This window comes from Candoia aspera, chromosome 1 (genome assembly GCF_035149785.1).
Source record: "Candoia aspera isolate rCanAsp1 chromosome 1, rCanAsp1.hap2, whole genome shotgun sequence".
In the NCBI taxonomy this organism is placed as follows: Eukaryota; Metazoa; Chordata; class Lepidosauria; order Squamata; family Boidae; genus Candoia; species Candoia aspera.
In genome coordinates this window covers 159,843,663-160,046,355 of record NC_086153.1, presented here as the reverse complement: position 1 = coordinate 160,046,355, position 202,693 = coordinate 159,843,663, and the positions used below count along the sequence as shown (strand labels likewise).

Here is a 202,693-nt window from a genome sequence, read left to right as displayed (position 1 = left end):
CCATATTCATTGCAGTAAAAATAATTAAAGAGCCAGCATAGGTAATATCACAGCGATGTCTCAATGTATCTACTGCACTTGATCCACAAAGGGCATATATACTCAGTGAATGGGATACTTCAGTATCTACCTGGAAGCAAGGCTGATGGCAAAAGGTAAAAACAGGCAAATGTTAAGGCTGTTGGTTGATTTGGAGCTAAAGAGTCCATCTGGGTGCAAAACTTCCTAGAGTTTCTGAGACTAAAACAATAGGAACTTCACTCATATTCTATATCCCAAACAGGTCTGAAAATGATTTTGGTTTATAAATCCTAATAAAATTAAAAACTCAAGAGAAGATTTGTATTACTGAAGATTTAAAAAAAATCTAGCCTAAACCTTATTGATACCATTGATTTGAGTTTGATTGCATTGTCCCATGTGAAAATTAAGGCACACAAATACATCAAGATGAACTGTGCGTTTGTCCACATTGCAGCTGGATGCCAGCTTCGAAAAGGTACTGAAACAGTCTAGAAATATGTAGCTTTAAGTCAAAATCATTGTTTCCTGATTAGGATCTTGCAAGCAATTGGCTGTGAAGATTAAGCTATTGAACGTCAAAGTAAGAGTGAACCAGACTTCCAGAAATATCCATCTAGGCTATAGGGGAGGATTTTTTTAGGTTTCCTCTGCAAGGTATTTCTGCACCTGAGTAAGCTGTTTTGAAGTCAGCATTTCCTTGCTATTTACCATGAAAACTTTGCAAGACATTGCAGTAAAGGTCTGTAAAACCATGCACTGTACTGTAATCTTCTGTGAGATTGTATGACATTGACTGTTAACTGGTAATACTTGAAGATCATTTCAGTGGAGGCCTTGTGCATTCTTACATTATTTCCCTTCCATTCTACTTGGAACGGCCTTCTGCATGGTAACAGAGCTGCCTTTGTTGCCATGGCCTAAAATACAATTTTTGAGTGGGGCCAGCACTATAGCTTCAGGAAAGAGCTAGATAGCTATTGTCTCAGAATGAAAGTTGAGAGTTAACTCAAGATTCAAAGCTAGTCGGATAAGCTGTTGAAGGGGGGAGGGCTGGAGTGGAAATGCCAGCTGCAAGCTGGGCTGCGGTCTTCAGACAATTGCCTTGGGGGGCAGCTGCCCATTTAGCTCAACATGCAGGGCCGTAGCCAAGCAGAAGCCAAACGCAAATGCAGCTAGGAAGGCATCTTGGATCACTCATTCTAGCGTGGCCCGCCATTCTTAGCTAAAATTGCCCAGGTTCATGATGTGAAGCCTTTTAGAAATTATTAATATTTATAGCTCCCCTCCTATTAACCTTCCCCTTGCAACTCTTTTCTTGTGTAAGTTGCCTTTTAAAAATGTTTGGTTGGGATTCCTTTTTGCTCCCTCATATACTGGAAATCTCCATCACACCTGCTCTGCAGTTGTTGTAACCTTGACATATATCATTGCACCAAGCCTTTTGCTCTTAAGCTGATCCTGAGTCTGATCCTGACTATTGAGGAACTTTCAGAGCTGCCCGTTTCCATGAATGCCTTTTGCTAAGCAGGAGCCCCTCTGTCAGGCAGAAACAGTGGGCAAAAATGCTGTAGAAAACCCTTTTTCCTTTCTGATATGGACAGAACCAAGTGCTCAGACAAAAGTTACCCTTATATCACCAGCATTTCATAATCATTCAAGCAACATGTGATAGTTCCTCATCTATTTCTGTAGGAGATCATGTTGACTTGATGGAAAGGGAAGTGGTAGCCAGCAGGAAGGGACAAAATCCCACCAGGAAAGAGGAAAGCTCTCATATGCCTCTAATGAGCTTCAAGAACAGGCAAAACCTAACTATAACACTCTTGCCAGCCATATGTGAATGTTTCCCCTCTTCCATGTTAGACAGGTTTCTCCATTCACTCTCCGTTTAATTTGTCTTAGAAAGCACATCGGCAGGGCTACCAGATCTGGGCTGCAAAAGTCCAAAGGGCCACTAGATGGTAGCAAGGGATTACAGAAACTTTAACTCTTTGCTGCCATCTAGTGATCATCTGGATGGTTGCAGTCCAGATCTGGTTGCCTGACACATATGAGCAAGGAGCATGATCTCAGCTTCAATATCTGTTGCTGTTCTCTGAGCCTTTGTATCTTTTTTTTAATCAAGTAAATAGGTGGAGCTAATATTGCTTATTATTCAATCCTTCCTCAATTCCAAATAGCGTTTCTTTAAAAATGAGCTGCCAACTCAGGATTGATCAATGTGAGTATGCGTTGTTTGTTCTGCACTAAGTCTAGTCTCCAGACTTAATCTGAATTATGCTACTCTGCTTATGCGAATGGCAAAATATTCATTTGTGTATTACAAACAGGCATGTGGCTGGGTGCCCAATAGTTACTACACAGATACTTGAATTTGAATACTACTGCAATGCGTGTACATCTCCAACTATGGCAGTGCGGAGGACACATTTGGGCCAAACATGGACCAATTACATTGTCATCTAGCAAGAGTTAATTTTTAAATGCTTAACCCTAAATAGAATCTAGATGGTTTAATTGTGTTTTTTTAAAAAATGAATCTTTTTTCCTTATTTAAAAAAAGGGGACAGGAAAAAGTCTTTCCTGTTGACACGGCTAGAAAGTTTTGGGGAGCAGGGCCACTTAGTGCATTACTGAGATCTGTTTCTAACCTCAAGGGAATTTTGTGATACAAATAACTTTGTATCAGGTGATACTGATCTAAATACAGGTGATACTGCCCTTGAATGACTTTGAGGTGCCAATGGAAAGTTGATTAGAGCAAACAAACGAACAGACTTTTTCCAAGGGCAGCAATAATTACATTTAAAACACATGTTGGATTATTTGCTGAGTAATCTGGGATTTTTTTGCTTTTCTTTTTGAGAGTTTGTTTACCCTGAACAGCTGCACCCCCATTGTTAGAAAGCGTCTGTACCAGAAAAGATACGAAAGATTATTCTCTTGGTACAGAATAACTGTTTGTCTCAGAAACCTTATAGCTTTAATTCAAAGAATTCAAAGAGCTGCCATATATGATTGCCTTGATACAAAATACTGAAGAAACAGAATATTTATTTTCATGTTCATCAATGTACAAACAATAGAGATGGTGATGCTACTGAGAGCTTCCATTCATCTGTTAATTTGTGTGAAATAAAACTTCACAACTGTTTGATATAGAAATCTTCCTAAGTTTTGGGTGATAAATCACACCAAATTAGTTAAGGAGTGGAACTTTGTATATAGTTGTCCTGCTATGGTCTTGAACACTCTAAGAGGATTTTTACAGAAAAGGAATGAATATAAGAAGCAATACATTCAACTGTTTGGTTTCTAAATCTGGTGTTGGAGCGGGGGTGGGGGAGACTGCTCTTTATCTTTAATTACAAGAATAGTCTTGTAATAATAGAAAGATAGCATCTCCCTTGACTTGAGCTTGACTACTAATTAGTATAAAATGGAGCCCATTTTATAAGGGGGTGTGATGCCAGCCTCTCCCATGTTCCCATGGCAGCTCCTTGGATTCCCCATCAGCAGGTCTGTGGACATACAGGTTGGGAATTCCTGTATGGGGAGTCATCATGTGCTGTATTTCAATAGGGTAGTGAGGTGTCTCTCAAATCCAGCATTCCAGTAACTACGTGAAGGGCCCAAGTCGTTTTCCTGGCGACCATATAGAAGTGGTTTGCCATTGCTTTTTCTATTTCCAGTTAATCTACCATCCTGAGTTTCTCTGGTGGCCTCCCATCTAAGTACTAAGCAGGCCTAACTCTGCTTAGCTTTCCAGATCAACCAAGATCAGCCAAGTGCTGCCATCATCAGTCACTATGATGATGAAATTGTTACCGTATTTTTCTTGTATGTTTGAAATGAAGAGCAAGAATAAGCATTTTCCTTTCAGAAGGTAGGTTTCAATGAAATGTTCCTCAGTTGCTGGAGCCTTGAGCTACATAGGATACTTGGTTTAACGCTTTTTCACACAATACATCTGATAGCACTTAGAGCGTAGGATTTTGTTTTCTTTTTAGAAAATAAGCTCAAAATCCTTCTGGGCAGATGGAATTAATTGTATGGCCTCTTTGGTTCTATCCTTAAGCATGACTTAACTTGAGGCTCCTTACATAGAGCCTACAAGAATGATGGGCTAAAACAAAATCTCATTTTATTAATGTTATTTTAAATAAATACTTTTTCAAGCAAGATGTAAACTTCCATTCTTTACATCTAGATAGCTAAACAATTGATACATTCATAACATTAGCAAAGGACATCTCTCATAATTATACTTATGACAACCCATTTTTCTTAAAAAAAAAAAAAAAAAGCAATTGCCAAATGTATTCATAAACAATTACTGCTTGTTCCACCTAGCAAGGTTTTAACTAGCAATGTGTCTTCACTGGGGATTCATGTTATTTCTGCCTTTGTTAATAAAAATAGACATATGGCTCTGTTCAACTATATTAGACTCTAGCTTCTTTTTTTTAATTTATTCTCCACTCTGCTTCACTTGTTTAATTTCTACAGGCTGGCCTAATCCTCTTCCAATTGTTTTGTGCTTCCATCACTAATGTTTGGTCCCTAGAAGCATTTGGGCTGTTCTTACACTAAATAATTAAAACAATATTATGTTCTTGGCACTTAAGAACATTACTATAGTTAGATACCATTGCCTGAGTGAATTGCTCTGTTCATTTCTCCATTCATCCTATGGCTGAACCATGCATCTTCTTTCCTCATCCTTCTGTAAATACTGTGCAAGATTATTCCTGCAGCAAATGGAGATGGATGGGTCCCACCAGCCTGATGTGGAAATTGAGCTTTTACCCCCTAAATAGTAATTATCTTAGCACATTGTCAAACCAAACCAGGCAGCTCTTCAAAGCCCACAAGAAAACAAGTTAGATATTTCCCTCCAACGTGGTCAGGGGCATCTTCAAAGAGTTGCCTTGGGAACTAAAAACCCATCCTGCTTTTAGTTAATCCCAAGGGTTCCCATGAGTGGGATTATGTCCTATTTCCATAGTTTCCAGGTGGGATTATGTCCTGTTTCATAGTTTGCCAAGGTAGCTCTGTAGCGAACTGAAGAAGAACCTTCACTGTTCCTTTGCTGGGGCATTGTTTGAAGAACAACCCATAAAAGATTCAGCCTTGGGAAGAGAGTGACGTCCACCCCAACCCCATTTCAATCATAGCGCCTCTCAAGGGTCCCAAGTTGTGGTAGGCTGCCATAGCCATGGGCAGATCTACTCTCTTCCTCATCAGTTCAATTATTTTAGTGCTTTAGCCAACATCCAAGTGTCAGTGCTTTCCAGATTGACACTGAGGTTCCTGGTAATTTATCCTGATAATTTATCAATTCTGCGTGGGGGGTGGGGGGGTTGATGTGGCTAAACGAGTAATGTGCATCTTCGTGCTTCAAAAGTCATTGCTCTAAGCCTTCACTTACTAAAAGAAATGTAAATGACCCACCTGCAGTGTGTAAATTTAAGGACTGCTTAGACTTGAACTTGAACCCTGATTTTAATTCCTTAGTTTAAAAATGTGGAACGGCGGCTATGCAACAGTCCTTCCCAAAACAGCTCTGCTCATTTGCCTCTGCTTATGTCTTCTGGACTGTGATCATACAGGATGGTATGACTCACAGAGATGCATGATTTGGATGGCTGTTGTGGGTGCCTTGACATTCATTTCCTGTGACCTCTTCCCTCTCCTTGGAGTGGGAGGGAAGGGTCTCTGTAGTGCAAGGTTTAATGCTTGGGCTGCAAAACTCCATGGCCACTAGGGGGCAACAAAGAAGGGTTTCTACTTGTTGCCATCTGCAGTCCAGATCTGGTAGCCTTCTTCATGACACGTAAGATGAATGACAGGAGTGTCCATCTACTTCTCCAAGGAGAGCCCCCAACTATTCAGTATATATTCAGCAGGCCTTGAAACAGGTCCCATCATAAGGTGGCTTTTGCTGCTGCTGTACAGGATGGGATTGTGTTACAGTGCTGGAAATGGCTGTCTTCAACCCAAATGGCTGGTCAACACAAGAGATAAATGGTTTCTTTGCTCCACTTAAATTGAAGCAGTTAGAAGACAGGGAGAGGGAGGGAGCAGTAATCCATCTGCTGATCTAAACTTTGTGCTGCATGCTGCTGTCGTGAAGATGGCAAGTTTAAAGCGGCATTGCTGAGTGAAGTCGAGCCCGTGTCCAAGCCAACCAGCTGTTCTGTCATCAAGCACTTCAGCAGCCCACTTTCTCTCCTCTAGCTTTTCTGCCTTCCTTCTCTTCTTTTTCCTTGTGCATCTGGAGCTCTGTCTTCCTACCCCTGTCTTCCTTTTTGGCTGAAAGAAAGGAAAGGCTGGGAGAATCAGTAGATTAGGACAGCTGGTTTTCAATACTGGGGGCCCTGTGAAACTGTTTTCCCTTTGAGTGAGTTCCTTTCTGCCCTCCCTATCATCAGGTGGCTTGGCAGAGGAAGTGAGCCACGCTCATACAGTTGGCATCCAGGCAGCTTCTGAAGTAGAGGTAGTTGAGAATTTGGTAATCTAATGCCAACACTTGAAATGAAGCAGTCTTAATCTGTTCAGTCATGTCCAATTCTTGGAGACTGCCTGGACAAGTCCCTGCAGTTTTCTTGGCAAGGTTTTTCAGAAGTGGTTTGCCCTTGCCTCCTTCCCAGGGCTGAGAGAGCGTGACTGGCTCAAGGTCACCCAGCTGGCTTTGTGCCTAAGGCGGGACTAGAACTCACAGTCTCCTGGTTTCTAGCCTGGTGCCTCAACCACTACACCAAACTGGCTCTAGTATTAGGATAGATAGCCCCAGCTGGTTTAAGAACAATTACTTCAATGATTACTTTGACTGTGTTAGACTCTAAAGCTTGTGAGGTAGACCAGACTGGAAACACAGCCAGATGAGCTAATTCTACTTCATTGTAAGGTTCATTACAGAATCTTGCAAGTCTGAAAGTACATCTTTCCCCCCAGAGAGATGTCTGCTGTCATATTTGTTACAAAGTATTTTTGGGGTTCCACAATGAGAAATGGTACACAGATACTTAAATAAAAATAGGGTTCTGTAACACTTCAGATCTGAAGGGCATGCACCTGCCTGCCACACAATCCCAGGAAAAGATACATTGATTCAAAAGAATTGTGTTTTGAAGCACTTTTTTGCCTTCAAATCCTAAGTGCTACAAAGAAAATATAGTTCCTTGAATTCAGCTGGAATTATGAAATATGCATCTCTCTTCTCCCACCCAAGGAAGTACTATGAGTTACCAGAAGAGAGCAAGTCTAAATTCAGAAAAAAGTTACATTTCAGTTGACTTTAAACAAAAAGGGAAAGTTTTGTTTGTGACCAAACATCACTAATTTGATGTAGAGAGGGACTAAAATTGCATGTATTTCAGTCTAAAAAGATAGTGCTCGACTTTGTTTACCCTGCCTGTTTCACTTTATAGCGATAGACAGTCATATTGTCTCAGATGAGTGGATGATAGCTCAGCTTGGCCAATTATGGAGAAACTAAGGATCAGAGCTGGTTCATGCTGGGATTGAGAGGCACTGGGAATTCCCAGAGCGTTAGACTAGACAGGTATTGCCTTGTTTTAGGCTTTATATTTTGGACACTGCCTCTTTGGCTTATTTATAGCTGTTCGAAAGGTTTGCATTTCAGTCAAGGCAACTGGGTGAGCTGGTCCTTTACTTTCTTTCAATCTCACGGGGTTGCCTTCTGTTCTCCGGTGCTGGCTTGCAGACTCGGTCACAAGAGCAGCCATAGGGCTGGTTTGCCTCATCCCAGTCATTAAAGTGGGAATGCTGGCATTGTTGGAAAAGCCAGCCCGACAGGTTTGCCTGCTCGGGGCTGAAATGCAGGGCTGTCACCTGTGCTCTTTCCAGCAGATCACTTGGACCTTTCTCAGCCCCCTGGCCAATGCCAAGGCGAGCCTTTTGCTTTGTGCCATGAGATGGCACTCTGCTCAATTCTGCCAAAGGCCCAGCAGTTGCCAAGAGCAAAGCAGTGCCAGGTAAAAGAATACACCATAGTCCTTGCTTTGGTAGAGATGCTAAGACTAAATATGTTATAATAAAAGCATAGCGGTATGCTTAAAGGTAAAAAAAAAAACACACAGCTGAGAAAAGGCATGTATGTGTATAGGAAGACATTTTACGTCCCATCATCTCATCCAAAACCTTCATGTGCCTGCTAGTCATAGAGCTGGACTTCATGTGCCATCTCATCCAACCCCTGCATCCCCAAAAGATGACTGTCCAGCCTCCTCAACATATGCAGCCAAGGGGAATTCACCACTTCCTCTTGAAACTGCCCTCACTCCATGTATGTTTGTCATCAGGTTCAGTAGAATCTGCCTTCCAGTAACTTCTGTTTCATGCCCTGCATTCTGGAATGACTGCAAATAGGTTTTGGTGTTTTTTTCTGTGACATCCCTTCAGGTCCTTGAGAAGCCCAACTGTGTTCCCTCCAGCCCTTTCTCAAGGCTAAACAAACCCAGTTCCCACAGGTCTCTTTCCCTCTGAATGTCATCCACCCAGCCTTCCATTGGCTGAAAACCCACGGGCAGGAGAGGTGCAGCTCCCGTTGCCAAACCCCATCCTGAATCAACTGTCTCTGTTCTGGCTCACGGCCAAATGGGGCTCCCTCGATTTGGTGTGTTGTGCGCATGATGAAAATAGCTCTTCTGGATTGTTGTCTTCCCTTCTTCTGCGCATAACTAGTTGGCGGGAAAGTACAAATCATGGTGCTGCAGCAGAAATGGGGCGGGCTTGGCTGCAGGCTCTGTCACTTCCAGGGTCTTTCCTGTGCCCTTCCTCTAAAACCCCACTCGGTAGTGACTCAAGTGCAATAAAGTTTGAAGGAAAGATCAGAGTCACAAGGCGAGCTGAGTCACAAGAAGCACTTTTGCTGAGATTGCTCTCCACCATCCTTTCTTCATATACATAAAACCAGATTCTTCCATGCTGGGTTGCAAAGGCGTTGGTGGGCTTGGTCCCATCCCCCCACTGTTTCCAGCATTTCCAACTTGCAGTAAACCAGCAACAGCCACAGTGTAAGTACCCTCACAGGGCTGCCAGCTGAATGGCCTAGTGCTGTTGCCCAATTCTGATAGGCCCATGCTACATCTGGTGCTTCTGGGGAGCAACAGCAGAACAGTGCCAGAGATTGAGAAGGGGGCATGCCCATATCAGCCTGAAGTGGCCTAGAAGCACCACTCCTGGTCACTTGACTTTGCCTCACATGTAATGGGTGGCAATGCATAACAGATTTTACACATCTTGAGGCTGTGCTTGGACAGTGTCAAAATAAGAGGGAATATTTTATTACTGACTACATACAACTTAAGACATTCTATGTACATGTGCTGGAGGCAAAATGAAGGCAATGGCAGGGGATACCGCAGAAAAGATGTTGCCAAGGCCTGTTTGTACAGTAGTTAGGTACAGGGGGGAACCCAACCCTAGTCTTACCATAAAACATTTTCTGATCTCCCAATAATAATGCAACCTAAAATGGCATTGCCTTTTCAGTAGTAGCCATGACACATTGCTGACTCATATTTAGCCTATGATAGTTGATCATAGTTGAGGTAACCATGTGGCATGGCTACTACTATTATTGCAGTTAGTATGCACCTTCCAATGCCTGTGGCTTTGATTTCTGTTTCTTAAGGGAAGAATTTGCATTTATCACTATTCAATTCTCTTCTGTTATTTTCAGCCCATTTCTCTAACCTATCAAGATCATTTTGATTTTTTCCCCTTATTTCTAGCTCTTTTCTATCCCACTCAATTTTATGCCATCTGCCAATTCTTCTCTCTCTTCTTCCAAGCCCTTAATGAAGAGGTTCAGGAGGACCAAACCCCATGCCCCGCCCCATGACACTTCCAGTTTGATAAGAAATCCTGCATGAGCCTTCTTAGCATATAGTTTTCAAGCCATCTATAGATTCCCCTAACGAATATGTAATCCAACCCATACATAACAAGCTGGCCAGTCAGAATGTTCTGAAGCATATATACATATATAAATAAAGGAACTACAGTATATTATCTCAATCAGTCCACTCTGGGTGGCTCACAAAAATATAAAGAATCTGTGAAAACGTAATGCCCTCAAACCAGCATAATTTAATTAGAAAATGTCATCATAAACTCAAATCAAATGCCTGTTTAAAATTGTGAGTTTTAGAGGTTTCCAGAATACCATAAATGAAGGAGAAGGAGGAGAAGGAGAAGGAGAAGGAAGACCTGGAGACTACAAGAATTATTGTAAGAGAGGTAGGGAATTTGTGCTTTTCTAGATACGCAATATAGGAAATAGTGCAGCCTGTACAGACTTTATACAATTGTAGACAAACTAAAACCAAACAGAAGGGTTGTTTAGGGGAAGTCCAGGATAAGGGACTATAGCAGTGTTTCTCAACCTTAGCAACTTTAAGATACGTGAATGTCAACTCCCAGAATTCCTCAGCATGTTTTCAGGGGAATTCTGGGAGTTGAAGTCCACACATCTTAAACTTGCCATGGTTGAGAAACACTGGACCATAGTTTTGTTTCTGAGGTTATAGAAATTACCAAGACTTTTTTTTTCTCTCTCTCTGCCTATTATAATGGGGTGGGGTGGGGTGGGGTGGGGATAGAAATGTAATAGTCTTAAAGTGAGTCCCAGCCAGTCTTCTTAGAAGTAAGCCCAGTTTAAGAGATCCCAGGCTTGCAGAATTATCACTGGTAAACCTTCTGCACTATTCCTCTGAGTCTCTAGCTGAATTCTTTCTATAACCATAGAAAGATTCAACCCAAAATCTGTATCCTTCTTCAGTCAGTACAAGGGCTCTTCTACATGGGTAACGTCAGAAATCAAAACACCATGTCAAGGATTCAGTTGTTTACTCTTTCCTTGGTGCTACCAGACCTGAACTGCCAGTACCCTTATCCTTGTGTATGTTTCTGTGTGCGCATGTATCAAAAGAAGCAGCAGGTCATTTCGAATGGGAAGATGTTGCTCTCCAGGACCCCATTAAATTCTGTATAAGGCAAAATGATTGCAGAATCAAAGAGGTATGTGAGCAACTTTAGAGTTCACTTCCCCTTCCTTTCTGTCCATTTGCATGCAACGCTGAAATTTTTTCAACAGGATCAAGATGCCGGTACACCCTGGACATTTCTAACTGAGAAATTGGAGAAGCCTATGGCAGGGCCTACATACACTAAGTGTTCAAACCACTCTATGTACATTTCCTCCATAATACTTTTAACAGCCTGTAGCAGTTGCAGAGAGAATATCATTCCTGTCACAGCAGATGGCAGCACCTAGACAACCTTGGCTGGTCTTGAAAAAGCTATGTAGAATTGGACCTGGTTAATACTTAGAATGGAGACCACTAAGGAATCGCTATAAAACTAGACTGGAAAGTTAAGAACAAAAATAAAACCCTCAAAAGAAGGCAATGGCAAACTAGTCCCCAAATTATCTGGATGCATTCGTATAATTAACTGAATCCTTTCCAAAGTATCCGTGGCTCACTTTCAAACAGTTGAAGCCAAATGGTTATGACTGTGTAGCTCATGTTTTTTAACCATGGTGCAAGACACTCAATGATGGCAAGAGACTTTGGGGCTGATGGGGAAAAGGGTCAGCCTGGGTAAGAAATCTCAGTGGAGCCTGCCATACCCATACTGCTACCAGTGGAGATCTTCACATCACTCTCTTGTTGTGAATACTTGTCATGCTCTGCCACCCACTCCTAGGCCTCGCCTGGTTCCCTCAGGCCAGGAAGCAGTGGGAGGGTGAGACAGCTGCATCTATCAGCAGCAAAGGCTGGGGATGAATGAAAAGGAGGGCAAAGCAGGAAGGAGGGCTAAGGCAGCCCCAAGAGAGGCAAGGAGAAGCCCCCCTCGGAACAGGCAAAGTCAAGGTCCAAGAAGCAAGAAGTCAGAGTGGATTGCTTTGGAGACAGAACCAAACTAACTGTGTAGACACCATGAGATCAGACATCTTTCTGCCCAACAACTCTTGAGTTACTAACATTCAGAAAACTGACAATAGCTAACAGTTCTTGAGTAGGTTAACTGACTGCAGGTCTGCAGGTACTGTGCTAGGTGCAATAGCACAAGGGAACACAATCGTGAATATCTAAAAATGAGATTTCATTGGGCTGGAGGATCCACTTGCCCAAACCTGGTCAGTATTCTACCGTAGCATTCTTGACCAACAAATGTGTGTTGTTAAAATGATAATGGGGCACATAAAATAATTTACTTGGTAAATCAATACTTAATTCTGAATTAAACTTGTTGATGTAATATTTAGTTTTAAAAGGCCTTGTAAAATGGAGGGGAAGGGAAGACATTCACAAACACCACTATAATCTGTGGCATCCACAGGCACTTGCTGCTTTTGTCAGAATGACAAAAGCAGTGTTGCAGGGGTTTGCCCCAAGCTCTGTCCTTTTGATGCAATGTTACAATGTACATAGAATGCACACAGAAAAAGGGCAGACCATGCATGGCAATCTGGCAACGTTCCAATATTGCGTACATCACTCTGACTCCCTGGCCCCCTGCACACTGACCATAAATGTGAGCTTATTTGCCAAAAATGTATAAGGGAGATATTTGTTTAATTGGGTGTCCTCCCACTTTTTTGAATGATGATTTAGTGGTCCATGGCTGTAGAATGTTTGAGAAACACTTTTCTAGCCTAAGGAAGTCGCGAGAAATGAGTTATACTGTAGATGTTTTCAGGAACCAATAAAGTTATTTTTAAGCCAGTCTTATTACATGTAACTTTCTGTATTCCTGAAGGAGTATTTGGTTCTATTACATGATCTGTTCAGATGTAAAATTCTATTATGTGTGGTAGAATTTGATAGAAAGAAATCCTGTGTTAGCGCACACTGCATCACTAATTTCCAGTCTTGCAGATATCTACCATTGATTTTCGTACTTTACTGTCAAGTAACCATATTGTAACAGAAATGTAACCTGGCATTTTTAAGATTTTGGCATGGTCAATCTCCAGATAGCCTAGAAAGTGTAGAGGCAACATATGACAGATGTAACCTCTTCTGCTCTCTTCAGTTAAATATTAAGAGGCAAGGAAGCTATTGACATTCCCTCTGCAAGGATTATCAAAGATTTAGTCTTCCGGAACAATATGCTAAAATTCTGGTCTCCTTATTGCTGACTGAAACCACGGGGCATGATGTGGTCTTGGTCATATAGTGTTAGGAAGAAACTAGGATAATGTCTTGGCAGGATCCCTCTTGGCTCTTTCAAATTCTAATGCTGCAGCCAATTGACTTAGAAATGTGATGTGCTTCTAATTGCTAATCTTCTACTGTTTGTACATGCATGCATGCATACATGCACAAACAGAGTTGTTTTTCCAGTTGACATGACCTTGATTATTTGTTTTGGAGATGATCAAGATGCTTGGATAATTACACTAATACCATAGCAATACTTCTTGAGTGAGTGAGCTGAACAGTAAATACAACTGACATATATATTGCTACTAAATATATACTAAATTGTACACAACACACAAATGACTATCAGAAGTAAGTTTCATGTGGTTTACTTCCAGATAAAGGGAGAGGGCCTGGATACTGTGGCAGAACTTACTCCTGAGATGATCAAGATGCTTGGATAATTACACTAATACCATAGCAATACTTCTTGAGTGAGTGAGCTGAACAGTAAATACAACTGACATATATATTGCTACTAAATATATACTAAATTGTACACGACACAAAAATGACTATCAGAAGTAAGTTTCATGTGGTTTACTTCCAGATAAAGGGAGAGGGATTCTTAAATATTTGATTGATTTAAGAATATATGAAAGCAGTATAAATGGAGACACATCTCCTTGTCTTCTAACGATTTCCTTTTAAATTCCTTGTATCTCTCTTTCTAGGTGCAAAGGATGTCACTTATTTTTTGTAAGAATACTAGAGAATCTTTAGCTAGTAAGAAACATGCACTCTACACTCAGATCTGGATCAAATATTGTTTAAAACAAATTAATTGCAAAGCTCTCATTAATATAGTAACAAGACAGCAAACACTTAACAGTGGATTACATGCCACTATCTCACTTGTGCCATTCTCCCCAACACCCCCCCCCCAAATATTTACATTAAATGGTTTATTGAACATGCTTCCCACTGACAGCCAATCAGGAATTGTGGACAATATAGGAATAAATAAGAGCCTGTATTGATAATTCCATAATCCTGTTATTTAGCATCACATTTTTAATGTCTAGTAGTTGTTATGAATTCTGTCCATGTGTCGGCCATTTCTTGTCAGTGGGAAATTGCTGTTGCCAATCTCTGCTGTGTTACCCTAAGGCCTTTTGTTAAGGTTACATTTTATTTAGTTAAGTGCATATATTTAAAGAGAGCCAGTTTGGTCTAGTGGTTAAGGTGCTGGGCTAGAAACCAGGAGACCGAGAGTTCTAGTCCCACCTCAGGCATGAAAGCCGGCTGGCTGACCTTGGTCCAGTCCCTCTCTCTCTCAGCCCAACCCACCTCACAGGGGTGCTGTTGTGGGGAAAAGAGGAGGAGGAAGGAGTATTAGATATGTTTGCCGCCTTCAGTTATTTATAAAAAATAATAAAGGCAGTATTTAAAAAATCTAAAAAAAAGTTTAAAACAAAAGCATCTACCCTTATATTGGGAATGAAGAACTTGGGCACTTTTGTTCCCACCCTTCCCAGCCAGGCTGGCCTATGTGAGGGAGATGGGGAAATGAAGTGTCTTTAGACTTGGGCAAGTTACAGGAAAGGGGGTACTCTCAATTGCTGTCATGCTAAAATAAACGATGGCTCTCTGATCTCCTTAATAAAGCAGGCCTTTCCAGCTGTTTTTGTGGACATGTTTAGAATTTTGAGAACCCTTTTTCACTCTCACCAAATGGCTACTGGAATGGCCATTCATAAATTCCATCGCTTCCATGGAAGTCATAACCAGTTTCTATGTATCAACTTATCCGAATGCTACCTGCCCCCTCTGTAGCCTCCCCTGCTGTAGAATACTCCATGTGACTTCTTTCCTGGGCAACTGGCCCACTTGCAAATAAAACCCTGGGCTGTGGCCAGCCATCATTTATGCTTCCTAAGAACACTTGTGGAACCCATTTGGATTCTAGAGGCATTGCTAGAAAGAGTGTTTGGAAACTAGGGCTCTGCTTTGCAGCATATCATCATCACCACCACCACCACCACCATCACCATCAGATGGGGCAAGGAGCCTGGGGGAAACCCAGGAAAATGACTATGGATACTTTGGTGCCCTGCTGGATGCCATTTTGGAAGCCCCAGTGCTAAAGCAAGAGGAAAGGAAACCAGTCCTAAATGAACATTGGGATCCAACAGCCTACTGAGCAAAGGAGAAAGTCACCTGTTGGAGGAGTGCCTGAGACACAGGAAAGAGCCACCCAAGAAGGATTCCAACTGCAACATCTCTGTGTAGAAGAGCCAAGAAGGGGAAGAATCTTCACTGAGAAAATGGGGTGGAGGAAAGGGTGAACACTATTCCTCAGGACTGCAGACCCAATTTGCACAAACTTCAGAAACTATCTTACTGATTCTATTTGAAAAGTCTGTATCTGCTTTTTCTCTGAGAAGTAACTTTTAAATTCCATGATTCTCTTTGGGGAACTCAAAGAGATGAGAGGTCTATTTGTGCATCACATAATCTTGCTAATTTGGCCTTATGGTTATAACTTCCCAAGCAGAAGCTGTCTTTTCAATGAGGCATGGCCAGTATACAGTATAATGAACATGTTTCCCTCTCAGAGCAAATCAGCACCAAAAGGCTCCAGCATGTAGATGTCCCTCTTGATCACAGGCCCCGGCCTTATCTAGGTCCCAGCCCAGAATTAAACCAGTCTTCAGTCATCACTTCATATTCTGAATTAAGAGGTTCTGTGCTTAAACACATTAATTAAATCATTAATTAATTAAGCCCCAGAACAATAAGCTATGCAATAGCCATGCTACTTAACAGCCTCAGCAGTGAAGTAATCAGGTGGCCTGCTTCTGGATGTTAGCCATAGCCATAGCATATCCCAAGTGTGATCATACAACTTTTAGTCCCCAATCGGCATCTGCTGCCTCCATTTCTCTGTTGGTCTTTGCCCTCTAACTTAGGACTGGGCTTCAGGATATCCCTGCCACCCCTTTTAAAATCAATACATTTACCTGCCCAGAAGCTCTGTTATTTCTCCCAATCCATTTCTCTTTCTCTGGCTCTCTCCTTCTACCCACACAATCTACAATCACAGCCACCCACTCTAGAAACAGGAGGTGTTCATGAAGCAATCAAGTGTAAAGCCAAGACCTGCACAAGGAGAGAGGACTGTCTGGGCACTGAGACTGACCCAGGTCAGGGGCTTTCTTAACCCAGTATTGGCGATTGGGCCTTCCAGTTGAGTGTTCAAATATTTTGGCCCACATAAACTACCAGGTGCTTCTAAAACGAAAACGGGGAAGAGGTGAAAGGAATCCGGAAGAGAAGTGGACTGGCACAAAGATGAAGTGGCACAAAGGTGAATTGGAAATGGCATCGAAGTGGACACGGGAGCCCTGCTTTTCCTTGTTGCAGTGTTTATGCATAGTTCCTGCTCGCAGCTGAAGTTGCTGAAGGAGAAGGGTGACGGCAGCAGAAGAGAGGCGTGGTAAAGCAAGGTATATTGGCACACCCACAAATCAGGAAAACACAATTTGGCACAGAATCACTCCCAACATGAGCGATCCAGACAACCAAATTTATGTGGGTAACTTTTTTGCTGACACAAGGAAGAGTTTATCGTGCTTTAAGGCAGCCATGGGGAAATGGCCTTCACCTGCCATAACTTGTAAATTGTACTGTTGGCTCACTCTGTGGAGAAATCTTTTCCTAAAATAATTCTTGTCTCAGGCAAAAACATTCTCTCTCTCCCCCTCTCTCTCTCTTTCTGTGTGTGTGAGAGAGAGAGAGGGAGAGAGAGAGAGAGAATATATATATGAGGAGTGTGTAAATCGATCCACTTGTGTTGCTTGTGGACACAAAGAGGCAGATTCTGGACCAGAACAGCCACAAATTCAGAAGTTTGAACAGAGGGTGGGAGCAGGATTCCAGGTTGTCCTAAATATCTAGGGACAGTGAGTTAAGATAAGGTTCTACAGTACAGTACAGTACAGGTACAGTATTAAGAGATCAAATGGATGCAGGTGGATTTTCCAGCCTCGGTGACTTGTGGCTGGAAACCACACTTCAGTCTGCACAGTCATAAACAGTGCCTCTCTCTCCATAATCACAGCTCTGATATGTTTGTTTTAGGTTTTCTTACATTGAGTATGTTGGATCTAAAGATAAACAGTGTTAGGAAGTCCACAGAGGTTTCCCCACAAAGGCCTCTCCTAGGGTTACTCAGGAAAGGAATTGCCACAAATTTAGTAGACCTCTATAAGGTTTTGAATTGTTTCACCTACTTCAGAAGCCCTCTTTCCTTTGCCTCATCTTATTCTCTGCTAGACCGGTGGTGCAAGTTATTGCATGGGAAGGTGACTGAATCTAAGTTTAATTTAGATTCCCTGAACTTTCTAAATATTAACATAACTTGGGACTGAAGGAAAATCTCACCAAACAGTCCAATGATCATTCCATGAAATGCTCATTTAACAGACTTAGAAAGGGAAACGTCTTAACAATTGTGCAGAAGGAAATAAAGAACCAGGAGTGACCTGTGGCTCTTCAGCACTCAATTTGGGGCCTCCAGGAAAAGTTTGCAAAATGCCCACATTTCAGCAGTATGAATTCAGCCTATTTTGAGATTTTTGGGTAGTTTAGGATGGCAATGAGAACTATTTGCCTTTGCGGAGTGGGGGGGAGGCTTCTTATTTCCCTCTTCTTCCTTAATTCCTCTAAAAAGACCACACTGAGCAGGTTAGTTGATGGACAAGGAGCAAGAAGTTTCAAAAAATAGCCATAGTAGATTAAACTATCACCTTGCTGGATTGGTCATTTCTAGTTTGTCCTGATAAACTATGATTAAATGGTCTCAGGAGCAGAAACTATATCCCATAGGTATCAAGAAATAAATTCAACTGGAACTGGACAGTGGTGTGTCTGCCCCATCTGCACATGATCCCTCACCCTGGAGAGATGATCTGGTCAGTGTTTCTCGACCTTGGCAAATTTACGATATGTGGACTTCAACTCCACACATCTGGCTGGCTGGGGAATTCTGGGAGCTGAAGTCCACATATCTTAAATTTGCCAAGGTCAAGGAACAGTGATCTAGAGTGATAGGAATCCTCTCACTTACTCTACAGTTTTCTGTTGTATGGTGCTGTTTAGGTCTGTAAAGAATGTTAGTCTCACATGGAAAGGAATGGCAGGTTAAGATACAAAACAGTGCCTGAGAGACAAGGTTGTGCATATAGACCCTTTGCTAGTGGATCTTTGGCATTTCATAGGGATTAGAAACAGAATCTGAGAACGTCTTTTTCTGAGCAAATTTTTTGCATGAAGAGTTACCTAGTCAGCCCAAGTGCCAGGCATTTAGGAGCAATTATATTCACGGTACATGAAAAGTAAGACCGTTAAGGAAGAAAGTCTGCATCTTTCACAGAAATCTCTCTTAGGTGTAACAGATTGGTATAGAAATGCAAGTTTCACCTGAAACAGTGCAATCCTAGGTGCATTTACTTAAAGTAAGCCCACACGTGTTCTCCCTCGTAAACGTGCTTAAAATTACATCCTAAAAGGAATAATTTCTATACCACAACAGATCTGGTATCCTGGATAACATGTAGAATGACCTGTTTTCCTTTGCCCTTTTAAAAAAATTTATATGGTAAACAAACAAACAAAACCACCATGCATCTAGGAATGATTTGAGTTTTACTGTTTTTCCAGTGCATCCAATTGCTTAACACATAGCTAGCAAGGATAGCTTTATAGTTAATTTTCCAAATATAGGTACTGTATTTGACAGTACATGTTCCCAATCGTCCTGGCTTAAAAGCCCCGTGGCTGTAGTATGACTTCTACAGCTTCTTCTGTTCTCATACATTGATAAACATCATATCCATAGTCATTTCTTTGCGTAATTTAATTCTGGCAGAGTTCTGAAGATGCTTTGCATGTAAGTTCAAATAGATGTGGATATTGTAGTTACTATAGGATGAATAGGCACAATTTACCTTTCAACTTCTCTGTGTTCAGACACCATCAACAGTTGAATATATACAGTATTGTCTTTGAATACCAACACAAGAGCATGATTTTTTCCCTTTCCCAGATTGAAAAGAAAATGCAGCAAATGTGGCTGGGTCTATTCCCTCTTCCCCCAAATCCATAAATCTCGCCCTTCACTTTCACTCACTCTTTCTTCTATTGTGTGCAGTCTGGAGTCTCCCTGATGACTCCTATTAAAAAACAGAACCAAGACAGCTGGGTTTCTTTTTAAATTGTTTATTGTATAATATAAAACTACAAAAGTAAGACTGCTCATTTCCATGTAATTTGCCCATTTTTTAATTATTATTACAGCCCATACCTACAAGTGAATACAGTAATCTGGTTTCAGATGTATATGTCTGTAATATTGCATAGAAAAGGCACAGCTCTAAGGTCTGTTGCGGGATGGGAGTGGGGGCAGAGGGAGAAAATACCAGCATTTGGGACAAAACAAGCCTTGTTTTAAAACAACCATGCACCAAATGTATCCTCATTTTTACACCTTCTCTCTTCCCCCTCCCCTGAAATCTCTGCTTTAAGAGACCCTTGTGTGGATTACAATGTTAAGCATCTACAAGGTTTTGTCTTTAAAAAAAAATGAAAACAAGATCCAAAATTGGATTAGAATTATTTTTAACATTGAAAAAAAAAGATTATAAAATGAGCGGAAGTTCCCAAAATAAAAGTTCAGCCATGTTATAAGCATATTAATAAAAGCAAGGTCCTGGATTTTCATTTTTAACAATCACAATTACATTCTAGATCCAAAGAGCCACTTCTCAGGAGGGTGCGTGTCCATTTGCTCATGGCTGTTATTCAACTGTAAACTTTAGATTCACAAGTCAGGTTCTACAAGACATTAAGGGGAAAAAAATCACATGGTACAATTTATTCTCATCCTGGCCTCTCTGAAAAGGTAGTCTTAATTCTGTCTCTCACTGCAAAGCAGATCAACTAGCAGGGAAGAGTAATGTTGGTGGCAACAGTTTCCATGTGGGAAGTCTCTCTCCTGCAGGTAACTGTCTGAGAGGGAGAGGAGCTTCATGGCACCATGTCCTTGGCACTGCCCACAGAGTGCCCACAGTTCTGTGTCCGAGAAGCCTAAACGCTGCCTGCTTACGCATCTGCTCTGTGGAGCCAGATTCAGGCTAGACCTTCACCTCGCTGCCCAGCACAGATGAGGTTCTGAGGAAGGGTGGGAGATGTGAATTTGGGGCTTGGAGTCAGAGTTCACACAGCCTATCAGATGTTCCCTCCAACCCAAGAGACTAGAACAGCTTCCCCCACAGAATGCTTCAAACCACAGCATTTTACTGAGGGTCTTAAGATCTGTTTGCTCTTCTCTAGAAATACTTCCCTAGGAAGGGTGGGGGTTATAGTTAGATCAGATTTTGCCTCTGGGCTGATGAACTGTCTTAAAAAGTGGAAACAAGGGCCTGTCTTTGAAACCAATATGTAAAGTCTCCCACAGAACATGTTAGCTTTTCAGTATGGCTTACACCTACTATGAGGTATGTCCTTATTAATCCTTGGAAATTTCGTACAAACATTTGCACTGATAAATCTACATTTTGGTCACTTAATCTGCATTCATAGTTGCAAAACCCAACAGAAATGTGAATGCAAATGCTTTGAATTGTTTTCTGATAGGATGATCATATTCTTCCATAGATTTTGTTCCATATTAACTTCTACCATGTTGCTCCTAGAGGCTTCCTTGTTCAGTTTCATAAAACATAAGTCTAGGGCAGTTAATCTGCAAGCTACATAGCAGCTAGCAGGCAAGGAGTTATTGCAAACTCTGTGATACACTGCCATCTACACTCAGACCTAAAAATCAGCTTGGTCATGGAATGCCCCATGTTCCCTCTCCTACTACTGGCTTCTGCATTGCTTTTTGTCCGGACCTGAGAAGTCTCATAAGGACATGCCAGTGGATGCACGCATTAATATACAACGCACTGTACATCTGCCATATCTGATCAATGACAGGTCACTCTCAACAGTGCTTCTTAAACAGCTAGTTATGCCTAACCATTTGAAAGGAAGCGGTGACAAGGTGTAAACATGCATTTTTGAAACAGGTTGTGTTATACCACTTTACACACACTGCAGAAAAAAAGGCACACTTGTGTGTAAAGTAAAGGGTAAACTTAGGTTGGATAATGGATTTGAGCTCCCCCTCCCCATTAATTTCCTAGTTTTAAGCAGTAGCAGTTCCAAACTAAAACTCGGGGGGAAAAATAAATTGCTGTGGTGTGAAGCTCAGGTTGCCAAAGCAATTGAACTGTTTGGTAGGAAAGCGGCTTTCACCCTACATCATCTTCCATTGCAAGAAGCCAGCTTGCTCTGTCCAGTCTCTCTCGGATGAAACTTGTGGTGCATGCTGCTTCTGTGCAACTTGAAGGGAGAGAAATCTTAAATGCTCTTCCTTTGTTCATCAGCAAACATACTTAGGCTATACCACGCTAACACATCCCCATTCAGTTCCAGCTACCAGAGTGAGAATATATCACTTTAGGCCTTTAAGACTGAAATTCTGCACATGCTTATTCAGGAGTAAGTGTGTGTGTGTGTGTGTGTGTATTTGCATGTTCTATAGAATGAGAGTGACTCTCAGTAGAGAAAAGCAGGAGAGGCGGGAGAGAGATCTGGTGAATGACATGTATTCTGAACAGAACCCAGATAATAATCTCCAAATCTAACTTTCAGCTCCCTCTTGTATGGATTTCACATTCCTACAAGAGAATACATTCCTACCATACATTCTGTACATGTTACAATCCAGATGTTGTTAGCTTCACAATAAAATAAATATATTTACAAAAGAAAAATAAAATGGAATAAATAACTTATGAAAAACAAAATGGAAAAATCACTTCAAATTCAAACAGCTCTTTTTAATTCTGCTCTCTTCTTGCCACTTCATTGCACGTAGGTGTCATTAAAAATGTCCCCAACATTCAAGGTGGAATTTGGGGGGTGGGGAAAAGAGGAACCGTAGCCCGGTAAGTTCTGATCCTTTAAGAGAAGAGGTTATATTATAAAGACAAACTATTTCAGTTGGTATTTCTGTGAGGCACACACCATTTGGGTGTCTAATTCTATAGGGCAGATGTACTATCTGCCATAATCGCACCCACTTGCCTCACAGAAGGTTTAAACCAGGACTGATTTCTGCTCAGAGTTTCAAATGGCTTTGCTTTGTACAGCAAGGTTAGCATTTGAAAAACAAATCTACTGTTCCTCTCTAAAATGGTGTTAATTTGAACTCCTGCCCAACATGTGGTTCTTGTTTATATAATCCATAAGCTCCTCCAAAGAGGAGAGTATTGTTTCTGGATTACATGTAAAATCAGTTTTTTGACAATGGTAAATCTCGTTTGTTTACATTTTTTCCTTGACATTTCTTAATTTTAATCTAAACCTAAGACTGTTCCAGCAAAGGCTTGGGATGCTGCCATCCTGATTAGCTGATTAAAACTAAATTGAGTGCTTTCTAGCATTGCAGATACCTGCACCCAAGATTACCCTATTACATCAGGAAGCATTTTATTTCATCTTCTCTACCACATCTGGCTACCATATCTGGTTCTGCAAAGATCTGGAAAACCAAGAGGTGGAAACAAAGATAGGTTTTCGAATCTCTTTGCTACAATTTAGTGGTCTTTTAGTTTTCTGCAGCTCAGATTTGGAAGACCTAATCTTCTCAGACCCACAAAGTCCTAATGAAACTGTATTACTTTATACAGTACCAGCCATATTCCTAGTGATTACCAGACCAACAACAGAGAACAGGCCCTTGTTCAGGGCATTTTGCAATCTAAATAGGTTGACATAGCTTCTAGTTAAAAGTTCTGAATGTGCCAGCTCTTTTTTTTCCCTCCCCACAACACCAATAATTGGCAAAAATATGCTTGCTTATAAAGACAAGCAACTTCAAATTTATTTTATGACCACACTGTTATTTGAGTGAGATAGACTTTTCAAGATAGCAAAATCTGATTAACTTATTAGGGTTTAGTTGATAATTTGGCATAGTATACTTAGTGCAGGCACGCAGGACTCTAATTACACAGATAGTTTGGACAGGAATTGAAAACTGTGTGCATTACATATAATAAATTACATGCATTTTAAATAAATAGATATGGCCTGTTCTAAAGTGCCAGTTTATAAAGCTGCCTTCTTAAAGGCAGACAAGACCCAATTTTTAAAAATCCATGATAAGAAGTGAGCAGAACCAACTGAATATTGCCAAATTACATAAAACATAATTTAAAATTTCTTAAATAAATATAAAAGTTATTCCTAAAGAAGCCATATGCATATCAACAGTATAGTTTGTAACCTGCACTCAATTAAGTACCATTTAAAATTAATATGCCATAGCAATCTCGGCAACAGGCATGATAACATTGCAAGTTTTCTTTAACACAAATGTACATCACAATGAACAGAGAGAGAAAAATTGCAACAGGTGCAGAAATGAGAAGACTTAAGTGGGGAGGAAACATGCACAGAAGGATGCAGTTTCAATACATTGTCAAACAGGCCATATAAAGTATAAAGCAAGGAACAGAGTTGAATCAAGAGACCAACCCCAGAAAAGATACCAAGTGTTCAAAGCACAACCAGCTCCAGTTTTAAGAGCAATGGATACTTGAGTGAGTCCATCCAGTGCTGATAAGAGATGATTTCACTGCAGTAATACTGAAGTTGCCTTTTTTTTTCAGCACTTGCCAACACAGTGAATAAGAATATTAATGTTCCAAGCAAAGGGCAAGAATAATCATAAGAATGATTAGAAGAAATAAGGTACATTAGAATTACACTGTCAGAGAGACAAAGGGCCTTTTTCACCCTGATCCTAAATTCAGTTTCTTGGAAGGAATTGCCACTGATCTCAATGCAACTTACTTTCAAGCTTTAAACAAAATAAAAATCCAAAACAATCAAACAAAACAACCTGCCCCAAACTGCTACAGCCACAGTGTGCTTCCCCTTAAAACTGATTAACTGCCTAAATTGTGATGTTCTAAAACTAGATGCCGACACTATGGTAATACTACAAGGCAGAGTAAAGTACTCCAAAGCCCGCCGATTCCTACTGCCTGAATCTGAACGGGGCACTTTGTCAACGGTGCTCGCCAAAAAGGAAGATCTTCCCAGGAGCACAGGTTTCTCACCAGGAAAGCTGCAAACAGGAGAAGGCTGAGCTCAACGGACTTAAGGACACTCTACTCTGTCAAACTAAAGATGGAATCTGTCTTGCAATTTTTAAGAAGAGCTTGGTTTGAGGATATATATATATATATTTTAAATTATTGATCCTTTTGGAGTGAGGGAAGGGAGAACAAGGGAGTTTCATCAGAATAAAGTTTCACAGCTATTTCCTGCCAACCGTTTGACATCAGTGTTGGAATATACATGGCTCTAAGGTTTTTGTTAATCACAGTAGTAGGCAGCAGGGAGTAAATATCTGTGAAACTTTCAGGGGAAGAGCCCTTGGTCTTTTCCTTCAAGCACGGGTGTCTGGATTCAGGGAGGCCAGCTGCAGACTGATTTGATCCAAAGTTTTCTTTGCACCATTATATGCATATAAAACACTACAAGTCTGTATAAAACTACAAGCAGTTCTTGTACATCAGAAGGTATATGCAGGAACGGGGTGAGCAAATCCTACCAAAATAGCTATTTCCTTTTTGTGTGCATGTGAGTATAAACAGCATTTTGTTTTGTTTCTTTTTCTTTTTCTAAGAAAAAAACCCAATATCATAAATTGCAGAATCTATACAAAAATATAAAATAAATTTGGGTAGCAGTTTCTAAAGAGCCATGTAAATGCAACATTTAAAGAGGAATCATTAATACCTCTAAAAAGGCTGAATTGCTAAGTCAACCTAGACAGGGCTAAAATGCCAAAAAGGTACTGCAATTATCTAAATAATATTTTAACCTCTTGCAATAAAACTTATAGAAAAAATAGACAAATATGCACATGCAATTTACAGCTTTTTCCCAACATAATCCTTGTGCTTAGCTTTTACATTTTTTTTTTGTCAAACATATTTATGTTTTACAATATGCATTTTCTTCCTATATCAGGATTTCAGGTCTCCCTTGAGGAACCACTTTCAGAAATACATTAAAAGTGGTCATACATGAATGAAGGCACTCCAACTCTGCTTGAAGCAAAAACAAGTATGATCCTTAAAAAAAAAAAGACAAGCAAAGACGCATGCACAGTGGTGTGTGTATTTGCGTGCGTGCATATATGTGTGTGTCTGAATGTGTTTCTTGGTAGGTTTGAAAGGAGAGGGGGCCTTGTGAAAATACTACCAAGGGTTTATACTGGTGCATTTAAAAAGTCGCTGTCGCTCTATGACCCAACAAGCACCTCCATAATGTGATCCAGTTCTGTAAGGTCCATTTTGAAAGGCTGGTTGGGGGTTACTGGCTGGGTACTGTAGGGTGCCAGAGTTTTGAGGAGGTCATCTGCGGAGACAGGAGCCATTTTTGAGGCAGCCCCTGTAGAGGATGTGCAAGGGTCAAAATCATACATAGACGTATCAATGTCTGCAAAGAGAATATCATCCAGGGTCAAGTCTGTAAGAAAACCTGTAGAAGTTGTGATCTCAAAATTGCCAGGTAACGAGTCTATGAGTTTAGGCTCACTCATTCTGTTCTCCTGTATACCCTCAGGCTTTTGAATGCTGGATTCACTGGAGTTCTCCTTAGAGTTATCTGGCGCAGTTGTATCTGCTGCTGCTGTAGCTACTACTGCCTCAGCGGAGGTAGGTGTTGGACAGAGCTCCTCAATTTCATCCAAGGCTGAAGAGAAACTGTCCTTTACTGGTTGGATCGTTGGAGGTGGTAATTTTGGAGGACCATCTAGCGAGATAGTCTGGGAAGTGCAAAAAGTGTCATCCTCAAGCAGAGAGGCAGGGGTGAGGCAGGACTCCAGTGGTGTAGGGCTTGCTAAGTCAGTGGGGTGGACTGGCGGAGAGGCCAGATGGCTAAAGGCAGGCTGAGCTTCTCGAAAGTTGTCTCCAAGAGGATCTGTAGGCTGCGATGGGGTGATGAACATAGGCCTCAAGCTGCCTTCCTGTTTGAGTTCCTCCTGGATCCGCCTCAACATGTTGTTAATTAAAACAGTCTTTTGCAGGCTTGGCTCTGTTAATGGCCTGTGGTTATAAAGTTTCATAAGGGAAATGTTGAAGATAGTCTGGCGCTGTAAGGTGTAAGACACCTTAGATGGACCGTCGGTAGGAGACACCACTTTGCCTTCCAGCCCATCTTCATGCTCATCAAACTTCCGTTTTCCTCCTTTACCCAACATATATCTGAAAACAGAAGAAGAGAAATATTGACTAGGATAGCCTTCATGTCCCACTATTACTCCCACCAATATTGTAGCCGCTCTAGCTCAGCCGTCTCCAACCTGAAGCCCTTGAGATGTGTTTGGATATTTTTCACTAGGAGCTGCAGTCCCAACATATTGGAGAGAACCAGGCTGAGGAAGGCTGGTTTACAGACATCTTGAAAAGACACAAAGCAAGCAAACCCAAGTATCGTAGATCTGTTTTTCTTGCCTTTTTAAAAAAGTCGTCACCTATTTAATCTACCTGCAAATTGCAACCAAAGAGTGAACTGGACATCAGACTGAACTGAGATTGTAATCTCAGAAAAGCTGACCGATGATAGAGATAGATGCAAAAGCATCACAGTAAGGAATTAATAGAGAAGTAACCCTGCACTCTGGTTATCAGACCAATCCTAGGACTTTATGTACCAATTCATTAGGAGCAGAAGCAAGAGAATGTGAATCCAAGAGACTCTTTTTCTAACTTGTAGCACATAAACCATGATCATGTGGACCAGGGATGGGCAACTCACCACTGCGTTTCAGAAGCCCTTTGCCACCAAACAATTTAGCAGAAGCAGTAGGTCTTTTTCCTGAAAGCCTACCAGGCAGGGACAAACAGGAATAGATGAGAGGCACAGGGAGCAGAAGATGTAAATGGGATGTCAAAGAAAAACACAATGTATAGCTGCACCATTTTTTGGGCTCTAGTGCAGAGATGCATTATTTTTTGTTTAAATTATGGTCTATACTTGGCTTTTGAATGATGTATTGGAGGCTGCACTTCAAAACCACAGATAGGGCCACGACAAAAAATTATTTCCTATTAAGATTACTTCATAATCACGTTAATAATTGTCCAATTTAAATTAAGTAACATTAAACATTAAATTAACCATTTAGCAACAAGTTTTTGAGGTGACAACCAATGCTTTCAAGGGCTACTTATGGCTGTAGGGCTCCTTCTCAACCCCCTCCCTGCTTGCTTTAGCTTCTCCTTCCTTAGTGCATCCCCACTCCCAATAAATTACCTCCAAGGAAAAAGTAGAAAGACACACCCACCCAGGAGGTCACTAAATATAATCCAGTGACACTACAACTATTTTATTAGCGATGCCAATATAGTAATAAATAATTGCTGATTGATAGAAGGTCACGCTCCTGTGACCCTCATAAGAACAGGCAAGTGCAAGAAATTCAAATCTTCAATTTCAAATTTTTATTTTTAAGCCACCCAGACTCACTTTTATAGTGAGATGGGTGGTGTATTGAATGAATGAATGAATGTGTGAGTCCATCTGAACTGGTGATTTCCTTGGATGTCACATGAGAGCAAAAGCAGGAAATGCCTTTCACATTATGGCCACATGTCAGAACCAGCTACAGTGCAAATGTAAAATAGCCCTTAAGGTTCTGGGCCTGGTCCATTCCCTTATTTCTCCCATTGGTCTTTAACAAATGTTTGTACAAACTGAAGGAATGTCCAGCTCTGAGGGTTACAGAGAGAATGCTGGGCTGAACCTGCTTTCTATTAAGACAGCTGGGATCTCTATGCGATGGTTATGGAATGGCGTTTTCTTTTTCTAGCCTGACTACAACCTGGTTCTGCTAAAGCTGCCTATCACTGTCCCATGAGACTGAAGGAGTTCCCATGTTCCTCCCCAGCCCATGACTGAAGAAGTGAAATAATGGGGAAACTGGCAAAGATGCCCTCTGAAACAACAGGCACCTCAAAAACAATCCATGTGAACACACATCACTGAATTCTAAAGTATAAATGGACATGCAGGTTACAATCCTAGGAATTACTTGGGGATTTTAGATTGTTCATGTTCTTTTGCATATGGCACACAAAGGAGGATTCTGCTCTTGAGGAACCATGCTGCAGCCTCTTAAAAGCTTACAGCAGGGACAGGCAAGCAGGTGCCCTCTACCTGCTTCGTTCCACAACACCCATAATCAGCAGGTGCTTAACAGTAGGCTTAAGTTTGAAGCCTCAGGTTTGTAACACACATGCACATACCTAACAACTTAAAAGGCACACATGATTCTGAGTTACTTGCCTACCCGCCTAGCTGAACCCTGAGTTGCTTTCTATCTCAAATACAGCTGCCTACTTCATATGTGGTGGAATGTTTCTTAAGCTCTGACTATCACAGCTAGAACCCCTGGGCTGTAAAGTTTTTTAAAAACTATCTCAACTGTATAAGGTACCTCAACCTTGGAACTGCAGCTGTAAAAGTTCTCTTTGGAATTATTCCAAAGCAGAAAATACAAGCACGCACAAAGCATTCCTTCATCTGCACACACACGCACGTAGAATAAAAATGAAAATAATTATGAAAATGCTAACGTGGTAGCTTATAAGAAATACAAAATGTGTGCTGCAAGTAAAGGGAGAAATAACAAGGATATTGTAGCTCAATTGTAATATTGTTAGCACTACTATTAACTTTGTTGAGAATGTCTATAGGCTTCTTTAAAAACTCTTACAAAGCAGTCGTAAATTAAAAATGCAAAACGCTGAGTCAATGCAATTAAAACAACAAATTAAATAATAACCATTCCAAAGATGTGGGGCCACCACAGAAAAGGCTCTAGGTCTTGAGCATATCAGTCTACTGCTCTTACGGTATACGAAAAAACAAGTTCTCAGATTCTAACTTTAACGTTTAAGTGAATTCATACAACATATTATCCCTACAATCATTATATATCTAGAAATCAATAACATTGTCAGTTATAGATTTTTATTGCCTTGCTCATCCACTCTTCACTCAGTAGAGTAGTAACAAGCTTCACAGGATAGAGAACCAAGAATCTATTTTATAAACCTAGGACATTTTAGACTAGAACAGCATTCAGCCATAACTAACTTTCAAACATTAGAAAGGATACTCCAATTTCTTCTGGGGTTAGTTGTGCCCTAAGTACTTCAGGGTGGAATTGATCTACATTATGAATTCCTATTGTACTTGAACAAATCAGAACCTGCCATGATCAGTTACAGGATGTTGGATGAAACTGGTATGTGTCTTTGGTACTAAGATCTCACTAAGTCAATGATTGGAATTTCTGCCATCCCATTCTAGGAAGAACTTAGTTCGCTATAAAAAATAGGAACTTTACTTCTTGTTTCATTAAAAAGGGGGGGAAGGTCTGTGTGTGTCATTTTACAGAGCCTTGAGCTCACTCTAATTCAGCCCAAACTAACTCACAAGGTTGTTGTTGTTGCAATGAAGAATTGGAGAAGGAAGTGTCCTTGATCTCCCAGAAGGTGGGATATAATCCCAAGAAGCGACTGCATTATTTGATAGGCTTGAAAAATATCATAGCTCTCCTGAACAAGCAGTACTTTGGGTAAATAAATGGGGGGGATAATAAATAAGGCATCAGGGTATATTTAGCATGGTGGTACAGATAATCTTTTGAGTCCCACAATTTCCTGCTGCTTACCCAAAACTCAAATTCTTATTTAGATCACAGAATGAACCACAATTTCAACAATAATAAATACTTGTTATACCCAAATTGATGCTTTCCTTTTCTTTTCCCAAGTATTCAATTAATGCTTCCTTTGTTTGTTTGTTTCCTAAATATTCCACATCAGGACCATGCTTTAACCCTGGAGCTATTTTGCCACTGCTTTTTGCAAAGCTTGCATTTATTCTTGGAGAGAGTAAAATGCATGAAGTTGTCTTCCCGTCCCGCACCATTAGAAATGCCATGGTTTTACAAGGGGTTAATAGGGTAAGCAAAGATAAGATGCCAGATTTCTATGGACCCTCAGTTGAAATCCACCTTAGCTGGACAAGAAATTGGGATGGTTGTAAAATAGGGGTACTTTCTTATTTTTAAAAGTGGGCAAGGGTTTACTTATAATTTCCTCCCTATCTCTGCACAGGATCATAGTTAATCAGGATGGTATAAACATAGCAGTATGATTTTAAAAACAGGGTCAGCCAAATAGCAAAAACAACTGACACAGAATTTGGTAAATTGACAGTCTGTCAGAATAAAAATGTTTTTCATCAACTAGTGAAACATGGAGGGGGAGCAACTCAACCTCATGGGACAATTAATTTTGTAATTCAGTCATGATCACTGAGAAGGCCCTTTCTTGTATCCCTGTGGAGAATCTGGTTCTGGGGGCATTTACAGGCTTAATCATTGTTTGTCTGTAAGGATTTTCTCCTGCCCCTCCCCTGAGGCTTCTGAGCAAGGCAGAGCCACATCTGACAATTATGGTGTAGCGTTTGGACCACATATCAATCACCTGCGGGAGAGACGATGCTGGAGGAGACGGTATCTACTTCCCTGTTGTACATACAACTCTAAATGCATGTAATGGTGGACTTTTAGTGGTTGTAAAATCCAGTGAATGGCTGTGCCAATAGCCAAAAAATGTCTGATTCCAATGTTTGTTCCTCCTAATGTCCAAGAATAGTTTTGGGGGAAAGAAGTGAAGAGCAGGAGAAAAAAGGCATCTCTGAGGAGAAAGAGGGGCCAGGGGGAAAGCCGAGCCTGAAAAATAGCCTGTGAGGGGGAAAAGGACTTGAAACTTTGTAGGCATCAGAAGACCATGAGAACCAGTATGGGATAATGCCTGGTGAAGTCCCTCCACTGACAGCTTGGTGGGGGCCCTAAGGAGGCAACTCAGGGAAACTTTCAGCGAGACAGTTATAGGAAGGAGGCATGGCTTTTTTGTTTGTTCATTTTTTTGACAGCTTAGTATAAGTTCCTTGCATCTGAACTTTGGCTAAAGCATGTATAAGTCAGAAAGTAAAAATATGCCTTGAGAAAATATATTGATGCAAGATTCTATGCTGAGCTTGATGGGAAACCTGGATGGATCTTTCTGGCACATTTCCAACCAACCCCACTCTTTGTGGGCATCACATAAGGTTTATATGTATGCATCTTTTTGCCTTTTATCTCAGTATCTCAGTATCCAAGCAAGAATACACAACTATCACATGGCTTTACTTATTTCGTTAAGTATCAGTAATTCCAAAATTGAATTGTTGAAACTTTGGAGTTAAATCTCTGAATATGCCACACATTCTCCTAAACACGTTAATGTACTACCTGGGGAGAGAAGTGGGTTTATTCTCAATTTTGCAATTGTCCTTGTTGGTTTGTTTAATCTTCCCTGAGGCAAAAGATGGAGGGAAGAAATACTCAGATTTAAAGGCAGATGTTTTAAATAAAGGAATAATATCTTCGGAAGATCTGTAGATAGGGACACTGTATCAAAAATACTGTAAAGTCTTCTCTTGTAACATACTGAATTAAAGACTGATCTATTTATCATGGCATAAGGGCCACTTCATGGAGTTGACTGGCCTATACACAGGACCTGGGTCGGGAAAGTCAAGAGATGAATTAAAAGTTCAAACTACAGCAACTACATCATAATTAGAAGCTTAATGTATGAAAAATCATTACTGTGACCTTTTATTCTCAGAAGACCATATATATCCTTAAGTATTTTCTAATTAGGAGAAACAAAGGGCACTGTGGCACCCTAACGCCCAACAAATTTATTATGGCATACATATTTGTGGGCTCGTGTCCACTGCTTCAGATGCAATTAGTAACTACTTTTCAAACCATATTCCCTTTGCTGTATTCTACATTCTACTACAATTAACGCACAAAATGGCAATAACTATAAACCTTCAGACAAATTCTCTACAGGAAGGAAAAGGCTGCTGTGAACTATATTAAGAACAAGAAAACTGCAACTCTAAGTATACTTATGAGTTTTACTGAATTCATGGGAACATACTTTATAGCATGCGTGATTAGGATGAGGCTTACATCTTTCCATTTAGAGAAAAATAGAAGAAATCTGGAGTGTTAATGCAAAGACGTTCTGAAGACTGCTACAGCTAATGATGTCATGGAATGTGCCTGGCTTTTTTTTTTTAAATCCCACACTTCTTTCCTGCCTTTATGGTGAATCAAAATGTGGCAGATTTAACAGTGGCCTCTAAATGTATGATTTATTCCTTCCTTCCTTGTTCTAATAGCAAGGGATGCTCCCTCCCCCCAGTGGCACACTTCTTCCTTTGGCTTCAAATGGGTGTACCGACAGCAAAAAACACAAAGCATGCAGATGCTGAGAAAGGATCCTGATCTTGTTATTTTATAAGCATTGTACTGAAATAAAAAATGGACAGCTTGGCAGGAAATTTTTAAAACATTCTGATGCGAATTTAAATGCTTGATGACGACAACAACAACTTGTATTTCTTCATTATGGTACAAAGGTACACCACCACTAAATTTTGTGAGTGACCCTGAATATATGCTGGTGGAAGGCCGTTTACACAAGCTGACTTCTTGCTCCCACGATCGCTCTCACAAAAAACTCTCCTTTGAAATTCTGGGGACCACCAGCTTTTCTTACAGAATCCCCCCATGCAAGAGCTGCTCCCCAAACCCCTATGAAGCATTTTCAAGAGCCACAATATGGAACAACTGGAGGCAGTCAGTTTCTGTGAGCTCACCTTAGATATTGCTCTGATTATTCACATTTACATCAGATTACGTAGGTTGTTTCTTTTGTCATTAGAAAAATAACCGCTTTATAAAACCAAATGGTTTCCAAATAGTTATTAAAGTACATACTCTAATGCCATATGATTGCACTTCCAATATGCACAACTCTATAATGGCAGGTCTGTCCTAATTTTTAAATGATCTGGTTTTTAAGTGGGACATGAAAAGTGCAGAACCCAGAACTGTGGAATGTAACCCACTCAAAAAAGTACCACGCTTCCTGATATACAGACCACCCACCGCACTCCAACTGTTGCTTATAGAATTATATAGAAATAAGATATGGAAGTATCCAGAAAACACGAAATACAGGGAGATCTTAATTAACGCTCCTCTGAATTGTCCCCTTTGCAGAGGGCCCTTTTGGGAAATTAGTCAAAGCATGCCTAATTATCTTTTAGCCAAAATATTCCTTTACATTCCTTTTCAATGGCAGGTACCCAAAGAACTATCCCAAATCCCAAAGCTCTGGGCCTGTCTTAAGGGATTTCTCCATTTCATTTTCTTTGAACAGCAGAACTCCTTCTGTTTCCTATGCTATATCATATCCTGATTTTAAAAGCTGTGACTCTATTCAAGTTCGTTGAAAATTCTTTTATCCAAGTTTGTGTTATTCCTATTGTCATATAGGGAAACTGTTCCTTCCTCTCCCTGTGGTATGTCTCCAGAGTAGCTCCAGAGTGACTAGATGGACTATCCATGTACAGTAGTTTTCTTGGCAACAAGGTGTGTTTTGTTCTGTTTTTTAAACTTCCCAATCTAGTCTATATTCCTGGAATTCCGATAGCCTCCTATTTAAGAACTAACCAGATCTGACCCTGATTAGCTTCCAAGCCCAGATAAGGGTTGTCAGGTGTAGCCAGCTGTTGAGACCCCTTCCAAACACTACAGGGTTAATTTGAGATGTACACTGAGGGCTGTGAAAGAAGAAAAGGAATCTAAGAAGTACTCCTCCATGGAGCAGAACCATTAAAAGGTTTCAATGAAATTTGCTAAAAATAAAGACCAAATGAGCTAGTCTTGAGTAAAGTGATACTACATTCATAATGGAGTGAATGCAGCATAATCTCATGAGGCCCCAAAAATATTTATGGAGAAAGTGTAAATATTTATAAATACTGAACTGCATGAAAAGCTGATTTTTAACATGTTAGATGGCAACTTCTACACAATGAGGGTTTTTTAAAAAAATGCTTCTTCTACAGTAAAGCTAAATCCAGAGTAGATGGTCCATTTGTGAACACAACTGCATGAGAAATCCCCTATTAGTACAACGTCCTTGACAGAGAGGAAATAGGATCTGTAAGCAAGTGAAAACCTTCTGACAGTTAGATACATTTTGCCTTATTTCAACTGGAATGGAGGGTGTGGGTAGAGCAGCAAACCTCAGCAAGAAATATTCCGCAGAGGGAGAACAAAAGGTGCACAGTTAGTGGCCTACCTTTCCCAGCATGCTAAGCCACGGTTTAGCAGCTGGGAAGGAGCAACGGAGCTGGCTTACTTCCTAACTTTACATTCAGATATGGCACGTGGGGGACAAGGATTCAATATCCAGAGATATTGAAGACACCTTAATATTTTTATCTGGATCTTAAACCACAATTTGAAGGTTTAAGATTCTGACTAGTAAACAGATCATTATACCAGTTCCCACTTTGGATGCAACAACTAACAGATTTAACTGTAACACAAGCAGTGAGGAAGTTTTACAACAAGAGGAAGATTAAGGAGCAGCATGTAGTGCTTATTAGCAAATGGAAAACTGGACATCTGAAACAGGCCATTCAAGACTTCCTGGGGTTTTAAAATAAAACTATCTGAACATCTGAAGTCTTCATGAAGCCAAACTGTTTCAAGCTTTCAAGATTCATCATCAGGGAAGAGGTCTGAGGGACAAAAGAAAGGAGAATGCAGAGCCATGCTTGTGCTGGATTGCACCATTTGATAGGAGTGCTTTCAGACATGGTCCAGAGAAGTGTTAAGTTGTGCTAGGGATGGATTTCCCAAAGTTTGCTGGGAAGAAGATGCAAACAAATATTTGTAGATTCTCCACTTTGGGAATTTAAAGTGAAATATAAACTGGTCCACCCTATGTGAACCACATGGTCAAGAATTAAATTCTGATCAGTCTCCAGCAAGGAGAAGCTGAATATTTTGCCAGTTTCTTTTTTTAACTGCCCGCCTTTATCCACATGAGGCCAAACGAACTGCTTTCTGTTTCATCCACCACATTCCTGCCATCTTCTCCTTGACTGGCTGAGCAGGAAGTGGCATAATCATTTTTCAACCCCTTTCTGACTTCCTGCTTCTATTAAGGCCCTTTTTTATTGTAGCATTTCCGCAAGACTGTTCTTCCTTTCCAAGTCCAACTTTTTTCTCTGGACTTGCCCTCTGCAACAAAGTAAACTCTTAGCTTGCTGGGTAGCTGTCTCTTCTGTTTCGATGTCTGAGAAAAGAGAAAACAATTTTACAGCAACTCCCTCCTACAGCCTTTCTCCGAGGCTAGCCAGCCAGTTCCTTCACTTTAACAACCCAGGGAAAGCGAGTTATTAAAAGTGCCAGGTAGAGCCAGGTACGTAGCTCAGTTTCTGATACTAGCACATTCACAGGGCACACGCAGCCAGTTTTGAATTTTGAATGAGACACCTGGCTTGGCCAATGCGGTGGGAGTAATTTTTATTTGATCTGGTATCACTTCTAACATTGGGTCAATGTTCAATGAAACCCCCAGGTTTTGCTTTCTTGAAGAATTGTTTTCTAATGTACTAGTTTTTCTAAGAGAAGGAAGAGAGATCCTTTTGGACTGTGGTGTTGGAGGAAAGTTCTGAGAGTGCCTTGGACTGCAAGAAGATCCAACCAGTCCATCCTCCAGGAAATAAAGCCAGACTGCTCACTTGAGGGAATGATATTAAAGGCAAAACTGAAATACTTTGGCCACATAATGAGAAGACAGGACACCCTGGAGAAGATGCTGATGCTAGGGAGAGTGGAGGGCAAAAGGAAGAGGGGCCGACCAAGGGCAAGATGGATGGATGATATTCTAGAGGTGACGGACTCGTCCCTGGGGGAGCTGGGGGTGTTGACAACCGACAGGAAGTTCTGGCGTGGGCTGGTCCATGAAGTCACGAAGGGTCGGAAGCGACTAAACGAACAAACAACAAGTTTTCCTAGCTTGATTTTATATATGTCCCACATTATTTAGAAATGTTTCCAGAAAATGTTAGATTGATGAATTGACCCCTTTAAAGTTCCACAGAGTTCATAATATAAAACTACCCTATCAAGTTTGGGCAAGGGATTTCCAAAATGCATGATAGTCATTAGATTCTTAAAATATATGAAATGCAGTCAGATTAAATCCTCAGGTGTAATTCTGCACTATTAAAACAAGAAAATATTTCAGTAACTCTAGCAAATTACGAGTAACAATCTTTAATAGAAGTCCACTTAGAAAGAAAAAGAAAAAAAATCTTAAAGAGGGATTTGTGTGCAACCTATGGTTTAGAAGCAACAACTTGTCCTGTTATTTCTTGACTGGTATCTTACAGATATTTGAATAAAAAGGACAGTACAAATAGTTACTTCACAAAGTACAATCCTAATTCTATTGAAAAAATATCACATTTTTACATTTCTAAAAACAAAGCTCACTAAATCTCAGTCAAAACAACAAAGCATTCCTATTCAGTTTGCAACACACCTCGAGGGCACCAGTTGGAGCAGGCTTTAGTTTGCAGCCAGCTATGCACAAGGCAATAAATAATCCAGTAAGTGTTGAATCCAGTATCTACTCCCCAAAACACTTCTTTACAATCTACATATGTCTATGTAGAAATAAGTCCCATTACATTAAATGGGACCTAATCCCAGGTAGGTGAATATAGGATTGTAACCAGAAGTACTACCTCCTCACGTTGACCAACATTGGAAACAGGTACTAAGGCTCAAAAAGGTGCAAAAGGAAAAACAACAACAACAACACACAAACACAGAAAATTCACATGATTAAGGAGCCAAAGATGCTCCCTTACAAAAAGACTACAGCATCTTGGATTTTTTTTAGGAAGCAGCCACGTCAGAAAACAGGAGACAAGTTGGAAGTACATAAAATCATGCACAGTAAATAAACAAGCTAAGCAAAAAGGAGAACCTCCTCTTTTTCTCAGTGTGGGAACTTGGGTCATCCCTTAAAACTGAGGTTTTTTTGAGATTCAGACTGATAAAGGGAAGCATATCTATACACTACATGTAATTAAATTAGGAGTTCACTACCATCAGTTGTGAGGATGGCTACCTCTTTAGATGGCTTTGAAAGGGGACAGAACAAATTCATGGAGGATGGGCTACCAATGACTACTAGTCTTGCTGGCTGTTCACTCCCTCTAAAATCACAGGCAGAATGCCTTGAATACCAGCAGCTAAAGAGCAAAAGTGGAAGAGGATACTGCTCTTCTGTTTATGCATGTGAGCTTCCTGAAGGCATCTGGTTGGTTATGATGATGCAAAAGGCTGGACAAATACAGCAGAGCTCGTTTTATGCTTCTATGGCACCTAACACTGAACACAGCTGACCAAGATATAGGAAGTACTTTCTAAAATGGACCTAACGACCAGAGCTGGGTAGTACTGGCTGAAAGATTCTGGCCACTTTATTTGTGATTGCTAAAAGCAGTTGTAGAATTAAATTAGACTTTCCTGAAAACTGTGAGTTAGAAAACTATTGTGTCAAAGGGAGCAAAGAGTGTAATGCCAGTTCCAAGCTACCATCTAAAAGGGAATTCCTTGGGGGATTTGGGGGCATAGAGTTAACCAGAAGGTATTGAAAGAATGGGCAAACTTCAGTAGGAAGATTAATTCTATTTGAACAAGAGGCAGCAAGACAATTCATTTCTGATGTTTCTAACAGGTGAAGAATAAGCAGTGGTAAAATAAATAGTATCAGTATCACTGCCCAGGCAGAGAAAGTTGGAATAAACTTACATTTTTGCTTCATTTCTAGGATTAAAAGTTATAATGAGGTTAAGCTCACAAACAATATTTATTTCATGGATTGCACTAACAATAAACTGAATCTGAATCTGTTAGTACAAAGGGCTCGACAAAAAGCTGGCATGATAACAGCCTACTACTATAGTATGCTGCATGTGAACCTGCGATAGAAAATCTGAAGTGCTGCAGACAATCTGGGAGCTGCACATTAGCAAGGCCCCTGGTTTGTACCAGTACAACCTCCATCAATGCACTGTCTTACCAGTTGGCTTTGCCAAGCTTTTTGCTAAATCCATTCTTCATCCCACACCACCGATCATTTCATTCCTCTACTCTTATTACTAGCCCCCCCCTGCGCTTTTTGTTTGTTTTAAGCCATATCCTACTGAGACCAAATGAGAATGAATTCTCAAATACACACTCTGAAACATCTAACATACCTGACCATGTGTAGATTTCCCCCTAATGAATATTTATTCTTGGATATGCTTTCTCACTGGCAGTCCCAGAAAACATGATTACCAATCTTGAGATGACAGAGAGGTGAGTCAGAAACCCACTATTTGCCAGACACAGTTGCCCTCTGAGGACAAAAGAATAAAAAAGAGAGAGCCATCTGTAGACTTTTATGCAGCAAACATATTCTCCAGCAGAACATGGACCAGGTTCCAAATTTTCTCAGTGAAATTATCCAGTCAGTGGGGGGAGCAGGGAGGAATTGTCTCTACTGTCCTCAATATAGCCCTTTGTATGGAAGCGGGTTCACTAAAGACAGAGACCAGGGTATGATTCATACCTTCAACTTATGGTTGAAGATGACTTTCTGCTATTTGCCAATTATTTTATAGTCACTTGGAAATGTGAAATCAAAGAGAATTCAAATTAAGCAATGCTAAATAACTGTTTTGCTGTCGTCATGATCTGGATATACACAAGTAATCTGGAGCTCAAACTATACATTTACTTTTATATCTCACTTTTCTGTAAGAGTTCCAAGTGGTATACATAGACCTCCCTTCTCCAATCTTTCCTAAGATAACCATCCCTTGGGATAGGTTGTTCTCAAAGAGAGTGCCTGACCCAGTAAGAATCCATGGCTGAGGATGGACTTGACCTGGACTCCCCAGTTCCACTCCAATGCCTTAACCACTATGCCACACTGGTTGGAGAGACCACTGGCTAATGACCTAGGTTAACACTGTTCTCCTGCACTAGACTATTCCTTCAATATAGGGTGCTTCTCAACTCACTTTTGTCATTGGAAGCTTAAGTTGCTTTTATGGCTCAGAGGACTATCAGTTCTACTTTAAATGAATATGTTGGCTACATCATTTGCCAATGCTTCAAGCATTCCAGAGAGAGATAGCTGTGTGTCTCAGTTATTCAGGTTTATTTATTTATTTATATTTCAAATTTCATGCAAGTTAGACTACTATACTGCACTGTCCATGAGGCTATCTTTAAAGATAGTTTTAAAAAATTGGTAATTATTGCAAACAGCAATTATTACAACTGCTATATTGTAATGCCAATCCACATTATGCCAGTAGTTCAACAAGAGTACTCACCAAGGTTGTCCATGGTGTGTGTGTATGTGTGTATACGTGTGGTCAAAAAAAGTTGAGATGGTGGCTGCAACTATGTGATTAAAGCCCTTTCCCCTTTTTTTGTGTTTCTCGTGTGTAAAAAGGAGGCAGCACTTTGGTCACATGGATGCGACCACTATCTTCATTTTTTTGACCATCCTGAGATGATTTCTGATTTGATCTTTAAACCCCACACTTCGTCAGGTTGTGTATTTGAAGGAACATTTGCCTCCTATATTATAGAAACTCTTCTTTAGTGGCTCAGTCACCTGAGATTGTTACTAAGGGGAATGCCCTTTCAACCATGAAGCTGTTCTTAAAATCATCACTCCATTTATACTCACCTTGATGTCATTTCAGCATTAGTTGTTATGCCACATGTTTAAAATCTGTCCAGATGTCTTCATGTTTTTTTGGGGGGGGGGGCTTGGATTGCTTCTTTATTATGCTACTCACGTTTTAATTTATTACATCATTGATTCTTAAAAGCTGCCCTGAGAACTTGATAGAAGTACAGGGTAGGAAAAAATGGTGCAGTCCAGAAATATTAAAATAAAATAAATATATTTGAACCACATGCACATTCACTTCAAGATAGTTTCAGCACTATATAAACAGAAAGCACAAATATTTGACACAAAAGTTGTTACCTTTTGCAATGGTTAAAAAACTCAGATTTAAAGGCGTTCAGGGGCTGCTGAGGTTATCATTACGTAATCAATCATGTAAAACTGGCCCTAAATATGAACTACTGGCAAACATTTGTGTTTACTTAATATGCTCAGAAGTTCTTTCAGGAAGTGCAAAGAGTATGGACAATATATATCTAGACTTATACACACACATACTATGTGTGTCTGTGTATGTAGGTAAAGGTAAAGGTTTCCCTTGACATTAAGTCCAGTTGTGTCCGACTCTAGGGGGCGGTGCTCATCTCCGTTTCAAAGCCAAAGAGCCGGCGTTTGTCCGTAGACACTTCCGTGGTCATGTGGCCGGCATGACTAAATGGAACGCTGTTACCTGCCCGATGAAGCGGTACCTATTAATCTACTCAAATTGGCATGTTTTCGAACTGCTAGGTTGGCAGGAGCTGGGACTAGCAACGGGAGCTCACCCTGTCACGCAGATTTGAACCGCCGACCTTCCGATCAGCAAGCTCAGTGGTTTAACCCGCAGCGCCGTCATGTCCCTCTGTCTGTGTATGTAGAACTACACTAAGAATATCATTCTGGTACTTAAAATTTACATGATTCATGTTAATTTTATTTATTCAATTAATTAAGTTTTGGTCCCACCCAACTCTAGAACAATGGTACAACATACATGGCCAAGATACAACAGTTTTGATAGAAATCGAATTAAGATTTTCAATTTCCATGATTTTCCATGTATTCCCTTCTCAATTCTCTCAAGAACTGTGAGAAAACTGCATTATTTATTAATCATGTGTTTTTCTGAATGACAAAATTGGCCCTTTTTCAGTTTAGCAAAATAGCTAAGCAGGGGGAGAGCAAAAGCTTGTAGAGTTTCCTCTGTACAACGTATCCTCACTACAAAGATTTTGATGCTGCCAAAAACTACACATTGGAGAGTCTGCTGTTTTATATTTTTAAAACAAGCTCATTTTCCTCATTTTCTTCAGTATGGATAATAGGTGGAGTCAGAGGTTAATCCAACTGAAGCCAGATCGCACACGACGACAGAAAGAAAGTTCATCATCCGTAAAGAATACTTTGTGCTGGCAGAAATTCAATTCACAAATATTGCTTTCAGAAGCCTTTTGAGGACTGGCCAGTAAGTTTACAATATATAGGAGCTACAGACTTTTCAAGAGTTATTTACTGTTGCAAAAAAATCAGGAATACTCAGTGGTTGGAGAATCAAATTCACTAACAGGACACCAGAGGAGAAGATGGGGAAACAAGCTTAATCTTCTCCCCACAGACCCTTTGTGACCCCTGAAACTTTGCTCCAAAGGCCTCCACTAGAAGGAGAAGAATAGGCCAAAATAGATTCTCTTCTGAGACAATCCTTCACAGTCTCAGTTCTACTCATGATCAAGCCAAAACTTCCAGGTTTTTAAACAGTGCTTAAATTGACGAGCCAAAATAAGCCTTGTTTGCTTGAAATTGCATATCTAGTTTGAGGAGCTGGAAAGTTAACACATTGTAAAATAAATTAAAGATATTTCATCTAAAGCAAGGGTCACAACATTTTTCAGCTGATGGGCATCATGACCTGATTTGGCGTGATGTTGCAGGCACCACATAGAAAATAAAACTAAATGGTCCAATTCCCATCAAATCTCATGCAAGAAACCAGAAATTTAGAGCATTTAAATATTTATATTTTTAAAAGAAGTTTTTAGAAGTCAATAGATGGTATTATAACATTATGACTGAATGAAGCCCATGGGCATTGTGTTGCTGATCCCAATTCTAAATACAATAATCAAGGATTGTAATACCAACATGATCTATGGGGCGGGGGGGAGGAAGGGGTGTTAATGGAACTGCAAAGAGAAGATATTCAAAATGCCTTGCTTCTGAATCCTCATTGATTAAGTTCATTGCACCCACACGGTATTTTTTTCAGAATAGTTGTTTCTGCTTGTATGTTTTGAACATTACCGCATTTGCATTCTGAGTTCAAATTCAAAGAAGGAATAAAATATATAACTCTGCAGAAATAAATTAAAATACAAGTGTATATGGGTCTTTTAGTTTGATTTTTTTTTAATTAAAAAAACTTCATTTAGTCAAGAAAAGCTCCACTTAGATTTTTACCATGTTCAGAGTTGGCTGAGTTCAGTAATAATAATAAAGAAGCTACTGCTAGACTGTCTGTAATTTCTGCAAGCCGACCCAGGAGTTCCAAGGTCTTAATAACAACATCCATGTTAATTGGGAAGAAAAGGGAAGCCTTTCCCAACAAATAAGCAACACAATTATGCGGCAAGTCAATAGCATAAGCCAGCTAACACGCTCCAGTTATATTTTGAAACTGTAATCCGATACTACTGTTTCCATCCTCGTGCCTTGCCCGCACTCCCTTGTTGCACACTGTACTATTTGAGGCCCAGAGGGCAAAGTGAGTGCTTGCTGTTTATTAATGATCAGACATTGCACTGCAAAGCTGGGGCGATGGGCGGGGGGAGATGAATACCACATTACTTTCTCCAGAGTTTAAGATCCTGGACTCAGAAGCTCTCACAATAAAACAATTCCAAGCATGCTCTCTCTCTCTCTCTGGTGTCCCCAACAAGATGTTACTGCATTAAAAGAAAGGAGGGGAGGGGGATGGATAGAAGCCACAATCTACATAGGCTTACATTTTATGTGGCTTGCTAAGATTTTGCAGAAAGCACATTTAAGGAGAAGCGGTTTGTAGCGCTGCCTGTTTGCTCAGGGTAACCCTCCTTTCACCTCAAAGAAGAGGTTCTTGCTTAATGGTTTTGACAAATTGCAGTTGCTTGACAGGACTATGTCAAATAAAGCGGAGAAGCCCTTCACTAAATATATCCTTTGGAATAAATTACCACCTCATTAACTAATCCTCTGAAAGAGGACCAGGACTTGTACACTACAAGAGTGCTTATATATGTTGAAATACTAAATCCACAGTTCAGCAGTAACTGTATTAGAAAGAACTGAAATGCCACAGAAGAGCGGGCAAGCTTTTGAACTCTTCAGAATTCTTCAGCAGGCTGGGTTGTACTAATGAAGAAAGAATAAGGGAGAATTGAAAAGCATGGTTCCTGCTTAGTTTTGCTTGGCTTGTCCCTAAAAACCCTTCTTCCTCAACGGTAGAATCAGAGTGTCTTTTTCTCACAGACCAGAGAGAAAAACTTGTTTAAAATATATATGGAGCATTAAGAGTTGTGCTGCATCTTCCCGTGCAAAATATAAATAGACCTCTCTCCCTTATTTTGGTAATCTATTAGAAATTGTACTGGAAAAATCAACCCCCTATGCTGATGGACTAAATAACTGTTGGATCTTAACACTGAAATCAAAAGCAAGTAACTTTGCTGCTGCTAAAACAACTATGTATTAAGTATTTTCCACTAAGATCAGTAGGAGCCAGTGAGAAATAGAACACTGGCCCATAATTTTGCCTGAAAAAAATGAACTGAGACAGAGAAGTGCTTTTAAATCAAATTCATTGTTAGAGCTTCTCCTTGTGCATATTATACTTTGCATTAACATAACTCAAAGTTTTGACACTGTGATCGGAATACAAAAGTGATAGAAAAAAATAAATGTAGAACTTCTATACTTACTGTTGTTCTTACCATGTTATGAAGCTGGTGGTGGCTGACCATCAAGAATAAATCTGTCCATTTCTACTTTGGTTTTAGAAATACAATCTTATGCCTAGTTCACTCCTTGTTCAAAGTTTTACTGAGCCACTGGAGAAGAAAGCACTTGTATATGTGCAGGAGCATGCATGCATCTGAGCTAACCAGGTTGTCCTCAGAAAATCTACAAAGCCATTATTCTTCAAACACACATCTCTTTGATGGAAACTTTGCAAACCAAACTGAATTGAATCTGATGTGGCAGTAGTGCAAGGAAATCTGCTTGCCAAGCACAAATCAAATTATACCACACTGTTTACATGGAATTCAGACTTCTATGAAATTATGCACCACATTTATGGCAATTCCATTGTTTCCAAAGTGAAAGAATAGAGTTCAGTTAAAACAAAAAAGCATCAAACTATTCTTTGACCATATAGGCACACAAAACCAAGACAGACAGACATATTATGAAACTAAAGACATAAACATGATCCTAAGACACACCCCATTCTGCCTTGTGGTTGTATAGAGCAACACTATCACTGCTGGAATGTATAGTCTCTATGCTAAATGTGGTCCCCAAGTGGCTTGGCTCCCATCTTCCAAAAACTGTCAGCGAATGGTAGTTTTTAATGCAAAGTAAGTGAAAAATTAGGAAATGCATGCTGGAGAATACTCATATTACTGAATTTAAATGTGAATCAAATCAAATTTTCTTCTAGCCCAACACATTACTTTTTGATGCGACCCCCCCAAATGCCACCTAAAGTCAAAGTGTGATCTTCAGCCCTGGAAAAGTTGTACATTCTTGTTCTGAGGGATGGAGGAGCCAAATAAAGCAACTACTGTTTGAAGTATCAATAGATAGAAGTCTTTATTAAATAGGCTTCTTGCCCTGAAGATGCATAGCTGACCACTGCAAACCACACTGATAGGAAAAACAATAGCTATGTAAAGTTAAGACAGCTTAATGGTGCAGAAAAAAGCTGCGCTACCTACTTTTTAATTAAGAAATAAACTTAGCTGGACAAAGAAGTATGAGCCCAAATTAAATAGAAAATACTATAAAATCCCTACAAAACAAGTCGCAGGATCAGAACCCCTTAATTAATGTATGTTGAGCTTCATACTTGAAAAATATGCTGAGAGTCCAACTAATTGAGGCAGGATAAAAATGTAATAGATAAATAAAGCTGGACATTTTTTTAACCCTTTGCTAGTCTCAGTGTAGTAACCTGTGAAGTGTAGCAGAATGGAAGTATGTTAATTATTGATGTATGTCACTGTCTACAGACAATTTAATTTGTGCATTTAAAATCTCTGAATCTTTGGGCTCTATTCTCCAGCACAGATACCCATTTTACATAAAAACTAATGAGTTTTGAACCTCCATTCCGAATCACTTGGCATTATACTAGATGATTTCCCTCCTCCTGTATTAATAATTACTTGGCTGGAGCCTTTATTTTCAATCCAGATGTAAAGTCTTTTCCCTAAAGATGCCTTGTTTTTCCCCTCACACAGCAGACCCTTAATAAAATGCACTAGGGGAGGTGGGTGTGGGTAGAGCAACAATATTTAGACTGAAAGCTCAAAACTTTGCCCCATCACTGCATCACAGCTTGGGGGAAAAACTATTTGACCAAGCTTAGAAGCCAAACCAGTTAGCAGGAAAAAAAGTTCCACTGATAGATATATGTGATTTACTTTTAAACAAATGCGTGAGGGATTGGAGAACCAGTAAACTATAATGCCAGAAAGGTTACATGATTCCCCTACCTCTCCAGATAAAGGTAAGTAGAGGCAGTTGCAATTCTCTGATACATTTTATCCCATAAATTAGCTTCTAAATCAGGCATCCTAGAAAGAGAGAGAAAAAAAGGAGCAATGGGGGTAAAAACGAGGTGCCTTCATCCCTAATAACATTCTGAGACTTGGACACACCAGTTGACCTGAAAGTCTCTTCCTGGAGCACTCTGTCACTTCAGGGGCACTTTTCAGCATTTGTTAGTATCAGCCACAAGTTTGTACTTTACTATGATCCCTTGGGGGAAAAAAAGCCTTCTGAATCATCAACATACAGCCATTTGACTATTTTGAAAGCTACTTTAAAAACATCTGAAGTGCTCCAAACATATTAGTTTGTGCAGGTCTTACAACCACCTTGTAAAGGGCCAGTATGCCCATAGAGCAAATGGGGCAAAACTAAGTGGATCTGAAGATCACTTTGCTAACCTTTCCTTTGTTCAATCCAGGAGGGAAAAACTAGATGAGTTTTTCAAGGGATTGGGATCATAGTACTTAGAGGTTTTCCTGTGTGGGGGCTATCTTCTCTGTTAAGGAGAATGTAAGAGTACATGAGGGGAGATTTAGACAAGGACACAGTTTTGTTGGAAATTAATATTGGAAAAACATGGCAGTCATGGCTCTGGCTGAGCTGTAACAATTCAGTCATAACTGATTCTGAAAATACAGGCATCCTTGATTCTATGACCCTTAACACACATTATAAACTACTCAAAGCCAGATATGATTGGAGTGGCATATAAGCCTTAGCAATTAATTGCCCCTGAACTTGACTGAATGTGGAACGACCTGAACTCTGGAGACACTTATAGGCCAGAACTGACTAAGAGAAAGTTACTAAACTTTTCCCCTTAATTGTTCTCCTGCAAATGGCCCTGATTTACCTTCAATTTCACAGAACATGGAAAGAGGATTTGAAGATATTCACACTAGAGGACACAATAAGTTAAACATACCCCTTCTGTTTCTTGTTTTCCCCCCTACAAATGCTGTCCCACACCCCAAACTGATGAAATCCCTTTGATGTCCTCCCCAATTTGCACTTACTTGCTTTCTCTCTCTCTCACACACACACAACAGCTTTAGTCTAATAACATTCTTTTAATATCAGTTCTGCTATTTTCCACCAGCCCTAAATTTAAGAAGTTGAAAACTGAGGCCACCAGACATAGTCTGTAGCTACAGAAATGGAAGATCCACTCCAGGGCCTGTGTTCATACATTCTGTTAAGCCATAACTCGCTTGGTTTGCTTGGTTTTGACTTAGCCACTGTGGCATGTAAACTATGCTTTATGGCTTAATGTTATGCATGAATCAAACTACTATACTTTGTTAAACAAAATATGGTAAAAACAAATCATGGCTGAGAATGTGTTCAGCCAACTAGTTTATCTTTTCTCTTGACATTATCCTGTATGGACACCACATTCGTAAATACATGGGGAAACCGGAAGCACCAACTCTGGTATACTGCTAAGCACCCACAGTATGAAAGGCCTAATCTATTAAAGCCTTTACTTTGATTTGCTTTTCTAGATCGGACTGGCTTTGACTGTTGTAGTTCAAACTAGTTTCAGCCATCTCTCTTCCCATTGCTCATGGATCACGGCAGGCTCCACCATTCTTTAAGTCCAGGTCTAGAGACGACCCTGATTGGACTTTGAAAAAGTGACTGTTTTCACAGACATAGCAACTCCCTCCATAGAACTGAAGATATCGCAGAAGCTGACCCTGGTTAATTTTTACACATCTCTTAAGGCCACTCAGGTTTAGGTTCTTTGATCTCTGAGGCAGAGCACTCTAGCTTCCAAATTGTCCTTTACAGAGCAAGAAAGAGATTTTTGCTTGAGAAAGAGATTTTTAAAAGGTGATAATGTTTTAGCAGATGAATAATGAGATGAGTGAAGCTTTGTTTTGAGTAATTTCTTCAGGCTGGATGAGCGTAGGAGGTAAAAACTGTAATTCCCTACACGCAGGTCCACAGGTTACAGGCTCAGTATTCTTAAAGCCAAGTCTAAGGGTGCCACCACTGACTATGGCAGAGCTCCAATGCTTTCAGTGCTTATGATACTTTCAGAATGGCCATCCTAGCCTTGCCTAAAATTTGTCGCTTCTCTTTCACTTGGCATGTTTCAACTCCACGCTTCCATCACCTACAAAGAGGCATATAGTCCTTGAACGTTTAGGTTATAATAAAGCTAGTAGTCTTATGACACCCTGAAAACCCACTAATGTGGCTGCCCCTCTGGAAGGTGTCTCCCTGGGTCTCTCATTTTCTTCCTGCTATTGAATTGGTTCTGCTTCCTTCAGCCTGCTGGCAACCAGCCAACATGCTTTACTGCTCAGCCTTCTTATTTATCACTCCACCCTGCTTCCTGCCAACGATACACAGTTTCTGCAGAAGCCTTTTTCCACACCTACACATATTGTGCCCCCCTCCATGCCTCATCTTCTCAGTTCCCGTTGTTCCCTGTATTCTTTGATCTGGCTTCTGTTACCTCTATTCAGCACAAGCTACCTCTCTTTCTTTACCCAAGCTGCCTCTGGACTCCCAGAGACCTTAACTATTCTGCCTCCCTGGACCTTTCATTAGCCTGACTATCAACAACTTCTCCAGCCATAGTTTAAGCTTGCATGTCCCCTCAATTCACTCAGAGAAGACAGTAAACATGCTACCTGCTTCTATTTGTCAATATCACATTAGCTTAACCAACTGAAGTGGGAGGGGGCTTCCAGTCCACTAGTGCAACCCAACATCTGGCTAAAATGTGGTGACAGAACCAACTGAGAGGTGTGTTAAGAGAGACAGAATTTAGGAGGGCCTGGGAAGAAGGACGGGTAGAATAAAAGCAGACTCAAAAGGAAGAGAAGAAATCAAGAAGAAAATAAAATGATCAAGGACTGTAGAGGAGTATGGGAACAACCTTGAAGAAGGATTGCAAGACTTAAACAATAACTCAGTCCTGGGAAAAAAGAAGGGGTGAGAAAAAAAACTCAAGATAACCCCACTTTGATTCTGTATGGTACAAAAGAAGGCAGAGGGAAACTCTAGCAGGCTTTCAAGATTCTGTTAGTATATCCTATAACAACAAAGTTCCAGTAGTCCTGGTCTTGTCTGCTCCCTGACATAGCCTACTTCAAAGGGCTGACAGAGACAGCCTGCGACAAAGTCTACGAAAAGGAGGCTAGAGATGTGCAGGCGAGAAAACTCTGAAGGCTCGGCGAGCAAGCAAGCAAAAAAAAAAAAAAACTAAAGGAATCAAAGGTGCCAAGCTGAGTTTTGCATTATTTGGTCACAGGGATATACTTGCCAGTCAGACACCCAAGTTAGCCTGAAAAAACTAGGTTGAATTTCTAAATTTCTGCCCAAAGGACTATAGGATTGAAAGCTTTTGAATAAAATATACAGGGTAACTTGTAACATATTAACTGTAGAATCCATGGCAGGCCATGGATTCTACAGAGGATAGAAGCTGGGTTTGATTCTTGTTACTGATATGCAAACACTGTGTTCTCTCTCACAAGGTTGTCCCTAGTGTGATGCAGAATATCATCACCATATCTTCTTTAATCACTAACCAACTATCCTGATGTTCAACCTATTTGAAATATACTTCAACACTGAATTGGATTCTGCTTCACAGAAATAGAAATCTCTGCACCAACTGTTGAGTTAAGCCTCGATGAGAAGGCACCACTGTACTGTATTGGGGGAGGGGGCTTATAATGAGAATGAACATTAGAAAAAAGACTTTCCTACACAGCCAACAGAAGAACAAAACAGATTCTAAGGAATTTTCTCCCTCATGACATGCAGATCCTTGTTAAAACAGCAGCAACATGGTGATTCACTTTTTTTCCTGGTTCCTTTCTTGGGGGCATGTGAATCTGCCTTCTTTTTACTGTATAGTTAAGGGGAGGAGGAAGAAAGTAGAGTATAGTATTGTGAGATTGCATCACACATATCATGTTTCATTCACACTCGGAGCACAAGGCAGCTATGTAAGATTTAAAATAAGAAAAAAAAGAGAAGGATTTTGTGCAACAGTACGTTGGTCTGGATCTGCTTCTCAAACAGTTGGGGAGGGAAAAAACACCGCAGCCAGAGATCAATAAAAGGGAATGCCAGTTGGGGAAAGCAAGAAACCAAAGAAAAGTTTGTGTCATGGCAGAAAGTCCACTTATCTGGAATACAAAGTGTCCAAAAAGCCAAGACACTGATACCATAAAAATAAGGGCTTAAATGTTGCAGATGATTCCAAAAGACAAAGCTGCAACCTCCCATGTGCATGTTTCCAGCTTTCTGCAATCTCTACTTATAACCTATAAATAAAGTTACCCTGTATATTTTATTCAAAAGCTTTCAATCCTATAGTCCTTTGGGCAGAAATTTAAAAAGCAACGTTCAGAGTCAGCAAAATACTTAATAGTGAAAGAAAGCAAAGCAATTTGTTTTTTTTAATGTGAAAAAAAAAGAGAATTTTATGAGAAGATATTAAGGTGGCGCTACACCAACAAATTTGCTTTTTAAGAACTTTGTTTCATAGCTACCTGCACTTCATTAAACCAAACCTACCCTAGGGCATTTCAAAACTAGTTGGACCTGCTGACTGACTAGCTGTACAATCTGATTTAAATAGGCTCTCTTTTCAACACCCCCCACCTCAACATATCTGCATAGTTTACCTGCCATTGTGGGTGTTTCTTCCTATATTGCTGCTCACTTTGCAGAATCTTGAACATGGGAAAATACTCTGCATCTGACATAGGAGCCACCCTTATTTGTCAGAGGTGCAGAGAAAGGAAAATTGAAAGTAAAATAAAATATAAATTTGTGGAAGAATCCCTTCTTTTCATACAGTCACAGAACCTAAAGTAAGTTTCTGTGTCCTGCATATGAAGTAATTTATAAACAAAACTATGTTATTACTGCTTCTGTATTCACCATCCAGATGCATGAACGCTTATTTCCCCTTCTAGCTCTTCCCATATTTCAGCAGTTAAGATGGGACACACGATTTCTGACGGCTTGAAGCCTCCCAGAGCTTTGTGCACTTCAAAAGTACAGCTCCCATTTGTCTGATTTTTGGAAGCTTAGGGATTTTTTTTTTAAAGGTGGCAACTGCATTCATTCTACTACCCCTTCAAACTTTCTACAGCCTACCCCGAAAGCAGAAAACTGTTTTCTGTTGAAATTAATTAATCTTCTGGATTATTTGGCCCCACCCAGTCTGGGGCACTCTGGAGCTACTAAAGACTTTTTTTTTTTTTTTTTTTTTGCAAACCTGGTTTAAATAAGGCAACGAACCTTATTTAACTACCATTTAGCACAAAGAAACTTATAACCACTGAGTTAATCTTCTCTGCCTAAATAACAAAACATTTCAGATTTTTAAATGGATTTAGAATGGAAATTTTACATTGTATGTTGTAATTTCAGTGCTCAGCAGAAAGAACCTGGATGTCCCCAAACAATTCCCAATCCCATTACAGGTGTAAAAAATGATTAACCGCAGGCCTTGATTACTGAAAAGTTGTTTAGCATTCTAAATAACTTTCTGACATATAGGGATACACTAAATTTCAATAAAACTCCTTAGTAAAATATGAGTTAACGTTACACCTCTTTTGTGTCCTCAGTGTTATACACTAAGGGCTGGATCGTGAGACCGAAAATCAGCCACTGTCATCTCTTCCTATGCAATAAGACGGGGGCCTGGGCTGCGCTGTTACTTGCAGAATCAGATTTAAAAAAAAAAAAAAAAACTCACGGCAAGACATGAAGGCAGCAACCCAGCCTTGCATCATTGTGGTCTGAAAATAGAACTGGTTGTGTAACCAACTTTTTTGTCACCTGGTCAGCAATAATGGCTGAATTTACCAAAAACCCATTTTGATCTTTAGTCATGTGATTCAGTCAGCCATGAGTTTCCAGAAAGTATAAGCTGCTCTCATAAATTTTAATAAGACTACTTTGATTCTCCCCATCCAAATCCCTAAATCTAGTGCTACTAGGCCAGAGTCGCAAAGAATCCAGACAATCACCATATAATAGCAAAGGTCTGACATATTCCGTTCCTCTTTACTGCCAACTAGTGGTTGTCTGGCTTTTGGCAGCCCAGATTTCCTAGCCCTCCATAAAATGTCATTGTTAACTTTCATGGCATTTAAACATGATTGATTTCTTATCTACAGATTTGCAATTTAACTCAGCTTATGTGAAATGGAGTGTCAGGCTAAGGCTACCCTCCTTAGATATTGACAGATTCTTTGCTACTTTTAAGACTTTTAGATAACACAAAAATTAATCAGGCCCTTTCAACTAATGCTGATTTGAAGTCCAGAAATTTGCCATAGCAATAGACTGTTAAAAGGTGGCCATCAAGTTTTTTTCTCTTCTCAAATCTTTAAAAAGCTCTTACCTGTGGTGGGGGGGGGGGGGAGAGTTAAAACACATCTCATGCTTTTAATCACACTTTGAAGTTAAGGCAGATTATCAATGTAAGAATGTTTGAAATAGGAATCCACGTCATTCCTAGTATTTCTGGACCAAAAAAATGCCTGACCCATCATGGAAAGCAAGATCTGTCAACTTAGTTCCAGCTCTAACAAAAGCCATAATGGAGTAACAAGTTGGGAAAAGCATACAAGGAATAACAGGGTGCACATAAAATAGCTCTTTAGGTTGCAATTGTATACCCATATTTTTTTAGATTAAATTTTTTTAGAGTCACTTGCTGAGATGGGCGGCTATAGAAATCAAATAAACAAACAAACAAACAAACAAACAAACAAACTCCACCAAACGTAAAGGGTTCCAATTTCAAGAGTGAGGGTTATGCCACCAAAGCCCCAGCCAGGGCTTTAAATCTTCAGCATTACCATAGTGACTGTATTTTATGACTGATGTCCTCTTGAAGCAAGTCGCATGGAACAGATTAGGCACCATGGAACTACCCCACACACCTTGATCAGCATTGCTGAAGGTTGGGTGATCATCATTTAGACCATGAGACAGAATGCCAGAACCTCAGACCGTACCATGGCTCTCTCCTGCCTGTTCAGTTCTTTGCTTGCACTCAAATGTCAGCCTAAAGATTTTTTGCTCTGGGTAATAACCAAACAATTAGCAAAAACCTTGCTGATTATGAAAAAAATAGAATCAGCTGTTCTTATAACCTGGACTCATTCCCTCCCTGCAGTCATTTAAACTGGACCTTGCACTCACTCACTCGCTTTCCTTTAGTGCATAAAATGATCTTTGGACTCTGTAATCAGAGCCTGCTGTTTCTGGCATAGTTTCTTTTCTTTTTTCTCTCCCTCCCCCCCCCCACCCCCCATTTTGGCCAAGAAGCTGTTGCAACTGGCGCTGTCTCCATTTGTGTTATCTTTTAGACAAAAACTGTACTTCCAAAGGAGGCACTAAAGAGCCCTTATGAGAGGGTCAGAAGAACACAGCTACATTTTAAAAACATTAGTCTCACTTCTGATATACTGCACTCTCATATAGAGATGATGCAAATGCAAAATTCACAACACCTCACTCCATTTAAAATGTGCAAAATATCAAACAAAGCTTTGTAGTGCTTTTCACACTAATGTGTCACACCAAGGGTGAAGAATGCACATTTGTCAGCAAAGTAGTTCAACTGACTATTATTATGTAAGATCCTCCAGAGGTTTTAAATTCAGGGCCAAACTGATTTTGGTATATACACAAAATCAACCTATCATCATGAAGATAGTTTTTAAAAATCTGGTATCTAGATGACTAAGGTAGTTTTCCTTAATGCATCCTTTTTTTTAACTGTTCCTTACATTGGAAAAGCCATACTGTATTAAAAAAAGAAAAGAAACATTAAAAAATTTTTCAGCCTAAACCCATGAACACAGGATGTCAGTGAAGTTTTCCTACTTTTAGAGGGCTCCAGTCCATATAAGAGACTGGCTGTCTTATTCATAATGAAAATCATGATATTAGAACAAGTTTTCCCATCTATTTTAGGCAACTTCAGAGAAAAATTTGCAGCACAGAGCATTTTAGGAAATTTTCTGTTACACACTTGGTGCAAATCTCAATAAATATGATTTAAATATTGAAAATTTGTATTTCTTTCTCCTTAAGACAAACTTTTTTTTGTTAAATGATGCAGATAAAGCCCCCAGAGGAAGAAACCCATTGCAACTGTGATGCTAGATGCTACAATTCTTGTTTGAACAATGGAAGTGTTCCCTAGGATACAGACTCATATACCTGTCTGGCATCAAAGCTGCTAATCCCTTCTCCATCTCTAATAGACACTGTCGGTCAGAATGCTTGCTTTTAAACTTAAAAATGGTTTCTCTGGAAGTAGCCCAGTTTGTTTTATTACTCCAAGAACACAGCAGGGCTCTGCAATGCTTCAGATTCAATTTGAAAAGATGCCTTAAAGTGCAAGGAACACAAACATATCACCTGTCTACACATCACACAATCCTCGGAAAAGGACAGGCTGCTTTAAAGAGTTACCCTAAAAAAAGCAGAGCAACCAATTTCCAGTAATTTTCTTCAAGGAGCTTTGGGGAGATAAGGGTGAGGGAAAGGGAAGAGAGAAGTCAGTTTTGTTTCCTTGCTTTGCAATACATACACCATATATACATTTTTTAAAAACTTAAATTAATACTAAGAAAACTATCCTACTATATCAGTCAATTAACAGAACAGAATCATTAATTGAACAGATTCCAGTTTCTTCCTGCCACCTTTTTTGTACCCCTAAAACTGCTCCAAAGGCTTTAGGGGACCATTTGCAGCAAATTTGGGGGCACATGAGGGTGCAAGATAAGAAAAGCTAGAAAGGCTACGGGCAAGGGCAAGAATTCTGTTTGGGTAACATAGGACATAGTCCAAAAGAATCACGTGGTCCATATAGCAAATGTAGTCACCATCCTCAACCCATAACCTCCAGAATGTTAGACTACAAATCCCATCTTCCTTATTCAGCACAGCTGTTGGCCGTGGACACAAAATTTGTAATCTAATGTGCCTGGAGGACAGCACATTATAAAGGCTGATTTATAGTGTCATGGGCTGAGTGGGAGGGGGAGTGGATGACACAAGGCTGATCTTCTTTGAGGGCAAAAAGCCAACACCTGGATACAAAGTCTAGGCTAACTTTGAACACTATTTTTCTGCCACTTCCAACAACAACAACAAAAGGCCATAGTCACTGAATAAACCTAATTGTACTACTTGATATGGCACTGGAATCAGGCCTTTACTCCAAGCATTTATAAAACTTCACAGAAGCCAAAAGGGACTCTCTTTGGAGCGGCATGCTATTTGATTTTGAGGGAGCAACTGGAGGGGTGACATTGATTAAGAATTCATCATCATCTTTTTTTTCTTTGCAAGATCTTACATAAAACTTCAGTCAACTGAAACAAAGTCAGGAGATGTGTGTTTCATTTAGTCCTGCCAACTTCTGCTAAGTGAAGATCCTGTCCTATGTGATTCAAGGAACAAAACCCTGCATTTCATATTCAAGAGGTGCTTTTAAACCTACTGCAACTTTTAGGAAGCCAAAATTACAACTATGATTTTCCATTTGTACTGATACTGCTGTCCCATACTGAGACACCAACACATAGATTAACCCAGTTCTTTAATAACCAGCTGGAGTATGCATACTAACAACCAGGCTAAAATGTTAATTCTGCAGCTCCTAGAGACGTCTCTATTAAACTTCCTCCTCACCAGGGGATCGCATCCTAGTCAAACAGACAAATAACGCACAAACACTCTGAATTCGGCTTTGCATACTTGGAATCCCAGTTTAAGGTTCTGTTCCACCCACGCATTTGCTTTTTCTCCAACACCAGAGAAACTGGTAGGCACGCTTCGCACTGCATCTTGGACTCCACAGCACATACTGAAAATTGTTAAAGCAAAACCAAGTTGCACTGTAAAGATGGCTCTAAGAAACTCTCAATATGCCACACTCGGAGAGGGAAGAGAGCGGCCAAACGTGCACACAGCTACGTTCGTGCCCTAAGCAACACCAGTACGCACGCACACCTGCTCAAAGGAACATCGGAACCTCCGATCCCACTGCGCGTTGGGATTCAACCGTTTTGTGGACAGAAAAGTAAGTCAGCCAACCTCTTCTTACTGCCCACCGCTCTCTTGGGAGGCGGGGGTGGATCGTTGTCCGGAGGGTTACAGGGGAATCCAAACAAGCAACAGAAGAGCCGAGTTTCCCGAGCCCTTCTCGCGGACGTTCTTTCGCCCCTTCTCCCTCAGCTTATGAGGACATTTATTAAGCGAGGGCCCCCGAGATTTGTCTAGAGTGTGCATCTCGCCGCCCCCCGCCCCGCACACCTCCAATCCCCACTTTGCTGACCGAGCCCATTACATCCCCCGCCGGATTGTGCGTGACTCCTGCCGGCTAAGAAGCCCCCGCTCGCCCACTCTGGCCCGCTCCTCTTCAGAGGCGAGTTGAACTTACCACATGCAGTTCCTCCTGAGAACTAAAGCATCAGGGTCTGCTGCCGTGCACGCTCCTAATCTTCCACTCGCTCCATATGTCACTCTCCTCGCCCGAGGGGGGCGGACGGTGGGACAGAGGAGGTGGAATAGGGTGGGGGCGGGGAAGCGAATGCCGCTCAGGGAGGGTTTAAGCCTCCGCTTTCCTGTGGCTGCGGCGCTCACGAAGCATTATACAATGGTGGTGGAGGAGGAGGAGGAGGAGGGAGGGAGGGAGCGAGCGAGCAGGCGAGCGCTGGAAGAGCAGCAGCCTGCGCTTCCAGCACTTGCCAGGCGGAGAGAGTGACGCGAGGAAAGGCTTCTGCAAGCTCCTTGCCCTTTGGCTCACGTTGGAAGCCCCGCCTATGTCCCTAGGCAGGCAGGCAGGCAGGCACTCCGTCTTCCTCCCTCCCCCCTTCTCTTCTGCTGCTGCTGCCGCTGCCGCTGCCGCCGCCTGCTTTCCACTCCACTCCCCTCCGCCCCACCTCCCTCAGAAGGCCTGGGAGGCAGGCGACACATGCCCCCTCGCTGGGCCAGCTAAGGAGGGCGGGGCGTAGGGCTTGGTTCTCCCTTACATGTGCCTTTGTCCCAAGAGATCAGCTATGCTAATACAAATCTGCTGCTTGCTGCAGAAGACAACACAAGCGCGCGCTCACCGCCCCCCCACCCGCACACGCCCAGGAGAGAAAGGGTGACAGCAGGCGCAGTCAACGTCGCTGTCAGCTCCCCCCTTTCGCCTCGGATGCGGAAGGGGCTTGGGAAGAGCGGCCCAATTTATTAGCAATCAATCAATAAATAAATGGGATGGGTGGGCACCCAAGGGAAAGCAATACCTTCGAAATGGAAAGCTAATGTGCTGGTTCCAGCCCTCATCTTGCACTCCCTGGGAGGCAGGTCCGCCTCAATCCCACCGGCGCCCCGTGATGACTTATTCGTCATGCTGAGGGCTGCCCTCTGCACATGCCCAGTGGCACAGTTGCGGGTTATGTCGTACACCTTCCGGGTACGTACTCTAGTTCTGGAAACCATCCGGAAGGTTTTCCTGGACTCTACACATATTGGCTATATTGTGGCCAGTTCTATAGAGCTGAGAGGCTGTTGGCCAGGAGTTGGATGTTCCGGACCCAGGCTGGTTTTAGGCTGAGGCCAGCCTAAACCCGAATAAGCTTGCTCGTCTTAGCGCAGCTGCAGATGAAGCACCCGGACGCCCAGCCTTTCAGCCTCCAGCACACGCCGCCTACATCACGCAGGCGACTCTTTCAAAAACAGAAGGCGGCAACCCAGCCCAGCCCAGCCACTCTCGTTTCCGAAAGATAAGTCAGGCAGCTCCAAAAAGGCAGGGAGACGCCAATGTACATCGACCCGCCACTTCGGTTTCGCAGAATTGGCGCGGTTCTCGGGACGAAACGCAGCCTAACTGGAGTTCCTGTGCGGGCGCGCTGACGCTGAGCCTCCCCCCGCCCCGTCCCCCGGCAGCAGCGAGTCTGCAGCCTGAAGCCAACCGCAACTATGATAAGCACGCGAGCTATTCAACAACTTGAAATTAGTCAACAAGTCAATCTGGAGCAGGACTGCGAGTTCCTGAAAGGAGCAGCAACAGCAGGCGGGCTCCGCAGAAGGGACAACAGCTGGGCTTCCCTCGCGAGCCAGAGCCGCGCTCGAGAGAAGTGGGCGGGGAATGGAGAGCGGGGGCTTCGCTCCGGGGCGGGGAGGCCTCCCTCCCTGGCAAGTGTGCGGGGAGGGGGAGGGGAGGCTTGTGTTGTCGCTCAAGTCGTGCCGGACTTTTTCCTCGCTCTTCCAGGAGATCCTGCCCCCCCCCCCGAAACGTAGGTGAGCGAGTCGAAAGCTCCGTCCTAATCAAGCAGTGCATAACTACGAGCCAGTCGGAAGAAAGCGAAACGCCCGGGCGCGACACGACGGTGGGAGGGAGAAATGAAAGCTGGGCTTTCCCGGCTCCCGAAGGCTCGGCGATCAGATCAGGCGTAGGTCGAGCGGATTCGCTCCTAGGGCCTGGGATCAGTAAGTTGCACCAGCAAGCCCACCAAACTATCCGACCTCGGATCAAGCCTACGGACTACCCTGAACTTTTTTGTTCCGTGGATTCCGTTCCTATGACACACACAAACCGGGCGCCAAAGACAACGGCAATAAAAATGCCTCCCCCCCTCCAGAATTCTAATTCTGTAATCAGAATAAATGCGCAAAAATATGAGTTATAGAGCAGCGAGTCAATGGATGCCCATTGTAGTGCAGCAGTAGCAGTAATAGAAGCAGCAAGGCTAATAGCAGTATTCAGATAAGGTATCCACCCAGTGGAGAAGAACTTCTGGTGACTTCGCAGACACTGCCATGAGTTTTTCTTGGCAGCACTACGGAAGTGGATTCCACTGCCTTCCTCCGGGATGTTTTTCAAGTTCCCGGTCTACCCTACAGGCAGGGAATCTCCCATTCCAGAACTAACCAAGCGTGGTTCTGCTCAGGTTCCAAGCCAGACAAGATCATCCAGGTGCTGCGACACAACCATCATTTTACAGTAGTTAAACGAAAGGGACTAGAAGAAACTAAGTAAGCTTTGGACATTAAACCAGACATAAAGTTCTCTTTCCCCATCACAAAGCCTATCATTTCTGTGAAGGCGCACTTAGGTCACAGAGATGTGGTCAATACATACAAGAATATTTGAAGGAAAGCTATTGTAACACTGCCTATCAATACTTTAAAAGTAAAACTTATTTCAAATAGCATTCTAAAAGTTCATCTACACACATTCAAATTTTGGCTGCCACTTCAAAATCATACCAAATAATTTTGGCCTCTAATTGTTCATTAAGTGCATTGGGACAATAAAGCTTTAGGACTTACCACCATAAGGTTGATTATTGGTCAGTATTATCAAGGCAGGGTTTGACATGACAATGTCCTGTAATGATTTTAATCAATCATGCTGATTATCTTCCTGCAACCAGATCACATTTTAGAAGTACGGAAGGCGTATCTGAAAAGTGAAATTCAACTGGAAGTGCAGTCTTTAATGCCCCATGGAATAAAACCCTTTTAAATTCAGGACTAAGCAATAGAAACCGTGCACCTTATTCCTAATTTTTAGATGACCAACATGGTTGTGAGAGTGGGGACTTTATCCAACATGTTCTAAAGAACCTGCATCCTACTATGATCATGTAGAAATTTAGCCATAATGTTTTAATTACATAGATTTTAATAGTTTTACAACCTAATATTTTCCTTGGAGTAAACTTCTATACTTAAGTCTCAATCAAATAAATTAAATTATTATTAAATGCAAGTAAGTTTAACAAAGCAGGCTTCCAAGTATGAGTCCAAAGTATTACTGTAGCCTACAATCCTTAGCTTTCTCTTTCTCCTTTCTCATCTTGATTTTTAATTAATCTGAAGTTAGTTTCTAGACATCATGATGTATAATCAAAACCGACTGTTCAAAAGAATGAATGCATTTCCAGGAATTGGGCGTTTTATTCTCAGTGTTGAGAATTACAGTTTACTTTGGGGGGAGGGGGGAATTTGGGGTCGCTTAACAAAATGTGATCTTTTGGAGAAAGTAAGCAGATAGTTTGAGCAGTTCTAACCAAATTTAAGCAAACATGTGAACGGTAAGTTCCTTGAAAACATACAGACACACTAATAGACATACACAAAAACGTTCAGTCTGTATCACCAAATTTAGAAATAAATCCACTGCCAGAAATCAGTGTGAGAATGTCAGATGTAGACTAAACTCCCACTCCCATTCTGCTCCATTACATGTAAGTGCAAGGCCAGTTACAGTGAACACCACAGGCGTTCTTTATACATGCATGCATTTCGTTATCTTAAAAAAAAGTATTTCTGTTCATAATACTTACTATAATAAAAACCTGAATGAAATATTTCTAAAATTCTGTTCTGTGGAGGTGTTTGAACAATGGCCAACTGTTTGGGGATGCCGTAGCACAGTAGTGGATTCCTGCACTGGGCGGTGAGTTGGGCTAGATGACTTTCCAGATACCTTCCAATTCTTACATTCTTACATAAGCCATAAGGCCGGGGGCAGCAGGGGTATGTGGCAGAGTGCAGGGCACCCAAAGGAGCAGAGGTGGGGAGGGAAGACAGGCAGGCGTGGGGAGTTAAAGTGCCCCTGAGGTCCTAAGTGTGGGCAGGCTGCCAAGTGCCCAAATTTGGATCACGTGACTGCGAGGGCACTGCAGCGGACGTAACTTCAGGGACCAGTCATAAGTCCATTTTTCTACGGAATTCACCTAGGATTTATAGCTTCATCAAATAGCTGACCTAAGTTTTTTTCATTCACCTTCCTCTCTAAGACACAAAAAATAGCTGTAAAAAGTGTCTTGAAGCTGGATCTACAGTCCTGTTCTAGAGATGCCCCTATACCCTATTTGGCACAGATCTGCAGGTTTTTGCCAATGGTTGGTTGTAAATAATAGTAACAACAGCAACAGCTGGGCAGAAGGCAAATGGTGGGTAACCATGAGGCCATACAATTCCCACATATTAAGGCTGTGGAAAACATTTTGCATCCAAAACTGTTTTAAAATAGCTGTTCTCAGTTTGAAATGGACTATTCTGACCATTCTGGCTTGCTGCACCTTACCAAGGCAAGCAGTTCCACAACTATTACAGGTAGTCCTCGACTTACGATCATGGTTGGGACTGGAATTTCCATTGCTAAGCGATGCAGTCATAAATCAAGATGTCATGTGACCCCATTGCTTAACCATAACAATCCCGGCACTCCCCACTGCCATCGTAACCCCAAGACGCATGGGTCGTTAAGCGGGAAGAGGCGGGAGTCCCAGGTAAGGACCACAGGGGTGCCACCAAGTGTGTGTGGGAGGCCTGGGAGGGCCAGCACAGACTGCACACGAGTTGGGGGAGGGGGGTGCTGCCGTGCGGCATGAGCTCAGGAAGGCTGGGGAAAGAATACAGTGCAGCTCAGGGGCTTCCTGGTGCACCAGGGCTCTGGGGGTGCAAAAAGCCCTGAGCTGCAGCACGAAGCCCAGTCCCAGCCCCAGGATGCGCCTTCTGGAAAGCCTTGCCCTTTAGTGGGGAGTCCTTGCAGGAGGCACTTCTGGCGCATGCTCTGCAGCTCACACTGGAAGTTGCTGGCCATCTGTGAAATTTTGCAGGAGGTGCTTCCAGGGGTAAGGCTTTACAGGAGTGCGCATCCCAGGGCTTCACCCTTGCCCAGTGTCTGGATCCTGGGCCAGCAGCAGGAGGAAGATGGCGGCGAAGGGTGGCGGGGGGCGGCAGGGGTATGTGGCACAGTACAGGGCACCCAAAAGAACAGAGATAGGGAGGGAAGATAGGCAGGTGTGGGGAGTTAAAGTGCCCCTGTGGTCCTAAGTGTGGGCAGGCTGCCAAGTGCCCAAATTTGGATCACGTGACTGCAAGGGCACTGCAGGGGACGTAACTTCAGGGACCAGTCATAAGTCCATTTTTTCAGCATCTTAACTTCGAACAGTCATTGACTGAACAGTCATAAGTCAAGAACTACCTGTAGTAGCCAACCAAGGCAATATTCTCAGATTATAAAAAGCATGTTATAACCTACAAGTCATCATAGATTTTATCTCCTGGAATTCTGCTCAGAGGTCAAGAAACTCATGGCAACCTAGTAAATGAACGCCCTCTCTGAAAACAGTTCTGTTATCAAGCTCAAGCTGAGACTACAACCACATCTAGGAGTCTAAGGTTCTCTCCAATTTGTACTGCAACATCCATGACACCTGACCACTGACAAGTTGATTGGTCATCTGGAAGGTGCTCAGTTATTTTCTAAGCAGAAGCAATAAGTACAGAACAACTATAACCAGGAGGTTTGTTGGACCTTTTGGGACTGCTTCTGGAGACATCAAGGTAAATATTAGTTTTTATATTGCAATAATATTATTATTGCTGTATTTTACTGTACAGTGTAAACTGCCTAGAATCTGGTTGGATTGAGGTGGTTTATATATTTCATAATATTGCAGTATGTTATTACGACTTCAGCAAAGTTCTCCAGTACAGGATCTCAAAATTTACAATTTAGCTATATAAATTGCATAGGAAAATTTACAAATTTTTAAATATTATAGCGGAAAGTTGAAATGTTATCAGAGGGCTTCAGCCCCTGTCATCACAAAGTACCAAAACACTTATCAAAAAGCAGCTGGGGGCACTGGAATTCAGGAAGATATATAAAGCTCCCTCCTCCCCCCCCCCCCAACTTATTCCCATCGCCAAGGGAACTGGCCTTCTAGAAAACAAATCAGTGAGTTTCAAATTGCATTTTCATCTCATGGTTCTGAACGAATGCTAACCTGAGCACTATTAAACCAAATGTTAAAGCACATTAAAATCAATGAGACCTCACTGTGTCTAGCTTTAGAAGACACGATCTCTAGAAGAGATCCAAGTTTCCTGGCTATTTTGACCAGGGTGGAAGAAGCTATTGAAAGAATCAGAACATATCAAAATTCACCCCATTACCCACAATACACTGTGCTGAATTTTCATTTTACAGTATTTGAATTTCTTCCCTGCTGGATATTATGAATGAACATCTGCACTGACCACAAATGGCCTACTGCCATTTTTGCAAGATTCTACATAGTTCTTCAATATGCTTTTTACTCTGGAGTAAAATACTGCACAAAAAAAGGGAAAGGTCTCATGTAATTACACACACACACACACACACACACACACACACGAATGGCAGCCACCATTTTCTCTTCTCTTCTTCTCTTCCCCACTTAGTTCATATTCTTTTACTGTATGTTAAACAACTTGATAAATAAGAAAAGCTCCTGGTGTCTCTTTACATTCAAACCAAGCCAATTTGTAGTACCCCCAGAGGGGTCAGTAGAAACAAAGGCTTTCATCAAAACAACAAAAACAGCATCCTACCATGAAGATGCAAGCTCAGACCCTTTCATACATGCAGTGTCTCAAAGCATGCACAAAAGGCACAGAGACTGTGTCACAATGGCCTGATGCTGCTCCCCCCCACCCCGCTGCACACACCTCTGAGTACCTCCCTTAAGACTGAACTTTGGTGATGAGGGTAGTATCTTTAATGCACCTAGTCCTTTATCCAAGGAATACGTACGTGCAAATTGCTACATAGAATCTGCTTATCAAGCAAGCTAAGTAAAACTTGCATTTTTTAGAGCATTTACTTCACCTTGAGCCATGCAGTTTTCTGGTTTTATGTATGAGGCACAATCACACAAAAATATCTTACAGATCCAGTCTACTGAACTTTTATAGCACAGACCACATTACACTTAAGCAGAAATGGCTTCTTCATCAGACAGAAGTATGTCCTGCTGAAACCTCTGAGACTCCCTTCATTTGCAACCCAAATGAAGTTCTGAGCAGATACCCTTAAATACACATTTCATTCTCTGAATTACATTCTAATTGCATGTTCAAAAGAGCCATTACAATTTTAGCACCACAGCTACTACCGTGAGAACTTCTTTATCACACCGTGTCACCTTCCCTACACACCAAACTTATTGCCATATTTCCATTTTTCATGACATTTGTTTCATCAGATGGCAGCCCCTAGCCAAACATGGCTGATCTTAAGCAAAACAAACAAGCTAAGCAGGGTCAGATCTGGTTAGTATTTGAATGAAAGTAATCCCAGGGCTGTGGATTACATTGGAAAGTTTAAAAACCCCTGCAAAAGAAGACAGTGGAAAACCACTTCTATTTTGTTGCCAAGAAAAAGGACATGTATGTGTCCATGTGGTCACCATGAGTTGTGCTCAACCTAATTACTTATAATTAAATCCACCTATAGGGTTGTAAGTGAGATGCCATCCCCACTTGGGTTTTTCAACTTCTAAATGGGTTCTAGACCATCCTCAGCCATGAAAGCTCACCAGGTAACTTGGGGCTGGTCTCTCTCTATCTTAGCTGAACCTCCCTCGCAGGGTGCTTGTGGAAAGAAGGAGGAAGGAGTGCTGTGTCTGCTGCCTTGAGCTCCTGAAGGAAAAGTGGGACATAAAGCTCATAATACATCCATCCATGACTACAACTGATCTTTTGAAAAGTGTGCCTGCTTGTTGGGATTCCCAGATCAACAGCTGGGAAGGACTTTCTTTGCTGGCACCCAGTGCAAAAGGACCCTCCTGCTGCCATTTGGAGACGGAAAGTGCCTGATCCTGCACGTGTAGCCTAAGAAACTGAATGTCAGCCGAAAAGAACAGCCTCCCCAATCACAGAATACGCCAGTTGACAGCCCTTTCATTTTTCCAGGCAGCTGATTTATAACTTTTCCTTTTACAGCAGGGTGAAACTGAAATTGTTTGTAAAGTGCAAAAGAAGTCCACCATTTGCTGTGGAGAAATCTCATGCACTTTGCTTCCGAGGTGAGGAGAGCAGGCACCTCTGAAGCATAACTTGCCTCTTCTTGGGTGGTGGGAGGGTGGGGCTTGGTCCTTGGCTAAGTGTGGGTGGCACCAGCAGAAGGAAATGCAGTTGTGTCGATGAGGAAGAGTGTCTTGTGTTCCGCTAAGGAAATCTGCTCCGTTTTAATGAAGCAAAGCAAGGCTATAGTTTGAAGCGAACCTTTAGAAGTTGTAATCACGCTGCTGTTCCTCCCTCCAACCCCCTCTCCAGCTAGCAGTTGCTGAGTAGCTAAGGTGGTTCTAAATAAAGAACTGGAGTCAACAACAGGAAGTAACTCCCACAGAAAAAGAGAGCGAGTGAGAGCAAGCGAGCGCACAGAATACAAACTCTCTCTCCAACTCTTGCACGCAGCTGACAACAGCCTTTTTGTTATTTGCATGTTGCATCAAAAACCATGGCTTTTCAAAGCATGCACTTGCTTTTTCACCAAGGCCCTTTTTTGCCCCCCCCAGAGGAGAAAAGCCTCACCTCAAGCTCCACCCCCAAACCCCTCCCCACCTGCCCTGCCCCAGCTCTGGCCAGGCGACCCAGACTACACCCCTCACGAGCCAATCCAGAAAGGCACAGAGTGCCCTTTGGAAAAAACTTTTTAAAAGTACAGTCGTGGGTTTTTTCCCTCCAGAAGCATCCTTGAAAAAGAAAATTGGGGAAGGGGGTGAATGGGAAGGAGGACGTGACCAAACAGGCCAAATGTGGGTGTCTTTGTTGCATGCAGTATCAGCTCTGAAATTAGCAGCAACCTCAGCTTCCCAGTCACAGTTTTAGAATCTAAACCCATTAAATTGCTCTCAGTCAGGAAGCATTAAAAAATGCTGCATCTATTGAAAAGTAAAGAGAAAATTGGGAAGAGCTGTCAGAATGAATTGAAACTAATTTGGCTCATTTATTTTCAGAATCATTGAATGGGCCTACATCATTCCGTGTGAAGGGAGCTGTGGTCTAACATCATCGGTAGGATTACGGACCCCTTCTCTTGACTGACAGCATGCAAATCATTAGCATTCTCAAAAGATATATTTAGCCCTTAATTTGGGAGACTGCTAGGTGACCAGTTTCTCAAGATGCTTGAGATCAGTTCTGGGAAAATTAAGGGCTAATAATTTCTCCCTCTGTGCTTCATGCCTTTTACCTCCTACACTACTCACACTGAGGAGGTGAGCTGTTTGAACAGCACGGCTGCCCTTTTGGCAACATCCCTTGAATCAGGCCAATATAATATGGCTATTCCCCAGACCAGCCCCTCTGGCTTGTAAATTAGAACCTTAATACCCATTCATATTGGCCCAGGTGAGAGGCTAACACTCAACATACAATGAATCCTGTTCTGTGGCTCACCCACCCAGAGACCCATTTCCAGTGCTAACTGCAGCCTGAATCATTCTCCTAGCACACCTTCCTGCAAGTCACAAACTGCTCTGAGGAAGGCCTGCTGAATAATCTCCTGCCAGGAGGATCTTCCTGATGCAAATAGTGCCTAGATAATAAGAGGAGCAGGAAGTCAATCCTCAAGCCTTCTCAGGAAGCACCAGCAAAAAGAAGCCAATTCGCTCGGCAGCTGGGAGAGATTCCTGTCTATCAGAGCTGACTGATGAGTCATTTAGCATTGCCCATGTACTGTACACAAGAATGGAAAATGTAGAAGAATGAAGTCATGATCAGCAAGATTGTTAGGCACCGAGAGAATTGGCACTGGGATTATGTTTTTAGTGCTGTGGCTTTTCATAGATCAGGAATAGCCCAAATCAAAGTATATACTTGGAGTATTTAAAGAGGAATTGTACCTTACATATTCTGATATACAGGAACATGGGATTTTCAATAACCAATGAGAATATTAGATGCAGCATCTTGAGAGATCCAGACTTTCCTTTTTGACTCCAAAGATGACTGATGTAGATAGATGGACGGATGGATGGGAGGTTATTATGTGATAAAAAAAGACACAGCTTTGAGTATTCTTTACAACATTTCCAAAGCTGCATCCTCCATAGTACTTTATCCCCTATACAAACAATTGTCTTCAGACAACCGTGCATTGTGCCCCCTCCCAGGGCTACTTCAACTGCAACTGGGAGGAGACAGAAATGAAACAAGTGGCAGGAAGTGAAGAAGGAGGCTGAGTCCACAGCAAAAAGAAAAGGACAAGAAGATCAGGTGGGAAGAGATTTTAGAAAGCCTTGTGAGTTATTGTGACAGACAAGTTCAGAGGTCGGGATGGTGTAATGTCATAGCCATGGACAGAAAGCAGGAGGAGACCTTAGAAGGCTGGTGGATGGCCTTTTTCCTGCCCAGTAGTAGTTCTGGCAGAGCTGACCCAGCACCCCCTTCCCCACTTTTGTCGTTATGTGCAGTTGCCATCTTGACAAGCTATAGCAGAGAAACCCAGCTCTGAAAATACAGCTACCAACACACCCTGGGCCACGTTTCCATCTGACAGCTGTTTTGACAGTTGGGCATGTCTTTACAGCCAGCATGATAGGGGCAGGCCAGAAGTTTGTAGTGGGCAGCACTGGGTGGAAAAAAAATTAAGAAAGGATATGCAAGCAGCTGATGAATACAAACAGGAGGAATGTCAAGATAAACATACATTCCAGCCTCTTTTTCATAGCCTTCATTTATGAGCTACTTTATGGCCCCTGCCAAGTGCAAATGGAAAAGAAATGTTGGGTGGGTTAACTGAAACAATTTTCCACTAGGATAGCTTACTTATGTACTGTAGCATATTATAATCAGTCCATACTGAAGCAGAGATATGAAATTTCAGTATTGCTGAGCTATACTTAGCAATATTCCTCGCCATTTTCCATGCTGGCGAGACTTACTGGGGATGGTAATTCAGCAACATCTGGAAACTTATGGATTTCCCACACCTGCACAACAGTCACCTGGTACATGTTTAAATATGGTCTTACTAATAAACAATTAACTGTATTATTCCAGTTAGTGGGTTATTTTTTTTCCAAAGTATATGACTTGCCAGGTTATCTATCATCCTCCATCCATCCCTATTTATTACCATTTTGGGAACAAAAGCCTGTTTTAAGCCATCCTAAGTGAGAGAAGCAGTTTTCACTTATACGCTTGGAAAATCTACAAAGGAGACCAAGCCAATTTTATTTGGTAAACAGGAATTGGCTGCCAGGAGAAGAGCAAAACCCAGCAAAAACAACATAGAGATTTGGGAGTAAAACTTGGTAGCTGTTCGAGCAAATCCCAATGGAAAACTTCGGCATGCAAGCCAAAATCCTGATTCAGTCTTTGCCACAACTACAAACAATGGTGCCTATTGCTATCAGAGTTGATGGGAGCTTTTCTTACTGAAGGCAGATTTTTAAAGTTGTTAACCATTGATTTTTTTTTCTCTTTTAGCAGCTACAAATCTACAAAGCGACATGGTGGCAAGTCTCGACCTTGCTGTTGAAAAAGTAGCTGGAGGAGAGAAAAGGGAGAGAGAGAGAGAGAGAGAAAGACTGAATACAAGAATCTGTGAAATTGCAATGTTTACAAGCTCACAGCTCATTAGCTTCAACCTTACGTTTGAAAAAGCACCCTGTTTCTGCCCACTTGAACTGATACACAAAGCTTTAACAACAGCTATGATTCACAGTCGGCTAGTCGGCTCCAGTCATGCTCACAAGTGATGTGGCACATTCTCAGTGCCTCCAGTATTTGCGTAATTGAGCTTCATTTGCTCTGCCCCCAGCCTGTGTGGAGTGCTGAAAGCAGCAGTGTCATCCGCCCCCAACTCCTCCTCCTCCTACCTGGCTGACAGCACGCCTCACAATGAATAAGAGAGAAAACTAAGGATGACAAAAGGTACACTTGAAGATCAGGAAGAGCTTTCTGTCCTATCCTCTGAATCAAAGGAAAAAGAAAATGAAGGAACAGAATGAAAACCTTAACATGGTTTCATGTCTCTAAACTATATTACAGTATCATAGAAAGTAAGTATTTATTTGGAGTGCATTACTTGGAATGCAGAACCAGTTTGGTGCAGTGGATAAGGCTCCAGGCTAGAAACCAGGAGACCATGAGTTCTAGTCCTGCCTTAAGCACGAAGCCAGCTAGGTGACTTTGAGCCAGTCTCTCTCTCTCAGTCCTAGGAAGAAGAAGGCAATGGCAAATCACTTCTGAAAAACCTTGCCAAGAAAATTGCACTGTTAGGGCCTTAGGCTTGATTGCAGAACCAAGTTTCTAATGCCTTGTGAAAGTCCAGTAAGGTCAGGGCAAGTCTGATCCTGGGGGAGATGAGCGGGTGCCCAGCAGAAAAGGCTCTTTTCCTGGGTCCTGCCAGATGGCACTCTCTAATGGATTGTAATGGTATGTGGGAATGACCTTGGGAGACAGAAAAAAGAGCCGCAGACTCTTGGTCAGATAAGAGGCAGCTCAGCCTGCAGAAGCAATGGGGGCATGGCAAATATCTTAGAAGGGATTCTCCCTAGCTTCTTGGACTGTAAAGACGAGGGGGGAGAGATGTACTTTCAGACTTGCAAGGTTCTGTTAATGTAACCTTACAATAAAGGTAGAGCTAGGACTTCTGGGTGTGCTTCTTGTCTGGACTACCTCACAAGGCTGACATGGATGGGACCCAGAGCATGCCTCTCCTGCCAGATGTAACAGGATGGTTAGACACCATTGGGGAGAGACGGTCCCATAAGTAACCTAGCCCCAAGCCATGAATGGTTTTAAAGGTGACTTCCAGCCCCTTGAATTGTACTCAGAAGCACACGGTAACCAAAATAGCTTGCGGAGCAGAGGTGTCACATGTGCCAAACAACCAACACCCTTAATTGCCCATGCCACTGCATTTTGTACCAGCTGAGGCTTCTGAATACTCTTGAAGGGCAGCCCCATGTGGAGCATGTTGCAGTAGTCCAACTGAGAAGTGACTAAGGTGTGAGTGACTGTGAGTAGGGCCCCCCAGTCCAGGAATGGGTGCAACTGGCCCACAACATGGAGCTGTGCAAAGACCCTCCAGGCCATGGCTGTCACCTGCTCTTAAAGCAGGAGCTTAGTTAGGTTAAACGTGGTTAGTTTCATCAGTTTCATCTCATGCAGCCTGGGCTCCCAACACACTGTTCTGATACATGGAATGCATTTGTAAACAGACAAAGGTACATGAGAGGACAGTCCAATCTCACAAATACATTTCTTTAGATGGGTCACCACTTGAATGGCTGGGCATCTGCAATAGGCCAGATCACCTTTACTGGCCCTCACAGGCTGTACATAAGAATCAACCCATCCAACAAGAACCTCTTGGGAAAAATTACTTGTACCTCCTCTACCACGAAATCAGAGAGAGGCCAGGAGGAAGTGATGGTCTCCTCTGTGATGGCTTTCATATTATCAAACAGTTTTTCCAGGAAAGTGGATTACTCCTGACATTGTAGGCTCTTCCAGAGGGCTTTTTGAATTAGTTGAGAGAAAGTTTATATTGGTCCAATCAGATTGCTGATTTTAATTTTTGTATTATAATACTAACCATTATTACACTGTGAACATTTTATGCTTGTGTTTTTAATGATCCACCAAGAATCATGTGATTATGTCTGCCTACAAAGCTTAAGATAGATAAAAATATTGGCATTGATTTCCTTCATCATAAAGACACTCAGTTCTTAAAAAAAAAATTTTTTTTTTTTGCTGTTCAATTGTGTCTGATCCTCAGCAACTGCCTGAACAAGTCCCTGAGTTTTCTTGGCAAGATTTCAGAAGTGGTTTGCCATTGCCTCCTTCCTAGGGCTGAGAGAAAATGACTGGCCCAAGGTCACCCAAGCTGGCTTTCATGCCTAAGGTGGGACTAAAACTCAGTCTCCTGGTTTCTAGCCCATTGCCTTAACCACTACAGCAAACTGGTTCTCTCTTCAAACTTAAATACTATTTTAAAAAAACATTCATCCTTCTGAGATAAAGAGAAGACTACTTTTTATAGTTTCACTTTTATTATTCTCTTGATACTTCCTGCAGTGGATACAGTAGTAGAGTTAAGAAAAAACAGAAACAAACTTCAAGGGCAAGAAGTACATTACATAGAGTGGATGCAACAATCATGAGAATGTGGCCACGCGAGCAGTCTTGGGTGCTCCAAGGATGGCACATGTAACACCTTTGCCGCAGGAGCTGCAAAGGATGCCAGTTTGCTTCTGGGTCCAATTCAAGGTGTTGGTCATCACCTTTAAAGCCCTACATGGCATGGGGCCAGGTTACCTGAGGGACTATCTCACCCCCATTACATTGATCCATTCCACTTCATCATGCAGAGAGGGCATGTTACGGACCCCGTCCATAAGAGACTGTCGACTGGTGGGGCCCAGGAAGAGAGCCATCTCTGCTGTTGACCCCGCTCTATGGAAAAGCAGCCCCTGCTCTCCTGGCCTTCCAGAAAGGGTGTGAAGATCTGGCTTTGCCATCTCATGGGGGACGGGAGGAGGGATAAGCACCCTGAAGAGGCCCCCATGAATTAAATTAATTTAAATTAAGAACTTTTTTGATGGAGTTTTTAAAGGTTAATAAAAGAACTCCAAGCAGCAAACAGCAATCTTGCAGAGTAGAAGCGTGAACCAAAAAAGGAACTTGCACATTAAGCTTTTGTTGTTGTTTATTCGATCAGTCGCTTCTGACTCTTCGTGACTTCATGGACCAGCCCACGCCAGAGCTTCCTGTCAGTTAACACGCCCAGCTCCCCCAGGGATGAGTCCATCACCTCTAGAATATCATCCATCCATCTTGCCCTTAGTCAGCCCGTCTTCCTTTTGCCCTCCACTCTCCCTAGCATCAGCATCTTCTCCAGGGTGTCCTGTCTTCTCATTATGTGGCCAAAGTATTTCAGTTTTGCCTTTAATATCATTCCCTCAAGTGAGCAGTCTGGCTTTATTTCCTGGAGGACGGACTGGTTTGATCTTCTTGCAGTCCAAGGCACTCTCAGAATTTTCCTCCAACACCACAGTTCAAAAGCATCTCTCTTCCTTCTCTCAGCCTTCCTTATGGTCCAGCTCTTGCAGCCATATGTTACTACTGGGAATACCATTGCTTTAACTATGCGGACCTTTGTTGTCAGCGTGATGTCTCTGCTCTTAACTATTTTATCGAGATTTGTCATTGCTCTTCTCCCAAGGATTAAACGTCTTCTGATTTCCTGACTGCAGTCAGCATCTGCAGTAATCTTCGCACCTAGAAATACAAAGTCTTTCACTGCTTCTACATTTTCTCCCTCTACTTGCCAGTTATCAATCAAGCTGGTTGCCATAATCTTGTTTTTTTTTAGGTTTAGCTGCAAGCCAGCTTTTGCACTTTCTTCTTTCACCTTCATCATAAGGCTCCTCAGTTCCTCTTTGCTTTCAGCCATCAAAGTGGTATCATCTGCATATCTGAGATTGTTAATGTTTCTTCCAGCGATTTTAACCCCAGCCTTGGATTCCTCAAGCCCAGCATGTTGCATGATGTGTTCTGCGTACAAGTTGAATAGGTAGGGTGAGAGTATACAGCCCTACCGTACTCCTTTCCCAATCTTAAACCAGTCCGTTGTTCCGTGGTCTGTTCTTACTGTTGCTACTTGGTCGTTATACAGATTCCTCAGGAGGCAGACAAGATGACTTGGTAGACAAGATGACCATACTGCTAAGAACTTGCCACAATTTGTTATGGTCCACACAGTCAAAGGCTTTAGAATAGTCAATAAAACAGAAATAGATGTTTTTCTGAAACTCCCTGGCTTTTTCCATTATCCAGTGGATATTGGCAATTTGGTCCCTAGTTCCTCTGCCTTTTCTAAACCCAGCTTGTGCATCTGGCAATTCTCGCTCCATGAATTGCTGAAGTCTCCCTTGCAGGATCTTGAGCATTACCTTACTGGCATGTGAAATGAGTGCCACTGTTCGATAGTTTGAACATTCTTTAGTGTTTCCCTTTTTTGGTATGGGGATATAAGTTGATTTTTTCCAATCTGATGGCCATTCTTGTGTTTTCCAACTTTGCTGGCATATAGCATGCATTACCTTGACAGCATCATCTTGCAAGATTTTGAACAGTTCAGCTGGGATGCCGTCGTCTCCTGCTGCCTTGTTATTAGCAATGCTTCTTAAGGCCCACTCAACCTCACTCTTCAGGATGTCTGGCTCTAGCTCACTGACTACACCATCAAAGCTATCCCCAATATTGTTATCCTTCCTATACAGGTCTTCTGTATATTCTTGCCACCTTTTCTTGATCTCTTCTTCTTCTGTTAGGTCCTTGCCATCTTTGTTTTTGATCATACCCATTTTGGCCTGGAATTTACTTCCGATGTTTCTAATTTTCTGGAAGAGGTCTCTTTTCCTCCTATTCTATTGTCTTCTTCCAGTTCTGCGCATTGCTTGTTTAAAAATAATTCCTTATCTCTTCTGGCTAACCTCTGGAATTTTACATTTAATTGGGCAGATCTCCCCCTATCACTGTTGCTCTTTGCTTTCCTTCTTTCTTGTGCTACTTCTAGTGTCTCAGCAGACAGCCACTTTGCCTTCTTGGTTTTCTCTTTCTTTGGGATGTATTTTGTTGCCGCCTCCTGAACAATGTTGTGAACTTCTGTCCAGAGTTCTTCTGGGACCCTATCTACTAAGTCCAGTCCCTTAAATCTATTCTTCACCTCCACTGCATATTCCTTAGGAATATTAGTGAGCTCATATCTAGCTGATCTGTGGGTCTTCCCTAATCTCTTCAGTCTGATCCTAAATTGTGCAAGAAGAAGTTCGTGATCTGAACTACAGTCAGCTCCAGGTCTTGTTTTTACCGACTGTATAGATGTCCGCCACCTTTGGCTGCAAAGGATGTAGTCAATCTGATTTTGGTGTTGTCCATCTGCAGAAGTCCATGTAGAAAGCCGTCTCATTAGGCTTAATTATGTTCAAAAATAAATTCAGACTTCACACTGTAGTTAGATGAAGAAAAATAGAGATAGCTTATTTTATTCCGTAGATCTGGATACAGGTAGGTTCATAGTAGAAAGCACTTAATCATCACTGGTTCTTGGTAGCAGAGGATGGTTAGGGGAGGGCTGCATTCCTGCAGCACCTCCTGCTTGCATGTCTGCCCACAAGGTAATGGAGACTGTTAATCCCCAAGCACCCTGGTCTCTATTTGAATATGCCCAGTAATTATGCCTTTTATAAAGCATCACTTAGACATCTCAAAAATATAAAATAAGAGAACACATTTCACTAGAGATGAATTAGAAAATCAGCACTGTCTCCCAGAGAATATTGAAATCCCACTTTTGAACTTTGGTGCTGGAAAAGATTCTTAAGAATACCAAAGACAGCCAAGAAAACAAATGGCTCACAGAACCAATCAATCCAGAGTTCTCACTTGAGACACAAATGACCAGGCTCATATTATATTTATGCAAAGACCTAGTTTCTTTGAGAAATCCGTAATGCTGGGGAAGGTGAAAGGAAAGAGAAGAAGAGGACGACCATTGATTGATTGATTGATTGATTGATCAATTAATCAAAAAAGGTGTGTACCAGAGGCAGGTACTATGGAATGAAAAACTACTAGCTAAACTATGACATTAATATGTACAGTTAGGAGGCACTAGAGTTGGAGAACCAGCATTGGGATGCTAACTCTGGCTCAAAAATACTTTCTCCTTACCCCCAGCACCACACTGTGCACCACCCCTCTGCTGATTTCAATGTAAGTTGTCACAGCAAAGAGCCTTTTTGGAACTAGAAGGGGACAAGAGCAGAGCAGGAAGAGGGCAATGTATAAACATAATGAAGGATTTTCATTTATGCCTGACTTCTAGATTGGGAGGCAAAGTTCCAAGTGCAGTAGTTGCTTAGATCTGCAGGCTTTCAAGGGAATGCATTCATCTGGAAAAACAAAAGCAAAAGTGCAGAGGCTCTAATCAGCCTGAAAACAACCCAAATGGGTGAAAAGCCCAATCAGTTTAATCCAATGTAATGGAACAATACTGACAGCAAAGAATACCAGAGGTAGGTTGGTGAAAGGGTCCTCTATAGACAGAAGGCTGCAAAGAAATACCTTTTAGCACCAGCTTCCTACTGGGAGATGTTCTTTTGACAGATTGCTTCCTAAGTAGCAGACTTGCTTTCACTAGAAGTTTCTAAGAAGAGGCTGGATGTATCAAGGACACTGTAATACTAATTTTCCTGCATCCGTAAAGACTAGGCTAGCAGTGAATCACCAATAATACTCCCTTCATCCAAAATGTGCAGCTAGAGGAAGGGCTTCTAGCAGAATATGCAAGCAATCTTTAGAGTAGGGAAACAATTGGTCTTGCAGTGTGTGTGTGTGCGTGTGTTCTGTCTGTCTGTCTGTCTAGCCAGCCAGCCAGCCAGCCTAGTGTTGTGGTTTAGGTGCCAGAGCAGGCACCTTTGGCACCTGGCTAGGTGATTTGGGCCAGTCACTCTCTCCTGGCCCTGGCCTGAGCAGTTAAAAAACATCCATCCACCAAGCTGCACTGGGCCAGCAGGACAGATCATCATCCATAACTTTCAATGAAGAGGCCTTGGTCCTGCAGTGGATTGATATGGGCTGCTGCTAATAAATAATGATTATTCACACACATATAGGTATGTATCTCTTGAGTCACAGGGCAACTTTTTTTTTGAACATGTAAATCAGTCCTATGCCTGGATAGGGGATACTGTTCATTCACTGGCAACAGTTTAAAAGAATACTGACACAAACATGTTTCCTTTCCTGAAATATGCCGAGGCATGGCCATTCAGCTTCAACAAAGAACAGCCGCCACAGGGTCAATTTTCCTGCCCTAAAACCATTCCTAGCTTCTGTACACAGGTCAGAGAGTTTGTCAAAAAGAACACAATTTCAATGCTGACTAAGTTACACACCACTTGAAACTCATCATTAAGCGAGCTCATCAGTGGTATCTGTTATGTTCAACAAAGCAAGTTAACTATATTTTAAACTAAGGGACTAAGCTTAAAGAACAGAGAGCAAAAGGCAAGATTATTGTAAGTCTTGTTAATGTCCTACTATTAAAAATAAAATTCACAGAGAGAAACATGTTATAGTAGAGTAATTAAAGAGAAGAGGGCCAAGCCCAAAAGATTTTGATGTTTCAGACAGAGCATTCAATAGTGCATAGTACCCAAAGCCAGTCATAGTCACTTTGATGACTGAAGGAGAAAATTACACAGTTATCTCTTCCAAGTAGTAAAAATAAAATAATAAACAAAAATAGATATTGAACAACATGCAGTCTTTCATGAAAATCCAAATCTGCTGCTTGGGGTCGAAGAACTGGTTCCACTCCGCCTCGTGGTAGAACCAGCTCTGAGAAGGAAGACAGGTAGATTTTGTTACCACTTGTCAAGTGGTAACAGTAATACAGCCATTATTGTCCATAATAACTACTATATTATCCATAATAACTGTGTAACTATTGTCCATAGCTACTCTTGATCTGCTAGATCAAAGGTAGCACATAAATCTAACAAAATAAAATAAACAAATCCTTGCCATTATTTAGACACTATATAAAGACACTATTGGTAACTGGGGCTCCATTGTTGTTCCCTATTATTAATGTCAGATGGCTACAATTCTGAGTGAATTCCTGAAGCTTTTCCACCATTTGCAGTTCATTTCAGGACATTAAAAGGACACAGAAGTGGCAATCTTTATCATTACATGCATCACATGATTACATTACCATTGCTCTGAATTTACCCATAATAATAATTTCAAAAATCTACAAAAAAAGGGTTTGTTGGTCAACAAACTTCCACCATTAACCTGCAGGAGAAACAGATTAAAGATTTCCAACATCCAGCATTTTCTGTCACAATGCACCTTGCATGATACTCCTTCTGCTAATAATCTAGATCAGAACGTGCAGGACGTCAGCGCATAGTGTCTTTTAATCACAAAGCACTGTTCTAATTAAAAATCCACAACAGATTAATTAAGGTAATAAACACAACATGATATTGAATGTTTGGTAGTTTCTCTTTCCCCTGCAGGGCCCTCCAGCTCCAAGAAAAGATTTTTCGGACAATCAGTGGGAATCAGTCAGAATTTTTTTTTGAAACTTCTCTTCTTTGAAAAGGAACTCCCTGGGACCTATCCCAATAAACCTGTGAATACTGTATAATTTGCTCACTGTTGTAAGTAACATCCCATTGTATGCATGTACATTAAACAAAAATAAAAGGCCACTCTGTATCTTATCCATGATTTAGCCAAACACATTTTGCATGCTAGCTCATATTCCCTACCCCAGCAAAAAAAAAAAAGACATTTTAGGAACATCTCAAACAAATTCATTTAGCACCAAAAAGTTTTTTCATTAACAAAGCAGAATCATAGCTGATATTCTTTATGCAGAGCATCACAACAATGCCTGAGCAGCAAGACATACAGTTCAAATGGATTTATAATGTGTACACCAAACATTCAGAGACAGTGGAATGACCAAAAGTCCACACGTCTGTGTGGAGTCGAAGAAGTCCTGGGTTACATTCAGTCTTAATCATCTAGCGTAGTGGATGGTGTGGGGCCATTCCAGATATATCTCACAGGATTATTACTATTGCAAGGATATCAACAAATGGGTAACTATTTGGAAGCACAGTGGAACAGTAATGACATTGCTAAACAAAAACAAAACAAAACAAAACATCAATTTGAATTCTCTTCTGGGTTCAAGGATGAGAGCAGCCTAAATGCACACTGAGAAAAGAGAAAAACTGTTTTTCTCTGTCCACTAGTATGGACATTTGGACCTTACATTCTTAACAAACTAATACTTGTAATCCAGACTGTTGCTATACTTTGCAATTTTTTGTTACCCTCCCCATCTTCAGATCTAACAGTAAAAGTGACTGACATTTCAAAAATGGGTTTTGATTAGCCAACTCATTCATGAAAAAAAAAGTAGGTTGATTTTCCCCACCCCCAAGGTTTGCTACTCACAATATGGCTTACATCTCTAGATGATTAGATCACAACCCACTTTTGAACAAACTGATATAAAGAAGATATGTTTAACTGGCTAAATAAAGCCATCAGCTCTTCAGCATAGAATTTAAGTTAAATTAAATCTTGCTTGAGGCCTGGAAGATATTTGCTAAAATCTCTACATGCAAAAATCTAAAGATGCAGAATTCAGCAGTTAAAAATACTTTAAAAAGACAATATTTATACATCAATAATTATTATATTTCATATGTAACTAAGATGTCACTGGGGAGATTGAAATCCATGCGTTTTTTTTTCTCTATATATACTAAAGTGAGCTCTTTTTAAAAAAAAATTACACTTCTATCCTGCATGTCTTTACAATGCATATACAAGGTGGCCAATAATGTCAGCCCCACTAGGTAGACCAGACCAGGAAATCAACTCCGTAGGAAGGCTAGAACTACTTTTATTGAGATTGGCTATAAGAACAGAATTGTGCAAGCCTTGATTGTGCTGTACCTCCTCCCCCTTCTTATACTCATGTGAATTAGGGAAGCGTCTGCCTGAGCTGCTTCTGAATGTTATCTCATTGTGGACTTTAAAAATGCTTCATCCCCTTTCACCGAGGCAACAGTTCCTGCACATTTCTGTCAAGATCATCTTCCTGATCCTCTACAGATAGGGCCTCAAATTCAGAGTGGATGAACCACTGAGCAAAGGTTCTCAGTCTTACAATAAGGATAAATTGTCTATTTCTAAGTATGTTAGGTGTAATGATTGCCCTAGCCCCAAATACTCAGACTCACAAGAGGCTGCTAAATGAAATCTGATTTATTAGAGAACTAAAGACAAGTACAAAGAAAGCTGAGAATGAGCAAAAGCGCGCCAAATACAAACTTAAACCCTTGGTGCAAACGTATCCCGCCTCCCTCGTAACAGCCCCGCCCGGCACAGGTGCTAGCAATCGTCAGAGTTGCTAGCCTGGGAAAGTAACCTTGAGCGCAGTAGATAAGACAAATACATTCCAAAGCAAAGCGAAAAGATAACTGTTCCCATCCTCCCCATAGAGATGAAACACGCATCCAATTAATGACATGCAAAACGTTACGATGTATCAAAGACATTGAAACGGCGAACATGACATACCGCCCCCCTAAAAATACATCTAGGGACCCGGCTTAGTGGGATAAGCAGAGTGAAAACGTGCTACCAGAACAGGGGAAGCCACATCTGGTGCAGCAACCCACTCTGGGTGAGGGAAGTGTTTCCAACGAACTAAATATTGTAAAGTATTGCGAAGGCGTCTAGAATCCAAAATTTCTTTAACTTCAAAGTGTTGTTGACCGTCAATCATGATGGGGGTTGGAGGTGGAGGTTGGCGATGCCAGCGGTCAGAAGGAATAGTCGGTTTGAGCAAACTGCAATGAAAAACAGGGTGTAAGCGTTTGAGGTTATGAGGTAAGTCAAGTTTAAAAGTCACAGGGTTAATCTGAGCGATAATCGGGAAAGGACCCACAAATTTAGGCGCAAGTTTCTTTGAAGGTTGTGAGGACTTGAGAAACTTAGTGGAAAGGTACACCGAGTCCCCGACTTGGAATGCAGGCTGGGGGGCCCGCTTTCGATCAGCATACAGTTTATAATCCGCTTGTGCATCAGCTAATGCCTGTTGAATCATCGGCCAGGAGTCAGCCAGTTGCGTTGTCCAATCATCTGGAGTGGCTGATCCTGCAGGAGGTTGCGGTAGATCAGGGATAGGTACAAAGTCTTTACCCTGGGCTACCCGAAATGGGGTTTGGCCAGTGCTTTGATGCACTGCATTGTTGTAAGCCACTTCAGCAAACGGTAGGAGGTCTACCCAATTGTCCTGCTGATAATTCACAAAAGCTCGAAGGTACTGCTCCAGAGTAGAATTAAGAGCCTCAGTGGCCCCGTCCGTCTGAGGATGCCAAGCCGTGGAGAGGGCTTGCTTCGTGCCTAAGAGTTTGAGGAACGCCCGCCAAAATTGCGAGGTAAATTGTGTGCCCCTATCCGAAATTAAGCGGGAGGGACATCCGTGTAGCCTGTACACGTGTACAAGAAACAGGCGAGCCAATTGACGTGCTGACGGAATGGACACGCAAGGGATGAAATGAGCTTGTTTAGAGAAATAATCTTTGACCACCCAAATGACAGTTTTGCGCTGGCTGGGTGGTAGATCTACAATGAAGTCCATGGAGATTTCGTCCCAAGGGGAAGAAGGGGCGGCCACCGGCTGTAGAAGCCCTTGGGGCTTACCCACCTTGCGTTTAGACATTGCACAAACAGTGCAGGAGGCAATGTAGTCTTTGACATCTTTACGCAATGTGGGCCACCAAAACTGCCTCCGAACCAGGTGCAAGGTTTTTACAAACCCAAAGTGACCGGCGAGCTTGTCATCGTGTGAACGTAGTAACACATCTTTTCTGAGGCTTTCAGGAACATAGAGGCGGTTAGATTTCCAAGCGAAGCCTCTATCAAAAGTAACACTGTCTTTATTCGCCAGCAACCAAGTATCCGTTTTCAGTTCTTTCAGAAACTTTTGTTGCAACTGGGAGGGAATTGACAAAGTGCTTGGCTGGGCAGCGTCCGTGGTGGGCGGCTGCTGCGCGCGCGTTTGGCTTCGCGCCACAGCCTGCATGCCCAATTGGGGCGCCGTCCATAGGGTGCTAACCACTTCTGGCGCTGCCCCAGCGTCCTGAGGTTGCCTTGACAACGCATCAGCCAAAAAGTTCTTTTTCCCCGGAATAAATTTCAATTGAAAATTGAATCGATTGAAAAATTGAGCCCAACGGACCTGTTTGGGGCTCAGTTTTCGAGGGGCACTAAGCGCCTCCAAGTTTTTATGATCAGTCCATACTTCAAAGGGATGATTTGCCCCCTCTAACAGATGCCGCCAAGCTTCCAACGCGGTTTTTACTGCAAACGCCTCCTTTTCCCAGACATGCCAACGTCTCTCAGTTTCGGAGAATTTGCGGGATAAGTAGGCACAGGGCTTGAGGCATCCTGTCCCGTCTTGTTGCATCAACAATGCCCCAATGGAATAATCGGAGGCATCTGCCTGTACTACAAAAGGCTTTGAGGGATCAGGATGCTGTAAAATGGGCTCTTTGACAAAAGCTGCTTTCAGCCGCTCAAACGCCGTTTGACAAGCAGGTGTCCAGCGCAACAGCGCCCCGGGATTCTTGACTCTCCGAGTATCTCCCACCCCTTTTGTTCGAAGCAGTTCAGTTAGTGGCAAGGCAATCTCGGCGAACCCCCTTATGAATAATCTGTAGTAGTTGCTGAACCCCAGGAAACTTTGCAGTTGCCTGCGAGTGCGGGGACTCTCCCAGTCCATGATAGCCTGCACCTTGGCAGGGTCCATTTCTATGCCTTTATCTGAAATTCTATACCCCAAGTAGTCAATTCGGGTCTGATGAAAGGCACATTTAGACAGTTTGGCATACAATTCAGCTGATCTGAGTTTACACAATACCTTCCTTACCAGAGCCACATGCTCTTCCATGGTTTCAGTATAAATCAATACATCATCCAAATACACCAATACCCCTTTAAACAGATGTTCATGCAGTACCTCATTGATTAGTTGCATAAATACCCCAGGGGCCCCAGCCAAACCGAATGGTAACACCTTATACTGGAAAGCTCCCAACGGGCAATTGAATGCAGTTTTCCACTCATCCCCCTCCTTGATTCGTACACGATAGTAGGCTTCTCTTAAATCAAGCTTAGAGAAGATCTTTCCCTTGGCCAGATGTGACAACATGTCCTTTATCAATGGCAAGGGATATTTGTTGGAAATTGAGACGGCATTTAATCCGCGGGAATCGGTACAAAGTCTCAATGTCCCATCCTTTTTTGGGCGAAAAAGCACCGGCGCCCCCACCGGTGAATTCGCCAGCTCAATGAATCCGCGCGCCAGATTTTTGTCCACAAAGTCTCTCAACAGAGTCAGTTCCTTCTGTGTCATGGAATAAATCTTTGGCTTGGGCAATTGGGTGTTGGGCAGCAGTTCTATGGCACAGTCCGTCTTTCGATGGGGGGGCAACTGGTCGGCTTCCTTTTCACCGAATACATCAGCAAACATCCTGTACTCGGCCGGCAAGCCTTCCAGAGGAGGGGCCGGGTAAGGCGGAGTCGCAGCTGCCGCAACCCCCACCATCTCCTCTGGGGCACCCTTCCCCTCGGCCGCTTGATAGAACCCATCCCTAAACGTGATAGTTCGGTAAACCCAGTTTATGTGGGGGTTTTGCTGCACCAACCAGGGGACCCCCAACACCACCAAGGGCCCCCCCACAGGAGCCACGACAAAAGACAACCCTTCCTGGTGGCTGCCCAGTTGCAAGGCTACACGCCCCGTAAAATGGGTGACCGGTTTGCCCCCTGCCATGGACCCATCCAGTTGAGTAAAAGCGATGGGTCGCTGTAAAGGGAAAATGGGTAGCTCCAAAGCCGCTACCACGTCGGGGTGCATAAGACACCGGGAACACCCCGAGTCAATCATGGCCCATACTTCTACAGTCTTGGATTGGGAGCCCAATTTCAATTTCACCGTGAGAATGCGGTAACTGCCACTCACCGATGGAGGCTCGCGCCCTTCCTCTACCACCTGCCCAGCGGCGCCCTTTAGAGCAGGTGGCTGGCGTTTCCCGCCGGCTGCAGGATTTCGGTCTCCCCTTCGATGTCGTAGAACATCACATCGTCTCCCTCGGCTTCAGCCACCGCGGCTTTCTGCTTCCTCGGCAATGCAGGGGACTTCGCCGACGGTTTGCCGGGCCGTTCCTCCCCCTTTGCCTTCGGGCATGCTGCTACTCGATGCCCCTCCTTACCACATCTCAAACACAAGCCTTTGGCGTACCGCTTCTCCCGCTCCTCGTCCCAGGGTCGTTGTCCCGGTTTCCCCCCGGTGCTCACTGGGCGGCTGGGTTTCACCTCCCGCCCCGACTTGGCGGTCTTCCGCTGGGCAAAGATCTCCTGGGCATGTTCAGCCCTCCCCGCCAGCAGGATCCATTCGTACAGCGTATATGGGTCGTCCCTCCCCAGGGACCAGCGCAGCACCTCTGTATTCAAGCCATCCTTAAAGAGCTCGATAATGGTTGCTTGGGACCAGTCATCCACCTTCCCAGCTAGCGCTTTAAACTCCAAAGCATAATCTGCGACCGATCTGAACCCCTGCTTGAGTTCCTTCAGGGCTCGCTTTGCTCTCTCTTTTGCTAAGGGGTCCTCGAAGTGTTGTTTCAACGCCCAGAGGAACTCATTGAAACTTTCCAGTTCAGGCGCTTCCGACTGGCACATCTGGACATACCAGTCTGCCGCCCTCCCCTTCAGTTTGGTGGCAATGGTAATGATCCTTGCCTTCTCCGATTGGAAAAACGCCCCCCATTCTTCCATGTAAGTTTTCGCATTCGTCAGGAAGAACGAGAGTTTGGTCGGGTCCCCATCAAACTTGACAGGGAAGTCCCGCATGCCGCCTCCCGCCGGACTGCGCCCCACCACTGGTGCTGCCGCGGCTGGTGCTTCCCTGGCTCGGGGCGGCACGGGGCCCCGGGGCGATCGTCCTGGCGATGCTGCGATTTCCATCTGGACCGACTGGTCCCCTTCGCGCCTCCGCACCACCCGTCGCCGTTCCGGGGACCGCCCCTGGGAAGAAGGGGTTGAATGCCTCTGGCTTGATTCTTCCCGGACCTCCCGCAACGAGGTCACATCCAAGCTCAGCTGTTTCAGTATAGCCTCTAACGAATCCATTTTGGACTCCAGTACTCGGATCCGATCCGGAGTGGGTGAGCCCTCCGTTGGCTGCACCTGCACCACGTTGGGGGATAATGGGTATCTCTGCCTCCAGGATGGGCCCCCCGCTACGGTGCCATCTCCTTGGGTCTCATCCCAGGTGAGCAGCTCGCCCGGAGAATTCACGGTGGTCTCCGGGGCCGTTTTCAGCCCCCCGGCTTCACTCTCCGACTCGGAGCTCGCCTCTTCCCGGATGGCTGACAGCTCCCCACCTTGGGACGGTCGGCCGGACTGCCTCACGGTCGAGTCTGGTTCCCCTTCTTCCATCATCATGATGTCGGGTTCGGTCATCGCGGGCTCTCTCCCTCACAGGGTTAGACACTTGTCTTTCCTGGACCGGGGCCAGCGGGGTTAGGATCTTAGATTCTCAGCTTTATGTAATGATTGCCCTAGCCCCAAATACTCAGACTCACAAGAGGCTGCTAAATGAAATCTGATTTATTAGAGAACTAAAGACAAGTACAAAGAAAGCTGAGAATGAGCAAAAGCGCGCCAAATACAAACTTAAACCCTTGGTGCAAACGTATCCCGCCTCCCTCGTAACAGCCCCGCCCAGCACAGGTGCTAGCAATCGTCAGAGTTGCTAGCCTGGGAAAGTAACCCTGAGCGCAGTAGATAAGACAAATACATTCCAAAGCAAAGCGAAAAGATAACTGTTCCCATCCTCCCCATAGAGATGAAACACGCATCCAATTAATGACATGCAAAACGTTACGATGTATCAAAGACATTGAAACGGCGAACATGACATTAGGTGACCTTTCCCACAGACCAGAGGGAATTTGGAATCTAGTATACGTGTCTAGAGTACTCCCATAACACTGTGGCTAGATGAAGGCTTGCCTGATCACAAAATGGCTATCTAGTCACAAACCTGACCCATTTTCCAGAAAGGAAACTGGTGAGGATGCACCCAACAATGCCAACTAATTTCTGCCTTCCAAATGTTTCTTAACATCACCTATGTCTTCATGAGTCCACCACCCCACCCCACCCCACCCCACCAAAAGCTCTGGGCTCATGGGGCCAAGAATTATTTTTGAAATAAAGTGATGCAGGCTGGGGTTTTCTTTTGCAGCAAACCAACTCTTCATTTAATTAAAGAATTTTAAAAATCTATGCGGCAAGTTGCATGGTGGGCACCAAAGAAGAGGCACAGTGTTGGAGTCTCTATTTTGAAAACCTTTTTTGTACCTAGGATGTCAGGATGGAAGTAGCATGCTCTGTGCTAGTTAAGGCCATCTCTTTTGTATATTGTTTTTGTTCCCAGCAATACCACTTCAAGAAGGCTACTGACAAACCATAAAACCCTTTCATACTTCTGCTGCACATGAGTGTGCAAAATGCAAAATGTATGAAGAGTCATATAAGCATGTCTTAACGGTCAAAAAGACCATATTTAAAAAATCAGACAGGGACCCAACTATATTTTTTTAAAGGTTATGTGAGAACACCTAGTGGACAAGAACCGCTGATCTTAATGATTCATTTCTCTCAAATGCACAAGCTCATGTCCACATACTGTATGTACAATGTACAAACACTTCCTGCCCCATGCAACACTGTCTCCATCCCCCTGAGTTGCTCTGAGCCTTCCTAAGTACAGTGTGGTCTTTCTGCTTCTTTCTCCCACTTTTTCTTGCCATCCCCAGATCTTCACTAAGTTATCTCCAGTTTTCCTCCTAGTTTCCCCACTGCTCTCCACTTCTACCCTCTGATCAGGCAGTAGTAACTTCCACACTAGGACACTTAAAATGAAACTCATACCTCCAGTGACCTGCTGTCTTGATTTCCTAGGAAGCTTCTGTGTCCATTGGGGAAATGAAGATGCCCAATGACTGTTACACTTCAAAGTTCTCTCAGATTTTTAATTACTTTTAAATCAGCTGTTTCTAAAGGGTGTTTTGTGGGTACAAGAAGAAATACCTATTCCACAATAAATGATTGTTAAGATTAACCAGTTTATCTAGTTGGTGAAATCATGATACTCCACCTCACAGCTATGCCAAAGAAAGATAGGGATGGAAAGCACACAAGCTTAAGGTTTCTAGATTCATCCATACAATAACAACATATAATTAGTTTATGACTACATGATCTGAACATATCCTGAATATGTTCTATATCCTAAAACACAGGAAGTCCCAAGTTTGTATCTCAGTGTGCCATGATCTCATGAGAATCTTAAACTACTTTCTTTTAGTCTTGGCTCCTGCCCTGAATTCACTCCCCAAGATCTGTAACATGGTAATAATAAAAGTGGTTTACTTTACTTTACACTGTTGTTGTAAGCACTGTTGTGACACTATTTGGAAAACTGTTAAGGTGATGTTGGGACATCCTTCAGCAAATATTTGAAGAGGTGTGGTGATATCAAAGAGATTTTTTCTTCTTAATATGATAGCTGTTATATGAGTTGGGTTAGATTGTCCTCAGGTGCCAATGTGTTATTATTGTATTACTATTGTTATTATTTATGTTCTTCTTGTTCTCATGTTGGTTTTTTAATACTATGTTTGTGGTCCAGAGTCACAATTTGCAAGATGGATGGCTATATAAATCAATAAAACCAATCATTCAGTAAATAAATGTGAGCAGAGCTTGGATTTCCAGGGAATCCATTTGGGAAGGTTGAGAGAGATATTGGCTTTTTGATATGATGCTTCTAAAGGAAGACTGACATGCATCTTTTTTCTGAAAAAAGAAAATAAAGAGGCAGAAAATTGCAGCTCCATTGATTAGAATCTTCCACCAAAATTTGGCAGCATGATTTCTAGGGCTTTGGGTCTGCAAAAATTGTGTCACCTGTTGCCTATCTGTACTCCAAACTCTACGAAACAATCAGATGAAGGCCGCCTGAAGAAAATGGACTTGTAGGAGAGAAAAACAAAAGAAGTACTGTACAATCTTTTTGAGTTCAGCATAGCATATAAGGTAATTAATTGCAATTGTGGTAATAGGTAATATACAAACCAATAACCAAACAGCCTTATTAGATTTAACTCTATTAATAACTTCTATGCATTTTGTTTTTCAAAACATAGAATGTGAACCTTAATGACATTTAATCTTCTAGATAAAACAAGAAACACAAGGAGAATGTTGGACAATTTTCTTGTCCTTTCTTCACCCATTTCTGCCTTCAAGTTTTCACTGCCAGCTTGCATGCTGATGAAACACCAAGCCCAGGAACAGCTGCCTGAATCTATGTCAAACTGCATCTGGCACCCATCTATCTTCCAACAAGCTTCCTTCACTTCTGAAATCATTCCAAAGCAGCCACCTCATTCTTCCCTTGTGCCTCTGCAACACACCAGAATTTATTTCATCATTAGTCCTCTTGAAGCAATTTATCAGTTCCTTTGCCTTGTCTTTTATGGGTATAATTTTGTAAAGGGTGCATTAAAGCATACCAATCTATCCATATATCTGGCAACCTGGATGAAATGAATTAAAGTCTCCCTCCCACAGAGTCCTGTCAAATTATCATAGGCTCTCATTAAAACCAGTTTTGGCTAAAAGAGAATGTTTAAGGGCTTTTCAATATAGACATCCTGGTGCCTGTAACATTCAGACAAGGAGAAGGTCTGCTGCACAATTCTCAAATTGTTGCCACTGCCATTAACTATGGAGCATTTGAAATATCCAGCAAGGCTGAAAGTTTGCTATGTGCTGGCTCCAGAAGGTTATGAGGAAAAAAGCCCTCCCATTAAGGAAACAAATTACTCTTGCTTAAATAGGAATCTCAGAAAATTAACTCCAAAGTGTGGTATTAAAATCAACTATGGATACATTTTTTTAAAAAAGTAAATACAATTGACTTTTATCGTTCACATTCAGTAGACCTGATCTTCCCAGAACAGCTTCACCACCCCCAAATGTACTCAAATGGCACAATTAGACTGTATCTTGCTTCTCTTTGCACAGAATGGCCAGTAGTACATGAGTCAATTGTAGAATAAACCCTTTTGGGAAGACATTATCTGGGCAACTGGGACTGACTGGTATTCCTAGTTTCACAAGGCGTTGTACTTTCTGTATAAGGTCAAGGCACGCCCCCTCTTTATTATTTTAAACTGCAGCTGCATAAAGAATTCTGCCCCCATGTTTGTTTCAATTGAGTTAAAAGTGCATGTTTTTCAAAATTAATAATTACTACGGGGATAATCAGGATCGGGACCCTTCACCCTTTCCCTCTCCTGCTTTAATCTGAACCTTCCCTTTTCAGCTGCTTGCATCAACAGAAAAATGTCCACTGTCCCAACAAAGAGGTGACCATTTCTTCATGGAAAGGCAGAATGGAGAAAAGGGCTGCTATGTCCCAGTGGCCCCAATCTCCTCACATGGGGCTCCAATTCTCCATTTTTGCTTTATTTAATACATCTATTTAATGCCCACCTTCCCTATATAAATGCCACTAGTATCATATCAGGGCCTATGCTCCCTCCAGCTTGTTTCACGAGAAGCAGAAAGTGGGAGGAGATGAAAAATGGCATTTCACCACAAAACACTGAAAATGGTCCCTATTTCGCATCTCCAGATTCCCAGCTGACGTCTGTAAAGAAGGTGCCAGCAGCCATGGTGGTCTGGGAGCTGTGTGGACAGCTGGTCTGCAGGAGCTGGACTTAGGTCCAACCACACAGTTTATGCAGGCCAATGGTTTTCAGCCAGTTATTATCATAGTATTCTATTTATTCCAGAGGGAGAGACAAGGAATTTTATTACAAAATAGCCTCTTTACTAGCTTCTTCAATCTGATATCCTCCAGATGTGTTGAACCTCAGTGCCCCAGCCAATTATGCAAGTTGGCATAAGATACACACACACACACACACACACACACTAACACTTTTTCATTTACAAAACATGCTGCATTATATGAATACAATGCCATATAAACTATGTTTACATCATCTACAATGCCTACAATAAAATGTAATGCTAATAAAATTAAAATAACAAATAATAACAACTAGCAACTCAGTGTAAAATTACCAGAAAATTAGGGGAGGGAGGAAGTACAAGACGTGCCTCATTCAATGGAGTAGAAAAGTTTTGAAACTCCTCCCCATCCTTGCTCAAGTGCAAGAGTATGGAAATTTATTCTAAAAAATACAACCACTGAAAAGTCTGAAAGGCTGGAGGTTACGCCTGACATTCCTAAAGTACAATTTGCAAAAAGCTTTTCTCTAGCCACAGATTGTTTTTTTGGTTTCTCCCTGGAGCTACAGTACCAACAAGACTGCTCAGTTTTTACAGCACTGGGATTGTTTATTAGTGAAAAGTGGAAAAGAAATTTAACAAACAAGCAAAGCAAGGTTGTATTAGATACCTTCAGGCTATGTTCAGCTTGTTCAACTCTAAGAAAATGTGAATATGAACACAGAAATATAGGAGGGAGGGAGGCTTTCCCTGCAAAAAATGATATAGTTGGCAGATGAATACAAACCTGGCATCAAGAATGGCAAGGCTCCTACAAGAAGAATGATTGTCTAAAGCCCCTCAGATTGGTTATTCCTCCTCTTCATCACTGAAGCCAACTTACTCACCCTTCTCTCATTCTGGCCGAGACAACAGTGATGCACCCTGCATTCTTCTTTCACAGCATCTACTGTGGCAGCAATAACAAAGCAAGGGAAGCAGAGAAGCATCATCATCTGGCCATAATGCTAAGTCAACAATGAGGGGGGGAGGCATTCTTTGATGGAGTTTTTAAAGGCTAATAAAAGAACTCCGAGCAGCTAACAGCAATCTTGCAGAGTAGAAGTGTGAACCAAAAAAAGGAACTTGCACATTAAGCTTAATTACGTTCAGAAATAAATTCAGTCTTCACACTGTAATTAGATGAAGAAAAATAGAGATAGCTTATTTTATTCCGTAGATCTGGATACAGGTAGGTTCACAGTAGAAAGCACTTAATCATCACTGGTTCTTTGTAGACACTTTCTATGTGGAATAGGAAGTCTGCGTGCAGGTGAGATGGTAGGGGGAGGAACTGGTAGGGGGAGGTCTGCCAGAAGGGTAATGGAGATAGTTAATCCCCAAGCCCAAGGAGAAGGAGGAAGTGGAAATCAGGTGACCAATGTGACATCCCACAAGCACAACAGAGATGTGTTTGCTAGAGAGGCCCCCTTATGCTTACGAGACAATGCTGAGTTGACCCCTGATAATTCCAACATTCTTAACCAAGGGGCCATCAGAACTTGGAGTCAATTCTGATAACTGTGCTTCCTCAAACCACTAGTAGATATTTCCAAATTAAGTCTAGGTCTCCTCTCAAATTACCCTTCATTTTAGAGAATGTTTTCAATAGCTAGACTGTTGGGAGACATGATCATTTATTATACACAGGAGTGCACTGTGGCTATGTGCATCTCTGTTTTAGGGATACTATGCAGCAAGGCAGTAGATATGCTTGACCAGCTCATCTGCTTGTTTACCACTTCTGCTACATGACTGAATTCCTTACATATCTTTTGCCCCAAGTAACCATTAACTAGGAAAATCCTTGATAAATATGGCTGTTGTAAGTCATTTTATATGCTCACTGCTTGCTTAAAGCCACAGTCTAGCGCACAGTTACTTGATGCAAGCCCCACTAGATCAGAGGGGTTTACTTCCAAATAGAATCAGGCTAAATATATATATATTACATTTTCACATTGTGTTGCTCAAAGTTTGAGTTCATGTCATGGATTGAACCATCACTATTATAATTTCCTCCATTTATAGCTTTGAAAATAGACTAGCACCATCAACAAACAGGGCAGAACAATTAGCTTGCTGAGAGAAGGCTGAAGGGAAGGGAAGGGACACTTTCCTCCCAGAAAAACTCATTGGGGATTGCATTATGTTCAGAGTGGAAATTCACTGAAAATTAGAGGAAGAGGGAATGGAATGACCCTAGAGTATCCCTGCAGGTCCTACTCTTTAAACACACACACACACCCCGTAGATGCAATTGCCCATAAAGAATATCCTACTACATTTTTAAAGTGTTCTTGTTACATAAACTCCTTTGGACATTTGAGACAGGGAGTCTGCAAATGTTTAAATAAATAAATAATAAGCCTGTTTCCTAGCAAACAGGCAGGCACAATGAGGTATCAGCCTCTTTCCTGGAGATTTTGGTGAGCACAACTTAATGCATTTGAGGCATTAAGTTCTTGTTGCCATTTTTAAAGATGGGTAATACGTCACAGAGCAAGGAAATCTTATTATACACTTGTTTTCATGACACCCCTACAGTGGTGTTGGCAGATTACCATTCCTATAATTTTCCTCTTGCGACAGTGGATCCTGCAGGCTCAAAGACATGATATTGGAAATGCTTGAGGGGAAAGCGACCACCCCGAGGCCAGAAAATCACAGAAAAAATTAAGGAGACTGTGCCTTTTCTCACATATTTAATATCCATTCCTAATTTTGGTTGCATACTTTTCGATGTGTTCTTGCAGAAATTTAAAATGGAAGGTTCCATTTTTTTACTTCAGTTGAAGAATAAAGGGAATTGAGAATGTTGGTGGCATTAAATTGGGAAAAAAATGGAACAGGAACTAATGCTGAGATTTACACTGAATCTCAATACATCTGCACTTATCACAATCTAAATAGTTTTCATAAATGAAGCATATGAGCTTTTTCCCCATCATCATGAGAACTAAGAAAGGGCTCACAAAAATAAAAACCCTAAAGCTTCCAATATTCTATTATTCCTACCAAAGGAGCATAGCTCATTAACGGAGCACATGCTTCGTACAGAATAGGTTCTACGTTCAACCTGTGGTACAAGCAGTTTTCAGATGGGAAAAGATCCCTGCCCCCAACCACGGAAAGTTGCTAGCAGTCAGGCAACCCACAGAGCGTCTGACTCAATTGCCTTATTTCTGCAGAACACTAAACCAGAATAACTGAGTTCACACATCAAATCAAGTCAAAACCAAACTGCAAGATGGTTTAATGTGACGTGTGAACAAAGCCTGTGCACCTGGCTGGGGAAGGGGAAGAGAAACTGATATTATTCAGGGAGATTCTCTCTGAAAATCTTTCCAAGGAAACCGTAAGTCTCCAGTGTGCTCTTATAGCATTGCTTCTGGACTTCGGATGGAATTCAGGAACATGTAACACTATTATATAACCCCAATTCCCCAACAATATAGCAAGATTCACACAAATGCTAAGCCACAATGCGGATTTTGGCTTAGCAGGTCATGTGAGTGCATCCAATATATGTTCATTCCAGGCTCTGCAGGGATGTGCCTTTTTACAGCTTCTAGCTATACCTTCATTTGCATCAGTACAGTATCATAAATCAAGACACCCTTTCCTCGGCAGTTCCTCTGACCTTGTGGAAATCTTATTAAGATGTATTTTGTACAGTGCTGGAGGCAAGTATTACTTTTGTGAAACAATCGCCCAATGAAATACACAGATTTCCATACTCCACCTTGGGGCAAAGCAAACATAATATCATCCTGCAATAGGAATGCCTTTTTCTCCTTCTCTCACTGTTCCTTTTTCAGAAGCAAATTCCCCAGCATTTTGCCAACGCTAAGGAAAATATCATAATCAACCTGAGATACTGTCAATGCCAGCCAACGTCCCCATTCAACCAAATCTGAAGCTTCCTATTATCTTAACTAGAGTTAAAAGGGAGTGAATATTATACCTAAATCTGAGTCCAAGAGCAGGTACAGTGGAATGCAGTCTTTTCTAGTACAAACGTATAAAATGGGGCTGTAAAAATGTACGTACAACAGGTTTGGGATATCTGACTGGCCCAGATTTTCAAAGTATGTGTATAACAGTATTATTCCACCCTATGCAGGTTTGCTACAGGAAACAAAGCTTGAGCACTTATGTTTTCTACAACACTCTTAATAGATGGTGCTGTACTGCCTTAACTAATCCATAGTAAAAGAGAAGTTATGTATTGATGCAATGTGAGCAGTGTTAACACAGTTTTATGTAAAATATAGATAGACTTAACAGGTCTATCCTTTCATCTGGCTATTCGTTTAGATGAACAGTGTAAAGCTCTTATGAAGTCCCTACGTTATCTATAAACGAAGAGCAAACTGTAAATTTGCTTGCTATTGTTATCGCAGTCTGTAACCAACGGGGCAAACAAGGAAAGCCCAGCCATCAGGAGCAACAGCCATGTAGTAATGCACTTACACACACAAACTCTGTTTCTAGGAAAGCAACAAAAGCCTGTTGGGGAAAAAAAAGAGGCACTTACTACCAGTAGTTTTTTGTGCATAAAGAGGTCCAAGTTCCTTTACTTTCTGTATGCCGAGCATTCGTGAGACAGAATGAAACGCAGCTTAGGCTGAATGTAAGGGAGGTGGCTGGCTCCCACTCCCCCATTTGGCCCTCTCATTTTGTGGGAGAGATATTAATTAAGCTGGCTGTTTTTCCTGGTTTGGGGGAGTGTGGTGCAAGAGAAAGAAAAGGTTTTGAGCCCAATATCTGTACAGTATCTTACTAATATGACCCTAACACTCACTTCTACTACGGGGGCACCTGTAATGGCAGAACAATGTTGGTGGAGCTTGCTGCTGCCACTGCAATAAAGGGGCACCCAAGAAGCAGACCATCTTCTCTGACTGCAGATCTGCTTCTACTTTGGAGATGGGCAATTCTTTAATACCCTACACCCCTTTTTAGCTAGTGGGGACCAAATGCCCTTCTGCTAAGCAATGAACTGTAGGAGAAATTACTATGAGTCGGGCATATGATTGTTCCACCCATTCTACAATTCCTGGGAAGGCATCTCAGGAACTGTAGATGAGTGGACAAATCATGGAACCACAGATTTGGTGTGACTTAAAAATGCAAATGTAAGATTATGCTATGACTGAGAAACAGTCAAGGGCCTTTCCTCACTGCTGAGTTGAAGTGCTCTCCACCCATCCTTGAGTCAGAAGAAACCTCTTTCAGCATGGCATTGACTATCTTCCATTTCCAATCCTTATCCTGTTTCAAGTCATTTCAGACACCTATCTTCCCTTTCCTGACAAAAGCCTAACAGATTTTTTAAAACCTACCCTCAGGCTGTCCTTGGGCAATGTCAGAATAAGGGAGAAAGCACTATTTCAATACTTGTAGGTGTAGCTAAAGATGACTGAACCTACCTCACGAGGATCATTATGGAGGAAAATAGGAAAAGGGAGCACTATATACACCACCTTGAGCTCCTGAAGGAAAGCTGGGATGGAAATCAAGTCAGTCACTGAATAAGACTGTCTCATTCATGGCTAGAGATGAGATGAAGACAACGTTATGGAAACTCAGAAGAAAAAATGTTATAGCCAGTGTATGTGCCATGGTTAGGTGTAAGAGGAGACACAGCCCCTTGGAACAGCTTCCTTATCTTTCCTACTAAACCATCTGAAATCATTCTAGTTCCACAAATGAGACTATCTATCTATCTATCTATCTATCTATCTATCTATCTATCTATCTATCTATCTATCTATCTATTTGATTCCTTTGCTGCTCATCTCATACATGACGACTCTGAGCAGCTTACAGATAATAAAATAACAGTCAGTAAAAACAGTACAATATAAAATCAATACAATATACATAAATACCAATAAAAATATAAAAATATCAGATATAAAACGTAGAATTCAAGATGGCAGTAGGATCTTATACTTGGCACGATCACAGTACCAGCCACCCCCAAGAATGCCTATCCCCCCTCCTATCCCAAGTGAGGTAGCATAGCCATGTTTTCACCCCCTTCTGGAAGGCTGGGAGAATGGGGGCCTGTCTTACCTCCGGGGGTAAGATGTTCCACAGGGCAGGTGCCCCGGCAGTCAAGGCCCTGCTCCTGGACCCTGCCAATTGGCAATCCCTCATGGACTGGGTCCGTAGCATGCCCTCTCTGCCTGACCGGGTGGGACGGGACATTACTGTTCATAAAGTCCCCACAGACCCTACAATATCTGAAACTCTCACTCCAGCCCCTCAATTTCTTTTAAGATTGCCTGACAATCTCTTTCATAAGCTGAAAACTCTCTGCAGCATATTTTGTTGTGCTCTTATATAAGGAAGCAATACCAAAGAAGTGTCAAACATTGGCCACCAAGAAGCCCCAAAATATGGGAGTCCACCAAATGAACAAAGAAAAGGCAATGAAAGGTATTTGGAAAAGAGAAGATACGTGCATCCAGTGCAGCAGGAAACAGCTTCTCTTTCTCTCTCTCTCTCTTTTACAACAGCATTTTGAGAATAGTAAAGAGAGTTGAGGTAAGAGGTCAAGACGCCCAAGATGGGGAAGAAGCAAGAGATAATCAGGGCTTGGATAAGGATCATCAGCAGAAGGCAGCAAAAAGAAAAGACATGCATTGGGACCACAAACCAGGATTTTCTGGTTAATTAATACTAGCATAAAATATTCAAGTCCACCCTTCCCACCATCTCTGCAGCCTCCCTTCTTCTTTCATAGACCTCCAATCATTCAACTATCAAGAAATACAGCCCAGCTATGGTTGCTTCAAAAGACTGGCCCTTCCTCTTTGCTCTTTCTTTACCTCTCTGATTCTAGAGGACCCAACTGGACTCAACCCAACTGTAATGATTGCCTATTCAAAATCACTATCAGCGCATCTCCTTCCAGTCTTATTTCCCCTGAAACAGGGTACAGGTGGAGAAAACAGCAGAGCTGAAGCTTGATGGCCTAATAAAAGAACGGACGCAGGGCTGGCGACCTGCAATTTGTGCTTCTTGTCGGGATACAGCCACTCTGATTGCTATAGCACATCCTGCCTCCATGGCCTTAGACACACATCACTGATCCACTCCTCCTCTGAGTATCTGCTGTGGAATCAGCTTGTTTGGCCTGTCTTTCAGCTTGTTATTTTCTGGACTTGATCCATGATTTCCACTATTTGCCTGTTACCCTGTGCTTTGCCTTGTTCTTCAGCCCCTTATTTTTTCCATTCATCCTTGCCCTCAAGGTCCCCACAACTCAGTTCATCCTCCTTCTTCAGCCCCGAAAAGACTTGACAGAATGTAGCTTGCCCCCAAGTATGTATACAAGGTGCTTTTTCCTCACTGCCAAGCAACTGCAACAAGTTTTTATACAATTCAAATAAGGAGCAAGAGCTTAAGGTCAGACAAGGCTCCAATCATGTCTAAGTCCTGGGCACTGTTTTCAGAATCTTGATTCTGGGTCCAATTCCTAGACCTAAGATAGCCCACACATCCTTGGTTCTTGCTAATTACAAATACTGTAGGTCTTAATGCTTTTAGACCTGGCAGAAAGGTTTCATTTCAGCCAAAATGAAATTTTAGTTTGCCCCACAGACTCTAGACAGGTCTCCTAACAAAGAGAAAGAGAGTTAGGGATCAATAATAATACACTTTTTTAAAAGGGTATTTTCTAGGAACCGTGGAGAACTTTGCTAGAACCAAAGTAAAGAAAAATTGAACTGGTAGATATGTAATAACACACAGACACACATGCAAGCGTGTGTGCACACACAAATGAGATGCACTGCTATGCACATTATGCAGAGAGGAGTTGAAGCACAGCCTGTCACTTATATGTGATATCTTTGTACTCAACAGATGTTTCCTCTCTGTGTCTCATTTAATTATTTCAGTGTCCAAAAAAGGGTGGGTTTCAACCTCTTTCTCTGCACGCTGTTGCAGAACCCAAATACGCTGTAATGTATCAGTGCTTGTGAATGTTGCAATATAGTTAAACAAGGAACTCTTATGCATGTTTACTCAGAAGTAAGATTTATTGTACTCAATGCAGCTTAATCCTGGATTAAATGCATAGAGGACTGGAACCCATTTTCTTTCCCAATGACAACAGTGCCTTAATTTTAAATCAGTGAAAAAGGGTACACAGAAGAAAAAACTGAGCTGTGCGGCTACTGCCATCCTGATTTTCAGATTCCTATGAAACTGAAGGATTGGCATATATTGTAGAGAAAAACAATTATGCCACATGTTTGCATACTCAGAAGCATTTTAAAACTGAACATTACTGAAGAGAGGACCATAAAAAGCTGAACACTGTTGATAGTACAACCACTGCTAAAAGCAGATGAAGAAGAGGAAGCTGCACGATGCAATATGAATCAATTCAACTGTAAATCTTGGATCACTGAAGAAAAAACAGTGGAAATAGAGATCCTGAATCATCTGTCTGAATAGGCACAGAACAGAATCAGCAAAACTGAGATCTTATAAACCACATTCTAATGTTTCATCTTTTCTTTTGTTTAGATTCCCCAATTGATAAGACATTTAGCTCTGTTGAGACCTTAATGGAAGGGTAGCAAAATGCTGAGATTATCTCTTTTCTCCCTGGTCCCTAATGCAGCCTTCCCTAATCTGGGTATCCTCCAGATGTATGGACTTCAACTTTCCAGTGTCCGCAGTCAAACATAGCCATTGCCAAGAATTCTGGAAGTTGAAGTCCAGTCCAGTCCGCACATCTGGAGGATGGCACCTAGACTGCGGAGGCTTCCCTAATGCAATGCCCACGGTCCAATTAAGAGCCTTTTCAGGAATTGATCTCCAGAAAGCTGCTGCTTTGCTTTATGCTCACTATACTCTCTAAGACTGAGAATTCTAGCAGGGCCTTTATTTTTATCTTTTTAGGTAAAATTCTTGCAGTATTTACAGCCGAGGATAAATGGAATGAACAAAGTGCTCCTGTTGAAACAGAAAACTCTTAAGTTCTGTGTCAGGGCCTGCAGAAGAAAGCATGTACAACCTACATAAAAGACAATGACTTATTTTCATACATGCATTTTATACAACTTTTTAAAATTAATCAGAAAAGCTAAATTACCTGAAAACTTTATATACTTAACAATTGCAGTAAATTAGCTCAACAGAAGGTAGCCATATTTATTTATTTTTGAGTATCTTTAAAGTTTGGAAGAGAAGTTCAAAACCACCCCGCCTCCTCTTTCTCAGCCCCCTTCATTTGACTCATTAACTGGATACCAGTTCACTCTAATACTTAAGTGCAAATGCTAGTATGATTTAATAATCAAAGTGTTGGATTGAGGTTGGAGAAACTTAGGCTCATATGCTCACTCAGCCATGAAGCTCACTGGTACTTTGTAGAGCTGTTACAAATATAATGTGGAGATACATAGCTAAGGCCTCTGCCCCACAGGTCCTTTAAGGAAGAGAAGGAGAGAAATAAGAAAAAGTGTATATTAGATTACCTGTTTAATTCCAGAATGACATTTCATAAAATCCATAGTTCCTTTTCTCCCCATATCCCAGAGAGGAAGCTATAAACTTCTTCCCACGACTGATCACTTAAATAAAGCAGATCTAAGAATGTTTACTTGCAGTGGCCAACCTAATTTCTAACTTGATATAAACCAGTATTGTGGGTCTGTCTCCTCTCAAAGGAGACTCCTGATCAGCTATCTTAAGTTCTGTCACTATAAAGCTGCAGTACATCAATGCAGAGTTAGCAACATTCCTCATGAGGTGAGAACTCGAGCATCCTCTTGTAACACCCATCTTCCTCTCTTTCTCTCCACCACCACAGTATCTTTTCTTAAACATGTCTGCCTTGTGAATTAGATGGGACAGAAACAGAATATTACTCCAATGGCAAGGTATCAGCACAAAGGCCAAAATTAGACTGTCTATGTCTATGCATCTTTATCACCTAGAATGGCTGTTGACAACATTCTTAGAGGCTGTTGAACAAGAATGACCGGAAGGGAAGGGAAGGGAAGGGGAGGGAAGAAAGAGTGTCCCTGGTCTCTCTCTCTCTCCCCCTTTGCACAGTGCAATTTTCCTTGAAAATCCCATGCCTAAAGAACAGAAGTAAGATTCAGACCAGCATCTCTTTTGCTATTATTGTTGTCATCTTGCCTTTTATCAGATTCCATAATTTGCATATTGTGCATAAGAAAAAAGGGCTGGCAATTTCTCATGATTTTTTAACAGTAAGATTTGTAAAGATCTGTAAAGATTGCCCACTTGTGAACTTAAGTGTTTCCATTTTCTACTGAACAATAATTTCAAATATGTTGGTGTTATACTCATGTTAACAACCTCTTCCCCTCACTACCTCTAAGCTAGAAATAGTCTCCAAAAACCTAGACAGACCATCCATTATCAGTGCCTTGTTTGTCCACATTTCAGATCTTGAAAATCCAATAGTAATCACAAAAACACAAACAAAAATGGCACTCTGTTTCTTCCGCACATTTTTTAACAGCCCCTTCACAGCCTGACCTTTTGTCCCCCCTGCCCCAGTTCTCTCACATTATTCTCCCAAGCTCTCCTCCCACAGAGGTGAAGTCTCCCTTAAGTTGAGTTAAAACTCCTAGTTATTATATGATAATATCCATGTAACATCCTTAGAAAGAATACAAAAGAATCAATGCAAGTACAGCTTGCCATTGCTTTCTTCCATCCCTCCATAGACATGGATCATTGTGCATCATACCTGCACAGCCCCCATAAGTGTAGTAGGCAGTGCTGCATAGGAAAGACATCCAAAATGTGTACCCTAATCCCTTAAAATAAAAATAGGATGTTTATACATTGGTCTCTCCTTCAGCATAAGGACAGCAGGAAATAATAAAGTACCTACAGAAATGGTAGGTCTTTCTAACTCTCTAACCAGCAAGCTATACCACAAGGTTCAGGAAAATGCAACCAGAGGGGTCTAACAAATTGAAAATCCTGGAAAGATGTGCTTTAGTTTCAGTCTGGCTGAAAGCATGCATCACATACCATTTTCTGTGTCTTTTTCAGACCATATATTTGTTCCATTCCATCCATCATTTGCATCATTAGATAACCACCTTTCTAGAGACTTTACCTTATTTCCCGATACAGGGAAACAATCAGAGATTAGTCCCTATGCAATCACAAAATAACCCTCCAGTTTGAGGAAGCTGAGCAGATTAGTTAAAGCTGACAATACCATCAGGACACAGTGATATGTGAATGGAACAGTATAGGAAGGATATGTGACCAAACTGGAATTTGTTTGATAAAAGCACAGAAATATTTTTCTAAAACATTGACCTTCCTTTTCAGTGAGAACAGGCATTGTCCTGAGGGAGATAAAATAATCCATGACAGACAAACTCTGAAGAGATGGGTGTCAGACTCCACAATCAAAGGATTGCTGAATTGTCTGATCGTGTTCGTCTGCCATAATGAGTCAACACGTGTCAAGAAGAAAGATGGAAGGGGGGAATTGCAAGGAGTGTGAATCACAGTTGTTTGGGCTGGAAGGGGGGAAGTCAAGGTCATACTGCCAGAGACATCTGCAGCTGGTATGGCTGACTGTTGGAGGTTGGGTGAGAAAGAGTCAGGAGGGGGGAGTGGGTTGTTGGAAAGTTTTAATGAGTGAATTTAGGTGGGGATCTTTTAATCGCAGCTTTCTTTTGTTCTGTATACTTGTTCTCAATAAACCTGAATTCTGCATATTCTAATTGTGCATGAGTTGGGTCAATGTTGGGACGAATGTTGTCAGTTCTTACAATGGGTCTATAGTAAGTTTGAGACCCAAATTCAATATCATTTACCTTAAAGACAAAAAACTACTATATATATATATAATATTTCCTTTCATTAACTGTCTTCTCCCCTTTGTTCATCTGCCCAGGTAAAATATATAGCACATTTGCATGCCCACTAAGTGAAATTTGTTTACACAATGTTGTGGGTGGGTGGCTTGAATGAAGCAATTAGTCTTTATGTTATTTGCTGACAGCTGCTTTGCATCTTATAGCATGCTGCCACAGAGACACAACATGATTTTAAAGTTCCCAAAGAAGATCTTCTTTGTCCTGATGATTTTGATCCCTACTGAATTATGATTTCCTGAAAACAATCCTGCTATACAAGGCCTGGGGTGGGGGGAGAGTAGGAATGGGAAGAACATATCAAGAAACACAGACAGGTTTTATGTATTTTCTTAAACAGAATTATTCTGCTTTTTCTCCACAAAGCCAAAGGCAACTACATACATAAATCTCAATCCATTTTATCTTCCCAACAACCTTGTCAGGTAAGTTACACTGAGAGATGTAACACCAATGTTACGTTGACTGACAAACAAGCAGCAAGCTAATGCAGGCTACTCTGATCACATTCCTCAGATCTTCCCACAACCAGACAAAGTAAGTATGGAAGTTCCATCAATAGGTAGTATGCAATCTGGATTAAAGAGAAGAGCCAGTCAGAACTCCCATTTTAGAGGTTACACTGAACCACATACAGAATACTCCATTCATTGTACATGGATACCTATCATGTGCTTTCTTATGTCAACTAGTGAACTTCATGGAAAATTGCACCAGGTCTCTGAGATCCATCCAATATTAGCTGAAGAAAAATTAGAAAATTATTGTGAATAAGTAATTTATCCCACAGGGTAGGGAGGGAAGAGACTGATATACTTCCATTTGAGCAGTAAGGGAAAATTGTATCTGGCAGTGGTTTATATGGTCCCCTACCACTATAAAGAGAAAGCATTCCTAATCCCACTGAGATTTTCTGTCCCTGACTCAGAAAATCCTGCCCATACCCTATTACCAAGACACTGCATGGCTGGGCCACAGAAAACAAACTAATGAGATACAGAGTAACCATTAAAGGATGTCATTGATCCCAATGTGGAATAGATATACAGTACTCAGTGTAAAGCAGCGATAGGCAATCTGTGTCCTCCAGATATTTTGGAAAAGCTACCCCAATCCCTTACCACTGGCCATCCTGGCTGGGACTAATGAAGTCTAACATTTCTGGTGGGTGTAGCAAGTCAAGAGGAAAAACATGTCCTTGCGTCAAATACCTACAACAATTTCATGCAGCGAGACTCATATAAGAGCCAGATTCTGCACTTCAGATATTGCATTTGAGAGTTATTCAACAAGTAGACTGTCAATATGATTAACTATATTAATCAATTAAATCAGTTCTAAAATCATCAATATTTTAAAACAATCTAATCTAGAAAAGACATAATTAGCATTTGTTTAAACAAATGAGAAGAAAGATACTGTATTTGCAATACACATGAAATAGTAGGCCACCTATTAAGATCATGTGGTTGGAGTCTAATAGTTTCTATGGTGATCGGCTGGGTTCTCAACTGTTCCAGCTGTCAGAACACTGCCTTAGGACACTAAGTAAGAATGGAGGAAAGGAAGGTTGAAAAGTTGCAGTCTGCAATAAAACCATGAGAACTGGTATAAGTCCTCACCTTGTCAATACAAATAGTAATGCCAACATATATGAGAAGCCCCCAACTGAATACCTGAGGCACACGGATGCAGAAGAAGGTTACAGGGCACAGCTTAATGTGGGTTCTGTCCAATGGCACATCACCTTTTGTACGTACTGTATACAGAAAGCTATCATTCAGCCAATTCACTGTATCTGTTTTTCTATATTGTGGTGGTTTTATTTTCCCACTGAGTTTGGGAAAATACTATCCCAAACTTACACAATCCCTAGAATCTCCTCGCCCTTCCTTCCTTCCTTCCTTCCTTCCTTCCTTCCTTCCTTCCTTCCTTCCTTCCTTCCTTCCTTCCTTCCTTCCTTTCCTTTCCTTTCCTTTCCTTTCCTTTCCTTCCTTCCCTAATTCCTTATGTGACAAAAGGGGGAAATTATTAACCAAACCTGGAATAATAATATTAATCCCATTTAATGATTGCGATTATATTTAATATAATTTTTGTCAAGGCTATCCCACTTTAGTTAACATGGCACATAAAGGCCAAGTGCAGCCTTTGGCCTGAAAGATGCTGCACACCCATACTCTGGACAGAGTTTTGCAGATGCTAATCATGCAGAGCAAATTACTTGGCTTTTGCTCAGAATTAAATTGGTTGGTAGCCAAATATTATGTAGAAGCCTAGTATGCAAAATAGAGATGGAGAGGCTTAAATGTTTCCCTTCCTTTAATGTTTCACAATTTTCAAGTTAAATTTTGTTCCATTTGATAATGCAGATTTTTCTGGATTCTCCATGCAGTAGATCACAAGAATTACATATGATTGTTTGTAGTTATAAGAACGTAAGAAACTCTCTGTTGGAAAGACCAAAGACTTAGCAGCTTCGGCAATCCATTCCCACTGTAGGCAACATTAACATTTATATCCTGTCCTTATTGAAGGAGCTAAGCCCAGCTTACATTCATAGTTTACTTTTTTACGTTGAGTTCCCTAACCCTTTATTGTATCTCAAAACAACATTCCTGTGAGGTAGGGTGGGTTAAGAGACTCTGACTGGCCCAAAGCCATAAAGTGAACTTCTGTGGTCAAGCAGGGATTTCAAATTGGGTTATCCCAGCCCACCTCTCTAACTACTATGCTATGCCACAGTAACCCTTATATGCTTACAGGAGCCCCAGAAGCAGGACACTACTAGTATTCTTCTACCTGTGGCAGACCAATATTGTATTGAAAAATGGCCCCATACCTATGATGCTCTCTAGGGATGATGATGATGATGATTATGGTTCCTATGCTCATATCTGGAGTGAGTTTGTACAAAGACCCTAGGCTGGTGTCCTGTTCAGACTAAGCGCTAGACAGGTTCTCAAAGAATATTCTTTATTAAATAACTATTTACAATAAGTAAGTCCTTGATATGCGAGACTGGGTTAAGCAAGCCCAACTGGGCCGACTGGATCTGACTGGAACATGAAGGCTGGAGGCAACAGTTCTCGAACTGGAACAGTACTGGAACGACGCTGATGCTGAATCTCTGACTCACTGGATCTGGGATCAGGACTATGAACAACAGACAGGGATGAACTGAAGACTTGGATCAGGACTCGAACTCAGAGCAAGGTTAGACTTGGCTGGGGGTTCTAGACTAGGCTGGGTACTCTGGACTGAAGACTTGAAGACAAGATGTGAAACTGGAGCAAGGCTGGACTTGGCTGAAATCCACGAACTAGGCTGGATTTTCTGGACTGGAGACTTGGAGCAAGGCTTGGAACTTGGAACTAGGCTGGACTGGGCTAAAAGCCCCAGACTAAGCTGGCAACCAGATCCTGAACACGATAGGTATGAAATTCCTGGATGCAACAGAGCATGCGAAGCGTGGGTGCACACACCTGAAGGCAAATGGTGGTGCCGGAACGTCAAGGCTTGCCCACACTGCTGAGGAGGTCACGGAATTTCATGGCTGGAAGCAAGGCAAAGGCTGCTGGGCACGGCTGATGCTGATTCCTCACTGGCAACAGATGCAGGATTCAATTCGTCTTCAGAGTGGAGCTCAAACGCTGGTTCCTCTTCAGCCACAGACGCTGACTCCGACACCAGTAAGGACTCTTTTCCTGAAGCTGCAGGCTTAGAGGATCGGTTGTCTCTGGCACCTTGCTCTCGGCGCAGCTGCCTTTTATCCTGATTTTTGGCGTGCTTGGAGTCTCCTGTAGCCAATCGGGCTGCCTTCTCCTTCTCACGCTTTTCAGCCCGTCTCTGACATGTACTGATTGGCGTATTCAAATCCTCCTCCGGATCTCACCCAATCAGCGTCGTGGATTCCTCCCGCTCTGCTGAGTCATGCTGGAGTTTCGTTTCTCCGATTCCTGCCCGGTAAGTTTCCAATTCCTCCTCTGACTTGGAAATAATTTCACTTTCCAAGTCAGAGGCAAGCTTGGTTCTGACAGTTGGCCCCTCCCTGAGGAAGAATGCCAGATCACCTGAATTTTCACATGATCCAACAGAACTACTTAGGATGATAGTTTTGAGACATACAAGACTTTATTCTACTCATTCTGTTCATTCCAAACTAGGTAGAGAGCCAGGGTGGTGTGGAATAGGGTGATGAAGGTGTTGGAATAGGGAAGGGAGGACCCAGGATCTAGTACCCCGTCAACCCTGGAAGCTCACTGGGTGACTTTGGGCCAGTCACTCTCTCTCAGCTCAACCTACTTCACAGAAGTGTTGTGGTGGGGAAAAATAGGTGGTGGAAGCAGTAAAAGCCTTGGGCTTCTGAATGAAAGGCAGGAGATAAATCTAATAAACAAGTAAATAAATAGTGCAAGTTGGCCCTTAAAGTGAATGACCTATCATTTATTTATTGTATTAAGCTTTTAAATTGCTTAGACTGAGATCATAATGAAAATACAAAACCAAGGCTGAAATTATGTTTGGAGAGTTTTAAAACTACATACTGACTACAAACACCAACTTCATCCAGTAGAATAATTGCAGGGTAGACGTTTACTGCTGCTATGAGGGATTTAGTTTAGTTGAGCTTAGTTTTTGTTTTTGTTTTTTTAATCCGCTGCTGCTGTTGCTGTCAGGAAATGGGTTGAGTTAAGGATGGACAGACTGGTGAATGACAAGGCCATAATCAGGAAACTCTCTTGGTCAGAACTATGGAAAACAGAACAAGAGCAAGATATACCATCAGGTGGTACACCCATCTCTAAAAGTTTATATTATTTTTTCCCACTCTCTGAGCTTAAACATTTGATCTAGCTATTGGTGAAGGGCATTATTAGGAAGACAATTACACATACTAACCTATTTAAGACTTAACATTATAGAATTGGCATGGGAGGGAGATGTAATGTGGGCTCCTCCTATGTCATCTTCAACTGAGTTAGCCAACTTAGTGCTTTCCAGGGATCTTGAACTTCAGCTACCATTCTATGAAGGGGCAAGAATAGCAAGAACATCAGGGTACCTAGTCCTGGTCTTCAGATTATCATCATGAGAAGACAACTGTGGTGGTGTTCCTTCTACTAAGCTAATAGAGACAGTCTTCACCTTCAGAGCCTACAGAAAATATTGTTAAAACTGACAATTCTTATGACCAACTTTACATGCTAATCTAAATCAGAGGAACAAGTCTGGATACAGACGGATGAAGCTAGGATACATCATGCTAAACTATGAATCACACATCATGCAAAGTTATGGTATGCTTAGCCATGGTTTATAGAATAAATCACAACTGGTTAACTTCACACAAGATACCAAGCCATTGACCATGGTTTAAAAGCCACAATGGCTGAGTTGCACAATGTACTAAGCAAAACCCAATCCGTATTATGTCTGTGTGCAATATTTGAATTGTCTTTTTCTGCACACACCATATAATTTGACCAAATTTCTTTGTGCGCTACTGAATATTAATTTCCATATTAATCTATTCTAAACCATCTTAAAGTATTATTGAACTTCAAATTTTCTCAGAAAATGTACAATTCAGTACATCTTCGGATATGCTAAATTTTTAGAAACTAGAATATTAATAAATGTGCAAAATTTGTTGGGAGAGCTAATTTCTGATCTCCCACGTTACCTGAAAGAAACAGATGAGAACATTCTATATCGAAGTTCACAAAAATTACATCACTCAAACAACTTTGGCCTGCAATGGCAAACTAACACTTTCTGGTTTGGAGAGGAAGATGGTGGAAGAACAAAAACATGAGTTTATGCCAGGGAATAGCAAAACCATGGTCTGTAACCTAAACAAAAACTCTTGATATCTGCAAACACCTGTTATAAATGATATAAAAACATTAAAAACATCCTGCCTGTTAAACAGTGTCATCTGGCAAGATCTAGGAAGCACACCTTCTCTGATGAAGTGCCTGCTCTCTGGAAGACCATAACCCAAGATTCAATTGGCCCCAATCCTGCCGGCATTTTGTAAATTTCTGAAGTCCTGGATGTTCCCTTAGTCATAGGGTCTGGTGGTTAGTGAACCCATCAATGTGTTGTTGTTGTTGTTTTTGCTGACATTGACTGTGGTTCTATGGACTGGGCTGGATTGTCCTCAGGTGCCATTATGCTATTATTGTGTTATTATTCCACTATTTTTTGCTCAAGATACAGATTTGGAAAACAGTGAATGAAAAGATTCTTCTGACCATTTATTTAATTTGGGCAACAATGGAAGTGATAGATCCCACTGTTTACAAGTTTGCTAGCAGACAAGAAAGCACAAGCTGACTTTTAGACAGCAATCTGGGTTTGGTCCTAGGTTATCTTTTGAAATCAGAAGAAGGAACTACTTCAAATTACAACAGCTACTCTCCCAATACACACCTCATAAACACATACATTTAAACAGAGACACCTACAAAAATGTTCATATTTAAAGCGCTGTTATGAGGCTTAATTGTTTCTCACTTCATTCTCCTTTGGAACTGCAATGGCAGGCAGCACGCCAATCAAAGCACTGTAGCTTCTTGCAGCCTACGGGATCAGAGTCTACTGCACTGAGTGTGTCCAGGAGATCTGACTAAACAAGCACGCATGCTTTAACATGTCTGTCAAACAACTCTGATAATGTGGAGGTGAAAATGTTTTCACAAGAATAGAACAGATCCCTTCTGACTAGCAACAAAACAAATTGAACCAAACTGGTTGCAAAACACTGTAAGATAGCTTAAGTGTAAATTTCTACAAAAGGTTAGACTGGAGAATGATTTAAAAGAAGAGTTTTCCCTAGTAAATTAAAATGAAATAGTTCCACTCCCTGAAAATTAGGATTATCTGAAAATGGACAGGAAATTTTAGAGCTGGCTGATATTTCTGAGGGGGAACACTGAAAATGGGGTGGGGGGGAAGGGTGTTGGTGCTCTGTCTACTCATACACATGCACTTAAGCATGATGGGGAAAGAAAGCAGTGTAACTTTATAAAACAACGTAAGTTCTAAAACACATCAAAGCAGTTGAAGAAACACTCCTTCCTCAAGGGTCTTTTTTCAAAAGCCAGATTTGTCCTCATGTTCTAGCTACACTACTAACTCTGAAGACTTTTTCAGCCTCCGAGCCGGAGGCCTGATACACAGCAATAGTCAACAACCATCAATGTTTATAGAAGCGACATCTCTCCATCAAAAGCCATTGGCAATATGCTTTTCACATACTGTAGCACTAGAAGCACTCAACCAATCACAAGCAAGCAATCATGTTATTTAACTTTTCACTTGGTGCACCATTCCCACTATAAAAATTATCATTATTTTTATCAGCTTAACTTCCCTCTGATTTTTGCTGATGTGATTTCCTGAGTTGAAGCCCTGAGTTGTGGCACCATATGCAGGAAGTCATCCAAATTTACAGTCAGGAAACAGAAACTAGGAGGAAGAAGGAATTTTTAAAAAGAAGACCAACTTTTTCACCCATTTGGATAACACACATCAAAAGTTCTCAAAAGCTTTGCCGTAACGAGCCTCTCAGTGCTGGCAAACATAGTTTATATTTCCCTAGGAACAACTAAGGGTGCACACCCAACAGCTAAAGGAACACACCCAGTCAAGATTAGCTACTACATTCTGCATCTTAATCACTGTTTCACTATTAAGAGGCAAGCTGAAAAGTAATGTGGGGACTTTTATGGATAATAAAGATTGTAAGCATAGAATGGAACTGTATTTTGCCCATTATTACCCCCCCCCGCCCGTTTGCTATATGCATTCACCTCACTACCAAGAATCAAAAGCACTGGGGATATCAGAGGTACCTCAGTCTGCTAGAATAAGAGTCCTCAACCCTTTAGAGCCAGTGGACACATCTGACATTTTGAGAGTACATTGTAAGTCTGCTTCCGGGTCCAATTCAAGGTGTTGATCATAACCTTTAAAGCCCTACATGGGATGGGTCCAGGTTACCTGAGGGACCGTCTCATCCCCATTACATCGACCCGTCCCACCTGGTCAGGCAGAGAGGGCATGTTGCGGGTCCTGTCTCCGAAAGAATGTCAACTAGCGGGTCCGAGGAAGAGAGCCTTCTCTCCTGCTGCCCCTGCCCTATGGAATGCTCTTCCCCTAGAGGTGAGGCAGGCCCCCTTTCTCCCAGCCTTCTGGAAAGACCTGGCTTTGCCATCTCACATGGGTATGAAGAGGGGTAACCAACCCTGGGGGTGGTTAACACCCTAAAGATGCTCCCTGGAAATTAAATTAAGAACTTTTTACCATCTACCTCTTGGAAGACAGTTATTAAGAAGATTTTTTATTGTATTGTTTTATTGTATTTTAACTAATATTTTATTCTGATTTTATGTAAACTGCCCAGAGTTAATCTCTGAGTGAGATGGGAAGTGAATAAATTTGATACATACATACATACATACATACAAATAAGCATTCTCACAAAATACAAAACACCCTTTTACTAGAAGACAAATAGAGCCCTGGGCCTCATTCATTCAATGTTTTATTTTTTTAAGAACACTTCTGGGTACTATGTGCAGCCCAGATCCCAACTGGAAATACAGGGTGTGCTTGCAGTTGGTGCTGTTCTTTAGAACATGCTAGCTTCTCATGTTTTAAATTAGGAAACATAAAAAGTAAACAAGTAGGACAAGAAATCTGGTATGTGACAAGAAATGTGTTGGAGGATATGTGTTGCTCTAGGTGCCATTTTGGGGTCTGAGTTCTTAAAGGCTAATGATGCTAATATAACAGACACACACACCCCTACATACACACCCTTGAACATAAGACAAGCATTTACAGAACCCCATCAGACTCCAGTTCCCCAAAGGTTGCTTGGGGAAGCTAAAGTGCCACCGAGTTCCTGCAGAGAACCAAGTCCACCCTGCGCCTCTTTCTGAGACTCAATTCCAACTCTGATTAACTTCCTGGACTGATACAGACCTCACTTTCACCATTCCCTTGATTAGTAGAGAGAAGGGAGAGAAAGGTGAATAATCCCTACCCATCACCTCTGCTTCTTGGAACATTTTGGCTCCCATAAAAACACATCATTGGAATATTGCCAATATTAACTCCCTTCTGTCTGGTTTTAAGCCTAGTGGTACTCACACCAATAAATCTACTCGGAAAAATCTTAAGTTATGCAACAGCCAATAACTCCCAAACTCATCACTATCAGAGCAATATACACTTTCTCAGTATTGGTCCTTATGTAACCAAAAAGGTGCCACAGACATACAAATGCACGTTAAATGAGGTATCAGCGGTTCAGGAAACTTAACAGGGAGATATATAATTGTGTATGGTCAGTGGACATGAAATACTGATTGGTTGGTGAAGAAGGGTGGGAAGCTGAAGTAGTTGGTAAAATAAATGGAATGAAGCAGCAGGAATCTTGAACAGGAAAAGCTTCCACATGCTATGATCAGAATGCCAACCCACTGTGGCTCGTTGGCACATCTAGAATTTTACAAGCAAGGCATATGAGCAGTTACAAATGGTTATTTAAAGTGGAGACTTACACATTCACAGAATGGCTGCTCTGGCAGACAAGGCCAGTCCAAGCAACCCATTTCTTAGAACCCATTCCTGTGAACTGACCAGAGGGGAGATCATCCTAGACTTAATCCTAAGTGGTAACCATGATCTGGTGCAAAATAGAAGAGCTGTGAAACCAGTAAAAACAGTGACCATTATGCCATTACATTTAGCATATATGTGCTGGGAAACCACAAATGGGAAACTACCAGTAGGGTCCAACATAGTTCTTTTTAACAACAAAAGGGAAGACTTTTAAAAAATGAAGGAACTGGTTAAAAAAAGAGACCAAAGAGAAAAGGCCAAATCTCTTACTAATGCCTGAGATAATTTAAAACCACAATAATGGAAACTCAACTAGAATGTATTCCACAATGTAAGAAAGGCTCAACCATGCCCAGAAGGAGGGCAGCATGGCTTTCTTATAACATCTGGGAAGCTGTAAAAAGTTAAGACTTCCTTCAGGAAATGGGAAGCCTGCCCTAAAGAGAACACAGAGTAGCAGAAACACTGGCAAAAAAGTATAAATTGATCATGTGGAATGCACAAAATAATTTGAGCAGTATATGGCAAACAGCATTAAAGGAAACAATAAGAGCATCTTTAAATATATCTGAAGGAGAAAATCACTCAAGGAAGCAGTAACTGTAAGAAAACAACAGAGTGAAAGGGATGCTCAAAAAGTATATGCAGATTACAGAGAAACTGAATGAATTTTTGGTATTTGTCTTCACTGCAGAAGATAGTGGACAGATCCCTGAGCTTGTACTGAATTTATCATGGAGGGAATTGGAAAAACTAAAGCAAGGTACCACGAGAACATCTTGAGAGACTACACAGGTCCTGATGGCATCTTCAAGGGCTTGACTGAAATTAATCTTCTAGCAAAGCTATATAGCTTGGCCACAAATCAGACTCAGTAACCAAGGACTGGAAGGTACCCAGCATGACACCATTTTTAAAAAAATCATCTAGGAGAAATCCAGGAAATTCAGCTTAATGTGTGTTCCAGGGCAATTGGTAGAAATGAAGAATCATAGAAAAAAACAACAACTAAGCATGTAGAGGAACAAATCTTGCTGAAGAAAAACAGCATGGTAAATCCACCTTACCAACTTCCTAGAATTTTTTGAGCATCAACAGGCACATGGACACAGGTATGATCATCCTATATACCTGGATTTCCAAAAAGTCTTTGACAAAGTTCCACATCAAATGCTCTTGAGTAAGCTTAGCAGCTATGGGATAAGAGGGCTGTCTTTGTAGTTTGTGAACTGGTTAAAAGAACAAAAAGAAAGCAAAGAACAGAACAGAACAGACGAGCAGTTTTCCTAAGCTACTTTTCATTTGTTTATGATTTAAAAAAAAACTCTACTTGCAGTATACAGAAACTTTACTAAGGAAAAAAAAGCTTCTAAACTCTACATACACATCAATGAACAAAGTGTGCTCTGGTTTAATCTTATAGAAAATTACTCCATTGTTCAAGGATGATTAATTGATTAGACTCACATCCCATCCTTTTGGTGCCTTTTTGATTCAAGGTGGCATACATACAGCTCCCTCCTCCAATTTTCCCCCACAATTATTATAACCATGTGAGGTAAGTTGGGTTGAGAGAGAATAACTAACCTAAAGTCACCTGTTTGCTTCTGTGGCTTAGGGCGGACTAGAACTTGTGTCTCGCCATTCCCCGTCCAACATCTTAACCACTACACCAGACTGGCACTCTAATTGTTGAGTTAAAGCAGAATTTGGCTCACTTTGCATGGTAATATGAACATGATGCTCTGGAGGGGGGAAGTGATCTGATCACACATTCATATTTGTGACATATAGTTTGTTTCTCATCACACAAAGGCTGCCATTATATTTATCTAGCAGCAAATCATTCTTCTGAACTGAGAACACACAGAACACACACACCCACAGACACAGTCATATATATATAGAGAGAGAACATACAGTTATCTATCTGCATACATGGTTCACTATATTTTATTCTACTGCAGAGCAAACTCCCCTCCAGTTTTGACTGACACATGCTTGCTCTATATCTGACTTTATCTTCTTATAGCTCCTCTGAAGCTTCAAACTGGCTATCTGCTTTTAAAATATTTCTTTCTTCAAAGACTTGAACAATTGCCCAATTAAACATTTGTGAAACATTTGTTTATTAGTTCTTTAAAACACTGAGCTTTTAAACTTTTGTTCAAACTTGAAGAGGTGGGTAGGGGAAGAAGAAATGGTTTTTTACCGTTGGATTGGCCTTACGACAATCAGCACTTTGCCAAACCCTTTCAAGTGCAATGATAAAAACAGATTTCTCAAAGCTCAATCCAGAGAGAAGATAAATCAGAGTAGAACATCAACATGTCCATTCCTCTTTCCTTCATTTCCCTCTAGCATCACAAGGAAAAGTCTATCACCATAAAAGTGGGCAAAAATGTGTATACAAATTGCACATCCTGATGTATACAAATAGAAGCACATCGAGAAATAATTATAATTTAATAATTAGCTTAAGATAACGGGAATGCCTGGCCTCCAGTACAACTGCTCAGTACCCAGCCCTTTGAGGAAGGCCAGGTCAAGAAACAGACACTGCAGGGATTCTAGGAATGCTACTTTATTGTTCAACAGAATCTTGGAAGGGTGTCCAAAACTTTTTACTGCCCCTTTTTAAGGACAACAAAGTCAAGGTTGAGATGGTCTGAGTCTCTTTCTCAAGCCTCCTACTTTCTCAGGACTGAGTAACTGTCCTTGCCCACCTCTTTCTCAAGGCCAGAGCTAAATTCCTCTACAGGTTATCCCATACAGATATGCAATTTCAAAGTTCTGTTCTGGTTTAATCTGTAAACCACATTTGGACTGGATGGGCCTTCAAAGACAGGAGTGTCCTCCTGGAATGCAGCAAGGCATCCTAAGTATCCTATGGGCAGAAAGATGGTGGGTATCAATAAATTAATTAAATCATCAGGACTAGCTTAATCAGCGCCAACTGTGGGGGAGAAGGGATTGGTGAAAGCTTTCAAAACTACACTGATCCATTAGTTCCAGGGGATGGGAGAGAGATAACACAGAGAAGAACGAACAGAAAAGAAACGTTTGCAGGCTACACCTCACTATGTTTGTGTAATATTCAATATATTCATACTTCTACTGGTAGTACTCACTTAACAACCACAATTGGGACTGGGATTTTGGTTGCTAAGCAAAATAGTCATTAAGCAAGTCTGACTTGATTTTATGACCTTTTTGGTCATAAAAAAGGTGGCAGTGGTCGTTAAGTGAATCAGCATGGGTGTAAAGCTAACCTTGTGGTCGTTAAACGAATCACATGGTTCCCCATTGATTTTGCTTGCCAGAAGCTGGCCAGGAAGGTAAAAAATGGCAATCACGTGACCACAGGATGCTGCAACAGTCATAAATGCGGATCACGTGATCACAGGACGCTGCAACAGTCATAAATGCGAACTGGTTGTCAAGCGCCCAAATCGTGATCACGTGACTGCAGGTGCATGTGACTGCACGTGACTGCTGCAATAATTGTGTGAGAACCAGACGTAAGTTGTTTTTTTCAACACCGTTGTAAGCCCAAACCATCACTAAACAAATGGTTGTTAAACGAGGACTATCTGTAATGGTTCTTTTCCATTGATGCTTAAGAAGTCCAGGCTCAAACTGGCTTTCCCCCACGGGGAGTTGCCATTACAGTAGTAGGCGATCCTATGGATCCACTAATTGCTCCAAACCTAGTGGGGTTTGGAAGCACCACCAAGCTAAGCCTGGTATTCCCCCTCCCAGCTGCTTTAAAAGAACAGAAAGTTCCCAAAGTTGGAAGAAACAAATTCCATTATATAAGCAAGATCCGAACTTATCCTCATCTCTAGGATGTGGTTAATCCAACTCAAACTTAAAGTCAGCAGATGATGAACGGGGCTGGAGGTGGCACAGGGGAGTCTGTATGCCTTCTATTCGTGTCTCACACTATTCTTCGGAGAAACAAGAGATCTTCAGTTTCCACAGCAGCCAGTCAATTTGGCTCTGCTCTTAGTCGCTTAAAAACCACCCATTGCCAAAATAAATGGTTTGCTATTAATAGATGAAAAGCACTGCAGAATTTATTGAGACAGCATACCTCATCTTGTGTATTTGAAAAGAATCAAACATCAGGCCCTATGTTTTCATGGCCATCAGCCATCCCAGTTGGCCTCTGCAGATGACAAACAAACCCAGTCTTCCTCAACTTGGCATGCTCCAAAGATATTAAGAACTGCAAGTCCCAGCATTCCCAGCCAGTTGCAGTCTCCATAAATCTAGAAAGCGCCAGGCTGGAGATGGCTGTGCTAGACCAAGCCCTGAAGGAGCAGCTTGCAGAGGAAAAAGGAATTGCTTTCCAGAAAGAAGCCAGCAATGCTGTACAGTTGCATTGCTGTTCCTTCTGGGCAAAAAGTCCTGAATCAAACATGTTGTAGAATAAATACCAACTTCTAAATATTAAAAGCCTGCTGGGTCTTTTGCGAGAACTGGCCTCCTGACTGGCACCTTATATTTTGGTTGGTTTAAATATCTGCAGTATGCAGTAGCCAATTCTACACTGCTGGCTACCCATTGGATTCAGCAAGAGCCAGGAAGGATTATATACAGTATAAGGCAGCCTATATAAAGAGGGTAATCTGGGACTACTGGTTGTGCTAGTTAGGGATTATGGAAGTTGAAGTCCAACATGTTTGATGAGCACGATCTTAGGGAAAACTGCTATAGATTCATACAATTGTTTTATTTTGATGTATTTTACTGAGACTATATTCTTATCTGGGAAAGGGGATACAGAGTTGCAGCTTACATAGAACTGTCGCGGTAAAATCCTCCTAGGCAGATCCTGGGTTTGGAGACACCATTTTAAAATAGTTGTAGCCATATTTGGCTGTACGTTCTCAAAAGACGGAGCTAGCAATTACTGTTCAGCCTAGGCTGACCATATTTCCTTGAGACAAAAATGGGGCATTGGGATGTCAAAACGGGATGGGGTTAAAAACGGGACATTGGGATGGCAAAACGGGGCAGGGCTGGGTGACCGGGGTGGATCGGCAGGCAGGAACTTCTTCAGTTTTCTCAGGCTGGGAAACTTCGGATTCCTTCGTTTGTGAAAGGCAAGGCTGGGCTGGAGAGTCTAGTGTACAGTTGTCCCCGACAAGCCATTCCTCCTCTGGCTGTGCTTTTATGTTCTTTTCTTCCTGCCGTTTCAAGGCAGGAGCCAATTGGCTTGCCCTTTGATCACCGCCTATCAGCTGATCCTGTTTTTTTCTTTTTAGGTTTCCTGCCGGGTTGAGCTCTGCGGCTTTTTTCCCGCTGTTTCTGCTGAGCTCCCCCTCCTTCCACTCAAAGTCAGTGTCATGAGTAAGGATGGCGAGCAGGGGGCTCCCATCCAGGCTGTAAAGCGCATGCGTAGTACTGAGGAATTAGGTAGCCATTCAAAGAGACACAGATCGGGCCCGCCTTAGCCTTTGGGGTTTATATGTCTGGGTTTTCCCACACTTCTTCAGTTTGTTAGGATTTTCTGTTATGTAGCAGTAATAAAACACTAGAGACCTATTCCTTGTCTCAGCGTGGTTCCTGGCTGTTAGGACAGTCAGACTGCATTCTGACAGGTTCGCGGGAACTTTCAAATTCTTAAGTAAGATTTTTAAGAAAACAGGACAAAATGGACATTTATATTAAAACAACAGGACAGTCTGGAAATGTTAAAAAAAGGGGACTGTCCCATTCAAAACTAGACGTATGGTCAGCCTAGTTCAACCTCTTAGTCTTTACTCTATGCATTTCTCAGTAAACCTTAAGATCTACCTATGGCTGGTAGAAGAGATCATTCAAAGTTTGGGATTGGTTTCCAGCGTTATGCTGTATCTCTTCTTTTTCAATTTGTGTCAAGGAGGCTCAGAAGATCTTTTATGGTACAGTTGTTGGGTCTCCCATTTGCATAAGTGTTTCCAAGGTGTTTCCTGGCTTTAGTAAAATGTTTTAATAATATTTTATAGGTGTTTTGTCAGCCAAAAAATGTGATTTCTAAATTTATTAAATAAATAGATGTTGCATTTCTCGACTGTATGTGGCAGGACCTGGCCACTGATCAAAGACCAACAAACGGTTCGGTCTTTTGCACAATTTCCCAGAACTCCACCTGCTGTCATTGAGGCTTAATCCCATGTAAGTGTGCACAGGACTACAGCCTAAAAGAATTAACATTGCATCGAAAAATTAAATGTGAGGAACAGGAACTTGGAGAATATAAGATGAAGTCAAGAGAGCAACTGGCTGCAGAGGGATTTAGTTTTCAATGGTTTTCGTATGCACAGTTAAGAGAAAGATATAAGGTAGATAATAGGACATTTGGAATTGAGCAGCAAAAGACAGAATTTGAAGTTGAACTATGTACAAATAATGAACATCTAATTGCTAACATGTATAAAATTTTATTGAAATTGGAAATGGAAGAAGAACAAGTGGAATGATAAATGATAAAATTGGGCTAAGAACTTTGGATGCAACATACTGATGGAACAGTGGAAAAATACATGGTTAAAAGGATTGAAATTTACATTATGGTATAACTTAAAAGAGGACTTTCATAAAATGATGTACCATTAGTATATAACTCCAGAAAAATTGTCTAGAATGTATAAAGGTACTTCAAATTTATGCTGGAAATGTGGACAACATGAAGTGTGATTATATCATGCCTGGTGAACTTCTAAAAAAAGCCAGAAACTTCTGGGCTCAGATACATATCATGGTACAAAAAATTTTAAGATCAACATTCAACTGAAACTAGAACTTTTCTTGCTGGGATCACCGGACAGTCAATTAGGAAAAAAACCATGCAAGATTATTTTTATATATGATTACTGCTGTGAGAGTATTATACGCACAAAAATGGAATTACTCTGAAATACCCACAATGGAGGAATGGTTGATGAAGGTAACAGACCTATCAGAGATGGCAAAATTAACCTTGTTTGATTAGAGAAAGATCCACAACTATATTTGTCAGTGACTGGAAACCCTTTATGGACTTTTTGCTGAAAAAATAGAAAAATGAACTTGGGATTTTTGGGTTTGAAGATTAGAAAGGGTAGCTTATGGAAGAAAGGATTTTATGACATAATCTTAGAGAGAGAGGTTAATACATCTATAGTATAACTGCTGTCAAAAATATTGGAAGCCACTTCTTTATAATCTTTCTTTTCCTTTCTTTTCCTTTCTATTACTTTTCTCACTATTTACTATTTTTCTTTATTATCTTTATTTTCTCTTACGGTTTTTACTTTGTTAAAAATATCTTTAATAAAATTATGTAAAAAAAAATTAAACATGAGGAAGTTATCACAATTCAGTTTTTCTTAGCTAGTCTCATTAAAAGAGTACCTCCGCTTTTGGCTCTTGTATCAGTCTCAAATAATTCAGTTCAGACTGGACATAATGGAAGTAATAAAACTGACAGAATTTTCTTCATATAAAAATGCATGCATACAGAGGATCTTATAACTAGCTCTGTGTATGTCCGAGAAAGCTTTCACCTTCTTTTTTAAAATGGTGTACAAGAAGCCATTTTTGAAGCTTTGGAAAATATCAAAAGTCATTTCTGCTTTATCCACCTAAAGAAATATATCCATCTAAATGGCCAATAATGGATAGTAAAAGGGCACAACAAAGTTACAATATAAAGGTAAGGTACTATCTGTACAAATAATGAAACAAAAGAACTTGAAACGGGAAATTTGTTCTGGGTATTTATCATCAGGTATCTAAATGGTTTTGTAATTACCAAAAGCATACACAAATTTAAAGAAATATAACTTGCCAGTTTGTTGATGAAAACATTATGAAGGAATCTAAATTTTGGCTGCTCACGCAGGTCTCTATGGAAGGAAATAAGATTCATTGTGTTTCCATTAGTGAAATGTAATCATGCCTGCCAACCTCTAAATTTCCCTAAAATCTATTTTGAAAAAGGTGTGGGAGGGGAATCCTCTGCATCAGGATAGGAAGAAGTTTAGTGGAGAAGAGAAGGTGACAACCCATTCACATAACAATGGATGTTGCCTAAATATTTAATTTTAAAAATAAAATTGAACTATAAGGGAACAGAGCAACTTGCAAAAAATTTAAAAATATATTTTTTAAAAACCAAAACTTCATAAAAATTTTACAATTAGCATTTCTTTTTAAAAAGTTAAATGTGGATATTGTATAAAATATAACATGTGGATATTGTATAAAATAGCTATATACCCCACTATAGTCTGCCAAGAAAACGTCACAAAAGCGGAGTCCCTCCAAAGGATCAGACATGACTTGGTGCTTGCACGGGGGACCTTTCACACAGCAACTTGCAGAAGTCCATTCTACATGGGGTATGCACTTACAACTCAAAGCTCTACTTGGATTAATGTTTTTAAAAAGCTGTTTTTGTTCAATGACAAGACAGGTGGGCAGCTTTTTAGTAGCTCAGGATCATGCTTAATGTTTAGGAGGTATTCAAGTGCCACAGTGGAAAATGGGAGAGAAGTTGCAAAGTGGGTGCCACACCATATCTGAAGGACTTTTTCCTTTGTTCTTAAGGGCTATTTTTTGAATTATGCAAGAAGGCTTTTGTATTTCCTGCTTCACAATTATGGCAGGTGTGCCAGAATTCAGCAGTATGATCAGAGGGGGCTCCAAGGATCACAAAACAGGAAGTTGAAAACTCCCTGTTTCCGGGACTTCAGTCGGTGGGGCCGACTGAACAGCTGTGCCCACGAGCTCCGCGGGCAGATTGACCACACGGTTTTTTGGGGGGGGGCAGGCAGGCTTTTCCTGAAGCCCTAGAGCATTTTCATGGACAGAAAACCCTTGGAATCATCCCATTTGTACTCCAGAATAGCGCCTTGCAGCCAGAGGATTGCAAACAGTGTTAGCGATAATCTGGTAAGAGACGCCAGGCGGCTGGGACGTCACCATTTCCAAATTGCTCTGTAGCCTAAAAGGGACACTAAGTTGAGCCACCCCATTTCTAAATCACCCAATTTATATTTTAAGTTTATGTACCCCAAGAGAGGCTTTCTACAGCAAGAAGAAGCAACCTTATCGTTATTTTTTTGGATTAATTTTTAAAAATCTTTTAAAGTTTTGGCTTGTTTCCCCATTTAAATATTAAGGAGGACTGAGAATAAATAAGTGCATCCCTGCTATTATTTTTGTATTGAATTTGAAGAATTCAATTTTTTCCTACATGTTGAATCTGTTGTTTTGAATCTGCAGCTTTCTGTTGCTACTTTCTCTGGGAAGTTGCCCCTTACCACTTTAACTTCTGTAAACATTGCTGGATATCTTTTATTAACTCTTATTTTTGCCAGTTAAGTATCTAGGGGGGCACCATAATCTACTGCCTGTAACATGAAGGATTTTAAGCAGTCATTCTCAGAGCTTCACTATGAGATCAAACAGATTTTCTCTGATTCCTGTCAAGCTATTAGGCAAGATATTTGGGATACTGTAGAAAATATCAGCTTTAAAAATGTTTCATTTGGCTGAGGAGGTTGTGGAAAAAGTTGATTCTAGTGAAGATGGAGATGTTTCTACCAACAGCGAAATTGAAGTTTTTGTTGTGCCAGATGATGATGACCAGATTCTGGTGCTGAAGGAGTTAAAGGGACAGACCAAATCGCAAATTACAAATGGAATTGTTTTTCTGGTGGAATGTTATGGGAAAGAAGAGACTTTGCTCTGTGGGGGTTTTCTGCTGAGAAGTCTGAGTTTCTAAGGGGGGGGCAGTTGGGCTGTTTGACTTTTTTTATGACAAATGCCTTGTGTGTATTATGGAGATATGTAAATGCTCTGGTATATTTTGAAGTGGTGTAAAGATTTAAGAATGTTTATGTGGATTGCTTTTAAGGCTTGTGTGATTCTATTATTTTTTAATGATTTGGATTAAGGTTAATTGGATTGCTTCTAAGGTTTGCTTGTTTTTATTCCTTCTTAATGATTTGTCAAGATTTATAAGGTATAATAATAATTGTTTGGTTTTAGGGTTAATAGGGTTAAGATTGTTATAGTATTATTAATTATAAAAGTAAACCATTTATATATATTTTTAGTTTGATTTCTTTTATAGTAGACAGAAATGTATAGAATAGTGGTAGGAAGGAAATAATTAAATAAATGTCTTTGGGGGAGGAAGTTGATTAGGAGATATATATATTTCTTTTTCTTTTAATATAAGGGGAGGGAGCAATTGTGTTTAGTGATGTTCATAATGTGCTAATGGAATGATTTATAGAAATAATGTGATTTTGGTTTGATATAGAGTAAGGGATTGATTATGGAAACTGCTGTATATTCTTGCTGTTAAAAGTTGGAAGTTAACTATTACGTAACCTTTAAAATTCTTTTCTTCTTGTGTTTCACACTTTTTTAGGTTTTTTTCTTTTTCTTTTTGTAGTTTTTTGCTTTTTTGCAGTTTTTATCTTTGCTTTAAACTTAATAAAATTCTTATTAAAAAAAAGAAAGAAAGCTCCCTGTTTCCCTCAGGCTTTAGGTTGCCCAGAGGGGTATTAAACAGCCGCATGGAATCAGTCAGGCCATCATCAGGAAGGCCTGAACACAAAGCTGAAGTAAACAACCTTTTCCTTCTGCTTTTTACAGAATACTTCTACAAAACTGGTACCTGAAGTTAACCCACAAAGACAACTTTCATCAAATGGCTGTATTGCTCTACTTCCTCCAAAACAAACAAACAAACAAACAGACAAACACATAAACAAAACCCCCTCACTTTTGTTGAGAGTTGCTGTTCTCCCAGACCTAAGTACGCCGAAGCCCTGGTCCCTGGCAAAGCCATGCCCTCCATTTGGCAAGTGGTATGGGTTGCGTCTGGTCTTTTCAGCAATGCTTTAACTGTACCGGGAAGTTTTAAAAGATGAGAAGATGCCATAAGCTATTGCTGCTGCTTTCCTGCCATTGCTCAGGGAATAATGTCAGAGATACTGTGCTCTGTTTTCTTCACTGAAATAGGATTCCCTTTTCTTCACCACCTGACCTCAGATCTTTTGTTAATTGCCCTGGAAGTTATACAGTACCATATTGAAATCAGTTTCTTGAAACAAAACTTTATAAATGTATTATTATGCCAGTTACTTAGTTTTAATGACTTTAGAGCATCTTCTATAATTCTTGAAAGGGAGCTACAAGACTGATGCATTTTTTTAATTAAATAAAAACTAGTGCTTTTGAAGAACTGACAGCATTGCAACAAATGTATCAGGTTTCCAAATTAAGATGATGATATTGTTGTTGTTGTTGTTGTTGTTGTTATTTCCAAATCAATCCACTGCAGGATGAAGGCATCTTCACTGAAGGTTCTGGATCACAATCCACCATGTTGTTCCAATGCAGGTTGGCAGATAGATGCTTTTCAACTTCCCAGTCCAGGGCTGAGAGAGAGTGACTGGCTGTTGAGGAGCACAGAGATGACCCTGTAATGACTGTCAGTAAAACATGAGCTCAGCCCTGGAAAACAAGAAAGTGTGAGGAAAAAAACTTAAGCTTGCCCTGTTTTGATTCTCTTTCGTGCAAGAGGGAGGGAAAGGGAAATGCTATCAAACTTTCAAGATTCTGTTATTATAACCTGTATCAATAAAGGAGCATTCTAGTATTGCTTTTGTTATCTGTTGCCTGTTCTGACCTACCTCAAATTTATGTCCCTGGCCCAAAATGACTGAGCCAGCTTCTGTGCTTAAGAGAAATTAAGATATACCAGTTTGAAAATACCCCCCAAGTCCCATGTTACCACTCTGAATGCTTTTCTACCGTCTATTTTTGATTTTCTCGCTTCCTGCCCTTTTTCAAATATACAAATAAATGTGTATATTTGATGTATCGAGATTCAAGAAGCCAGTTTGCAAATGAAATCTTACAAAACTAGAACAGCAAATGTTCTAAATGCCTCATATCACCGTTCCCAGAAGCTGAACTGAGCCCTGGATGCTCTACCTTTGATACATTAGTAGGAACAGGGAGGTTTCTTGGTTGCTTGCAACCAAGAAGCAAAAAGAGAAGTAATGAGATGAAGCAAAAAATCCCCAATGAACAAATAAACTACAAAGTAATAGATAATAGAAAGGTGTAACCTTGGGTCTAATCTGACCCTTTTAAGTCAGCCATTCATTCAGTAAACTTATTTATAAGTTCTGAAGTATATTGTCCAATTTCTCTGGGACGTGTTTTCCAAGATCTTAGATGTACCCTGTTTATCTATAAGTCATCCTCTGAGACAAGTAATGTATTTCTTTTCCTACTAAATGCACGACTATTACAAGTTGGAACAGGCTAAAATGGTACGTTTTTTAGAAGACGTAACGTAAGTTATTACAAAAGTAAGTTAGCAGAGCAGAGCATTCTCATAATCACACCACAAACAGATTGCTACATTAGGTAAAAGGAATTTGAGCTGTTCTTTTTGGATAGGTAAAATGACTCTAGCATAAATTTCCTTTCATCATTTTTCCTAATTTATTTAGTTATTTAATAATTCATGTCTCACATTTGACAGATGATCATGAACAGATCACCTAACACAATCTCATTTCCAAAATGGCAATAAATTCCTCTGGAAACTATCATCATCATCATCATCATCATCATCATAATGTACATTCTTGAAATAAAGAATTTTCTCTCTGTTGTTTTCTAACATTTTTTCCATGACTGTCTCATTTTCTCAAGGTCTGTGACTAAGAAGTATACAATGAATAAATGAATGACTTAGATCTCCTACACTTCTAAGTGCTTCTTACTCCTGGGATCAATGAGGCAGTATCTCCAGAGAGCAGGCAAAGGAATATAGGATGCTTTCTCTCAAGTTCCCTTTTATTCTCCTGCCAGAAGCCTTCTCTTTACTTCATTCTGCTAATAAAACAAAATGTTATTTCCTTGGAAATTATATGTATTTCCTAATCAGATGGTGTCCCCCTGTCATAGGGGATACACTGAAAGTTCTCTTTCAAGGAATGTAATGCTCTCTGCACAGCAGTTGTTAATGGATATCTTAGGTTCACCCCCAGAATTAGGTGTGCCTGCTAAGGGTCATACATTTTACAGCTGGTTGGGTATGGAAGTAGTTAGAATACAAGTTCTGGTACTGGTTATGTTTGGAGTTATACCCAGAACAACAAAGATGAGGTTTTCCTGTTATGGAGGTTTATTGCTGACATCAATACATCACATCACATTTTGCTAGGATGTTTCTGAGATGTGAAACATGTTTATTGTACTGTATGGCAGCTAATTCACACATTCAGTTTACCTGGCTGGACTTCCTGCCTTGTGGGTAAGCACATGTCCTGAGTCATATAAGTAACTTTGTTTTATGGGAGATTAATATATGAAGTGAGAGCCAGTTTATTATAATGGTTACGGCATCAGGCTAGAAACTGGGAGACTGGGAGCTCTAGTCCTGCCTTGGGCACAAAGCCAGCCGGGTGGCCTTGGGCCAGTCACTTTCTCTCAGCCCTAGGAAGGAGGCAGTGGCAAACCACTGCAGGGACTTGTCCAGGTGGTCTCTGAGAATTGGACATGACTGAATGGGTGTGGGTGGGTCTTGGTGTGTGGGTGTGTGGGTGTAAAAGTTCATGGAGTTTCAACATTTAGTCAGATAAAGGGCTTCCTATGGAAACCTGATGCCCCTTTTAGCTGGGAAGCAGCATGAATTGTTCTTTCACAAGATGCTGTAACCCCAGCTTTACTGGCAGTTACTTCATGTGTTTAGGTGGTTGACTAAAAGCTCTCACCTAGGAAGCCTTTTGCAAATTTATGGAACTATTTTTATGCTTTGTATCACTGCTTTATCATACAGTTTATTCTTCCAGCTAATTATTCTCTACACATCTCATTGTATTTTAGTTTAGGCTCATTTGGGAATCTTTTGTGGCTGTGGAGCAGATTATGCATATGAGAAACCCCCATTTTATGGGGTGCAGAGGTATAGCTGTCCTGAACAATATATGTGTGCATTCAGAAAGTCAGATAATATAAAATAATAAATAAACAGTTTGCAAGGGTAACTCCAAATGTTAATGCAGTCAGCCGAGCATCTGCAAGGCTTCAGTTCCACACAGACAAGGAGATGACTTTGACACGCCATTTGTTAACCTCTGTTATCTTAATACCATGTGTATGTTACAACTCAGAATGTTATCTCAGGGCTGTATGTTGTTCAGTCTTATCTAAATGGCAAGTGGAGATAACAAGGCTTAGTTATAAGACAACAAGAGCTAGATTTTCCCCCTGTACCATGACCCACTTGAACAACAATATATCAAATTCTAACTCTTTGATAGCATCCTAATGTACAGGGGAGAGAAAAAAGGGATATGCAAATGGGGTAAACCATCAATATAATACTATTTTACCTATTTTACATCTCTCTTCACCTGTTCTGTTCCCTCCCCCACTCCCTGTTCTTCTTCTTCTCTCTATCCTATGCTGATGGTGAAAAGCCACTAGTTTCAATTTTACCATTACGTAAATGTAGGAATCCCAAGGAAGTGCTGTCAAGTGCTGCAACATTTTCCCAGCAGCAGTATTAACAAGGAATGTTATTTTATGCTTGTTAACCATTATATCACTAGAAATTATACTTGAAGAGAGCATAACCATGAACACAGAGAAGAGCATAAATTAAAACCTCCAACATACTCTCCCTGCCCTCGAAATTGTAATAAGGGAAATACAGATGCACTGACCAACTAGCAAGGGATTCTACAGATAGCTAATAAATGATTAGCAAGAAACAGAAGAGTATGCATGCATGCTTACAAAAAGAGACACAAGGTTCTGCTGACATTACCATAAAATTGACATGACCCACAGAAGCTTCAAGTCACTATTGTATCATCACTGAAGCTCCATAGCCATCCAAATGAAAACATATGAAGAACACGTTCTCCTGAATCTTTCCTTTAAGGCATCAATTGTGGTTTCAGAAAGGGACGTATGGGGATAAACAGAGCCAGCTACAAATCCCAAACTTATATGAGGAATCAAAGTATCTTTTCCTTTTCAAACACTGAAAAGTGCTGGACACTGTACATTTTGCAAAATTAATACTTGTGAAGGGCACCTCTTTCAGATTTTAAAATCTGAAGTGACTGATTCCTTCTCAGACTCAAGTAGCATGGAGGTCAGAATTAGATAGAACTAAAAGCCCAAAAGTGAAAGTGTATCCAATGTTCTTGTTCCCATTATTTAAAACATGACTGAGTGGGGGAGATGGCTGTACTAAATATATTTATTAATTGTCAGCATAGGTGATTTATTTAATATTAGCGCTCACATCACTGTAACATATGGTGCATCAGTCTCCAGCATTCATGGCAAAAACAAATTAAAAAACAGACAAAATGTTATTTCTCCTTTCTCAGAATGTTTGTAACTATAGATCAAATGATGAATTTTATTTTTGCAAGTACTGGAGTGAATGCTACCAGGGTGCTATGGGGCTCTTGCTACAGGCAAATCTTAATTAATTAAGTACATCTTAATTAATAAATCTGTCTGGGTTAAACCAGCTTGCCTTTTTATCCTTATCTCCTCTTCGTTTTCAATATGCTAGGGGCAGTACAAGAAACATAACTGACTTTATACAACCATTATTACCAATGTTTATACACTTGATGAAGTATAGCCCTTGGTTTGGAATAACACCTTTTAATCAGCTTCCTTAAAAGCTTTATCCACTGGTGTTGATGGAATTAATCTATGTAAGCTATGCAACTAGTAGATGTTAATAGCTAGACAGATGTTGGCATCTGCCCCAAATACTGTACTAGGCAACTATCACTCCAATTCTAAGACAGCAAAATATCTCGAGAGGTTCACTCTCCCTAAATACTACAGAGTGAGCTGTCCCATATTAAAACCTGCTTTACTGCACCTTTTATAGGAATAATCCTAACAATGCAATACTGCCTCTGATTAGGAATGTTATTGGATACCCTGATGACAGGTGTATTCTGGATGATCAAGACTCAAACTTCACACTTTTGCTACTCCACCTGTAAACTGAGGCACCAATTTACAGCTGAGTCGATTATAGTAATGCTTGTGTTGGACATTAAGGTCTCTTGCTCACAGTGGCTTTTATTATATAAATTATGGATGTCGTATTTGTATTTTGGACTATGAGAGCTCCAAATAAAGATATTATCTAGCTAGCTAACCCTCCTTCTCTCCCCATACATTTGTAGAGGAATGGGCTGCTTAGTCCACCATTAGGATATCAGAACTTGCCATTGTGGAGCCAACACAACTCTGCTCATCTGACTTGGGAATTCAACTTTACTACAATGACATTCCACAAATGTCCATATTCAATAACTTGTGCTATCTCTAGCATTTCCAGAGGAGAGAGTATATATTTGAAAAACTAATACTTCTGCATTTTACCAGCTGGGTGTTTCTACTAGTCTCCAGGCATTTGTCTTATCATTCTTTTTTGGTTGCTTATCATACTATGTTCCACATGTTCAATTGATGTTAAAGAAACTAGTATTGTCAAATACCGGAGGGCACAGCTAATCATCCACAGTTAGGCTGCAATCAGTGTTGTGTGTATGCTATGTTCAAAAGAACAGCTCACTTCATTACCATGTTCCAAATTATACAATTAAACCAAAATGCATTTTTTCCAGTTTGCATACTTTATTCAGCAGGCCATGCCACATGCATCCTATCTTATCTTCACGGTCATTAGCTTTTTCTTTTTTAAATGAAAATGTAGATTTCCAGGAAGCTGAATTATGTGAGATTTTTATTTATTTTATTTAATGACTGTATATGGCTGTCAGTCTCAACGAAATAACTCTGAGCAGCTAGCAAAACACATGAATAAAAGAACAGAAGATGCACTGCTTGTATTAGTGTGTACATACATCTAAGTATAAATTAAAATGATAGAAAGCATCTTGAGAAACACAAACAGCTTTGCAACAAGGCCAACATTTAATTCATTCACCACGTATATCAAAGCCAGCATTCTGTAAACTGGCATTCTGGAGAATGGTTTGGAGTACAGTTCCCAGAATCACTAGTCAGCATGGCTATTACCTTTGTTGGCTGGGAATTCTTAAAGCTGCAGTTCCAGTGTATCTGGAGGGCACCATGTTTGGAGAACGGTGTGTCAAGCAAACAGAACGCCTGAGAAGTCTGGCAATTGCACACAGTATAACACAACTTTCCCAAGAATGGAGAGAGTGGCAGGTCACATTGCAAAGCCAACCATGGATGGAGGAAAATGCCAGCTGCCTGTCCTTGCAAAGTAATGAATGTCACACACTTCCTTCTTTTGTTTTAAGTATGTGGTTGTAATTAGCTTGGGATACAAGGCAAGAGTCACTGGAGAAGATCTTGATGTTTGAAAAACCTGGAGGCAATCAAAAAAGAGGCTGAGAGAAGACAAGATGGCTAGATATTACCAGTGATGATACAAGCATGAGCTTACAAGAACTCAAAGAAGCCATTTCTGACAGACAGTCCTTACAAAATGATGTCCATCAGGTCATAAAGAGTTGGAAGCAACCAAACAACTGAACAAAAAGAACAACAGTGATCCATTATAACAAAATTCAGAACTCAAAAGCCAGAACTCAAAACCAAAATACTTCTGAGTTTGTAGTTCTTGAGTGTATAACAAGCTTTACCTTAGAACCAATGGCTTTTAATATTTCAGAGTTAATGTATCTGTTCTGCATGTAACCTGTGCTACATGCCCTGGTGAGGGATCTTAATTAAGTTAAAATAATATATAGTGGCTCTATATAGTGGTTCAAGAACTTAAAAATAACAAAGAAAGCAAATAACTTTTAAAATGTAAAGCTGCTATACTGTGAACTTTTATTCAGGAATAAATGGCTATGATATCTTTGGAATTTTATTTTTTTATCCAATACAGCACAAGAATCAAAAACATAACCATTTTAAGCTACTAATCTAAATCCTAACGAATGTAAATTGTTGGAACTCAGTAAGGTATTAAGTTTGTCCACTCTTTAAGTGCTGTGTACATTAAGAGTTTTTACAGTATAACAACAAGGATTAATTCATTATTGCCAAAAAAATTCAAAATGCAGTAATTTAAACATTTTCCCTGCCTCCAGCAAACCAAATTAAATATAGAATAGCAGAGACATTATGAAAGGATGATTAACACTACCCCCCCCCCAAACAACCTTCTCTTTGCTAGGCTGTAGAGTACAATATTATCAGGAGTTGGTTGTTGCTTCTGTCATTAGCCAATCTATTTTTTTTACCCTAGGTCCTCTAAACCATAGCCAAAGATTATCAAAACCAATGATAGGCTTTCAACAGCTTGTCCAGCTGAAAATCTCTCTCAAGTTGAGCTGCTATCAGCCTTGCATGAACTGACGTCAGACTTTTGTTTACAAGCAATGGAGTGTTGCCAAGTTCTAGCAAACTGAAGACAGCATTGTCGTACTCTGTTGATTGTGCAGAAGCAAAGAACAAGTTCTTTTTGTCCGTGATAGACCTTAGGGGCTGCATGTTTGGACAGACACACACACACACACACGTACGCCTTGATCATGAACAAATCAAATGAACCAAGTTCTTAAAAAGCAATAGTAGCCATGCTGACCATTAGGGGGAAAAATTAAACTCCAGAGATTTAATACCTGTTTTAGCCTAACTTAATTCCTGCATGCTTCTAAGTTTCAGGAACTTTAAAGTCTCTAGTTAATAATCATGTAAGGTATGGAAGCTCCCCCCAAAATATACTTCCATAAATATAGTACAACTACATTTTCAAAAGCTGTAATTTGAGACATGAAAATATGTGGATGCTGACGTTTCAGATAGGGATTTTCGCCTTAAACTTTAGATAATTTTTCTCATCTATTCAACAGCAAGAAATGCAGAAAGATGAAGAAACATTCTGCCCCCATGAACTTTTGTATGAATCCCTTATAAATGTTTAGAATAGCTCAAGTTCCTTCCTCTTTTGGCAACTAGGAAAGCCCCATGTTAGCAAAACTTTCAGTGGAAACAGTTGGTCTAATAGACTCTTGACTAGAAAGAATCAAGCATGCTTTCCTCCCCTTCCCCTCCCATATGATTAAGTTACATTATTCTAATTTGTCACTTCTAAAATGCAATACTACAGATAAAATTGAACAACTGTAACAAACTGACACTTTCACTATAGGTACAGTTTTCTGAAATAAGATGATTTTTCCTTTAAGCTTAATAAAAGAAACAAAGTTTGTTTCAGATTGTGATTCCTCCTCATTTTTTAAGGCTGATTTTCCTATCATGATTGGAGCCATTCTGGTCTGGCTAGAAAGCGTTACAGTCTTACACTAGCAGGGATAACAAGGGTGAGAGCTGACAATGATTGTTCAGAGACTTCTACCAATGTAATGTAGAACTCTCATGCTGTTGTTTAAATACATTCTTGGTCTTTCCTCAAACTTCCGGATTTAGAAAGTTGTTTACTTTTTAACTGAAGTTATATTTGGGAAAAAGAAACATATAGCCATCTGATCATCACCACTGCAATAGGCAAGGGGAGGGACCCTCATGTTGAGGTCTCTCCAGCTGTTGCTGTTCCCACAGCATGGAATACCCAAGCTTCTGGCATTTTAATGGCAGGTTTATACTGTAAACTTTAGTATCTCAGCCAAAGCTCAAGCAATTAGCATTGTATTTGGCCCACTGGTGATACATATATCCCTGACCTGTATCAAATTTGATGCAGCTAAAATAAATAATTTAGTTTTATGACCAATATACTGTTCACAAATAAAGGGCAGAATGTTAAAAACACTCCTTGTTGTATAGTATATTTTCCTTTAGAAATTCAAAGAGACTTGTACAGTATGGACTCCCTGCTACCTTCCATCAAGATTTTGATCATACTATTTCTTAGTTTTACCAGTACTAGGTGATTAGGTTTTCCCACACCAATCATTATATACTACAACTTACATCTAAGTTTTCCTTTAAAATTGAAGTTAATTATACCAGAAAGTGATAGTAATTTGGCTTAATCAATTTAGTAGTGAAACTGAGACGCTATTGAAACTTCTGCAGACTACTGGCAAACAGGTGCCCTTATTTTTTCTCTAATACAGTGAAAAGCAAACTCCTTGCATATAAAAGGCTGGCACAATATAGATAAGCATTCTGGTCCAACATACTCCCTATTCTGTTAGTTTCCTAAAGGCAGAACAGTTTTTTGTTTGTTTGCTTGTTTTGTTTTGTTTAAAATATTGGCAACCATCCAAAGAGATCCTACCTCATTTGCAAACAACAATTACAGTATGCACACCTACCCTGTAGGTGTAGGCAGCATAACTGGAAAAATGTTAAAATATGGATGTGGATTGCTTATGAAGGAGCTATGTGACTTGTTTAATGCATATATAAAAATCCATCTGTGCTGGACGACTAGAAGAATTGCAACTATTGTTTTCTTAAACGAAAGGAAAGGTAAGAAGAGTGAATACAAAAAACCCCCTAACTATAGGGGAATAAGTTCATTAAGTAGGGGAAGAGGTTTGGCAGAATTCTGAGGGTACAAGAGATGATGATGATGATGATGATGATGATGATGAACAAAATTTCAAAAGTGTAACGCAGCTTTATGCTGGGCAAAAGATATGCAAACCAGATATTTGCTTTTCAATAGATTCTTGAGGACTGTATGGATCCAAGAAAGCTTATTGCACATGTGTTGATTTAGAGAAAGCATATGATAAAGTGAATAGGCCTAAATTATGGAAGATTTTGAATGAATATGGAATTACAGCATGTGTGAGCATAAATTGAACCCTTAGCCAACTGTAATAGTGCAATTCTTCATAGTATGCTTTGCCTTCATAGGATTCCTCCACTTTGTATACAACATATTAATGTCTGAGTGGGACCGAACTGGAAAACAACTTAAAGCAGAATAGCCTTTTCTCTTTGTAGGGAAATTCCATCCTGGACTTTATTTTTGTAGAATGAAAGTATACATCACATGTATCCATCACATTATTCCCTTTTGGGGTAAGCAATGTTATGCAAAGTACAGAAGAAGAAACAGCAAGCCAAAGAAATCAAGGACATTGATTTATTTGTTTGTTCAATTTATAAGCCACCTCAGTGTAGTGGCAATGTGGAAGACCATTGAATTTCGAGGAATTTAAGTGACATATTTTGATTTTTCTCCTTCACACAAGGAAGCTTAGAGTTTATTTTGAGTTATACTAACGTTTAGCTGGCTTGTTTTTTATTTCTGTTTGAAATGTGGGGGAGAAGAAAAAACCCCAAGATTGTATTTGTTAAGCACTAGCTTATCTGTAGAGCTTCCCAGGCTCTTGGATTATGTCATAAACAGGTGCTCCAGACCCTGGGAACTCTCCAGTCTAGGTCAGATCCTGCAGTCTCAGTACTGTGGAAACAGGGTCACGAGGTTTTAGGGCCAGATAAAAAACCTGAAGGTTGCCTTTTGAGTTTGGGAGCTTCTGCACAGACCTGAGTGCTGGGTGCTGTGGAAATGGAGCCACCCTGGGGTGTCTCCACTGTCCTTATTAAGGGGCTCCTGACAGCCTATGGGAGATGGGGTATCAACTTGCTTGGTGTGTTATGATTTTTCTTTATGTTCTGTTTAATCTGCCTAAACTATGTTTCTGTTTAAATCTGTTTGCTTCAGTTTATAATAAAGCTTAAAATCTCTTTATCCACTGGCGTGCTTATTGTCTCTGGATCTAAAAGAACCAATTGTCTGGGCACCTGATCACTGCTTGGACACTTGGCAGAACACTCAATCAGCCAAGTGACTCTAGGTGATGTACTTATTAAACCACTAATGAGCAATATCTGTCTGTCTATCCTTCCCTCCCTCCCAGGGAAGGAAGCATGAAGAGCCAAAGAATAAAACCCCAATCTCACTGTTGGGTCAGAAATCACTCTGCCCCAGGACCTATTGAAAAAGCCACATTTAAGGACTTTCCTAAATGACAACAGTCAAGGCCATGCATACTTTAGGGGAGATAACTTTGCTGTCTTTTAGAAATGATTTATAGTAGGAACTTGCCTCTTCTGGGTCAGGGCATTTCAGAGAATGCTTAGTAATACTGTATGATATTTTAATGTTTTTTGTATATTTTGCATTTCCCAACATGGGGTTTTAGTTTCATTGGTTCCCTAGTGGTTGGTCTTTTAAGATGTAATTTATAACATACAGTATTTTTAATTTTCTGTAGTATATTGCCTTGAGGCCTCCAATTACCATGGCTTATTATTAATTGAATTGATTAATTGAATGATACCAATTCATGCTTTCTGGTATACATTTTAGTCCTTTTATTTACACCTTCTCTTCCCTGCACATACTGTGTTCATCAACTCTGCTCCACAAGATCTGACCTTTTTCTTTACAATAATACTTTCATTTAATTTTATTTCATTTCTTTATACTTTTTAACATTTATTTTTTTATACTCCAAGTCACAATTTTCAATATGCCATGGTTGTCAGCAGATGAGCCCATAGATATTAACTTTGACTGACCAGCGTGGCTTTGGTCAATCAAAGTTTTTTGTCTTTGTAGTAAAAAAGAGACAGTATAGTCTAGATTACCAGCCTTAGTTGCACCCGGGCCACATACAGCATTTCCTACGAACAGTAATGACAGTACGGGTCAGTTGGGGTATATTTTGGACAATATAGGCTAAGTGCAACCAGCTCATACTATTCTGTGCAAGCTAGGCTCTCTAATCTATAGACTACCTAGCAAGCTAACATTGTTGCTCACATCTTACTAACGAAAAGGTACGTTCACTTACTGACACACAGTCATGGTACATATAAAAATTAACAAATATCTCATTTTTATTAAATATAAAAGCCTAATTTATAAGGCTTATTATTGTTTGTCTGGGTACACAAACTGAATTATAACTGAAATTATTAATTTCAAATCCAAGAAATTTTATATTTGAAATACATAATGGCACCAAAGACTACTTAGTTCACCTGCTTTTAAGTAGTGGAATTGAAGGTGAACTCAGAATGGTGGGAGGTTTATTACTCATCATTCTAGTGATAATGTAGGTTATGTAGGTAAAGTAGGTATGTTCCTCATAGAAACCCATTAGACCAAATTTCTAACTACTGAGCCTATCCACACAAAATAACAAAATTCACAAGGCCCACCACTGAATTAATCTCTGCCACAAAACAGGAATTTCCACCTATTCTCTCTCTCATTGTCCTATGTATGTATGCACAGGTGTCTTCACACATGTAGCCCCTAAATTTCCTTTGGCCAGACCTTGCCTTCAATTAGCAATTTTAAGCAAGCACTCTTCTGATTTCTCATGTTAAGTTTTCTATCAAAGAATCCATAATATATATTTCTGCAATGTGTTCTAGGGTGCTGGCCAGGTTTTCTTGCCCCCAGCAGTATCTTGCATGCAGTGATCGTGTTCCAACATATCAGATATTCCCTGTCCGATTAGAAAACAACTGCAGAGAAAATTGTACAATATTGTTAAACATTGCCATTGTATAACCTTGAGTACAGATATTACCCTTTTTTTCTCAAGTAATGCCTTCCATATATTTTTTTCAATTCATCTTTTATTTTTTTGTAAAAGTGCATTCATTGGCCCCAGTGAAACACATCTCTCCTAGTTTGCAGCATACATGTCTCTCTTTTATACATGCAAAAGCAAGAGATAATATTTATTTAATAAAGTAGGATTTGATCGGATTTGCTGAGATAGATATTAAAAAAATAATAACTGCAGTGTCATGACTGAAGAGATACTAAGCCAGTTTTATGAGAAACAGATATACACCATGTATACCCGTACAGCATACAAGCAAGATCAGAAGTGTTTCCCCACTGAATTAATTGAGACATAGGCCGGACTCCAATTTAATTTGGGACAGATATTAATTTGGTTGTTTGGCTGGTTTTTTTTTAACCTTTTATATTATATAGATTTTCAACACGTAAACAACATTTTATGAATTTTAGAGCAGTTAGTCATGGATCTTCATAGCCTAGGATCTTTGTTTCAAAAATAGACAAAATATACCAATTTCATTTCATTAAAAATATTTATATTTTTGTGCCTCTTCTTTTTTATCATAAAAACAGAATAGTCTTCCTCATGCTGGTGGCCTCTAAAGGTGTTGGATTACAACTGCCATAACTCCCAATCACTATGGGTTAGATTGGATGAGAATTCTGATAAATGATGTCCTAATAGTCCAAGATCTGGGCTGCAAAAATCTGGATAACCACTGGATGGCAGAAAAAGATACAAACAAATGGTAGGACAAATATTTGCAGCTCAGACCAGTAGCCTTATCTAATTAATACCTCTGGAGAGTGCCAGGCTGAGGAAGTTTGGTTTTAAATATACATTGGGATTGTTGTTAAACTGGCTCTGTTCAACTTCTTAGCACGCATTTTAAGAGCAATGCATTCTAAACCAAATCATTCCTAGAGTTATACTTGTGACAACACCCCAGTTCCCTTGGCAGAAAAGGAAGGTGGAGGGGAAGTGGATCCTGTCAAGTCAGTGCCAGAATATCTTCATTCCGACTGGCTTATTCGGACAGACAAGCCAGAAAGACTGGAAATTTAATTAGTTCAAATTAATAGGTATGCTGAGTGAGTGATATTTAAAAGAGATATGGCCTATGTATTTCTGCTGGAGCTATAACTATTTTTAAAGGAGTCCCTTACACTTTGCAACCAAAAAATAGTTTCAGTTTATAGCATTAAGGACAGCATCCTCATAAATTAAAACCTGAACCTTTGGTCAAAGGTTCAAATTCCCGAAAAGCAGTTCCCTTGATTCCCAAACATTTGGTGTCCCCTTTTTGAGACATGGCATGGGCAGTTCAATCTTCCCTCACTAGTTTCCTCTGTTGTACTTGAATACCGATTCAGGGATACAAGAGGAGCCACCACAAGCTCAAGAAGAATAGTGGGAGGGTTAACCCCCACCTCCACCCCGCAAGCATTGTTCTAGGTAAGGCAAGCATCTTGCTCTGCCAAAGAAGAGGGTTATCCCTGCTCTCTCATTCAATGGCCAGAGGAGAGAGAGAAAGAGAGAGAGATAAGAACCACAAAGAAAAACACTGCCCTTTCCTCAGCCAGGGAAAATGCAGTGATTATCCTTAGTTGATGCCCTCTGTTCAGCTCTCACTCAGATACCCTTCTGTCTTTCACTAACAGTGGGATGCAGACAGCAGTCACAGCCCTTGGCAAAAGTGATCATGGTTTCTGCACTCACACTTCCTATCAAGCAGCAGCAATGCTGATCTGGATGCAATTTTTATTTACTGCAAAAGTCTAATTGCAAGTCCACGTTACAGAGGAGGTTAAGGATGCACATTTCAAAAGCCACCTAAATCTTAATAACACGCTCCCAGTCTATGGTTTGAACAACGTCTCTCCCCTCCTGGAATATAAACAAGTAGAAATGCCTTTCACTGAGACTGCTTGCTTCCAGTTCTTTCTTCTAGGACTGCCTCCTACTATGCAATTCCCTTGCATCTGTTTGCCTTTAAAAAAAAAAAAAAAAAAAAGCCCTGCTCAGTACTTCAGCTCTTAAAATTAAGCTGTACTGACTATGGTCTTTCCTTTTAATGAAATTACCATTTATTCCAAAACTGTGATGAGCGCTTATCTCATTACGGTGCCCCATCCATAACTCATCATTTGGTGGACTTCACTTGGTGATGAATGAGAACCAGCAACACATGTTTTCTAACAACTCTATTTAAACTAGTTCCATAGCTGAAACAAATCATTCCAACAGTAGTTCTGAATTATGCATGGCACCACTCAGCAGCTCAAGGCAGGATATTCTTCAACATTCACAGGGCTTAAGATATTTCAGACAGAAATTACTCAAGCCAATGTAAGATCTCATTATTGCCAAGTCAAATACCTACCAAGGGAAGGGAGAAGAAATAGAAGAAGCTAAAGAACTGTAGATGTTTAGGAACCATCTACACTTGGGCTACTAAAGTCCCTTAGCTGGGAGGTCAAGTGATCAGCATTATTCCTTATTTTCAAAAACAAGATGGAGAACACATATTGTATTGTAACCATCTCACTACTTTTTTGATGACAGGTAGGTTTATAAAATTTTAAAGGGGCAATAAGTAATCTCACTTTACTCAGATCAGGTTTAGGAATGGTTTATTCTGAAATTGCTTGGAGTCCACATTACCTTCAGTAGTGGCTGTACAATGCTCAGCCCTAAACCCAACCTCCATATTCTCAGGCTGTGGGGAACCTCCTTTTGTACCTACAGAGGATCCTTGTACATAGCAGAGAATTCTAAAGCATATTTTAGAGTAAAATATCAGCTCAATGCATGCAAAGCTGACCCTGCCATATCCTTATGACCTCGATCTGCAATAATAGATCTGAAAGTCTACCGCGGTTGCACACTGATCATGGAACAGTGAGAGGTGGAGCACTGCCTGCCAGGGACATTTCTCTACCATTTTTTCATTTGAGGATACTTCCTGAGAAAACAAGATTCCATTTACTATCACTTGGCAAAACACTGACCTGGGCAACTGGGATCAGATGTTGTATTTACTCACTGTATGAATGAACGTAGACTTTGCTTTAAAAAAGCCAAGCAAAGGCTTTGACTTTAAAGAGAAAGCCCACTACCATGCTTCCACACACTTTGCAAAACTTGTATTCTTCCTTTTTTTTACCGGCAAAGATTACCAAGCAAGCATCTCTGTGAAAGTGATGAACTCTCCTTCACTGGAGGAGGAAGGTACTAGGATGCTGTGAGAATGAATTCATACACTGGGCAGGGTGTTTATTTGTTTGTTTGTTTATTTATTTATTTTCTATCCCACCTTTATTATTTTTCTAAATAACTCAAGGTGGCAAACATACCTCATACTCCTTTGAGATGATCTCCAAGGTCCCTTCCAACCCTTATATTCTAAGTCTATAAAAACAGAATTAGACAATTATATACCAGTAAGTGCCTATGAATACCTCAACTGCTCCACCTGATTATAGATTCTGTTTCATTGTTTACTCTCGTGCCTTTCGCCCTCTATCAACCCATAGCATGAAAATAAAAATGGGGGATTCATCCAGCCCAGCCCTTTGTTTAGAAATGTACCTGTCTAATCAGAAAAAAGATAGTGGTAAGCTGGTTTTGTAAAAAAAACATCTTGGAAGAGGGAGTCTAGAATGAGGTAAGGAGAAGCAATTCAACAGTGAAGTGTGCCTTCTGAAAAATGGAAGGCACAGAACAATACTTCACTGGCGCAGAGGAGGCCAAATTGTAGCCTCATTTAAATTGTGGTGTATCTAGGAGTATTATTTCTTTTACTGCTTGTTACATTTAAAGTGTTTACACATAGCTCAGAGGAGGACCAGTGATGATGGGGAGTAGATAACTTATAACAAAATCTGTGACCACATTGAATAAATAAATCCAGTTATTTCAGCAGGCCTGTGAAGAACAGATGAATTGAGAGAGATTCTTCCTATGTATATGATTACATGGGGTTTTATGAGGTCTGGACCAAACTATAAATCTCATTTGAATGTATGACTTTTTTGCTCCAGTGGAACACTCACTTCGCCATGGACAAGCCATATAAAATTCATTTATTTGCCTGTGTTAATAGGAAGATCATACCTTAAATTCATTACCTACCCAAATTTGGCTCCAAATCAATCTCTGTTCAGCTGACTCTCAAATAACTTATTTCCCCTATACTAACCAGAAAATTCCTCCTCCACATCCAAGTTTTTCATCCTCTCGAGTTCATAATCCATATATTGATCAGATGCTCATGCACCTATACCCATGCCTCTTTCATCCTTCTTTACCTGACATCCATCCAAAACCTCTACAGTATCTCCACAGCGGCCTCTTGGAAAATTAAAATAGCAGTATCTGGAGCTTAAGCCATTGAAAGTATCCAAAGATTTTTTAAAGAGAATTAAAAAAACAGATTAGCAGCAGCAGGAGAGACTCATGGGCCCCACAATGGAGCTCCATGGACAAGGGGTTTATCACCTCAGTGAGAATTAGGCATTAAGTACAACCTTGCAGACATTATAGCCATACTTCATTTTCCAGCTTTTTAATTTGGTTCTTCTGTTGTTTGCAGGAATAAATATTTGATACCAAGCCTGCAGTCACTGCCTTTGCATATTACAATAAGGTTAGAGTTATAACCACCAAAGAAACAAAGAACAAAAAGTAACCCAAAACATAGCTGCTTTTCGCTTTATTTCTAGCTTTCAGTTCCTCATTTTCCTCCATAACTGACATGGAAAAACAAATAGGCCATATTAGATGTTATTTATAACTGTTTTTCTGTTTCTAAGAGGTAAGATAGAAATCTGCTACACAAAACTACATTCATGCATATGTGAGGAGAGAAACCCAAAAGTGTATTTTTCCTCACCTCTTTTAAGGCACTGCTTGTGTATTACTGAATAAGAATAGAAATGAATGCATCAGTGTTTGGTGAAGGATTAATTAAATTTCAGAAGTTCCATTAGGTCACACACAAAAATGGCTTGGTTGTGTAAGTATGTCTCTACACAGAATTTCATTTTCCCAGAATCAGAATAATAAATATGCACCATGCACATGCATAATAGCTGAAGTATTTGGGTTCTCAATTATGTGCAGTAGCACCACCCAAAGCCCCCAGAGGACTGTGAAAGTGTAAAATGAAACAATTACTTGTCTCAAAGGACTTCACAGTGTAACTTTGGGAAACCGGAAATTCCTAAAACTCCTCCACTGTTTCTGCTGACACTTTCATATATCAGTTACCAGCTCGTAGGCCACTTTTACAAACATAGCATGCAGAAAAATTATAGTTTCAGCTCTTGAGAGGGTCTTTTGGGGGGAGGAGGGTTCATGTGAAAGCATTCAGTGCTCTTCTTTATTCATTTTTTGGGAAATTATTTAGGAAGTCCCAAATAGTAATCATGTTAGCTGCAGAAAATTAACAAATAATATTGTAAACTCTTAAGGACTGCATCGCAATATAAACCTTTAAAAATGTATTTATTCAATTTCAGTGCTGCCCTACTCTAGACCAACTCTTAAACATAATGGATAAGAGTTCACTTTATGAGATGCATGAAGTATTACTATAAATTGCAAGTATATGTATATTTACATATACATATCAAGACTGTAATTCTTGTAAGTAAAAAATACAATGAACAATGACAAGGACAATTAAATCCAAGATGTGATTTACATACAATGCTAAATAATGATTGAACGCTTCATGCAAAAGCTGGAATGAACTTAACAAACTATTGTTCTCTCATTTCCACCTATTCATCACCATACACACAGCACAAAAAATAAGTTTGATAATATATAATTTCATTTTCAAAGAACCCTGGCTTTTCATTTTTGATATATAAGCCACAGATCTGTGTTTAACACAATCTGTAATTAGTTCAACAAGTCAGAAACCACTGTAAAAGAAACTCAGCAAAACACTTCTTGTTCATGTATAATAACAAGCCAGAATTGGTAATAGCAAGTCTTTTCCCTGCTCACGCAGGAGTGGAAAGGCAGCACACAAGCATTTCGGCTTATTTCAGCTAATACCTGTATGATTAAAGTATGGTTTAATTAACAATTATCATGGTGCTTAAAAGTTTGCCAGCCCTTTAATTGGGTTGTTTAATTGGGTTCTCTTTATCTAGTTTTAGGACTTGTGTGGAGAACAGATCATGTTTTAGGTCATATTTATGCAGAAATATTGAAAACTCAAAAGGGTTCACAAACCTTTAAGCACACTGCTATTTAAATTTAACATGCATGAAATCTGTGTTATCAAAACTACTGCTTTGTAAATGCTCATAATTAAGCATTAATGTAACTGTCATTTTATATACATTTGATGTTCCCTCTTCATACGAACACACATATATTCTGTGCAATTTAGGATGATGTATCATGAATATGCTGAAGTACCCATAATATATTTTTACCTTAAAAATACTCAAATGTTAAATGGCCATTTAAACTACCTTACAGTGTTGTTGTGAAAAATAAGTCTTGAAATTCACTTAGATATAAGTACATTCCAAATAAAAATACTAAACATTAAAAGAACACTCAAGACAAGATATGGGATACTGTACAATAGAGACATCCATGCACCCCCAGTGCCAAAATCCATTTTCATTATACCACTAAAGCCTAGAGTAAATCACAAGAAAACTCCTTAAAACAGCTTTCTCAACTTTTTGACCCTGGAAGAACCCTTGAAATATTTCTTAGGCCTCAGGGAACCCCTGCACATTCAGGCTTGAATATAGGTCAGAAGTTACAAAATTATTACATTTGTTTCATGTGTAGGCCTGTATAGATGCACTGACAGTGTTGTTAAACTAAAAATAAAGAATGAAACTTGCCTCTTTAATGTGAAATTGCCTGAATTTGAAATAATTTTTTAAATAAATTGTGATCTCCCAGGGAACCCCTAATGACCTCTCATGGAAACCTAGGGTTCCAAGGAACCCTGGTTGAGAAACCCTACCTTAAAAGGTTTATTTATAAACTCTGTTTGCTTGCCAGGCATCCAAACAGTGTACAATCTAAACACCTGTCCTACCTCTTTCTTTTTATCTGTTCAATCGTGACCGATTCTTGGGGACTGCCTGGACTAGTCTCTGCACTTGGCAAGGTTTTTCAGAAGTAGTTTACCCTTGCCTCCTTCCTAGGGCTGAGAGAAAGTGACTGGCCCAAGGTAGATAGACTAGAACTCACAGTCTCCCGGTTTCTAGCCTGGTGCCTTAACCACTACACCAAACTGGCTCTCTACCCAACCTCTTAGACAATGCAATATTCAGAAATCTTGACAGAAATCTTAGCGCTGGATTTAATGTTACTTGTAATTTGGTCCTTTGGTCCTGAATTGTAAAGCCTTATTTTATTTTCCATAAAAGAGATTACCTCATAATGGTATCTCAAATGTGCTTATTTCCAATTGTTTCAACACATACATTTTAGCTATGTGCACTGGACACGCTTGCCAGCACTGTACATTTCAGTTTTAGGAAGATCAGGGCTACCAGATCTGGGCTGCAAAAATCCAGAGAGCCACTAGATGGCAGCAAAGATGTGCATGAAACTTTAGCCCTCTGATGCCATTTAATGGTTGCCTGGATTTTTTCACCCCAGATCTAGTAACCCCACAAAGATGTACAAGCACACTAAGGACATGACTACTCTTAACCAATTCAACAACTTAGATTCATAGATACAAACTATCGTACATAGCAGCTCTGTTGCTTTTCCAAATGAAAATCAATGTCCACCCAATGATCTACACAAAAATGAGGGAGGGGAGGACACCTCCTCCAAGACTGTGTCTCAGTACCCAAAGCCGTGAAAATACTGCCTCAACCGAACCAAAAACACCGGAGGCGTTTCATATTTTAGTAGCAACAATCAGATTTGTTTACGACATCTGCCTCAGTTGCTTAAGTCCTGTGCAGGAAGATGTTCTCTTTTGATTGTTTGGTTGGCTGGTTTTGTTTGTTTTGTAGCTTGCTTAAAAATGTGTTTACAGGTAAGGAGAACTGATTCTGCAATGTTATTCCTTCCAGGCATTTTTCTCCTAACCTAAACTCAATCCTGGAAATGAGCTGACCTGGAAAGAAAACTATGTGAAGAGAAAAGTAGGGTGGGGTTTATATCAATCAATCTTGCCCAGACTTTTTTTTAAGACAGAGACCAGACCCTTTTATGATTTAGTGGCCAGATCCATGAACAACAAACATGGCTGCTCTCACCAACTTGGCTGTGAAGTTGTAAATGCTAGGCATAACTGAACTTCTTAAAACTACTGAGAGGGGGATATTGTGATCTAGAACTCTAAAAGGAGGGATCATTCATATATATATATTTTTTTCCCCCCAGAACCTTTGATCAAGCAGCAAAGCTCTACTGATAGAAACCCGACTATGTTTGAGTGATTTCCCCCCCCCCCTTGGTCTCCCACAGAACCTCATCATGTTCTTGGAGAACCTTGGGGTTCCTTGGAACACAGTGTGAAACAAAATGAGACTTATCTTCTGCCACTCATTAGCTAAGTCTATAAAATAGAGACACTACTCCTGTCTCATAGTAAGCATTCTAATCATGTTTGTGGCATGGCATAAATCCAGCAAAACCATTAGAAGGAGAAACCAGACAAACCACCAGTGCATGTCTTGGTATAAGTGCATGCACACACATGCGCACATACAAGCAACATCACACAAGAAGCAAGCTTTCCCCTTCCTGGAAAACTACTTCCACCACAATATGGAATGTTACTTAGAATTCCTCATCTTAGTAGTTCTCAGAACCTTTGGGAAAAAGAAAAACATATTATTAGCATTACAAGATATACCAATTTTCCAAGATATTCTGTCAGATCCATTGCAGAGATATGTAGGATCTTTCAGATCTACAGAGAAAATAGATTTATCCATTGCACAGTCTTCCAAAGTGGTAAGTCATTCTTGGATAAGCCATAAAGTTTACTTACAGACAGTGGTCTCCACATCTGTATAATCCCCAGATGGTTGCAAATGTTTCCAAAATGCAGATAGCATCACAGAGGATGATCTTGCAACTAAGTACAGCAGGTAAAACTCTAAGGCTAGCTGCCCCTCATGTGTCTGATCCTTTAAAATTATAAGCATCCTTGACAGAACAGCCCACTTGGAAACTGGGTATCTTTTAAGGGGCTTTCAGAAAGCTTTTGACTATCAAATCAAATCCATTTGCTTTTTAATTAGCATTTTTCTAATCCCATCTGCTAGATCCAAAAGGCAAGAAGAGGGGCATCTGTCTCCCATACACAGTAACTGAGTTCACACAACACAGTTGACTAAAATGTACTGGATTAGTTTGTGGCTCAAACTCTAGTACTATAGGTTGTATAAAACTAGGCAACTGGATTAACCCCCAAACCATGGATCAGTTCACCATGGGTTAGTGCAATTTACGAACACAACCAACAGAGGCAGAAGGTGTTTTCTATTCCATTGCCATTCTGATCACTTCTTCTGACCATCTGAAAAAGTTATATGCTGGAACTCTTCAGGTGCCTCCTGCGTTCCATTTTGCCTCCCTTTTTAATCATTCTATTTCTGAGTGCAGTTGACTAAGTCCCTAAGCAGGAACAACTTTCATTCCCTTGAGGGTAACTAGTAAAGGGGAAAATGGTTAAAAGGATGTGTTCTTTTGAGTTTTGTCCTGGAGCAGCAGTTGACTATGGGGGGAGAAGGAATCTAAGCTGTGGACTGAAACGCAGAATGTCAACAGAAATCTAACCTACAAAAGATTGCAGTGAAGGTTCAATTTTATTTTGTATGAACTCAAGGCAAGCCTGCCTGATTTCCTTCAGTGTGGTCTTTCTCTGAGGCCCAATCTCCAATTTAGATGACCTACTCACTGGTCCTTCGTTCACACTTCCTCTTTTGAGGCCTAATCTTTTTCTTTCAGCCTAAGAACATGTTTCTTTGCTGCAATATACTCTGGGTGCCAACTTATGTTTTGGGCTGTAATCTGATAACATGTCTCAGAAGATCGAAGGCTGTCTAGACTGAAGACCAGCTAGAGACATAAATTGCCTTTGGGTCCTTCAAAGCAAGAGAGAGGCATCTCCTTCTCCAGTCTTGCTCCTCTAACCCTAGTAAAGGGGAGAATAGGCAATTATTACTGTATGGCTTGGGCTGTCCTGGATCCACAGGGGGAGACCTAGTAGGTAAATATCTCTTTTTGACAATAGCCGCAAGAATTTCAGATTTTCTTTCTGTCTACCAGGTGCTTAGATGTACCTTCTCTTCTCCTCTTATTTTCCCTCACACAAAGTCTCCCTAAAGTGAGACAAGGTCCAAGTCCACCTCCACCTTTCCCACCTGGCCACAGATCATTAGCTGAAACTCTGGACTTCCCATTAAAAGAAAAGGAAAGATGGTTACAGAAGCCCCTTCCTCCCAATTAGGTCAAAGTGTGCAGAACTGGCCAGCCTCACAAGTCAGTTGTGATACAAAAACACAGCAGGAACTGCCCTCGCGTGCAAGAACTTTTCTATAAGTCTAGCCCAAGCCTGATAGAGAAATTCCAGTAAAACAAGAAAACAGAGCACCATCCCATATTCTATTGTTTCTCCTATGTTCAGGCACATGTGCACACATTTCTTAGCAGCATCCAAAAAACAACCAGACACAATCAGGTATTACAATAATCAGTATGGCATGCAAGCATGAATCCTAAAAGAGGTGTTGTGTCTCATGTACATGCCAAAGAATGGCACAAGGAAGAGAAGGAGGCAGGCTGTCCAAGAAGGATCTTAAGCTCGGCTAGAAATGTAAGAGCTGAGAGCAAGTGAATCATCAGCATATGATTAGGAATGCCCACATAAGACCAACCATATGGCCAGGAACTGGGATATTTTTTAAAAAGACAGTGTGACAGTTGCTATGGGACTACATATGGCTGGTCCTAACATGAGGCAGAATGAAGCAGCTGCTTTTAAGGCAGCCAATCTGGGGAATCATGAAAAGATGGTGATGTAATTTAATACTGTTATTTTTTTCGCTCCTAAGGAGGGACGTATTGAGATTTGTCAATTGACTACACTAAGCTTAGGTATTAAGCACCATGCCATGTGGGTGAGGTCCATTTACTACTCTGCCTTATTAAGTGAGATATAGACCAGGACCAACAGATGTCTACATTCTTAATATAAGATACAAACTGATGTCTTTATAGCAGTTTAATTTTGTGAGGTGAGTTGATAATATTTCAAAGCGGAAAGCCCTATGCCATATCAACATATTACACAGATAACTCTACGGAGCCAGTGTGGTGTGCTGGACTAGGAGCAGGAAGACCCAGGTTCTGGTCCTCCCTTTGGCATGGAAGCCAGCTTGGATGTTGGGCCAATCAATCCCTCTCAGCGTCAGGCTCTGTGACAAGCCAGATGATAAACAAAAACCCTAGTCACAATGTGCCCTGGTGGCTTTGCTGTAAGAACTAGGCAAGCACAGTGCAAAAGCAAGCCAAACCTGCAACCACGCGGGACAAACACTAAGAAAAAACAAAAGCACAGATAGCTTTGCTGACTCCGTGCAGAGCATAAAAGAAAATATGAATCTATGAAGTGGCATTCCTCAACTTGGTACCTTCTAGATGAGCTGCATACCATTTTAACTCCTATAATCCCAAATAGGGCATGCTGGCTTCTAAGACTTTAAGCACTGAAGTCCAACTCATCTGGAAGGCACCAGGATGCAGAATGCTTCAACAAAAGAAAAAGAAGAATAAACAACTAAACCCCTGTGCAGGGAAGCACCTAAGCTGCCCTTCAGAGCAAGTGGGGAAGATAGGGAGGATGGTGGCAAAGCATTCTGGTTACAGGGGGTGGTGGACAGCTCAGAAGCCAGGAAAGGTGAGAGTCCCCACCAATGGAAAACCATCTGCTGGCAGCTCAGGAAGAAATGCTGCAGTGCTATCTTTGCAAAGTTTCACCTGGAGCAGGAGCTGTACCAATAGTTATCAGCAGTATTTCCCAAACCTCTGTGGCACCTTGGGGACAGAACATGCCCTTGCATGTGGAAGGGACATTAGCCTCCTCTCTGGACAAAGCAGTTTAGAGATCCTTGCTTAACAAGAGAGGCCATGGAAATCTGACCTTGTAAAGCATTATGGTTACAGGAGTGGCATGCTCCTGGAGATAGAAAGGCAAAGCTAGAGAGAAGTAGCTTCATGGTTTGGTAAGTTTTCACTGCAGGCACCCCAGGCAATGCTGAGGGTAAAGTGGAACTTATTTATTTACTTTTAAACCCCTCTCTGCATTTTGAGGAGTGTTTCTAAGTAGCAGTCAAGCCCTTCTTAGCTTTATGGGACAGCCACAACTCTAGTATTAAGAGTTTTCTCTATTCCACATCAGTCCCATTTAATAAGAGTAAACTGCAAGATTTTTTAAAATTTATTTTTGTTAGCTTTGGAGACAAAAGAGAGATTGTGCTGGGGAAAAGAAATTGGCGATACTTTCCTTTTGCGTTGAAAGCATGAAATAAAAGAGTACACATCCACTATAAAAAAACACTCTGGAGTGTACCACACCCCAACCAGCAATCCTTCTGAAATGTCAACATGAACTGTATTATTAATTTTCCAAGTTGCTGACCTTTACTTTAGCATGTATCACCAAATGGGCAATGTGAGGAGTTTCTGTCCTCACATGCATCCAAGTTTGGTAGGCCTCATCAGAAACAAAGCTCATTTCAGACAAGCACCAGGCCCCTCTTTATATGGTTACTGACAGCTTCCTTATTTTTCTAAAACTAATGCATGCTAATCAACTAGAACAAGCCAAGCAGTTCCACAGCTTCACCTCACAAAAGGAGTTCAATCCCATTCAGGATTGTTGATGTTACAACCCAGGACTAAATCCTGAGCAAAATGGCACCCAGCGAGATGCAAGCAGAACAGAGCAACACAATTTGGCTTCACTTACCTCAACCTCCTATTCCACCCCTTAATACTGTTATTCTGCGGCACTAAATTTTACCTAGAAGACAGGAAAACAGAAAATAATAGTTCGGGGGTTCATGGGAATGTTAGCACCAGAAAAGATGCTATACTTACTCACACTGGTGCTAAAGCCTTATTTCTCCTCCACAAAGGCATCTAGGGGTTGGCTGCTTTGTAACATAGAATCTTTGTGATATCAAATCAAAAATAATGGAACCAAATACATGATATATGGCAATGACATTGAATCCCTTGCAAATGAGGAGGTAGGGGTGATTTATTTTAAAAATAATAAAAATACAGGGAAAAAAAATACAGTTTAAATACACCCAAGGAAATGTTGGTAATTCATCAGAAAAAAACACTGGGGACAGAATTCCAGCATTTTATTGACTTTCAAAACATAATAATTTATCAAGCTCACAAGCATTATATTTTAAGCTCTCTAATGCCCAGAGTTCTTTCTTGAAAATCATAATTAGCCTGCCATAACAGCCAGCTTAATTTCTTATTATCTCACAAGATGTAGTGAGTGAAGAGGCCTGAAAGAGCAATGGAAATGATGTGTTTTTGCTGAAAACAAATACACAAACAAAAACTTTAGCCCAAGGGGCTTCCTACATTTCTCCACTTGAAGCAGCAAAATACAGTATTTTCAGCACTCCCTGACTGAATTTCTTCACTGTCTTTGCAAATCACTTTCTACTCCCATGAGGTCAAAAACATTTTAAAATGGCCTTTTTTAAATCTTTCACTTTGTAAAGGTAATAAACTTTCAGTCTAACTCCTTTTCTGATTCAAAACTTACATGAACAAAAGTAAAATTCAGGTACATTCTGAATGTTTGGAAGTCTGTAAAGTTTAAAGTGTGGTTTAATTCATGTAGATTAATTCAGTATTTTATGAAAGGTCGTACTTTGATCCTTCCCTCTTTAAAAAATAAGAAGCAGATGTGACCCTTCAGCTGAGCCAATCTGAAATACACAAAATCTGCATCTCAAATATTTGCACAATTTGTCCCAAGTATCCATACACAGAAGGAAAATCCCCCCCACTTCAGAAATGTTACTACTCATTTCATAATTGTTCCTTCTCCTCCAGTACTGATTAGCAGGAAATGTTTTAAAAAGGTGCATTTAAAAAATAATAATTGTGATCTGGGCTGATAGGTTCATCAAAGTTTGCAAATGTATGTATTTTGTATACTCCATCAGCCATTAAGAACCTGAAAGTCCCTAAAGGTAATTTAGTCTGTACAATTAATATTAATACTCAATCATCCCCATCAGCGACACAAAGCATAGCAATGAACGCTCTATCAGCCAAGTGAGAGGAAGCATATAGCAAATTTCCTTCCTTCTGGGACCTCCAAAAAGAATTAAAAGATGCAAGCACTAATCAGGAGGAGTCTGTTAGCACATTTTCAGATCAACACTTTTTTATTAAAAGGCATAAGCTTTTGTGAACTGTAGCTTATTTCATCAGATGTATGAGGTGGTGAAACTGATATAGGATTTAACTGGGACAAGACAAGACTGGATAGTTATGCAGATGTGGATTACATGTGAGACAGATTACAATTACCAATTGATGAGGTACTTGTAATATGTTAAAAAACCGTTACGGTATGTCTTTTAGGATGTGAAACTTTTTGATGGGAGTTCAGCAGGATAGTGCTGGTAAAATCTCATTGTTCCATAAGAGCCACCTTGAGATCTGTAATCAAGTGTCCTGGGATGTTAAAATGTTCTAATAATACTTTGTCCTTGTTTTGAGTCCTAATGTCAAACTTGTGTCCATTTAATTTAAAGATTTTTTAAAAAAAATTAATTCCTTTACATAAACTTGGGCCTGTTTCTTCACTCCATGCATCTGATGAAGTGAGCTACAGTTTATGAAAGCTTATGCCTTTTAATAAAGGTTCTTGATTTTTGGTTACCATAGAGCAACACAGCTCTTGTTTTACAATGCATGCATTAATATAAATGTCCTGCAGCAAAACTCCCTATTCTTAAAATACCTTTTTGACAATGGCTGGTTTATACAGTAGACTTTTAAGTATGGTTTACTGAATAAGTTGTATGTCTCATTTCATATGCTTGTGTTAAATGGTTTATGGGTGAATGACTACCAAGCAAAAGAGTGAATATGTGCTGACATTTTGCTAGCCAAACTACTAACTTCTTCAGGTTTATTGTTTGTCTGGCTGTACTATAATACTAAATGTACTATCTGAACCAGTCAGGGTGTCTTATAAGTGTGAACCATGATTTAGTGTAGTATGAATCCAGTCATTGTGATTTATTCAATAAATTATTAAATAAACCATTGCTTAGCACCATTTATAAACGAAGTTACTTTTCAAGGGCCAGGTTTTCTGTAGAGACAAGCAACAAGTTATGTATATTATGGACAATACTACCACCCAAAAACACCAGATCTGGTTGCTATCAACCTTGCTCCCATGCACAAGCTGCATTCCTTTCCCACATAAAAGCGTGATTTTTAACAACCATTCATTGTATAACTTCATCTTTAAGTAAATAATGGACCTGTAAAGAAATGTCAAGTATAATTCTATTCCTTCAAATTTGTTTTGCTCTTCCTATTTTAAAATATATGGAACATAAATGAAAAATAAATATAGCAGCTTTCCAAGGGAAAAAAAACTTAAGCATGGACGAAACAAGTTTTGCTAAGATATTTCTGGTATACAAAGTTTCTATACAAATGTACTTGTATGCTATTAACAATTTCCTTAACAGGCCTTAATTTCTACTTTTTAAAGGAGATACTTAATACAAGTTTTAAGGTTTTGTTCCTGTGACTTTTGTCAATCAGACAAAAAAATAAAAGACTCTTTTTTTTTAAAGATTGATTTGTTTTCACAAAGTGTTTTCCACATTGTTCCTTCCCAGTATGAAAAGTTGCTCCAAAATTATAGGAGCTTGTGCCACAAGGGGTGCTGCAGCTGGAGGTGGAAAGAATTGTTACAATTCTAGTATAAACTTTCTAAGTTCACAGCAGACTCATAGATCCAAGCCACTGGCTTTTATTTAATGAAAGGAACTAGTTATATCATATGAAAATTCCAATCAGAGACTTTTAATGGTAAGTCTCTAACAAGATTAGACTTGCATTCAGGAAGACACAATCTTATCTTGGAACGTTCTCTAAAAATCAAATTCTGGTTCTTATTAAAAGTGACCACATCTCATCAGAGCTGTTACAGCTGTTAACCTAACTTCAAATTCTTCATTAGAAATAGTCGAGGAAGACTTGATAAAACTAAGTAAAGCAAAGATGAACAACAGGCAGCTTTCCCAGTGTTGTTGCTATCAACGGTTCTAGTCAAGATGGTTTCCAGTAAGGGATGATGGGAAGTGTAGTTCAGCAGTATCTGAGAGGCCACATTTACCCAATTCTGATCTAAGCTGCCAATTGTGCTTACTGCAGAAGAATGGCTAACCTAGTTACAGGAATATGCTTCAATATACAGAATTACTTCATATCTAAAAAGTAAATCTGATGTAAAATTCAGTTCTAACTGGAAACCATTCCTGGGCTACAACTTAATACATGAATTTGTACCATACCCCAGAATTGGGTTTTTCTACATTTAAAATCTATTTTTCAATTCTATGAGAAAGTAGAATTTGAGATGATCTAATTTATTACAGTGTATAGTTTTAGTTAGTGATTTGTACTGTGTTAACTAGGTATTCTTAGTTTAAAGCATAGTGGTTTTAATTTTTTCTTTAATAATTATATAATACATTTAAAATTTTATAAATAACTAATGATATATTGAAAAACTGTAATCTCCATAACACTTTACTTCCTATGTTTACATATTTGTAAAGGCTAATTGTACCTTAGCCTTTTATTAATTTTGTCTTTCATCCTTCATGGTTTATATTCTCCCTTTAGAATGATTAAAAAAATAAAAATAGGGTGAGGGTCTATAGTTTTCCCACATTTCCTTCTGCATTGTCCTCTTTATTATGTCAATTTATTACTCTTTAGGAAAGGATCCCAGAATAATGGGATTTATATAATGGTAGTCTTGTCCTAATTGAAAGAGGTGAATTCTCAGCAGAATATCCTAGTTATGTTTTTCTGCCACAAACCTAGGACCTTTATTTTGTTTTTGTTTCAAGTTTTGTGGCTGCCTTGAATACAGGAAAATAAACAAACAAGCTGGGCTCTTCTTTTTTTTTGCCACAATATGCATCCATCTTCACTGCATTACCTATTTTATTGGCCCCTTTGGGGAGAGATTTTGGAATACTTTACAATATGTGTTATTTTTACCATTCTGAAAACTCTAATGTCATACAGGGTGAAAATGTACTTTGAGAATGGCTAAGAGCAATTAGAAACAATAATGTCCAAGCAAAGAATAGAAATCAGTTCATAGTTTGTTTTAATCAAATTACACTTCCATACATCAACACATTCTGCTAAAATATTTCTTACATCAAGGATAACATTCAAATTTCTTCATATGCTTCCTGGAAAAAAACTTGGTTTTAATGCATATCCTTGTCATTTGAACTGAGCAGCCTAGACAAACTTCTGTTGGAAAGAAATTCTATAAAAAGGCACTGCCCTTAAAATATATCCAGTCCCTTATATCATTGATCCTAATTTAATATTTTCCCCATCCACTTACAAATATATATTGGAAGATAAATACGGGAGGAAATTTTTCCCCCAGTTTTTAAACAGCTTGAGATTCCAAAGTCTTAAAAGTTCAAAACAAGCACTCTAATTTCCAGCTACAGTTTAATCAGGAATTGGTGTAGGTAGGTACTATATACCATATTCTAAATCAGTTCAAGTTTCTGGTTGGTTTTCAAGCACAACCCTAGATGTTTCTGAGCTATTGTGTAACAGTAGTGACATAATCTGCCACTAAGAATGGCTAGGGTTGATGTATCATTTGAGGCTGATAAGCAACACCACTGGGAATTAAGGAGATTTCCTTGATCCAAAGCACACCTCCACGGCTGCCTATCCCAGGAACACACAACTTTTCCAAGCTGAGAACTGCCCTTGCTCTGACTGCCCTGCTTGGAGCCACATTCCGGAACCAGCAGGACAAAAACTAAATTTGGTTTCATTTTTACTTAACTAGCGTTAAATTAAATTAATTAAGCCATTAATAGGATTACTTCCTAATCGTGTATTTAATCATTTTTTTCCCTACTGGCACATTAAAAATTACAGCCTATGTTTGGAGGGCCTCTTGAGGTCACGCTCAAGGCTTTGGGGCTTGCCTGCAGCTTTGATATTTGGGCAATCCATCTCTCTTCTAGTCCACTCAGTCCTACTCAGAACAGAAACATAATTGACTCCCCTACCAAACAAACACTGGTTAGATCATTTTCATCTTCCCTGAACTAAACTATTCTCAACCAGTCCAATCTGAACCCATTTAAGGCTTTCATAGCAATGCTGATTCGGAAGCAGGAAAAAATAATAATAATTAGAGTATCTCTACCATATACAGGTTTCCCTTGCTTTATACAAATTCGCTTTATGCAAATTTCCTATTATCTGACTGATCATTTTCATCCAAGAATTAGCAGTATATGAAAAAAAAATGCTGCTATGCAATTTGTGCTAGCATAGTTTACACCAGAGGTCTAGAAACACACTAAGACTTCTCACCAAAACTGTTTGAACATTTTCCTGCCAAAATCTCTGCCATCACCTAGGCAATTACAATCGTGTTATGCTGTTGTTCTAATTGTGCATCCTCTCCTACTTACTTCTACACCAGCAATAGCTTTACTATCACTATAAGGCCAAACCAGCCATTAACAACTTGTCCAGCTCCCTTACCCAATACGAAAAAGAAAAGGCCTAGAAATAGTTAGACATAATTACATCATACCGAAGCTGGTGAAGGATCCTCAGCTCTAGGATCAGCTTTTAACCCAGGGAAATCTACTGTGCTCAATATAACAAAGAATACAACAACATTTGCAGAGCCATGATGCACTTAATCTTTCTCTACCATGATAACCATGCACACTTGAAATCCAGCTGTAGAAAAGATGGAAAACATGTTTTCACTACAGACAGAACACCAGGCAAGGAAGAAAATGTGTTTGAGTGCTGAAGGGCTTAGGAATAAGGAAGGCTCTAAAAATGTATGTGTATATTTGGGCTACAAATGTCAATGCATTTGGGCTAGAAAATTTGATCCCATATACCACAACCCAACAGCCTCGTGTGGCTCAGAGTGGTAGGCGGCAGTATTGCAACCGGAACTCTCCCCATGACCCAAGTTTGACCCGAGTTCGTCCCCAGCGGAAGCTGGATTCTCAGGTAGCCGGCTCAGGTCGACTCAGCCTTCCATCCTTCTGAGGTTGGTAAAATGAATACCCAGCTCACTGGAGAAGGTGACGACTGGGGGAGGCCATGGCAAACCACCCCAATATAGTCTGCCAAGAAAAGCAGCGTCCCCCCAAAGGGTCAGACATGACTCGGTGCTTGCACAGGGAACCTTTCACCTTTCACCTTTCACCATACCACAACCCACTTTTTTCCACTGGCTCATTGTCTTGCCTTATGTGAATTTGCTTTTTGTGAGATTTTTGGGGAATGTAACTCTAGCCTAAGTGAGAGAAACCTTACAGAGATACTAAACGTGGCTTAACATGATGTGTGAATTGTGCCATACTTTTTCGTGGAGGACTAGGAATCTTTTTATAAGAGATTACCTGTGTGTGTGTATACATACATACACACACACGTGCACACACACAAACATATACAGTTACCATTTTAAGAAGCAAAATGTAAAAAACCCAGTAAATTATAGAAATCTTATTATTGATCATGTGTTACCCCTGATCAACTATTCGGTGAAGTAGAATTACCATAAAGCAGAATCTTAGTAGGATACCATTGTCATAGGACACTGAAACACCTCAGATATTTAGGAGATTCAATCACACTCTCGTACTTATCTCTATCTAGGCAGATCTTCCAGGGAAATCAAGGTAGTTTCCACTGCATTCTACCAGCCAGAGGAGTCAGGTTATTTAGATTCTTAATCCATTTAATTCAAAAGTCCCCAACATTGTCTAACCATCACATACCAGATTTCCATGCCCAGGAATGGTTCATTTAAAAGCAGCTCCTAATTCTCCAGTTTTAGGAGTCTCAGTGTTTTCTTACTCATATAACTTTCTTCCACGAGCTTTTACAGGGTTGGGAAATGCTCCCTCCCAAAGACAAATGTTCACTGCTCCCTGGATGGTTATTGTTTACCACAAATAATACAACCAGAGCAATTAACAAGCAAATATATTAGTGAACTAATCCAAAGGAGTTACCCATACATAAAACGGGTGGACAAGCCCCAGATGCAGCTTCCCCGGCCCCATTTTTATGACACCTAGAATACCTAGAACCTAGAACACCTAGAATCAGCATGGTGCAGCGGTTAAGGCTCCAGGCTAGAAACCAGGAGACTGTGAGCTCTAGTCCCACCTTAGGCACAAAGCCATCTAGGTGACCTTGGGCCAGTCACCCTTTCTCAGCCCTAGAAAGGAGGCAATGGCAAACCACTTCTGAAGAACCTTGCCAAGAAAACCACAAGGACTAGTCCAGGCAGCTGCCAGGAGTCAAAAACCGACTCAAAGGCACATACAACACACACACACAGAAGTCTGTACCACGAAATCACACTGTCAACATTTGATAATAAATTAATGGTTTATTAACACAGTCATCATTTAATAAATTAATGGTTTATTACCACACTGTCAATATTTGATAATAAATTAATGGTTTCCTGATTTAAAAAAAACAACACTAAAATATTTGTCTTACACCTCCCAAAGATATAATTTTTTTTAAATAAATAAGAACTGTCCAAAATGTTATCGCTGTCTTCTCTGATGATACTACCATGTCACCACGCCATCATCAAATAAATAAAAATAAAATTGTGTCCTCTGACCACAAAATTGCTGTCCACTTCTGGCCAAAGGCACTGATGACTTATCATCCTATCATATTTAACTAATGCACCTCTGAATAGATTAGTTGGCCATCCTGCAGTAGAGGACAATTCTTACTAAATAATCTACAACTCAAGTGGCACCCAAATTGGAGTCCATGTCTGGTGCTTCACCTGCAAAACACAGCAAAACACTTGTTCACATTCCTCCAAGCTCTGAGACTGTTAATAGTGTTAGCCAGACATAAAAGACCTGCTCTTCTAAATGCCATTGTGTGCGTGCAGTACAGATGGAGATTCTTTTTGTTGCCAGCAGAGCCACTGAATACACCTTCAAATGGCCGCTAGCCTATTTTCATTCATATTTATTCTGAGTTTCCTGCCAACATTGCTCAACCAGTCGGCCCTGCTGCTTCACTGGCAGCAAGCAGTTCTCCAAAATACCAGAAAAATACATGGGCTCTTGCACAGAAGAGAAGGGGCTTGGAAAGCTACCTAAACTAGTTCCCTGTTCCAAAGACCAATAACAATTTTAACAAAATACGAAGGTGGGTTGGCTAAAATCTGACAGCAATTTAGAAAGTATACATATCAAGCCATTGTAGGAGGCACACCATCTCAGAAAGAAAAAGCCACAGAAAACAACCTTCTTCATCAGCTGGTGCAAATTTCAAGAACACTTCCCCAATCAGAAAGCAATACAAAACAGCACAGAATATCAAATCCAAAGGAAGAAGTGGCATATGTTGTGGGCCTGTCTCTATGAAGCATTTAACTTCTTTTCTTTAAGAATAGACATAAAAATCATGGCAATTCTTGGATATTTAGATTCCAGGTCCAAAATCCTAAAACAGAAGAAATCAAATAATGCCTTTCTATACTGAATTATATTCACAAGCACTGGAAACAACCATAAAGGATGTAATACATTAAAAAGAGGGAGGGATTGCTAAATCGTGATAAAGGAAAAGTTAGATGGGAAAAAGTATAGCAAGCATCCATAGGAATAATATTTCTTGAACAGGCCCATTCTATGAAATAGGAATGCTCAGCCTTTCTGGTTAGAATTATATCTTTGAGGAAGTTCAACCTGGAACTCATTTTTAACCCCAGCATGCATGTGGTTACCTAGTTCTTAAATACTAAATGTGTTATTGCCACCTATCATAAGTAACTCACATCCCCAGTAATGGTCCCCTCCCACTAGCTAGAACAATAAACTGAAATGCATTAAGATCCCTTTACAGCCAAAATGTGTTAAATTAACAAAGCATAATCATAGCACACTATTTAGTCCCGTGTCACATGATCCTTCATACATAGAGTTACAGATGCCCATACAGCATAGCTCATTACATACAAAATTTGAAATCGCATCATGAAATGTGATTTTGGTGCCAGTGTTAACTGACAGCTTATGACATTCTAGCCAGACAGCTTATTTTATCCAAGATCTTTAACTTTTGCCTATTAGTAGGTAAAGGGTAAAGGTTTACCTTGACATTAAGTCCAGTCGTGTCCGACTCTAGGGGGCGGTGCTCATCTCCGTTTCAAAGCCAAAGAGCCGGCATTTGTCCATAGACACTTCCGTGGTCATGTGGCTGGCATGACTACACGGAACACCGTTACCTGCCCGCTGAAGCGGTACCTATTAATCTACTCACATTTGCATGTTTTCGAACTGCTAGGTTGGCAGAAGCTGGGACTAGCAACAGGAGCTCACCCCATCACGCGGATTCGAACCGCAGACCTTCTGATCGGCAAGCTCAGCAGCTCAGAGGTTTAACCCGCAGCGCCACCACATCCCTCATTGCCTATTAGTAGCTTATAAAAATATCCAACAAAGAATGAAGGAACCATGAGACAAAAGTTATTGACTACTAAAAGCTTCATAGAATCACATCAAAGGTCCATCACTCTGCTTCCCACAATGCCCAATTCCCAAATGCTTTTAGGAAGCCCACAAGCAGAATAATTAGTCTATTAGCTCTTTCTCATTCAAGCTCCCCAGCAACTGGTGGTCACTGGTATACTGCTTCCAAATCTGGAGGATCCATGTCACCATGATTTGTAATCATCTAAAAAACTCTCAGTATCTACCCTAAAGAGTTAATAACAGCTTTAAAGATTTTTTTTTTTTTGCCTGTTTCAAGATGTAGTCATTCTTGCTACCTAACAGCTATTCGTTTTTCTTTTGGGCCTACAGAAGATAACCACAACGCACAGTAAAAGCAGATGGTATTATTCTACACTTTTCTTAAGTATCAGCATATAAGCATTTTGTTCCTGAACGGATATTATAAAATGTGTCACTCCTTTCCTTTCGACATATCAGAGTGCATCATCAGGTTCCTCCACAAATTAATACTATGAGCAGCTACCATATTTCTCTACCCGAAAGTTGCAATGGATCTTTTTGAAATAAGTCTCTGTGTAATCCATGAGAGTTGAGTAAGTATGGTTGAGGATACAGGACCCGTATAGACATATACAGTGTATACAGTGAACATCAACCATTTCATACTGATAATGATCAGTGTTCAATATTATTATGAAAGAGGTGGGGGGGTGGAGTCTGTTGTTAGCTAAGATAAGGAACAGACAGAAGTAAAAGGGGAGGGGAATTAAGAAAAAAATGTTATTTCTTAAGTTTTTAAAAATTTAAATTGACTTAACTTTCAGAAAAGTTGACAATAATCTAGAAAAAAATTAACCAGTAACACATTAGAAAGCTCACAGAATAAAGCTTAAAAGCTCACCTCTCTTTTTCATTTTATATTTATATAACATAACACTCCAAATTGAGCACACGACTCCTTTAAATAAATGCTGAAAAAAGCCCATTATTTATTCTCTTGTACTCACCCTTTGCAGGAGAATTCAACGATCCAAATTCATAAGCACAGAGGGAAAAGGGGGTGGGGGACTGAAAGATTAAAAGAGGGAAGAAACAAGGAAATAGGGGAGGGGGTGGATAACACGAAAAAGGAGGTAGACAACGGGGAGACTTAAAAAGCAGGGCAGGAATGTGATAAGGAGACGGGAAGGGGCGATCCACGCTGCTACGGACTAAAATACTGGCGCCCGAGGTAGTCAAGCGGCTGCTGCTCTATCCCATCACTTTGCTGTAGCCTCTGCCAAGCAGGGAGGCTGGCTGGGAGGGAAGTTGGTACTGCAGCTGGAAAGAAGGATGTGACACCGTAACAAGTACAACCAGCTTGCCAGGAGGGCGAGAGGCGGAGGAGGCGGAGGAGGAAGAAGAGGAGAGAACTGGAGGAGCCGAAGCAGCCCGTGCCCTGGGAGGGCGGAGGCAACAGAAGCAGGAGGAGCCCGGGCTCAGGGAGCAGAAGCGGCGGCGGCGGCGGCGGCACTAACACCGCATGCCCGCCTGCACAAGGCATTTAATGGGATTGATGGGTTGTGCAGTCAGTGACTCACAGACTTTTGAGTTAGACACAGGAGGAGGTGGAGGGGAACCCCGCCCACCGCTCTCCAGGGGCCCTATGTCAAAGCCAGCTGGCACGGAGTGACAGCCCTACCCACCAATGCCTAGGCCGCTCTTTGCCCAGAGGCCGGGGGGTCCTGCCCCTTTTCGCTCAATGAGTCTTCTGAGGACACTGCTGCGGAACGGGGGGGGGGTTGAAAAGGAAGAGAGGGTGGGAGAAGCTGCCCAGGGAGAGCAGCGGGGAGGGATTCTCCCCCCTTTTCTATCCCTGGTTTGCCCAAAGTGGCCAATCCCACGTAGCATTCGTTTGATAGACAAGATAGGGCTGCCCAATCAGAGGGAAAGGAGAGGAGAGGGCTGCCTCTGTTTGTCGGGGTGTGTATCTGTGTGTGTTCCCCTCCGCGACACTCTTTGCTGATTCGGCCCCCTCGGGCTGGCGTGGGAGCCCCTGGGTAGAGACGAGGGGACGGGGGACGGAGGGAGAACCGTGTTATGGTTCCCGTCCTGTCTCTTGCTTCTCTGCTATCGGGAAAGCTCACGTACATCAGGAGAGGAAAATCCGAGGGTGCTTCCCCTGGGCGGGCTCTTCCGACACTGAAAAAGCGCGCCCAGGCATCGTCGCCTGGCTTGGGCTGCTCTTCTCCTCACTTTGAAGGCATCCTGACCGGCCTCAGTGTGATCACATGTGCTGCCATAGGGTGGCGAGGAGAGACGCCACGAGTCGCCGCACACCCACCCAGCCACCCTCCCCGCTTTAGATTTAATTACTCCGGAGGGGCTGTCACCTTCCAAATGGCACACATCAAAGCCAAGGCCGGGTTAACTATGGTTTATTAACTAATCAACAATGGATTGGATAAACATCGTACTCAATCATAACCCAGGTCTGGGCGGGGGGTGTCCGCACAACAACCCAGACAGAAAGGAGACCAACCGCCGTATGCCTTAATGCGACGTGTGAATCGAATCATGAACTCAAATGGTGGAGAACGCATTCCGCCCAAATTATGTCAGGTTTAAAAGGGTACTGGAAAATAAGTCATTGGCGTCAGGAGATTGTGGGTAGGTATATACTATATAGTATGGGCCAGCATTGCAGAACAGGCTCCTAGACTGCATGCGGTGCGCTTAAATCTTCAGCAATATAAGTGTGTAATCCAGTGGCAACGACAGTTCATAGGTTTATTTGGTTCTATTATCTTGTATCATCTTATTTGAATTAGCACTTATTGCCTGGATATTCAAATAATCTTGCCTGCTGGTCACTGACAAATGTGATAATTCAGAAAGCTTATAAAGACAAGGAGATGTGACATACTAATTTGTTATCAGGCAAATTAATAATGCTTTTTACTGTGTTGAATTAAAAAAAAACCCGTTCCAGTTATACAGTAAAAGAGGTCTAATTTATTTATTAAGTATCAAGTCCAGCTTGGCACCTGGTGACTTCATGGACATGTCCATACAATACGGTTTTCTTGGCAACGGTATCAAAATGGTTTGCCACTGCCTTCTTCCAGAATGGTTTTTGACTTCCCAATTTAATCCATAGCCCTGGATTTCCAGTGGTCTCCCATCAAAGTACTAATCAGCTCTGATTCTGCTTGTTTTTTTCAAAATCAGATAGGTTGCAGCTACCTGTTATGACTCTCAACCTGATTGGGGTTGTCTTTTCATACCCTGCATCCAGCATAGCTGGACCCTGTTCTGAATTTAGATGCAATTGCTCATATTGTTATTTGATATGCAGATTGTATGAAGTTTTTTTTTTAATCTCCTCCTGCCCAAACTCCTGTTTCTTTCAGGGCACTATTTTAGAGGTGTGAGTGCCCATGTGTGCATGGAGTGGGGAAAAGAATATAACTTTTTGATGTTTTGAAGCATGGACCAAGATACACTGTGATCAAGCATATTAAGTGATGGGTGTATGGTTTCCTTACTGTGTGAGAGAACACACCTCTGTCACAAGGGTTGATAACATGGCATCTGTAACATATCTAAGTGGCATCTATATCTTCCCAATATTAAATTTAAAAAATATATAAATGGCAGAAATTTCAAGAGAACTCCAAACACGAGTGAAATCTCATGGGAATGCTTGTGCAAGAACACAGAGAGTAAATTGTCAAAACACATGAGGTTTCAAGAACCAGATTTTTTAAAAAGTTGGGTCATTCTATGAAATCACACAATCGAACCAACCTTTACTATAGTTCACATTGCTCAGAATCTGCAGGGTTTGCTATTGGTACATGTAGAGGATCCTCAGTCTTTTGTGGCCAGTAGGCACATTTGGACTGTTAAGGTTGCTATAAATGCTCTCATAAAATGATTGCTATAAGCAGGCATGTCTGTTTGCAAAACATCTACCATGCTGGACATGGCCAATCATAAAACATCCATTTACCAGAAGCTAAACTGGTAAGTTCTTCTTCAACACCATATTTCACTCTCCGTATGTTCTCTTCCACCATAGTTTGTCTTTTTGCAGGGAGGGGGCAGAGGGGAACATTTCCAAACAAGGCACTGGCTCATGATAAGCTTCTCTTGTTATGGTCTAACAATGTGTACGGGGCCTAGAAGCATTTCTAGATATAAAGTTGATGCTGGAGGTAGGCACTATATTTTTTAAAAGTGTGCAAGGAGTCTGGTGGGCCCACATGAGCACCATGCTGGGGATCCCTGCCATACTATATTATAATAAGGAGCATCTTATAAAAGTAGATCTAAATAGGGCTATGTATAGATAAACCCTATATATGTTTACTCAGCAGCTCCACAGAATCCAGAAGTCCTTATTTCTGAGTTAAGTATGCATAGCACTTTTTATTGATTCTCCAGTCAGTTAAGCTTGAATAAATCTGCATACATTCTCACTGCAGGTGCTTTTTAAAAAGATGTTATAGAAAGTATGAGATTTTGCAATTTAATAACAAAAGATGCCACCCCATGTAATAAAAAGACAATCATTCTCTTTTCTATTTCATACTAGAACCAACTTAACCTTTAGAATGCACAAGTAAATCTCAGGCTGATTTTGGGAAATTTCTCTATGATAATTAATTAACTAAAACAGCTTTCTCCAACCCAATGGCTGAGGATAATGGGAGTTATACTCCAACACATCTAGAGGGCAACAGACTGGGAAGAGTGGAGCTTTAGTTGGCTGATCATCCGAATTTGCAGAATTCCTGAGTTGTATTTCTTTTATGAAATTGGGTGTTAAGTGGGAAGAAGATAATATCTGCATATTGCAGAAAAACAATTGAATTGGCAGTGTTGTTTATAAATACAATTGTGGCTGCATTAACTCCTTAATAGGTACTGTGGGAAAAATGGGTGATTTTCTAGTAATATTTTTTGCTAGAATTTTGCTAGCTGTAATACACTTCTCTTAATGGTGTTTTTCTGGAAGCCCTTATCAGTTTGTCTTTGTGACATTATTTCTATACTTTCTACTTTTATTTCTGGAGATCTTTACAAATCAGAAAACTGTTGGGCACGAGTCAATGGAACAAGGTTTGATCACTTTCATTTTTGTACCAGACATCCATAGAAGCATATTAATATTTATATATATATATTTAAGTTGAACTTCTTCATATGCACTTACTTCTGAGTAAGCACGACCTCTGTATCTTTCTGTATGAGAAAGGCCATTAAGGATTAGATTAGAGGAGATATAGGTTGCGTTTTTTATTTTTGTTTTAGTTTTTCCTTTTCCCACCTTGAATCCTAGTTTCTGTCTTATGGGTAGTTAAGACTGAGCTGAGTTTGCTGACAGATGGAAAAGAAGGGGTTCACTAATACCCGTAGAAGAAAGATGTGAAAGACAAGATAGCAACCCAGAGTGTCTGCTTGAAGAAATGAAATGGGGGAATGGGAGAAGGGAACAAACTGCCCTGAAGCGCAAAGCAAGGAGTAGGTCATCTGCCAAAGCTACACAGGGATGTAAGGTTGCCTTGAGGGGGAGGGGAGGTGTCTCCCAGGCTATTGTAGAAGTCAGATAATAGGCACTGCCCGGGAACTGGGAATGGAGAAAGAAGGGGGAGAGGGCCAGGAGGAAGATGAAGGAAATGGGGGTGGGGAGCAGATTGCTTGCCATAAAGAGAAAGTCTTGGAGCCTGGTAGGGAAAGTAGCCTTAGGAAAGTCTGCTTTAGAAAGTGCAAGGAGTAGGGTGGGATGGGCAGTTTTCTGCAGAGGGAGTTGTTGTTGTTAGTTGCCAGTCCAGTTGTTTAGGACTCATGGCGACCAGAAGGAGTACTGTACTATATTGGCAGACCAATGGCTCTTTACAGCCAGTGCTGCCTGCTGCCTTCACAGAGAAAGGATGAATATGCAGACTCCTTCTCAGCTCATGGACTGTGAAATTATTTGGAATTTCAGATGCGTGCACAACCAATTGCTTCCTAATTACTGAAGTGTGTGTGCTGGAAACATATTTTGAAGTACTCATCATTTATTACACATCTGTGATATCTGATATAAGTAGGCTGGTTATATCAAAGCCTGGAACTCTTCATTCTTTCTCCCCCCACCCAATACCCTTGATTTGGTCTCTTTATTTAAAGGGTTGCTATAAAGACAGTGTATTTTGCTCTCAGGGTATACTACAGATTCACTAGTGGAACTGAAACAATCCCAGACACCATCGTATCAGAGACTCCCAGACACAGTTGGAAGCTGACCATGGCATCAAGAGGATGGATACAAGTGTGATACCTGATCCTTGCAGGATGAAGTCACAAGCAAGTATAATTTATGGTTGAGTTAGCTGTAAAGAACTGCAGCATTGAAATGTGTGTCAAACATGGCACGGACCCACTAAGAAAAAAAACCAAATATAAATACAGAAGTACTTTTATAACAGTGTTTATAAAGCTATAAATAATGCTGAAACACTTTGTTGTCTAGTACAAGTAGGAATCCCTAGTGCAATATATAACAAAGGACTTGACAAATTCTGCTCTTAAGTTCCAAGTGGCCATAGCAAAGAGGCTATTCAGTTAATAACTTTTTCCCCATAGCCATTCGGGATAAACAGTTTTGTACTTTGCTTAGGACCACTGAACTTAAAAGTAAGTTTCCAAATGGTTTCTCACTGAACTCAATGGAACTGCACATTTTTTTTTCAGATTGTATGCTGCAGTGGGGAAAACTATCTGGAGAAATGAAAAAAAAATGTTTTCTAGCAATATTATTTGGTATCTGTATTTTCCCATCAATTGTTTAACATCCTCATGTGGTTTACATACTACATATCGGCATCTCTTCATAACTGCGGCATCCGGTGATATTTTGTATGTGTTAGTAAGCCACTAAACTTGGATCAGAAAATGGACTACTGCAGATATAACATCAATTACCGATGTAAATACATGATGTTTTACAAAGAATCAGTTCATCCATTCTGATGCCATCCATCCAAGTATGATCTATGGAAGTTAAGAACACATATATATCTCCAGGCATCTTAGCTGAAGCCAGGAACTATGAACTGACTGAACAAAAAGTATAAATATTGATATTACTTGAAAAAGCATCCGTGAACGTCCTCTCCACTAGAATAACATACCAAAAATCAGATACTGACACTGATAAATATTTAAAATAATAGTGTATAAAATCATTGGTAGATTGATATAAAATGCTTATTCTGAACTCCTATAGGTTAGATTACTCTCTGCAGATGTTTCTGATTCTAGGGATGTGCAGCCAACATACTCTGATCGGCTTCAGTAGGCAATAAAGTCGGATCAAGACTGGCAACATGTCCATTTCTTCTACTCTGCTGCTGCTGTGTTTAGAGTAGTGATACCACCTATGAATTTGTCCAGTCACTGTTCTATGTTCTTCTTCTAATCTAAGGAATTTGTTCAGCTAGAATTCCTGATCATACGTAGGTGAGGAATAAGGAGTAGTGTCCGCTTTCTACGTGAGGGAGGGAGGAAATGAAGATAAAAGCAATGAAGAAACTTGTGTACCTTAATGACTAACGACGTTATTGTGGTATAAACTTGCGTGAATCAGCTCCACTCCTTCAGATGCTCAGAGAGAAAGAGTTCTTGCCAGTTAATCACCTCACCAGTATAAAGCTGTCTGCATTGCATCTGGGAATGGTTTTGGGGATGGGCACTGTTAAGATCACTATACCTCCTGCATTTCATTTTCCTCAACTGCACTGTTTATTATTCTCCACCCACCCCATCAAAAATGAGTGCATATATATTTTTATATCAGGGTAATATGGGCTCTCCATGAAAACCTATGCTAATATATTTTTAAGACTTTTAGGTGCTCCTAGATTTGGAATTTGCTGCAACAGATCAGCATGGAAAGAAGCAATTAAAGCTTAAGTGTTGAGATCTGCATGTAGACTCTTTATCAAATATTGGACTATAAACCTTAATAACAAACTAATTCAGCAATAGCCCTTGATTTCTTTTTATAACCAGCAACAGTTATTCTGAAAGGAGGCCTGTAAAGGAGCCGTGGGTTGTAGATGTTCCTTCATTGCTTTTCACCCTGAGTAGCATTTGTGAGCTGGCCACAACCCAATGAGGATGTACTGTTTGAGCAGTGGGAAGAGAAGGAAAAAAAACATAGTAGGGGCATTTGCTCGCCATGAGAGATAGAAACACTGAGCAGCATCCAGATGCCAGAAGGCCTTGCAATGCTGCAGCTGCTTGTCTCTAAAGGACCAACTACCAGAAGAAAAGCTGACTGGGAAACATTTGGCATGAAATAGCAATATGTTTGGGAATTCTGTACCAAATCCGCATCATTAGTAGAGTCCAGAAGATTCAGACCAGAAGTTAGAAATGGAGCTTACAGCAGACACATCCCCAATATGGCTAGCATTGTCCTAAATTGCATCGCATTTACATTGTCCTGAGTTCCATGGATTTAGGAGCAAGAATTTGTCTAGGGAACATGCAATTTCCATCTGATTATTAGGCCAATCTCCCAACCTTCTCTGTATTTTAGAGTATGTCTATACATGTCTTCCTGTTTTGGGAACATAGCTGATCATTAAAAAATCTTCCAGAACAGCGTCTCCTTTCTTCCCTTAATCAAGAAGTTGGCAACTTCCACTCCATGGACTAGGCACAACTCCTCTAATATTCTCTAGAGCAATGTTTCTCAACCCCAGCAACTTTAAGCTGTGTGGACTTCAACTCCCAGAATTCCCCAGCCAGCAACTTAAAGTTGCTGAGGTTGAGAAACACTGCCCTAGAGTACGTCTGAAATCCACATCACCTCTTAGAACCCTTCAAACCAAGCCAATTTTCGTTATATTTTATTTCCTTTGTTTTTTGTACACCTCTCAGTCACAAGACCCTGGGTGGTAAGGGCTTAGAATTAGGGCTTAAGGCATCCATTTCACTTCTTTAAAATAAAAATTGTCTGAACATTTTTGGCTATGCTCACTTCTGTGACATCAGCTCTCAGCAGCCAGAGGTCAAACAAATGTGCAGCCCTTGGCAACAAAAAAGTTGCTTGCCTCTGCCACAGACATAAAAACTCTAGTGTAGCATTTCTCAACCTGGGCAACTTTAAGATGCGTGGACTTCAACTCCCAGAATTCCCCAGTCAGCCATGCTGGCTAGGGAATTCTGGGAGTTGAAGTCCATGCATCTTAAAGTTGCCCAGGTTGAGAAACCCTGCCCTAGTGGTCAGTAAGTCACAATGAATCCAGACTGAAAATCCTGATGGTATGTGAGGTGCAGTGGAAAGCAGGATTACTCAGCTTCTAAAACCATCACAATCCCAGTGTGGACACCAGCCCCTTCACTGCTGTATGAACCTGACCATTGGCTCATATTGTCCTCAATTAGTGAATCAAGTTTCCCAATTAGTGAATCAAATCTTTCATTTTTTACCTTTAGGATTTACAAAATCAAACAGGAGAACTGTTCCTAGAATAGCTAAAGCACTTATTTGGCTTAGGACTGGCACAACCAGGATCCCTAAGTGGGAAAAACTAGGAGGACTAGGCTCTAACACACCTTGCACCAAGTTTTATACGCTTGCAGCCCTCCCTGTTTGAATTTACTACCCAACATTCAGAGCAACTCTGTAACCACATTAAACTCTGTGCAGCGATTGCCTTAAAGCAGATTTAATGCTAGAGGCCTGGAATCTTTATTTCTACTAAGCACTATAGTAGTGATACTGTATGTTTAGTAGTGTCTCCATAGCAGCTGCATTAAGTAAGCAGATCTTAGTAAGGTGAAATTGATAGATGATTATCCAAACTTTTATGACAATTTAACTTATAAATTCTCCAGAAAGGGGGAAAAAAACAGAAAGCCACATGTTAGATGGTTCCTTCATTAATGCCTTTGTTTGAACATATCATGGTCTGATAAGGTCTGTTCTTAATACTAGGATGTTTTGCAATCTCCTGGGACTGCAAGATACTTATTTTGCACCCATTAAAATACTGTAAACTCGCATATCTTCTGATTCATTTTTCATAGTGGCACCAACCTTCATCTCACTTAAATGCTGAATCTATAAATTTTACAGTATGTGCCCATAACAAGCCATGATGAAAATGATGCATGCATCATGATGTCATTGCACAAATGATGTAAATACTGTATACAATTGCTTCATGACATTTGACCCAGACATGTAAATCACATCATTAGCATAGTGACAAGAGAATGTGTGGGTCCTCATTTACCCTCCTTGCCACCCCTCCCCCGCATCTATGTATTTATTATATCAGTGTTGTGCAGATTGAAGCAGGCTATGTTATTTCCTGCTAGCACTGGTAGACAGTGAGTAAGAGAAGCTACGTTTTGGGCCCAGGTCCCAGTTTATACCTGCTCCATTATCTCACTAACAATCACCAGCTCCTTTTATTAATACTTGCTTGCCACAGCCTGACATACAGGCAACACGAAGGCCCCTTTATTACCAGTTATGTTCCATTTCAAATCGTAAAACACTTCCTAAAATAGGAATTTTTAAACAGTGGCCAAAAGGGTGTTTTGATTAACTGAATCCAGTTACCACACATACAGTAATCTCTTTCAATTAAAGGAATTTGTATTGATACACATAAAGCACACACAATCCAAATATTCAAGTAATTTCTTTGGGGAATAGCAGAATATAACAAATACTAATTATTTTAGCTGGAAGAAATTAGTAATTCAATTTGAAATACCTAATAAAGAGTAAAATGCTATGTCAAAAATAGAAAAAGAAACTGGCAAGTACAAACACACACACTCATACTTACTTCAAGGGGATTGGGGTGAAAGTGCGGAGAGGCTCTAACCTGAAGACAAAGGGGGAGTTTAAAAAAAGTATTTTTCCTTCAGAGTCTCACTGGACTAGCCTACAGAGTTGCTAGAGAATGGAAGTAGCCTGGGTTTAATCAGAATAAACCACCTCAGTACTGCAAAGCTGTAAGATCCATTTTTCTGTCTGCCTTTGGGACCTCACTGCTGTAACATACCTTTGCAGTGTAGCCCTTGAGAAATTGTCCTTCAGTTCTATGTGAGAAGAGCTGAGCTGGATCAGAGCAAGGCCTGTTTTAGTCCAGCTCTGTCTTTCACAATGGCCAACCAGATGCCTCTGGAATGCTCACAGCAGGAGATGAAAATTTGCCCTTCTCCCAACGTTCCCCTGCTCCTGGTATTTTGAGGAATGGTATCCTCAACTGGAATCTTCAAGACAGACCTTGAGCCCCACAAATTTATTCAATCCCTTTTTAACACTGCACGAATTAGTGGCCACCACTAGAAAACTCTCTAGTGGTCACCCAGATGTTTACAGCCCAGAATTGGTACTCCTGACATTACCTTCAGAAAACAGGGTACTTTACATTACCTTGTAAAGATAGTCAACGCTTCTAATATGAAAATATTCCTAAGTATTCACTCTTTTTGGTTATTTATTTCTATGTGCCACATTAACAACAAATGGTTCTTGCTTGCTGGTTTCTTGTGGAGATAAAGCAGTGTCCTATATAATTCCTATACTGTATTGAAAAAAGTGCAAGGGCTGGTTCACATTTGCTTTCTACCTATATGGTGACAAGTTGCTTAATAGAGTATATGGGAACTATAATCCAGGGGGGAAAAAACTAACTTGGATCACCTAAATGGCACCTGATTGGCAATTGGTAAATAGGAAAACAATAACCATGATCTGAATAAGTATGATGACCTGGTTTACTGGGGAAAGTAAATCATTCTTAGTTTTGCTCACCTTAGGTCTCCATACATCAGAAGACCAAGCCTGGGAGGTGGAGGGGCAGACCTGCTGTCATCTACCCTGTCATTTCCCTGTCCACAGCTTTCTAGTGTGAATGTGCTATCCAATGGCAATAGGATGATCTTGATGGTGCTGGAATCCTGTCCCGCTATAGCCCCAACTGGCTTGCTACTCTGAGGAACTTCAAAATACAGTCTAGTTGGAAATATCATGGTAACTATTGGTCTGTGTTCTGCCAAGTGTCCAAGCAGTGATCAGGTACCCAGACAATTGGTTCTTTTAGATCCAGAGACAATAAGCACGCCAGTGGATAAAGAGATTTTAAGCTTTATTATAAACTGAAGCAAACAGATTTAAACAGAAACATAGTTTAGGCAGATTAAACAGAACATAAAGAAAGAAAAATCATAACACACCAAGCAAGTTGATACCCCATCTCCCATAGGCTGTCAGGAGCCCCTTAATAAGGACAGTGGAGACACCCCTGGGTGGCTCCATTTCCACAGCACCCAGCACTCAGGTCTGTGCAGAAGCTCCCAAACTCAAAAGGCAACCTTCAGGTTTATCAGAGTCTGGCCCTAAAACCTCATGACCCTGTTTCCACGGTACTGAGACTGCAGGATCTGACCTAGACTGGAGAGTTCCCAGGGTCTGGAGCACCTGTTTATGACATAATCCAAGAGCCTGGGAAGCTCTACAGATAAGCTAGTGCTTAACAAAAACAATCTTGGGGTTTTTTCTTCTCCCCCACATTTCAAACAGAAATAAAAAACCAAGCCAGCTAAATGTTAGTATAACTCAAAATAAACTCTAAGCTTCCTCGTGTGGAGAAAAATCAAAATATGTCACTTAAACTCCTCGAAATACAACGGTCTTCTGCGCTGCCACTATAGTCTGTTCCAACTGGTATGCCAACCAGAGCATATACTGGATCTGGTTTTCTGGGTTGGGTAGATTAACAGTGATCTGAATGTGGATTTTTTCCCTATGGTTTCATTGTCATGGGTAGATCATACCTGATAGGGAGTAGACTTGCCTGGACTTGGACCTTCTGCGAAGATGGAGATTCAGTTAAGATCTTCCTTAGCGAATTGGTGGATCTGAATAGCTTTCTGATGACCCTTTGAGATTTTCCTATCACCCTGGTAAATGCTTCTCTTAGTGTCAGACTTCACAGCAGCCACAGTAATACATCTCTCCTTTCAAAAAATACTATCCCATATTCAGAAAAGCAGAGCATATGATATGCTAGACAAATAGCTTTGTTGAAGACAAGAAGGAAGTCATAGGTATGCTGACTTGCCTTCTGTAGATCACTGTGATCAAAGCTTCCTAGACCTTTCCCTCCCTCCTTTTCAAGTTAACAAGTATTTCTCACCACTGTCTTCAAGGCCAGGAGAGGCAGCTGCAGCAACATAAAGAGTTTGGCTAGAAGTGGTGTCTGGCTTGAACACCACTTTGCCAGCTTTAGCCCTGCTCACCCTGTGGAATGGAGAAACAGAGTGGGCAGCAGACGCAATTTTGCCTGTACACGTTCTTGTGCTGTTTCAAGGGAGTTTACAGAGAGAATGCCGGCTGGACTGACTTGGACAAAAAATGTCAATGGCCTCTTGAAGATGTGCTACACCCCATTTGAAAACTTGTAGAGTGGTGATGGTGTTGGTAGCAGAGGAGCTGTTCTTTACATCTGCATCTGTACAGTTGAAGTTTTTAAGATTATCAAAGGCCTGTGAGAAGAGACTGCTTACTACAATAACCCATTATGACCATTTTTTTTTATTTTGCAGGTGAAAATGTCTTCTGTTCAACTTGAATGCCATGGCTGAAACAGCCTTTAATTGTCCAGTTAGAATGGATATTTTTCCATTTGTATAACTCAGGGATATCGAGAAACAGAAGGTAGAACAAGGAATAAGGATGTAACCTGTAGTGGATGAAATCACACTGTCCCCATTTGCCTTCCGGGGGTGGGGTGGGTATCTTGAATACAGCTCTTGCCTCTTATTGTGGAGAAGAAGCTGTTTGAAGGACAGGGTAGATACACCTGAAACACTCACATTTCAGATTTAGGCTATTTCCTAATTCATCTCTTACAGGGTTACCCACCCATTGTAATGCCTCTCCTCACTGCTGTGATTTTAGCACAATGATGGTTGGATTATTCCAGAAGATGCTGTAGCTCACTAATTGATTAGCCTCAAATCTGTGTCAGAACAATACATGTAGATTCCCCACCTGGAGAGGGTGGACATAAGCCAATTTCAGAGCTCAATTTTCTTTTCACAATTAGAAACCAACATTTGTGCCAAAGCTTCACAGGCCAAAAAAAATTCAAGTCTATCTTCTGCTTTTTGTAAACATTCTGTTGCTTCACATTTTCCTTTTGTGATTTTTATGTTCAGAACAAAACATAGCTATCTTATTTTAAGCATGTGTGTGATGATGGAGGGATTTGAATGGGAAGGAGTGAGCTAAAAGGCTCAGTTCAAGAGTTGTTCAGGAAGGATTTGGACGAGACAGCAATAAAACAAATGGAATGGAGCTGGTGTGTAGTTCAGTGCTAGCTGACAAACAGGAAAAGGACATGTGGAGGAGGAAAAAAAATACACTAAGGGAGCAATCAGAAGAGGAAGGAGGAAGTAAAGGATGCAGAAATGACGGGAGCATCATGTTTTCATTGTTGATTACCGTGTAATCAAAACTGCATTTTAGCAGTTACATGGCTTCAAGGGAGCAAGGGCACAAACATACTGCGGGGTAGCTGGAAAAGAAGAAATAAAGCAAGGAGCCAGCCACAAGACTGCGTTTTCTGAAACCTGTCACCAATAGAGTGTGATAAAGGAGCGCGGTCTAACTATAGGACTACTTAGCAGCAACTCGCCTTAAGCTCTACAGGGTTTCCACCGCGAGAATTGGTATTTCAAGACCGTAGCTTTCCAGCTCGAAGCGCAATTGCATGGCACGAGGAGACCCCACGACGCCCTGAATAGCAGCCAAGAGGCATTTCGGGAGGCGGGCATTATTCCTATCGGCCTCATTGTCTCCCCTTGCGCAATCAAAAGAGCGAGTACAAGAGAGTTGCCACGCCGCCGCGAGAAAGCCCGCGCCCCCTCTCCCCTCGCGCTGAACAAGGACGGGAAGGGCCCGGAAGAACGAGAGGCAGCAGCGCGTACTCTGCGATGGGCGGAGGGCCTATAAATAGCAGCGTTCTAACACCGAGAGGGTGCGTCATCTCGCCCCGCCCAGCGCCTTGCTCAACCCCGCCGGCAGCGCGCTAGGGGGAAAACCGGATAGCAACGGCGGCAGCGGCTTGAGGGCGCCTCGGAGGCGATATCTGCTTCCCTTTCGCAGGCTTTGCCTCCAGCGCGCCGGGCAAACGCAGCCCTCTTTGCTAGGCTCCGGGTTTGGGAACGAGGGACGGTCCTACCGAATCCGGAGGGGAGCCGCGGGGGTGAGGAATTTGCGGCTTGCGGGTCTCGAGCGCTAAAGACCGACCTGTGCCAAAGAAACCGGCTCCCGTCGAAAAGGCAGCGCAGCCAGACGCCTGTCGCTTGGCTGGGGAAAAGTCGCGGAGCAGCTTTTCGACGGATTTGTGGAGCAGCTCGGGGACATCCGGATCAGGAGGACAGCGCATTCCTTCGGGGAAGGAATGTGCGTGTTTCTGGAGGTCAGGAGGAAGCAGCGCTGGGCCCCACGCAAGCGGAGAGAAACGACGGCTCACGCTGCAGGGGAAAGAAAAATCCCTGCACTTAAGGAAGATGCTGGAACAATGCAGAGGGGTTCCTTGTCTGAGGGGGAGAAGCCCCCAAGGGGGTGGGAGGCAGCTGGAGTGCTTGGAAAGCATCATCATCATCAGTCATACCCAAAATTGGACAGAATGAGTAGAGTATTGCTGTTCCTGAATATAAACTTGGTAACTTTAGAGTAAGAACTGGGAAAATGCAAGATAAATTAAACATTGTGTAGAACCAACTCCTAGTTACCAGCACCAAGTTCAGACAGTCCTGAGTCTCACCGGTGTCCCTAAAGACAATGTTGAGGTGCAGAAAGCAATGCAGGAAGACCCACACATGAGAAAAGATGGGTAAAAATGAATGGTTTTAGCTACACAGATTAGATTGTGTGTTCAGATCACAGTAAAGGCACATTATTTTCCAGATAAAATAGATAACAAATTATCTTTACAGGTAGTTCTCAGGTTATAACCACTCATTCAGTGACCATTCAAAGTTAGGATGGTGCTGAACAAGTTGTACTTATGACCGGTCCTCAAAGTTGCAGCTGTTGCAGCACTCCCATGGTCATGTGATTGCGATTTGGGTACTTGGCAACGGGCTCGCACTTAACAACAGTTGCAGCATCCCATGATCGCTATTTGCAGTCTTCCCTGCTGGTAATCAGCAGGGAAGGTCTCAAGTCACCCCATAAGTCGATCCTGCTCCCTCAGCTTTTTCTCCCTGCTACAGAGTACGAGATCCTGGTGTTCTCGTATTCAGTAGCATGCCCCTGCAACACCCTGCCCGCACTCAGTAGTGCCTACCTTCCCCCAGCTGCAGCACCTACCCCCTTACCTGCCCTCTGTAGCACTCACCTGCCTGCCGGCCTGCTTGTGAGCTGCCTAAGAAAAGGCTTGTGTGTCCGGGACTTGCGACTTCCTGCCGGCTTCCCCAGTGACTTTGCTTGTTGGAAGCTGGCAGGAAGTTCTAAGTCATCATGTGAGATCCTGCTTAACGACCCGTGATTCTCTCTTGACAGCAACCAGGACTGCCGGGATTGCCATCACTAAGCAATGTGGTCATGTGACATTGCACTTTACGACCACATTGCTTAGCGACAGAAATTTCAATCCCAATTGCCATCGTTAAGCAAAGACTACTTGTATTTTGAGTGAATGGTGAGCAGGAATGATTGCAATTGTGCAGGGTGTTGAACTACTTTGGAAAATACAGTAGAACTTGCAACAAAATGTGTGTTACCTGAAGCAATGTCAGGGCATAAAAAAGAAGCAAGATCAGACTCACAGTGCCAAAGAGGGAAGTTTTAATTTTTTTCCTTCCTGCTGTAATGGGGGGGGGGTGTCCCCCATTGGTGTTGTTTACTTCATAGCTTTATTGATTGAGGATTTAATCAGGATTCTGATGGAGGGAAAGGGCCCATCTTCTTTGCCATATACTGTGTTCCCAGTCTATATTCTCCCTGCCCTTGATTTTACTTGTAATAACAAGCTGAAGTTCTTTTATGAGATATTTTACATAAAGCGTACTTAGACCCTCATCACTGTTTATTTAAATCATGGAAGCTCAAGTGGAATGTATAGCACCAATTACAAATGGCATAAATATAACCAAGAGGATTCACTCAGAAAAGCTATAAAAAGCTGGAAGGCTCTATTTCAGAATCAGAGTCTTTCCCAAATGAAGAAAATAAAAAGGGAATTAACGAATACATCTAAGTTGACTGTAAGGGAGATTTAAAAAAAGAACGGATGAATATACAGCATATTGCTAAAACATTTCATTTGACTGCCCTGAATCTCCTACATGTAATATTATGAGAGAAAAGAACAACTTTTACTTGTTTTTTACACCTTGATCATAATGTCTGCCATTATTCACTCTTTATCTGAGGTTAAAAAGATCCCATTGTTTTAAATACGTTCCAGCGGCAGTACAGATGCCATAAAATTGCCTTCCAAGGCTAAACTCCTGCCTGTTGCATTTCCACAAGGGCTGCAGGTTATTGGTTAAGCTATTGATAACTGATTAGTGCTATTCTTTTGTGCTGCTGCCTTTATTTGGCTTTTGAATTATTGTTGTTTGGTTTTAACAGTCATGTGTTTCGTTCTTTTTATTATTTTTCTGGCAGTTATTTATCTTTATTACAGCCCATTCTTGGATCTTTTTGGATAGCTTGTGTATTAGAAATACTTTGAATTAAAATAATGAATAAGCTTACATTCGCCATTTATGTCTTTCTTTTCTCTCAGGTGGCATTGTTGCAAGGGCTCGGCATTCTCCCTCCCATTAAAAAATAAATAAATCCAAAAGCCAGAGGCCAGAAACGGAGGTGAGAATGGCTAGAAACATGCAGAATATCTGAGTGTTTCTCACTAGTCCTCAAATTTTTGTTCCTCTTAAGAAGAATAGGCTTTTTGCCTGAGAAAACCAGGAATGAGAAGGGAAACTACATAATGTCATATGAAGAGCAACAAATCTCACAGAAAGTTGATAGATACACGTGTGGAGGGAAGGATTCATATATAAATGGATTTGTATGCTAAAGCCCTGCATTCTTTTTCATGTGTGTCTCTGAGTTGAAATAGCCACTTTTTCCTTCCAGTATGCTCATGAGCACTTTCAGGATCTTAACTGCTATCCAAACATTCTGTTGTGCCATCACATATTATTCCTTATTGTGGATTTGATCTATGGGAGGGTAAATAAGTAGAGTTTAAGTACAGCTTAAATGGGTGATTTTCTGGCTTCCTAGAAACACTGAAAAAAGCATATAAAAAAAAAACTGAAAAAAGCATAAAAAGCAGAGTCAGTTTGGTCTAGTGGTTAAGGTGCTGGGCTAGAAACCAGGAGCCTGAGAGTTCTAGTCCCGCCTTAGGCATGAAAGCCGACTGGCTGACCTTGGGCCAGTCACTCTCTCTCAGCCTGACTCACCTCACAGGGTTGCTGTTGTGGGGAAAACAGGAGGAGGAAGGAGTGTTAGGTATATGTTCCCCACCTTAAGTTATTTATAAAAAAAAATAAAGGGATAGCAAATAAATAATAAACTTAATGTTAAATACTTTGGAAATTCTGAGGGTAATATGCTAGTAACCAGTTAGACTATATTAAGTTTGTAAAACAAGCTCGCACATTTTTAGGAGGCAAGGGCACTCTGCATGTTGGATGTAAATTATGTTCCTTTTCTTTCTTTCTGTTTTGTTGGTTTGCTATAAATCTACTTGGCTTGTTCAATTAGTTTTAGATAGTTTTATAAACTGCTAAAAATGAGATTGTTTAGAAAAGGATTTGAAAGGATAGTCAAAAGGGGCAATTTTTCCAGGAGGCTTGGGGATTACTAAAAATATAATGTTAATTGCTCAAAGTATCTTGCAGGTCAAGAAAGGTACCACTAATTCAAAAAAAATTCAGCAGTATAGTTAGTGAACAATCTCGAAGAAGCTACTGAAGAAAACTCCCTCTTCCTCCCCCATAAAGAAGATAATCCCCACATAAGAAAATCCAAAGGGAACTGAAACCCTCACCAAAGAAATTCAGGGAGAAACTGTATCATGGGGGAAAAAATCTGGCAAAACTAAGACCAAGAATAAAAAAGTTATTTAAGTATCCAAAGCAGAAAACTGACTATGCAAGCAATTGCACCATCAGATGACAATGGGATTAAATGAGTATTAAATGAAGGCAGCAAAAAAGTATAATCCATTTTCTAAATTCTTGTAGAAGGTCCAAAATCAAATCTGGGGAATCGGGGCAAAAAATGTGATAAGCTTCTAAATCATAATGACAAGTCATAAGGTTCTGAGGGGACACCTAAAGAATTCATTGAGGGAATTATTTTTTAAAACCAAAAATATGTAACGTGCCTGAGGTTGGTGGTTGTATTAGAGGACAGGAAAGGAGGCAAGAGAGGATCCAGGAAATTATAGTCAGGTGGCTGAACATGTGTTCTGAGTAAATCAGTGGAAAACATTATGAAAAATAAAATTATAACATAATAGAAAGACAGGTCTTGCAAAAAGAAATCCCTAGGTTTTCTGCAAAACTATTCAGAGATAGGAGTGTTAACAAGCTTGTGAATGCGACTGATCCTGTGGAGGTTGTTTCTTAGGCTCACCAAAGACTCCTCAAATTTAGCTGTCATGGGAAAAGGAAAAAGAAAAAAGAAATCTTAGCCTTCAAGCCCTGGTAGCTACTTCCCAGCTTCCAAAAGCAGGATTTGGATAGACCTAAAAGCAATGTATTATTTATAATATCAGGCCTTTTTCCTACTATTGAATTAAAGCTCAGTCTACCTCTCCTTGTTTGGCACAAGCTGATACCATCATAAAATTGGCTGCCCCTGTCATTGTCCTCTTGCATCTACTGTGACTACCTTCAGAATTGTATTGTTCTGATTTGTGGGACTGCTAGTCATTATAGGCAAGTGATCAGTTTTCTACTTCTGTTTTAACTGCCATTCTTTTCAACATGTTACTAGCCTTCAGGAAAATCTTCCCCAATCAAGGCTTTGCAGCCTGGGTGAGATATATTTTGATACCTGCCAAAAGGATCTGGCTGTCTTGGTAGATCACAAGCTAAAATGAGCCAACACGGTTTTGAAAGTTAATTCTCCCCCTGCCAGTAAAAAACAATGTAAGAAAAAAATCCAAGTGCTATAAAAACAAAGGTCAGGTGGAAACAAGCCAGCCTTCTCAAAAAAGAGGTGGCAGATAGTCCATTAGCTAAGGTGAGACAAAAACAATTAAACCTAAGAAGGTTTGGATCATATCTTTATAAAGATAGGTCTACTTTGTAAATAAGTGTTAGTGCAGAAATTAATTATCCAGCTTCAGTCCTGGAAGCAGGACTGGAGCTACTTAGATAAACTCACAAGAAAATCCCAAATCTGAAAAAAAAGTTTTGAAAAAAATAGAAGGCCGTTACCAGAAGAATTTCTTGTGAGTGGGCTGACTTGTTTCTACATTTTCTTTGTCTTAACAATGGTCAGATTTGATCTTACCTTGTTTCTTACTGACAGTGTGAGAATTAAATAGGATGCAGCTGCAAAACAAACAAACACAATCCTAGGCTGGGTCTACTGAAGTATAGTGTCAAGATGATGATGATGATGATGATGATGATGATGATGATGATGATGATGATGATGATGATCAAGGCCGCCTGACTCCATAGTGAATCTGGGTGGCTTACAAATAAAAAGAAAATAAAATACATCAGGAGGAAAAAAAGAAGACAGCTAACCAGAACCGTAACAGCCAATAACCAACTAAAGGGGCTCGACTCCCATTCTAGGACAGAGTTTGGAGAAGATCAAGAGAACTAACTTCTCTTTATTCTGTATTGGCCAGATTACACCTGGAGCATTTCATCCACTTCTGGGCGCTCCATTTTAGGAAGGACATTAAAAAGAACTGTCATAGGTCCAGAAAAGAGCAACCAAGACAATAAGGAGCCCAGAAGGGAAAATACACGAGGAATGGTTGTTAGGTGTAAGGTATGTTTAGCTGGGAGATAAGAAGACTGTGAGGATATATGATGACAGTTGTCTTCAAGTATTAGAAGAGCTGTGCTGTAGAAAATGGGGCGGGACTCTTCGAAGATTTTTCAGATGATAAGAGAAGAAATTGAATTAAATTACAAGGAAATCGATTTTAGTTGGACACAAGGATACATTTGCTAGCAATGATGGCTATTCAGTATTGGAAAAGGCTGCTCTAGGATGTGGGAGATTCTTCTTCCCTGGAGGTATTTAAATGAAGCCTGGTTGGCCAGCTCTTGAGATTGCCACAGTACAGTAGTGGATCCCTGCACTGGGCAAGGTGTTGGACCAGAGGATTTCCAAGATCTAGTCCAGCCCTTACATTCTATGACTCTATATTGTTCTGCATTCTGGAACTCTCCCTGGGCCTCTCTAAGCTGGTTTATTTGTCCCTTTTCTCATACCCCATTTGGGCATCTCCCAAGTTCAGAATAATGTGCAACAAAGTGACTTGGGAAGATAGTTTCCAATCATAAACATGTGTCTACACCACCAAACTGATTCTAATTAGGATAGTATAATTAACTCTCTACTCAGGGAAACACCAGGACAGAAGTAGCCCCAGAGGAAACAGATGGAACTTGCCAAGACTGCACAACTCCTAGATCCCATAGATCTAGATAACTAAAACTGGCTAACTTACATCAGGGGATGGGAGAAGTGATTGAAAATGGGAAACTGGCAAATAAATATAAGCACAGTTTAACACACCTGATTATATTCAGGATATTTCACTGAGGAAAAGTTGGGAGGGAGGGTACATCTATCCACTGATGCCTTTTCAAAATTGCTCAGATAAGCAGTTAAACAAATGCTCCCTCTTATCCCCAAACAAATTAATGGAGATCAAGCAGAAAACAATACCCTAATCAAGGAACTACTAAGGAGGAAAATATACCCCCACCAAAACCGGCAGGGCAAGCTACTGTACCTAAACAGGCAGCAAACCCCACACTCACTCGCACTGATGATGTTACCTAGGTGGGTAATGAAATGTCTGCTAACAAACAACCAAGTTCAGTGAGCACCAAGAACTCCACAGTTCTTAATGTGCTTCACTTCCCTATTTAAGTGAAGCAGTAAAGCCAGAAGGAACTCCACTAACACCAGATTGGAGTTGCCTGTTGGAACCTCTCTAGTTATAAACCAAGTTGACTCCTTCTCAACTACCTTGATTACATTTCTGGCCTCCTCTTGTCACTTTGGCTCTCAGCTTCCCTGTAGTTTCCCAACACTGAGGAACTCAGCTCCAGGATGGGCACCAGACTGCTACCAACCCTGATCACTGTTTTCTGCAACTGCATCATTTGCTCCAACCTGAAGGGTTTATAGCTCAATCAATATTTTGGTTGCTTCAAGCCATGCAGCCACTGTAAATTTGGCTTCAAGGGGTTGTATCATCTGTATCCACATTTAGTTAGTTACAGAAGCATTGGCTAATGAGATGGTTGGCTGAGTGCTTTTCATTCATTTCTTTGGCAGCCTACTTGTAAGATGTTTATTTTAGCTGCTATCACAATGTTGTCAACCACTACAGAAGAATGATTAGAAGCATTATTACACAAAATTAATTCACTTTCTCTCTACTGTGAAAGTGGCAAAAATAAACATCCTGAGCCTGACACCCCACCATTGTCCACCAGCTGAGAAGTTGCTTATGTCTGCAGAAAGCAAACAGGAAATGGTAGTTCACTCATGCTACTGTTTCCACCCAACTACCCAGTGGGGACGCCCACATAACAAAAGAATGGGAGAGGAAACAACTTCTGTATGCACATACACACACACTCAGGCAGCTCTAGAATGCCCACATCATCAGCACCTGGAAAGGAGATGAACACACACACACACACACACACATGAGACAAATTTCTCCATTCTCAACCTTTAATTTATAAAGGCTCCTTCAGAACTTTGGGTGTAATGTACAAAAAATAAATTAGAACCTCTGCATAAAGATAATTCCAATTCAGCAACAACAAGGTGAATTCTGTAGTCTCCATAAATGAATCAAATGTGCAGTTTTTAATTTACTCTTCATACTTTTCTTCTGTTTCTGCAGACTACACTAAGAGGCAACAAGCTAAACAAGGTAGAAAAACTCTCTTCCTAACAACTGTTTGTCCTAAGATCCAACCTGGCTTTTAATTGCTCTAATTACATAACCTTTTTCTCTGTCTTAAGACTAGAGACTTGTATGTGACAGAGACCCTTAAAACAATAAATAAAGCTAAGAATCTCAGGATGTGGACTGCACAATTATCACCAATCTTCTGGGCTTTTGTGATATTAGCAGGCGTAGATCATATCCTTTAAGATATGCACTGGTTTAATTTTGCACAATTGTCAGAACGGTTTAATTTGGATAAGAAAGTACACAATTTTGTTCATGAAAAAACACAAGTTGAAATGGAACTTTGTACAAACGATGAGCATCTTATTAAGAAAATGTATAAAATATTGTTGCAATTGAGCTTAGAAAATGAATATGTTAAAGATTGTATGATTAAATGGGCTAAGAATTTTGGGTACAATATTATGATAGACCAAGGGGAGAATATGTGGAACAAAGGTATGAAATTTACTTTGAATTATAATTCGAAAGAGAATTTTTATAAAATGATGTACTGTCGGTATTTAACTCCTGATAAGCTGTCCAAAATATATAATGGGGTATCAAATGTTCATTGGAAATGTTTACAGGGTGAAAGAACTTTCTATCATTTATGGTGGACTTGTAGAAAAGCTAAGAAATTCTGGAACCAAATATGTGGTACTATTCAAAAGATTCTCAAACAGGACTTACAATTGAAACCGGAGCTGTTTCTCTTGGGTCTGATGGACCAACAGTTTGAGAAGCAACATGGAACTCTGTTCTTATATATGATAACAGCAGCAAGACTCTTATATGCTCAAAGATGGAACGATGCACAAGTTCCCTCAATGAAGGACTGGATGATTAAGTTGATGGAATTGGCGCAAATGGCTAAGCTGACAGCACTGATAAGAGAAAACACTGTAACTGGATTCACTTCTATCTGGAAGCCGCTCTTGGACTATTTGCTTGTAACGCAAAAGAATGAAGTCTTGATTTTAGGTTTTGATGATTGAATGGTTTGATTTTAGAGAAATAATGTTACTAAATGTTTAACTAACTAATTAACTTTTATGTATTTTTATACCTGTGCTGGAAAAGGTCAGAAGCCACTGGTCTGATATGCTTTTTTGTTTATTCCTGCACTGTTTTAGTTTTTCCTGTTTCTTTTTTAGTCTTGTACTCTATCAGTCTTATATTCTGCATTATGTGTTTTAATTATATCTTGAAAAATTAATAAAAAAAGAAGAAGAAGAAAAGGTATGCTGACAGCCAAGACACCTAGAAATGTACAGGTTTTAAAAATTAAAACAAATATTCTCTTCTACTGAATAGCCAATAGCAACCAGCAGTACAGCACATCTGAAGGGCAGAAGGTTGGGGAAGCTTGTTGTATGCCCAATGCTAAAAAAAGACAAAAAGACAGGTAATTCCCCAAATCATTTGTGCATGAATAAGGATTCGTCAGTGCTGTGTATTCACTGTGTATTAGACCAAAAGAATAAAAAGTAAACGTTATAAAATTATTTCCATAGAAATAACTGTAATAACATTTTTATACTGTAATATAAAAATCTGTGTATAATTGAAACATACTTGGCTGGTATGATTCTTTGATCAGTGATATGATCATGCAAATAAAAATTCTGATGGTCTCCCAGTGAGTAAAGGTTACAGTGACCTCTCATTGCCCAGGACTCTCATAACCCTTGCAGTGACTTGAATAGATGCAGCCCTTCTGCTCTGCAGTAAAATCCAAGGAACTCCTCTACTTTTGAGCAGCAGGCCATGCTTTGCTTTGTTACCATGGCGTTTTTCTTCACTTCAAGATTTTAGAAACATAAATGGTTTGAAAATAAAAGACAAAGGTGTTCCTGGGCAATTCATAGCAAAACAAAAGATAATGAACATAGAAATGTTGTTTTGTATTGGATTTCAAACCATCCACTAACAAGTTTCTCTTTGCAGATTAACAAGCTATTAAAGCAATTCTAAAAAGATAAACACCCAGGGAAAAATAGTCAGCCTTACTAGGTAGACCAGACAGGACACACAACCAGATAAGTCTACTTTATTGTAAAGATACATTAACAGAATCTTGCAAGTCTGAAAGTACAGTCCTTCCCTCCTCATCTCCTTCACAGCCTGAGAAACTAGGGAGGGTCCCTTCTGAGCCTCTTGTCCCACCCACTATCCAGCTGTGGGCTATGCTATCTGACCATTCCCTAGGCAGTGTCTCTTGGCCCAGTCTCCCAAGGTCTTCCCCCACATACCATTACAAACATACAGAAATGCCATGATCTCTGAAGGTGCAGACAACTGAAAGGCTTGGAAGAAATAACATCTTGGTTTGGCACAAGAAAGCAAGCAATGTAGGTGCCAACTGTGCCTCTTGAAAACCTTAGGAGGAGCCTCACCACTGAGAAGACCCTGTTCTTTATAGTAGTTGGTACATGCACCATCTCCAAAGTTGGTACATGCACCATCTTCCATTTTAGTGTAGTTGGTTTGTGTTGGCATAGTGTGTGTAAAGCCACCCATTGTGTGAAGCCACCCACAACATTGGATATCCATCTATGTTCAGAGATAGCTGAAACAGAGCGGCTGTCCCTACATAAGGCTAAGCCACAATGGATGGCTTCACACACACTATGCCAACACAAACCAACTACACTAAAATGGAAGATGGTGCATGTACCAACTTTGGAGTATATTAAGCTTTCAGAGTTCTGTTTTTGCAAAAGAAACATGGAGTGGGCCTGTTAGTCTGCGATAAATGCCACGCAATTTATGGCAGTTTTCGAGCTCTACTTTGGCAACTACTTCCAATTCCAGTCTTCAGAATTTGGGAGGTTTTTAACTCCTCCATCGACTGAAAGATCCCATCAGTGTTGTAGCCAGATGATTTAAATAAATTAATTAATTACAGAATCACAACATAGAAATAGGCCTGCTGTGTGTCTACAGTGCTCTTGGCTACATCTTGGAGAGTCTCTGAAGCACTGCCCATTCTTAGATCACCAACTGAGCCATCTTGAAACCATCTTCTGCAGGCTGGCTGCAGACTGCAATGAGGTGGAGTCCTCAGTGAAAGATTGGCAATCTTCCCCAATCCTTAAAAGCCAAAACAGTTTGGCTCTCTTCCAGCAAGAGCAAACTCTTGCTCAATTCCACCATTAAGGCAAAAAAAAAAATTTCTGGAAAATCCGCATTCTTTGTTAATCGAAAAGATGAGCAGAGTTTGCAGCACAGTTTTATGGGTGTGAGTCTTTCAATTGTGTACTCCTCCTTTCTTTTTCTCCTGCAAGGAGGGAATCTGAAGCTTTTGCTTTCATTTCCAACAAACTAGGATACTTTTTATGTCCAAATGAGGGACTGTGATTAACCATGGTTTCAAAACACAGCGTAGACCAAATTGATCATTTTCTTATCAATTTGATATTCTGCTTTTTCACTGTTTTTAACCTAAGATGGTACAATTTAATTAAGATTTGAAAAGAAATATAAACTTGAGTTTTGAATCAGTTGAAAGTTAAAACAAAATTCAATAGGACCTCTTATAACATATTCCAGAAAGCCAAAACCAAACAAATTCCATTATTGGCTTCTTTCTCTAAGTCATTGGTAAAACTAAATTCAGTTTATCCAGGTTCATATGACAAAGGAAAGCACATCTGATTTAGAAGAGAACACTGGTGAATTAATTATATAGTATCCAAGGAATAAAATGAAGTTCTTTAGAAACAGGAGTATAGAATGACAGAAATATTTGCAGGGAGAATGTGTCTGGGAGCCTAATCTGTGTAAATTTAAGAGCTTAATCTGTGAGTCCACTGGAGTTGGGCAGCCAATAAAGTCGAATGAATGAATGAATGAATGAATGAATGAATGAATGAATGAATAAATAAATAAATAAATAAATAAATAAATGAGATATGACAAGCAATAACACAACTGTTAAATAGGAAAGCACTTGGTACAGATGAAATGCCCACTGAGGCTGCAAGAGAAGAGACACTTCAAGTGTTAACAGCTCTATGCCAGCAAATATGGAACAAGATTACAGGGCATAGAGAATGGAAGAGATCAGTCTTTATATTCAGGTTTATACTGAAGAACAGAGCGGCAAAAGTGTGTGCAAACTGTTGACCTGCTTTCACTAATTCCTCACACATACAAAGTTTGGCTTGAAATCTTGGAAAGCAGAATAGATCCTTTTATGGAGAAATTCCAAACACACAGGAAAATTTCCAAAAAGGCAAAGAGGCGGGAAATCAGATAGATTATATAAAATAGCTAATAGAGAACAAGAGAATAGGAGAAGGAGGTTTCCCAGTGCAACAAAGATTTGGGGAGCTTTCAATCATATTTAGGATTTCCTAAATTGGCTGTGAACAAATCATAAGTAATGGGAAGAAGCTGCAGTGCATGAAGCAGGCTTGATCACTAATAGTGATAACACATCGAAGCCTCGTTGGGATCAGTACAAACGGATTTGCATCTAAGAGGTACAGTTTTTATTCCTATTCTTCTATCACTCTGACCACCCTTTTTATTTATTTTATTTGTTTATTTTTCAAATTTCTATCACCGCCCATCTCTCCCGAAAAGGGGACTCCTTTGTTTCTTTCTCATTTTCAATATCTAGAAAGTGGGTTTAAGAATCCAAATTTTGTCTTAATTTATATAACTGCGTTGCTTTGACTATTGTTTGAGCTTTTCCTAAATTAGCAAGTTTCCTTAGAAGAAAATGTGACAGCTGTGATATATGTATCATGCACGTATGTTTCAGAAATGAAGATACAGCTGGAAACTTACAGTCACTCTAAGGTACCGTAACTACAGGTAGTCCTTGCTTAACAACCACAATTGGGACTGGAATTTCAGTTGCTAAGCGAAGTGGTCATTAAGTGAATCCGACCTGATATCACAATCTTTTTTGCAGTGGTCATTAAGCGAACCACTGTGGTTGTTAAGCGACCCATGTGGTCGTTAAGCAAATCATGTGGTTCCCCAATGATTTTGCTTGCCCGAAGCTGGCAGGAAGGTCAAAAATGGTGATCATGTGACCGCGGGACTCTGCAATGGTTGTGAATGTGAGCCAGTTGCCAAGTGCCCGAATCGTGATCATGTGACTGTGGGGATGCTGTGATGATCGTAAGTGTGAGGACTAGTCATGTGTTGTTTTCTCCAGCACTTTTGTAAGTCAGAACCATCACTAAATGAATGGTTGTTAAGCGAGGACTACCTGTAGAGCTAAATACCTGGGCTGCAAAAATCTGGATGGTCACTAGATGTCAGGAAAGACATATGAAAAGCTCAAACTCTTCTGAATCATTCAAGCCAAGATATAAGGCCTCTAGGGAAGCTCTAGCCACCAACTGTAGCACATTAGTGATACCTTATATAAACCAAACCTAACACTGCTACACCAGCATGAATGTTGAATTGGGATGCTTTGCACTGCTTTAGAAAAAAGTATTTTTGCTTCCTTGTCCCCTTTTCACTGGAAGAGAACAGTGCCTAACTGTTTAACTTGTGGTTAAGGATTATTTGTATCAGGCACTTCTGTAGGTAAAGGGGCATGTATTTGGCAATATGCCTGTAGAACCCTGTGCAAGATCTCTGGTTACAAACTGCAGCTGGATAACGTAACAGGAAACCTGGGGCTTGATGTCATTCCACGGGAAAGATTAGGGATTTGGAAAAAGAGCCGTACAGCAGCCTAATGGATTTTTGGAGAAAAGGCAAGCAAGACCATTTTAAACTCACAAGGCGATCAAATCATTTGGGAATCACGTATCAGAAGCAGCCGACTTTTTCTCTTCTGTCTGTGCACTTTTTCATTCTGATTCTCAGAACTGCATGTGGGGAAAAGCCCAGAAGCCCTTTTCATTGACAGAGCTCAGCTTTGGATGTGGTAATCCAGAAGATGATGCATCCCAGTATTGGAAGAGTGTCATTCTTAGAGAAATGACCACTAGCTCTTACTCACCAAAGGTCAAGGAGCAGGGCTTGGTCTTAGATGCTAGAGTTGCTTTTATGGTATCTAGCACTGCTGTGCATTGGCCATGAGGACTGGGAATTCTGGGAGTTGTAGTCCCAATATATCTAGAGGCACCAGGATAGGGAAGGCTGCTCTAACCCCTAAGTGAGAACTGGGATCTTGGGGTTCTCCTGATGTTACTGAACTACAAATCCAGCATTCTGAAACCAGAATAGGCAATGGGAGAGAGTTTTGGTTCAGCATAACCTAGAGGGCCTTGTGGCCTCCAGCTCTGATCTTTTTGGGACAGCGGCTATTTGGATGTACTATGTAGTCCCAATATGGCAGGGAGCATCAGGTATACTGTTTCATGTAAAGAAAGACCTCCAATTTGGTGGCAGTCCTGACTTCCAACCCAGGTGTTCCATTCTGGGGGCCAGTTGGCCAGAGTTTTGGTACCCCTTAGCCTCAAGGTGCTGATGGTTAATGCCAGGTCTGTCTGCGGCAACAGCACCTTCATCCCCAGTTTGCTGTTGGATGAGACAGCAGACTTGATATGCATTACTGACACCTGGCTGGGTGAAGGCAACTATGTTTCATTATCAGAAATCTGCCCAGCTGGGCTTTGGGTCCTTCAGTAACTTCAGTGTGAGGGTCGGGGAGGGAAGCTTTGATTGTGAGGGACACCTCACCTGTGGTCAGGGACTCTGCTCTTGTGATAGCAGATGTGAGTGCCTATATGTTTGACTGAGCTCTAAAAACAAGCTTGGGATCTTGTTGGTGTACCAACTGCCCTACTGATCGGGAGAATCCCTCCTCAGGGTCCTGGAACTGGTCCCTGGACTGGCAGTGGAGAGCTCCTGTCTTTTGGGGTTGGAAACTTTAGCCTCACAGCCTTGGGGGCCAACTCTGGCAACACTCAGGAATCCATGTTCTCTATGACAAGAATGGGCATCACCGTAGCACATAAACCAACTAAAACTCTTCAAAACATATTAAGTAACCCAAAAGACCCAATAGCCCAAGAAGAAAAAACAGGAGTTATTTACAACATACAGTGCAAAGACTGTAACAGCCACTATGTAGGACAGACAGGCAGAAGACTAGCAGAGCGCATCCACAAACACCAACTAGCAGTCAGACATGATGAGAACTCCTTAATCTCATAACACATGGACAGACTCAACCATAGTTTCAACTGGGAAACTGTGAGCATCCTAAACCAAGCCAAATCCAAAAACGCCAAAGAATTCCTGGAAGCCTGGCACTCAGACAAAGCAGCCATCAACAGACACATAGAGGTAAACAACATTTACATACCATTCAAAAGAGACAATAGAAAAGCCAAAAGACCAGTACACTCCCTTGCCAGCAATCAACACCTAGATATGCAAATATCAACACTAGGATTAACACCAGATGAACCATCAAACAGCACAACATACCCTAATCAAGGAACTATTAACTCAGGCAATCAACCAAGCAGCAAACAACAGCCCAATCAAAGAACTCCCAAGGAGAGAACAACATGCCCACCAATACAAGCAGGGCAAGCCACAGTATATAAACTGGGAGCAAGGCCCACTCCCTGTTCGCACTGCAGATGTTGCCTAGTCTGGCAATAAAACAACTACAAGAAAACAATAAGGCTCAGAGAGCACCAAGGACTCCACAGTTCAACCCTGAGCTACAAATATTCGCTTTGATTAGCCTTGAAGGAGGCTGTAGTATACCTTCTCCTGAAAAGGCCATCCAAAAGGTGATCCAGAGGTTTTAGATTCCTGTCATCAGGAGTAATGCACCCCTCCTCTCAGTGGCCTCTGAGACCAACATACTATCTTACTGGACTGCCTCTTTTGGTTTCTAATCTAGCACCTTAACCACTAGATCAAACTAGCTCTCTCTGAAACAGCTAGAGAACACAACACTGGGGAAAAGAAGTCAAAAGGAACAAAAAAAGTAGGAGCTGGGTCCATGGAGTTCATGGAGACATGCTTTGGCATCCACCAGTCTTCCTGCCCCTCCCAATTACATTCCTTTTAAAGAGTTAATTAAGTTCCGAAAGTGAGACCCAGTCTGGTGTAGTGGTGAAGGCATCAGGCTAGAAACCGGGAGATTGTGAGTTCTAGTCCCACCTTAGGCACGAAGCCAGCTGGGTGACCTTGGGCCTGTCTCTCTCTCTCTCAGCCCTAGGAAGGAGGCAAGGGCAACCAGTTCTGAAAGTCTTGCCAAGAAAACTGCAGGGACTTGTCCAGGCAGTCTCCGAGAATCGGACACAAGTTCCAAATAATAATAAATGGGAAGGTAGTCTGCTACAAAGCAAAATTCTAGTCTTAATTGTATTTTTAATGTCATATATAAAAATGCTTCTTGGCCCCATGGAGCCTTAAAGACAAAGAAAACTTAACATTTTGTTTGGTGGTTGCTTATTGACCTGGAGGACAAGGCCAACTTTAAACCAGGGAAATTGAGAAAATCTTGGGGGACCGGAGGGAATGGCAGAGTATTACCTCACCATTTGCTCTCTGGCCTCATGACTAGCCATGCCTCTCATAGCAGCCATTTTGTCAGAGCACTCAGACATGCTCTCAACGCTCTGAACATGCCCATTGATCCAAAGGTTTGCTTCATCTTGAAGTAGAACATTATTTCTTTGGCCTCCTGGGTGAAATGTATTACACATATTTGGAAAAAAGAGTTCCATTCAAGGCATTTTGGTTTTGCTTTGTTTCCAAACCACGTGGCATGTATTTCACCACATGGGATGCTCTCTCTTGCTCTGACAATGGGACAGACCCAGAGCTGTGGAATGGCTCCAGCCACATGCTGTCTTTGGAATGGCATCACATCGATGAGAAAAGATTGTTAGAAACTGTGCCCAAAGCATCAGGATTCCTTTTGCATTTGCTTGAGCTCCCAGAGGCAATGTGGTTTGGAGAGGGGGGTTGGAAGAGCTATTTTTAAACCAGCACAATACGCCACTTAATAAAACTTTTCCACCCAGAAGTCACTAAAGTGCCGCCTGCTTCAGAAGTACGTTATTCCTCCCCAAGCACATTTGCTACATTTGCCCAAGGCTCTGAGTCAGGGCTGCCAGCCAGTACCAAACAGGAAAGCCCCCTAGAGACCCTTCGGCAGTCATGTCCTTGGAGTGGATTTCGGATGAGCTCTGGAGCTTTGAATGTGCATCCCTTGAACAATCCAGGCATTAAGCAATTTATCTAGATCAATGTTTCTCAACCTTGGCAACTTTAAGATATGTGGACTTCTTGAATTCTGGAGTGGAAGTCCACATATCTTAAAGTTGCCAAGGTTGAGAATGTGATGAAAAGCTTAACTATTTGTGGTTTTTGGAAAGTAAGAATCAACTCATATCTGAACATGTATTTTCCTGATTTTTCTAGACCATTCATAAAAGAAGGCACCTAGTTCTTCTTATCTGCATTGTTGTTTTAATCACACTTATATCCTGTCTTTCTTCCATCAGGTCATGGTAGTGTACCCAGCACTCGCTCCTCTATTTTTTTTTTCTCTCTGAGATAGATTTTGTTGAGAGAGGGTGACTGGCCCCAAACCATGAACTGAGCTTCCATGGTGAATGTGGACTTGATTGCAGAACCCCTGATCTTAGTCCCAGACCTCTCTTGCTCTACTAAATACTTTAAGCCATCCAACCTTTCCAGTTGTGACTGTTGTTCTGTCCACTTTCAACCCCATAGGCAGCTCTACATAGCTGTCTAATCCAGGGTTTCTCAACCAGGGTTCTGTGGAAGGTCGACAGGGGTTCCCTGGGAGATCACGATTGATTTAAAAAATTATTTCAAATTTGGGCAACATTAAAGGGGTAAGTTTCATTCTTTATTTTTAGTTTAAGAACACTGTTAGCGCATATATACAGGCCCACCCATGAAACGAATATAATAGTTTTGTAACTTCTGGTGTATATTTGAGCCTGAATGTGCAAGGGGTCCCCGAGGCCTGAGAAATACTTCCAGGGTTCCTCCAGGGTCAACAGGTTGAGAAAGGCTGGTCCAAGCATATAAAAATGAAGACAGTCACTGTTACAAAGTAGGGGAATGTGATAACAAATCTCTAAATGATTCCAGCTTTTAATTTATACTGTGAGAAACATTGCTAAGAAGCCTGTGATAAAACTGCCTCAAAACTGGGCAGATCTGGAAAACAGAACCCTCACTTCACTGCAAATTACTTACTGGAAAGTTTAGGTGACACTGGAGTGGTTGTCCACAGATCTAAAGTACAGTGTTAGCATAACGGCATGGCAGAGTTGGCAGAAGGAAACTTTTTGTCTGACCTTATCACCAAAGTTATGGTTTAAAGTATGCAGAAGAAAACCTTGATAGACTGCTGAAATGTTTTGAACAAAGTGCCTTGGACTGATGAAACAAAAATTGAACTGTTCAGCCACAGCCACACAATATATATTTGGAGAAAAAGGGGTGAATGGTCTGAAGCCCAAGAATTTGCATAATATAAATAAATGTGAATATTTATGAGCAACAACAAAACAGAACTATCTTTAAATTATACTTTAATGGTCTTGCTCTAACATATGTGAGACTGATGCCACAAAACTCTTCATTACCTTTAAAGTTATTTACTATCAATAACCATGAAGTTTTTTTCATTCAGTCTTCTCTTGTACAAACTGTGTTAGAAATGAAAGGAAGAACATTTGCAGAAGTTTTAGGATTCATCCTGAATACTTCCACAACAAATTTTCAGCTCCAAATTTCACCATTTTTACAGTGCACCGACGTTTAAAGGCTGAATTGTTTTTGGAATTTTTTCCTCTGTTCCATGGAAGTTTATCTGAAAGAACAGCAAAGTGGACTTTTCTATCTAGTACTGTGATTCTGCAAGGGTTATGGTGTGTGTGTGGGGGGGGGGAAGGAGTTATGTTCCCACTGATAGTGACTTTTGTGTCATTTCATCTCCTGTCTCTCAATTTCAGCATCTTGTTCCTGGTGCTTGACTCTAACTATTGTTTAGAACGTATGTCCTCACCTCCATCTACCGTAGCAGCTTGCAGACATGGTCAGAGATACTGGATAAAAGACCTGGTTGTAAAAATGTTGATATGATCTCCTTTCACCTTCACAGTTTGCAAGAGGCTTCTAAATGCAGGAGGAAACGCAGCTCTGCAGCTCAAAGGACTTTCCTGATAGCAGCCTCTCAGATTTTTTGCAAACGATTAGAGGCAAGCAACATGAACTAAAAACACTAGTGTGTGTTAGCAATTTACCTTATTTCCTTTTTCTGTGGTGAAAGGAACAGAGCTTTTTGTTGCTCCAGGATAACTGACTGGATAACTCATTTTCTACTCTCCTGTTGGTCAGCTGCAGATTTTTCAGCTTCCAAGTTGGGCAAAAGTGAAGATGAATCTAAGATAGCTTTGAATTGCTTTAGGGGGACTGTGGTTTGGAAATGCCCTATAGAGAGTAGAACAGCAATCACATCCAGTTATATAAGGTCACAATAAACATTGAAGTAAACATGTGCAGGATGGACACAGACACACACACATATGTTCTTCATGTGCTGAATACCTGGAGAGGGCTAATCTTTTGCTGCAATTGTGGATTGGGAACAAAATCTGTGTTTGGAGAAGAGATGGCATCTCTGCCCTGCAAAAATATCTCTTAAATCATTGTTGTTTCCTTCCAGAACATCTGGAAGCTATAGCTTCTGGCAATGCTAAGGAGTCTTATGTGGACCATACTGGCTGGGATTATGGCTGGTGTCATCCAGCACATCAAGACTGAGGAAGACTGCTTGAGCAGAGCCTTCGTATTTCACCACCACCACTACCACCAATCCCTATAGTTTCTTAAAGTTATTCCAGATAAGAAATGATTATTAAAGTTGTTTGGCTTTGCATAGGTAGGCAATCTAGTATAGTCCAATTATTTTGACTCTGACTCCCATTAGCCTCCATGACCACTGGCACTGTAATCCAAATATCTGGACTGCCAATACCTTTGCACCCCACTGCTTTATGGTATGTAAATAATGTCATAGAAGCTAGATTAGGCTGCCTATATATCTTTCTACATATCCATCTCGATTACACTGAATGATAGGGGGAGCTTAAAAAATACAAGGATATTTTATGTCACATGCTGCTTTTGGGTACAGAGCTAAAGGAGGTATGGTAAATGAGCAACTGAAATGACTAGCATCTTATTCTATTCCTGTTCCAATACTTATCAGTTGCTAAGTAGACTCCAGCATAATGATCATTCAAGATGATTGAAATGATTATTGAACTGACTCCAAATTTCAAGCAAATGGATCACCATAGAAACAACCCTATATCCAGAAAGTTGCCACAAAGCTTACAATGATCTTCATTGTGGTTTTCTCTTGGTTCTCTCTTGTGTTAATCAGGGTTAATCACTGCTCTGCCTGAATAAATGTTCTGAGGAAAAACATTTGACAGCTTTGAAACAAGGTTTGCTGAACAATATAACAAGCCAGTCAGAAGGAGTCAGAGAGTCAGTACCTATCAGTGAACCCAGCAAAGGCATCTTCAGACTGCAACTCCTGAAAATCAGCTTTCACTTCCCCCATCTTTCCAAATGGAAAAGTGTGGGGTGGGAAGCCCATTTTGAAATATTGAGGAGGGATCTCAGCTGGGTCCCCCCAGGATGAATTGGCCAGATTTATGCCCACAGGATGGAGGCTTCTGGTCCATGTTCTACATATTGATGTCCAAGTGAACTCCACAATTTTCTTTCAAAGGAAGCGTAGGTAAGACCACTGCCTGAATAGTCTTCCCTCACAGGAGAGACCTACCTCTCTGTCCCAGATGGTTCAGCTTTAGAGTATGGTGGGGCATCAAACTTGGCTACCAACAGAGAACCAAGCTTACTGGTGAGAGGTTTAAGAAAACTCCACCCTTTACATATGGAGTTGAGTCCCAAAGTAATGTTATTGTCCAATTCTTTCTTTTCCATCTCTGGAGACTCCTCCAAGCAGCTAATACAATTTTGAAAAACTATATGTGCATGTGTACACACAGACACACAACACACGTAGTCCTCAGTTAACAACTGCCCTGTTTAGTGACTGTTCGAAGTTATGGCACTGAAAAAGCAGTTTTACGACCTGTCCTCAAACTTACAGCCATTGCAGCATCCGTGCGGTCATGGGATTGCAATTCAGGTGCTTTGCAACTGGCACACATTTAGACGATTGCAGCATCCTACGGTCACATGACCACCGTTTGCAAGCTTCACAACCACCTTCCAACAAGCAAAGTCAATGGAAAAGCTGGTAGGAAGTTGCAAGTCGTGGTCACATGACATTGTGCTGAACGACTGTGGGTGACTCACTTAACGACTGCAGCAGAAGTGAGGTCGTAAGTCTGGCATGGTCACATGATGTTACACTTAATGACTGTGTCGTTTAGCGATGTAGTTGCCAGTCCCAATTGTGGTCATTAAGTGAGGATAGTTTTTTTTAATTGTGCATGTGTGTGCGTATGTGAATATACCCCTCACACCATTTCCTCTTGAGATAAACAGTGTTATGCAAAGCAAGGAAAAAGTAGTAAGCAAAAGAAATTGGAGTCAGGAGATAAGAGAAAAGGAAATCTAACTAAATCTAATTAAGACAAACAATTCACTGTATCTCTCCATTTCTTTGTATCCTCACAGGCCATCCATGCTTCTACCGCATCCATAGACTACTTCATTCATTGCCTTTTGTTCTTAACTGTCTCTTTCCGAGGATTTCATAAACTCTGTCCAAACACAACTTTTTCAGTTATCCTCTGTCCTTCAATCCATTCACTCTTCCTTCATACGTTTTGTAATTTAATCCTCATTAATTTTCTCTATATGACTAAATCACTGAAAGGACTTCTTCTGTTAGTCACTTCTGGGTCCAGTCCACCTTCATTAGCACCATACATTCTAGATCCTGTCTCTTTGTTTTGCCACATACATACTTCTTAAGTGCCCTGTTCTCACTGCATTCAACTTACTTTTATGTTGCCTCTGGCATATCTAACTCTGACTTCCTTATTACGAAGTGGACAGAGTTGTGCTCTTCTACACTGCCACTTTTGCTTCTTTTGTCAAGCATTCATTACCCGTAACAGACCACAAATAAGTACTACCTTTCTACTAGTAACTGTGTATCTTAAAATTTCTCCATTCAATTAAACGTTCTAGCAATGTACATAAATTCCTCTAGTAGCTCTAATTTTTCACTACTGATGTTAATTCAATTTTCCCTGTCAAACACACTGTCATGTTCATGGTTTCAATGTTCTGTTAACATCGTAACATTTCACATGTCAAACTATTATTCCGTGTCTTACATGCTTGAACGTTTGCTGGTATTTTCCATTATTGCTGTGCTCTTTATTTTGCTACTTTGGAATGTATGTTTGGGTTTGCAACTCTGTTCAAGGTTACTTTCCCAGGCCGATGTAACGGTTGCTAGCACCTGGGAGGGGGTGGTTGCTAACGAGCGCTCGGGGCGGGACTGGGTTGGAAGCAAGGCTTTTAAGTTTGTATTTGGCGCGCTTTTGCTCATTCTCAGCTTTCTCTGTATTTGCATACTATTCCTTTAATAAATCAGTTATCTTTAAGCCCGGGCTTGTGAGACTGAGTATTTGGGATTAGGCAACCATTACACACACTGATCTTGGGTACATTCATTTTCATGTCAATACCCCTTGTTGCATCATACAATCTAATGTTTGCTTCAAATCCACTGGGTTCTCAACCAACAACATGGCATCATGTATATACTAAAGTACACATAGGTGTTGTACGGGGAGGAAGTAATTACAAGGCCTTCTTTTACATACTTGTGTGGGTTATCACGATGCAAGTATGAAAGTGCATTTGAGTCATGTTATCACAATGTATATTTCATCATTTTGGTATCATCATGGTTAGGAACAGATGCCTATGAAAGTACACACACATTTTTGTCTAACAACACAACCTCTACCAACATCACAAGTATTCCTTACATGTTTATCCATAAATATATGAAATAACCAAAAGGTAATACGATACAGTATCTTCATTGCCTTGAGTTATATATAAAAAAGTGGGATAAAATAACAACAACTTCATCTAACTCTTTGCTGAACACTGAACCATTTGCTAAGCATTCAGTTTATTCTAACACATCCTTTACTTACTTATTTATGTATTTATTATTCCAATTTATATAGCCACCCATCTCATATATCTGACTCTGGATGGCTTACAAAAAGTTAAAGCAATATAAAACTTTACTCCCATCATATATTATTCTTATTCCATTCAGCAACCAACTTCCAACTCCATATTCTCATATAATGTATACCATTATGGAAATGTTATATTTCTACACCTTTTCTCTGTTACATTTTGATACATTTTACACTACTTTAGTTTTCAGGAGAAAAGCCTCTTCTCATCTCCTTGTGGCCATCCTGAGTCTTAGGAAAGGACAAGGCCAGCTGCATATTTTCTTCCTTCCTGTTCCTCTACCTTGAATTTCCTTTCCTGCTTTTTTGTTGTTATTCCAGTGCATGGAATAACAGCATTATTCAGTAATTCAGCATTACTCTACTGGATCTTTCCCTCATTGCTGACAAGATTAAATCTCTCAGATGGAGTTCAACTAAATCAGATACTGATTACAAGTATACTTTGTTGAAATTCGTCCTGTTTACACTTCTTAAGACTTTTGTTATGAACCTATCATTGTACAGCATCTAGCCCTATTCTTTATTTTCTCAATAACTCAGCCTCTTGACTGCTAAATCTCACCATGATGTTCCCTCTGTCATTGTTTCTGTGATTTCCTCTCCTTTGTTTGTATTCTCCTATTGATTTAAAGTATACATATGTACAAGAAATTTATAAAAACATGTATTAGGGAGTGAGGTTAAGGCAATGGGCTAGAAACCAGGAGGCTGTGAGTTCCAGTCCCGCCTGAGGCATGAAAGCCGGCTGGGTGACCTTGGGCCGGTCCCTCTCAGCCCAACTCACCTCACAGGGTCGCTGTTGTGGGGAAAAGAGGAGGAGGAAGGAGTTTTAGGTATGTTGGCTGCCTTGAGTTATTTATAAAAATAATAATAAAGGCGGGATAGAAAAGTATAAATAAACAAACAAACAAACAAACAAAGCAAGGTAAAGAAAGGGATGCCCATGCTAAACTTCTCTCAGTTCCAGAATTTAAAAGTATCATTGTCTTTTGCCCTGTCTGCAGGTGCTACACATTTCCTTTACAATAGAAAGGAAGAAGGTACAGAAAGAAACTATGTTTTCTCTCTCTATATGTCTTTCCATAATGGTTCTCTAGAAAAACAAAACATAAATTAAAAACATATATTAAACATTAATCCTACAGTCACAATCCTTGTGGATTTCTGAGCCTAGGAAGTATGTGTATTACAAGATATTTTTTGCACTGGATTGCAGTTGTCTGTTAACTTATCTTACATAGGTTTTTTTTTTCAGTACTGAATAAACCAGCTTTTCTGCTCTCTTCTTTCACCTTCAGCAAGAGATGTTTTTTCTAGTACTCACAGAAAATGAACAAGCAAAAGAAAAGAAAGAAAGAAGAAAGATAATTGATGCATATCCGTAAGAGGACCAAGAAGTTAGGGTTAGGGTTCCTACCATGGTTGATATATCTACAGATTGTTGGAAGAATAAAAACTGACCTCCAAAATGAGGGAAGGTTTCTAAGAAAAATTACAGAATCAAAAACCCCTGTTAAGTCATACAGTATATAGAAATCGTTACATAGACATGACATGAAGTCCATTACTTAGGCCAGCTCCTTCCAGTATTGGTGTTCTATTGTTTGGGGATTTTATCCATTCCGTCGGCCAGCTTGCTCTATAATATAGTTTGAAGCAAGAGATTCTTAAGTCTTCCTCATTTCCAGCCATCAAAGTGGTATCGTCAACATCTGAGATTGTTAGTGTTTGTCCCAGGAATCTCTCCCATTCACAACCAGCAGTTGACGTGTGTGTGTGTGTGTGTGTGTGTAAGCACTCAGTGTTTATTTCACAGTGCATCAATTCTATCATTTTGCAGCCCTGACTACCCGGTTTTCTGTCATCATAGACTCTGATCATCTGATCAGAATAGTTAACTAATTATAATTTAGACACAGAAGGGATAAGCCGAAAGAAAATGTAGGACATACACTTTCAGAATTAATTCTCAGTTGATCTGTTAAATCTATTAAAATGATGTTGAAAGAACATCAACTACTGCTACTAAGAAAATCTTGCTATTAAGAAAATAATATTGGCATTAACCCATCAAGACAAAATTAAGGTATAGCAATTAATAAGAGTGGTATCCTTATTAAAGACAAAATCAAGTATCTTCATGTGTCCTTATAAATTGTAGCAATAAAGACACATATATGCAAGCGATTCCATTTTGCCTAAATTGCAAGAACAAAATATTAGCCTGAGCAGAATTCTTTGATAGCAACCTTTCAGGGGTGGTTTGGCATTATATTTAGCCCTCCCCACAAAAGAAGCTCTATATTGGACCCAGAAAATGATTTTAAATAATGAACAAGGCCTATAACTATTCAGGTTTCTCATGCAACCTTTTATTCTTTCTGTCTGGGTACTGTACCAAGGAGAGGGAGCTGCAAGACTTGCTAAGAGGCAGAGCTGAAAGACAGGGGAAGGATTGCTGGCCAGCGTCTGCAAACCAGAACAAGCCCACTGCTTGCAGTAGCCCAGGGCCAGAGCTCTGCAATCCAGCTCCAGAGGAGAAAAACCCCATTCACAAGTCTGCAGAGGAGTGAGAAGGGTTTTCAAATGCAACTGGACTAAGACTGGTTACAAGAGCTGAAGACCTGGGGAAAAAAGGAAAAAGCTAGGAAATTGTTAAAAAGCTAGGAAATAGTTAAGATAAAATAGTGATAGGAACATAAAGATAGAAATTTATAGATTAAGTAAGATAAAAACAGCTGTAAATTTATAGTGATAGGAAGACTCTAAATCTTAAGATGGTAGGAAGGTAGAAACAAGCCTAGAATTATCATTAAGAGTAGAAGTAAGGAGTAGGACTTTAATTTTGTATAATAAAACAGGTTTTGTGGGGGGAAAAACACATTCAGTCTTTGTGTCTGTGATCTGTACCAGATTAAGAAAAACCTTAATGTACGAAGTGTGAGCCATAGGAGATCAAACAAGTGAGTGTGGGGAGAGAGAAACTTGTTGTCATGCTCCCAGATCAAATGTTCTCAGAACAACTGATTGGACTCACATGCATGTTTCAGTCAACACGTGTATTCCTCTTGCGAGTTGAAGGCATGGGAGGGAAAACATTGTTGGAGTGTGAAATCATTTTGTTTGGACTATCTTGTGATGCTGTTGAAGACAGCTGCAGCTTCTTACACTAACTGGCAGGAGAGGGAGGGGTGCATATCTGAGATGGGGAGTGGGGGGGATTTGAATTCACTGAAGCTGTTTAATGGGAGAAAAGCGCAGGCTTTTTCATTCACAACTTTTTTCTTTGTACTGAATGCTACACACCATTAAAGAGAATTCTAAGTAAATGCTTATGAGTCAGATTCAATGGGAAGTTGAGTATCACACTTGTTCGGATTATTATTATCCTGAATCCTTCGCTTAATTTCATTTTTTTTTCATTTGTGCTATCAAACATAGATAACTATATTGGACAATGAACTTGATAAAACAGGCTTTCCCCCAAAATAAGAAAATGAACCTTTCTTAGGTGAAAAAATGAAATATATAATTTTCCCTTCAAACCTACAAAGAGTAACGTTTAAGATTGTGACCTCACTTCACATCACCACATGCATGTTAAACTTGCAGCCATAAAGATATGATACTTACAAATCTATTTTATTTTATTTATTTTATTATTTTCACTGTATTGTTAACCACCCCAATCTCACATCACTAGACGGTGTACAACATAGTGAAACAAACCAAAAGCAATACAAAAATAAAACAAGAATCAAGTTAAAATACAACCAAAATGTGCATGTATAGAAGACTCCCAAATGCCAATCAACTAGAGCCAAAAGCTTGTTTAAAAAGGAAGGTCTTCACAAGCTCCTTGACTTCAGAAAAGGAGGGCACCATCCGAGCCTCTGAAGGTAACCTTCCATACAACTGGGGACCCCGTAGAGAAGGCCCTGCCACCCAGTGCCACAACTGGGGGGGGGGGGCAAGTGGGGCATGTGCCCTGGGCACTGCGCTGGAGGGGGTGCCAAAATGGGCATGGAATCCATGTTTGCCCCGGGTGACACAGACCCTACTTGCGGGCCTGCTGCCACCTCATCCAAGTTCCATGAAACTTGGGCAGAGAAGGCACTCTTAGTAGTGCTAGATGGAACCTGATGCTGTGCCATACAGGAATTAATAAACGATGACTAGCACTTTATAGGAAAGGCTGATCCAATCTCCACAAGTTTGAGTCTCAACATATTTGGAGAAAATAAACATTTTATTTAACATGCTTCCTTAGCCCAGAGAAGTGGGAGAAAAAAGGAAGCCAATTTTGCCAGGCTACCGTATCTTGATGTATATCAGGAAAATTCTCTTAGCACATGGGGGCATTCTTCTCCAGGATATATTTTAAAATAAAGGAGATAGACAGATGATAGACTGGTAGAGACAGACAGACAGACAGATGATTGATAGAAGCTTGGAAAGCTCCATCAAGTGCTTAGCCACTATCTTTAACAACATCATGTCACTATTAACACCGGTGCTTATTTACTCTGTTACATAGCCGAATATAAAAGTATGCCAGCTGTTCCCTTTCCATCATCCTTCACCTTGTTGATGCTGACTAGGGCTGTCAAAAGCTGAACTTCAGTAAAATCTGGAAAGCCACATCTTGCTCATCATGGCCATTTGTGGATATTTGGGAAGGAATAAATGAAGATGCCTGTCTTGTGTCTTCTCTCTTACTAATAGTTTCAGAAGAGAGCCAATACTACATTTCTCATTCCTGTATGGGAAGCTGTTCATATTAGGATTCCATGACAAGCAGGGATTCTGTCTTCCAATTTGCATCTAATTATGGAAAAACATTGTCCCAGCAACCTCTTTTGTTTGTGTGTCCCCATGTTATTGCCTTTATCTCATCTCCCATCCATACCCAAGGCAGTCTTATGTCATCCTTAGTGTTAAAGTAGGGTTTCCCCCTTAAACCTACAGAATCCCATGGCACATTCAAAGAGAGTAAAATCTGGCACATCTAAATGGGCATTTTCCTGGTGGCACATTCAAGTGGCCTGTGGTGGGTGGAAACAGCTTGGCACCTGTTAGCTACTTCAAACTGGTAAGGGCACAATCTCTCCCCTTTGTCCCCAGGCACTCTCCTCCACTGATCAGCAGGCTTAGGGAGATGCTGGAGAAAGCAGGGAAGTCTGAGCGGCCCCTTCCCTTCCCGACAGAAAGAGCTGAGGATGAGTTTTGACAGGGGCATGTACAGCAGGAGAGGCGGTTCAGCCACTTGCCATCCTCTCAGTCTCTACTGCAGTGTTTCTCAGCCTTGGCAACTTTAAGGTGTGTGGACTTCAAAGAGTTGAAATCCACACGTCTTAAAGTTGCCAAGGTTGAGAAACGATGCTTTACTGGCTGGTAACATTCAGGAAGGGTGAGTGCAACAATGCTAGCCAATCACTTTGCTTAACACATAATACTGCACATCCAAAATCAGGACACCACTATTCAGTGGGAAGCCAAAACAGAGACAGTTAATGGATGATAGGAATTGACAATGAGGACAGCAAATGCTGTACTGCTAGAGCTTTCTGCCAGCTCAAGGATGGATAGTGGCAAAAAGCCCAATATATTGTGTTGTATTAAATATTGGAACAATCTGGCTCTATATATCAAGGCAACAACAGCCTTATCTGTACACTCAAAATCTAACAGAGGGACAAATATACAATGTATAAGTGCCAGGTGTTTTAAAGCACAAGGCATGGAGAAGATGATACTGATAATGGTCGTTCATTGCAGAGAGGGCAGTAGAAATAGATAGCAGGTGAGTACACCAAAATGAAGTATGGTTCTTCCTGTTCTAAAGACTGTCCAGTTGTCACTCTTTGGATGTCACTCCACTTTAACCCGTTGAAGAAACTGATTAAAGTTGCTTAAGAAGGTTGCTACTTTATGGATGTTACTCAATGAACGGCGTAAGAATATTATCTGAATTCACATATTACCCTATTATTTCAAATCCATCCAATAGCTCAAATGCCAAAGTTTTAATAATAGTTTATTGAATAAGCAAAAACAAAACCCCAAGCCAGAATCAGTCTAGCAGACAAGAAAAGTTTTAGTGATTCATTTGTGGTTACGCAGGCATGGTACAAGAATCATAAAGAACTGATAGCAGCACCTGTTTTACCATGTAACTTTTCCAGCTTTAATTTTTGATTGGCAGTCTAGATAAAGCACTGAACCATTGAAGTTAATTTCTCATTGCAGCCAACATCTGAGTGTTTGGCACAGTCTGAGAATCTGATTATTTCATGAACTCGTATCTGCCATTGTATGGAAGGATTAGTTTTTAATCATTATCATCAGTTTATTGTTGTAAGCTTACTTATTTTGATTACTGTATAGTGGTACCTCAGGAGCAAATATTCAACAGATTGAGCAAGAACGCCTTCAAATATAGCAAGATTGGCTTACTTAATTTGAATGTCAGTCATAATCATCATCATAGCTAAAGAAATTTCACAGCAAGAGATTCAGTCTATGATCTAAGGCAGGATTTCTCAACCAGAGTTCCGTGGCACCCTAGGGTTCTGCAAGAGGTCATGATTTCAGATTCGGGCAACTTCACATTAAAGAGGTAAGTTTCATTCGTTATTTTTAGTTTAAGAACCCTGTTAATGCATATATACAGGCCTACCCATGAAACGAACATAACAATTCTGTAATTTTGTAACTTGTGGCCTGTATTTGAGCCTGAATGTGCAGGGGTTCCCCGAGGCCTGAAAAATATTTCAAGGGCTCCTCCAGGGTCAAAAGGTTGAGAAAGGCTGATCTAAGGGCACAGCCAGATGGTTGCATTAAAGTACTATCCATCTGTCCATCAGTCCTTGTGCTGGCAGAAAAGCAAGCCAGTGTACATTTTGCTGGCCTTATTGTTTTTTGTTGGCCCTGTTGTTTATTACTTCTACTGCAGTAACAAGGCCAGCGACTGGTGCTATACTTACAGTTTTAATGTGGAACAAGTTTAGGAAGAAGATTGGTGGATCCCTCCAGTTTCATTTCCCCTTCAACCTGCCAGTGGGAGAACAACTACCAATATGTCTCCCTAATGTGGGGTGGGGAAGAATTGGGTGAATGTATGGTATGATCAGCCATTGGTCAAGTTGCCAGAGTAGCAAGGTGCAGACCTGGAAGTGTTCTGCCCCTATGTCCAATCAGGTGGACTGTTTTTGAACAGAAGTCTAGTGCTTTTTCTTGAATTTTCCTTCTTTTGTCAGCAACTGTGAATTAATAGGTAGTAAAAAGAAAAGTTCTGAATTATCTTTCACATTATACCATACACCTGAGTTTTGTATAGTAACGTTGCAGATCACTTTGTTACACTCGTGGTCTTCAGTGCCATCAGCCTCATCATATTTGAGAATGAATCACTGTGGCTACCAGCATCCCACTTGGTGCTGTGATGGAGTAGAGAATGTGGTCTAACCTGCCATTTGTGACCTCATTGCTTGCACTAAATAATAAGAACATTGGCACTGCAGCAACCAGGGCACCGCAGTAGGATTCTAGTAGTTCATGGGTCTGCCATCCAAGTTACTTTGTCTCTCTAGGGTAGGGTTTCTCAACCTCAGCAGCTTTAACATGTGTGGACTTCAACTCGCAGCATGTTGGCTAGAGAATCTGAGTTGAAGTCCATACATCTTAGTTCCTGAGATTGAGAAACATTGCACTAGGGAATGAAAAATAGCAGCAGCAGCCTGGAGTGTCAGTGTACTAATGAAGCTGAGCCCAAAGGCACATGTGCTCTCACCCAGTACAGGTAGTCCTTGCTTAACTACCACAGTTGGGACCGGCAACTCTGTCGCCAAGTGGCACGGTCATTAAGTGAGACATCATATGAACCATGCCAGACTTATTACCTCACTTCTGCTGCAGTCATTAAACAAATCACCCATGGACATTTAGTGAGACACCACATGGCCATGACTTGTGATTTTACTGCTTGCTTCTCCATCAATTCTGCTTGTTGGAAGCTGGCTTCTGCCTCATTGCCACCTGAT

The 202,693-nt window shown here is 40.7% G+C and overlaps 1 protein-coding gene and 1 long non-coding RNA gene across 4 annotated transcripts; one reads left to right on the top strand and one right to left on the bottom strand.

Annotated features, from left to right (window-relative positions):
- Window positions 1–19,471: 19,471 nt before the first annotated feature.
- Window positions 19,472–157,765, bottom strand: SERTAD2 (SERTA domain containing 2). Of its 3 annotated transcripts, XM_063316809.1 has the most exons (3): window positions 157,240–157,765; window positions 146,377–146,430; window positions 19,472–26,599 (listed from the first exon to the last, which is right to left on the bottom strand). In XM_063316809.1, the coding sequence occupies exon 3, from the start codon at window positions 26,593–26,595 to the stop codon at window positions 25,636–25,638; it is 960 nt and encodes a 319-aa protein (XP_063172879.1). In that variant the 5' UTR covers window positions 26,596–26,599; window positions 146,377–146,430; window positions 157,240–157,765; the 3' UTR covers window positions 19,472–25,635. The 3 variants fall into 3 exon arrangements, with proteins under 3 accessions (XP_063172879.1, XP_063172871.1, XP_063172863.1); XM_063316801.1 differs by lacking the exon at window positions 146,377–146,430; XM_063316793.1 differs by lacking the exons at window positions 146,377–146,430; window positions 157,240–157,765 and adding an exon at window positions 56,358–56,702.
- On the top strand, window positions 62,233–69,003 carry LOC134506479 (uncharacterized). The gene is made up of 3 exons (XR_010068815.1): window positions 62,233–62,266; window positions 64,694–64,776; window positions 68,186–69,003. It is a non-coding gene; the product is annotated as an uncharacterized LOC134506479 (long non-coding RNA).
- Window positions 157,766–202,693: the final 44,928 nt, after the last annotated feature.

Excerpts from the sequence above, each read along its gene's own strand:
- SERTAD2 (XM_063316809.1), bottom strand. The coding sequence starts at position 26,595 with ATGTTGGGTAAAGGAGGAAAACGGAAGTTTGATGAGCATGAAGATGGG.